The sequence below is a fragment of the Botryllus schlosseri genome, chromosome 2, assembly GCF_051294905.1.
Source record: "Botryllus schlosseri isolate E-star chromosome 2, Bs_hap1, whole genome shotgun sequence".
NCBI lineage: Eukaryota > Metazoa > Chordata > Ascidiacea > Stolidobranchia > Styelidae > Botryllus > Botryllus schlosseri.
This window is the reverse complement of record NC_137237.1, coordinates 30,022,963-30,278,902: the sequence shown is the minus strand read 5'-3', so window position 1 is coordinate 30,278,902 and position 255,940 is coordinate 30,022,963. Positions and strand designations below refer to the sequence as shown.

Below are 255,940 nucleotides of genomic sequence, written 5' to 3'. Positions count from 1 at the left end.
AGGTGTTATTTTATCAATGACGTGACCCAACGAATATCTATTGCGATGTAATGAAAACGAATGAAGTTATAACCTACAAGTCAGGAATATTTAAGGGGTACTCGCGCCTATCCCTTCTTGCTACATCACTGCATATAGATATAAGCAATTTAGCCAAGAAATGTCGGTAGTATACTACCACACCATAAAACGTAATTAGGCCAAGGTTTTTGTTTGAGGCATTTGGAACATATAAATACATTCGCAGTTTTATGTCGCCCTACTAAGATATGGTCGGCCATCCCAAATGCGTATTACATGGTACTATAAAGATAAGGAATAATGGTACGATATTTTGTAATAAAAACATTCCTGGTAGTAATTACAGTTAATAATGTACAGCACTGAGGGATATCTAGATATAGGTCCACCAAACAATATTCAATATCCGTAACCGTCGTATCGTCGCTGCATCGAAGTAGTCGTGCATTTGTTACCACCCCTCTCTAACTAAGCAGAACATTATTCGAGGCTATATTAATACAAACGATATGTAAGTAGAAGCCTACCAGTCGCCACTGAATATTACGAACTCCAAGCGTACCAAGCCTCGAACAAGCGACAGGTCTGTATGATTGAGGGAATGCTCAATAAATTGCTCATTTATCACACACAACGTTATTATTTGGCTACGGGTCCATACGCTGTTTGCTCAAATGCAACAATTGCTGTATCTTTGCGCGGGCTAGTAATCTATACTAATATATCGTAGCGACGTATTTGTTGTAGTCCAAACACACATTTGTGTAGGATTTACTTGGAAACGAAGAATGCACTGGTAATACAAGAAGATCAGCGATCAAATGACATCATGACTTGGCAGAGATTTTTGTCACCTTTGGCCTACTTAGGACATGCCACAGCAAGTCCACAACCGCAACATGTAATCACATGTGAGATTCAGGGTGGGTTTCAAAAAGTTGTCTTAATTTAGACCTGGCTTAAGGCCAGTGATTGACTTGCTCAAGACGCCAGACGTCGGCGGTCTTAATTCGGTTTCAAATGTCAATTTGGCGCCGCGCTCGGCCAAGGCCGTTAGTTGCGAGTAATTACTGTCTACTTCGTCGCTGTAGCGAGTTCAACACGAAACCGAGGCCAGTTGTTATTGTTTTGAGTTGCTTGCTGATGTCGTATAGTATGGTAGCGATGCAGTGAAGGAATACGGAATTGCTTGAGTTGTTGAAATTTACGGACGGATGATCAGAACGGAACCCCGAGGAAGTATCTGGCAAATGATCAGCACGTTATCGCAAAGTATTCGAAGAAATAGTGCGGCTGTGATACCGATTTTTGAAGACACAACTGCCCAGCATTTTGGCATATTAATTGATGAAGATTATGCTCTTGGAGATGCTGAATATCCACTGAGGACTTATTACTCACGCCACTATTATGCCCAAGAACTTTGACCGAAAAAATTCACTATTGTTTTCATGCATATCGTTACCCTCTGGCAGAGCGCAGTGCTTTGTGTTGAAGAAAATATCTCGCGCATTGGCTATATTCAAGGAAGAACCTCAGAATATCGATATGACAATAGCCTGCTTCTGCCTTTACAATCATAGCAATGCTGACAAGGCAGATGGAGCTGAATTTGATGACATACTGCAACTGGAAGCGTTGACCGCACTCCCACAGAGAAATCTGCACGACAACGCATGATCTAGAGATTTTTGCAATACATTTGATTACATTCCAAAACATACTCGTGCTTTATTTCTTGTGACACGTTAAAATGAGGTAAAATGTGCATTATGGCTTTAAGTAAGTTCAAGTTTATAAATTTGGACACAAGATAGCGAAGTTATTGCAAGGGGCTTGGAAAACTGGAGCAGGCGAACATGAACGGCTGAACAAAATTGAATCAAATGTACAAAAGACATGTTTTGACTCTAGATTCGGCTAGCGTCAAATTAATGTTGTTCAGCATCTTCTATAATTATTAACGTTGAGACCATGCTCAACTTGTTTCATTCTCTTCTGCTTTATCACTGATTTTCAAATCTTCGCTGCTTCATAGTTGACTTCGGGCCTGGACTTCGGTGAGCTGTTGGTAGAGATATAACTAATAAATTTCGAACGAATTTTTTCAATTTTTTTCTGTTGCTATCCATACAAAACTCAATAGTCTATTGTAATACATAGCATCAGCAAACTATACGAATGTTAATAGCAATAATAATGAGATAATAATTAATAGCAATAATAATGAGATAATAATTAATAGCAATAATAATGAGATAATAATTAATAGCAATAATAATGAGATAATAATTAATAGCAATAATAATGAGATAACAAACAGACAATTGATGGCCTAGTAATTAATGCAAACTTACCTTGATCTGGTTGGAAATGTTGCCCAAACAACTAGCAGATGCAGCTCCCAACTGCTACTCCATAAGTTGGCACATCAGATGGGTCAGCATCTATCACAAAACAACTTATCAAGCATGGTATAAATATGAATGGAAATGACATACTTACAGCCCAGTGTTGGTATCATGGTGCGAGGAACTGGATGAAGCTCGAGCAAAGTGCTTTCAGAAAAACCTTAATATAAAAGGAACTGGATATTGGTATGCGCATTCACACTCACATATACGGATAGATAGATAAATACCTATTTGATGGCTTGGCACATCACTGCTCGTTTGATTTTCTCTGTGTTCCAAAAGAATGGTGCTATCATTTGTTTCACAGCCTGCAGCTCACTCTGGTGGCACATTATACAGCTATATAATAATTTTTACATGGACTGATCATGCTGCTATGTCGATACTATGACTGGGTAGCAAATCTGTGAAAATCAATGTTGAATTGACATATATCTCAAAACATTTGGATTACTGAAGCGTTAGCATGTACTGTACTTTGAATATTATTGGCATATATCACTTCACATCAATGGCCCCTTTAAGCTGCATACATGCGCAAATGCGCAGTGCTGACACGGTTTATGCACACAGAAAATCTGAAGTCATGACCCTTTTTTAGTCGTTACGCACTGTTTTCCGAGGGTCTTCGTAGTGAGTTCTTGAGTGTACGCACAGACTCGTCAAAAATTAGAGGGAACATTGCTTCACATCTATAGCAATTCACTAACAACTTCATGCAAAGTCATGTCATTTTTCTTTCCGAAACTTCTGGATCTTTATCCAGTATGCTGAAATTCGGTGCGCGTGCAGTGAACGGAATATCAATACAATGCTGGTTGAATAGACACATATTGATCAAAGTTCCATGTAGTCGGCACTATTCTAGAAAGTAGCAGTTAAACATATTTATGACAATGCTCATAGGGGTAGAGCGAAAATGAATATTGAGGGGAACCCTGCAATCAATCACAGTTGCGTGCAAGTGCAACATTGATTAGGCTCAACAAAATGAGCATGATACATATTTTCCATTTTCTGGTGATGCGTCATGTGTTCACTTTTTGGCTATAACCACAGCAAAGCCAAACTGTCAAAACGTCAACGTGCCTAAGTTAAAAGACGTAACCAGTCGAGAAAACGATAATGATGAGTTGACGTAGCATGTAGGCTATCAATAAAGGATCTGTTGATCTGCCGCAACCTAAAATCTCATCTTGGGGCTTCTTCGATACATGCACTATATTAACTGATGCTCCCCATGACCACTGATCAGCATCATTACCCGTAGCGGATTCTTATCGCTGACCTTTCTTTGCCAAAATGAGCGGGATTCGCAAGTCCAACGCTAGGCACCTTTACGCCTTACCCCAAATATCACTTCCCGTGTCTCGTAACCATAGTCATATCATATTCGTAACCGAATCGATTGGAGCCAGCGAACGCGGGTTATGGTGGTCATGGGGAACATTGCTTTATACTATATGGTGCGGTTATGGAAGAAGTGCTGATGTGTCCTGTGTGCCTCAGGGCTCTGGCTATCCATTTGAATTGAAATCCGTTCAGTATACGAAGACCCCTGCTGCATTCCACTGTAAATCCCACTATAACGGTATATGATACCAACTTGTCACGTTTGTGATATAAACATTGTTCCAAACTGCCTGACATCAATATAAAATGATCTAATCTGATTTGCCAAGCTATACATCAGAAGAACGGCCAGTATCCTTCAACAAACAGCACAACAGTTATCAGCACTGTTGACTTCAGCCTACCCCCTAGCTGGCTTGGATATCTGTCTTAACAAAGCGCACGCTGGAGGGGAAATCCCCTCAAGTCACAGTTTTGAAACCGACTTCAGCCTGAGGGGTGTAGCTTAAGCCCGACGACGGGCCTAAGTCGACTATTTGAAACCCACCCTCAGGCGTTATTATTCGGCTAAGTCTAAGACAAAACGTAGTTCACTTGTGACGTGACAACTAAGCATTGGCCAATAATGGTCATTACCATATTCGTCGGCATACAAACGTTTACATATACGCAAACTATATAACTCGCCGGCGTCATATATAGGTCTATATGCGATAGAAACTAAAATGTTGAGTAGCCTACAATTTGCTGGACAACGTCTCTATCTGTCTCGAGTGATAACCATTTGAAGTTTTGAAGGGTATTGACAAGGGCTGTTGTAGACGGCTCCAGTATGTAGAACAGGAAGACAAAATTCAAGCAGGATCTACTGAATCTATAGCACAAGGGTTCTCAACCCGCGGCCCGCAGACGCTTATTCTGCGGCCCGCGAGATCTTTCAATGTGATCGCAATTACTACCGGCACAGTATTGTTACATATTAATTTACTAAATTTAGCTACTTAAGCTTTCTTATCGCACCGTCTCTGTTTCGTTTGATTTGTTCTCATTCTTCAATGTGTTCTGGTTTCTTGATATATGGTCGAGTTCAGATTCTTATTGTTTTGAATAGGTCTTCGGACAGTTCCATCTGGAGTTATACATATCACTTGATCTTTGAAAAAATCGTTGCTAGAGGTCTCATGCCCATTGCCCTGCAATCCATATTTTGAGGCATTGTCGAGATTGCCGACGACGTTAAAGACGCATGGTTCAAAATTGCTTGGTATATAGTATAGTATATAGTATATAGTATAGTATATAGCTAAACCCATGAAATCTGCTAGAAAAGGTGTGTTTTCGACAAAACGTTACTATACTGTGCGAATCTCCGCTGTTTCCGGAATTTAGCAGCAAGGACAACTACACCTAACAAATTTCGAAGCTGCAGTTGTCTGATTCAACCGTGACAAGAAGAGTAACAGCAATGTTAGTTGATCTTTTGTCGCATGTTTTGAAACACGTTGCCGCCTAGACTACTTTAACCTAGCATTGGACAAAATCCACGGACATTGCAACGCTAGTTGTATTGGAGTATTCTATCGGAGTGGATATATTTGTAGACGTAATGCTGGCCGGGCAAACGTGAGGGGAGGGGACTAGCAAACAACATCAACTTGACAAAGCTGACTTCTGTAACTATTGGTGCAGGGCATCAGCCATGGAAGGAAAGGAGAAGGGTTGACTGGTTTGCTCAGAAATTACCCCGAACATGAGACTTCTTCTCATATCACTGAGAGCTCAAAGTGACAATGGCCTCTGTAACTAAAAAGTTACCGTAATTTTATACTTGCTCGCTCACACATTGAAACAGAGAGTTCAGTTCTCTGGTGCAAGGGTTTGAAGGTGCACACTGCACATACCGACATGGGAACGAATGCAATGCACGCTCCATGAAAGGATTTACTTGTTCCGTCGGAAGATGACATAATCTCACTAGAAACAGCAACTGAAAGCTTACGAACGCTGTCCATTAATGCTGTAGAATGCATACAAATGTACTAAATACCCATATACGACTGGTAAATAGGCCATATTAGCCTAAATATAAGAGTACTCCACAAATATACGGTAATAATGTTCTGCGGCCGGCAGCGGTTTTTGCTGTTAAGATGCGGCCCGTTATGCAAGGAATGTTGAGAACCCCTGCTATAGCAGGACTACCCGAGTGCGTATGACAGGGTTGAGCTCCATCAGCCTTTGATTGCGGCTCTTTAATCGTTGCACAATGCACATGCGTTTCGACATTTTGCTCGAGAGGTTCAACCTGATTAGAAATTGACGCATTTTATCGCGTATTCAAATATGCGTATTGTTTTCGTGTTGTTTCTTTCCTCATGGTTTACGCAAGACTTGTAAAATTTAGGGAATGATGACACTACAGGGTTAGAATTTGCAATTGAACTCCTGAGTCGAGTTCTCATAAACGTATCTATCACCCGCAACAATGGATGCCTGATCATGATCACCAATCAATGCTAAATCACTGCGTTCAACAATGAACTTGATAATTAATCACACCGGCGCAGGTCATAACCATTTCCGGGTTGACAATGGTGAATAAGGCTCTCCCATTTGTATTGTAAAGGCTGGCAATAACTGCAGACTGCAGAGTTTGGCCAGGAAAATGTCGTCGAGATTACCGAGCTGAAATCTTCCTTAAATTCTCATCGGTATACTTGAAGGAACTGCTCCGCACTGCTTAGACGTCATATCAGCCTCATTTTAAACACCTTACAGCCCAGCTGGAGATGATATCCCTTGGCAACACATGTTCTTGGAATGTATATCAAAATTATTTATGAATTACTTGACAACGAACACTGTGTTTTAAAGAATATTTAATCTTATTGGAGCAACTGCGAAGTCATTCCATTTGACCTCGGTATCTGGGGATTCGCGTCCGTTGTAGATTTGGTGTTAATCTCATTCTCGTACCAGCGGATGGTGCTACCCCATATCGTAAATTCTTCTGCAACCTTGTTGACGGCTTCGAAACAGACGAAAACCGGTTAGTCAGGATAGATTAATCTATCTATTAGGGATGGTGTGAACGTGAGGTTCACGTTCGCGTTCTGTGTGTGAACCTCGGAAATTTTGAGGTTCGCGTTCACAACAGAACCTTGGTAGGTTCTGCCCTGTGAACCTTTTTCATATATTAAAACCTTTACTTCATTCTAAAATCTTTGGTTCACATTTATTGCAATTCAACTGCGAACCACTCTATGCATGGCGCTGGCAGCATAAACAATCAACACTAAACGAGCATGCACCTTGACAATCTCAAAAATTTTACTTGCCTTGTTACAAAAGTTTGCTCGAAATATCAAGCTTTCCGTTTGTGAATACACTGCATGTAGTCAGCGAATGGTGCCCAGGCCGTGTTATTTTTGGCATTTCAGGAGCCAGATGCCAAAACTGCCAAAAATAAAAATTTGAAAATGCCAAAAATAAGCAATTTTTGGCATATGCCAAAAATAACACGGCCTGCCAAATAGTGCATTTCGTTCATGGTGTTGTGTTAACAGGACCGCGTTACAAGCGAGAAGAGCGTTTGTGAAAGGCAGGTTTCTTGATCTGGGTCCAGCCCACCCATTCGGGGTGAAAGCATGGTGTCCTAAATGGTGTGGGCACAGCGAGATTGAACGGCTGACAGCATTTGGTTTACGTAATACTTTCCATTTGTCCAAAGGCAATTTTGCGACCATTTTTGACCGGCTTGTCGAGCGCTAAATTTGATAAAACAGGTATCAATGAGAAGCTGCCGCAGTACTGATTATTAAATTATAAATTATATTCTGCTCATGGAACTGGAACCCCCCAAATCCACCACGATTTTTGCATTGTGATCGAGTTGAACATTGTGACGCAACAAACTGTCTGGCTATTTCTGAGCTGCATAGGCTCGTTTTGCCAGACAGTCTTGTTGCGTCAATGTTCTTACTTAAACAAGCTAACCTTCCCAGGACTTTTCCTTGCGAGTTGGTAATATTAAAGCCACCTGAAGTGACAGAAGTCCTCCGAAAATATATCGGTAGAGTGACGGAGAAATGATAGTCGGGCTATACTAAATAGAATGTGTTGAGAGACAGCACAGGAAACTCCTGGAAAAGGATCGGGAAGAAAATTCTTTCCGTGATGAGATCGATGGCACTGGCGAAGTGATCTCTTTTCATGATGCATGGAAGCCGGTTCGGCCCTCCAAAGATTTTGAAGCTCTGAAAACCTTTTGTTGATGACTGGCAACATTCTTTCCCTCAACGGCTACCGTTGAAGCCGACATTTCCCAGATTCGCTGGGCGAGAAATGAATTTAGGAGAACCTTAGCTGACTCACGTTTGGAAGCACTGTTACAGTGCGAACGATTGAAGTCTATTCAACAGCTGTAACAATGAGCTGTTGAGCGTGTTGTTAGGCTTTTCTTTCTTTTTTCTGCTTATTGGCACCGATTCCGACGGATACTGCACATTTTGTGGTTTCGTTTGATATTATTAACCTATGAAATCGTTAGGTTTTTTCTTCTTCTTATTGTTTATTGGCACTGATTATACGTGGATGCTGCACATTTTGTGGTGTCATTTGACAAACTAGCCCGAATAAAGCGGTTTTGTGACTAATTCGAAGCTGAAACTATCTATTTAGAGGACGATGCCAAAACTGCCAAAAATAAAAATCGAAAAATGCCAAAAATAAGTTATTTTTGGCTGTTTTGGCATATGCCAAAAATAACACGGCCTGATGATGCCTATTCAACCAATCAGTGAGAGTGATATCGTTTTCTGGTGTAGAAATCTAGCGGGCGTACGGGTCAATCATGACTTCATATGTTTACTGTATCACAATAAGCAAATCCGTGCAATTAGGGTGTTGGCTACTGCTGTATAACTTGTTAATGGGGTAATGTCGGTAGCAAGTATAGAAACCCGTTCAGCACTCTGCTCAATATCCACGTATAACAATACTCAGACGCCGAAGACATTGTCCGGTCTGGCCTAGACCGTTCAGGCGTAAGCTTATATTCGCTGGCAAGTCCGCATCGAAATTGTTGGCAAAGAGACGGAAGATATTGATTTTATGGGATTATTATATCATTTCATTGCCTCAGTTGATACATTTAGCGACGTTTAAAACGTCAATATGTAGGGCCTACTTCAGCATTTTGGCATTATGTGGCACGAGTCATCGCTAGGTATATCGCGTACATTAATATAGTCTATCACTTCATTGAAATATAGGGTTTAAATTAGCAATATGACGTCACATGACGTCACGAGGTTCACGTTCGCGTTCACACAGAACCTTTCAAAAAGGTTCGCGTTCACACGAACCTGAACCTTTCAGAGGTTCACACCATCCCTACTATTTATGATCCGTCCCACCTCATTTAATCAAGGTAAATATTCTCAATTATTATTTCATTTCAACCTATATTCGGATATTATGATATACTCGGACCGCGCGAAATTCCATGATAAAAATACCTGAAATCTCCGACGGGGCAAATTCTATGGAGATACATACAAGTTAGGAAGTTATATAAAGAATTGTGGTCCAGTGGTCTCCATCAGCCTTTCAAACTAAAGCATAGCCATATCTGCCTGAATTCTCGGTCGAAAATGTCAGTGAAATATGCATCACAGGTATGACTGGTTTTGTGATTATAATCATATCAATATATTGACAATTCTGAGGTAGAAAAGAGACTGACCTGAGTTTAATTTAATTGAGCAGATACTCTCTTTATCTGTCGCAAAACAGCTGGAAAGGACCAGTTTGGTAGCAACGTTCGAGTAAGCAAAGATGTGGAATGATTTTTTTGATATTTGCAACAATAATTCTACTTCTACGTGAAGTAGTTTTGAGCAGTTAATAAACATACTACTTTTACTCGTACTTGAGTAGAATTTCACGTCAATACTTCTACTTGAATAACTTCGCATACAAATTTGACCACCCCTGGCAATTATGTTCTTGTTCTTTCATCCCCTCCCTGTTTGCCGGGAAAATGTTAGCTAATTTATTTTCTGTCTGGTTGTTGTTTGTGATATTCATAATGTTTGTCGACTATAATGGTCATCTACAACACGCCGATCTACTTTACTTTTTATTCTGTAACTGCCGACTTATAGCACGGCCCACTTCTAGGAAGACACCGCTTGCGCGGACGAGATGGCGAGGAGGAGCCTATAGACAAACCTCCAACACTTTGGTAGGAAATCTGGAGTCGACCTCGATCGGACTCGAACCCACAATCCATTGGTGTTGTAGCTGTGGATTATTCCACTACGCCATCTCGCCACATCTTTGTCTTGTATCGTATCTAACATTTGCATGTATTAAACTTCTGCACATTATATTTATTGTTATTTACTGTCACTGCTCCTCTGTTCACCGTACTATAAGTCGGCAGATTATCGACCTGGTGTTGTAACGTGATCGCAGTTATCGAATCACCATGATTCGCCACGCCAACACACAACAATATAGCTATGTCAAGCGTGGCTTAGACAGAGAACAATGAGTCTTCGCTTTATATTACAGGTCTCTATAACAACACTACTGGTCAGCGTTTGTGTGGCTGCGGGAGCACACCAGTACCGTACTACTGGCATAGAGCATATCTATCGGTTCAAAACTAGTAGAATGAAGATATAACATAAGGCACGGGCTGATGTTATACTTGAGTTCAGCATACACAGTCTATTAACAGGTCAGAGTTAAGAATAAAAATTGGGGTGAAATGGGGGTAATGGATCTTAATTAAACTGGTAGCTTTTTGATGCATTTGATTGGTGTGCGATTCTTATTGGTGGGATGATAGAGGATATCGAGATTTGCGCTTATAGTAGACTACAGTGAAGTTGGCGAGCAAATATTTTCGAATGCTTTTATGAATATTACACGAAAAAATAACATCATATTGTTAATTCATTCACCAAAATCTTTTCGACTGACTCGCATCAGTAGCGAATGTCCGTATACCACAGTGTCCTACACTATAGTAATACTCTAAATCAAATGAGAGCCGTAGTTTGATCCGTCGAATTTAGTTTCAACAATATCAGATTTATATACCGATTGATGGTGTATCTATGGCAGGGGTGGGCAATTATTTTCCTCTGCGGGCCAATTGAGAAATACAAATCACGTTGGGGGGCCGAGTAAACAAATTTAGCTATATTTTACAGCGTGTTTAAATTTTATTTATAAATTTCATAGCTATTAATGCTGCTCAGTGAATGTGTTGATGTTACGTAATGAGAAAGTGGCGGTTAATTAATAAATTATCTATTTGTCGTCATGACTCGAAACAATGTTGAACATGATACATTTTGACTCCATTTAAACCCCTCTCCACGTTATTCTATTAAGACACTACAAAGTGGTTCTCAACCTTTGTTAGGCACGCTTCCCTTTTATGATAGTGAAAACCTTCGACCCCCTTATCAAGATATCACAAAATAATAAAACGAGCGACGAGAATGCTAGCAATTCCCACGGATGGTTTGATGGCATGTATGGTTATGGCTGATGATGAGAAAATTCTGAAACATCAAAGTGGGACAATATACACAGAGCCATAACTATAACACCATAATGCCGGATTAAATCGCGAGCGCGAAAAAATTTTTCTTTCAACCTCAGCTTCGCGCGCCTCTTCAGATGCGTTCACGCCCAGTTCGAGAACCACTGCACTAAAATGTATATGGCGTAGTACAATGTTTATTGTCTCGGTCGCTGCCTTCAGAGCAGTGTTCAGCTCTAATAGCTTTGATGTTGAGCGAAGTTTGTAGTTTTTCTGAAATACGCCCTCCCTTGACCGAGTGTTTCGTATTTAGTCATAATTAAAATCCTTAATCTTGGCGACATGCTCGGTAAAAACTCAAAGGCAGGTTAACCCCTAACTCCAGCATACAAATACTTAGTGCTCCAACCTTCTTCGAATTACAGCTTTCGGCTATCTTTCTTTCGACATGCAATTTTATTCTTTATGGGTGATATACATGATGAGAGATGAATTATATAGTACTCGCCATTCGCGAGCACTGATTGACTTGTTTTACGAATTAGGAATTTGGAAACGCCCACGTAACAATGCCGTATAATGCGCAATGCCACAATGACTACAAAGAAGGTTTGGCCTAATCTATATACAGAAAGAGTTATTTCTTGTGACTTTAATTGCTACTCATGCTTTGCTACATTGCCATTATTTTGAATCTGGATTATGCATGCGAGGTACGTAGGCAGTGTAATCGTGGTATATTAATGAACAGGCTTCAAAGTCGACGAATTTCCTGTTCAGTGGATGCATCCTACGATTTTAGTCCACGCGTCAACATTCAAAAAGAAGGTTTTATGTTACGAATTCCAAGCAACCTTTCGCGGGCCGCCCAGAATGGTTTCGCGGGCCGCACTTTGCCCAGGTCTGATCTATGGGGTCATAGTCGGGGCCGATTTTAGCTAATATATTGGTGGGGTTCTATATGAAGATAAGCTCTTTTCTTTTTGTGGTGAACCACCCTTATACCGTCGCTACGTCGATGACATAGTTGTGATTTTCTATTAGGAATCTGATTGCGACAGTTTCCTCAATAATTTGAACAACTTACATACAGCATTGCAATTCACGTCGGAGAAGGTAATAAACAACAGCCTGGCATTACTTGACGTTCTGGTTGAAAACGGAACGGTCGAATTTTGACCACTGTTTATAGAAAACATATGTTCACCGGTCATTATCTTTGATGGAATTCTTTGAATCCAAAAGGTCGCAAAATCAATTTGAACGCACCTTGGTGCACCGGGCGCTGAGGATTTTCTCTGGGGATAAATTGAATTCTAAACTTGACTAAACTTGTCATGTGTCATTGGTAGGAATGTATTGTATACATCATTGGTGAAAGTAGGAATGTATTGTATACATCCATCTACCTATTGGGTCGACCAGGTTTCTTATCGAATTAAGAAACAGCTGACTTCAGCTGCCTACCGTTGCTATCTAACGGTGCAAACCAATGTTGTTTTTTCCACGACACCAATGTTTCCTGCAACACGACAGGATGTATTTTGAAAATTTTTGGTAACCCTGGCTGACGGAATCCCCTGATGAGTGTCAGCTCGAAAAGCTTCGGGAATAAATATGGATATATTGTTCAAATGAATCAAATTCGAAATGCTGGAAGGCTGGAAACATTTTGTCTGTGTTACGTAATAGCCGCAAAAACAAATCACTAGTGGACGGTTGAGTTGAGATAGGGTAGATATCGGTAGAAGGTTGAGAAACCAGATAAACGGTTCTATGAATTGAATATGGTCAACTTTCGCAATGTCAGAATTGAAAGCAGTTTGTAGACTACCGTAGCTTACCGCAAGCAGTAGGCTTACCGCAATTGGTCGCAGTTATAGTCAACTATAGATATTGTGGTATTGCAGATTTAAGCATTATTCACATTCCCCGATTCCCAAAACATGGGTAGTGGAGCATCAAGTATACCGCGCTCAGAAAATGCAAGCATTGTTATCGTAGGTGCTGGTTACGGAGGAACGGCATTCGGCCGGAAGTTTCTTCGTTCTGGAAGCATGAAAATCATCAACCCCTACGACTTCATGTTTCATAACATGGGGGCTCTAAGAGGAACGGTGGAACCGGCATTCGTCCCGAGCCTCATGATCCCACTGAGGACTACATTCGGTGACAGTTTTGTCAAAGGCCGAGTGACGCAAATTAATATGAGTAGAAATTCAGTAACACTTGACAATGGCCAAGAAATAACTTATTCTCATTTGGTACTTGCCACTGGCTTCAGCAGTTCGTTTCCGGCTAAATTATCAATGGACTACCCACAAGCAACCGAAGAAGACACTAAAAAGTATTACACAGGCATTAACACTAGTATACAGGAATCAGGAACTATCGTTTGTGTCGGAGGCGGGCCGGTCGGCGTGGAGTTGGCTGGTGAGCTCAAGACTGACTACCCTGATAAGAAAATTATTCTAATACATCCGAATGAAACCTTGGCCTCTACCAGACTGAATAAGAAAGTGCAAAAGTCACTCAAAAAGACCGTGGTGAGCAAGGGCATAGAACTCATGCTTAACGAAAGAGTGTGTAACCTCCAAGACATTGAGTTGAATAAATGTGTCAATGACCAGGTTGTGAGAACAGACAGCGGAAAGGAGATCAGATGCGACATGGTGATACGCTGCACGGGCGGAACGCCAAACACGGAGTCGTTTAAGGGAGCTCTCGGAAGCGCTGTGAATGACAATGGCTTGATAAAAGTCGACAAGTTCTTACGCGTGGAAGGTACTGAAAACATCTTCGCACTCGGTGATATTGTGGACATAAACGAAGAAAAGACGGCGGTTGCGGCGTGGGCGCATGTGGATGTCGTCGCCAAGAACATCGCAGCGGCTATTAAAGGGAGTAAAATGCACGCCTACAAGCCCGCCAGCGGTACCATCATGCTTATTCCGGTTGGACGGAAAGGAGGGGTTGGGCAATTGCCCGGAATGAATATAGGGGGAGCATTAACAAGAAATATCAAATCGTCAAATCTATTCACGAAGAAAGCGTGGAGTGATATGGGCCAAAAGCCACCAAAATAGCCTAAAGCAGGAGTCGGGAACCTCTATGGCTCGCGAGCCATAAATGGCTCTTTTGACGATAAAATATGGCTCTCTGATAAATTTCTAAATTTGTACTTATTTCACATCTTAATTATCAATTGTGCTGCAACTTTGATTGAATTATTCCGGAGATAGTTATGGAAGTACAAGTACCTCCGGGGTGAAAATAGTCAGTGACGTGCGATGTGGTTCATGGCTGGTGAGGCACTGAGGTGTTTCCTGTGCTCTACGATTGTTGATATTCGGATTTTCGGAATCGGTGCGACAATAGCATTTGATTGATACCGGCCATTACGAATTCTGAGCTGTTTATCATGTACTGCATTGTCGCAGGTGAGGCGCACTATTCGCCCGTGCCTCATCTCTCCCGTTGCGCTGTATTTTTGAACAATAAATATGAAAATTACTGGTGTTGGATGAAGAAATGTGTAAATTTAGTTATTATTGAATATTGACGGTGAATATCTATTATAATTGAAGGTTTTCACAATTTTCCAGTGGCATATCAAGGGAGAATCGGAGGCTCGGAAATTTTTTGCCAAATAATTGCCCATTACTTGGGGCAGGGGCGGGCGACTTCTCCGGTCGGCGGGCTGGATATGTGGAAATGGAGTACATGGCCGGCCGGATTACAGAACCGATACATTAATCGCGTATTAATCCACCTATAAACTTTAAGTTTAAAGCAGTGGTTCTCAACCTTTTTTAGACACGCCCCCCTTTATGACAGTGAAGAATTTCGCGCCCCCCTTATCGTCATGTCACAAAATCCAACCGGCGCCACCCCAACAGATTGTTTAATGGCATGGAAGTATGACTGCTGATGAGAGAATTAAAAAATATGAAATTAGGTCTATATATAGAGAAACACGCGTGAATTGGAGGTAATTTTTTTTCAGTTGACCGCTTCATCGCGCCCCCCTTCAGATGCTTTCACGCCCCCCCAAAGAAATTATTAAGAATAGCTGTTAAAGTCAATCAGACATCTGTGGTCGACAAGTTGTAGCAAGTTCTTTGAACTCTGGCTGCATGTCGTATGTAGAAATCCTTACTAAAGACTGCACGCTAACATCAGTTATATTGAAACGCAGCCTTGTCTTGTTATTGTTCATGGTGGAAAATGTTTGCTCGCAAGTGCATGTAGACCCGAACGGAGCAGTCTCATGACCATCTTTCTCAGGTTGGCAAACTTGGATACATTCTATTGCGCATGAAATTTGTCAATACTTGTGTAGTATTATCACCGAGCTTCTAGCTGTAAGACTGACTACTTAGACAGACACCTTTACAAGCCGAACTCGAAGTGTATTCCCTCAGCAGACCACATGCATGCCTGTTATCAGAACAATACCGGAACCCATCGCTGGGCTCAATCAAGCATATCATAACGTCACAATTTGCAGATTAGAATTTCACTTTCAAGGTATAAACCAGTGGTTCCCAACGTGGGCGATATCGCCCCCCAGGGGGCGATTTGGCGGTCTAGGGGGGCGAAAATGACGAAGGGGGCGACAGGGGGGCGAAAATGGACAAAGGGGGCGATGGGGGGCGAAAATAGCGAAAGGGGCGTTAGGGGGCGATAACGCGCCAAATCGGCTGACTTTTTTTTTTTTTTTTTTTTTTTTAGTCAACCCACACTGAAATTTAAAATTTAGTTACAAAAGTGTGTAAAATTAGACATCGTGCCGAAAATTTGTCCTTTTTTTTTTTTTTAGTCAACCCGCCGGTGACTACAGTTAGTATGCCCAATTTTCGGTATACAAAATTTGGGGGGCGATGATCGCATCGCTGTTGACCTTGAAAAGGGGGCGATGGGGCAAAAAAGGTTGGGAACCACTGGTATAAACGCTGCGGTGCGGGCCGCTCAAAATCCCGTCGCGAGTCGGATCCGGATCGCGGGCCGTATGTTGCCAGTGTCTGACTTAGGGGTATACATCGGACAAATCTTAAACCGTCGAGTTCGATACGATGTTGGAGTAATTGCAAAAACAAAGTTGGCCTCGCGCATAGGGCTGGGCACAATGATTCGAGTACTCGAATCTGAATCGAGTATTAATTTTAATGATTCGAGTCGAGTAGCAAAAGTCGATATTTTCGAGTACTGAAATTATACGCTTATCGCCACTGAAAGTTAATTTATCATCTAGAATTGTAGTTTTGATACTATCATCCACTGTTGAAGCCTTGAAACCTTGATTGGCGGTATCGTAGCATACGAAACATGTCGTAAAAAGATACCAATGTTACTAGACGTAGCACATTTACGAAGTAATGATTATCCCACAACATTGTCACCAAGTGGAATGAAATCGGTATGGTCGAAAAATACCAAAGTATCATTTATGAGAAGGATAACAGGCATTATATTCTTTGTGGGGGCATAAACGGTACATATTTGAACTTTGACGTATTACATTCTGTTATGACGTCATAATGAGTGATACTCGATTACTCGACTCGACTCGAAGCATATTCCGTGATTCAGAATCGAATCACTCAGGTACTCGATTTTGCCCAGCCCTACTCGCGCACGCAAGTAATATCATAATATCGCACGACATGAAATCTCTCGTAGCACAATGCGTTTATTATTCAGACGAAAATTAGACAAGGCAGATTTCAAATTCATAATGTTTTCCAGATCACCGGCTCGAAATGGAATTTACAGCTAACCATATTCCCAATTATTAGGTAGCTTGTTCGCGCTACCGGTAAAATGTAGGCTTATAGCGAAAAGTTATGTTCAATAATAATCAATTCGAGAATTGAGTATCAAAGTTAACCAAATGATATCACGATATTGTCCGGCGCTACAGTTATTATCCCGTTGTCAAGGAACTGATTGAAGTTTGCGTGCCTACCAGAAGAACTATTTTTTAAGTATGGCGTCATATTTTGTGACACGATTGTTCAATGTTCATATACGATGTTCCTTTCCAATTCTCCACTAGTTGCTGACGATTACCCCTGGCGATAGTGTCAGCTGAAATATTCGGGTTCATTTAAATATGAATATACTATTCATTTGTATATTGAAGTTCCGTACCTCCAAGATGCTCTTCTAATAGTAATATTAATACTAATACTCCTACTTTTTGGAGCACACAAGTAAGTTATGTATGTTTGCGCTGCTTTACTCATGTCATGTTTTATGAATACTTCCACTGGTACTTCACATTGTAGTCCGCAAAACTACATACTTTTTACACTTTGGACTTCGTAAAGTAGCAAGTATGTTTCCATCACATTTATAGGTGAAATTGTCATTATAACAGAGCGGAACCGACCCTGTATCAAGGTAACGGCATATGTTTTCGGAAATGACTAGTTTAGTGTTCTAGAACGAGACCATTATTGGTTCTTAACCTTTAATCACCAGACGAACCCGTAAGCGAATCTACAGGCCTTCGACGAACCCGAGAATCTAGCACATGAATGATTGAGTGCGTTCAGATAAAGGATTGCTGCACACCGAAATGCGATGGATGTTTAAGGGAAAACGCCTTGCGCGATTTTACTCACTGTCTAAAGCTAAACAGTGGTTGTTAACCTATGATCCATGGAACACCTGGGATTCCGTCAGCCAGACTCAGGGGTTCCCTGGATATTTCAACTCATACAGATGATTTGTGATGATACGCGAGCCTTTGGCCATCGTTTGGTTACTGGTAATTATACTCAATCAGCAGTCGAATAGTGAATGTTTCGGTGGTATACGTCGTATGCAGTGGCTACGCATAGAGGCGGGGGCTCGAAATCGAAACGCCGTCCTTCTGAAATGCCAGTTCTATGTCCAATATATATAAGCTATGTTGTAATTAAGAAATTGGAACGCGAGTGTCGTCACGAATCATATGTATGTGTTGAGTGTATGTCTTGCCCTCCAGCGGAACCACTGAGACTGATGACTTATGAACCCCTGGAGTTTCATGCAACCCCGATTAAAAACCACTGGTTTAGTAACATGGATACATTGATGCTATTGCTAACTTGAATGAGAATATAGGCCTACAGTTCGACCAAGCATTCTTTTCTGTTCGGTATGTAATTGCTTATTCACAAGTATAGGGTTGCATTTAAAACAAAAATCAATTTAAAACAAACATGTTTAAAACAAGGCCCTTGTTCAAAACATGTTTTTTTTCCCAAAGCCATGACGTCACGAATATTCAATTGTGACGTCATAGTGGCTTGGCGTTGACAATTGCAAATACAGGGTAAACTCCTTTGACGATCTACTTACTATAGCCGTTGAACCGACTATTTTGAGAGTTCCAACCATCCCATATCGTATACGTCTATATCGAGTGGTAGGCCTAATTGTCCGTAGGCTCATACAACATGTTTTTTGCAAAGTATTTACACAATTACGGCATAATTCTGCAACTGGAAAAACACAGTTTTTTTTAAAAAGGCCCTTGTTTAAATGCAACCCTAATAAATGCGACTGCGCGATATAAACTGATGTGATGCATATCGACGGAGGGACAGATCCACTGAGTGGAACATCACCTGAGGACAAAACACGAATCATTTGAGAGAGATACATAGTTGTTTAAATTGTTCGTTTCGAGTTGTTGTGAAGTTTTATCTCGCCGTACTTACAAAACAACCCAGAGACAGGCCTGGTCGAAAACGAAATACAAGAAAGAGAATGAAAAGAGCGAGCAATAATGCGAAGAAAGATAGGCAACAAAACATGAAGATCACACTCTGTTTCGCGGACATTCGTTCGAAGTGGATTTTAAATCGACAGGCCGTGCTTGGTCGTTTTGACATCATCCGATCAGACCATTACATCGCATTGTGCGTCGTGTGTTTCGCGTAGTACTTTGGGTGTCTTGGGCGGATGAAAGTAACAGATCTGCTGATTACGGTTGTGATTCCAGAGAAATTATAGACTGGCATAGAGCGTAGGAAACGAGCTAGCACATGGCAAGCATCGGTTGGATGACTGGAATAGCAATATCCAACTTTTTATGAACGGGTTATCTCCAATGTTACCTCTAATTTTTGACGAGTCTGCGCACACTCACCAACTTACTGCGCGGACCCTTGGACAACAGTGCGTAACGACTAAAAAATAAATAAAAAAAGGTCAATACTTCGGATTTTATGTGCGCAACTTACATTTTCTGTGCGCAAAGACCGTGTCAGCACTGCGCATTTGCGCACGTGAGCAGCTTAGAGGAAACATTGCTTATCTCTCACAACTATGAATGGATCCTTTCGCCATAGAGCCATTTCCTCCTCAAGTCCCTCTAGTGCAGTGGTTCTCAATCTTAGGGGCGTGGAAGCATCTGAAGTCACTTCTCTGTCGATTAGGGTTCTGTTTATACTCTCCAACTCATTAGTCCAATGAAAGTTACAATACGGAATTCTTAGCTGGGGTGCTGCCTGCACGACTGCAAAAACAAAAACATCGGATTCTCCGTATCATTGCCAAGGCTGCAAGAGGGCCTGAATGTGCAGCTGATAAATCGTTACTCAAAAGATTTGGCGTTCTAAACATAGAAGATATGAGGAAGCTAGAAACTGCAAAGTATATGTATCAGTTCCATTGTGGTCACAGTCCCACAAATTTCAACGACTACTTCACCTCGGAATCCAAAGTACACAACTACAAAAAAAAAGCGCGTCCTCGGAGAACAACTACCACATGATCAGGACGGAATTCAAGAAAACGTAGGCCTATCTCTCAATCACGTATGCCGGACCTGTAAACAGCATCTCGCCCGCGATCCGACAGTCGTCGAGCATGTCTTGTCCACATTCAAATAGAAATACCAGCAATTTCTACTGAATCAACACTAGTCAGCCCTCAAGATTACCGAGCCACAATATGACATATCGACCTCGCCTACCGACGCCGAACGCGAATCTCACGTTCACCTGCACACCATGCCTAGGTACAACCCTGAAACGAGACAATTTTTGAGATTGAGCACCACTTGACTATAGATTACTAACCTTGGTAGCCTAGTAATTTAGTTCCACCATAGTCGTTTACAGTGCTCTAAACCAGAGATGAGCGGATTTGAAATTTCCATGTCCTAATCCTATCCAAATCCGAAGCTTCAAATTCTAATCCAGGAAATTTGTATATTTTAATCTACAATTGAATAGTATATTCATATTGAAATGAACCCGAATATTTTCGGCTGACACTCGTCAGGGGTAATCGTCAGCAACTAGTAGAGAATTGGAAAGAACATTGTATATCAACAATCGTATCACAAAATATGACGTCACCAGCATGAAATTTCGTGAATGAGAGAGTGTTCAATGTACTATTTTTAGGTGGTACACGAACTCCTTTTGTTGACAGAGTTTTGGTTGGTGTATTTTGATAAAAGTCGATAAAAGATAATCTGTTAGATAATCCGATTTGTGCGAATAATTATCGAGACGACCGATTTCGAATCGTTGGGCGAGGCCGTTCACAATTTCATTTGCGTGCCTTGGAGTCGACTTTTATCAATGTAGTAGAAGTTCTAAATATCCCTGATTAATGCTAGTCAGACTGCAGGATTACCGGACCACCACCTAACATCGATCTCGCCTTCCACCGATACCACCATTTGGTCGCTTGCCTTTTACATTCTCTGCTTACTTTTCATTCAGTTTGCAGAGAGAGAGATATGGTTTTCTTTTTCGCTCGCACCATCGAGATGCTTTGAGGACGGAGATGCGGCGGCCTTTACAGTAAGGTCATCTAATCTGCACCCCCGTTTTTTCTCCTCCATGTTATCCTTGATTGCTGAGCGTCTAGCAGGATAGCTGCGGATACCAGTTTTCGAGTCTTTGGTCCGACCCGGCCGGGGACCGAACCCACGACCCTACCGATCGAGAAGCCGGACGCATCACCATTACACTATCTCGCTCGGTCGGTCTCGCATTCCTCTTCTTCACTTCGCCTAGGCCAGTGGTTCCCAACCTTTTTCGACTCATCGCCCCCTTTTGAAGCTCCACACCGATCATCGCCCCCCAAATATTGAGAACCGAAAAATGGGTACACAAACTGGGATCACCGGCGAGTTGACTAATAAAAAAAGGTCAACTTATCGGCTCGACCTCGAAATTAAACTTTTACAGCTAAACTTTCGTGAGTTGACTAAAAAAAGTCATTTCTCCAACTTGACTCCAATCAGGAGCGTAACAGCACTTCGTCAGCCCCCCCCCCCAACGTTGGTCTTGGGCCCCAATAGGGTGATAAACCAAACCCCAGACCCCCTCAGCCAGTGAGCGGGCTGTTTGTCGCTACATATCAGCTATACCCTATTTCATGTATACTGTTTGGTGAGTCACCGTATTTCGCCTAATCGCGTGGAGCGCGACGAATTTATGTAATTCATGTTTGAATCGGTCAATGGTCAGGAATTGCATTGCTAGCAATGTTTTATCCTCTCTCTGCTCACGTAATCAGATTTACCGGTAGAGCTGAGTGTGGTGTGTTGGAAAAGGTAGGACCCCTAAATCAGGGGTCACCAACACGAGGCTTGATTTGAGATTTCGGAAGAAATCTAAGAAAACCATTTGAAAATACTGAAATTGACTACAGTTTTAACATATTGTTGCTGTTGTTTCAAAATAATAAGCTATTCTCCTGTCCCCAACATCACTATTTGTCACTAGCTAAAACGGCTTTGGCGATGGCAACAGCATTCCATCGAGGGAGCATAATCAGCTGATATGAATGGGCTGGGCATATTGCCTTGACGTGCAATGGCCCAAACACTGCCAAGACCGATACGCTTAGAAGCAGTGGTTCTCAAACTGGGGGTCGTGTCCCTTTTGTGGGGGCGTGAAAGCACCTAAAAAGGGGGCGCGGAGCTGCGGTCAACTGATTTTTTTCCCGCTTCGCGCGATTTACATCAGATTCAGGTTTTGTGTAGAGTCTGGGATTCATATTATAGAATTCTCTCATCAAAAGTCATAACCTTCCATGCCATACTAACTAAACATTTTTTTACAGCCAGATTGTTCTGAGTCAAGTGTACCTGTTTGATGCTGGTGTGATCAGACTAGATGACCTTCACGGTCTTATCGATCATTCCTATCTAATACCGAATACTGTGCACGCATATTTTCTGTACCACCATCACTGCCGTTTGTTATGTATTTTGGTTCGATGAAAATAAAGACTCTTTCTCTCTCTCCCATACTATCCGTTAGGATTGCCGGCATTCTGGTTGCATTTTGTTATATGACGAGCGAAATTTTGTCAGTATCATAATGGGGTGGGGGGGAACCGTGTCTAAAAAAAATTCAGAACCACTGCCAACCCTTTTGAAATCTGCAACTTTCCCCTGAATTTGAGTCGGTTCACTATAATTGAGATATAGTCGCCTCTGCGTGTTCAATCGTGGCGTCTTTGGTATCATGGAAACAAGGAGGTCGCCCTCTAGAGTATTACGCCATCAAAGCAGCTATCCGCAAGATGTATCGTAGGGCTAGGGGCTGTTGAAGGCGAAAATATTCAGTTTTCCTCAGTAATTCTGTTGTTATAACTGCGGATGAACCCTGATAAACTGTTCTGCGGCATCAAACATGTTGCTACTTGAAAAGATAATGATCTTCTCTTCTCAACAAAGCATCAATGATCTCTTTACCGTTATTCGCCTCATAATAGTGTGTGAAATTATGACCTCAGTTTCCAGAATTTCGGTAGGCCTGATATCGCGATGCGATGCCGAGTAATCACGGCTGAGTGAACACGGCTTGTAATAGTATAGAAATTAAACATGGAACGGCAACGACCGATTTTGCAGCTTCGTTCCGCTTCGCAGGGGCTGGAGTGGAGAATTGTTTTGCATAAGCGACTGTAGGATTTCTGGCGATCCAAAAGCTAGCTTCCCGAGCGCAGAAATTATTGAATCTGGTCTTGATCGAAAGCTACTGTTGCACTGATTCCGAAAATATAAATTTAAATAATGATCAGGCACTGATCCACCTAGGATCTGTCCTCCAAGTCTGAAATATTGGCATTGTTCAGAACAATCGGGTGACCGCAACACAATGACCATAACAATGACCCGTTGCGACTCTCCGATTGTTCGAACAATGCCGATATTTCGACTTGGAGGACGGATTCTAGGTGGATCAGTGCCTGATCATTATTTTACTTTATATTTTCGGAATAGATGCAGCAGTGGCTTTCGATCAAGACCATATTCAATAATTTCTGTGCTCGGGAAGATAGCTTTTGGATTGCCAGAAATCCTACAGTCGCTTACGCAAAACCACTCTCCACTCCAGCCTCGGCGAAGCGGAACGAAGCTGCAAAATCGGTCGTTGCCGTTCCATGTTTAATTTCTATAGTAATAGTGATTACGCGATGCCTACGCAATGCCGACTGCTAGCTTTCCTGCAGCAACATAGTCATTGGGAACAAATCATAAAACAGATATGAACAAAATTTGAATGTATTGCCAAAAAACTATGTACATACATGATGCTCACAAAATGAAATGTTCATAACATAACAGGATTCGTGTTCAAGTCAAGAATCAAATTAGACTTTTTGGTGATAGAACAGAAAGCATTGACGGAGTGTTGAATCGTAGAGACAAAACAACATCCACTCTAATGACACTCCTATCCAAGGTACTTGCGCCATTGTTATACTGAAAACAACATAAATTGGCCGGCCTTTACAAATTGCTTCCTTGATCGCCTGTCGTAAAATCTGTAGTATTCGTGAAGTCCATGGCGTGTACATATGATTTTGGTTTCAAATAAATCAGGGGATCCCAATCTTTTCATATAATCCCATGGGACATGTGTTACACCTACACAAACTAAGATATAGCGAGATCAGTCGGCATATCTATCCAGACAATCTGCCGAAATATACTAATGCGATACTCATGAACGATTACCGCACTTATAAATATCATATGATCGACCGAAAAGATCATCGCTCCATCAAATATGCCGGACCTGATGTGTGGAACAGTATCCCGCCGGCCATCCGACAGTCGACGAGCATGTCCACATTCAAGTCGAAATACAAGCAATTACTACTAAATAAATACAGTCCATCCTCAAGATTACCGGACCACGACTGACCTATCGATCTCGCTTCCCATGACATGCCGCCCTATTTCTTGTCGCATTCTTTTTTCTATACTATCTTCTTTACTTTCATTCAGTGTGCATGCCTCCTCTTTACATCGCCTAGGCCAAGGTGGGTGTCAGATTCCATAGACTACTCCTTGTCGCTTCGACATCTTCCTGTCTTTTCATTGTATCGCATTTTTGTGGTGTATTGAACTGATAAAATTGCTAATAAAACCAATGATGATGATGATGATAAATGTTTGTGAACAGAAGTTATCTGACTAATACCTACAAATATTATGATAAATAGATTAGAAGACTGCTGACTTTCAATAAAAACTAACCCTGGCCAACTAGCACGTATAGGGGAGATGTGGTACCGATGGATCACTGGGACCGAAAATACTCTGAAAATTCTCTATGATAATTCCATGGTCACACTCCGTGAACTTGTCTACAATTGCATGCTGGCAAAATCTTTCCTTACATACAAAAAAATTCGACGTGCGCGAGCTATGGGGTCTCTCACAGATGTTTTTTGTTTTGGGGGGTGTAAAGTACATTTAGATCGACATATGCATTTTTCTTTGTAACCTTTAACACGAACAAACCAGCAATCATTTTTATTGTGAAGTGTAGGGCTTGTATCAGGCTATTTAATGACACCTACTATTTTTTTCAGTACTTTCCTTGAGTGGAATTTTTTGCGATTCATGTATAAATTTCGTAGGGTGGGGGCCGATGATACAATAGCCAAATCAAGCAAAATAATCAAGCATACTAATCATGAAACAAATGAAACTTGCCTACGTACAGAAAATCTTTATGTAATAATTGCATATGATGTTTTATCGCTATAACGAGGTATTTGGAAGTCACACTGTCGATTTTCGGGCAATATGTATGTACCCTCAAATTTATAAGTCCGAGCCTAAATCGAAACGTGATTTTATGACAACATTTGAGTTAATATTTATTCCATTTTTCGACGGTTGCGATCAAACATTCTTCTTTGGCTTGCTGTAGCTTAGATTATAATACTGAGCCAGAAAACTAGTCACATCTGAGTTTTTTTGGGCATATGTGTCATAGGTCCCCGGGTCGTGTGCCATTGGACCCACCGGGTGGGGACCAATGACACGTTCGAGCAACAAATTTTGAACGTCCATAAATATTTTTTGAAAAGGTGGATTTTCATGCGCGATAGTTAGAGCTTGTATCAAAGTGCTGAGCCAGCAAAAGATCTGCTGTTTTCGGCTGAACATTTTGGGGTCAGCGATCATTTTCCAATTTTTGATCCATCGGTACCACATCTCCCCTACATACGGAAAACTTACAGATAAAAGTCTACCGACGCTTGGGCTTGAGCTCCAGGTCTACATATAGACACAGACTTCAAAAGGGTTAAGGCTTCCCCACAAGATCAAGCTTTACGAGGAGATGGTCTCCCAGCTAGTATAACGTATCTCGCTAGCCACGATATCGATTCCTTAGTCGCTGAAAAGCGTTTCGACGTATCGTGCACAGCGTAGAGTTTAAAATATAATGAAATTGATGATAGTGATTTTTTGTTGTATTTGTATTTCTTTCATAAAATGTTACTTATTTTGTGGTCACTATGCCATTGCCTATGCTAGGTAGCACGGCGTTGTACTGCGTACAGTTTAAAAACGTGGTTGCCTAGTTTATACCGGTATCGAATTCATGCGGCCCGCGGCCGCCACGAAGTTTGAAAAGTGGCCCGCGACCCATTTTGAGTTGGCGACCCCTGCCCTAAATAATAATTGAACATCTTCGGGCGGACCCGTTGTTATATTGCCTTCGTTGCATGGTGATTTTTCGTGATCTCCTATATCTGCTATGCCAAAATATATGGAAATCGCTAAAACATACCAAACTAAAAGACGGACATGATTTCAAATTGGTATTTCTTAACTGCAAATAATTTTTCTCTGCGGGATGGCATGTGTCCTGTAGGGTTCGGATCGCCAGGACAGGAACATTCGACGCCAGCCATTGAGGCGCCTATAAACAATTAAACATAATGTATATATATCGAAGTTTTCGGTCAGCACAGGGGCATTCCTTTTCGGCGAAGGTCTTCTCGCTGCTGATCGTTCTGGCATGCTTCTCGGAGTCGTATGTTACATAGCCTATAACTTCATATGTCGTGGCGCAGTAATCGCCGACGCCGAAGTCTCCATTTCCATAAATCATTCGTATTTTTGTTTGGGGAAGGGTACCCCTAAGCAAGATATATGACAATATTGAATCGCGCGCAGTGCGAAAATTTTTTGAAAAAGTTGCATGAATTTCTGAAAAATTACTCTATAATTTACGTTAATTCACGAAATAATTTTGGGCCCCTTCGAGTTCGCTCCACCCCCAATTGGGGGGTTTGAGGTGCGGCAGTTACGGTCCTGACTCCATATATAGCCGTTTTAACGCGCCATCGCCCCCCCCGTTGTTTTCGCCCCCTATCGCCCCCTTCGTCTGTTTTCGCCCCCTTATCGCCCCCTTCGTTATTTTCGCCCCCCTAGAGGGCCAAATCGCACCCTGGGGAACGATATCGCCCACGTTGGGAACCACTGGCCTATTGGGCCCTAGGCCAAGGTGTGTGTCCGATCCGAAGGACTACTCCAAGTCGTTTCGACACCTTCCTATCTTTTCATTGTATCGCAGTTTGTGGTGTTTTGAAATGATAAAAAATTAAAACAGATTGATTGAATCATTAAATCTAATCCTAATCCTAATCTATTGAAGAAAAAAAATCTCAAATCTCAAATCCTAATCCAATCCAAATCCGTCAAAATTTCACAAATCCGGTTTTCCGAAATCCTAATCCTAATCCTAATCCTAATCCATCAATAATCGTTGGGTTATAATTTTTTATCTGAACAAGTTACACTCACTGTACAATGCGATAAGAAACAATGCGATGTAATGAACAGATAGGAGGATATCGAACGACACGCAGTTGCGATCCTTTTTAGACTGACATCCCACACTCGGCCTAGAGCAGGGTTGTAACCAAGTCACAAGGCTCCGAGTCGCAAGTCAATCTCACTTTTATAGTTTTGACTCGAGTCAAGTCGAGTCATTTCAATTCACCACCAAGTCAAGTCCGAGTCCAAGTCAGCGAGCAGAGGGTCGAGTCCGAGTCATGGAATTATGACTCGAGTCCGAGTCCATATAGACTGGTCACTGTATAGACTGCGCAGTTTCCAGTTAAAGTATTGGTAAACTCACTTTTTACAACTCTGTTTGGTGATATCGGATGTTTCGCATTTATAATATACCAATTTTCCTCACTTTTAGCAGTTTCTGCTTGCATATTCAAGTACCAGTACCAACAGACGAAATCCTAATAGTGTGTTGGCTTCGGAATTACACTGAAATGTCGGATTTGGCCGTCTGAGTCTCGAGTCTGACTTGGTTCGAGTCATGCGCAATGACTCGAGTCCAAGTCGAGTCAATACACAGATTGACTCGAGTCGAGTCGAGTCATTTCCGTATTTTGAAAAAATGACTCGAGTCAAGTCGAGTCATTAAAAAATCGAAACTCGAGTCGGACTCGAGTCAAGTCATGACTCGCGTCATGACAACCCTGGCCTAGAGTGCCCGATGTAACAGTTCTTTTCGATGTTGATCTTTTAAAGCCGCGGCCCTTTCTAGGTCTTTCCATTCCTTGTGAGTGCTTTCTTTCGTCGGGTCTTTTTCTGGGCTTTTTTAATCGCCGTAAGAACGGCGACGGCGGGGGAAGAGGAGGCCAGATGAACCTTAGACCGGCTCATCTCTGCTGTAAACAACTATGGTACCTCTGCCGTCATCAGGGGTAAAGTAGTATTTCCGTTTATAATATATAACTTAGGTCAAAATTTGGAATTTGCTTTTGAGTAGAATAAAGTTCGGAATGTTTGATCTCTACGTCAGTTAGTTTGTGGCTCGCGTCTCACAGCGATCTTGATGTAATAAGTTCTTTCTAGAACTAATACGATAGGACTGATTTGTTAAAGGTATTAAGGGGACAAAAATATATTTCCATCGGTATCGTTGCTGGTACCCGACCCGGTATCTCCCCTAGGGCCGAGCTCATCATGGGCTTCCTTTTGACGAAGCTTATGAGATTGTTCAGCAACGAGGGTAAGTTTTCTGATATTATAACGCATTTGCGATTTACAATATCTCTCTGGCTCCGTTGACTCGCGTATCTCGTTTTGATAATGATTTTGCATGGTAATGTTGCTCATTGTCATTATTATTTTTAGAGCATAAAGTCATCATTGTTGGATTGGATAATGCTGGAAAAACTACCATTTTGTACCAGTAGTAAGTTGAGCTTTTATGTTTTACTCTATTGACTATGGAAGTTTATTTACTGATGCTTTGCTTTACGCTGTCAGTGATTAGATTTCATTTGCCAACCGAGTATAGCCTACTCTCATCTCTGCCCTGGTGTTCTGCCAGTTTTTTTTTACTGTAGGCCTAGATGCCGTCATTGTTAGCTCAAAAATGGGCTTACACAAACTGCTTAGTATTAATATCTAATTGATTGTTTATGGTGACAAAAAAAAATCAAAAAAGGCTACATAATTTTAGATTTTTAGGGTGATCAATGGAAATGGAAACAATATTTTTCTGCAATATCTCAAAGTCAGCTATTTGTCTCAGTTTGTAGCAAACTGTGTAATTGAAAAAAATATAAAAAATCTATGATTTGGATTACAATTCGGTATGATTTTTGTGATGGATATGAAGTAAACGTTCACATTCTTTTGGATCTTTCACATTTTGATCGGACGACAAAAAATGATGATAAATATACTATGCTCCTCACTAAATCTCTGTTTGTTTTTCTCAATTCATACAATAATAAACAAGTCTGTTTGTTTGGTCCAGTTTTCTTGAATGATAATCCTGACAAGATCTGTAAAATTACTCAAGTCTGCTAATATTGTCACTAGCCTTCGGTTAATATTGTTTTGTAGTCATGATGCAACTGTGAATGTAGACTCATTTGAAAGCCGTGAACAGAACAGCGATAAATTGTCAGTGTATGTCATTGAATTGCCTCATATTTAGATATTAAACTGTTATGACTGGCAGCTCGCATTGTATGCATTTAAAATCATCAGTGTGTTAATACGTGTTATGTAACAAGGCTTTAAAAGTAGACTATTTTTGTTTATAGAGATTGCACATATTTCGTTTTCAAGCTTGTCTCAATTAGTTGCTTGTTCAAATTTCTTTCTAAATACTTGCTTGTTGTTTTGTCGATTACCAGTGAACCCGTCCCTCGGTGAACCCGTCCCGTGAACCCGTCCCTCGGTGAACCCGTCCCTCGGTGAACCCGTCCCTCGGTGAACCCGGCCCTCGATGAACTCGGCACCTCCGGCAACCCTAATATCCCCCTCCCCCAACCCTAATATCCCACCCCCGGCAACCCTAATATCCCACCTCCCCCAACCCTAATATCCCACCTCCACCAACCCTAATATCCCCCCTCCCCAACCCTAATATCCCACCTCCGGCAACCCTAATATCCCCCCTCCGGCAACCCTAATATCCTAACCCTAATATCCCACCTCCGGCAACCCTAATATCCTAACCCTAACCCTAATATCCCACCTCCGGCAACCCTAATATCCTAACCCTAACCCTAATATCCCACCTCCACCAACCCTAATATCCCCCTCCCCTAACCCTAATATCCTACCCGAACCCAATGTCCCACTCCCCGAACCCTAATGTCCCCCCCCCCTACCCTACCCAACCCTAACACCCCACCTCAACCTACAGTTGCAATAACGAGCAGACCACGCGTGGTTGATATGTGAGCAATAACAATCGTTGGGATATATTTTTCATCTGAACAAGTCACACACAATATGCAATGCGATAAGACCCAATGCGATGTCATGAAAAGATACGAGGATGTCGAACGTCGCACGTTCGCCCCTCGCCAAGTCAATTCAACAATGAGCCGACCACGCAATCGTGATCACGTGATCTGATCACTCCGTGACTGCGTGATCTACGCATGCCCTGACCTCCTTACAAGATCGACAAATCAGTTGATAATAACATTATTAGTTTAATATTTCATATAATACTTGTTAATACACTTAATTTCAAAATTTCCTGAGGGCGGAATTCACCGACGGCCGAGTTCATCGAGGGCCGGGTTCACCGAGGGACGGGTTCACCGAGGGACGGGTTCACGGGACGGGTTCACCGAGGGACGGGTTCACTGGCAACCGTTTTGTCACCCTGTTATTATTAATGACTAGTGATTAGGTCAGGCAAAATCGAGTCTGAGTCGAGTATTCGAGTATCACTCATGACATATTAACAGTCTATAAGACGTCAAAGTTCGCGTATGTACTTTTTATGCTTTCATGTAGAATATAATGCCTGTTCTCCATCACAATAAAGACACTTTGGTAATTTTTCGACCGTACCGATTTCATTGCACTTTGTGACAATGCCGTGGATTGAAATATGTTATTTTCAGTAGCTTTGTACTGCATGTTTCGTATGCTGCGATACGGCCAATCGGGGTTTCTAGTCTTCCACAGTGAAAAATTGCATCAAAACTACAATTCTCGTTGATGAATTAATTTTGAGTGACAAGGAGCGTATAATTTCAGTACTCGAAAAATCGTCTTGTACTATACTCGAATCACTAGAATCAATGCTCAAAATTCCATCGCTACTTGAGACCACTCCGCTATAAATATATACATCGATCGGGTTGTTGTTTTCAGCTTAATGAGCGAGGTCGTCCACACTTCGCCTACGATCGGTAGCAATGTGGAAGAAATCGTAGTAGACAAAACCAAATTTGTCATGTGGGATATCGGCGGACAAGAATCCCTCCGGTCATCGTGGAGTACGTACTACACGAATTCCGATGTAAGAAGGATTTCCTGGGATAATCAATATGCAATCGTTTGAGACTTTTTGCTTTTCAGTTTGTGATATTAGTCATCGATAGTACAGACCGGGAAAGATTGCATATTTCGAAGAAGGAATTGCACGAAATGCTTCAGAATGATGTGAGTCAGCTCATTGGATATTGCCTTGTGAATTTAGGCCAGCGGTTGAAGAGTTTATGAAATTAGACCTTTCATGTTTGTCACGGGGGGTTCAGTCATTTGAAGCCGTATTTGTATGCTAAATGCTAGATGGCTCAAGTTGTAATGCGCGCAGTAACATACCACTCGCTGCGATGAGCGAATTCGAAATTTTTTAAATCCATCTACTGTTCTGGATTTGCAATTCAAACCCAATTCCATATCTGGTAGTGTCTGTAATGGCAGTAATTTTATTCATACTGCGTAAGAATTGTGCCTTATTAATATTTCACGACCAAATTCATCTTTACAAGATCTTGGCAATCCAAATGTGATCAAAATCCTAGTGAAATTTCACACTCATTTCCAGGCGAGCAAGAGGAGCAATAAATAATATTATTGTAAACTGCTGTAGGAAATTTGCTCCTTGGCTGCACCACATACACCAGTATTGGAATGTAATCATAATTATGCGTGCAAACACGGGTTTCGGTAGAAAGAAATAAGTGCATGAAAGTATTGTCCTAGTTTAGCGAGATCATAGAGATGTTATTACTTGCGAGGAAGCAAATAAGATCAAAAGCACTTGTCAGCAAGAACAAAGTGCCATGATTAAGCCAGACTTGGAATACGGTACTCTACAAATTTTAGATCGTGCATGATGCATAGACTTATCATGGCATTTCCAGATGCTGCTTTATTTATTATTTGCCATTACCAAATTGAGAAAATATTCCTTCAACACTACATTTTATGATGTTTATCTATCTTGGTCGTAATTGGGTGTTAGTATTGGAGAGAGCGTTTCTCCCAGTGAAATCTTCAAAAACGCAATGTAATATAAAAATCATTACGTCATTTGCCAAGTGTTTTTGCCTACATTTAGGCTACATCTCTGTGATATCACATGAATCATATAATTTGCCTTATGCCATCTGATATTTGTCATGCTTAGTAATAAAACTCCGCATATTCAATACTGTGGTATCGAAAGTATTGTTTCTGTAGTGAATAGTGATTCATTTGTCACAAGCCTTTAATCAAAATTATTAAGCTGTGCAGGAGTGCAGCACATCATAATATGGTATCATTATGACAATTTTCAACTTTTCATGCTACTATATATGCACATGTAGCCTACATATTGCACCGCTATTATCTGCGCTATTTTTTTGTTGTTTTAGGATTTACGCAAAGCCAGACTTTTAGTCTATGCCAATAAACAAGACGTAAAAGGCTGTATGAGCGCTGCGGAAATATCACAGCAACTCAATCTAACTTCGGTGAAAGATCATGCGTGGCACATACAGACTTGTTGCGCGTTAACAGGAAACGGGTGAGTCGACCTGAATGGGGGCTTCTTTTGTGGTATGTGTTGTTCCCTGGAGGGAGGTCATTGGGGATAATGTTGATGACTTGTGTGCTCAAATCGTGTCAAAGTAGTCGGATATTTATCGTGTATGTTGAGTGTTACACTGGACGGTACACACCACACAATGAACAACAGGCATGAAGACCGAACGAAACACGAATGCGCTGTTTGGTGGCATCTGGGGCGTGAAACGATTACATTTGAACAATAAAGGCTTTTTATTCTGCCCATGTAGTTTTCTCTGTGTGAGCTCCCTGAAGTTATAAGATTATCCCTGTAATTGCAATTTTGAAAATGTCAAGTACCCAAATAGGAGTGGTACATGTGATGGCCAATTGACCTCTGCGTCTGAATAGAACCATGGGCTTAGAGATTAGTGAACTGGTGCAGTGTAGATTGACATCTGCATTGTAAAAATTATATTCTAGCATTAATGATAATAAACAAATTAATCAGTTGTTCTATTCTTTCCAGCCACTAAAGACACACAACATACAATGCGATGTTATGAACAGATAGGGTGATCTCCAAACAACCATTGTGCAATGTGCAGTCTATCAGAGCTGTGCAGAACAAAAATCTTGTTTGAACTCCGTCTAATTGCTTGCGAAGTTCACTATCGCAGATCGTTAGCACCATTTTAACATTATATCTGAAAGGCTTGTTTTTTTGGGAAAAGGATCCATGCGTGAAAAAAATAGGCTGTTGAGATATTGATAGCGGGTGCTTGCCTTAATTCACCCCGCCCACGATATCGTCTGCACTCTTTCACACTTTTTGCTGTCATGGTTAGATTTAGATGGAGGAATCCTACTCCTTGAAAATACCCCATTTCCCAGTGTCATGTATTCACGCTTTTTTGTTGTCAATTCCCAGGTTGTCAGCCGGTGTGGAATGGATGATAGAGTCTACAAAAAGATGATACCGCCATGAACTTTCTCCCAAGAAACGGGAATAGGTAGCTGCACATCGGTCCGCGTGTCGGCTTACTGTCAGCGTAGATGCAAAGGATTGGTGGTGGAAATAAGACTATTAGTGTTTATTGTTCGATGATGATGCTTTTTGTTTCCTTTATTACGGTGTAATGGCGCGACATGCCTGTCACAACATTCTACGACCTGATGAGGTCAACCATTTATTTTGCAATAGTGCTTCGGACAGTGCTAAATGACGGTTTTACGTCACAGTCCGGCATTTGCTTGAAAGCCCACCCCCCAAACTCGGTTTATTACCTCAATTGTGTGCCTTTCACTAATAGTGCCGGTAGTACAAAGTTGTGTATCCTGAATTGGTTTAATCACAAGCTGATACTGGTCAAAGTTGTAATGGTAACTTATTCGAAATTGCTACAGAATTCATTTGTGCCCCGTAATGTTCCGATGGCACGGAAAAATCAAATTTACAACTATAAGGAGGTTTGGAGCACTAGTTGAGTGTGCCTGAGAGGACCTGGCATAGGAATGTGGCATGGTATTTTGAGCACTCCCGATTTGCAGTTGTATGCTCATTGCTCATATTGAGTTGAACTGGTCCAACTGCCCTCTACTCCACCATAATTCTTGTGAATCGAATGCATGGGTATACAAGCACAGCACTAAAAATATACAAGGGATTCTGTTGGATGGCGTCAGTTCTAGAGCAACATACAGAGGATGCCTTGATATTATTTAGGTCCCTGCTTGTGATTTAAAAGCTTCTCAAACAAAACGATTAGTGTGAAGCGAGTCATCTCGAAATCTATTAAAGGTTCTCAACTCTGTTGTGCAACCCATGTCATGAAGTAGACAAGGACTATCACTTCCGATAAATCAACATACGGTTCCGAATAAAAAAATATTCTTGATTTTATAATAGTCCAGCATTTGTTCCCACTTGACGCTTATTGTACTCTTCAAAATCGCATTGGGGCCAAGTCGTGGTCTTCGGATCACGATTTATTGCTTGACCGAGGAGTCTAGCAGCTTCGCTGGAAAGTGAGGGAAGATTTTAGGAGTTTGATTTAAAGTAATTTTGGTCTACCACCCTGAGATCTGTCCTATCAATAACGCTATCCTATGGATACAGTAGCGAACAATATAGATAACGACGTGACCACGTCTACATGCAATGGCCTCGACGTCTTGAGCTACCTTAGCCGGTCTAATGTCAAATGTTTTATTACCTAATATTAAGAAAAAAAATTGTATATCCGTCTTGATCTTAATTGTACGTTATCGCTGGTAGGCTGGAGATTGTCGGCGACTGTTAGTTTTGTCAGTGGCCCGTGAGTTTGCATTCTTCAACAATGTATTTGACCGGGTAATCTGTTTTTGTTGATATGCGGCAACAATCCATATTGGTAGGCCTACCGTAAAAACTCTTCCTTTTCGGGTGTTTGCGTCGTTGTAGTACAGACGCTAACCTTTATTTGTCAAATTGCAATCGAAAAATCATATCCATTTCAAATGTTCTCTCTTAGATGAAATGATGGAGTTGAAGTCCGCAGTTGTGTGACTAGGTTAAGATAAAATCTTAGGTGCTTGAATCTACCTTAGGCCATAAATGTTTGCCAATTGATTCGGTTACAAATCGTTATTTAGTATCCAATGTTCACCATCTGGAATAATCCCCCCGAATTCTTCCCTATAGTTATCTTTGTGCAGCGGTTTACTGTGCGTGCCAACTAATTATGCGTAGACCAAGGTGAATATTAGCTATGTCATTTGTCGAAGCATCGCAGTGTGTGGATTCGAAATCTTTGATCCAGTGGGGTTTGTCTGTTCGTCGTCCCTTGCAACACCATTTACTTATTTACGTATCTATAACCAATTGCAATAATGACGAAGACATCCCTCGTCACAGATGCTTGAAATTACGGGAATGAATTTCTCAAGCCCTGTGTCGACCATAGACATATATTGTGATTACTTCCTTGTGGCTTGGATCAAAAGATATGTTTATTTGTCCAGGATTTGTGGCCGCAGAATCAAGGAAGGCGCTTTTGTGATGGTAACATTTGGCTTTTCATATTGTGATGTCATATGGTAGCTTGCTACTACGCCACGTTATTAAGAATTTATTCCGCAGCAAATTGGTATTCTGGCTATGCCAGGAATGCGAACCGAACATTCTGACCTTGTACAGTGTACGTACAGTCGTACACGAGTTGTTCTGTGCATGGTTCCATGATCGATCCTCGTCGATTCTTTCTTGCTGCGAATGGTTTTTCTGTTTCAGTGTCGGATGTCAAGTGCACCGTTGTGAGTGAGTGAGCGAGTGTTTGTCAGTATTACGTTGCACCATTCAAAAATATATATTGCAATGAAGACTTGTGGGACGTGTTGTGTACGACGTACGTGTATGATTCTATGTAGATGATGAAATAAGCGGGTTCAAGATGTGTTCCAATCACCCATCGATCATCCACCACAAGACTGCGATAGAATGAGAAGAAGGCGTCGAAACGATTTGAAGTAGTGTTCGAAATCAGACACCAACATGGTCGGGAACCTTTTTCGTCCGAAGAGCCATATTGACCCTATATTCTCCATTTGAACTCAAAGAGCCAGACAAATCAGTTATCTATTACGTCACAATTGAAAAATCGGGACGTGGTAGCGCACTCGTACTAACCATGCTGGACCGGGTTGCCATACGTCCGGACATGTCCGGAATTTCACCGTAAAACTGCGTCCGGGAGGAAATTCTAAAATATGCCTAAATGTCCGGAATTTTGAAGGTTTGATGTAGGCTCAAATTTTTTTCGTAAATCAGCATGAATAATATTATTTTCAAGCAGATTTATGCCAACGCAATGCGCGCGATTTAATACAACGTACATTATTAATATTTATTAATATGGTCACCACGCACAGCCCTCGCAAACATGCAATCGAAAATAAATATAAAATAACCATCATTTACTGAAATAAGTGTAATTGTATTAGCAATTATAAGATAACGGTAGGTTCCTGGAGTTGGTCAAGGACGTTTGGGGCTTTAGTCAAAGACACTTATTCTAAACCTGGGGGTCGTTTCCTTTTATTCTGGGGATAGAAGATGTTGGACGTCATCCGCTTCCTAAATAGGCCTTGAATAAGTCTGGGCCAGCTGACTTATTTTATTTATCAGCCTATAATTTCTTGAACTGAACATCGGAACATTTTTAAATTGGAAATGAGTTCGCGGCCATAAAAGGTTGGAAATCACCGGATGTCAAATCTACTGTTGTATTTTATCGTAATATATGGAAGAACCAATATCATTAACAGAATTCGTTCACAAATTTTAACAAGCAGATGCACATAGTAAAGCCCGCAAGAAGTTGCGTCGATTACCCTATGTTGCTGGGCCCAAGATTTGTGCGGAAGGGGACTGAAAAAATGTTGTTTCGGACCATGGTTACAACACACAGCCAGATAACTGCATCGACCAAACAGTATACAGTGATGATGTCAAGCACACAACCGGCGGACTGGATAAGGTCCACAGACGATTTCATCTAGCCCGTGAATTTATTGCAGACCAAAGCAATCACCAGAGCTCATATTAGAGATGGCCCAATTCAAAACCTATGTTCTTCTCAACTCCTGTATACATTCGATAGGCGAAGCTTTTCTAGTGTGACGCCATAATAACTGACAATGCATTTACGCCTCACTGTACTCTCTGCTAGTGGGCGCTGAAGAGTGTCCGGAATTTGCTTCATCAAAATATGGTAACTCTATGCTGGATGCATTTATTTGAGTATGTTTGTTTGTGGTAATCATGGTGTTTGTCGACTACTATAGTCATTGGTCATTTACACCAGGCCGATATTCTTCATTATTTTCCGTAACTGCTGACTTATAGCACGGCCCACCTCAAGGCTTTTGTAAGACACCGACGAGGTGGCGAGGAGCAGCCTAGGTAAACCCCCAACACTTCGGTATCGGAATTCCGAAGTCGACTTCGGTTGCACTCGAACCCGCACCTATTGGTGTTGCACCCACTGCGCTATCTCGCCACACCTTTATTTGAGTAATGAGTATGCAAACTTGAGTTACATAGATCTTTTGCAAGTCATATATTTTTAATTTTATTGCAGTGAGAGGCATATGATATTTATCGAAGTTTAAGACAATTACGATTTAAATTCCAACAGACAGTAAAAGTATGAAACTACTTTTTGCACGGTTTTATAGTTAATGCGTCTTTTGGTGTTGCATGGAATTCCTGATGACTTTGGAGTCTGGTTGATAATAATTATTGAGGTTAAGCTTCATACGAAATTTCAGACTTTCTTCAGTCATACTAGTAGATCGTAAGTTCGTCTTGATGATGCTAATCTTCAATGCTAGCAGTGTTGGGATCAAGTCACTACCTTCGAGTCACGAGTCATTTCGAGTCATTGCACATTTTGACTCGAGTCAAGTCAAGTCAATCGATTTTCGAAGGTGACTCGAGTCAAGTCAAGTCAGTCGATTTTTGGAGGTGACTCGAGTCAAGTCAAATCACGAGTCAAGTCAAAATTCAAGTCAAGTTGCCTTTTATAAGTATGAAGCATGATTACGTCATTGCATTTCGCTAGGTCCCTGAATAACAGATTGATTGGTCATTGATTCTGAACCGATGAACGAATATAGAGTTTAATATACATGCAATAAGCGGGGCTGTATCGCTCACATAAACGTAGAACTGTTGAACTACGTAAGTAATTGCACAGCCTCAGTTTAGTTACCAGCCAAGATAGAGAATCGAGAAACGAATTGAGAAGATGCAATACATTACCCATTTATACATATTGATATGATACAATTCGAGTCTGCGCCAATGGTTAAGGAATATATAAACTATATTCGATTACAATTTTAATAAAACAAGAGGTTCGGTTAAGGTAAGAACAGAGAACACAAATATATATTTGGCTATATAATTACTTTACTACTATAGTTTACGAAAACGTAAGCTGTAGCTTCGATCACTTCGTTTGTGGTCAATATCTTTGTGAGAGAATATTGGGGGCTCGTTAAAACGCACGATCATTTAATGATCGGTCGCTCTCATGGGTTACACAAAAGTTTGGCGAAAAATCCGAACATGATGCAAGATAAGGTGATTTTTACTTGATGACTTGAAATTGACTCGTGAATTTTGATCCGAGTCACGAGTCAATCCACATTTCTGATACGCCGAGTCAAGTCAAGTCAAGTCATTTTAGCAAAGTGACTCGAGTCAAGTCAAGTCATACGAAAAAGGTGACTCGAGTCAAGTCATGACTCGAGTCATCCCAACACTGAATGCTAGGACCCAGGAAAACACTATGCAGAAGTGTGCATGCCTCCTCTTTACATCGCCTAGGCCAGTGGTTCCCAACGTGGGCGATTTGGCGGTATAGGGGGGCGAAAACGGACGAGGGGGCGAAAACGGACGAGGGGGCGGTGGTGGCGCGTTAAAATAGCTCTATTGGAGTCGGGACCTTAACTGTCGCACCCCAAACCTCCCAATTGGGGGTGGGGGGCCCGAACTCGAGGGCCCAAAATTATTTTGTGAATTTACATAAATTATGGTGTAATTTTTTGGAAATTCATGCAAGTTTTCAAAAATTTTTCGCGCTGGCCGCGATTTAACAGTTTCATACGTATATCTTGATTTTGGGGTACCCGTCACCCAACAAAAATACGAATGATTTATAGAAATGGGAGACTTTGGCGTCGGCCATTACTGGGCCAGGACACACCAAGACATATGAAGTTAGAGGCCGTGTAACTTGCGACTCCGAGAAGTGTGCCAGAAATACCAATTTGAAATCATGTGCATCTTTTAGTTTGGTACGTTTTGACGATTTCCATATCTTCTGACATAGCAGATATAGGAGGTCACGAAAGAGCTTCATGTAACGAAGTCAATATAGCAACGATTTCGCCGCTGTGATGTTTAATTATCATTTAGGGGTCCTACCTTTTCCAACACACAGCACACTCAGCTCTACCGGAAAATCTGATTATGTGAGCAGTAAGAGGATATAAAATTGATAGCAATATATATGCAATTCCTGATCATATTGACCGATTCAAACATGAATTATATAAATTTGTTGCGCTTCACGCGTTTAGGCGAAATACGGTAATTACCACCAAACAGTGCATGACGTAGGGTATAGCCGATATGTAGCCACAAAAAGCCCACCGGCTTTATCACCCTGCGGGGCCAAAGACCAACGTTTTGGGGGGCTGACGAAGTCCTGTTTTTAGGTTCCCAATATTTGGGGGGTGATGATCGGTGTGGACCTTCAAAAGGGGGCGATGAGGTGAAAAAGGTTGGGAACCACTGGCCTAGGCCAAGGTGGGTGTCTGATTCCATAGACTACTCCAAGTCGCTTCGACATCTTCCTGTCTTTTCATTGTATCGCATTTTTGTGGTGTATTGAACTTGTAAAAATTGCTAATAAACCAATGATGATGACATACCCACTGTAGGGGAAATTAGGGTTATGGGAGGGGGGATACTAGGGTTGGGGGAAAGGGGGATATCATTTGCTAATTTATCAGTTTAATATTGCAATTTTTACACAGCCTGGATAAAATCCAGTCCAAAGGACGCTCATCACTGCCGATAACACATAAAACCAACCCAAAATACCAACGAGCCCCGTTGGCCAAGGCTTTTCGTCATATTTTATTGTATAATATCAATGCAGTAGCAGATCGGATGAACACCACACGAAACAAGGTTATATTATGAACGTCGAAGGACGTTGACAGTCCTATAAGAAGTGCAAAGAAAAAAAAAACACTTAAAGCTATTCTAGTACGGCGACTGGACAACAGACAACTTCCATCCGGTTACCAAAGCACGCCTATTCCTTCGACGAATCGGCGTCATGGATTACGATCAGGCATGAATAACGGAAGCTACTCGGTGATCACAACTGCTGTTACATTTATATAATCAATTCTCGATAGGTAACACGTTTGAATTACGGATACCGGGGTTGTGACTCCATCAACGCGAACGCATTGATAAAACAATTGCAAACTACCTAATTGCATTTGCATAACACGAACAATCGAACACGACATGAAGTTGCAATTGTCTTGAAAGTACACCATGCCACTATGTAACGTTGTTGACATATGATTTTCGCGAATACTAGTCATTTATTTGGCTCGCAAATTATTAAATAAGCTTCTCAAAAAGCAGGAACTAGCCAATAAATTTGAAATAAATGCGGTTATCTCCAAACGCGAGAACCACTCGACAAATCGGTGTTCGCATGTGACGCCGTATCGTTCGCCATGACCTACCGGCCTGCATGCAGCGGCGCGAAATGCAATTTATGGCACTTTATCATGATACAATATTAATGTACGGATGTCTGAAGAAAGTACTTGCGGAAAGAGTATCTAATCTTGGCTCAATGCCAGACTATTAATTATATCGCGTAAGCGACTAGTAATTTTACCCCGATGCAAATCAACATGCGAGTTGTCAGCAGCTTGTAAGGATGAGAAATTACACTGATAAACCAACTAAGTGCTTCTACTTGCACTGTAATAAAACACATCACATCAAATCCTCAAAATATTCTCGCGTATGCACGCATTTGCCAACTGCAGAATTAGATCAACAAATGAGCAAAAATCGGCCCCGGGAAGGCAAAGTCGCAAGGAATCGTACATGTGTAACGTAATTATGGTCAGACAAGTGTTTTCGGCACTGTGTTTCACAATGCGAAATTTTACCAAGTCTCTTACGATCAAAATATTCACTTGCACAAAGGGCAAATTTTGACACAAGCGGCCCTAAGACAAGAGTTTGAGATCTAATTGCCGGCCGGATCAAATCATGTAGAAAGATGACAGGAAAAAGGTCACAAGAATCCTAGAGAAATACATTCAGAGAGCAATACGCCGTAAATTAACAAGATCCGGGAAGTAAGCACTTTACATCAGAAGACGGTGATCGAAGTATGTTTGCAAAACAGTAAAATGTTGGCGTAATATAATTCCGGCACGGCACAAGAACATTAATACGCTATGCAATTGCCTACGTCAAAGATTCTTCCAGATAGTTTACGCGTACCATTATCGTTACCAGACATATTCCAAAATGAAATGTCATCACTATATGAGAACCAAGAACACCTTCACGAGAAGGCAGGAATTTCCCATAATCAAACTGCGTGGCTCTAACTCGTAATGCAGCCAGCAAAATCTCTCAAGTACCTGTCGAATATTTAGAATCAAACGTCCAAAATCACTAATTCGCTCGCTTCGCGTAGTTACGATAGCAAAATCCAAAATTTGCGGGCAAAACTAGGCGGCATAAATTCAAAATTACCCATAGAAAGCGATTGTCACACGACGGCATGTTACGGTCGGCTCTGACAGTTGGAGATTGCAGACAAGTCTATGCAACGGAAAGAGTAACTTCGACTCCAAACAAAGAGCACCATCAATAGAGAAAGAAAAATTTGCCTTGTTCACTCGGCGGGAATTGCGAGCATATATCCCGAAAAGGCGTGTCGCAATCATTATTTTCTATTAGGTCTCGGAACGTAAGTAATGCAATCACGATGCTTCGGTCGATTTACTAGGAGAGCTTTTCGAATTCGCTTGGGGTCGCGCTTGATCGCCAGACCGTTCCGGCGTGCCTGTGAAATAAAATGGGATATAATTGGACGTGGATCAATTTGCTCCCGAAAGTTATACAGAAGGAATGAATAGCACAGATTAATCTGGTCGGATCAGTGTCAATCGTTTAACAGATTTCGCATGACAGTTCGTTTGAGAGAAAAATGGCAATGGTATTCATTTGAGTGAGAAACAGTTTCAGTTAAGTTAGATTAAATGTTATTTGAATGACATGCCCATGATGGTCATACGAGTGACGAATAATTCAGGTTCAGGCAGTGTTGGGTACAACTGTACAAGCCACAACCTTTGAGTCACAAGTCATCTTGAGCCTTTGCAAATTTCGACTCGAGTCAAGTCAAGTCAAAATTCGAGTCAAGTTGCCTTGTTCGAAGTCCGAGCCATGATTAACAGTCACCGCATTTAGCTATCTGATTGAGACACAGATTGAGTAGCCATTTATTTTCGTAAATATACATGCAAAAAAGCGCTGTATCTCTCAAGCATACATAGAACTTGCTACGTCTGTAGAACTATGCTACGTCTGTAAGTGTATAATCATCAGCTAAAATAGAGAATAGGACAAGAAACATCAGAAAGTTGTAACGGATTGATATATGCAATACACTATACCCACCTACACATCCACAATATGCAATTTAACTATAAGTCAATTGTTGACGAGTAACGTAAACAATATTCGAATTCGATTTAAATCATACAAGAGGTTTGGTGTGCTAAAAAAAGACATAGATACTTTGCTATTAGCCTACTTTACGAGTGACAAATAATTCAAGTTAGGTTAGGGCCAGATTAGGTTAGGAGTTGAGGCTGGTCGTTAGATTAGGTTAGGGTTACTGTTTGTGGCTAGACTCTTTGATTCGAACACAAATTGCCAATGTGTCACTCAAAATGACTACATTTTTGTCACGCAATAAACATACGCTCAAACTCGACATACCTTTCTGCGGAGTCATCGAAGGCTTTTTATTAAGTAGAGAATTGAAAAAGTTGGCCAGCACCCTCTCGCTGGACTGGGCCGCCGGCTTCTCTGTCTTCATCTTGCCTGCGGGCGTTGTCGTCGCCAGCCCGCCGACCGTGGCCCGCCCTACCGGGGTGCCCTTACCCCTTCCCATGTCCAGTGCAGGCCTGTTGGGCACCGACATTCTCGGAGAGCTCGAGGCTACCGGCATGTTGCCCATAGACGACTGGGAGAGAGAGAGAGAAGAAATTGGAGAGTGCGACAACGTAAAACTGTAACTCGACATAACTCACCAGAGCTCTCGCCAGGAACGCTTGTTCGTCTTCCGCAGCTATTTCTTTCTCTTGTAACGTCTAGAACGAAAAAATTCGGAGGTTGTCAAAGGTCAAAGTAAACGCAGCCGCCATCAACTTCAAGTAAAAGTACAAACGAAAACCGAGAAGTACTTGAGAGGGTAGTTTGGAGAAGCAGATTGGGACAATGCACGGCAGGATTTTTTTCGAAAAATCGCAAACGATAGGCAGGCCTGGGCAAATTTGAGTACACGAGTGATTCGATTATGAACTGAGTATCGTGCTTCGATATCATTCACTATACAGTAGGGCTGTTCAAAAATAACTTTTTTTCCCGGATTCCAGCCATTCACCGATTAAATTGTCGGGTTACCCTAAAAAACGCTGCCCACCAAATTTGGTTCAATTCTAACAAGTATAGGACTCCGCAGATCTAATTAAAATTTTTAATTTATCAGGAAAAATTTAAAAAAAGATTAAAATTTTTCTGTCAACCCTATGAGATTGTTGAGCTGTCTTCGAATTCCAACCAGTAGAAGCGGAGTTATTGAGTTTTTCGTTGATAATTCCCGGATTATCCACCAATCATGGATATATATTCCGAGAATTATCAACGAAAAACTCAAATAACTCCACTTCTACGGGTTAGAATTCAGTCAAATGCATCACTATCTGAGCACATAGACATTAAAAATAAATTCTGAGTAGCCTACTCCGAAACTGCAAGTACTTGTTGCGGTTTCACTTACTTTTCTAGAAGGTGGTCGAACGATAACACTGTCGTAGGCTTGCGCGGCCGATAACTTCACAAAATTGTCGCTTATGATGCCTATCTTCTTTTCAGAGTCCCAACCGCTTGGCCTGCGAATGCATATTCAAGAGGTTCAAGAGGCGTTAGTTATCAATAGGCCGTCGCTAGAGCATGCAAATCTAAATTGCGTGATCCGCTGGAAAAATTCAATAATATTGTGACTACCTCATTCAAATCCAAATATAATTTTTCAGCAATAAAATTACAAACACATAGAGCAGTGGCTATCAATCTATCATCGCTATTTTAAAATTCAAATCCTGCCACGCATTGGGGCTTGAAATCCGAGGCCATATCCAGCTAGGTGACAGCTACAGATTGGATCCGTTGTCCAAATTCCACATTACTTATATCCCATGCTCAGTCAATTAAAATAAGGCCAAATCTTCAAATCCGTATTGGCCAGTCCAATTCCGTATGTCTGATACATAATGCTAGGCAAAGCCAAGTAGGCTACCATAGTGATTAGATTAGACATTGTGTTGGGCTGTAGACTATTTGTTTCCAGGGCAATTTTTTTTTGACATGTCAGAATAAATCAAAATTTTGTCAAAATTGTAGTGTTTGGTCAAAAATTGTCAAAATTGTTTACCAAGTCAAAATTTTTTTGACCTTTTGCTTATCGTTGATTTTGCACTGTCGGTGAACTTATCATTTGATATTTTACAGCTTGTAGCCTACTTTATAGGCCTAACGTTGTAGACGGCCCATGGTCTGCTCATTGTGAATCATAAACGATTAAATGAAACAAATAGGTTGACATGGTGTTATGGTCGACGCACCGCAATATCCTAACTGAAGCAAGACTGCTTGGGCTTTGCATGGTTCTTATATCAGGAAGCGCATGGCGAAAAATTGTGATGTAGACCAGTGGTTCTCAACCGCCGGTCCGCGACGACTTTCCAACCAGTCCGCCAGGTATATCACAATTTTATACCTTAGTTATATTGTATTACTAAAATTATTGAAATATCAAATTTTAAACTGATTAAGAACTTCTTCGTTAAATAAATTAGGTATGGAAACATATTTGATTTGAATTGAAGTTCAAGCAGTGTCATTTGACGACATGCGAGCGACAAGTACATGCTGACTCGCTAAACTGTGCAATTTGCGCGATCCGCGCACTCCCACTCCACCAATTGGAGCGGGCCGAGTTCGAAGGGTACCCAAAATTATTTCATGAATGAACAGGGCTGTTCAAAAAATACTTTTTTTCCTGAATCTTGCTGGCTACGTGGTTAAATCGTTAGGTTGCCTGAAAAAACGACGTACATAAAATTTGAATTCATTCCAACCAATTATCGCGGATTTCGTACAGTTTGAAAATTTTTAATTTACCCAAAAATGCAAAAAAAATTTTCAAATTTTTCTGCCAATTCTATGAAATTGTTGGTCTGTCTTCAAAAACGATGCAAAACAAATTTGACTCAATTCCAACTCGTAGAAGCGGAGGTATTTGAGTTTTTCTTTGATAATTCTGAGATTATCCTCGATCGGTGATAAATTATAGAATATTTTTTGAAACCTCATCCAACTTTTCTCAATTTCTTTTCGAGCTTTGCGCGATTTAGTGTCACTAAATGTCCCAATTATTGGGTGGTCTTCCCGCAAGAAATTCTCATGATTTATAGAAGTAGGCAATTCAGCGTCAGCCATTTCCGTGCCACGACGCGCTAACACATAATGAAGTCAGGCTAACATGGGACTCCGAAAAGTGTGCCAAAAATTCGCCAGCGAGAAAACCTTGGCCGAAAGTGACCGACCTAAATTGACCGAAAACTTCGATATATTCATGTCTAATTGACCATAGGCTCTAAAATGGCTGGCGCCTAATCTCGCTGTCCTGGCAATCGGCACCCGACAGAACAAATACCACACCATAGAGAAAAATTATTTGCCTATGAAGAGATACCAATTTGGAATCGTGTGCGTCCTTTAGTTTAGTACGCTTGGGTGATTTTATTATGTACTCACTACATAACAGACAGTTGGTCACGAAATAATGACTTGCAATGAAATAATCATTCCAACAGGCCCACCCGAATATGTTCAATTATTATTAATTACGTGCCCTAAATTTTCCAAGATGACATCTCACTCAACTCTACCGAATAATCTGATAATTCTGAGAGTATAAAAATGTATAGCAATATATATGCAATTACCAATATTATTGGTCGATTCAGTCATGAATTATAGAAAATTTCCGCGCTTCGCTCAATTAGGTGACATAGTCACTCTGCCTACATACGCTACGTAGAATAAATGTGCTCACAAATACTGGTGAAAACATCCAGGTGGTGATTGGGGGCCAAGCCCCCAAAATTTGGTTTATCAACCTATGGGGGTCAATTACCAACGCTTTTAGATGAATGAGCTGACGATCGGCCCTGATTTTGTGGCTGGCCAATGGCCAGGTATAGCTGTTGTCAGGTATCTTCGTGCACCTTATAGTATTCGTAGTATCCAGAGCAGCCTACGTCTGGTGATAGTGGGCAATGAGCAAGGCAGCACAACACGGTGCTTGGTTCTAATCCGAATCGCTATAAACGACTCTTGGCGCTAGCATGTTTTTCTGGGCAAGACAATTTTACCTCGACTCAGCACACTCACTACCGTAAAATCGCATGGATGCCTTCATGAACATAATTAATTATGATCAAAAGCCTCAAAATATCGCTCTTTAGCACCATATACTTGCAAAAATGGTTGCATGCTTTACGTTTTGGGTTGATTTCAATTTTTCAAAGTCCACCGGTCCGTCAAGTATTTTTTGAAATTTTACCGGTTCGCGAGGGGAAAAAGGTTGAGAACCACTGATGTAGACAACATTGTCATAATGAAGCAACACGGTTTGTCACCGCCAACAACTGCTGCTGTTGAACGTTCTTTCTCCATTCTTGGCAAGGTACTTAGTAAGGACAGACCCGAGAATGTAGGAAAGTATTTTTCGTTGTACTACAACGAATTGTAATTATTTTTAACATAATACGTGATGTTACTACTGAAATTCTTCATAGAGCCAGATTTTGTTAAAATTTTGTTAAAATAAAATTTGTCTGTTTTCAAGTCAAAAACGTTTTTTCAGGCCAAACTACTCCGTAATGACAGACAGTTTCAGCCAGAAATGAAGATTAAGTAGTACAATTTTAACATTATCTGCGAAAACACCCAATTCGCATACGCGAGGTCAAAACGAAGTTTTTTTAGGTAAAAAAATAACAGAATTTTGATTTTTAGGTCAAAATCTTACATGTGAGGACGTTGCAAATAGGAAATATCAGACAGAAATATAAGCCTATTCTATTCGAAATTGGATGAATATGCTACTAGAACCAATTAAAATATCAACTTCCCTCCTGGATGGTAATAAATTTCAACGTAAATTGCGGTCAAATTGTTAAAAGCACAGTACCGTACTGATATCTCCAATGTAAATCACCAAATATTTGAAACTGCCAAAAAGAACTTGCCAACCCCTAATTCACGTCTAAGCTAACACATGAAAATTGGGAAATGTACATACACAAACACCGTGTCCTTATCCACGACGGATGCCGGCGTGGTAAAAGGGAATCCGTATAACTTGTGCAGCAGGTAGCTATGTAAAATTTCCGTGTTCTTATTGTCCTTGATTGAAGTATAAATAAGGGCGGCACCGTCTGTAACAGTAAACGGCAGTTTTACGACATAAATTCAGGAAATTGTAATTAGCCAGATAGGTCGACGACGGCGTAGGGCAAGCGATCAAAACTAGAGTAAGCCCACCCAATATCAGAATTTTGAGCCGATACATAATACAAATTTTTGTCCATGATATGAAGCTGACATTTTATGCCTATATCAAATGTGACTTGTTTCAACTGGACCACTGGTAATAAGACAATAAGTCCCATATAGACTTCATTATTTAGAATAAAACTACAGCAGCTGAGTAAGAAACTAGTGCTTCAAGCTAAAAAAGACATGTCATTTGTAGCTCAGGAAACACAACTTTTCAGCATTTTCACCACAAACGGAACTCCTAAGGCCGTCATAAATAAAACCTACAGTAGGCTACTGAAGAACCTCTTGTTTGAAACAATAGCTGGAGTGATGAAGTCATAGGATAGGTCGGTGATCATCGATCACAGGTTGCCGATACCGATATTTCTACGGAGGCAGATATACGAGTCCGGTATGTGAGATTTTACGCTTCTTAAAACACAATGATTCCCGACCTGGAATTCATGGACCCCAAAGGCAGGGTTGCTGTGGGTGCACAGAAACTAATAGACACAAAGATAAATCTGTTTCACTGTTTGGCTATGATAAGAGGTTTTTGTATCTTTTTTCGTTGGCATCGGCCTATTCAATTTCTATTGCTACAACTCACACCTATGAGGGTTTATTTCAGGATGTCAGAGTACTGTTATCAGACTATGAAAAACTAAAATGTTTCCATGTTCAACACAATATGATTGATGATAGCTTTATCAGAAATTCGATTCGAAAACAGTACGGTACTGTCACTGCGTACTGGGTGAAAAAGAGATCATAACAGCCACAGGCATCCAATTTCATGTACCGGTATTTGAAGTTGGCTTCAATATGTTGAATTATTAAATGGAAGTTTTCATTTTGATACTTCTTGACTGTAATAATACCGTAATCATTATATTGGCATATTTTCGGTATAATTCGACTCCGATATTGCTTTTAAATTTCTAGTGCTATAAATGTAAGGTAGGTTTTAGATACTGTTGCTGCGTTGTATACATGCAGGACTCGATGAAAGCTTGCTAAATTTTTCCAAATAAAAGATGCCGCCCATTGAAGAGTGATGTTAACATCAGATAAAGTGCATCTTACGCCCAATAATGGATGATATGTAGGGAAATTGTAACTTACATTTCAAACACGTTGTCCTTAGTTTATGTTGAATAAAGTCAAAATGTTCGTCGCTATAGTCGTGGTCGGTCTCCAGTTTCTCTGCGAGATCGCACTGAAATTTGAGGTATTGAGTGGATTAAATCATCCGGTGCCCACAAATCCACCACATAAACAAAAAAAGTGTTAAGGTTAACTAAAGATTAGGTTTAGTAAGTGGAGCATAGACCAAATATAAGAATATCCTTGCAAGTTGAACTAATTCAATTGAAAAATAAAAAAGGAAGAATGAATTGTTGGGGATCTTGAAAATCGCACTACAGGAAAAGGGTGATCGTGTGTCTGGGACATTAGACGTTGCACACATATATACAGGGTTGTAACCAAGTCATAACGCTCCATGTCACAAGCCAATCTCACTCATTAGTTTTGGCTCTAGTCAAGTCGAGTCATTTTCAATTTACCACCGACTCAAGTCAGCGAGCAGAGGGTCGAGTCCGAGTCATTGTGTTGACTGCCCAGTTTCCAGTTAAAGTCTTGTTAAACCCACGTTTGGTGATATCGAATGGTTCGCATTAATAAGATACTAATTTTCCTCACTTTTATCAGTTTCTGGTCGCATTTTTACGTACCAGTACCAATAGACCAAATCCCAATAGTTGGGTTACTTTACTATTCTACGAAATTACGATGAAATGTCGGTCTTGGACATCTGAGTCTCGAGTAATATGACTTGGTTCGAGTCATGCGCAATGACTCGAGTCCAAGTCGAGTCAATACACAGATACATCACAAAATCGTGACTCGAGACATAACAGCCCTGCATCTTTGATCTATGGTTGAGAAAGGTTAGGATTGAGGTTAAGTTGGATCAAGGGTTGGCTTGCGTTCGATTAGTGTGGTGAGGTCCGGTTCGTATGGGTTGGGGTAAGGATTAAAGTCAAGTCAGGCAAAAAAAATCACCGAAACACCCACCTTAGTACACACGACGACAACATTCATTCCGATATTGCAAGTGAGCGTGTCCTCTCCGAGAGGGACAGCGATATCGTCTGCGTTTTCCGAAGTTGACAAACGTAACGCCGAGCTCACGATGCTTGAACTTTCGTCGGCAATTTCAGATGGGTCGACGTACTTTTTGAAGTCATCGACAACTTTATAGAAGAGAAATCGGGTGAAAGCGCGACTAATAACAGACCAGGCCAGGCCACCGGACAAGGAATGATTTTGATGATTCTCGCCGAGCTAGATTAGGGTGCGAGTGAATTTTTCATTTACAGTATCGAGGCTGATTCTGAATGGATTTCAGCCATTTCAAGATTTGGACATGGACGGGGATGTCGCCAAGTCACCAAGTTCCGAGTCAAGTTCGAGTAAAAACTAGGGAGCAAAGGGTCGAGTCATAGTGTTCACTGATCAATATCGAGCTCAAGTCAGGTTCACTCGCTTTCATAAAACTGTTATGTGACAGCGAAGACCTCACACATTCATAATAATTTTACTCTTTTTTTTCTCGCTTTCAACTTATTTATTCAATTCCGGGTCTGTCTTTCAAATATGTGTTCTGACACACGAGACTTGAATAAATTCATAAAATAGACTTGGTCGAGTCACGCTCAATGACTCGAGTACAAGTCGAGTCACGCGTCGATTCGAGTCATGACTCGAGTCATTACAACCCTGTTAAACTATGAAACAGGACACAGACTTGACAGGATTGAGTCTATGTCAAGTCGATCCTCTGTCGTTGATTAAATTTGCAGAATATAAGAGCATGAATTTGTATGTCCAAAAAAAAAAGCATCCAGAATGGGATTTGGATTCAAAACCTCATCTCTGTCATGCAGTGTGGTTGTGGTCCCCACGATCGCTTGAATTTCTACGTTTTCACTAAGTGTAAACGACCGCATCCCTTACTTTTGTTTTCGTATTCGCGCATCTCTTGCGGCGAGATCTTGAGCTGATCAAGGTGTTCCCGGATGATGGTCGTCCATTTCTCGATAGAATCTAGGATGTTCCACGGCTTTGACATATCGACGGTGATGATCAAAACAGTGTCTTGTATTCCTTTCTTCGGCAGTGCGGATTTTAGCAGACTCCTGTACGCACGGTCGCCTTCCAATATCCATATTCCACAATCCGCTTTCTCTGTATCGAATACAAAACATTTTGAGGCCGGCTTCAAAATTGCGCTAGTATAGTATTGCTATGCGGAACACATCAACACTGTCAGCTTGGAAATGCAGAAATGGGTGGGTAACGCAAGACAACTGAGCTCTAGAACCGTACCTAGCATTACTAATTCATCATCTCGCGTTCGTAACAGAAACAATCGGTAATTTTTGATCTTACGACAGGCTTTGAAGCATTATGGATCAATTTTACCAAGCTACTTGAACCTCGAAGCAGTGTTCTCATCCATTCATCCAATTTGTAACGTAGTAAATGATATTATTGAATTAATTTTACTCAGAACGTAACCTATTTGTTGTTTGGAAAATATTTACATTTGTACTTGATGGGAGTATTGATGGTATCCACTTGGAATTCATCAGGAAGAGTGATTTATAGCAGACAAGATGGTTATGAATATGAGATTCCAGCCAAGAATGATGGGAAAATAGAGATTGCTCCGGTCATTATTGTAACTTCAACTTTTCAATACGGCACATTCTTAAAATAACTTGAGTGAAGAAGTTTTATTGTCTGAGAACACTAATGGACAAATAGTTGTAAAACTTTTGGTGCAGTTTCTGAGATACAGGCAGAACCATGGGCGGCTACTGAGTGGCCTGCGAGTTGAGATGCTACCGAGTTTCACAAATATCTGCGGAGCAACATATTTAAATCTCATAATTTCAATTCCACCTCATAATTTTCATGGATGCAAAATTAACTGGTGACAGTTTCAGACACCAGATCCGTACATAGCTTGGGTCTTTCTGACATAGCAGAGTTGGTAAAAGTAGTTAGTGTTGCAACTCAAGATCAAGATCAAATTTCTACCTGGACTTAGCAGTTTCCAAGACATGTCAAAATTAATTCAAGCGGAAGTGGTAAATGCAAGGTTTGAAAAGTACCAGTATCAAGTTTTTACGTACTGTCAAAAAGCAGACTGAGTCGAGTGGTCGGCCACTTTTTACAGTTAATTGGCGGCAGCTACTTTCATATCAAGATGCATCTTAACGAATAGTGCAAATAACTTATAAAATTACCAGTAGGACCAATCCTCAGAAATATATTCAGTTACCGTGCTTAATACAGTGGCTAATTCACGTGGTTCTTATGAAAATTAAGGTGATGCAAACTCCTCACAAAAATACTCTCATACTTTTAAAAACCTGCAGTAAAAAAAGAAGTAGCCTCACATAAAAACTGTTCTAGTAGAAGTTGAAGTAGTCCAAACCAACTCGAGTATCTACAAAAGTGAAAGTAGCTACTTCTTCACTTACACTTCCTCGATCGAAGTACATATAATGCTTATTCCAATCAATTACACTGGTCTACAAATTTTGAAAAAATATCTGCGCCAAAAATTTTAATGATTGATGTAGGCTAATTCAAGGTTGCTGAATCCGATTCTGTGCTCAGAACTTCTCTATAACGTCAGATTTTTTCTGCATTAATTTCTCCCCTTTTCATAAATTAATCAAATTTCGGCTTTTGTTAGTGACATCACAGTTAGCATACAACAGCAACAGATCAAATATTGTTATTGAAATCATCTGTCATGAAGCCTGGGTTGTTGTAGAACAGAATAACTGAGTTTTCGGTGAACTTGAATTCAGTGGTTCTCTATCATATTTCGATCAGGAACTCATTTCGACCCATAAATTTATACGCGGATGTAACTATTTTTAGTCCGTAGCAGTTATCATCTTTATATGCCACTGTTCGTTTAAAGATTGTGATTAGTAGCTCCGTACCTAATTTAGTTCGGTACGTTATCTATCTTTATACATCTGTCCTACAGAATCGATTAGATGTGGGAAGTAGTCGAATACGATTACTTCGGCTTTTTTTCGAATGTAATCGATTGCAATTACTTCAAAATACTGTAAACGTCGTAATTGATTACGATTACTAATCACGATTACCCTATGTCTGGTGGTCGCATGCATTCAACAGTTAGTCGGAAGCGGCTACATACGAAATCGCAAGATGTATCGTCGCAGCTAACGCAAAATGACTATAATGACACCACCCATGGGCAGAATCTTCGAAAAATATAGGCCTATTCAGTTACCGTGATTCAGAGGCTATTTCACGCGTTTCTTATGACAATTTAACTCATGATAGTGTGCAATATTATCCCTGAACCACTTTCTACTTTACAAAAATCAAAATTGCAAATGCAATTAGTTCATCCAGAATACTGTTCAGGTAGATGTTGAATTAGTTATAAAACGTTACCACTTCAGTAAGTACTACAAGTAGCCCAAATCTACTTGAGTACGTATAAAAAGTAGAAATATTCAACATATACATACAATATCTCAAAAACGTGATGTGATCGAGCAAAAAGAACGTCAGATTCGTATTCAGCGCCCTCAAATTAGGTATAATTGACCCAAAGATATCCTGGCGCAAAAATCGTGTAGACCAGTGTTATTTTTGTCACCAATTCAATCATGAACATCGTGGAAATATATTTACAAACCACATTCTACATTAAAATAGACGACTACCAAAGCTTAATGCTTACAAGAAGAAGCCAATCGGTCACTAAAACCAGTTCCGGCCCAAGCCAGGGGTGCAGGCGGTAGGGTTGCGGCAGGAATTCCATGAGCACTGATCTGCTGTGGCAACCCCACTATCGCAAGAAGTTGAAAGACACTTTCCCAATATACGTTCAACTGGCCTTGCATATTCCAGCAGTATAAGTACTCAACAAAAAGACTACCGTAATTTTCCAAGTATAGTACGCCCCCATGTATAATACGCACCCTTAAAATGGCATGCAAATTCTGGGAAAAAGCCTGTACCCATGTATAGTACGCACCCTGCATTCACAATACATGAATAGTTGTGTTTTAGTACGCGATGTTGTTCTGTTTTGCGATGTCACTGTCGAACAATCATGACATAACCATCGCTAATCATTATGCAATTAACGACATTGTCTCTAAACGATAGTACAGAGCAGCCAAAGCCTGCGAGGCTGGCGACGCGATAGTTCGGGCCAGCGACACGACGTCTTGCGCACGAGGCCTATTACAGATGTGATTGCTAATCATTATACAAGTAACGGTATTGTCTCTATACGATAGTAGATAGCAGCCAAAGCCTGCGACGCGACATCTTGCGCACGAGGTCAGATGCGATTGCTCAGGCCAACGGTTATGTCGTGCACACCACGCCTGTTGGAGGTGCGACTGATTACGCAAACAATTATATTTTGTGCATAATAATGGCCTGTCGATGAATTAGCGAGGATTGCAGCGCGCGCGTTCAGCAATCACCGAATGACCTAATTTCGCTCGCGTGCAGATGGCAAACCAACTCAACAGGAGATTGCATGCTGTGCAGACGACTCTCGTTAATTGGCAACACGCTTTTTGCTAATTGGTAGAGTGTTACACTGATATTACGAATTACTGGGCACGATGGCTTAAAGTGAGGCGCCATTGGAAACAAACATGAAGAAATGTGTGATTTCAAGTTTTTTATCGAGGGAGATTTTTTTCAAGCGGGTTGTTCCCATGTATAATACGCACCCCCCGATTTTAGGGCAAAAAATCGTGAAAATTTTGCGGATTATACATGGAAAATTACGGTAATTAAATATGTATGGGCAGTTGAAGAAATACTTTAATTACAGAGATTAAAACTGGTTTTGAATAGTAATTTAACTCGTAACAAAACAATCTGAAAACTCACAAATTGAGGTTGGAACACACAAATGCGATGTGCGTTTGTCATACCAGACTTGGACAGCCAGAAAAATTTCACTTTTTTAAAATTACATTAGAATTATAGCTACACAGGGTTTCAAAATTAGACTAGAATAAGCATGACGGAATTTGCAAAAACTTGGAAATTGAATCGAGTTCAATTCATATCAAATCATTGATATAAATCATAAGCATGAGAACGGCAAATGCCTGTACAACAAGCTTGGGTTGAGTCACGCTATATACAGTTCTGCTGTAGCAATTTCAGGAAACCATAAATTAGATTAGAATTATTATCTGAGCATAGATACATTTCACAAATTGGATTAGAATTAGAGCAATGAAACATTTAACAATTACATTGGAATTGGATTACTGTCATTTCACTCTTAATTAGTATAATCAGACGATTAGAATTATTTAGCTGTCATAGTCTGGCCACAACAGCAGATATGGCAGCAAAGTCACCACTCAGCTACTGTATCATGCTCTAATCAACAAACCATCATTATCCTCATCTTCAACTTCCATGAACTGATATTCCAGCCCTGATACACGGGGAGGGTCTTCGTGCCCCCTCAATTTAGCTGCCAATGTTGTTTTACCGGAAAAATCGTCGCCTGCGAAAAATTCAAATCAGAAAATAGTTCATAACATAACAACGGACGACACCACTTACCGACAATAACAATATTTTTTTCTGATCCGGAAAGTTTTGACGTACGCGACCGGCTCGATACTTCACTCAGTAGAGATGACCTAAAACAGAAATAATTCCATCATTTTACATACGCATGAGCGTTGTAATCTGTAGATGACAGCATTACAAATTATTCCAGATCCAGACAAGAACTGAAAGGTGATGTATGATCAAGTTATTCTTTGCACCAATGTCATTGTAATGCTATCCTCCATGGCCCATCAACGCCATTCCTAATATAAATTTCACCAATTCAAAATGCCACAGGAATTGCAGTAAAGAACGAAAGAAGTTAGATGGACCATACTCAGATATTCTCACTAGTCACTACTTGGCCTAGAAATATAGTAGCATTAAACATTTTACTTGTGTTATACAAGGTCAAGTCAAATTATGCAAGTAAATGTACATAGGCCTAATAGCCTATCCAGATCAAAACACAAAATATGATGCTAGAAAGAAGTTATAGGCTACATAAAGAGTTTCAACTATCAAGTAAAGTAAGCGTGTAAGTATAGTATCAAACATAATAAGCAAAGCCCCATTGCATGGTCGTAATTTAGGAGTAAGAAGTTACGTTATGTGTCTGAGGCGACTCTGTCTATACTCTATATGCTGAGATGACTGAAATGTGGGTGACCAACTGAGTACTGACCAAGTTAGAAGTTAGTATTCTTATCCCCATGCGTTAACTGCAAATTGCCGCGAAGTAATTAAGTCATGAAATAAATATAGCTTTTAAATGCCCGAAACACATAAGTAATTAAGCGTGGATTGTTAACAGTAATAAGATTAAAAAACATGAACTTACCATATGCTTTTACCGAGATCAGAACTCATTTTAATTAGCCTACAACTGATTCAGAAAAGAAATGTATGATTCAAGTTCGGGTGAGTTACTGCACCAGAGAAAATAGCAATATAGTCTTGATTTCATTAAACAGGACATTAGACACGCATTGCCCTGGCATCATTACTGTTTTACAATAAACGATACTTATTATTTTCGCCAACCGGCAAACGCAATCACAAATCCGCCCTGACTAAGCAACTGTATATCGACGCCAGAGGGCAATGTTGAGCGATACCTTCCACGCTTGACCAACTTACAAAATGCTGTGAAGTGTGAAGGAAGGAATCTGATTCAAGAACTGGCTGAATTCATAATCGATCACATTGAACGCATGAGAGTACTGGTCCAGCCGTTCTTTACTGCTACAAACATAAGGTACAGCGCCGTAGGGCATGGTACGGTATGGAATGGGAAACCCGTCCCAAACTCCCAATCGTTTCATAACATAATTACAATTTTCCATACTATAGCAACATTCTCCCATAACGTATTTGATACTTTTCCCATACTTTAGCAGTTGCATGCCCAACCTCTCTAATAATACTCTATTTTTGATGTGTTGTAATTATCTGGCGTTTACATTCTGATTATTTTGGTTGAAATTGGATAAAGTTAAACAACCCTGATGCACTAATGACATCCCCAATTTCTTTCTGTCATATGTCGTCAGCGATGTAGGTTGCCTAACAGAGATGAGCATGGATTAGGATTAGGTTTTGAAAAAACAGGATTTGTTAAATTTTGTCGGATTTGGATTGGATTTGGATTAGACATTTTTTTCAGAACGGATTAGGATTTGGATTGGATTGAACGATTTTCTGGGAGATTGAAATGTCGTGTGGCGAATGGCGACAAACTTTATTCAGATCAGTTATTAATGTACTTATGGTTACTAAGTTATCTTGAATCAAGTGAATCGTTGGTTGTGAAATAAAATTTTCGAATCCCTCCATTGCATAAATTATTTTTTTTTCTGAATTTCCAGTTGGAATCGGATTAGGATTGGACATGGACTTGAATATGAAAAAGTTATGGATTAGGATTTGGATTTGGATTTGAAGGTTCGGATTTGGATTGGATTAGGACATAGAAATTTCAAATCCGCTCATCTCTGTTGCCTAACCATCGAATACGAAACGTAAAATATATACTGCAGTTGCTCGGCAACCTAAGGTATTAAGTTAACACAACAGCCAACCAATATTTAGCATGGAGTTTAACATAAATACATCCCGTACTACACAATATACATGCGCACAAGTAGCCTACAACACACGCGCGTCCACGTCGTCCAAATATTATATGATCGACCGAAAAGATCATCGCTCCATCAAATATGCCGGACCTGATGTGTGGAATAGTATCCCGCCGGCCATCCGGCAGTCGACGAGCATGTCCACATTCAAGTCGAAATACAAGCAGTTACTACTAAATAAATACAGTCCATCCTCAAGATTACCGGACCACGACTGACCTATCGATCTCGCTTCCCATGACATGCCGCCCTATTTCTTGTCGCTTCCTTTTTCTATCATTTCTTCTTTACTTTCATTCAGTGTGCATGCCTCCTCTTTACATCGCCTAGGCCAAGGTGGGTGTCCGATTCCATAGACAACTCCTAGTCGCTTCGACATCTTCCTTTATTTTCATTGTATCGCATTTTTTGTGGTGTATTGAACTGATAAAATTGCTAATAAACCAATGATGATGATGATGGTGCGATATTAAATAGGCCTACTAATTATACGCAATATTGCACGAAGCCACTCTCTCGTTCGAGAGACTGCAAAACTATCGAGCCTGTCTCGTATAGAACCAGATTACCTGACTCATTTTACGCTACCTACTGAAAACAACAACGAATAAAATATGTAATGAGAAATCTCTTGGTTCAAGGACTTACAAGAAGAGTTGACGTTCAAGTTATGTATAGCGCAGCAATTACCTACAATCAACCAGGTTACGCTACTTTGCTACTTCAGAACTCAATCAACTGCAATACACAACACGGGATTATTCCGGAACCACAACAGAAGCTCATGACGTAGACCTATAGCCTATCTTTGTCGCTTTCTTTTTCTATACTGTATTCTTTACTTTCATTCAGTGTGCATGCCTCCTCTTTACTACGCCTAGGCCAAGGTGGGTGTCCGATTCCATTGACAAATCCAAGTCGCTTCGACATCTTCCTGTCTATTCATTGTATCGCATTTTTTGTGGTGTATTGAACTGATAAAATTGCTAATAAACCAATGATGATGATCTAGAGCGGTAACGCACAGCTATAGCAGTAACATCATCTACAAAATTACATAAAACAAAGGTACTGTATTTGTCTATTTGAATATATCTTAGAATCAGTATCCTTGTAGCGTACCGCTCATTGATTACTCTTATTGCCTCGATTGATTACTGTTACCATCGCTGATTCGCAGGATCGGCCACCTCTTGTTGTGTCGCACTCTGTTGTGTCAGTCGCCTTCCGAGGAGCAGTCGTATTTTAGTCTCCGTCGGACGAACATCGTCTTGTTTTAAGTTGTTTTAATAAAAGACTTACGCTAACGTGTCAACGTTATCTACACCGAGCCGCGGACCAGGAAGAACTTGCGCCCACGACAGAGCACGCTATATCAGTATCAGTATAATAATGTTTTTATCACTTCAAAACACCACAAAACTGCGATACATAATGAAAAGATAGGAAGGTGTCGAAACGACTTCGAGTGGTCTTTGAAATCAGACACCCACCTTGGCCAAGAGGCGGGGTTCTCATCCTTCCTTTGCCTGTGGCCCATTTTCCGGTTTGAAAATGTTCTGTGACCCACCTCTTATTTTGGAGTCATAGTCCTGTTCAATGCGTGGTATTCAACGGCCCCAATATGCCAATTTCTCTCAAATATGCGCATATATTTCTAACTGATAATAATTAGATGTAGAACTCTCGGGACATGAAATCGCGCCAAGCGCGACGAAAATTTCCAAATTAAATAAATATCCTCCAAAAAACGACCAACGAAATAATTTTGGGCCGCTAGGAGCTCCCCCATTTGGGGGTTCGGGTGTGGCAGTTACGGCCCTGTCGGCAGGATAAAACTGTTGTCATTACGATCGTCCGCTTCCCCACTCGCGTCGCGAAACACAATGATCTAATCCACGGCGCATCCACTGTGTGATTCATGTTTTAGTTCCACTATTGTGGGGAATAATATGATATAATAATACTGGGCCAGCTTCAAACAATTCTTTGGTGAATGGGGCAGGGTTGTAACCAAGTCACAAGGTTCCGAGTCACAAGTCAATCCCACTTTCATCGTTTTGACTCGAGTCATGTCGAGTAATTTTCAATTCACCACCGAGTCAATTGCGAGTCCAAGTCAGCTAGTAGAGGGTCGAGTCCGAGTCATAGTGTTTTGACTCGAGTCCGAGTCCAAGTCATTAAGTTCACTATTCAATTTTCAATTCAATCCGGTTCAAGCCACTTTTATAACTCTGTGCGAGTGATATAGAATGGCTCGAATTCCGAATATCGTATTCCTCAGCTTCAACAGTTTATGGTCATATTTCCAAGTATGAGAACTGATATAGGCCTGCGAAGTACCAAGCATGTGGTAACTTTACTAGGCCTACTCTTTAAAGTTACAATGATATGTCTGTCTTGGCCGTCGTAGTCTCGAGTTATGCACTAGCCTATGACCCGAGCACAAGTCGGGTCAATAAAAAAACTGACTCGAGTCGAGTCATTTTATGCATTTCAAAAATGACTCGAGTCAAGTCGAGTCACCAGTTCTAATTGCACATTTAAAAAATATTAGTTGCTGAACAAGTAGAAAGAACGTGTCGTCATTTTGCACAAGACGAATCTATAGATACCGGTGTTCTGTTGAATTGATGTTTGTGCAGCCATTGCTAGCTCAGAGTCATCACTGCTAATAGTGGCGTGGGTGGCCAGCGGGTGAGTTTTTTGGGGCCTTAATCCCTCTCATTTCAAACTCGAAATCCTATGTTCTTTTGAAATGTCGATGCTATGTTTGATATTTCCGATAAAATAAAAATTAATGTGTTGCCCACAAGAATGAAATCCTGTTCAGTACGGTTCTCAACATTTATTTTCTCAGCAATTATTTTTCTGAAAATAAGAAGCAGGAAATAAATTGGCGAGCTAAGTCAAAAGTCACTTTGTTAACACAAGCAACTGAGTGGATGTATTACTATTTGGCAATTAGGAAGTTAGAGTTAACGCACAAAAATAATAGTTATCCCACGCAATTACCGGTATTCAAAACAACGGTTTAAACAAGAATACTTGATAACTCTTTTTAATCACACCAACCCGCAGACACGTCCTCTATTACGACACCAAAATGTATGGGATATTACAGCTTGGTCACTACATGTCGAGCGCTGTGTGGCTTGGTGAAAAATATTTGTTGTTTTGGTAGTTTCGCTGGCAGGTTTTTCGAAATTCGCCTCCTCGCAGCCTCAGCCGCGTAACTGCTTGTTTATATCATAATCTCGACTTAAATTAACCCATGTCATATCGACTTCATTTTGAATTTTGATTACCCATGTCGCATACAATGAACGTGGGCTACGTAATCACGGTGCATGAATAAACACAAAACAAAACACTAAACAGCCTTCAAAGAAAACGCATTTCCGGTTCAATTTAAATGGCTCCCAGTTTTAAATAGTAGCCTACACATGCAATTGTATAATTCAAAATTTCAAGCAACTTTTCGCCGTCCGAGTTGAGCCCGCTGGCCGTAAAATGCCCAGGTATGCCCTACACCAGGGGTGTCAAACGGGCCGGATTCAAGCCTTCAAATCGCTCGCGGGCCGGACCAGTCAACTGATTCTAAAATGTTACCTCGTGCTCTTGCACTTTTACCCTTCTTGAAATTAGATGTCAATTTCACCGACTTGATGTTACTAGTGGTGACTGGTGACTAGAGTGAAACCACAGCGTCGTAGTAGGGTGGTTATAATGGGGCCTATTAACATGGAAGTATATCCTGCAAAAAATATCAACATTTGTTACAAATGTGCTGGAAAATAGAAAAATGTTTCAATCTACTCAGAATTGCTTCGCGGGCCGGATGAAATCGTCTGGCGGGCCGGATGCGACGCGCGGGCTGTGTGTTTGCCACCTCTGCCCGACGCTAATCTGCGAGCCTTCAGGGAAAACTCAAAAACAAAAATCTACCACATTACACATCTTACTAGGAACTACGCAATTATTTCATTACCGGTACTTAGCCTGGTCCGTGGACAAATGTGAATGCGACACAAAATCAAACGACACTTGAGCAATGAGCATGCGACACTTACGAATGGCGTAGGGTCACATATCATAGGGTTACCATATTTTAGAATCGAATCATAAAAGTTAGTTTAACAAAATTGAAAACAGCTGATTTTCAAATATTTACTGGAAACCTTGTGTTAAGTTAAAAAAAAGACGATTTTTCACATTTGACTCCAGCGCAACCCGTCGTCTATCTTTTAGGCCAAAATTTAACGTCTTTTGTGGTCTTTTTGGGCATTTTAGACTAAAAAGGAGGAAAAGAGGACATTTCTTCAAAAAATAAGAAATACTGGTCTGGTGTAAATGACCACAGTAGTCAACAAACACCTTAATTACCACAAACAACAACAACTATGTTGAATTGACGAGTGCGGAATTGTGCGGTCAATACCATAGGTTCTCTGCACACACAGTGTCCGGAACGGATGATGATATACCTATGCGTGCCACTGTCGTTGTCGTAAAACGGCTTTAGGGGTGTGATTGGCCAGATTCGAGCGACATACAAATGCCCGGAAACCGGACCGGATTGCAATCTCCATTTGACCTAGAAATTCCATAAACTTCTTTGGCGCTATTGCATTAGCGTCGGATTTCGACGCGATTACCAGTCAACACTTTATTTTGAGTGACGCTGAGCAAATATAATGGGAAATTTATTATGCTTATGAAAATAGCAACACGCGCCAAAGCAGCTGTTTGTTGAAACAGAGAAAGTATAATTATAATTGTGGGGTGACATTGTGTAGATTCACATAAGCTCGGTCAGGGACATGAGCCAAATGGTGCCACGAAAACGCTGTGCAAAAGTGAAGTCAACACGGACTTGTGCGCTACGTGACGATCTGGAATCGATAGCTGCTTCCTATATTATACGTACGTCACCTGAACTAAAACATATACAATACACAGAAGGTATTCAATATTTGTCTTTGGTGTTGCTGCAGAGTGAAGATCCTTGTGCAACGAAACTGCTGATGTCGAATAGAAATTTGTACATCTACGCAGTCGCTACTGCCATGGTCATCGGACCGAAACTTTGCTTGTTTACTCTGAAAAGTACCGTGCAGGTGAAAGGGGGCGTCGGGCCAATCTCCATGGTTCTGTACCATGTGGGTGCTGTCTTCAGCGGACTCGCATACCCTTTTGTTGTACGAGCAATCGGGACAAGGCGTTTTCTGCTCATGGGGGATTTTGTATGCATCGTCTTCATCGTCGGTAGTTTGTACAGCGGATGGCAAAGTGTTATTCCGACCAGTATATTGTTCGGATTAGTCGATTCGTCGTTTTGGGTCGGTGCGTTTTCAGTAGCCGCTTCCTTTCCAACAGGCAGCGAAAGCACGTCGACGAAAGACGGGGAGAAAAAAGTTAGCCGGTTTCTCACAATTATAACACTAGGACAGGGTTTGGCGAATCTCATACCAGAAGCTGTCCTTCGAAATCTTAACTATGGTTTGAATGCATTGAACGAAACGGACATTACGCAATGCGCGGCTCGTGATTGTTCGATACAGTACGAGTATGAAAGCAATGGGCCAATATTCGGAAGATTGACTCCTACGTGGCTAAGCTACAGCGTTCTCATTTGCATATTGGCTGTGCTGGCTGCATGTGGGATGTTTATGCATTATTTCATATTGCCAAGAGACCAAAGTACCGCACGCGGAGAAAATCAATACTTAATAGATGACAATGCAGATGAGCGAAGTCGCGGAATACATCAGCAGAGTCGAAAATTTCGTGACCTATTCAAAAATTCATCTACTGCTTTGCGCGATGTATTCGCGAATTCGATGAATTTCTTTATGTTGCCGAGTGGTCTGTGGTTTGGAATGTTTTTGGGATTTGTTCGGTCCAGTTTTTCTCGATCGTATGTGGCATGCACTTTGGGAGTTCGAAATGTGAGTTCTATGATAGCTATCGTTGATGTCATGTCGTGCTTAACTTGTTTCATAATTACTTGGCGTCACGAATATATATCGCTTTGGCACCTTTCAATTATCGGGTCACTGCTTGATTGCATTGGTCTTGTGTTAGCTCTGACATGGATGCCTACTTTCGCAACGTTGTACATGCCGTACGTGATTGCGCTGCTGTTGGGCGCTTCTCATGCTGTTGGCCGAACCATTCTTTTCACCGTTCCCGTGGTATATTACTCTGATAACGATTCCGCTTATGCCATGTTTACGTTGTCTCATCACTCCGGCAGCATGATTGCTCAACTAATGTCCATACTAGCGTGTACGTTTTGGAGCATATATTCCTTGATTGTGTTTTCGGTATTGTGCACAGTCCTTCTTCTTATTGGACATTTCAAAATGCACAAATCGCATTAATCTTGGTTCTCGTGAATTTGATGACATATCTAGGGCGATTTATTTTTGACATGTCAAAAAAGTAAAATTAGGTCAAAATTGTAGCGTTAGGTGAAAAATTGTTAAAATTGTTTACAAAGTCAACATTTTCTTGCAACCTGCATTTCGTTTGTATCGTAGATTTTGCACTAACTGTCGGTGAGCTTATCGTTTGACATTTTAGAGCTTGTAGCCTACTTTAGGCCTACCGTTGTAGACGGCCCAGCATTGTCTGCTCATTGTGAATCATAAACATTCAAATGAAACAAATAGGTTGACATGGTCTTATGCTCAACGTACCGCAACCGCAATATCCTAACTGAAGCAAGAGTGCGTGGGCATTGCATGGTTTTTATATCAAGAAGCGCATTACGAAAAATCGTGATATGGACACCATTATCAAAATGAAGCAACACGGCGTGTCACCAGCAGTGTGCTCCAGAGTAGGATCAATTACATTAATTCAGTTCAATTACAATTACAATTACAATTACTTCCTTGCATGTTTCAATTACATTACAATTACAATTACTCAATGCTAAAAATATCAAATTACAATTACAATTACAATTACTGTTAAACATGTAATTGGGTCGGTAGAGAGGTGCCCTTTCCCAGTCAACAAAAGTGTGTATGTTCAATGCCGAACCAGGCGAAGACAGTGCAGGAGAGAAGTGAATATACCCGCTTTGACACTACAGTGAAGCGGCACCGCTGATGTACAAAAACTGATCGCTCTCGAATTAAGAAGATCGATTGTTCTCCTTTCATCGGTCGGCCAGAGAGATTGGTGTCAGCATCCAATCTAATTGCGCTTGAATGTCACGCGGCTTCACCGTGACGTTTCTTCTACCTAGCATTGCCAGGTTCGTCAGCACTTGAGCTTGGAGTGATTGTGGTGTCATAAGTCATCGTATGTTGTTTACCGCTGCACACTTGAAGTGTGAATTATATTCCTTCCATACCGGCCAATGATATATATACAATGATTGGAAACTGCCACGCCCCCTAACGCTGTAAGGTTTACTCCCGCCGAAATCAGCGTGTGCGCGGATAAGGTTGACTGCATACACTTCATTGAGTAATGTTGACCGTGGTGGAGTACTGCTATCACCTTTGCTGGCAGTTACTCCACTGTTTTTTCGTTTGTTGGTTGATTGTTAACAGGTTTTGCGAGCATAGTGAGACAGTACTGCATACTAAGGTCTAATCAAACTTCCGCCAATGCGCAATATTCAGGTACTGACTAGCTGCTTAGGTTTTTGCACCTGTGGATGAGCGTAAAAAAGCTTGGAAAATTAGGACAGATTGAGATTCGAACATTTGTAAGCATCAATTACGCCATCTGATATCTTGAAAGCGAAACTGATTAAGATGCTTTTGTGAGTAATCTTATTGCTGGTGGGTGCCCAACCTGAAAATTCGATGAGACCCATTTAACAGAAAGCAATTTTATGGAAGGCTACTATAATATTTATAACTCTTATATTTTTTCTCACTAATAGTTGATTGATGAATAGTTGGTTGCGTCAGATGTGAGATAGTGTTGCATACCAGGGTGTGCTAAAACCTCTGCCAATGCGCATTTGTTTAACGTTCCAGCAAAACGTTTTTGCACTGGCGCCAAATATGAATCGGCGGAAAACCTTGAGAAATTTATAAGGAGCATGCGTCAAGATCGTGGCTGGATCAATTGTACAAAAAAAGACGATTTAAAGATTTGCGAACTTCATTCGCGTCATCTGATTTGTTGAACGGTGAGGAAATGATTCTATACTGTAGCCTACTCTTCATCATTGCATAAGCACTACAGAGTGGTGGGCTACCTTGACTATATATTTTGATTCCCATGGTAGTTGACTGGTAAGCTGATGAAACGAGTTTCGTTTTAATGTCTAATGCATTTGCTCTTGCGTATAGGACACAAATCGATCAATTTGCAAATTGGAGCAATTCCAACCTTAAATTTGCCTGTAAATTGGCTAGATTGTGTTCTCATGACTTTATAGCTGTGTCGAAAACTTCATCGCGAATATTTCAGCAATGCTGTTCACGGTGATGTTTCATGTGTCTAACTACTTCTGATTTTTTGCATTTTCAGTGAAAGAGAATATTGTATTCAGTACAACGAAAGACGGAATGGTAGGATTCGTTGATCTTGGGGAGTTGAGACCTGTAGAATGTAGATGATGATGAACCAGCTACACACGCTCTTCAAGTTTATGCCAGTGGCCTGGTAACGTCTGTTTCCAAACCCTTGGCATACTGCGCAACAAAGTCGGTGGCTTCATTTCGACTTTCGAGCAGGCCTATATTCTGGAAATGTGTCGGCATCTTGGTGGATTGTGGATTTCGGGGAGCTGCGTTTGTTGCTGATGGACTCAGTGCAAATCCCAAGATGTTCCAAGAGCGTACGCAACAACCTCTACGCCAGCCGCACTGGTGGTACGAAACTTCTCAACAAGGATGGTAAATTTATTCGATGGCAGCATTTTACGGCTGTTTGAACTGACGGAATTGAGATGCGTCAAATTGACGGATGCACATTTTCGTATGCAAAGCTTGGCAAAGATGCAGGAGATTTTTGCAGCTCAGCTTCTGTCTGATAGTGTTGCGCGTATTATGCGAGCAGGAGAGGTGACGGTAAAGAAGCTTCTGCATGGTTTGCAGGTATTTACAAGTGGTTCGACATTATGAATACATCTACCAAGTTCAGCTACAACGCCGAATTGAAGCCATATTGCAGTCCAGACGATTCACGCTTGGACTGACTGGAAAATGATTTCTTGCCTAAAATGCGAAAATGGATAGATTCTTGTGCTGAAGGAACAGCAACTTAGAAAACCAAAAAATTCTTGAGTCTCGATAACCATGTATGCATTTAATAACCATGGACAGGTACGGTCAAATAGCCGAATCCTTATTCTGCACTACAGATATTAATGAATTTGGTGACACCTTGATATCATATAAAATTACGGAAAAAGAATGTTCCCCATCCTACCAATGATTCGGGCAAGAGCAAGCAAAGATGGACAAACAGCTAAACAAGGCAGATTTCATCAAGAGTAGATACGGCATCGTTCGGGTCGTATTTGGCCATTCTTTAGCCAACGAAAGCGAGTGTACTGCTGCATTATTAAGGACATCATCCAAATACTTTTCCCAAGTTGAAGATGACAAAATTTGATATCTAGCACTGTTATTGCTTAACAAATCACGCATAAACTGTTTTTGTTGTCCACCTGGTTATTTTTGCATTGGTCTAGTTCTGTACAGTTGCATATTAATGTTACTTTTTTCAAATGCCTCCATCATTATTTCGGTTATATAGGCTACACATGAATTAGGGATTTGAGGATTAAATTATGTATTCGTAAATGTTCTATCTGTGAAGTGTATGTATCTTCCTCATTTCTTTACATAACATGATGGAATCCTGAAAATTCAATTCTGTATTGTAAGGCATCGAGATTTTGTGGAATGATCATGAGGCCTGGTTACATGTTCGACTCGACTTGGCGTTCAAGTCGTCTCCGAGCTGACTCGTAAAAGGGCCCTGTTTACATGATCCTTCACAAAGCTGTATCGTGGATGACCGGGTTTCGCTTTGCCCCTTACAAATATGTATTCGTAGTAAGTCTGGCGGGCTACGGTACAACGACAAATGTGTGTTTGGACGTACTCTGAAACGTTTCTTATCGACAAAATTAACGAGGATGATGACATACTAATAATATCGATATTTGTAGAGGAAAAGAATCTTGTTCATATCATGATTGTAGAGGAAAACAACAAGTATAAGTTATCAGCTAGCTTTTTCGGCGTCGTGGAGTGGCCGGGAGTATGACGACTGTTTTGATATTTTGGGCATCACTTGTCGATGCGATTAAAATAAGGTCATTGACACTCAAGAGATCCACTTGCAAACCGCATGTGACCTCTAGTTGGTTGGCCGCTCCTCTGTAACAGACTTCCTCATGTATAGTATACTCAATATGCACCGACTACTGTAGACACTTTATTGAAGCAATATAGAGCACTACTACTAAATTGCTACCCACCAATTAAACTTTGAGATAAGTGATAATTTCAGCACCCTCACAACAAACACATAGGCTACCATGAATATACAATCTCAAAACCAACAATATCGAAACGGCAAGCTGAAAATCGTGAACACCCGCACGACCACATCATATCAGCAGAACACTAACCCAACAGAACTAGAAACAAAGCAATAATCCCTAACACCGCTGCCCTGCATCATCACCAGGAGAGTGACAAATCTCCACATCATCCTCCCGGGAGAAACACCAGCTCCATCCCATCATACGCGCACTCGCATCAATTCAGCCAGTGAAACAGTATGTACGAAATGCAGGCATCGTTTATGTCTTCCCGCATCGATGTACTGTACAATGTACATTGCACAATGCACTTGCACACTGCACAGGCGCTTCTTCAATCGGTTCACTATACACGTCGTAGTCGAATTGTAAGACCGGTACAATCCACATATCTTCTGAACTGTAGTCTGAGAAGTAGAAATACAGATATAACGTTTTTTACCTTGTTCGCTATTTTATGTAGCTGATGAAAGCAACTAGGATACTACAGATCGAAGCGTTGCAGCCAAATATCAAAGAACACATAGGGAATCGCTAGTAAAACTGTCATAAAATAGCACGGTTGCTACACCGGTACTGGTGTATTACATATATACCATCGTAAACATGCGAGCACTTACAAAGTAAACCCACTTTTTCTTGCCATGTTTGCCCAATTTCTCAACAACAGATGAAAAACATGTATTACGATGCCAAGAGCCCGCGCGGCAAAACACAGAGCCGACGAACGAAAATCGCCCAATGCTCAAGCCGATCGTAAACCACCTTACACGACAGCTTGAGGCTCGAGTCGACTTGAAGCAGTTTGCCTTTTTCTTTTCATCGAATACGAGAGAGTCGGATCGACGAGTCAGCTTCGAAGCTGACTTAAACCGCCATGTAAATGGGCCTATGGACAGGTGACTTTTTTCAGAGGTGGGTGATGTATGCAGCGTTGCTACTGAAGTAGTTGAAGTATTGCTACAATGATTTACTCAGGTTCAAATAGAAGTAGCGAAAATATAAATGTGTATAGTACTTTTAAAAAGTTCTAAAAGTAGATTTGGTTGTTCGCTCGGAGTCAGTTGGAAATAGTCACTTTTGAAATTGCAGGGTTAAGCTTAGTGACTGCCGCAAAATGGCCATTGAATATGTGCGTGTTATTTTCAAAAACCTTCAAAACTCAGGAGATCTAGATATCCCCGGAAAAAAAACAAGTTGTGATGTTTTTGTTTGGTGAGTAGTATGAAAACACAATCACCCGCGGAAGTAGGCAAACCTACTCGAGTACTCAAAATAACTAGAATTACTCCTTTAAAAACTACGTCTGCTTGATATTTAATTATATATGATGTTATTGATGTAGGAATATGATGGAAAAGCGACACCTCAAGTTGGAATGAAGGTTGTGTCACTTGCAACAAAGGTTGAACGTCCGCGACTGTGTGAACATAAGCCTCGTTGGTCGTCACAAGGCTACATCACGGGGATTGCGTATAATTGCGAGTCGTCAATGTGTGAATTGGATTTACGATACGCGCATGACGCGCGAAATTTATCTTGTGAACTAGGTGTACGACTGTACGAAGTACGTGTACGTGAATCAACGTTTATATGGCAGCGGTCCGCTAGCATAATCAGAAGAAAAATGCCAGACGCGAGAAAGAAATGCGCTTTTAAAGCTATTCAACACGTCAACGCTAATTGCCACTGATAAATATACCCAACAAATTATATATCATCGCTAGTTCCTCAAAGAAGTATTGCTGAGGAAGCCTTTGTTTACAGCACAACTGTGTACGCGATGAAGCGTGACCAGGAACACGCTGAAACGCAGAGCTCACGGTAGTTTCCAATCATTGTATATATATCATTGATACCGGCGAATTGTATTTCCGAGATTATAGCGTTGGTAGGGAATATGAATGAAGTTCTGCGTTGAGATAAGTTGAGCAAGAGATATTTCGGGCTATCATTGTCATTTCAACTGTACAGCCAAGAATCTTGTAATAATTTCTGATTAAAATTTGTGATACTCATTTCAGTTATTCTACGAGTTATTTTGTTGTTATATTTAGCCTTTATTTTGCGATGGAGACTGAAGCCATGAAGTGATTGCGATATGCCCAAATATCCGTATAAGTCTAACGGTGAATTGAAAAGAATGCAGCGTTGGCGAAGGCAGCAGTTGATAAAGTATCGTCCTCTAAGCATTGGTTCAACCTGCAGCGGCAATGGCCATGAACAGCCGATTATCACTGCTGAAGATATCTGGCTGACAGTACATTGCCCGAATATGAGACCAGTGGAATTACCCAGATATCAGAGACTACGCCAAGCCTAAACTTGGGAGACATCATTCACAATTGGGCTCTGAATGAAGTTAGCGTGCCACACAGCGAGTAGGCTGCTGATGGTAGCTCCTCGTTGCTTGATCATATTCTTCCCGCCAAGGCACAGACTTGTTTGATAAACCAGATTTTGTCTGTATTTCAATTCAAGAGCATGAATAGTTGTATAAAACTTGTACCGGAAAGAAGATCTCTCTGTATCTCGGCTGAAATCAATATGTTGTTTTATGCATTTTATATGGCTGTCTGTCTGTATTTGACCGGTATTTTGTATGTATGCTCGTGATGGATTTTATTATAACTAAAACTATAATGAAAACATATTGTCAAATATTGATGTCTTACAACAGAAGGGTCAGTATGTTTGCCAGAAAGCAACAGTGATTCAGGTAGCGATAGGGCTGATAGCGGTTGTAAGCTGCAGTAGCGAGAGGGTTAATGGACGGCAACGACGGGTTAATAAGTCTGCGGCAGAAGTGCGAAAATTGTTTCTTTTGAAGCATCATTTTGACATCAAATGCGCATTATACGCCAGGAGATCACTTCCCGTTTTGTTGACTGGGTTGGCAACCGTAGCGACATAATTAGCAACAATCTCAAGCTATTCATGTTTCATTCATGATACGTAGAATACCCTTTAATAAAAAATAAAAAACTCGAACGTATTCGAACTATTCCTAATCACGAGTAGGGGAGAGTAAGTAGGTATGGGCCACCAAATCTTGTTAAGCTGTAACTTGGTCCAATATTCTAATATTTCGGGACAGACAATCAATAGTTATATGGCTAACTATTACTGATAGAATTCAGCTAAAATACGAATTTATTTGGAGGTGACATCGAATTTTGTGATAATGCATCATTTTCGTCAATATAAAATAGGGTATGAGGTATGGGCCAGGGGGTGGTGACTGGTGAGGTATGGGCCGTTGTCTGTCTTGAATCAATAAATGCTATTCATTATCCCATAAACCCTAACTTTGTCACAGTTACCAACCATTTCGATATACTGGTATAAAGCTGTTCTGGAAGTAGACAATTCATTCATTTCAATTCCTGAATTGATCATAACGCATAACGAAGCCAGAAAACTGAAAATATATAACATGGAATCAGTATCAATTTATGCTTCTTTCGCCTCGACTATCCCATAAAATAAAATTCAGATGTCACAGCTCTATCTCTTGTTAAAGTGGGAGTGACAAACCATAAAACATCTTGGGTCATTTGACGATGTACTGCGCTAACAAACTTTCCTCTTCATTAAAGACAGTATGGGCAATCAATTTTGAAATTTTTTTCGTATGAGATTAATCCCCTGCTTTTTCCAGATACCTGTTTAATGTAGCTCAACCAATTTTGTGCTGACGGCCTGCTTTTCTTTTTGATACCTCACATGCTCACAGGTTTCAGAAGAGTTTATTTGCTGTTTATCCGTTTTTGAAATATTGAGATTTAGTTTAGCCCATTTCTTCTCAAACTTTTTTAGACACGCCGCCCTTCATAACAGTGAAATATTTCGTGCCTCCCTTATCGTCATATCATACATTGAAACCAGAATGTTGGCAATCCTTACATATAGTTTGATGGTATGGAAGGTTATGACTAGGGCAAGTTTTTGTTGCAGTTAAATTCGTGGAAAGTTGCATTAACTTTTTCACAAAAGTTGCACTAAAAGACCACATTTTGCTCGGTTGACTAAAAAAAAGAGGAAAAAAGGGTCAACTTTCCGGCTCAGCTCCCGAAATACCCGTAAGGGCGTTCATTCAATGCTGATTTACGGTATTGCATTCGAATTTGGCAGTGTAATTCACCAAAATCGAAAATACTTTCATGAAAAATCGAAAAAGTTGCAAAATGTTGCGAAAAGTTGCATGAAAAAAAAATGGACAAAAGTTGCAAAAAGTTGTGCAATAAGATTCCTTCAAACAGCTTAAAACAGCATTCTACATATCTTCCGAGTATTTAGGAAGCTGCCGGAAGCTGTAAAAAAAGTTGCAAAAGTTGCAAAAACTTGCCCTGGTTATGACTGTTGATGAGAGAATTCTCCAATATGAAATTGGGACTATACACAGAGCAATAACTATGAAATGTAGATAAATCGCGCCAAGCGCGATAAGTATTTTTAATTTTCAGATGCTTTCACGCCTAACAAGAGGGCACGCCACCCAGTTTGAGAACCACTGGTTTAGCCTACATTGTAATTCGCTACGTTGTCTGTTGCTACTGAGGTATGGGAAACAGTTTAGCATGGCTGAATGATCTAGTTAACGAGGCACGCACAGAACACGGCAGGGTTGTAACCAAGTCACATGGTTCCGAGTCACGAGTCAATCTTACTTTTGTGGTTTTGACTCGAGTCAAGTCGAGTCATTTTCAGTTCATCACCGAGTCGAGTCCGAGTCCAAGTCACCGTTTAAAGGGTCAAGTCCGAGTCATAGTGTTATGACTCGAGTCGAGTCCAAGTCACAGTATTGAAGTCATGTTCAACTCATGTTTTCAATCCTGCTTGGGTGATATCGAATTCCGATGCTACAGATAGACAAGACAGGCCGCCAAAATGATAAGTCTACTAATCTCAGAACTTAAAATCAAATATCTGTCTTGTCAGTCCGATATACATCACAAATACAAGCATTCAGTTTTTATTTCGAGCACATCGACGACAGCTCACAAATAGCTGATAGAGAACCAACGAATTCACGTCTACATGCTATCTGATAAAGAACCAACGAATTCGCGGCAGAGCTAATAGAGAATCAACAAATACATGTATGCATAGAGAGGTATTTTCACCAGGCCAGCATGCTGTAAAAGCGTGCATGCATAGCTACGTGCACTGTGCAGTGACAAAAGAACAGATACCTTTTGATATTACTAAAGGTTTTCCCAATTGCATTACAGATTACATCGCATTTACAGCATTGGAGAAATTATTGTACAACGGGGCTGTTTAAAACCATTTTTTCAAAATTTCCGAATACTTCTTTAAATTGTACAGAGTAATAGTACATTGTGGAGTCATGCTCATGTCACATCGATAGGATTATTTATCAGCCCAATGCCTGTGCGCAATGCATCACTGATCTATATAAACACCGCACACCTGCTGGTTTCCAACCGTTTATGGTCGCGACTCCATTTCCAATATGACAATGTTCCGTGGCCCAGCTCAAAATTTGATAGGCTGATTATACTAATTAAAGGTCGACACATTTGCCCAGACTTATCCACGGCATATTTGGAAACTGATTCAACATCTTCACGAACCCCATAATAAAGGCAAACTACCCCAAGGTTTAGAACATCCATCTCTGAATAAAGCACCGAAACGGCGTAAACCGACTCTACGAATATACCGTTATCTTGTAATTGTAATTGCGATTACAATTAGACTTATTTCTGCAAATGAATGTTTTTTTATTTATCTCTGATCGCAGTATATGCGAGGGTGGTAGTCCCCATATTAAAGCCGTCATATGAGATACTAAATCGCACGTAGCGCGAACAAAAATTTCACGTAGCATAAATCTACCCAAATATAATATTGTTTATGTTGATTTAGGAAAAATATGAGCTTGCTTCAAAATTCCAGACATTTCGGCATATTTTCGAAATTCATCCGGGACGCAGTTTTAACAGTGACATATTCCGGACATGTCCGGGAAATTCATGACGTCTGGCAACCCTACCTTAAAATAAACCCGCCACCTCTACTGAATACACGTTCCACTGGTGCACCAGATGCAGGAATCGACAAGCATTTTTGACCCACACTGAAGAGCATTGGATACTCATTCTTTCTAGTCGCCGAAAAATGCAAAGAATCATGGCCTTCAAATCTGTTTTTACCTCTAATTCACGTGTGTTTCTTTGTATATAGACCGAATTTCATATTTTTTAATTCTCTCACCAACAGTCATATAACCTTCCATGACATCAAACAATGTGTCAAGGTTACTAGCATAGTAGCATCCCGGTTGGATTTTGTGATATGACGATGAGGAGGCGCGAAATTTTTCACTATCATAAAGGGGGGCAAATAAAGGTTGAGAACCGCTGAGCTCTTCCAAGGACTTGACCGTCTGAGTCGTTGCATTGGCTCTAATTGAACTTTGCTTCGATTGTTTGCTTGTATAGTTGAAAAGTCTTGTAAAATTGAAAAGTCTTGGGTACTTTGATTGCGGAGGATCTATTACACTTTCATTACTGGATCATTTTGAGCAATGCATTACTAATATGTAGGCTACCATTTTCTGTTGTTTTTACGGCGGCATATCTGATATCAGACGAGTGCATCGGAAGCAGTGGTGACAAATAACGATGGCGGCAGAATTCGTCAGATGCGTTGATCTAGCCATTACGATTTGCAAAATTCTACATCTTCAAGTCATATAAAATAAGCCGAGTCAATGACTTGGGTCGAGTCATGCGTAATGACTCGAGTACAAGTCGAGTCAATCCAAATATTGACTCCAGTCGAGTCGAGTCATTTTCCCATTTAGAGAAAATGACTCGAGTCAAGTCGAGTCACAAAAAAAAATCGTGACTCGAGTCTGACTCGAGTCGAGTCATGACTCGAGTCATTACAACCCTGGAACACGGATGTAAATTTGGTAATTATTTTATGTTGTGATTGTCAGGTTTCAATAACAATGTAATTTAAATTGTAATTATCAAAATTTCCATCAAATTACAGTTACAATTAAATTACAAATACACAAAATAGAAATGATTCAATTACAATTACAATTACATGAAAAAATGTAATTAATTACATTCAGCTCAATTACAAATCACAATTGATCCAACTCTGGTGTACTCACGCACAACTTCAGGGTTGTCAGCCAACAACTGCCACTGTTGAACGTTCTTTCTCCATTCTTGGCAACCTACTTAGTAGGGACAGACACTTTGGTTTCTACCCGAGAATGTAGGAAAGTATCTTTCGTTGTACTACACCAAATTGTAATTTTTTCTACCATAATACGTGATGTAGCCTAACTATACTGGAATTCTTCATAGTGCCAGATTTCGTTAAAATAAAGCTGTTTCATGTAAAATTGGTCAGTTTTGAGTCAAAAAAGTTTTTTCAGGCCAAACTGCTTCGCATGGACATGCGGTTCGAACCAGAAATTAAGATAAGTAGTACAATTCTAACAATATGTCGGAAAACGCATAACTTGCATACGTTAGGTAAAAATTAAGTTTTTTAAGGTTAAAAAAATGTCAAAATTTTGATTTTGTAGGTCAAAATATTCCATTTTTAGGTATCAAAAAATCGCGCTAGTCATATCATATTAATTTTATAACTTCGACATACGTCGATTTTATTATTCGCACTATCATATCGGTTATTTCGTATCAATATTTTCATCCCGTAGATTGGACTTCCGTATACTCGAACCAAGTGCATCATAGTATTCATGACTGTGTAGGTATTCGCATCTTAAATCCGGAACAGTATCTGGATTTGAATATATTAAATCCGATCATCACAGCGACGTCTATCTGTACTATTTACAAATAACTCTCGACAACCATATCCAAAAGCGTAAGAATACTCAGCACTGCGCCATTGCCACAACTGTCTAAAATGCCTTGTAGAGAGAATAAAATCTTCCGATACGCCTGTATTCATTACGGAAATGCAGTATAGGCCGCCAGATACAAGCGAGTTCCTGTCGAAGCACTTGCCGTGAACGAATTCAAACCGCATAGACATGTGATTGTGCCACGACAGGGGATAAATTCGAATGTATCGGCAGGAAAGTACCGTCGGAAAGCGATTGTAGGCTTTCGTCTCCATGTCTGTGTTTCCTGTGTAGATCTGCGAATGAAGTCGAGCGTGTCAAATTCATTGCAGTTATACACACATGCAGGCAGGGTTTACTGAAAGCATGTGGGCATATCCTACATGTATTTGAACTGTACATAAACCATACTTGATGCCTACACTATATGTATTTGTAGTATACGTAAACCAGCATGATTGATGCTGTGGGACATTAATCTCTTGTATCTATGTGAGCAATTCGGAAATATCTCTCGAGATACCTTTGCGGATATAGCATCTTGATGATTGAACTAAGAAAGGTTCCCAAATTTGCAACGACTGCGGCACATGTGTTTCCGTCGACATCGGCTAATGTTAGATCCGAATTCTATGAAGTCACCCCTTGCAGTATAGACTACAGACGAAGGGACGCAATTGGTGCTGACGGTGCTGTGTATGTTTGGCTGTGCTGTTCAAAATGATTTTTTTTTCTCGAAATGGAATGAGCCAGAAGGGGCCGCGGCTTCCAAAAGTTCAACATCGAAAAAAACTGTGACATCGGGTACTCTATAGGCCAGTGAATGTCAGTCTAAAAGACCGCAACTGCTCGTCGTTAGGCATCGTCCTATGTTTTTATTACATCGCATTGTACATTGTGTGCGTCTTGTTCAGATGAAAATACAACTCTACGATTATTAATAATGGTGTTTCGACTTGAATTCTCATTTACAACTGGTCGACATTCTTTATTATGATGATGAGAATATGACATACCTTAGCGGAGCCTCCAACTCGGATGATTGAAATATCGTCTTTTACGACACCACACGCCACTATATGTATTGGCGCACCCACTGATTGTGAATGTGTGGACGTCTTTCACCATCCCAAAGTCAACTTCTATTCACTGGCCGACTTTGTCTGTTTGATAGAGAGATGTACATTGGTTAGGAATCTTAACTAATCGTTCTTGATTTTCTCTAGTCTAGAAATTAGCAATGATGGAATTTAGAGTTGGACATGGAATGTCTGATATTTTTCTATATTCACGCGGCTTTATTAGTGAATTGCAGTCACTACTGAAATAGGACATGGATGTTAAAGTAATTGTGAGCGTGGATACTGGATATGCATTTCAAAGTATTATATCCGCTAATCTATTTTATACACTTGCGGTGGTGGTCCGATAATTTTTTGACATAGCCTACTCTTCAATCCCATTGGGAAATCGTGATTTTTATCATTTCTATCGCAGCGCAATGTAAAACAAACCATGCATTTCGGAACTTTTTGCTCTATCTCAATCGTCATATTAGAGGCGCACAGGATCATCAACTGTTCTCAAACCAGGACGGTATCCGACAAGCTTTATTGGGGCCCGAATTGGAGCCCGCCACACCGTTATGTTTAATAGTCTGCTCGGAACAAAATTCTTAAATTTGATTCATTATTCCGAATTACCTGACAGTCGTTTTGTAACGTGTCGCAACTGTGGGACATATCACTCGTATTTTTGTAAGCCATTCGGAAATATCCCCCGAGATACCTTGCTGCGGGTATGGCAGCTTGATGATTGAACTTAAAAAGCTTCTGGTAATTCAGAACGAGCCAGAATAGAAAACGGCGAACGCAAAACCCATGTGTGTTTTTTGGGATACTTCGCACCAAAATCGCGAGCATTATTGCTATTAAAAATCAGAATGCGTTTTTGTGAAGGTAATGATAGAATTTTGTCGATATTATCACCGCTTGCATGTTTTACTATTGATATTTGATCCTCTCTCAGTAGCAGATTTATCGTTAGAGAAGACGGAGGCGGGGATGTGGGAAATATAGGGCACGTAGTCTCAGTTAATTTAACCGTTTTACGAGATTTTCGCGGATTAGCTTGAGGCGGGACTGTTGTCATACATTATTTTCCTGAGGAAAATTGTAAGTTCGTGACCACAGGTAAACATTATCGCTACTCAAAACATAGTAGAATCCCTCACGCGTAGCCTACTAGACAAAACTAAAATAAAAAGTTATTTTCTGAACAGCAAACGATTCCGAATTGAATACGGCGATCACGGTTCTGCTATTAGCAGATTGAAGTTCACATTGTGAATAGATCGTGTCGATTCGTATGCTCTATGTTCTACACACTATTATTGCAGTACAATATAAGAACCAGTAGAATTTACTTACTAAGCTTTGAAGACCATGCACCCTTGCTGGCTTCGGAAATTTTATTGTCCAAACGAGCTCGGTAAGGTTCGTGGTCAACATCCCAATATGTCGAAGATGTTTCCGCGTTGTCAGGAATTATTCCCGACCTCATACCCATGTAGCACACTACAATAATGATCATTTAATTTGCTGGGCCAAATATTGCAAACTCTAGTTACTCACGTTCAAAGGTCCCGATCACACTTTGTAAAGCTGTAAATAGCGATTTGAATAAATAAATGGTGTGTGCAGCGCTGGGCACTGATGCTCATGCCTTATCAGTAGCATACGGCATTCGCTACAAACTAACTGATGGCACTAACGGATGATTTGGCTCCCCGAATCGCCCAGGCGCTGCCTTTGACGAGCTGTGAGAGCACTAAGATTGCCCGGGCGATCGATTTTCGTTGATGGACATGGCAGGACAATACTGTGAACCTAATTAACAAAACAGGTTGAAGTTCTTGGGTACTGTTTAGGAATCTTTCGCTATCTGCGCACAGCGGCATATAGTCATGAGCAAAATCAATAGTTTCCAGTAATTAACAAAGTCATTTCGATCAAGAGCCTTGCCTCACAAGGGGCATTGATAGATCGCAGAGACGAAGGAGATGGAGCAACGTTACATCGTATGACCTTGCAGTAATCGCAACCTTGAAAATCTCAGTGGTGCCGCTTGCTCTAAAGATATGAGTGTCAAGTGTCAACAGGTCCATTGATTGATACATGATAAGTACAGTGTTACTCGTCGTTTTCGATGCTCTTGCTCATTCAAAACATCATTCATGAGAGTATAGATTCTGAACATAGATTAGGCGAGATAATATAACGCCAAATTTATTCGATTTTTGCTCAGCAATAAAATTTCATGGACAAAAACAACTTGCTTACATTGACCTACCATATCATAAACGTATGCCTATCGTATAAATGTATTTGATCGTTGCCGAATAAACACGAATTGCAATCGGACATGCGCCTTCTCAGTTAATTGAAAAACTTTTTGATGGACTATAAATGGTCAAAATATTTAGACATCCGCAAATCGTTGGGTGTTAATTAGACTTTGCATCAGCTACATTCAGAATGACTCGCGACGTTTAGACCGGGTTAATATTCAGGTACGCAAAGTACGAATATAGAGCTGAACTAGAAAGAAGTCCAGTCCTGATGCTGAAGAACCCGCTCATCTCGGCTACAGCAACTGATACATACAAACGTTTCCAACCCAAGAAGTGTATAATGAGTAGCCCTACATACTTTGGTAGATCATCATTTGGTACTATGCCCCGATCGCATCATGTACTGGGCACGAATTGGCTCTTGCACATGCACAAGTCACGATAACGACAATGAACACTTTCAGATTCATCTTTTTTCAGCTTCACAAGTGAAACGAGGTAAAATATACTTTGGGATCAACCATTTTGTTTCCTCATATACCGTTTCACGATGTGAATCATTTAAAAACAAATCGCGTGGTTTCATGTCGTGGTACTTGCCCCACGAGAAGGAATTTCCTAATCGGTTGCAAAAGCGCAAAACCAGCGCATTTACGTTTTTAGGAAGATATAGGCCTAACTGAAAATTGACAAGCTGGTGATTAGATATTCCGTAACACCGACCTACTGATATATTCCATCACACCGATGAATTAGAAGATATTGAATTTATTAAACTCGCCGTGACCGATGCAGATAGCTGGTGTTACATGACGTAAATTCCGTCAATATGTCAGTAGTCGGGAAATTTTTGCTCCTGATTATGACGTTAATATTCCAGCGGACTTACGCATGAATCTTTATTCATATGTTCGTAACAACTAACTAAATATCAAGTAAAGTAAAAGGTACCCGAAAAGATGACTAATGTTACATGACGTCATTTCTGTCGATATGCCAGGGATCTGGAAATTTTCGCTATTGATAATAATGTGGAAATCTTAGCGACTAGGCTTTGTTATTTTCATAACACTCAACGGACGTTTTCGAAGTATGTTAAGACTATAATTAACCATCATTAAGGATCGAAATGTCGAAGTCATAGTGATAAAAGCGAGACGTATAACACGTGACAAATTCCAATGTACTTTTATGCCATAAATGCTTTATTTCAGTCGTTCTCGACCTTTCGACCCCGCGGAACCTGATCAATGGGAAAATGGTTTGCCGGACCCTATAGCAATGTTGGGATAACTCGAGTCAACATTTTCTTTGTGACTTGATTCGGGTCACGTAGCAAAAATGACTTGACTTGACTCGGCGTTTCAGAAATGTCGATTGAGTCGTGACTCGGAGCAGAATTTCCTAATCAATTTTAAGTCATCAAGTATAATCGGCTTGTGTAAGTTCGGATTGTTCCCGATACTGTCCATATTTACGTCACAAATAAAATGACCGGAAATGATCATAGCTTACAGCTTATGTTGTCGTACTATAGTACTACTATACTACTAAGTGGGATATTGATCTTATATCAATGTATCTCTGTTACTTAGACTGATCAGTGCTGACATTGCGCAGGGCTCAGCTTTGACAATCATCCTTTGATTTCAATCGAGCGAGTCGTAGTTTATGCCTTCATATTAGTTAGCAACAGGATCATGCTTAAACTGTATCTCACGGAGTTGTAGGTGGGTAGTGTATTCAGTGTTGCATCATCAATTTGTTCAAGTAGCTAGCAAAATGTATGACTTTTAATCACCCCTCATGCTTCAAAAATTCAATTTGACTTGAATGATGAGTTGACTTGACTCGAGTCACTTCGAAAAATCGACTTGTGACTTGGAGGTAGTGACTTGTTCCCAATACTGCCCTATAGCCCTTCGAGTTCCCTGAGTGGCGAGTAGCGTTGGTACGTTGTACCCAAACGCTATATATGCTATATGTGGGCAGGTTAGCGTTCCACCACCATTGACGGTGGAGGCCCCGGTTGTTTATTCTTGGTAGTAGCAAGTTGCGTCGGGGGTTTATCTGAAGTTCTCTTCCCTACGTTGCTGTGCTCATAGCGTCCGTACAAAAGCGGTAAAAGAGTAAAGACCCGATTGAGGACTATTCAAAGAAAGAGAATGAAAAGAGCGAGGAAGCCTAAAACAAGAAAGATAGAGATCAAACACATGGCATTAGAGTGAGGAGGATTCAAAATTGAGAGACGTACTTTGTCGTTTCGACATTCTCCCATCGGTTAATGGTATCGCATTACACATAATTCTTGTTATACGTCAACCTTGTTTACCACATTTTGTCGCGGCACCCCTGAGCAGTCCAATCCGCACGCTAGTGTACCGTGGCATACCGGTTGTAAAGCACTGCATATTTCACACTCAGGTCAGTAGTCACAAGTGGTGGAGGACAATACACTTGGTGCTTTGGGGTGCATCAAGGACTAACATATATAGAAAGGCATACACAAATATAGTGTCATATGTTCAATTTTTGGAGCATTAGTGGTCAGCTGATCAAGGCAAATTCTGCATTTGCTTGGATATCAATAATTCTATCTGTGCGCAATTAGATTTACGCTACATCCCATGCTCACCTTTCCACATGAATGGATTCTTGTTCACAATAAACTTTACAATAAAAGATAATTATTTTAATTCAAAGCGAATAGAAAACGATTCTAGGGAGTGAATAGGACGCGTTCGCGTGATATCGAATGCGATGACCAAATCAATCAAATCAAACAAACATATTATGTATATGCAACGGTTTTCCACAGTAAAATCATCATATACATTTGTAGACATATGACTGTAAATTCTATAATGAAGTATCAGTAATTGACGACGTTGATGAATTTCTTGCAATTCGACTTCCTTATGGGTAGTATGATCTTAATTTAGCTGTAAGTCAATTACCAGAAATTCATCGCAAAATGATGAACAGCAATTGCATATTAGGCTACTGCTGTTTACCAGGCTACTAGAAAAGTGGAGTAATTTTCGCATTCAATGTGTGTAACTAATGTACCTAACTAACGATCCATCACATCATCAAGATGATTATTCAACCTCGCTTGCCATATAGCGGTGTTACGCGGAACCGTTTAAAACATGTATACCAATTTAAAGTGACTAAGTAAATTTATGGCGATTGTATATCTGTGTCATAGTGAGATTCATTGTCACTGTTGATGTTTGTGAATAACAGTTGAAGATTTATGAAAATGTAAAGACAATCCAACGAACAATGGTATCCGCAGTCAGATAAGTTTGATGTGCTGCAACGATACGTAACTGCATATGATCAGTCTAATCTATAGTCTGATAATCCGAGAGTTTCCTTTTAAAAGAGTCGCCCCGGGGCAGGTTGTAAAGTTTGTATCGTAGCAATTCGTTGATGCGAGACCAGCATTTTTGTAGGGTTTTATGTAAAAAAAATGCAGTGCGAGCTATTTGAATTGAAATTACAATCGGTAACTAAGATTTCTGCTTCATCATTATCACTATCTATGATTCACACTGTATTATTTCACAGCGATCCTCATAGTAACTTGTGATAACTATAGGATCGGAGTTTTGTGTTTTTTATCTTCCACATCGGGGTTTTTCCGAAATATGCAGGTGGGATTCCTCTCTCAGATACTTAATCGTGTTGCAACAACACGTAACTGCATATGACAAGACCAATATAATATATTGTTACATCAAGAAATTTCCTTCAGAGACAGTTTCCTTCAGAGACAGTTTCGGCACCCAAATAAGTTGGTCATCAAAGTGGTTATCCTCACCTTACACAATACCCCGAGTTCTTGATCTGTCCGTTGACCTTTGGAATATACATGCATGTCACATTATCCCGGATGTCGTTTGTCCTGGACTTGCATCACCGGAATCGTCAATTTTATCGCCAGTCCTATAATCGAAAGTCGAACTGTAATCCGGACCATCCCCGGAAAGCACCATCAAAGTTGGAAATCTGCATTGTTGCGATGTATTGCTGCGCGATACAAATGTACTATTGACTTGGTAAATGAACGCCAACTGATATGTTTGAATGTGTTTTGTCAGTTGTTTAGTGTTTACATGATTGTATAAATCAGTGGTTCTTACCACTAGGGGTTGACACACACACACACACACACACACACACACACGCACACACACACACATACACACACACACGCACATACACACACTAACGAACACATACACACACACTCAACTCATACATATTATTTGTGAATATATACACCCGTCTTGGGCCATCGTTGTTTGCAGGCAATGAGGAGGTCCGATCAGTAGTTGAATTAAGACTGCTGAGGTGGTACGTATTGTGCAATGATGTACACAGGGTATGTTGGGATTCAAAATTGAAGCCAAGTCATACTCAAATGCCAATTTTATCTCCAATATTTACATCCTCACTTGCAATCAAGCAATTGTTATCACTAGGGCAAGTCTTTGTTGCAGTTAATTCCGTGGAAAGCTGCATTTATTTTTGACAAAAGTTGTAGTAAAAAGTTGCATTTATTTTTTCGCAGAAGTTGCACTAAAAGACCATATTTTGCTAGGTTGACTAAAAAAAAGAAGGTCAACTTCCCAGTTCCACTCCCAAAATACAGTTTTCCATCCGCATCCTCTATTGATTGACTAAAAAAAGGTCAACTTTCCTTCTCAGCTCCCGAAATACCCGTAATACTGCCAAATATTTCCAGTAAAAAGTTGGTTGCATGAAAAATCGAAAAAACTCTCAAGAAAGATCGAAAAAGTTGCAAAATGTTGCAAAGAGTTGCATGAAAAAAATGGACAAAAGTTGCAAAAAGTTGCACTATAAGATTCCTTCAAACAACTCATAACAGCATTCTACATATCTTCCGAGTATATAGGAAGCTCCCGGAAGCTGTAAGAAAAAGTTACAAAAGTTGCAAAAACTTGCCCAAGTTATCACGTTTGCGTTTCGACCGAACAATATAATGACTTCTTCCAAGGTGAAGCCTCCCATTTTTGAACTGGTATCTGTGAGATAACATGAGACTCGCAATGACTATTTCATTCTTTTCGTTTTGTGTGGAAATTATAATTTTTTGGCTTTGTTCTTTAGATATTATGTCGGCACACAGCTCATTTTATGCACCAACAAACTATAACAATGTATTAGATCTGTAGTTCGATGTGCATTGTGATATATATTTGTTTTTATGACTTAGCGAAGATTTGGGGTTCGCGAAAGCTTGTAGATTAGCGTAAGTGTTCCACGGGAGTTGGTAAAGGTTAAATCGGCTGATATAAATACGTTAGAAAAACATGTATTTTGAATCTTCGGACGACTTGCACTAGAACATGGGTTTTCAACCGTTTTTTTAATGGTGGCCCATTTCCCCGTTTAAAAATATTCTGAGGCTCACATCTCAGACTAAAGGGCATTGGCCCTGCTTCAAGTGGGAGTTCTGAATTATTTTGTTATGTAATAGTCGCAAAATATCACGCATCCGAAAATTACCAGTAAACCTGGACGAGGATGCATTGGAACTAGCGCCTTTTATGTCGACGTGACTATACGGTTGTTGTAAAACACCACCAACATTTAGGCGGAAATTCTGGAGTGGACGTCGGTTACCTGGTTATCTGGGTTTGTTATAGTAATAAACAAGGTAATTGTGACATGTGGATAGTTTGATTCGATTGATTTATCAGTAAACCAGAATTTTGGAACCGACTCTTTGTTCTATTGCATGACGGACGAATGGAAGTGTCCAGTGTCCATGCACGAATTCTTAGACTTTGACGCCTGTTCCTTAGTTCGTATCACTCGCATAAACCGTTCTCGTAGCGTGCGTGTCTCCAATCTGCATGCATGACTTCTAAGATATCCGAGAATTTCAGCCCGATCCCGGTCCCGGAATTAATCCTATTAAAATACATGTTTATTGTTGAAAAATATAGAGCGAAAGAAAAGGTAAGACACAAGCGGGCCAAGCCTCGTCTGTGATAGCTAGGGTTGCATTTAAAACAAAAATCAATTTAAAAGAAACATGTTTAAAACATAGCCCTTGTGTTTAAAACACTTTTTTTTTAGCCATGACATCACGAGTGCGCAAATGTGACGTCACTGCGGATTGACATTGACAACGGAAAATATAGAGTAAATATGACTCCTTAGACGAGAAAGGCTTCTAACCACGGTCATAAACATACTAAAAATATCTTTAACCGGGATTACATCAATATGCAGCGTTTTTACGCTCGGTGGTAATCATCCTTAGAAGATCGATTCCGTACCAATGGTCAATAACTACATGCTATAAATGTTGAACCGAATACGATTTCGAGGGTTCCAGTCACTCTACATCGTATGCGTCGACTATACCAGGTGCAAATCTTCCGCAGAATCATGCTACGTGTTTTTTCGATAATATTTACACAATTATGGCATAATTGTACAACGTTTGACAAACAACACTATCTTGTTTATAGGAATATGTTAAAACACTGTTTAAGACATAAACACCATTTGTTTAAAATGCTACGCTACTGACAGCGCTATTCATTACTAGCAGCTCAGAACTTTTAACGACTGGTATTAATCTCATGCTATTGTTGCACGAATACCGAAAGTCTACATCAGGGTTGTAATGACCCGAGTCACGATTTGTTGGTTACTCGAATTGACTCGAGTCAATTTGTCAATTGACTCGACTTGTATTCAAGTCATTGTGCATGACTCAAACCAAGTCATATGACACGAGACTAGGACGGCCAATATAGCCATTTCATTGTAACTTCGGCGAATAGCAAAGTCACCACATTATTGGGATTTCGTCAATCAGTCTTGGTACTTGGAAATAGAGCCATACTGTTAGGGCTGAGGAACATTACGATATTATGAATGTGAGCCATTCTATATCACTCGATCAAACTTGTACTCGAACTCGACCCGAACTCTACTAGGTGGTGACTTGGAAATTACTCGAATTTACTCGAGTCAAAACTATAAAAGTGAAGCTGACTTGTGACTCGGAACCCTGTGACTTGGTCACAACCCTGGTCTACATATTAACAAGTAACTTTTTTGATGCATTTTCATATTTGAAGAGCTGGCATTCAGTCATATTCTGCGCTGTTCGGCTGAAAGTTCTTGACTTTTATTTATTTCAAGTAGGCCACCTTCCCTATGATTTTCATCACTCGTCTAGTATAAATAAAAAAGTTATACACAGAACTAGGCTACCTAGAACTACCGAGTGGCTTTTTTGACGCATTACAGTTTTCTACCGCAAGGCAACGCAGTTTCATATTCTTGACACTTGTTATGTATCTGTCAAACGCAGAAAAGTCGTTTGTAACAACAGAACTATGTTAATATCGACTTGGTCTAACTGTGTTATCAACAACATCCCTTGTAATAGAAGGCAGTGTATCTTCCTCTGTCCGAGTCATCAAGTCTCTGTAATATTATATTTCTGAAGTTCAGCGCGTTACAGGACATGACAATTGAAATGTACCAGTAGACAAAGCCGACATCTGTATTGGTCATACTAATATACTAGGGTTGTACAAGGGCGAAGGGCCTTTGCTCTAGTCCAGTGCTCTTCAACCGGGGTTGTCGTACACCCTAGGGTGTACCAGAATTTGCAAAGGGTGTACCAATAGGATGGGGTGTACAGGGGTGTACCAGATCCGAATTACAATGAGCCGATGGCAAGCTATCACAAAGGCAGGTTTATGGGTCAGTACAGGTTGACGCACAGGTTAATGAGCAATATAGTACGATGTTATCTCACGTGTAATACTGTACACCGCTTGATTACGATGTCATAAGCAAATATTTCTCATATTCATTTAGCGGTCGGCAATAGACCAATGGTTCCGTTTGGTGTTGGAAAGTATATGCAGCAAATATGTGTTCAGCTAGTCATTTGTCTTTAAGTGATTTTTGAGGAAACCGCCGTGATAGCTCAGACTTCTTGAATTGGTACTTCCTACCCGATAATAATACCGCAATGCACATAAATGAAGTGAAGTAGCCAGCCACGGTCGAAACAGCTTCCATGTTGAAATCAAATCCTTTTGTTTAAAAATGCCTATTTTATGTCCAATCTTTCGCCATACATTTGTAATTCAGGATTTTGTTATTAGTGATGCAAAATTAGCGACTATAGACTGTGCATAGCGGCATACGATCTGAGGTTACTGACATCTCTTGCAGCCCATGTTTGTTGTTTGTTGTTTGTTTTGGGGTATTCATGGTGATTGTCGACTAACCTACTATGGTCATTTACACCAGGCCGATATTCTTCTTATTTTCCGTAACTGCCGACTTATAGCACGGCCCACCTCCAGGCTTTTGTAAGACACAGCGGACGCGGATGAAGTAGGTAAACCTCCAACACTTAATAGGTATCGGAATTCGGAAGTCGAACTTGGTCGGACTCGGACCCGCACCCATCGGTGTTGCAGCCGCGGGTTATACCACTGCGCTATCTCGCCACCTTGCAGCCCACGTGCTACTATCGACTGTGTGTGGTATGGGGCAGGCCTGATACGCAGTAGGCTGGTGCGCCTGCTATCATCGCTGATCTGAATTACCGCTTCTGCACAAGTAGCTTTACCTACTCTCTCCCCAATACTGTTACATTTAGGATAATTATCGTTCGTAATGTCATGCTGTTTTTGGGCTGACACGAAATAAATTCCAATTTGCGTGGCGGGCGGCCTGACTGGCTGCGAAGAGACTCTGTGACCAAATACTATTTTATTCAAATCCAAATTTTTTGACGGCAATAACTCCGTTCTACTGGTTGGAATTGAACCAAATTTGAAGAACATCGTTTTTATGGACAACCTAATACTTTCATGGGGTGAACAGCAAAATTTCAAATTTTTCGTTATTTATTTTTATGTAATAAATAGAAACTTTCTTCTCCCGTAGCAATGCGGTTACTGGTTGGAATTGAACCAAATTTGGTGTGTAGGCTTAAGTTAGGTAACCTAACAATTTTATCAAGTAGCCAGTACGATTTGAGAAAAAAAGTCATTTTTGAAGACCCCTAATGAACAGGGGTGTACGAGTTTTGAGCAAATGTTAAAAGGGTGTACCACGTCGAAAAAGGTTGAAGAGCACTGCTCTAGTCTATGAGATGGATCTTCGGGGGAAGAGGGGCTCAAGGAATGTGGCCAAGGAATGTGAAATTCGGCTTTGTTAGCTCCAATGAGAACACAAATGATCAACATTAGGCAAAGGCAAAGGAGAATATGCTTCGCTGGTTGTTGATTAATAATTCGACAATCGTAACGCAGTGATACAATGCGACTTCGCAAAACGACAGTGTACCATGTAGGGTTGCATTTAAAACAAAAATCAAATGAAAACAAACATTTATAAAACAAAGCCCTTGTTGAAAACATGTTTTTTATTGTTTTGATTTTTAAGCCATGACGTCACGAATATTCAATTGTGACGTCATAGTGGATTGACCGTCACAATAGAAAATATAGGGTAATCATAGCTCATTTGACGAAATATCTACGTACTATAGCTGTTGAACCGACTATTTTGAGGTTTTCAACTATCACATATCGCACACGTCGGCTATATAGGTGATAGTCGTCCGTAGGTTCATACAACATGTTTTTTACAAAGTATTTCCACAATTTGGGCATAATTATACAACTTTGCTTTAAATGCAACCCTAGTGCCATGAGTCGTTTAGCTGTGACTGCCAACACGTAACGCAGAGCAAGTACATTCCGTTCAGTTTTGAATGCAAATCAGGATTAGTCCGTGGTTGTAAACTCATGTACACTACGTCATACACTAATCATAAGATTGTTTCACGTTTAAGTGTCTGGCTACTCTACTGCCAAGCCAAGCCTTAACACGTAAATCGAGTTTATTTTCCAGTGCACGAATTGGAAATCCACTATCCAGTCCTTAAAAAGTGGTTCGATGTAGCAACAGGCGCTGAATTTCTCTTCACCCGAATCCTATCAAAACTGGCACTGTTGTGGATAGATGGTAAGTCTTGGTATAATTCGGGGTTACCAACGCATGTCTTTATCTCACGGCTTAAATAACCAAGAAACGCCAGATAATCACATCGCATACGAAGGTGTCCTTGCACCGCGAATAGCGTAATCGACAAGATCACGCACACCATCGGTCACGTGTTGTCTCTGACGCTTACTTCGACGCCGAAGGTATGGTCACAGGAAAGCTGCAATGCAATCCGATGATATTTACACGGAACGTAATAAGGATGGAATGTTGCAAATATCAAGAAAGAAGTGGATATAATAAAACGTCCTGTTTTATGCTCGCCATTCACTGCGCTTTTTGCATCAAATTTATCATTTCAGGAATTAATTTCTCGCTACTTAGCTGATGTTTACTTCTGTTTGATTCCGTGATTTTCGTTATTAACATCGGCATCGCAAATTCTGAAAATAAACAGTGTGAGCGTGAGATGAGATATTATGAACCTAGGCCCTATATACATTTACTGAATATACGGACCGAATTCCAAGGTCTGACTTGACGTACGCTTGTAAGTGAATTTTGTGAATCATATGGTAGGAGCCGTGATTCGCGGAGACAGATTTTCGAGTCATTTCTATTTCAGTTTATGGTTATTAATATTCATCCTTTCAAAACACCACAAGATTGCGATACAATGAACTGATATGGAGGTGTTTCGAGTAGACCCGCGGTTCTCAACCTTTTTCTCCCACCCCCCTCGGAAATTTTCATGATTTGGTGCCCCTCATATTTCAAGAACTGTACTAAATACGACGGGGTACAGATTAAAGACCGATCGAATTTTCGGGTTTGGACTTGACTATTATTCGAAATATTTCGCGCTTGTATCGCCCCCGATGACTACTCCATTTTCGGGATAAAATCATGGTTCTTATAACAACTGTTGGGTATACGGGCTCATACCTATTGGGTTTGAGCCCAATGTACACACCCCGATTCGGTTACGTTGTATTTAGCTAATCATTCTGGTCAGAAAGCTTTAAAGCATGTGTGATGTACAACACTCTCACAAGTGGTACAGAACCACGCTTCCAGATTTCGAAACGCAGTGTTCTGCAATATATCATAACCATTGTTCCCTCTAAGTTGCGCACGTGCGCAAATACGCAGTGCTGACACGATCTCTGCGCACAGAAAATCCAAGTTGCGCACAAAATTATCCGAAGTGATGACCTTTTTTTAGTCGTTACGCACTGTTTTCCAGGGTATGTGCAGTAAGTTGGTTAGTGTGCGCAGACTTGTTAAAAATTTGAGGGAACATTGATCATAACTATTTCAAAACATTTTGTCGGGACAATCCCTATCAGTGACGTGCGGTCCAATGAGGCAGGTGAGGCAGTGCCTCACCTGTAGCCTGGATGAGTAGCCTAAGTGAAAATTGTGAAACCTCTCCATGAGTCGATGATTATATTGATGTTACACACGTAAATAACTAAATTGAAACATTTTTTTCACCCAACATCATCAATTTGCATCATTATTATTCAAAAATACAGCGCGAAATGAGAGGTGAGGCACAGGTGAGGCACGACCCGCCCGCAACAATCCAATTCATCATAAATAGCTCGGAATTCTTAATAACTGGAGTCAATGAAATGCTATAGTCACACTGATTCCGAAAATCTAACTATTAACAGTGTCAGAGCACCAGAACCCCCAAAAATAGCCAAGGAAGGTGACCTTCGCCTTTATTACAGACAATGCCATCGTAGAGAAACAATGGCGAGGTGAGGCACAAACGAATCTGCTTCATGCATTATTCGCTAACAATTGGACAATCGAAACCGAGTGAAACGCGCTACCGATTTCGGAATCCAACAGTCTTGTAGGAATTATATAAGATTGAAGAGACGGCCAATGCGTAATGCGAAGCCAATACATTCCCATACTTATTATGTAGCTGTTATGTATTTTGCACCCATAGCTACGTTAAATTGTGGTATGTGATAGCTATTTGCATAGGCTGCATTGTCGTTGTTTGTGTCCTTTATGCTGTGTTCGACTGTAATCCCTTTAACCGTTCATTGCGGTATGTGATTGTGATAGCCATACTTACAAAGCCTCCGTTGTTGTTTGTGGCAGTGGTGCCACTCCTAAACACTAGATCTAGTGTATTTCGACTTGACCTAGTGCATTTTCTTTCGAAATTCAGCAAATCTAGTGTTTTTTTACTGAATAAAATTTGTAACTGAGGATGCTTTTTTCATGTTCTTCGAATAATTTATACCGGAAGGCCTACTTTAAAAGATAGTAATTATTATTTGTCTAAACATGCCCATTGGGCACAATAGCGACCAGTCCTACATGTATTATACAATGTGAAATTGCAACGGCTACCAGTGTGCAAAGAAAATGCTCTCTATACCCGCTGCTTTTGTTATTCACATTTCAAGTCTCTTTACGTGCGTGTTGTTCTTTTGCATGTGTGGGGGGGGGGGCGTGCCTCACCAGCCGTGAACCTCACCGCACGTCACTGACCCCTATGTATAGTGTGATCGAACTGTGTTAAGGGATATTTTGATATCTAAAAGTACGCGCGTGAAGCGTAAAACATATTCTAGATGAAATATAGAAACCACTGAATTCATGGAAACACTAAATAATTTGTCAGTATATTTCGCGGACGGCGCAACGAAGACTTTTGATAATTGATGAATTCTGTTTGAAATTAATGAACGAAAAATATGAAAACCCATGTTTAGGTGCAAGACGTCCGAAAATTCGTATTATATGGCTTTCGAAAGCATTTAGAAAATCATGACAAAATTTTACAATTTAAAAAACATATTTGTTTTCGTAACAATGTAGATTTCGAACTCTGACGGAGCTTTTCGAGGGTTTCCTGTGCAGTGTCCATTACACCGTAACTTTCGATTACAGGAATGATTCCGGTGATGCAAATCCGAGACAAACGACTTCTGGGATAATGTGCGACATTCACGTTTACTCTGACGGTCCACGGACTGATCACGAATTTAGAGTGTAATCGAACTTAGGGATAACCACTGTGATTACCAACTTGGCTGTGGACCCAAACTGTCTCCGGGGGTCTCTGTTGGAAGCAAATTCTTGATATAACAATATATTACGTAAGTCTGCTCATATACGCAGATATATAGGCCTATTGTTGCAACATGGCAAAATATCTGAGATAGAAATCCCACCTATAGATATTTGAAGAGCTTCTTGGAGGTACAGAACTTCAATATACAATTAAATAGTATATTCATATTGAAATGAACCCGAATATTTTCGGCTGACACTCGTCAGGGGTAATCGTCAGCAACTAGTAGAGAATTGGAAAGAACATTGTATATCAACAATCGTATCACAAAATATGACGTCACCAGCATGAAATTTCGAATGAGAGAGCGTTCAATGTACTATTTTTAGGTGATACACGAACTCCTTTTGTTGACAGAGTTTTGGTTGGTGTATTTTGATAAAAGTTGATTCCAAGGCACACAAATGGAATTGTGAACGGCCTCGACCAGGTGCCACTGTGATTGTGGCTACGTGGGAAGAACGTCAAGACGTCTGCAGGACCGCATAAACCAACATGTCCCCAGATTTATCAGAACACGTGCGTCACGCGATGTGAAAAGCTCACCCTTAACTCATCCCCTTAAGATTGATGCTGATCGATCAAAGGCCATTAATTCTGCCATCGGCAAACATCTGTTGGATAATCCGATTTGTGCGAATAATTATCGAGACGACCGATTTCGAATCGTAGGTCGAGGCCGTTCACAATTCCATTTGTGTGCCTTGGAATCAACTTTTATCAAAATACACCAACCAAAACTCTGTCAACAAAAGGAGTTCGTGTATCACCTAAAAATAGTACATTGAACGCTCTCTCATTCGAAATTTCATGCTGGTGACGTCATATTTTGTGATACGATTGTTGATATACAATGTTCTTTCCAATTCTCTACTAGTTGCTGACGATTACCCCTGACGAGTGTCAGCCGAAAATATTCGGGTTCATTTCAATATGAATATACTATTTAATTCTATAGATATTTCGGAAAAATCCAGATGTGCAAGAGAAAAAATGCATAACTCCGATCCTATAGTTAATACAAATTACCATGAGGATAGCCGTGAGATATTAAAATGTGAGCCATCAAATACATAGTAAAAATGATGAAGCTGAAATATTTATTCCTTGTAATTTAAATTCAAATAGCGTATAGGCTACTACATTTATGTACAAAAATGCTGGTATCGGCTAAACGAATTCCTACGATGCAAACGGTAAAACCTGCCCCAGAGCAACTCTTTTTAAAAGGAAAGTCCCGGCTTGAAGGACTATAGTTTACACTGATCATATGCAGTTTAGTGTTGTTGCAACGCAACAAAATTATCTGATTGATGCCAGTGTTCACTGTTAAATTTTATTAATCTTGAACTATTTTTTCACGAACATTAACAGTCAAAATGAATCCCACTACCACATAATATGTCTGTTCGATATCGTAATTTCGTCATCATATTCGATTACACGCGAGCTCGCCATAATCACTTACTAAAAAAGTTTTCTTTTCGCATTGAATTAAAATGAATATCGTTTTATCATTTGGTAGACGAAAAAGTCATGGGGAAGCGTGAGTATGGGATGATGGGTTAACGCAATTGTGAACATACACAATTGTCGTTACCCAAGCAAATGCTGAATATTCCTTGATCAGCTAGCCAATGATGCTTCAAAAATGAATCTACCACACTATATATGTGTATACTGTATACCTATATGTTAGTCCATGTGGCATGATAAAATCCTGCTGTACCCCAAAGCACTAAGTGTATTGGCCCCAACTATATACTTGTGACTCACCGGGGTATGAATTAATACATCTATCTATTCATGGATTAAAAGTAGTCCTTCATTGGAATTTGTTACGTGTTGTACGGCGCTTTTATTACTATGCCTGTGGCGTTTCGATTACGATAGTTAATTATGGTCTTCACATACTTCAAAACGTCCGTTAGTTTTCCTGAAAATAACGAAGATGCATCCGAGCTTCCGATGTACGCCTAGTTGCAAAGATATCGCGATCACGGGCGGAAATTTCCTGATCGCCGGCATAATGACAGAAATGACCTCACGTCATCATTTTGGGTACCCTTTACTTCACTAGTTACGAAAATATGAATAAAGATTCATCCGCGAGTCCGCTAAAATATCCACGTCATAATCACAAGCAATAATTTCCCGACTACTGACATAATGACGGATTTTACGTCATGTAACACCAGTGATCATAACCGGTGACGACAAGTTTCACAAATAAAATATCATCTAATTATCGATGCGCTGGAATATCTGTTGATCGGCATTATGGAATATCTAATCACCAGCTGGTTAGATTTCACTTATATCTTCCTAAAAACGTAAATGCACTGGTTTTGCGCATTCGGTGATTGTTTTTACTATGGTCGTACAAAGTCAATTTGATTCAGCCAACCGATTTGGAAATTCCTTCTCACGGGGCAAGTACCGACCGCGATACGAAACCACGCGATTTGTTTTTGCGATTTTGTTTTTGATTGGTAAATACTAGATAATTTCACCCATCCGACTGGGAAATTCTTTCTCGTGGGGCAAGTACCAAGACATGAAACTGCGCGACTTGTTTGTGAATGATTCACTGCGTGAAACGGTATATAAAGAGTCAACGGGTGATCCCAAAGTATATTTTACCTCGTTTTACTTGTGAACCTGGGAAAAGATGAATATGAAAGTGTTACTTGTCGTGATTGTGACTTGTGCATGTGCAAGAGCCAGCTCGTGCCCTGTGGATGATGCGATCGGGGCAAAGTGCCAAATGATGGTCGACCAAAGTATGTACTAAATAAACGTTTATCGGTGCTTCGGAACAATTAACCCGACCTCAAAGTCTTGCGTAGCCCTGCATTGACGCTGTAAAGTTGTGTTTGAATCCACTCGTGAAAGCAATGAGAAAATTTATGAAAGGAAGATAAGTGCGACCTCGTATTTCCGGCTTTAATCGCTTTCAGTTTCAATTCAGCAATGTTCAAACACAGATACCACCAGTATGGTTTGATTGTGTGACAATGTTAGGATGACTCGAGTCACCTTTTTTGTGTGACTTGACATGACTCGGCGTTTCGGTAATGCGACTTGACTCGTGACTAGGAGCAAAAGTTACGAGCTAATTTCAAGTCATCAATTAATCGATGTCGATGTTTTACAGGTGTACAAAGTTTGATCGGGACGTTCGAACGTAAGTTACGACAGTTTGCGTTTTTTGTCGTATTAAATTAGACGAATACCATTGCAGTGTGTTACATTGGGATGAAATCGGGACTGATTCCAAACTCTGCAGTCACCACTTCAAGCTTTTGGGGTCCTCTCCACGAGCATTACCAAGCACGCCTGGATAATCAAATTTCGGAGCACAGCACCGGTTCATGGTCGTCCAAGCACAGTAGGTTAACTTTACCGTTTCTAATTCGGTAGTCGCTTGCCAAATATAGCATAAGCCGCATGATAATCCACAACGCATAATCTTAAATTTAATAGGCCGTTATCGAATGATCACGCAGGTGATAGCTACCATAGCAATATTGGAAACTGTTCACCGAACGTAGTAGTGGACACCGTATGTTCGGTATTTTTGTAGGATAAAACAGTAAGTCGTCGAAAAATGAGATCTAGATAACAAAATAATATGAGTTCAGAGCGTATGATAGTGATCATGAGGTGACCTTGCATAGGGTTACCATATATTGGAAATCTGAAAAGCACACTTTTTCAAAATTTTTAGACTTACAATATTGTAGCAAAATCCGAAAGAGAGTCATGTTTCCGACTCGGCTCCTGAAATTCACACTTTTATTCAATTCTCCGTAGGTTGACTGAAAAAAAGGTCAACTTTCCGGCTCGGCTCCCGAAATAGCCGCCGGGGCGATACTTCACTGCTGATTTACTGTATCTCAGTCGAATTTCACCCTATATTTAACCAAAATTCTCATAAAAGACGACACAATCTTGAAAAAGAGGACATTTGGGCGTCCACCGAGGACACTTTCCAAAAAGTCAAAAAAGAGGGAAAATCCTCTTAAAAGGGGACTTATGGTAACCCTAAATTGTAACAGTTAGCCACATCTTGAAACCAGGCTTATTGCCTACCCTAGATAAAACATACTTTCGTTACCCCTACATGTCAACAGCCGTTGCTGAGCTTCTAACACGTTGCTAAATGCTCATGTATACCTGCCGTTTCACTTGAATGACAACAGCGCACAAGGCATTAGGCACCATTTCTCAAGTTCATTCTGTCATTTATGTGCCTTGCTGCAAACTTTCATGAAAATGTGACAATCTAGTCTGTGACAACATAAGGTGATCGCTTCTAAGCTTAAGCCAGGGGTTCTCAGCCCGTTCTAGGCCGTGGCCCATTCTCATGTTTGAAAATGTGCTGTGGCCCACCACTAATCTTGGACTCATAATCCTGTTCAATGCGTGATAATAGACCGCTCCGATAGGCCTATTTATCTAAAATACGCACATTTTTCTCTTAATTGACTGTTGATATTTGGACCTTTCGGCCAATGAAATCGCGCAAAGCGCGACAAAAATTTTCATGTATTATAAATATCCTCCAACAAACAACCAACGAAATAATCTTGGGCCCCTTCGAGCTCCCGCAATTGGGGTTTGGGTGCAGCAGTTCCGGCCCTGGTAGATCATAGGCTAAAACTCTGTGTATAATATCATCGCCCGCTGCTCCATTCGCGTCGCGAAACACAATGATTAAATCCACGCATCCGCTGTGTGATTTGGATTTTAGTTCCACTATTGTGGGTAATAGTATAATCATTTTGGGTCAGCCTCAAAAGATTCATTGGTCAATCAGGTACTACAGAGAAGTGTAGAAAGATTTATTTAATATGCATGCTGTACAATGCTAATTGTATGTCTTGCACCAAACCAACGGAAGTTGCGATGTCAGAATATTCAATCCAATGATACAATCAATTCATGTGACTCTTACGTTAAGTACGATGATTTCCGGGGCGGACATTTTAAACCGACTCCAGAGATTAATGCACTCCGCTAGATCCTCAGTCCATTACGATTCGTTGCGGTGGTGCAGATACCTCCATCAGAAGTTGCTAATAATTTGTAATAATGGCTATTTTTATCTTACAATAATAAGACTTGCTTAAGTACAGTATATAGCTATAGCCTACCTCAATTACAATTCATTCCGAGTTTATTGAACACCCCTTTCAACGGCATACGGCCTATGACCCTGCCGGAATACTCTGTTACTTCAGCATTTACAGTTATTATATACTCGAAATTATTTTAGTGGCTGTTAACCGTAGGTTGTCATAGCCAGTGGAAAAAGCTGCCGTTTCTCCCTACCGTTTTCAACTTGTACATGCTGACTCCATACGTGCCACTACGCCTCATCAGAGTCGGATGAACAGCTTTACGTACCCTACGTATAATTAGATAATATGAATATATTTTTAGAGATTAATATAACAGATATAACTAAACTAAACCTAAATTAATTCTTAAATTTTCCAAATAGCTCTGTGGCCCACCTCAAATGCTCCTGTGGCCCACCAGTGGGCCATGGCCCACCCTTTGAGAACCCCGGGCTTAAGCCATCTGTTCACCTCGATTATTATATTTTTTTTTGCTAGTGGCGTCTTCGATGATACGATTTTAGATATACAAAACTCCATTGGTCGCTGGTTATCAGGTCTACCCCTGTCAAGTATTATCCGAAAATATATTCGGGTTTGGTTATATTGTTATATTGAAGTTCGCTACCTCCGGGAATATTTTCAAATAATACAGCGATAACACATCTTCGGGATTCTATGCAAACTCGGTAGCATATAAGTCACTGGCTCCCAACCTTTTTCTACTCCTCGCCCCCTTATCAAGCTCGCTCCAAACTTTATTCCCTATTCCCATATTTACGGATCCGAAAAAAGACATATAGACAATAAATCTATGTCTAACTCTGATCGATTGTGAATTGACTAAGAAATGGTCATTTTTTCGAGTAGATGCTTGGAAAACCAGATTCCGCGTCTATACTTTTAGTCGAGTTGGCATTATTTTGCGTCGTATGTGAATAAGCCGTCTTCGCGTGCATTTCAATTGTCGTGTTAATTAAATATATCGCACTGAACGATCTAAGATGTTCGGTATTTCCACCCCCTTGTTTCTCGAAATCGCCCACTGGGGACGATATCGCCCATGTTAGGAACCACTGATCTACATTATTTGATCGGTATCCAAAAAGACCTGAATAGTAATTGCTAAGATATGAGGTATTGAAAGTTCATGCCGCATTGCAATTAAACTGCAATAAAGATATACCAAGCAAGTAATCGAAATTCATAATCTTGTTCGCAATAAATGCGAAACCGGATTCGAACAACAACAAAAAATGGCGTATTCCGTTCCTGTTGCAATCCAAAAGTCCTGATCCTGCGCATCTATAATCGGCCTGAAATATCGGTAAAAGTGCTATTACGAAAGCATTTTTTTTCAAATAAGATCGAAGAGTCCGTCAGGAAATGGCAATGATTGATTAGGTAACCACAGCAGATAGGCCTACATAATTTCTTTAAAAATTCAGATATAAATAAACAATCCAGTATCGGTGTCAGCCCAGTAATATTTTCATAATTTCAAAACATCACAAGACTGAGATACAGTGAAAAATAGGATGTTGTCGAAACGACTTGGCTAAGTCGTTAAATCAAACACCCTACTGGTCCTAGGCGATGTATATAAGAGTCATTATACTGGATGGAAAGAGATCAGGGATAACATGAAACGATAAGTGATGAAAATGAATCACACATGTGCGGATGGGCGAGGTTGATATGTGAGTTCGAGGTCCTGTAATCAGGAGGACTAACTAGTTTCCTTCAGCAGACGTTGCCTGTATTTTGACTTGAAGTGGACATGCTTCGCGACTGTCATATAGCCGAGGAGCTGCTGTTCCACCTGCTTCGCGACTGTCAGATAGCCGAGGAGCTGCTGTTCCGGCGTACTTGAGAGAGCGATTCGTTTTCTTGTATTCCATCGTGATCACGTGGTAGCTGTTTGTTGAGGACGCGCGCGTGATGTACTTGTGAGCATTTGATTCTGAGAGAAAGTAGTCGTTGAAATTGGTTGGATAGTGACCACAATGGATCTGATACATAAATGTGACGATATCTCGCTTCCTCATCTCTTCTATGTCTAGAACTCCAAATCGTTTCTGCAGAGTAGCCATTTGAAAGTTTCATATCCAGGCCTCCTTGGGGCCTTGGCAATGATACGGAGAGTCTGATGTTGAATTTTTGGAGTAGCTCGATTTTATTCTTGCTGGCAGAACCCCAGAAAAGAATACCGCATTGTGATATATTTGATTCATCAGAATCATGGCCAAATCCAAGTCCGAATCCACTAATGACTGGAAATACTCAGAAGTCGCGTGGAAATTGATACTTATTTTAAATTTAATGTCTGATTCCTAATGAAAAAATGATTTCGGGGTTGGTGAGTCAAGTGCATCTTTTCTATTAAACAGACAGAGTCGGCGAATGGATACAAGTTGACTTCGGAACGGTGAAAAAGGTGGCAGGAGTGATCACGCAAGGGCGTCCAACGTCTACCGATCAGTGGGTGCGCCAATACAAAGTGGCGTATGGTATGACAGAAAACAGTCTGGCAATGATTCAAGTCGGCGGCTCCGATAAGGTATATATCAGTCGATGGAATGGGGATCTGACATAATGAGCTCGATTTTTCTCTAACTAACATCAGAGATCATGTCCAGTATCATAAAAAGTCAATAGTCATCAAATCCGAGAACCCTTGCTCACACTCCCATGCGGAGGCGAGATTCACAAGACGGTATCTAACACCCCGATCGAAGGGATTTGGTTTTTATGATACAATAACTTTGTCAATTCAAGATGGATCCCGAATGATCGACTTTTTTAGACTTGGATGCATTCTTTATAACAATGTCGTTGATGTAATAGGTTGGTTGACTAAGCAAAATTCGCCGAATTCCTATACATGTAGTGTGTTTCAGTCTTGCTGTGTTGTGATGGCTGGTAAAGCTCCTATACCTGAGAGTATCAAAAGATTCACAAACGTAAAGCTGATATTCCGAGCGAACTCTCGAGCAAATAATTTTGCAAATTGGTAAGGTGCATGCTCATGTAATGCTGAATTTCATTTCATGCTGCCAGCGCCAAGAAGAGACTTGTCGGACGTAGACACGCAAAGAAGTTATAATGGCGTGAAAATTTAAAATACTTAAAAAAGTTCAGATCTGAACCTAACAAGGCTCGTTTATGAACACGAACCATTAAACTTCGTAGTTTCACACACAACACGCGAACGTGAACCTCAAGTTCACACAATCCCTGGAAATAACTGCATTGACATAAAATAAAAGATTCAATCAATAGAATGAAAAAATCGTCGGAAATCTTCGTGTACCAATTACGAAGCGCCCCTGTGACATGAGTGAAATGGCCCCAAGCTTTTCATGGTTGCGACCCAAATTAGGATTTAAAAATGTCTAGTGAGCCACCTCTAAATTTGGCATGCTGATTACTAAAAATGGTCAGCACCGTGACGTAAACCTACTATCGGTCGCCTACATGTGGGAGTCTGGCCGTGATAGCATTTAGGCAATGATGAGCTCCTAAACCCCTATCTATCAAGACTACAGGAACGTGCTATAGGTCTTTCGAAACGATTTATATCTCTATCCAATCGAAGTAGCGAAATTATGCTACCTGAAATTAGATAGTACCTATCCATGAGTTATTCAGCCGTGCCGCGCGTGGATGTATATGTACACTGGTAACAAATAGGCAGGAATATTTGTTATTGACATTTCGGGAACCAGATACCAAAATTGCGAAAAATAAAACTTTGAATTTGCTAGTTGTCACGGTGGATATTATTTTCTTTATGGCTCACTCGACACTTGTACTGCTTTGGAGCGCAAGTGTGTTCATTTCCGTAAGCGACGTGGTAAGAGTAGCCAGCTTTGTTTTGTTGCTTGCCACTAACCATCAATGAGACATGTCTACCCCTAACTCCAGTAAACAAATATTTATTGGTCCAAACCTTTTTTGAAATTCAGCTTTCGGCTTTTTTGACATGCCGTTCATCCTTTATGCGTGATGCTGACTCATAGTAATCACAGACACTGATTGACTTGTTTTACGACTTAGTGATTCGGAAACGTATCACGTAACAATTTGAAGCACAGACCGTGTAATGCGTGATGTGACAATGGCTCATTCAAAATCGAATATTGATTGAAGATATTCATGCACCCTTATAATAGGGATTTGCAAAACAAAGTTGCAAGATTGCTTTGTACAAATACCTGAGGAAATCCATCAATCCGATTCGCAGCACATTATAGATGTAACATTGTCTCTGTAGGCTATAGGCCGAAATACGAATAGTTTCAATGACTATGTGCAAGTACTCGAATGTGCCTATTTTTAGGTAAAAACTGAAGGATCCACTATCCTAGCAAAGTTTGACAAGTACTAATCTAGACAATGAATGTTATTGCTAATTTTATTTTCAATTTTCAGATCTACACAGGGAATTCTGACATGGAGACGAAAGTCTACAATCGCTTTCCGACGGTACTTTCCACTCGATACATTCGAATTTATCCTCAATCGTGGCACCATCACATGTCCATGAGGCTTGAATTCGTGCATGGTCACTGCTTCGACAGGAACCCGTGGTAATCTGCAAACCGATAGTGCCTTTCAGTAATAAAGAGAAGCGCCCCGATATAGTTAATTCTCTTATGGAACTGGAGGGCCTGTAGGAGGTGGTTAGGGAGATTAGTACAGTGTTAAGTGTAGCGTTTCGAGGCATTTTGAGACGATCCGTGAGAGTTGATACTATGATTAACAATAAATATGTTAATAGTAGGACGTTTTTGACCTGAAAACGGAACATTTGACTTAAAAATCAACATTTTGACAGTTTTTACCTTAAAAAACTTAATTTTGACCTCATCTATGTAAATTAGGTGTTTTCCCACATAACGTTAGAATTACATTACTTTTCTTTATTTCTAGTTAAAAATGTCTGTTCTTACGAATCAGTTGGACTGAAAAAGAACTTTTTTGATTTAAAAGCTGACAAGTTTTACGTGAAAGAAATATATGTTTACGAAACCTGGACCTATGAAGGATTCCAGTAGCTACATCACGCATTATGGTAGAAATTTGTTATAGTCCTACGAAAGATAGCTTCCTACCTTCTCGGGAAGAAATTGCATGTCCTTACTAAGCAGCTTACCAAGAATGGAGTAAGAACGTTCAACAGCAGCAGTTGTCGGCTGGCAGCACTGAAGTTGTGTGTACACTGCTGGTGACACACCGTGTTGCTTCATTGTGACAATGTTGTCTTCATTACAATTTTTCATCATGCGCTTCTTGATAAAAGAATCAATGCCCACGCAGTCCATGTTCAGTTAGGATATTCCGGGAGGTTGAGCATAACACCATGTTTTATTTGACCGTTTATAATTCACAATAGGCAGACAATGGGCCGTCTACAATGGTAGTGCTATAAAGTAGACTACAAGCTGTAAAATGTCAAATGATAAGCTCGTCCATAGCCTTTGCATAGGCTATGGTTCATCGACAGTGCATGCATCTGCGATACAAACAAAATGCAGGTTGCAAAGTAATTTTGAGTTTGTAAACAATTTTGACAATTTTTTGACCTAACACAAGGATTTTGACGAAATGTTGACTCATTTTGATATGTCAAAATAATCGCCGTAATCATTATAGATGAAAAAAGAAGTGGTGATTATCATCGCACACGGTTTGGTGCGCGACGAGTAAATAGTGTTGCATTCTAAACGAAAATCAATTTAAAACAAACATGTGTAAAACAAGGCCCTAATTTAAAACATTTTTTTATTGTTTGTTATGTTTTTAAAGCCATTGAAAAATTGAAAACATAGGGAAAAAATAGCTCATTTGACGAAATATATGTACTATTGCTGTTGAACCGACTATTTTGCGTGTTCCAACAATCCCATATCGATACACGTCGGCTACACAGGATGGTAATTGTTCGTAGCCTTATACAACATGTTTTTTGTAAAGTATTTACAAAATTATGGCATAATTTCACATCTTAAAAAAACACAATTTTGTTTTTAAAAAGGCATTTTTTAAAACACTGGTTACAACATATTTTAAACAAAGTGTTTTAAAACCCCGTTTGTTTTAAATGCAACCCTACGTGTAAGGTTAGTAGTGAGTAACTGATACATTTAAAATAGCAACCGGGATTAATACATAAGTTAATATTAAATAATTGGGAGCAATAAATGACAAGTTTCCACAAATTCTGTGACCACCGTAAGAAGTTAATAATTGTGGACATATAGACCATACATAGATAAGCTGATTAAATGGTTAAAAATTCAAATCCTGCTGCAGATATGATATTAAAATATAATCCAGAATTTCCATCGTATCTTGTTCACTACTAATATCCAACTCCAAACACGGTAGTGTCTGGCGTCTATAGCAGGGTTTTAACCAAGTCACTAGGCTCCGAGTCACAAGTCAATCTCACTTTTATAGTTTTGACTCGAGTCAAGTCGACTCATTTTCAATTCACCACCGAGTCAAGTCCTAGTCCAAGTCAGCGAGTTGCGGGTCGTGTTCGAGTCATGGTATTATGACTCGAGTCTGAGTCCAAGTCATTGTGTTGACCGTGGTCGCATTTTCAAGTACCACTACCAATAGACGAAATCCCAATAGTGTCGTTACTTTACTATTATTCGAAATTACAATGAAATGTCGGTCTTGGCCGACCCATTTCCTCGTGCGGAGTGGAGAGATAGCGTAGTGGTAAAATCTCCAGCTGCAACACCAATGGATTGTGGGTTTGAGTCCGACCGAGGTCGACTCCAGAATTCCTATACCTAAGTGGTGGATGTTCATTTAGGCTCCTCCTCGCCATCTCATTCGTGTAAGCGGTCTCTTATAAAAGCCTAGAAGTGGGCCGTGCTATAAATCGGCAGCTACGGATTAAAAATAAAGAATATCGGCCTGGTGTAAATGACCATAGTAGTCGACAAAACACTATGAATACAACAAAGACATTATTAGGAAGATTTTCTATATGATCACAGTCATTTTCCAAGATTTGCTTTTTTAATAAAATGGTAATATCTGAAAAGGATTACCTCAATAAGGATACAGCAACCGAGCTTCTCAAAATCGGCATCATACCTACTAGCGGTGATGCGAACATGAGTTCACACGAATACTCTGTATGGAGGCCTTGATAATTAAGAGGTTTAACTTTTTATCACTCGCTGCATTATCGTGGCAGTGCGAAATGAAAAAATAACACAAAACCTAGACGAAACTCGTATATAGTTTCGAATTAAACAGATTCCTTAGGATTTTGCGTGACTTATTACGTTATTCCGATGGTGAATAATAATCAATAAAATGACTTGGTTCAGCCACTTTACGTGCTTGGTCTAGTTTTCCATGTAGTGACAGATTTATGTCAGTCTGATGGTGATGCGAGGCATCTATATTCTTGGCGTAAAATTATCCCGTAGAATCAATCCACATTTCTGAAACGCCCAGTCAATTCAAATCAAGTCGCGTGAAAAAAGTCGTGAGAAAACTCGAGTCTGGCTTGAGTTACGTCATTACACGAGTCCTTCCAATCCCGGTTTACGGTGTTGGGAACATGTCACTATTTTTCGAGGGGTAAATCATATCCAGTCTTTGCACATTTTACTCGGGTCAAGTCAAGTCACACGATTTTTCAGGGTGACCGAAGTTAAGTCAAGTCGGATTTCTGACGTAGGAGGCACAACCAGAATAATAAAATCACCAATTATACCGATAACTTACCGATTTTTCAAATTTTACATGGTGCGCAATGAAAGTTTTAAGTTTCATGAAAATGCTGCATCATAAACTTGGCCTAATTTCATCCCGTAAAAGCGATATGATTGAAATAGCGTATAGATTTTTTGAAATTTCACTGGGTACCCCATGAAATTGTTATTTTTCCTCAACAAATGATGCAGAATAAATTTGGCTCAATTCAAACCCGTGGAAGCGAAGTTCTTGAAGTAGAAAATTTTGCATCTTGATCTTTACGGGAAACTCTAATGCGGACAATCGCTTTCCACGACAGGAGGGACTTGTCGACAGATTCGACTTTATCTGCATGAGTGGAGCAATCACATTTCCGTGAGTAAGGTTACATTGCAAATAAATCACGTTTTACAACACACCATCTTCAAACATGCTTGATTAATGATTTAAAGAAAAAACAATCAGTGTTTTTACAGAGCCTCGCAATTCTTCCATTTGGGCTTAATCATTTGAAACATGATCGATACCCCCACTTGCACTAGAATAGCGGCAGTACGTCAGCAGCTCCATCACGTAGTTTAATCAGTATACCCAGAAGCACTGGGTAAAATTTTTGCTGATGATAACATTACTTCATTGATTGTTTTTCATGCAGAGTGATCACGTAGCTATTACGCGTAAACTATTGCTGGTCGAGCTCATTTTGTTTTCGTTTTTGTTTTTAAAGGTATGGTTAGGGTAAACTTATGGGTGACGTATCACATTTTCCATGTTTAATTACTATATAAAGAAATGGAACTGAAACGGAGGGTGTGTCGACAAAGTGCAACAGTGAAGAATGATGCCGTGCCATAAATTTCGCAAATAAGTAATAAGCTATAGCGAGTGACCTCGACGCTATAGAGATGTAGGCCTATAGCTGCAGCTAAATGCGATACCATCCACTCATTTATAATGCACCAGCGATATCAGATAAATTATCACATTGACATATTTCAAATATACATTATTCCTAATTTAACAAATCCGGTCCTGGCGCAAGATCACCTGTATATAGAATGGACGAAAGTGAAACAGTTCTTGCTTAATGTAATTCAGTTGACCATGCGTGGACGACGGCTGCCTCTTAGTCATTTTACCACATGAAAATATTTCTTAAATACAAGTGTTGCCTAAGTTCCGAGTTTTGTATATCGTGCACAAATCCGCTAATGCACAGCAATGAAACAAATGAATTTATTTTAGATGGTATTTTACGTATATAAGTGGCCATTGCTTCATCATAATAAATATACATTTCAGACAAGGTCGCTATCTTTTATATCTATAAATGTGTTTAATGCATCTTCGTAATTGATGTGTCTCGTGGTACAACATCACATAATGCAGAAACAAACAAATATTAAATCATTTACGAACTATAGAAAGGTCTCAATGCAATCAATATAAGCCTGACAAATTACTACACCACACACATCGTGTTAAAAACATGATGCCGAAGGAAATAAACATCACATTATTGAGCGCATAAAATCACTTGAGGATGACAACCTTCGTTACGTTTGAACGTGGCTGACAGAATTTTGCAATTTTGCAACGATATCTCAGAATAGCATATGTAGCATATGTAGAACTATAAAACATTGAATCCCTGTAACAACTACTACGCCACCTGTACTGCTACACCATTTTTCTTCGGCGCCCCCGTAACCCTGCAGCGCCCCATATTGTCCTGAATGTTTTCGTCCCCTTTAAAATCCAGATCATTCCCAGGGTGGCGCTGGTGACATGGTTAAAAACCACTGCTCCGGTCTAAGAGGTGGCCCACAGAATATTTTCAAACGGAAAATTAACCACGACCAAAAAAGATTGAAATCCCTTGTTCTGGTGTAAATCGTCTGAAGATTCGTATTATATATAATATATGGTTTCGAACGCATTTAGAAAATCATGACAATATTTTAAAATCTTAAACTTAAAATCATATTTGTCTGGCATTTGTTTAAAACAGGGCTTTGGAGCAGTCGTAAATTTTAAACTGCTCCAGCTCCAGCCCTGGAGCTCTCATCTATCATAAATTAGCCCCGGCTCCACATCCAAAGCTCATTGATACTACTGCTCTGGCTCCAGCTCCGGTCCCGAAAACTATTGAATAGAGCCAGTGAGTAGTAGTCGGTATAACAACGGTTGCAGCAGTCGCACAGAGCCGTAATTTTGTGTGTGTATGCGAAGTCTCGGGACGTGATAATTAATCCGTGTCGTCTGTCAATGACGTCAAGAGAACGCATTTCACTCCATGCTATTGCTGCATACAGCATTAAAACATTGATATGACATTTTAATAGCGGCACTGCACTCGTTAATATCAAGTCATACTGTCGAATTTAATGAGGTGCGATTATTCAAGAGTAACTGCAGCAAGAGCAATACGAGTGCTGGAGCGCATGTTGTGACCTTTTAATTAGAAATTCGCTTTCTACCACATAACCAACCGTTTGAAATTCGATATTGGTGATCTCGTTGCCAGTCCACGCGGTGTCGATCAAGACTAGAACAGAGAAGGTTTCCCTTCAAGCGAATCGAATGAACACAGAATTTGTGTCACTGAGAATCAGGTGTTACATAAGTATTTGAAAACTTAATTCAACGCCGCGCACTGTACAAGCGCACAATACACTGTGTCAGTAACAAATCGAGCGACTTGCTCAGAAGTGATATTGCGCAATAATTCAATATTACCAGTGTCTCATGCAGACAAGAATGAATATAAAAAACTAACGGATGATTACTAACTGGAAAGCGCGCATTCAATCTCCTATTGTAATTCTTATATCCACCACGAGGGGTCCGAACAACGCATTGAGTAGCTCGCGTCACGGCAATGGTATACGGACTATGGTGGCATCATGGCCTGCTTTTATATATCTCCCTTTTTACGTTCACAAGTCATTACTGAAGTAAACGATCATGGTCTGGACTAAATTTCAATTCGTTGGCTTGCAAAATAACACAATGTTCAATTTCGCGCTACGATTAAAAAAACTGTCACTGAAGATCGTTCATTTGCTCGTCTAATTCAAAGAGGAGACGGTGTCCCGCGGCGTGTGCTCCTCCAAATCAATGCGGAGCATGGACCGGAGCCGGATTGGATATCAGTCCGAACTTTTTCTTTTTTGGCCGGAGCCATATCGGAGCTGGATCAGTACTTTTCCTGATACGGCCGCAGCCGGGTCGGAGCCGGACCAGAGAATTGAAAAACAGGATCGGAGTCGGACCAGAGAATTTGTCGATCCGCTCGGCACATCTCCAAATCGACATGTTCAGCAAGGTCACGTTTTATCCTCTGGAGTCTCCTATATATTCGTTTGATCACTAAATAGTTAAATTGATCAGCTTACATACGCATCAGTCCCGTTGTGTGAAATGTATAGTGATCATTCTTTTTCGAATCGCACAATTGGCCATCGGTGTTGCGCTGAAGACGAAATAGCGGGTATGACGAATAGGCTACCTGCAATATTTTTACTACGTAGTAAGCCGCGACAAATCTAGCCTACCCAGGTTTGGCGCTCATTGAATTGTAGTGTTTGAAGATGATGCGATCGTGAAGTGTGAGGAGTAGTTCCAGGTTTATGAAGCGATTTTCTAGTGAATTTTATGTTTTCAAATGATATTAAAAAGACAGGTATCACTGTAATATTGTCCAATACTTGAAAATCTAAAGTTTTAACGCGGGCCACAGAAATACCCGCAGGCCGAGTGTTTGAGACCTCTGGTTTAGCTATTAGCTAAATTCGCCATCTGTACTGTAACGCCATTTTTCTTCGGCGAGTCGTCCGACGATTCGTATTATATGGTTTTCTAAAGCATTTAGAAAATAATGACGAAATTTTACAACCTAAAAAACACGTCAATAGTACATTGTAACTCGCAGCTATTTTTCGAAACAATGCAGATGTCGAACTTTTCGGATGCTTGTCGAGGTGCTATGCAGTGTTCGCATTACACCGTAACTCTAGATTATATAATCGAATACATAGTTATGAGACCGAATAAAAAAATGCCGATTCCGATGATGTAAATCCAGCAAAAACGACATCTAGGATAATGTGACAATGTCACATTGTGACATGCATGTTTATTCTGAAGGTCCATGGACTGATCATGATTTAGAGTTTAATCGAACGTGGGGACTACTGTGGTTATCAATTTGACTGTGGGCACAAACTGTCTCTGAGGGCCTCTGTTGGAACTTGGAAGCAAATTCTTGATATAACAATGTATTACATAAGCCTGCTCATACTCATATATATTATGTCGCAACATGGAAATATATCTGAGCTAGGAATCCCACCTAGAAATTTCCGAAAAATACAGATGTGCAAGAGAAAAAATGCAAAACTCCGATTCTATAGTTATCATAAATCATTGTGAGGATATCCGTGAGACATTAAACTGTGAGTTATCAAACACATAGTAATAATGATGAAGCAGAAAATCTTTATCCCCTGTAATTGAAATGCAAATAGCGCAGGCTACTACATTTTTGTACAGTAAACCCTATACAGAAATGTCGGTTTCGTCAAAATGAATCCCTACGATGCGAACGGTAAAACCTGCCTCCCGGCAACTCTTTTAAAAGGAAACTCCCGGATTAACAGACCATAGATTACACTGATCATATGCAGTTATATATTGTTGCAACACAACAAAATTATCTGACTGATACTAGTGTTCACTGGATTGCCTTTACATATTTATAAATCTTCAACTATTTTTCACGAGCGTCAACAGTCACAATGAATCCCACTACCATTGACACTGGTGACGTCATATTTTTGGATGCGATTGTTGATATACAATGTTCTTTCCAATTCTCTACTTTGCTGACGATTACCCCTGACGAGTGTCAGCCGAAAATATTCGGGTTTATTTCAATATGAATATTCTATTCAATTATATGTTGGAGTTATGTACCTCCAAGAAGCTCTTCAGATATACAAATGTCATAACTTTACTTTGCCACGCTATATTGGTACTAGTTTTAACCGATTCTGCGTAAGCTATATGCTATATACTCCTACATCGCGAGCGAGATTGTATAATCACCCTGATGATACGTGATGGATTGTTAATTGCATTCAGTTGTACGCATACATTGGATGCGATAAATTATAAATCACTCCACGTCATCATAGCAGTCTGCTAAACTGCTGTAATGAGCAATCGTTCACCATTTTTGGATGAATTTCTGATAATTGACTTAGAGCTAAATTCAGAAAATACTACACACTGGGAAGTTAAATTTGAAGAAACCATCAAACGTCAATTAATGATACTTTATCGCAAAATTTACAGGCATATACGTCTACAAACCTATGATGATTTTACAGTGGACACCCTTGCATAGGCTACATAATGTCTGTTCGATATCATAATTTTGTCATGGTAGTCGATAACAAGCGAGCTCGTCATAATCACCCACTAGAATAATTTTCTCTATAATATCATTTTGTCATGTAGTGGACGAAAAAAAATCATGAGTAAGGGTGAGTTTGGGATGATGGGTTAATGCAATTGTGCACATAGTCAATTATCGGTACCCAGGCAAATGTTGAATTTGCCCAGATCCCCGATTTGCCCAGATATGTTAGTCTTTGTGTATGACCAAATCCTGTTGTATACCCCAAAGCACTGAGTGTATTTACCCTAACTATACTCCTGAATACCCGGGGTATGAATTATTACACCTATGTATTCATGGATTCAAAGTACAATTGAATTTTTCACGTGTTGTACGGCCCTTTTAATACTATGATAGCGGCGTTTCGATTATGATAGGTAATAATAGTCTTAACATACTTCGAAAACGTCCGTTAGTTTTCTAAAAATAACAATGATTCATCCGAGCTTCCGATGTAAGCCCAGTCGCAAAGATAGCACGATCCGGGGTGAAAATTTCCCGATCGCTAGCATAATGACAGAAATGAACTCACGTCATCATGTTGGGTACCCTTTACTTTACTGGAAATTTCGTTAGCTACGAAAATATGAATAGAGATTCATCCGCGAGTCCGCATAAATATCCACGTCATAATCACGAGCAATAATTTCCCGACTACTGACATAATGACGGATTTTACGTCATGTAACACCAGTGATCATCGCCGATGACGACGAGTTTCCCAAATTCAATACCAACTAATTATCAGTTGATCGGTATTATGGAATATCTAATCACCAGCTTGTCAGCTTTCAGTTATATCTTTCTAAAAATGTAAATGCACTGGTTTTGCGCGTGCGAAAAATGTTTTTACTTTGGTTGTACAATGTCAATTTGATTCAGCCAGCCGATTTGGAAATTCCTTCTCGTAGGGCAAGTACCGCAATATGAAACCACGCGATTTGTTTTTGCGATTTTGCTTTTGATTGGTAAACACTATTTCATTTCACCCTTCCGATTGGAAAGTCCTTTCTCGTGGGGACATGAAACTGCGCGACTTCTTCCTTGAATGATTCGCGGCGTGAAACGGTATATAAGTAGTCAATGGGTGATCCCAAAGTATACTTTACCTCGTTTTACTTGTAAACCTGGGAAAAGATGAATCTGAAAGTGTTGCTTGTCGTCATTGTGACTTGTGCATGTGCAAGAGCCAGCACGTGCCCAGTGGATGATGCGATCGGGGCAAAGTGCCAAATGATGATCGACCAGAGTATGTACTGAATAAACGTTTATCGGTGTTCCGGAACAATTAACCTGACGTGCGTAGCTCTGCATTGATGCTGTAAAGTGAATTTCGTGAAATCAATCAGAAAATTTATGAAAGGAAGATAAGTGCGACTTCGTATTTCCGGCTTTAATCGCTTTCAGCTTCAATTCAGCAACGTTCTAACACAGATACCACCAGCATGGTTCGATTGTGTGGCAATGTTTGGATGATTCGAGTCACCTTTTTTGTATGACTTAACATGACTCATGTCACTTCACAAAATTGGCTTGACTTGACTAGACTCGGCGTTTCGGAAATGCGAATTAACTCGTGACTCGGAGCAAAAATTACGAGCCAATTTCATGTCATCAATTAATCGATGTCGATAAATATCGCTCTATACTTTGCAAATGCTCCTATTGTTCTCGATACGCTGGCGTGACTTGTGAGAGAGACAAATCTCATTCATTCAATGATTTTGTGTTTTACTGAAACGTCATTGTTCTATCACAAATGCATCGACCGCTTACAGCCGACGTTGTCGCAGTAGTAAAGTAACTTGTAGTTCAGGGGTTCTCAACCCGCGGCCCGCAGACGATTCTTTTGCGGCCCGCGACATCTTTCAATATGAACGCAGTTACTACTGGTACAGTATCGTTATGGAAGACCGATGTGACACATTTGTCGAAGAACAGTTGTTGTAACGAGCCTAGAAGCTTCAAATGATAGCACGATAGTTTCATCTGGAGTTATACATATCGCGTGATTTTAGAGAAAACGTTGCCAGCAATCCATATTTCGAGGCATTTTTAAAATTGCCGACGACGTGACGGACGCATTGTTCAAAATTGCTTGGAATATCGATAAACCGAAGAGTCTGCTAGAGAATGTGTGACTTCAATAAAAATTTAACGTACTGTGCGAATATTCGCTGTTTCCGGAACTAAGCAGCAATTTCAACATCACCTGACAAATTTCGAGGCTACAGTTGTCTGATTCAACACTCAACAGTCACCAGAAGAGTAACAGCTATCTCAGTCGATCTTTTATCGCATGTTTTGAAACACGTTGCCACGCATAGACTACTTTAGCCTAGCATTGGACGAATCCATCGACTGCACACAGTGCACACTGCACACACATTACATAGCTAATTATCCAGGTGCGTTTTATAAGAGTGGACATATTTCCAGAGGAAATACTGACGGCGCAAACGTGGGAAGGGGGCCAGTGAAAAACATCAATTTGACAAAGCTGACTTCAGTAACTATTGGTGTAAGGCCCCAGTCATGGAAGGAAAGGAGAAGAGTTGATTGGTTTGCTCAGAAATGTCCCCGAACGTCTGACTTCTTATAGCACTGAGAGCTCAAAGTGATAATGACCTCTGCAACGAAAATATCACCTAAATTTAATAGTGGTTCACAAATATATGGTGTTCAAGTTCTGCGGCCCGCGGCGTCTTTTAGTGTGAAAATGCGGCCCGTTATACAAGGGAAGTTGAGAACCCCTGTTGTATAGTTGGATAATGTCTCATGTCAATCCGTTTTCCCTATCAGAGGTTTCGTATTTTAGGCCTGTTCTCTATTTGGACGGATAATAATTGAAGACTGAGGGTATAGAACACGTAGCTTAGCAGTGCTACGCATTCGTGAGCTATATAGCGCCTTTTACATATATATTTAACTCTATATTCATCCCTCGATTTCAAATAAATGAATTTCTAATAGCTTGCAAAATGCATGCCTCGTACTTTGAAAGGACAAATGGACCTGAATTGTTACCTGACTGGTAACTTGACTTGACTCGAGTCAAAATGTGCAATGACTCAATATGACTTGTGACTCGGAGGCAGCGACTTGATCCCAACACTGCTGTGTGGTAGGGAAATATAAACAGGCTGTTTGCGCCCTGGGAATACTATTGTTGGGCAAAAATCACATCGTGTGACACATCAACGATGAATTTGGTAAGATGAAATATGAACCGAGACATCACCGTTGAAACGTTACCAGCTTCCTATGCCGGCGGTTGGGAACCACTGTTATAGACATATAATTCCGACTCTGTTTTACAGGTGTACAAAGTCTGATCGAGACGTTTGAACGTAAGTTACGACAGTTTGCATTTTTTTGTCATATTGAATTAGACGAATACCATTGCAGTGTGTTACATGGGGATGAAATCGGGACTTATTCCGAATTCTGCAGTAACCACTTCAAGCTTTTGAGGTCTTCTCCACGAGCATTACCAAGCACGTCTGGATAATCAAATTTCGGAGCACAGCACGGGTGCATGGTCGTCCAAGCGAAGTACGTTAACTTTGCCGTTTCTTATTCGGTAGTAGCTTGCCAAATATAGAATAAGGTGCATGATAATCCACAACGCATAATCCAACATTTATTAGTTCGTTATGGAATGATCACGCGGGTGATAGCTGCCATATAGGAATATTGGAAACTGTTAACCGAACGTTGTTGTGGACACCGTATGTTCGGTATTTTCGTAGGGAAAAACAGTAACTAGTCAAAAAAATGAGATCTAGATAACAAAATAATATGAGTTCAGAGCGTACATGATAGTGATCATAAGGTGACATTGTAACAGTTAGCCACTTCTTGAAATCATGCTTGTTGCTTGCCCTAGGCAACATACTTTCGTTACCGCAATTGTTGACAGCCGTTGCTGAGCTTGAAACATCGTTGCAGAATGTCCATCTACCTGCCGTTTCACTTGAATAACCCCAGCGCACAAGGCCATAGGCACCATTCCATAAGTTCATTCTGTCATTTATGTGCCTTTCTGCTAACTTTTATGAAAATGCGACAATCTAGTCTAGTTTGTGCCAACAGAAAGTGATCGTTTATAAGCTTAAGCCATCTGTTCACCTCGATTATTCGAGTTTTTTCGCCTGTGACGTCTTTGATGAAACGATTTTAGATATACAAAGCTCTATTGGTCGCTGACTATTAGGCCTACCTCTGACGAGTATTATCCGAAAATGTATTCGGGTTTGGTTATATTGTTGGTTCTGTACCTCCGGGAATCGTTTCAAATAATACAGTGATAACACATCTTCGGGATCCTGTGAAAACTCGGTTTCATATAAATCACTGGTTCCCAACCTTTTTCTACTCATCGCCCCCTTATCAAGCCCGACCCAAATTTTTCCCCTTTCCCCATATTTATGGATCCGAAAAAGAGAACATAGAAACAAGAAATTTATCTACCTATACCTCTGATCGATAGAGAATTGACTAAAAAAAAGGTGATTTTTCGGGTAGATCCTCGGAAAACCGGATTCCGCGTCCATACTTTCGGTCGAGCTGACAATTTTTGCGTCGTATGCTGAATAAGCCATCTTCACGTGCATTTTAATTCTCGTCTAAATTCAATATATAACACTGAACGATGTAAGATTTTCGCTATTTTCACACCCTTGTTACTCGAAATCGCCCACTGGGGGCGATATCGCCTACGCTGGGAACCACTCATCTTCACTATTTGTTCGGTTTCCAAAAAGACCAGTTTACCAATTGTTCAGATATGAGGTATTAAAATTTTGTGCCGCATTGCAATCAAACTGCAATCTAGATATACTAAGAAAGTGATCGAAATTCAGAATCTTGTTCCTGGAATCCCAAGTCCTGATCCTGCGCATCTCTAATCGGCCTGAAATATCGGAAAAGTGCTAATATGAAAGCATTTCCTTCATCTAAGATCGAAAAGGAAGTCCGGAAATGGAAATGATTGATTAGATAACCACAACAGATAGTCCGACATTGATTTTTTTAAATTCAGATATAAATAAACAATTCAGTATCGGTATCAGTCCATTATTATTTTCATAATTTCAAAACATCACAAGACTGAGATACAATGACGAAATACGATGGTGTCGAAACGGCTTGGATTTGTCTTCAAATCAGACACCCATCTGGTCCTAGGCGATGCAAAATAGAGGCATGTACACTGGATGGAAAGAGATGAGGGATAACATGAAACGATAAGTGATGAAAATGAATCACGCATGTGTCGATAGGCGAGTTTGATATGTCAGATCGAGGTCTGGTAATCTTGAGGACTAACTATAGTCTTCATTCAGCAGAAGTTGTTTGTATTTTGACTTGAAGTGGACATGCTTCGCGACTGTCAGTTAGCCGGTGAGCTGCTGATCCACACTTGAGATCCGGCATACTTGAGGGAGCGATGCGTTTTCTTGTATTCCATCGTGATCACGTGGTAGCTGCTCGTCGAGGACGCGCGCGTGATGTACTTGTGAGCAATGTTCCCTCTAAGCTGCGCACGTGCGCAAATGCGCAGTGCTGACACGGTCTCTGCGCACAGAAATCGAAGTTGCGCACAGAAAATCCAAAGTGATGACCTTATTTAGATCGTTAAGCACTGTCGTCCAAGGATCTGCGCAGTGAGTTGGTGAGTGTGCGCAGACACGTCAAAGATTAGAGGGAACATTGCTTGTGAGCATTTGATTATGAGACGAAGTAGTCATTAAAATTTGTGAGACACTGACCGCAATGGATCTGATACATAAACGTGGCGATTTCTCGCTTTCTCATCTCTTCTATGTCTAGAACACCGAGTCGTTTGAGTAGCGATTTATGAGTTTCACACCCAGGCCTCATTGGGGCCTTGGCAATGATACAGAGAGAGTTCGATGTTGAATGTTTTGGAGTGGGTCAATTTTTCTCTTGCAGGCAGCACTCCAGCAAAGAATACCGTTGTAACATAGTTGATTCTTCAGAATCATGGATAAATCCAAGTCCGAATCCGCTAACAACTGGAATTACTCAGAAGTCTTGTGGAAATTGAAACTAATTTTGAATTCTGTGTCTGATTCCAAATGAAAAAATGATTTCGGGACTGGTAAGTAAATTGCATCTCTTCTGTTAAACAGACAGAGTCGGCGAATGGATACAAGTTGACTTCGGAACGGTGAAAGAGGTTGCAGGAGTGATCACACAAGGGCGCCCAACGTCTACCGATCAGTGGGTGCGCCAATACAAAGTGGCGTATGGTACGACAGAAGACAGTCTGGCAATGATTCAAGTCGGCGGCTCCGATAAGGTATATTTCAGTTGATGCAATGGTGACTTGACATAATTAGCTCAATGGTTCTCTAACTAACATCGGAGATCATGTCCAGTATCATAAGAAGACAATAGCCATCATAGCCGAGAACCCTTGCTCGCACTCCCATGCGGAGGCGAGATTCACAAGACCTTTGCTATTTCCCCAATCGGATGGATTTGGTTTTTATGATACAATAAGCTTGTGAATTCAAGATAGATCCCGAATGATGGATTTTTTACATTATATAGACATAGATGCATTCTTGATAACAATTTCGTTGATGTAATTGATTGGTTGACTAACTAAGCAAAATTCGCGGACTTGCTACATGTAGTGTGTTTCTGTCTTGCTATTTTGTGATGGCGGGTATAGCTCCTAAGTGAGAGTCACAAAAGATTCACAAACGTAAAGCTGAATATTCCGAGCGAACTCTGGAGCAAATATTTTCGGAAATTGGCAAGGTGCGTGCTCATTTAGTGCTGAATTTCATTTCATGCTGCCAGCGCCATGCAGAGACTGGGCCGAAGTAGGCACGCAAAGAAGATGTTATAATGACGTGAAAATTTGTAATACATAAAAAAGTTCAGTTTAGAACCTAACAAGGTTCGTTTGCGAACGCGAACCTTTAAACTTCAGAGGTTCACTCACAGAACGCGAACGTGTACTTCGAGTTCACACAATCCCTGCAAAATTCGTCGTAGATCCGTCGAACTCTTCACGTACCAATTACAAAGCGCTCCTGTGACGAGAGTGCAGGGGCTCCCAAGCTTTTCATGGTTGCGACCCCAAATTAAGACTTAAAAATGTCTCGTGAGCCACCTCTATATTTGGCATGCTGATTACTAAAAATGGTCAGTACCGTAACCTAAACCTACTGACGTTACATGTGAGAGTCTCGCAGCAATAGCATTTAGGCAATGATGAGCTCGTCAACCTCTATCTATCAAGACTATACAGGAACGTGTATAGGTGTTTCGGAACGATTTATATCTCTATCTAATCGAAGTGGCGAAGTTACCTGAAATTAGATAAGTAACTATATATAAGTTATTCGGCCGTGACGCGCGCGGATGTATGCATACTGGTAACAAATAGGCGGGAATATTTGTTTTTGGCATTTCGGGAACCATATATACCAAAATTGCCAAAAATACAATTAGGCTTTCGAAAATATAGATTTTCAAGAAAATTTTGATAACAATGTCAACAATAATTGAAAGGAGTATGGAGCGACAAAACAAGTGTATAAAACAAAATTCTTCAATTGTGGTCCGTGAAGCATTCGAGGGTCCACGGGATTCGGGGGTGCATGAGACGCGAAATAAATTATATTCCCCAAACACATCGGCCTGCTCGCCACTAACCACTAAAAAGACGTGTCTACCCCTAACTCCAGTAAACAAATATTTAGTGCCCCAAACCTTTTTTTAACTTCAGCTTTCGGCTTTCTTTTTTAACATGCCGTCTATCCTTTATGGGTGATGATGACTCATAGTAATTACGGACTCTGATTGACTTGTTTTACGGATTAGGGATTCGGAAACGTATCACGTAACAATTTGAAGCACAGACCGTGAAATGCGTGATGTGACAATGGCACATTCGAAATCGAATATTAATTGGAGATATTCATACACCCTTATAATAGGGATTTGCAAAACAAAGTTGCAAAGATGCTTTGTAAAATTATCTGAGGAAATCCATCAACCCGATTCGCATCACATTATTGATGTAGCCTGTAAGCTATAGGCCGAAATACAGTTATTTTCAATGACTATGTTCATGTTCAAGTACTCGAATGTGCCTATTTTTCGGTAAATAATGACGGATCCACTATTCTAATAAAGTTTGTCAAGTACTTGTCTAGCTAGACCATAAATGTTATTGCTAATTTTATTTTTTATTTTCAGATCTACACAGGGAATTCTGACATGGAGACGAAAGTCTACAATCGCTTTCCGACGGTACTTTCCTGTCGATACATTCCAATTTATCCTCAATCGTGGCATCATCACATGTCTATGAGGCTTGAATTCGTGCTCGGTCACTGCTTTGACAAGAACCCACTATGATCTGCCCGCTAATAATGTCTTTCCATTATAAAGACCAGCGCATTGGAATATTCGATTCTCTTATGACAGGGCCTTTTAGTCAGTTGGGGCAATGACGCAGTGTTGAGTGCTGTATTCCAAAGCCGTTGGATATGGTTATGGAGAATTCTTTGTAAATAGTGGGGCAAATATTTCCAGAGGTGGTCCAAGTAGTTAAGAAAGCAACTCAAGTAGAAGTAGAAGTAGCGACGAAAAAAAGCTACTCAAAAGTACTTCTTCCATAAGCAACCTAAATCTACTTGAAGTAGAAGTAGAATTGACTGACTTTAGATCTACTCAAGTAAGTAAGTAGTTGTGAAAACGATCGTAATTCGTTCGCATTATAATTATCATTATAGGTAAAAACATTGGCATGAGTGGCGCTTATCACAACTAAAGGCTTTATGCGCCACGGACAGAAACAAGTTGAACGCTACAGAATGTTCATAATATATAACGGAGATATAGGTACACATTGCACATAAAAAGGTTGTACAATATTCCTCGCGTCGATCTAACATATTCAACAACATATCGCAGTACTTGTGGATCAGTCAGTAGGGTCCGCATGTCGAAATTTACATTCTTCGACTCTGCATGGTGTCGTAAGCATTCTCTTTGATAGCGATATTTTCTACAATTCATGAGATAATGCTCTACGGTTTCAGCAATACCACATGCTTCGCACAGTTGCGAGTCGACGCATCCGATCTTGTTGAGATGGTGCTTTAGTCTGCAATGCGTCGTTCTTAACCGCAGCATAATCGAGTTTGCGAATCTTGTGTCCACTTCAGATAGTCTGCCATGTACCGAGGGTCGCAGATCTTTGTAAGCTCTCCCAGTATCTGTGGATTGATAGATGCGGTCCCACTCATCTTTGCAGCTCTTTAGCAAGTACGACCGTACGTCGGCGAGTGGGATGGCATGATTCCAGCGTATGTGTGTATTAGCGGCTCCCGCCCTTGCTAATTGATCTGCAGATTCATTACCGCGTATTCCGGAGTGTCCAGGCACCCATACAAACGATATGGTCATTTCTGCTGTCCGTAACTGATGATTCAGCTCAATAATTTCACTCACCAGAATGTTTGATCGCGTCCAATGCACTCAAGGAATCGCTGAATGTTGCAATTTTCGTAACTTGACTTTGCCGTACCCATAGTAGGGCATGTTTGATTGCAATGAGTTCCACTGAGAAGATCGAGAGAATTCTTGGAAGCGAGCACGCAATACTTATATTTTGTGCAGGAACGTGCACCGAATATCCGTATCCCGTTTCTGTGTTGGACCCGTCTGTATAGATCTCTGTGCGTTCTTCATAGTTGGCAGATATGTGATCCTTGAAGAGTACTGTGACAGTTTCTGGAGATGTTTGTTTACGAATTGAGAGTGATAGTGAGGAATCTACATCGGGAATTGATGTTGCCCACGGTGGTATCGATAGTATCACGTTTCCTGCAATATTCTCACAAGACAATGCATTAACATGAGTAAAGGTACGAAAGTTGAGAATCGCTCATTCATAAGAGCGTACATATCCTCCCACGACTCTTGCAATACCGAATAAGTAGGATTGTCCTGCTGGGTGGTCAATTGATATCGATATTTCGAACATGCATACCAGTGCCTTATGTGAAGAGTAATTTCATTGCTTTCAACTTCAAGTACACAGACCGGCGTACTACACATGGCACCACTGCATATTCTCAGGGCTTGGTTCCTAATCACTTCAATTTTCTTAAGGTGTGTTTTAGGAGCAAAAAAGTAGGCCTCCATTCCATAATCGATCACCGAGCGAATCAATGATTTATATAACATCAACAACATATCTTTAGACCCGCCCCAGGTGGTACCCGAAAGCATCCTTAGCGAGTTTATGCGTGTGGCACACTTCCTTATAACGTAATCAATATGAATTTTGTGGTTCAACCTCTTATCAAAGTATACTCCAAGATATTTAAAATTGTCTACATATGTTAGATCATCTTCACCCAACCGAAGTCTTGGTGCATCCAAATTGCGCTTTCTTGTGATTAACATAGCAACACTCTTTTCTCTCGAAACCACAAATCCCCATTTCGAACATCATCGGACGAATGTATCCAAGCTAGACTAAATATCAGCAGCGAGTTCATTAATATCTAAACCAGATTCCCAAATTTCACAATCGTCAGCATAAAGACCCACTTTTTATCCTATGTTTGATGGAAGGTCATTGATCATGATCAGGTTCGTAACTGCCGCACCCCAAACCCCCCAATTGGGGGGGCTGAGCTCGAAGGGGGCCCAAAATTATTTCGTGAATTAGCATAAATTAGAAAGTATTTTTTGAAAATTTATGCAGTTTTTTCAAAAATTTGTAGCGCTCCGCGCGATATCAGCTTGTCAAATATCTTGATTATTGGGTACTCTTCACCCAAGAAAAAATACGCAAGATTTCTAGAAATGGGCATATCGGCGTTGGCCATTACCGCGCCACGACGCACCAAGATATAACGTTTTGGGCCATGTAACATGCGACTCAAAGAAATGTGCCAGAATGATCGGCAGCGAGAAAATCTTGGCCGAAAAGAACTGCGCTTATGCTGATACGCATAGGTTTAATTGTCCATAGCGGGGATATCTAGAACTAGAGGTAGTTCTAGATATCCCTGGTCCATAGGCGCCTAAATGACTGACGCCGAATGTTCCTGTCTTAGCAATCTGAACCTCACAAGACAAATACCATCCAGCAGGGAAACATTATATACCAGTGAAGAAATACCAATTTGAAATCCTGTGCGTCTTTTAGTTTAGTACATTGATGCGATCACATATTTTTGGATATAGCGGAGGTCACGAAATAACATCATGTAACAAGTCATACCAACGGGTCCGTCCGCCTGAAGATGTTTAATTAGCCTATTATTTACGGGCCCTACAGTTTCCAAGACACCTAACTCAGCTCTACCGGTAAATCTGATAACGCGAGCAGAGAGGACAAGAAATTGATAGCAATATATATGAAATTTCCGATCTTATTGACCGATTATATTACGAATTATTGAAAATTTTCGCGCTTGGCGCGTGCTCACTAAATAGTACAACTAATTTCGTGGTAAAAGCGAAGAACGTGATGGGGGGAGGGTCGGGTTATCACCCTATGGGAGCACAAGACCCTAGTTTTTTGCAGGGCCTGACGAAGTGCTGTTTCGTTCCTGCCAACAGGTATACGCCCGAAGATATTTAATTATTATTGAGTGGTCCTCACTTTTCAAACACACCTCACTCCACTCTACCGGCAAATCTGATTACGTGAGCAGAGAAAGGATAAAAATTCATAGCAATATATGTGCAATTTCTCGATCATATTGACCGATTCAATCATAAATCATAAAAAAATATTCGTGCCTCGCGCGGCTAGTCGAGAAAAGATTCCACATTAAACGGACAGCCAATATATATGATAAGTAGGGGTAAACAACGTATAAGCTGAGGGGGATTTGGGGGGCGAAGCCCCCCAGAAGTCCGGTTTATCACCCTATGGGGGGCCCATGACCAACGTTTTGGGGGGGGCTGACGAAGTGCTGTTACGGCCCTGATCATGATTGTCAACAGTATAGGTGATAATACGCTCGCATTCCATAATGCGGACGAATGCTTATGCTGTCGAAAATTGAATACCTCTTGGTACGCATCAATATTAATCAAGCTCGGCACCTTTCGCATAGCTCAATTTGCACCTTTTGACAATCCATGCGAACGAATTACGATCGTTTTCACAACTACTTACTTACTTGAGTAGATTTGAAGTCAGTAAATTCTACTTCCACTTCAAGTAGTTTTAGGTTGCTTATGGAAGAAGTACTTCTACTCGTACTTGAGTAGATTTTTTCGTCGCTACTTCTACTTGTGCTTGAGTAGCTTTCTTGACTACTTTGACCACCTCTGGTTAAATATACACGCTAAACTACCTAAGTAATTGCATAGCCTCAGTTTATAGTTACCAGCCAAAATAGAGAATAGAGAAACGAATTGATAAGATGCGATAGATTGCCCATTTACAAATTTATATGGTACAATTCGAGCCTGCGCCAATGTTTGAAAACTATATGAACTATATTCCAATTTAATTTTAATAAAACAAGAGGTTTGGTTAAGGTAAGAGCAGAGAACAGAAATAGATTATTTGCTATTAAATTACTTTACTATACTAGTTTACGACAACGAAATCTGCAGCTTCGATGACTTGGTTTGCGGTCAATTTATTTGTGAGAGTACAATGGAGGTCCAGTAAAACGCACGATCATTGAATGATTGGTCGCTCTCACGGGCTACAACAGCGTTTCGCGAACATTCCGGAAGATATGCAAGATACGGTGATTTTTATCGACACCGATTACTTGATGACTTGAAATTGACTTTTGCTCCGAGTCACGAGTCAATCCACATTTCTGATACGCCGAGTCAAGTCAAGTCGAGTCATTTTAGCAAAGTGACTCGAGTCAAGTCAAGTCATACGAAAAAGATGACTCGAGTCTGACTCGAGTCAAGTAATGACTCGAGTCATCCCTGTGGTATACGTAGTCCAAATAATTGGTGTCTTGTGTTCTCGTTCGTATTTAAGTTCGCGTCATCCGAGTAATAGAGGACTTTCGCTCACAATCACTTGTCTGCATGTTAGGGTTTTGGCTGAAGACAGATATATTACTTGGCGCTGCGAGCAGGATTTGAACCTGCGCGGGAACACACTCTGGAAACACCCTAAATATACCCAGACATGATGCCCGAGTGGCATTGCAGTTGGAACACATTCCAGACATTATGCCTACGTGACAACGCAGTCTGAACTCTGAACACACTCCAGGCATACCACGTACATTATGTCCCAGTGACGACGCAGTCTGGACGTACTACAGACACAACCCGGTCACGGACATACCCCAAACAGTATGTCCGAGTTGCAACTCGTTCTGAAGATAACCCCGACACACGAGAGACATGCCCCAGGGCCCTGACATGATGTCAGAGTGGCAACACAATATGAACACATTTCATTGATGACCTAGATATATTGTCCGAGATCATTATCATTTCATTATGAATTTATATTATTATCCTTGGTACAAAATAAAGATTACACCTGAATGAGAGCAGAAGATGATTTTTCATTTCGTCAGTGTTAGTCGCTCGGTTTATGCTGCTAGCAACGGAAAATATGGCGATACTGTTGTCTCACATTGAGAGTAGGGCTGGGCAAAATCGAGTACCTGAGTGATTCGATTCTGAATCACGTATTATGCTTCGAGTCGGGTCGAGTATTCGAGTATCACTCATCATGACGTCATAACATAATGTACTATGTAAAATTTCAAATATGTAGCCTATACCTTTTATGCCACCACAAAGAACAAAACGCCTGTTATCCATCACATTAAAGATACTTTGGTATTTTTTCGACCCTACCGATTTCACTATACACTTTGTGACAATGTTGTGGGAGGATAATAACTTCGGAAATGTGTTATTTCCAGTAACATTAGTTAGTAGCTTTGTACTATCTGTTTCATATGCTGGGATACGGCCAATCAAGGTTTCAAGGCTTCCACAGTGGAAAATAGTATCGAAACCATAATTCTCGCTGATAAAATAACTTTCGGTGGCTGGTAGCGTATAATTTCAGTACTCGAAAAAATCGTCTTTTACTACTCGACTCGAATCATTAAAATAATTACTCGATTCAGATTCAAGTACTCGAATCATTGTGCCCAGCCCTAATTAAGAGTGTAGGAGGCTTGAACTCGTGTACGGCCACTGCTATGACTGAAACCATTGGTGATCTGCAGCCGATATGGCCTTTCCGTAATATTAGGCTTACCATATTTTGGAAATCTAATAAGAGGACACTTTTTCATAAATTTCCAACTTTCAAAACCGGAGTAGAATTCTAAAAAACCGGTTAATTTTTCCCACTTTGTGACTGGTTAACTAAAAAAAAAAAAAAAAAAAAAAGGTCATCTCCTCCGCTCAGAACTCAAAATACCGTTTTACTCCCCACATTGCTAGGTGGATGACTGAAAAAAAAAAAAAAAATACCGTTTTTCTCCCCACATTGCTAGGGGGATGACTAAAAAATAAAAAATAAAAAAAGGTCATCTTTTCGCTCAGAGCTAAATTCACCGTTTTTCACCCGTCGGAGCTTCACGTCTGTGCTAATATATGGCATATCACTCGCAATTTGCTCTAAATCTGCTCTAAATCCTAAAAAAGAGGACAAAATCTCAAAAAAGAGGACAAAAGGGCGTCCTCCGAGGACACTTTCAAAAAAGTCAAAAAAGAGGACAAATCCTCTTAAAAGAGGACGTATGGTAAGCCTACGTAATATGGACAAACGCATTGGAATATTGGATTTCATTTACGACAGTGCCTTATACATAATTGGGCAATGGCGCGGAGAGTATAAGAATTTTTCATGATAGTACAAGGTCGGAAGCGTTTGTTCATGTGCTGCGAAAATGGATCCTTAGCTTGTCGGTTTCAGACCAGAGCTGGATGGCGACGCCAAAGAAAGCTAGTCTACAAGGGCTGTGAAGTCAACGTGTCATGCTGTCAATGTCCATCGACTCCCATATCGCTTCTCTCATTTTGATTGCCGCGTTTTGTACAGGGATATATAGAGTTCTATATAGAATTCTATATATCCCTGGTTTTGTAAATATTATTGTATAATTCACTCGCAGTGAGACTAGTAAATACATATCCTATCCGGGGAGCAAAAAGCCCCCTAGGTAAAATGTAGAGATTGAAGTAAATTTTTAAAATTTTCGTGAAAAAAGCCTAATTTTTATTCCTCTGCAATAAATGAAGACGAGATTAGATTACAGAAATACGGTTGATGAAGAATAGGCTCGTGCTCCAGCGGTAGAGATGTTTGAACTTGAAGAATACAAAATAACGCTATAAATTAGCGCAATGGTGCATTCAAGGTCTTACGAAGAATAGGCACAGTTCCCAATAAAGTAATCTTTTGGCTCATGTTGACTGTAACAATCTGTGTGTTAGGGATGGTGCGAACGTGAGGTTCACGTTCGTGTTCTGTGTGTGAACCTCGAAAATTTGGAGATTCGCGTTCGTAAACGAACCTTGGTGGTAGGTTCTTCTCTGCAAACCTTTTCATATATTATTCTTTGAAGAGCTTATTGGAGATCCAGAACTTCAATATGCAATTGAATAGTATATTCATTTTGCAACGAACCCGACTATTTCGGTTGACCCTCGTCAAGGGTAATCGTCAGCAGCTAGTTGAGAATTTAAAAGAAAATGGTATATCAACTATTGTATCACAAAATGCAACGTCACCAGCATGAAATTTCGAATACGAGAGCGTTCAATGTACTATTTTCAGATGGTACACGAACTCATTTTGTTGACAATATTCTTTCCATTTCAACTTCGGGCCACTTTCTGCATGACTCTAGCTGAGTCTAGCAGCATGAAAAGAAATTCGTCAGCACTAAACGAGCGTGCATCCTGCCAATTTCAAAAAATATATTTGCTTTTTTAGAAAGTTTTCTCGAAATATTCAACTTTTCATTTGTGATTACGTAGTGACTCTCTGGTGTGACCCACAATCAATAACTATTGACATCAACCAAATGGATATAAATGATGCATCGTTGTCAAAGCAGTGCTTCCCAACCTTTTTCGGCTCGCGACCCACTTTTAATGCAAGTTTATTTGTACCACCCACAACGAACGAACGAATGAGAAAGTAATTCAACGCGTCGTGTCGATGTGACTACAGACGCCGACAACGGCGACAAGTGACATTGCGCGACAATTCGAGAACACAAGTGCATCAAGCAGATAAGAGTCAATATAAGTAACGGATGATTGCAAACGAGAAAGCAGTAAGCACGCGTTCAATCAGTGATTTGTCTTCACGTCGAAAACAGTGATATTCTCAGTAACTCACATCGTGGCAACTTTTTGCTGATTCTGACGGCAACTCGGGCTGCATTGCTGGATTTTCCGATCAACTTTCGCAAAGCCCTTGAAGAAAAAAAATAGATTCCAATTCTCAGGCACACGCAATAGCACAGCACGGTCCAAATTCACGGTTCAATCAAAATGACTGTCACGAAAATCCGTCTCACGAATTATTATGAGTACGGGAACGTGGCTTGCGGCGCTTATTATGGACGCTGTAGGACAATACTAGAACGCTCGTCTGATCGTGAGAAAACAAGGAGTTTAACTTATTTCGCAAATTGAATAAAAAAATGAAACATTTACAAATTCTTCGCGACCCACCTAAATTAGCTTCGCGACTAGGGCTGGGCAAATTCGAGTACTTGAGTGATTCGATTCTGAATCACGTATTATGCTTCGAGTCGAATCGAGTATTCGAGTATCACTCATTATGATGTCATAACAGAATGTAATATGACAAAGTTCGAATATGTACCTTTTATGGCACCACAAATAATATAATGCTTGTTATCCATCACATTAAAGATACTTAGGTATTTTTCGACCATACCGATATCATTGCACTTTGTGACAATGTTGTGGGATGATCATGACTTCGGAAATGACTTATTTCTAGTAACGTTCTTAGCTTTTTACTTTGTTTTGCACGCTGCGATACGGCCAATCAATGTTTCAAGGCTACCGAAGTGGAAAATAGGATCGTAACTTTAATTCTGCTTGATAAATTAACTTTGAGTGACGAAGGCCGTATAATTTCAGTGCTCGAAAAAAACGTCTTCTACTACTCGACTCGAATCATTAGAATTGATACTCGATTCAGATTCGAGTACTCGAATCATTTTGCCCAGCCCTATTCGCGACCCACCGTTTGGGAAGCACTGGCCTAATGCTAAAATTTCAGCAGACGCATCTATATCTAGATTTGATGTTTAGTGTATCATAAAAACCAAATCCGCCCGATTGAAGTGTTGGCTACTGTATAATCTGTTTTTGAGTTATTATCTGTAGCAAGCGTAGAAACCGTTTTTTAAACCCCGGTCAATATCAATCTAGCTGATGCTATAAGAATACAATGTCCGGTTTAACCTAGACCGGGAGTACGACACTCAACTGACGTCGTGGTCCGGATCCAGACCTTCGGATCGCCCGCGGGCCGCACCAGTCAAAATGTTTCAAAAATGTTTCCTCAAAATCCTTGCCATTGTTTCATTGTTGAATACTCCATTACAAAAGTATTATCCTGTATTTCTGGTTGTGGAGGTGGGCCTACTCTTCTAGCAACGCTATGTTAGTCGCAAACCACGGAATTGGCAAAATATACAGGTCGGCTGGTTCAATACAATTAAAAACCGCTTAAACAGTTACTTTATCGGATGTGAGTTGACATAATTCTATGCTTCCTGCGTCGTAATCTGTCATTGGCCCTGCGTATGCGCTATGAGAAATACAAGGAATTCAACTGTAAACGCGGGCTTTGGAATTTGGTTCATTATCATTAACTTGCGATACGGGTTTCTCTGGAGTCATGGGATTTTTTGCGTCAGAAGTTATTATAGAGCACTGTGACCACGGGTATTTGAATTCTATTTTTTGTGTGACCATTATATTTTCCATGTAACCTGCATATAACGGTTTCGCACAGGCGTCTTCGCTTCAGGGAATAACTACTTGTTTGACTACTTTTCCATAAAACTCTGAATTCAGTGTGCAATTGTTATCTTCTCGGAATTGGGTGTCAATATCACCGACCTGCTCCTAGAGTGAAATTACAAAGTCACTATCGGATAATAATGATGATGTGATCTATTTACAATGAGCATGCTCGACATTTGGTGTCCTTAAATAAATTTTAAGTATTTCCTACTAAAAATATCAACATGGTATGCATATGCACAGGTCGTGTGTATGTATATCATGAGTCGGTGTATATGCCGCAAAAACATCAATGACAAAAATAAACTACGCCCTTTCCTCTCCTTTCACGTCTACTAGGAATGTGCTGGATGGCACAAGTATTTTATAATTTATTCAGAATTGCTTTGCGGCCGGATGCGGCCCGCGGGTCGTATGTTTGATGTCCTTGACCTATACCAGTGGGTCTCAAACTTTTTAGACACGCACCTTTTTATGATAGTAAATAATTTCGCGCCCTCCTTATCGCCATATCACAAAATGCAACCAGAATGCTAGCAATCCCTAAGGATTGTTTGATGGCACGGAAGGTTATGACTGTTGATGAGAGGATTCTCAAATATGAAATTCGGACTATACACAGAGCAACAACCATGAATCGGAGGTGAATCACGTTTTTCGATTGACAGCAGCTTCGCGCCCCCTTCCAATGCTTTCACGCCCTGCAAGGGGGCGCGCCCCCAGTTCGAGAACCACTAACCTAGACCGTTAAGGCGTAAGCTTATCTTCCCTTGCAAGTCCTCGTCAAAATTGTTGGCAAATCGACATAAGATAAAGATTTTATGGAATTATGATGACATTTGATTGTTCCTGTTGAGTTGTTTGGTGATACTGGAAAAGTCAGCATTCAGCCGTCAGCCATCAGGACTATGGCCTATTATGGCCTGAGTCGGCGCTATCGTAAACCATTGGTTCTCAACCTCTTTGTTATTGCGTACCATCTCGAAGTTGTATGATTTTGTTGTGTATCGACGAATTAACGCAAAACTCAACTTTTCTTCACATGTATAAAGGATTACTAACAATGGCGGATTATCTAAGGAGTCGACCCGGAAATTTTAAGACAAATGCGACATACAAGCTATAATGCGTCCCTGATTACACCCTGAAAAGGCAAAATTATTGGGATGGTGGCAAATTTGCCTTTTCCACAAGTTGATCTGGGAGTAGTGCAACTGAGTCGATTTACGCATAAAGTATTTGTCTATGAATGCGATGAAGACATTTCTTACATCAGAAAAAATTCGTTTACGATTTGTGAAAACTGTAATCTGACATAATAAGAACTGCATTTACTGCGTGTAACGTTAAATAACTTCGTATATATCAGTGGTTCTCAACCTTTTTGACCTCGCGGAACGGTAAAACTACAAAACAAATGTTGCGGACCGGCGAGCCTTCAAAATTCAAAATTAACCGTAAATTTAATTACGACATATGTATGCAACTCAAATATATATTGTGAACTTCGTATAAGCGCCACTGTGGTAGTATCTATCAATGATCAAGCTTCTGTTGAAGTTTAAGGAAGGCAAAACTTGCGATGTTATGTTAGAGACCACTACTTGATCATAAATTCAATAAATGCGGTCAATGAATTCGGCGAATGTAGGCTATAGTAAAGTATCTCATCTCAGCTTATTTAGTAGTATTCAATTTCACCAGAAGTAGTTAAAATAGTTGTTGATAACACTAGGGTAGAAGACAGAAGCAGTCCCGCGAATCTCTATACTTGTAAAGAAGTAGAGACTTTCACGACTTGTAGAAACTACTTAAAGTAGGAGTCGCGGTATCTTAAAAGTACTCAAATATGTAGTAGTAATAATAATAATAATAATAAGAAGTAGATTGGAGACGATGGGTTGCCGACGTTTGTCAGTCAGCTGCCTGTGATAGTAATCCAATTTCCACAACGCATCCGTGCGATGAACAGAGAATGGCTAATGGGAGCAATCTGGGAATTTATGTCATGTTACCGCGACAAAGAGGCTATGTCTCACCATAACTCCTGAACGAGATGAAGACTCATGCAAATACTTATTTCCACTTGGCAAACTATATTATAAACAGAACGCAGTTTGGCAGCTAAACTTTCGAAGTTGAAGTTGTGGGAAAATGTCACCGCTTGAGTACATAGCGCAAGTAGACAAACCTTACTGGATTACTTTTGAATGGGTAGAAGTAACTCATTGCTGATCAGACCAGTGAATAGGCCACATCTGCATTTCATGATGTCTGTGGCCGATATATCAGCGTCATGGAATCAAGCAGATATAAAAGACAGCGAAGTATAGGGACACTTCATTAGTAAAATGACAAATGTGTCGCAAAAAGTCGCGCGAAACGCTCGGACAGAAACAATGAGTTTTATAATAATTGCTCTATCTCGCTATTTGAACGATTACAATCTCATTACGTTTCGTGCTAATATTATCGGATTGCATTACAGTCTTCTGGGAGTGTTCTTCGCGGTACAAACCCGTACCTATAGAGGTTATATCTTGGAAAGTCGTGACAAATCTTGTGGGATGATGACAGGAGGTAGTATACTATAACGCCATATATTTCCACGTAAAACCAGCCTAGGTGAAGAGAAATTCATCCGTATGGATGCACGAATGCAACCGTTTCGGAGAAAGACTGAGGATTATCTATCCGTGCAAAAATTTTTAGTTTTATTATATAGTCCTGTTGCTCGGTCTTGATATTTGCAAGATTACAACCTCATTATGTTCCGTGCGAATGACATCGGATTGCATTGCAGTCTTCTGGTTCTGTTATTCACGGTAATAACCCGTACTTACTGCTTACAGGTTGAAACGTCGTGACAAATCGTTCCTGTGCGATGATGGCAGGAGGTGGTAACGCCGTATATTTACATGTAAAATCAGCCTAGGTGAAGAGAAATTCATCCGCATGGATACACGAATGCAACCGCTTTCGGAGAAAGACTGAGGATTATCTATCCGTGCCAAAAATTTTAGTTAGTCCTGTTGCTCGATCTTGATGTTTGCAAGATTACAATCTCATTATGTTCCGTGCGAATGACATCGTATTGCATTGCAGTCTTCTGGTTCTGTTATTCGCGGTAATAACCCGTACTTAGTGCTTACAGGTTGAAAAGTCGTGACAAGTCGTTCCTGTGCGATGATGGCAGGAGGTGGTAACGCCGTATATTCCCATGTAAAATCAGCCTAGGTGAAGAGAAATTCATCCGTATGGATACACGAATGCAACCGCTTTCGGAGAAAGACTGAGGAATATCTATCCGTGCAAAACTGTATACTTTCAGTTTTATGATATAGTCCTGTTGCTCGATTTTGATATTTGCAAGATTACAACCTCATTATGTTCCGTGCGAATGACATCGGATTGCATTGCAGTCATCTGGTTCTATTATTCTCGGTAATATAACCCGTACTTAGTGCTTACAGGTCGGAAAGTCGGAACAAATCGTTCTTGTGCGATGATGGCAGAAGGTGTTAACGCCGTATATTTACTTGTAAAATAGGCCTAGGTAAAGACTGTATGGATACATGAATACAACCGCTTTCGGAGAAAGACTGAGGATTATCTCTCCGTGCAATACTCTTTTATGCATTATACATTGCTTGATCAATATCATGGTTTTATATTCGTATGAGACTTCGCGGTATATGCATGGTCTGTTGGTCGCCTTGTATTAAAATGAATATCGATCAATCATGAAGCTAAACACAGATTGAAAAGCGGTGTGGGATGCGATGACCAGTAATCTGATAAAAACTTTTGGTGTTTTGATAGCTCTTTCAAAAACAAACACGCGATATGCTAGTTTTCTAAATATCCAGCTCTGAAATCGAAATATGAAATTTTATATGACTCATTTCCGTAGGGGCGTGGTAATTAGGTCAATACACATTCGAGCCCCTACTCCCACTTATACAGCTTGAAGTAACGCGGTTTGCTTTCTCTTGTCATGTATCGAGCCGTGTGCAAACTTACTAAGCCGGTTTTGGGTAATTTTCTGTGGTAAACTTGAACTAGTACTTCAAGTCAATGAAGCGTGACTGTCAACTCCATATCAACCCCCTTAACTCCCAAGATCCCGGTATGTAGTTCGCAACGCCGGAAAAGCACCCAGAGTGCTATACGACGCAATGCCAAGATGACGTGAGATGTTCTGGCAGAATTCTGGCATATTCCCGGCCTTTTTTTCGAACGGAATATTATAGTTGAAAACCATATTTTTCGAATTTTCGCAGCCACATTTTTTTTTCCGCGGACAATTATAAATAAGATGTCAAACGATAATATATGGTGAGCGCAGGTATTTCGTGAGTCAAATCGGAAAGATGACTTTTTTTATTCAAGACAACGAAATTATCACTACAAATATAAAAAATCGCGTCTGCTGTGGTAACTTTTCAGCCGGTGAAAAGTGTCCTCCTTCCCGGATCTCAAAATATGGTAACCCTAATTCAAAGCTAAATTTTTGACGAAATTCATGACGAATGTACCATCACCGTAATACAGTGGTTCCCAACCTTCTTCGTCTCGTGTCGCACTTGTCCGATATTTGAGCAAAAATTCCCGCCTATGAAAAAGTTGCCAGTGACTAAAAAAGGCGCTTTTTAGCGCACAGCCATTTGTTGACTGAGCAATGTATGGCCAAACATATTCAGATATGTCCGAACTGTGTCGAATGAAGATTGTACCACACTTTGGAAAAGTACAGCTAAATTTGACCTGTTTTTACCGGTCGGGTAGCCGCTGACGAAAAATAAATCAATAAGTCCGGCCTATGCTACGGCCTTGAGCTGAATCGATGAATATGGTATGCTTTTCACGTTAGATCATATGTTGGCTCAAATAGGTAAACATTTTCACCAGCGGCCTTGCGCTGAATTCGGCTCGACTTTTTCCTGCTTAGTAGCAGTGTTGGGATCAAGTCACTACTTTCGAGTCATGAGTCATCTCGAATCATTGCACATTTTGACTCGAGTCAAGTCAAGTCACTCGTTTTTGTAGGTGATTCGAGTCAAGTCAAGTCAAGTCAATTCACGAGTCAAGTCACAATTCAAGTCAAATTGATTTGTTGAAGTTTGAGTGATCATTCGAAATCATTACATTTTGCTAACTGTGTGAAAGACAGATTAATAGGCCATATATCTTGATTCAAATACCTAATATAAAGTTATAAATACACATGCCAAAACGCGTTGTATCGCTTATGAATACGTAGAACTGCTAATAAAACACGTGAGTGACTGTATAGCTACATGCTACAGTCTGTTATTATCAGCCAAAATAGAGGATGGAATGCGAAGCCTCAAGAAGTTGAAACAACTTGACATGTTACAATACACTCACCATCTACGCATCCATGAGAAAATAAACGCGTGAACTATATTTGTTTTATTAGAATCACACAATAGAGTTGGTAAGGGTGAGCACTGTGCAGTGTAAGCACAGAACCGTCAAATAAATAGAGATACGTTGCTATTAGATTAATCTACTACTCTTACGACAACGTAAGCTGTGATCATTTCATTCGAGGTCAATGTATTTGTAATGTAACAATGGCAGATCAGTGAAACATGCAATCAGTGAATGACGGTTTGCGATCACAAGTAATACTGGCGTATCGCGAACAATCCATATATATGCAAGATATGGTGATTTAATCGACACCGTTACTTATTATTGATTTGAAATTTACTCGTAAGTTTTTCTCCCAGTCACGAGTCAATCCACATTTCTGAAGCGCCGAGTCAAGTCAAGTCTAGAAATTTTTGCAAAGTGACTCGATTCGAGTCAAGTCACACGAAAACTTGACTCGACTCTGATTCGAGTCAAGTCATGACTCGAGTCACCCCAACACTGCTTAGTAGAAATTTGGTCGAGAGGCTGTCAAGGGCCCAACGAAATCGTCTCATGAGCCTCAGGTTATCAGGGGTTGTAATATCTATGGAAGGCATTTAAACATACACATACCTTAAAATCCGCCAAAGAAACGTACAGTTGTAAAGAACTAGTTTCATACTTAACTGCTCTACAATAAAAATCTAAAAACCTTGTGAACCGAGTGTATCTTCCGATACAACCCTAAAGCCAGATTCCCCCCGAAAAATTTCAAAATTTCCCCTAAGAGGGGACTTCCCCCTTGGTTGGGAACCACTGCCGTAATACAATTCGTCGTCCGAGTTTTCCGTCTGAATACAACCACGATCGATGATGGAACTTTGGCATAAAAAACAGGATATATACAATTATCCGGTATCGAAGCAGCTACAGAACTTGACTTGATCATCCTACCTCCACTGATGCTCGATAAAATGAATCTGTGACACTAGCTACGTGTGAGCCTATATATTAGTCCTTGAGGTAAGATAAAATCCTGTTGTATCCAAATCAACCTAAAAGCAACCCAAAACAACAAGTTTATTTGACCCAACATTATGTCTGTGCCACGGGATATGAATTAACGGGTGTGTGGATGAAAAGTACACTAAAATTTGTCGCATGTTGTGTGCCGCTTTTAATATGATGGTAGCTGTGTTTTCACTTACTTCAGGAATACAAGTTATTCTATGCAAAAATATCAATCCGATGTAGGCTTAGGCTATGTTTAGTCGTCGAAATAGTCACAGGAAAATTGCGAGTGACAATTTCCCGAACCCTCACATAATGACGGAATGAGGTCATGTAAGAGCACGAGAGCAGTCATCATTTTCGGAGGCGCCTGGTTTCACGAGCTCAATATCCGTCAATTATTCGGTATGATGGAATATCAGTAGGTCAGCGTTGTGAAATGTTGGCGCCGCATTGACGTTGGGAAGCAGCTAATCATTATCCTGTCAATCATCAGCTTGCTTCCTCAAAAAGCAAAGGAGTCTGCATTGCGCATTCACAAACATAGATTTAATTTAATCTTTCATTCCTCTGCAGAGAAAATTTACTTTGAACAATTGGCGAGGCAATACGTTCTGTCGGCGCAAATCGCACGACATGAAACCACACGATTTTTTTGTATGTTTCAGTGCGGGAAACGGTATATAAGGAGGCACCGGGAGATCCCAAATTATATCTTTACTTCGTTTGCTGGTGAACCGAATAAAGGATGCATCTGAAAGTGTTGCTGGTTGTGATCGTGACCTATGCGTGTGCAAGAGCAAGCGAGTGCCCAGTGGATGATGCAGTCGGGGCAAAGTGCCAAATGATGATCGATCAAAGTATGTACTTAATAAACGTTTCTCGGTGTTCCGGAACAATTAACCCGACGCTAAAGCCGTGAGTAACTCTGTATTGTTGCTGTAATGATGTATTGAAACCGACCCCAAAATAAATCAGAAAATTTATCAAAGAATAATAAGTGAGACCTCGTGTTTCCGGCTGTGATCGCTTTCAGTTTCAATTCTGCAACGTTCTGATACAGATACCACCAGCTTGGTTTGATAACGTAGTTGGACAATATAAACAAACTCTTTGTGACCAGGGAATACTATACCATATATACTCATAAAAGCACACTAACTTGGATGGAAAAGTTTTCATTCGAGTACAAGTAGAAGTGATGTTCCTGGGAGTAGAAAGAGCTAACCAAGGTATTAGGTTTAGCTGAATTGCTACGTAGCCTGGAATTTCTGACCTGTGCGTACGAGATCCTCTTGAATCCACCGATATTACGCAAGACATACTAAGTTTATTTCAGACGTTAATGCAAGTAGGTGTAGCAAATGAGTCTCACCGATTCTGTCGAATCGTGGCATTCTATACTTTTAGTAAATTACGACAGGATGTCAAATCAATTGGCAATACATGGCGCGGTAAGCGCACGAGATATAAATTACATGGCTCGACGATAAGGGATCGTTGCAGTAGGCTACCATAGCTATTTTCTAATTCAAGTAAAGGTAAAATGTTGCAGGTGGGAAAAATAGTCAAGTATGTAGTTTGAAGAAGTAGATTGGAACGTGGTGTGGAGAACTTCGCCGGTTTCTAAAAATATAGTATGCATCTTCCTGACTAACTGAAAATGACCAACGGCGATGTGAATACGAGGTCTGCATCGCTGAGTTGTCATGGCAATTTCACCCAACCACTTCCGAGACATTCACACATAAATCAAAATAGGGATGCACATACACGATTTATAAGAGATATGTAATTCCAACTCTGTTTTTGCAGGTTTACAAAGTCTGATCGGGACGTTTGAACGTGAGTTTTGTGAGATTTTGCATTGTTTGTCAGGGTGAATTAGACGAACACTATTTCAGTGTGTTACATGGGGATGAAGTCGGGACTGATTCCAAACTCTGCAATAACCTCTTCAAGCTTTTGGGGTATTGACCACGAGAATTACCGAGCACGCCTGGATAATCAAATTTCGGAGCAAAGCAGGGGTTCATGGTCTTCTAAGCAAAGTAGGTTAATTTTCCCATTTCTTATTCGGTAGTAGCTTGCTGAACAGGGCATACGGCGATGATTGATCCATAATGCACTATTTAACATTTAATCAGCCGTTATGAAATGCTCACACGGTTGACAGCTACCGTTCCTCGTAGGAATATTGGAAACTGTCCACCGAACGCTTACAAGTATACACCGTATTTTCTACGGTGGATGAAGAAGAAAACAGTAACCGGTCGTAAAATGAGATCTAGCTAACAGAGTCGTATGAGTTCATAGGATATGATAGTGATCATCAGGTTGCATTGTAACAGTTAGCCACTTCTTGAAATCATGCTTATTGCTTGCCCAAGGCAACATACCTTCGTTACCCCAATTGTCGACCGCCGTTGCTGAGTTCGTAACACGTTGTAAAATGCTCAACTACCATACCGTTTCGCTTGAATTACTACAGCCTACAAGGCCATACCTGGCCATAGGCATATTTCCAATAAGATAATTCTGTCATTTATGTGCCTTGCAATTAACTTTTATGAAAATGCGGCAATCTAGTCTAGTTTGTACCAACCCTAAGCCTTCTGCTCACCATTGTTAATATACAAAGCTCTTTGAGGAAATTCTCTACTAGTCGATGACTATTATGCCTACCCCTGACGAGTGTTAGCCGAATATAACAGGGTTTGGTTCTATTGTTATGTTGAAGATGTGTACCTCCAAGAATATTTTCAAATATTATAGTGATCACTTAATAATTATTTTAAATTCCATGTCTGATTCCAAATCCACTTCCAAAATGTTGAACATACTAATCTGATCCAAATACGGCCAAGATCTTACAATCCGGTTTCTTCCTATCAAAATTCATGCTCATTGCCGATCTCTGGCCCACAACGCTGGTTAATAATAAGACCAGTTCGTTACGATTTTGAGACTGGTAAGCAAAGTGCATCTCTTCTTAAACAGACAAAGTCGGCGAATGGATACAAGTTGACTTCGGAACGGTGAAAAAGGTGGCAGGAGTGATCACGCAAGGGCGTCCAACGTTGTACAATCAGTGGGTGCGCCAATACAAAGTGGCGTGTGGTATGAATGATGACAGTCTGACAACCATTCAAGTCGGCGGCTCCGATAAGGTATATCTCAGTTGGTGCAATGGTGACTTGACATAAGTATGGCTCAATGTTTTTCTAACTTTCTCCGATGGCGTACCAGTAATTTGTTATTTATTACACTCAGAGGTGGTCAAAGTAGTCGAAAAAGCTACTCAAATAGAAGTAGAAGTAGCGACGAAAAAATCTACTCAAGTACGAATAGAAGTACTTCTTCAATTGGCAACCTAAAACTACTTGAAGTAGAAGTAGAATTGATTGACTTTAAATCTACTCGAGTAAGTAAGCAGTTGAGAAAACTATCGTAATTCGTTCGCATGGACTGTCAAAAGCTGCAAATGGAGCTATACGGAGGGTGTAGTGAGCTTGATTCATATTGATGCATCCCAGGAGGCATCAATTTGTGACAGAATAAGCAGTCGTCCACATCATGGGATGTTAATGATAGCATTGATATGGAAATGCAATACTAATTCGTTGTTTACTCGAGCACCCGATTTTAGAGAATATCATGGCATGGCACACCGCCCCCATATTATAGTTCAGTCGAAGAGCAATACGGAGAAGTTGTGTCGGATACGGCTTTAACACTTTGCGCGATTAGTATACCTTAATTAAAAATATGGCAGATCATAAAAATGCCATATCGTGTATAGCTGCATTTTCGGAAAATAGAAGGCATTTACAATTGCTTTTATACTTCAATATGTATGTTTTCCAGACAATAGATCTGAAACCATAATTAGAACTCGACGTATAATACTCGCAATTGAAAGAAAAATACAAATAGGCCTGCTACTTCTAAAAAGCGGAAAATATATTTTATGTCTTTTGTCCAAACAGTTTCAATGGTGGTCTGCTAAAACAGGTCTAACGTCTAAAAAAAGTCGAAGTCCACTTATCCAGATTAGGACACGTCATGGGCTGCTAGGTATAATAGGTTATTACTAGATTGCGAAACGATGGTTTCAAACGTTCTGGGGGGGGGGGGGCATAGTTACTGTGATGAAATACTTAGTATTGGTGACAATGCGGTGTGAACGGAACCACACAACCCGGTATCTAAATTATACTCAGCGATACTTTCGTTAAGACATATTTGTCTCTCCATATCTACGGTGCGCGAAGCGCAACGAAAATTCTGGGTATTACATGACTTTTATGAAAATTAAATGTTGGTACTACGTGAAAACAGCCCCGAAATTCCTTAGGCTATCTTTCTTATCGGTGGACTAAACTACTTCTACTTGACAAAATGAAAATAGCGCTAAGTAAGTAAGTACCAGAAGTAAGTACTTACCAGAAGTAGAGGAAAACTACTTGGGTACTTCAAAAAAGTAAAAGTAGGCTACTTCGTTACTGACCACCTCTGATTACACTACGGACCACCCAGCTCCTGAATGACCTATTGTTATTCATATGTACTGGTAAATATTAGTTGTGTCGTTGTTAGAGCACCAGAATACGACTGCTTCTTCCGCTTATGCTTGTCTATCCGAGATAAAACATTACGCACAGCAACTCGGAGATCATGTCCAGGCTCATAACACGCCAATGGCCATCAACGCCTAGAACGCTTGCGCACACTCCCATGTGGAGGCGACAATCACAATTCGCCTGTTCTGGATGTTTCGAATCAATACGGTTTAACAAGATTTACTTTATGGCCGGCCTTTGACAGGGTTTTCAAATTTTCAAATAAATCAGAAGCTTTGCCTAAATTCTCCTCCGTATTCGATTGCGATTCAGGTATGGGGGATTATCCATTCATTTCGACAAGGTTAAGATTTATCCTGCCTTTTCTATATTGATGAAATAGTCTGTTAGACCTTATGTTAGTGGTCGGGAACCTATGGCTCCCGAGCCATATATGGCTCTTTTGGGCTTACGATATGGCTCATTGCCAAATTTCAATTTTTTTCTAAATCTATCAATATTGCAGCAACTTGTTAGTAAATTTTCATCACAGCCAAAATAATTATTCTCGTCGCAGTAGAAACATGCCTTTGAGAGGTCAAGACAGTGGCGTATATTCAGGGTTAGGTGTTCGGACCGCCTTGTCAAAATCCTCAAATTCAAGTTGATGTCGTGCCGGCGACCATTATCACTGCCAAATTCGATTTACCCGACTCGAAATCTTGGATTGCACGATATGATTATTGATCAAAGAGAATAGCGGACATGGCGACGCCTGTATGACAATGCAGTTTATAAATGCACATTGTCGTCCTGATGTACGGCGAGAAATGAACTGGCGTGGAAGTGTCGTTAATAATCACAAATTCAAATTACAAACAGCGCCATAGTTATCCACGTTCTTGATTGGTAAGTAGCTTTTTCGTACCACCGTTAAAATGTAGACGTGTAGTGCAACGTTATGTTGCCGCGAATACTTTGAGAATTGAGAAGTCGCTCAATATTTATATTTTTGGAATCAGTGCGACTATTACATTCGAGTGAAATCCCTTATTATAAATTCTAAGCGATGATAATTCTTACGATGAATTGCGCTATCACAAATGATACGCTATCACAGACGTGACGCGAACAATAAATTAGCAAATTGCGTGATTTTTGGAGCAAAAATTCTCTAATTGAAGTCATTCATCAACATCGATAAAATGTACCAATGATCATTGAAGGTTTCGCAACTTTCGTTCACTCATCCTGACGACTGGTGAGACACTATCTCCACGATCTCGTTTAACTGAGGCGATGTAATTAAAATGTGTGACTTGCAAAAGAAAAATGTCAATCAAGTTTCGCGTGCTCAAATAATGCAACCAGCATGATTGGTACCAGTTTTTACAGGGAAATATGGCGGACACGGCGAATCACATGTACCGAGTTCCTAATCCTAACCCTGCGAACATGACGTCCCGAATTTTCAATTGTGACGTAACAATTGATTGACATGTATAGCTCTTTGAGAGTTGAAATGGAACATACAGCGGCAATATGGCTTTTCGGACGAAAAAGGTCCCCGACCCCGGGTTATGTGTTGCTTGCTTTTTCTTTGTTGTGATCCATGTGACGCAATAATACCAAATTGGAACTGCTGCACAGCTGAAGTAATTCCTAGGTTTTGTATTTGTAATGGACAGCAGCACAGCAAATTGTAAATACGAAATAACTACATTGATATACGATAAAAATGCAATAAATCAATAAAAACCTGTCAAACTCTTCGCGCAACACTTACAAAACGCTCCCGTGTATCGAGTGCAGGGGTTTCCAAGCTCTTCATGGTCGCGAGTCGCGACCCCAAATTATTATTAGTATATTCAAACATAAGTTGAGTGACACATATCAAAACAATGTTTAGTTTTGCGTCACGACTATACATCAGATGTGCGGACGGAAATATAGGGATGATTATATATTTAAATAAATTAAATCAACATACTGTCTTTTTCCATTCGGTATGAATTCCCGCAATCTGTTGCGTGGCTAAAGAGAAGTGAGGTGGCGAATAGCGACCTTTGCCTACAAATATTTGACCTGGGCAGTGCATGGCCATCGTGATAATAATAGGTCATGTCATTGTTTAAAATATTTGCTCCAACCCTTTCAATTTACGTGTTGACTATCTTCGCGATATTTCCACTCCAACTTCCAATGTCCCAATGAATACTGTTTTATTGTCGTATATAGCTTACGTTAGCGATTTGGGTGGCCCATTCAATATTCATTTTGCATTTTACTAACGATTACGAACTTGTAGTACTGGCGACTTCTCAGCTCCGAACCATAGGAAATATAATACTTCGAAAACCCAATTACACATGCTAGAATTCCACGAAATCCACTAGCATAGAAATCTTGGAAATGTTGAATTTTCAAGAAACAAAAACGTTATTGAAAGTGATTGAGAAGTCACAGATCATTGGTCACCGACATGAAATAACCTGCTGACGTAATTTACATTCATGTCTATTCTCGGACGTCATTGATTCATAGTATGGCTGAAACTATATTTCGCTGGTGCGACACGAAAAAAGAAAAAGAAATATAATATACGAAGTCCTCAAATGGCGGTACTCACTAGTTCGTAGTTTGCAAGTTACTATATAAGCGAGTGGCGCAGTTGGTTAAACACTGTAGTCACGACATCGACGGTTGATGGTTCGAGTCTCGGCTCTGCCATATTTCTATGTGTCGGAGGTTTATCTGGGCTCCTCATCGCCGATCCCGCTGTAATACAGCGCATTGAAAAGCCCAGACGAAGAGAGAGCCGAACTCGTGAAAGGAGGCAGCAAATGAGCCGAAAAAAAGACTCAAGTTCATGAAGACATGCCATTATGCGATTATGAAATTTACTGTGTGGGCGCAAATAACCACGATGTTGCAAGCGCCAATTATAAGCGTTAATAAAACAACAAACAACTATATATATCTTTTGATACATCAATCTTCATAAATACAGCCAGTCCTCATTCAGTTATTAAAAATAGTTGTTTCGCCATCCGAACCTGGCTGTAAAATTGAAGAAAACTATTTTGGATCTCCAAATTGTAGTACGTAATTGCGATTTCAATCCTCGCTTTTATGTACCCAACATGTAGCCGATTGGATATACTTTTTCCAGCAAGGATTTTTCGCTCTTATGTTGAAACACATTCAAAATCGAATATTGATGGGAGATATTCATACACTATTATAATTGTGACGTGCGAAACAGCCCGATTCGCATTACATTATTGATGAAACTGTGTTTTTGTATAGGCCGAAATACACTTATTTACAATGGCAATGCGCAAGTAGGCCTACTCGAGTGTGCCTATTTTTCGATAAATACGGAATGGTTCCACTATTCTAACAAATTTGACAAACACTAGTCTAGAAATGAATGCTATTGGTAATTTTATTTTTTATTCTCAGATCTACACAGGGAATTCTGACAAGGAGACGAAAGTCTACAATCGCTTTCCAACGGTACTGTCATGTCGATACATTCGGATTTATCCTCTGTCGTGGAACAATCACATATCTATGAGGCTTGAATTCGTGCATGGGCACTGCTTTGACAGGAACCCGTGGTAATCTGCAAACCGATAGTGCATTTCGGTAATAAAGAAAAGTGCACCGATATAGTGTATTCTCTTATGGAACCGTAGGGCTTTTAGGTGGATAGCGACATGATTACAGTGTTAAGTGTTGTCTTTCAATGCACTTTGAGACAGTCCGTGAGAGTTGATAGTATTATTATATTATTAATAATAATTATAATATTATAAATAGATGAATAAAAAGAAGTGGTGAATATTACTGCCAACGGCCTGGTGCGCCACGTGTAAGGTATGTAGTGAGTAACTGAATCATTTCAAATATCAATCAGGATTATTATATAGGTCTACATAAATAATAAATTACTCGGAGCAATAAATGACAGCAATCCACGAATTCCATGACCCCCGTAAGAAGTTAAGAACTGTGCACATAGACCACACATAGATAAGCGGATTTATTATTTTAAAATCCAAATTCCATCCCAGATTTGACGTTAAAATATAATCCAAAATTTCCATCGCATCATGTTCACTGCCCACATCCAATTCCAAACATGGTAGTGTCTGGCGTCTATATACTGGTATTCGACCATCGAATAAAAATGGAAAATGATAAAATATTCCAGGCTCCAATCCAAACCAGATTTACAACGTGGTAAATCTCACTCCGACCAATCCGATCAAAGTCTTCAAATCTCCGTGTTATTCCAAATCAGGGATATCTAAATATCCCAGTTCCAAATTCATATCCATGTCCACATAGTTCACTTCAGATTTCCCGGAACAAATTAGCCTACTCTATAATAGATATCTCGTGATAGATATCTCGTGATTTGCTTTTTAATAAAAGGATAATATCTTGAAAGAATTACTGCAATAAGGATTCTGCAAGCGAGCGAGTGCGAACATTCGGTCTACATCGCACTCTGTATGCGTATGCGCTACTTGATAATTCGGAAGCTTACCTTTTTATCTCTCGCTGCATCATCGTGACAGTTGTAAAATAAATATAGCACAAAACCAAAATGAACTTCGTATGGTTTCGAATTATACTGATTTCTGAGGATTTTGCGTGGTTTATTACGTTATTCTGATGGTGAATAATAAAATGATTCAGTTCAGTTACTTATACAATCTACAATTCTACATGCTTGGTCTAGTTTTCCACGCTGTGGCAGATTCATGTCAGTTTTATGGTGATGAGTGGCATCTACATTCGTGGCGTAAATTTGTCGCGTCGAGGCACAAGTCAATCCACATTTCTGAAAGACCGGGTCAATATACAGGTCAAGTCATGTGAAAAAGTTGACTCGAGTCTGACTCGAGGTAAGTCATTACTCGATTCCTCCTAATACCGGGTTATGGTGTTTGGAACATGTCATTACATCTTTGAATCGCCAAGTCATATCGAGTGTTTGCACATTTTACTCGAGTCAAGTCGAGTCACATGATTTTTCAAGGTGGCGGGAGACAAGTCGAGTCTAATTTTCGACGTACGAGGCATGGCCAAAATAGTATGACCGCCGATTATACCGATAACTTACATATAAAAAATCGCCATTTTCATATTTTGCTGGGTGCGTAAAGATAGTTTCATGTCGCATATTAATGCTGCACATTAAATTTGGCTTAATTTCAATCCGTAAAAGACAAGTTATTGAAATAGAAAATCTTTTTTTTCGGATTTGACTGGGTACCCCATGAAATTGTTATGTTTCCTAAAAAACGGTGCATAAAAAAATGGGCTCGATTCAAACCCGTGGAAGCGAAGTTATTGGAGTAAAAAAATTTGCGTCTTGATCAATTCGGGAAACTCCGATATGAACAATGGTTTTCCACTACACGAGCGTCGATATATCCAACTGTATATCCACATGATTGGAACAATCACATTTCCGTGCTTAGGGTTGGGTGGGGTTGAAAATAAATCGCGTTTTAGAGCACACCAGCTTCAAACATGTTTGATTATAATTATTGATTCAAACAAAAACAATCAGTGTTGATTATAAAACCTCGCAATTTTGCCATTCTGGACTAATCATTTGAAGCATGATCGATACGCTCACTTGGACTATAGCAAGTAGAAATAGCGGGAGTATGCGATATGGATCCCCGACGCAGTCGCCACTTCAGCAGCTCCATTACGTAGGTTTTATCGGTTTATCCGGAACCACTGGGTAAAATTCTTGTTGATGATGACATGAATTCATTGATTGTTTTTGACGTACAGTAAGCATATAATGACAGATGAACTAACGCCGGCTGAGCTTGTTTCGTTTTCGTTTTTAGAGGTATGGTCAGGTTAAATCACATTTTCGACGTAATTACTACAACGAAATGGGACTGAAACGGAGGCGGCGTCGATTAAGTCCAACATGAAAAATTCTGTGCCATAAATTCCGCAAATAGTTTAGAAACCTAGAAGAGCGACGTCGATACCACAGATATGTGTATGTAGCTGTAGATGAAATACAACGTTACATTTTGTAAAATGCTTCACTCTGCAGTTCGCATACGGTGGCTTTCAAATAATGACAGAAATTTTTTCACGTTCTCATCATCAATTAAAGACCACGTGATATTTAAAGCGCAGTGCCCCTTTAATGTTACCGAATCTTTTCCATGACACACTGGGTCGGTCCGCAGAAAAGTTTTCCGGTAGTTTGGCTCTTGTTACTCAGACCAGGGAAACGCAGTGATTTGCGATCCAAGTGCAAGGAATTATCCTCAACGCATTTCTGATGCACCGGCGATCTCAGATCAATTAACATAATTATCATAATGACACATTTCAAATATACAACATTTTTAATTTTGAGAATCCGGTCATGACGCAAGATGACCTGTTTATAGATAGCATTAAAAGAATGAACGAAAGTCAGTTTTTGTTTATTGTGATTCCGTCCGCGTTGCGTTGATGGCGGACGCCTTTGAGTCATTTTACTAAGTTCAAATATTTCGTAAATACAAGTGTAGCATAAATTTCGACTATTCTATATCGTGCACGAAACTGCGCGTGCGCATGCACAGCAATAAAACAAATATAATAAATTCAGATGTACTTTTCGTATAAAAGTGGCCGTGGCTGAAAAATAAAAAAACTAAAGTTTAGACAAGGGCCCTGTTGTATTTGTGTGTGTGTGTGTTTGTTGGTTGTGATATTTATGGTGTTTGTCGACTACTATGGTCAATTGGTCATTTACACCAGGTCATTTTGTTTCATTTTTATTTCTTAGCTGCCGCCGGCACGGTCCACTTCTAGGCTCTTAAAAGACACCGCTTACACGGATGATATCGCGATGAGGAGCCGTGTGTGTGTGTGTGTGTGTGTGTGTGTGTGTGTGTGTGTGTTTTAATGCAATTTCATTTTAATCAAAATGTAATTGATGTGTCTCGAGCTCGCCTCGGCCACTACATTGGCATTAACCCTTTTTGATCCACCAACCACCAGCGAAGAATGAACACCACGAAAGAGAAAGCCAAGAAGTGTTAAAAAGAAAGAAGGCTGCAATCATTAAGGACAGCAATAATGCTGTTTTGTCGGGCGTTAATAGCCTACTGTATTACCTAGTTACCAGCAGGCCAAGGTAGATGTAAGATTCGTCTTCTATATCGCATTGCAGCCTACATTGCGCGTCTTTAGCGTTGATTACAATTATAAATATGATTACGATCAGACATGGGGTGATTACTTCGTGAATGTAATCGATTGCGATTACGATTACTTCTGAATGACGCGATTACGATTACGATTACGATTACAGCAAAATCAGGAAGTAGTCGATTACGATTACGATTACATTGGAAAAGTAATCACGATTACTCACGATTACATTTACTTTGCATTTTAGGAGTTGTATTGGAAGACAATATATGAATTGCACTGAAAATGCCAAATGAGAAAACAACTTTCTTTAAAAATGATGCGACATTTGCTTGTTACATCATAAAGTACCCGTGCCCATTTTATAGAGGACGATTTATCGCACCCAATGATTTGCATTCTCGCCAGGACCACATCTGCCGCACCCCAAATTTCCTAATAGGGTGGGGAGCGAGGTCGAAGGGGACTCAAAAGTATTTCGTAAACCAACACAAATTATAGACTATTTTCGAGAGATTTCATGAACTTGAAAATTGTCTACGAGCATCGCGATTTATATGTCTCTAGATAGCTTGATTTCGAAATACATGTCTCCTCCTCAAGAAAAAAAGCATGCATAATTTATGGTAACCGGCATTTAGGTGCCAGTCAATACCGCGCCACGAGACACCAAAAGCCATATGCAGTTTCGGCCAACATGCGAATCCACGAATAAGTGTGCTACTAATGAAAGACATTGGCCAAAACTTGGGGTATGTGTCCATTGTCAATAACCGCGCTGGGTTGGCGTGACTAATAGCCCGGTCCTTCCAATCTGAGCCCACAATGCAAATGCTACCCTGGCACCCACAGAGCATTAAGGACATGGCAATTTGTGTGTGCGTCTCACGCAAGTATTTTTTTTAGTCTGCTACGTTTAGGCCACAACAATATCTTTTCATAATATAACAGACCGGAGGTCACGAATTAACAACATACCCTAAAGTAATTATTACAAGATACCAGTTGTTATAATTATGAAATACGTGCCCCCAGCTCTTCAGGTAAATCTGACCATCGGGGGGCTGAGCGAGGATTAAAAATGAATAGTAATATAATGCAATTACCAATATTATTGACGAAATTAAATCTTCTACATGAAAATTTACTACCCTATGGGGGCCCAAAACAAACGTTTAGAGTGAGGGACGATTTTCTGTTTTTGTCATGATTCTAGCTACGAGCCACGCAAACATTGTGTATAAGCCGATGGCGGCAGGTTCAAATGTTGAGTAAAGAATTGTGAAATAACGATTGGCGCCCGTTTCAAGTAGAATCATATGAGAATAAGAGAAAGTGAACATAAAATTCTGCCTTCAACTTAATACAGATAATGTAATGCAAGCGGCCATTACGAGGAACGGCTCGGTTATGATATCTATCAGTAGCTGTTGATTTTTAATGTTTCGTCGTGGAAACCGTAATGTTTTATTTGACGAGTAGCCTACAAAATTTCAAACCTTTGTCCGGTGTACGTTCGTACTACATAGGCCTACTGCTCGCCAAGCAGCAACGGTCAAACTGCGTTTAACTAAGCATAACCAAACATCAATGCAAAAGTTACTATTTTAAACTAGGCAGAGTGGTGATTAATTATCCTGCTGCGAGGTAGTGGCGTCTGGAATATATTGATAACCTTGCACGGTGAGTGTTCTTACAATCACACTAATGTACATCGAATATCTATTCAATATATGTGGATAGCTGGATGCTTCTTACGCAATGACGAGCAAAGCTAGTAGGCCACTTCTGACGTAATAATGAGCAGCGGCATTTGAAAATCAGACGTTTGTGCTATCACTAACAGGTATAATACCTCTTCCTTGTTCACGAATGTTCAGTTTATGTTATAGTCCTGTACAATAAAAAGTAATCGTTCTTTCACAAAGAAATCGATTAAATATGGGAAGTAGTGGATTACGATTACGATTACTTCGGAGTTTTCTCGAATGTAATCGATTGCGATTACGATTACTTGAAAATGCTGTAATCGTCGTAATCGATTACGATTACTAATCGCGATTACCCCATGTCTGATTACGATATAATATTAATATAGTTTCAAACACCTGTACTGTACTGTACTGTACTCAGTGACGTTCTTGTGTGCAATCAGGCCTTAGGATATTGTTGACTGACGTAATTCCCAACTAACCAACCAGTGACTGGATGTGAATCTTTGACTTTTTAACAAGGTAACGCGTGCTGGTCAGGGATAGAATCTCCTAAATATCCTGGGAAGACATTCGTAACTGACCTATCACAAATGTGATGTTATTTCGGGTATATCGTAGAAGGTTAAGATACATGTGCGCGTGCAGATAACTTATACATTCACAATTTATCCTTTGTATATATAATGATATTAGCATATACACGTTTTTAGACTGATGTACATCTGAGTCATCCTTTCTTTTAGGAACTTCTTCCCGCGACGAGTTACCGCTGCAAAATCTATATAAGAAAGAGCGATAACATTTCAACTCGCATTGAATTGATGGCTCAGTGACAAGATGAATCTGAAAACCCTATTTTTCGTAACTGTGATGTGCGCATTTGCAAGAGCCAATGAGAGCGGAATTGAAGATGTGCTCGCGACATTGACGCAGGAGGTGATCAATAAAAGTGAGTGTTATGAAACTGATGCGCTTTAGTCAGATCTTCACATAAACTATGAAGTTTTTATCTCATATGTGGGGCTTCTGTTTTACCCATTTATTTAAATTACATCTGTTAACACTATTTGTGGTATGGTGACTGCTTTATTCAGGCGGTCACATAATTCACCAGTCCCAGATGTTAAACAGTAAAATTCCAACATTACTCAAATATTCGCATTGTTGGCTTGGATTACATAATTGAAAATGTCATCATATTGTCATTATACACATTGCGCGTGACATGTAAGACCGGATATGAGGTCATGGGAAAGTTAAAGGATTACCATCATCATCATCATATTCATTTTTTTTATTCATTTATTTGTGTTTGTACAATTATCGACTGATCCTCCACACATTTCTCTTTTTGCAAAGGTTTGCAAAGTCTCATCGCAAAGTTCGAACGTGAGTACTACCATTTCGCAATGCAAACTTCTGCGAATAAGCTGATCGTTTATTCCAGTGTGCTACATGGGGATGAAGTCGGGACTGATTCCCAATTCTGCCGTGACAGCGTCGACATTTTGGGGTAGCGCGCATGAGTCGTACAGAGCACGTCTGGACAATAAGATTTCCGAAGGAAGTAGGGGCCAATGGTCTTCAAAAAAAAGTAAATATATACCCACCTGTCATTTAGTGCATTTGGTATTTTATGTATTTGCATTTACCACACAGCCTTCCTTTATAAACCTAAGAAACGAGGAGAAGTAAGCTGAAATTGAAGTAGCTATCATATCGTTCGGTGACGAGTAGTCCATAATAACCCTACCAATATGTCTACACGAAGCATATAAACGGCACACTACTCAGTATTCCCATTTGTATAACACCAAAGAGTTAAGTCGCTAAGGAGCATGCCCCTGGTATGATACTCACGTAAGTGGAAATATAAGACCTACCGAATGTTTTCACCCGCGACGCCTATTAAATCGATCACGATCATCCACGTAAAATTACAAGTGATTCTAGATACCTCTGGTACTGTAGACTTATATCACATCTACTCTCAGATAATTTTCCCTAAGATATATTTGTGTAAACGTTGTTACCAAGAAGTTACTGAAAACCTACTCTTTCGCCCTTAACAGACGAAGTCGGCCAATGGATAGATGTTGACTTCGGGACCGTGAAAGACGTGGCCGGAGTGATCACGCAAGGACGTCCACAGCGTTACGGTCAGTGGGTCCGAAAATACAAGGTGTCGTGCGGTACCGACCGGAAAACGCTTCAGTTTGTGAAAGAAGGCGCTTCTGACAAGGTAAGTATTATCCATTTCAAATTTACATGAAAGGAATAAAGCTTATCTATGCGAAAAGCTTCTTAACCGTCTTCATTTAATTTGCTCGAGTATAGGCCTAATGATTCCTAATCAAATGCTACATTCAGAAAGCTGTAACAAATATAGCTGAAACATCCACGAATTTATTTACTTTGTGCTGCACAAATACATTTCACCAGAAGATTCGAAATATCTCCAGAGAAATAATCGATGTTCAGCATGCAATGTCGTCTGGGGCGTTGTATTGCTATATGGCAGGCGTTCTCGACCCGCGGCCCGCAGACGTTCATTTTGTGGCCCGCGTCATCTTTCATAACGAACGCAATTACTACTGGCACGGTATTGTTACACATTAATTTAGTTTCTCAGCTTTCTTATCGCACCGTCTTTGTTCCGTTACGATGACTCATTCTTTGATGCGTTCTGGTTTCTTGATATATGCTCGAGTTAGATTGTTATTGCTTTGAGTCGGTATTCGGCTGGACTCTGGAGAATCCCGCTTCGTAGTACACCCTTAAAGAGTGTTTCACTCACCGCGAATGGTTTGAACAGAAACAAGAAAAGGAACGGAGAATTACACGGCGAAAACTGGGTCTGCAACTCTGCGTGGAACAACTAATTTGCTTTCTCAGATACCAATGGCAAACCGATGTGTCATATTTGTCGAAGAAGAGTTGTCGTAACGAAGTGTAGAATATTATAATGATACCACGACAGTTTCTTCTGGAGTTATACATATCGCCCGATCTTAGAAAATGTTGCTAGCTAATAGCTAGATGTCAAGCCCGACAATCCATATTTCGAGGCATTGTTAAAATTGCCGACGACGTTACAGACGAATCGTTCAAAATTGCTAGGAATATCGTTAAACCCTAGAAATCTCCTAGAGAAGTTGTGATTTCAATAAAACTACAGCATCTACAAACCATCATTGCTTTAGAATGCATAAAAATGTACTAAATGCTCGTATACGACTGGTAAATAGGCTACAGTAGCCTAAATTTAATAGTAGCCCACAAATACATGGTAATAATGTTTTGCGGCCTGCAGAGTCTTTTGCTGTTAAAATGCGACCCGTTATACAAGGGAAGTTGAGATCCCCTGCTATATCGATAACGGTGTCAGTCATTCTAAATTCTAAAAAAGATTGCTATAACGTCGACGCATTTTTGCTGATGCGAAAGAGGTTTACAAATGTACTTGAATGAATATGCGGATATTCATGTATTTTCTTTACTAATCCGAGATTATGGATGGGATTTGTAAGGCTTATCTGCTCCCGAGCTAGCAAACACATACTAATGGCGTGTACGAGATTTTCGAGTTTACTCAAATGAATATGCAGATATATGTATGTGTTTTTCACCAAGGTTAGGTGAGTTTATCGAGGCTTGTCGAATGCAAAACATGCCAAGTCGATATAACTCGTGAGTCGTGATATGATATCACTATTAAAAACTACGTTTATGGAAAGTCCCAGGGCTATATTGAGACTTGATTTGATGACATATGTCATTGATATTATAATACGACAGCTAATTGCCAGAGCTCACACATTTTCGGACGAGATTCAATTATTCGATATTCCCTAGGAAGCAGGGCTTTGAAGCTGGCGTTAATTTTAATCTGCTTCAGCTCCAGAGGTCTCTTCTAACATGAATTAGCTCCGGCTCCAGCTCCGGAGCTAATTGACACCCCCGCTGCTCCGGCTTCAGCTCCGGCTCCGGCTCGGTAATTGATATCGAATGGTTCTATCAGTAATCAATAACGACCGTTGCAGCTATGAACACACAGGGACTGTATGGGTAATGGGTATGCAAAGTCCTGTCCATAGTCGCATCAGAACTCACATTCAGTGTTGCCACTCGACGTTCGTGGAAAACACTAGATTTGCCAATTGAATAACGCTATATCGACAAAAAATACACTGGTTTTGAAATTCAGGCCAAAACGATTGAGTAAATCATGAACAATACAGAAAATGAACTGATTAACAACAATAGCATAATGAGAATACTCAGCAAATACCAAAATCATCACGCTTTCTGCAATCTTCCGACATCTGACATTATTGCCAGGGATTTTAATTCCCCATTACAAATTTTGCTTCAGCTCAAAAGTAAAAAGGCGTGAGGGATATGAAAGTCGTTGGAACATCATACACTGTAATTTTTCGGGTTTGCCACGGTCAAAGTCTCAAAGTAAGCTATCTACATAGGAACCCTGTAATGAATTGAAACACAGTATAGCCTAATCACTGTAGGTAAGAATGCCCCTGCAAATTTAGACTTCGTCTTTATGACGCAACGTCATTTTTCAAATAATGTGGCCCCAAAATTTTACATTCTTGCAAAGCATTCGACCAAGGATATATAACTGAGTGTATATCGCCGGGCTATAGCTTACATAGGCTACACCAACTATTCAATTTTGGGTCCAGTCAATTGGGGCAAAGTAGCCTATCCTATTCGCTTCGACTGATTAATAGAGTTTCGACTTCTGGGACTTGGAACCAGGTCTCAGGCTAGGATAAAAACTGCGGCAAGCATGACGGCTGGCCGCGTCTATTTCAGTCTTTGTCATATAAACTTCATCCGTATTACGATCAGGTTTATACACTGCCAGTCCTGGATTATTCCGGATATTAAGCAGTCTGCTTGACTACTATACTGATAGAAATGAGCGAAAAGCAAGGCATTGTCCGTTTATCTTAGCGCTGGCGGCCACAAATCAAAATTCCATATAACCGGTATTATCCGAAAGCTATTGTTGTACTGATTACGAATATACAATTTGTATATGGTTCCGGGCTCTGGAAACCCTCTAAAAACGACCTCAAATATGAAAATTCCCTTTATTTTAGACGATTGCAAATCTCCTTAACAGTGCGCGATTGACTCCTCGAGCCAATTGTGTCGCCAGATAAATTGTATATTCGTAATCAGTATAACAATAGCTTTCGAGTAATACCGGTTATATTGAATTTTGAGATGTGGCCGCCAGCGCTAAGATTACCCATTGCCCTATTCACCTATTGGGTTGGTGCTCGTGCCAAATGAGCAAGTGCAAACGAATATTAATTGCTGTCTCTTCAAGTTTAAATTATATGAAGCAGATGAAAATAACATCCTCGTATAAAAATAATTTTTTGAGGCAAAAAACACTAGATTTGCCGGATTCCGAGAAAAAAATACACTAGGTCAAGTCAAATACACTAGATCTAGAGTAAAAACACTAGGAGTGGCACCACTGCTCACATTACTCTACGACAAGCGCAACTGCAGCAAGCGCAACTTGAGCGAATGTCGCGATCTCATCAGCAGAAATTGGCTTTCTACCAAATACCCAATGGGTTGAAATTAGATAATGATGCGCTAGTTACCAGTCCGCCCACTTTCGATCCAGTTTACTGGAATACTGAAGGATTTCCTTCAAAAGAACCGAATAAATTCAGAATTAGTGTCACTGATTAGTGCCACTCTCACCTACAATATGGAATCGTAGTATGCGGAAGTGCATGCACAACATTTTTGTGCAGAATTTGAACCCTGCAAAACCGTGCGATACGGCTGATCTGTACCTTTACGTACCAAACTATCGCCTTACTACCGTAAGCACCGAATTTTGCAAGTTGACAAACTATATCGCTTCGAAGTATCAAAAGTCATTCACAAATATTTTTCCAATAGTTTGCCTCCTGTGTTTGATGACTTTTTCATGCCTGCTAAAAATGTCCACTCCCACTACACGAGATCCTCGTCTAAAGGAAATATCTACTTACCCCCACCCAATAGCAACCTAACTAAGAGATCTATCGACTACTCGGGACCTATCATCTGGAATGCATTACTACCGCATATCCGTGAATTGCCTTATAATAGATTCAAAAAAGCCCTACTTGATCACCTCTTGTCGTTACACTAACGCTGTTGCCCTACCTCGCCCAGACATTGCTTCATTGATCATTTGCTACCATCGTTTCATTTTTCTTCTATTGTATTTTTTTAACTACTGTCATCTTTTTTACAGCCAGACTGTTTAAAGTCAAGTGTACCTGTTTGATGCTGGTGTGATCAGACTAGATGACCTTCACGGTCTTATCGATCATTCCTATCTAATACCGAATACTGTGCAAGCATATTTTCTGTACCACCATCACTGCCGTGTGTTATGTATTTTGGTTGAATGACTCTCTCTCTATATATATATATGGTGTTGCCTCAACATTTGACAGCTGACGCCGTGCTTTACACGATGCAGTAGCGAATTACTAACCGCTAACAAGTGACATTGCGTGACAATTCAGGAATACGACTGTTTCAAGCAGACACGGATAAATGCACAAAACAGATGATTACATACTGGAAAGCTCGCATCCAATCACTAATCCCATTCTCATATTCAACACAATGGGGTTCGGACGTCGAATTGACTAGCTCGCATCGCGAAAATTTTTCGCGGACCATAATGGCGCTCTGGGCTGCTTTCGTTCGTTTCTCTATTTACGTTCGCAAATCCTTACAGCATTACACGAGCATGCGCCCAGGCATACACAATAACAGACTTCATTAGAATTTTATTTTGAGCCCCGGATCCGTTGAAAATACACGGCTCCTTTGCTCCGGTTCCAGCTCCAAATCTCCGCTAGGAATTATCATCAGATAACGCACAAGCCTGACATTGGAAAACCTTCGAAATCCAGGTTGGTTAAAAAATCTGGGCGAAACTTGGGACACATATACATATTGCAAGAGCGAAGGTATAAGCGTTGGGGCAAAGTGAAAGACTGATAAATGAAAGTGGGCCGCGCTACGAGTCAACAACAACAACAACTGATATACAACATAACAAAGAGCTGGGCATAACGATTCGGGTAGTTGAATTCAAATCGATCATCAACCTTGGTGATTCAGTAAGAGCCAATGCTTTCGAGAACCAAATTATACGTACCTTGATATGTTATGTACGAAAATGATCGTTCCGATGCATCCTTACCACTGCTGGAACCTTAATAATATCCAATTATCATACAAAGACTTGGGGTGCTAACGTTGTGATTTCTCGGTTATTTACAAATCTCGACTTTATTCGCAGATTTACACGGGGAACTCAGACATGGACACTAAAGTCTACAACCGCTTTCCGAAAGTCCTTTCCTGTCGATTCATTCGGATTTATCCACAAGAATGGAACAGGCACATGTCAATGAGAATGGAATTTGTTCACGGCTTCTGCTTTGATATAAATCCTTGGTGATCTATACCTGCCATGATAAATACAAGCATACTTCAACCTTTGAGTTTCATATAGTTTCACGTAGTACAAGCCGGTATTGAGCATAGCAGAGATCAGACCGTTCAATATTTTCAGACCAAAATCCTATTACTTATTAAAACTTCAAAGTCAAGTCCAAACAAGTATTCATTTCGTATCACGCTCTATAGTTCAAATCCACCTTTAATGAAGTAATTTGAAGTTTCATGTCGACATCGAAATGTGGTTTGGTGAAAATTACAAATCAATTACAAATCCGACCGAAATCATTAGGTCTGGTACTTACTCAAGTAGATCTGATTTTTGCTACTTCTACTTCTACTTCATAATATTTTGTGATCTACTTACTTACTTTTCGCTATTTTCAGTTTGTCAAGTAGAAGTAGTTCAATCTTCCAATCAGGAAGATAGCCTGAGGAATTTCGGGGCTGTTTTTACGGAGTACCAACATTTAATTTCCATAAAAGTTGAGTACGCTTCGCGCGCAGTGGATACGGCGTTACCAGTATGAATTCACGAAAGTATCGATGAATATAATTTAGGTAGCGGGTTGGCGTGATTCCGTTCACACAGGGATATCTAGAACTAGATATCTAGATATCCCTGAGTTCACACCACATTGTCGCCCTTCGCCCATATGAAATAATTCATCGCAGTATATATGGCTCATCATAACGTTGGAAACTGATGTTTCGCAATCTAGCGAGATAGCGCAGTGGTATAATCCACGGCTGCAACACCAATGGGTGCGGTTCGAGTCCGACCGAGGTCGACTTCCGAATTCCGATACCTAAGTGTTGGAGGTTTACCTAGGCTCCTCCTCGTCGCGTCATCCGCATCAGCGGTGTCTTACAAAAGCCTAAAGGTGGGCCGTGCTATGAGCCGGCAGTTACGGAAAATAAGAAGAATATCGGCCTGGTGTAAATGATCATAGTAGTCGACAAACACCATGAATACCCCAAAAACAAACAATCTTGTCATATCGTAATCTAGAATGTCCATGGCGCTTCCTAACTTCAAAAAGTGGACTCTGACATTTTATGTTAGTTTTAGAGCTGTTTCAGCATACCACCGATGAAACTTTCTGGACTAAAGGCATGAAAAACGTTTTCCACTTTTAGAACTAGTATTTATGTTTCATTTTCAATTCCTAGTATCATATACTTTGAGTTATAATTAATATCAGTTCTTTTGTCTGGATAACATGCATGTTGAAGTATAAAAGCAAATGTAGTAATGCCTTTAATTTCAGGAAATAAAGCTACACAATATGGCATTTTTACGGTCCACCATATTTTTTATTAACGTTTGCTAATCGCGCCAAGTGTTTACACCGTATATCCTATACAACTTCTCCGTATTGCTCTTCGACTAAACTACGTACCTTATAATATGGGGGATGGCGCTATACCATGCTATTTTCTAAAACATGCTGTTCGAGAAAACAGAATAAGTATCGCATTTCCATATCAATCCTATAATTTTCATCCCACGATGTGGACGAATGCTTATGCTATCGAAAATTGGATACCTGCTGGTATGCATCAATGTGAATCAAGCTCGTCACCTTTCGCATAGCTCAATTTGTACCTGTATACAATACATGTGAACAAATTAGGATCGTTTTCACAACTACTTACTTACTTGAGTACTTTTAAAGTCAGTCAATTCTACTTCTACTTCAAGTAGTGTTAGGTTGCTTATGGAAGAAGTACTTCTACTCGTACTTGAGTAGATTTTTTCGTCGCTACTTCTACTTCTACTTGAGTAGCGTTCTTGACTACTTTGACCACCTCTGTACTCGACCCATCTACACATGCGTGAGAAAATTAACGCATAAACTATATTACCTCGATTTAAATCATACCAGAGGGTTGGTAAAGGTGATCACTGCGCAATGTAAGCACTGTGCCGTCTAAGAAACAGAGATATACGTTGCTATGACACTAATCTACTACTACTACGACAACGTGATGCTGTGATGTGATCATTTCGTTTGTGGTAAATTTATTTGTGATGTAACAATAGAGGATCAGTGAAACGTACAATCAGTGAATGACTGGTTACTTTCATAAGTGACATAGACTTATCGCGAACAATACGAACATAATAAAAAATACTGTGATTTAATCCAGTGGTTCTCAACAGCCGTTCCGCCTGGTATTTTTAAATTTTATCAATAATTTCAAGATGCAAAATGTTGAAAGCTTGTCAATTGCTGAGATAAATAAAACATCGACATCAATATATTCAGACCTTCATTAGGCCCGGAAACATGTTCGAATTGACTTGAAGTTCAAGTCTCCTTTGACGACATGCGAGCGACAAGTACGAGCCGACTCACTTAACCGCGCAGTTTGCACGATCATTCGTTTTCTATTCATTAATTTTGCGGATAAACCCATATCGCTGTTGCCAGGTGTTTTCGTGCGACGTTTTGAATTCATAGTACGTGTGGTGGTAGTAAGTACTAAGCATGGTAGAGCGACAAGGCGCTTGGTCCTGTGTTGGGATCAACCTGCGTGTCACAAGTCAATACGAGTCATTGAACATTCTGACTCGAGTCAAGTCAAGTCAAGTCACCCGATTTTTGGAGGTGACTCGAGTCAAGTCACAAAGTCACATCGGATTTTCGAAGTCCGAGGCACGATTCAAGCAACTGCATTTTCCAAGATGTTTGAAGTACAGACTAATTTATTATGAATTATGTGAATCCAGTAACGAATATAGAGGGAATGTTCATACATTCTACATAGTTGACATAGCTGTCGAACCAGGACTGTAACTGCCACACCAAAATCCCCAACGGGGGTGGGGGGAGGCGAGCTCAAAGGGGGCCCGAAATTATTTCGTCATTTAACATAAATTATAGAGTATTTTTTTAGAAAATTTATGAAACTTTTTCAAAAAATTGTCACGCCATGCGCGATTTAATGCTGCCAAATTCATCATTGGGTACTAGGGTTGTCAAAAATTTGAAAAATTTCGAAAATGCTGCGTTGTAATGTCTTATTCTATAGATTATTGATTAAAAACATCAACAAGCCTGAAAGAAGCTCTCAGGAACGTCGTTAAGATTTCTTACAAAGCGTTTGAAAGTAGCCGTCTGCATGTGGGCGGGGAATCGATGAAGTGGGCGGGCAATCACGAACCTAGAATTTTGATTGGTTGGAACCTGTAATAATAAGCTACTGATTGGCTGAAATACTGATTTTGTGATCATTGCTGGTCACGATTTCGTTCTACTCTGTTGTGTTGGTTTGCAGCCATTTCTGTTCGTGGCATTGGCGATATGGTAAATTGACGTTGTTAATGCTGCCATCGACAACAGCATAACGATCCAGTAATATATTTTCTACCTGAGCACTGTGTATAACAGTTTTGTTACTTCTTGCACAGGAGCTTGGCCAATTAAGATAAGAATGAACTAGATGCATGCATCGTGCTACCTTCGAGCCTTCTAAAACATACCAGTTGACAACGACTGTAACTCATAAATTGCAAACCAGTAGTCAATTTCTCCTTATGGCTTGTTACGGTAAGTCGACGTCTCTCTCTAAAACGAACGCATATTACACTTTTTATTCAAGATTTAACAAAGGCAAAAATGCTATTTACAAAAGGCATCATTAAAAAGTATATCGCAGGGTCAGTGTTGCAGATCACTGGCCTTTGATAAGAGTAGACTTCCTGCTGTCTCCAAAAATCTTCCTATGCTGTTCCACAGCTTGAAGCAAACTGTCTCTTTGCTGTTCATTGTCAGTCAAGATTGCAGCATAGTCTGTGCTTAGCTTGACACCTCTTTCTGCGGCATCATTAACGACTTTGACAGAACTAACGTAGCAATTCATTTTATTGAATGAATCTGAAAAGTGCCAATCATCAACCGGTTGACGCAGCCAATCCCCAGAGCATTCAAAAACTTCAAATATGTACCACGACTGGGGCCCAATAAGGTCAGACAACGTACTGTCCTTGTTGATCTGTATAGTTGCATTCAATGAGGGTGGGCCCCTTCTGAAACTGGAAGTTCGCTCTACTTGCAGGAGCGCCTTTGCCATATTTTCCCGGGTTTCCTTGCTTTCCGTCGGTGAAAACAAGGCGTATACAGCGGTTTCCTCAACAATATACCAGTCGTGCTTCAAAAGCTTTCGTGAAGCAGCTGTGGAAACTTGCTCATCATATTCCTTATAACTCAACATGTGCTGAACGAATCTCAAGTCATTACCAGCTGCATCACGACCAATGCTTGAATCCACCCACGCAGGGATATAAAAGAGAACCAAAAATAAATTGAAGCGGCGCAGCAGTTCAACTTCTTCAGATTTGTAATCTAATTGGTCGGCCCACATGAACATCTTTTGAGCATACAGAATTGTACCCATCCATCTCGCATGGTGTGCTGCACCAGGTTTGTGATGACGTATATCTTCATCTGCACCGAGAAGAGCAAGAGCATTAGTCACACATTGCTTGTAGTCATCCCGTGTGAAAAAATCCTTTCTGTTCAACAGTAGCTTGAACTTATCAACTATCATTGCAGCTCGTTCAGCAAAACATAGAGGAATAGTCAGAGTCTTGAATTGCTGTTCCCTGTCAAGACTGCTCCAGTTCCTTTTAAGGTGGGCAAACCATGCATTCTCTGGTCCAGTTGTGGCCTTTCCAAATAAAGATTTCCAAACGTCTTTCACTACCAGCTCATACACATGGTGCCGACATGCATGGTAGAACACCTTCCTTCCTAGAAGGTCTTCAAGAATCTTTGCCGCACCCTTCTTCCAGCCGCTGTTGCTTGCTGTAGTGTCAAAAACCAAAGCTGTTACAGCATCTTTTATATTCCAACTTTCAATTATGTTGAAAGTGGTTTCTGCTTGCGTCTGACCTGCAGCATTTTGCATCTTTTGAATGCCAAGTAGTTTTCCTTCTGAGTATTGAGGATGACAAGATAGGACAATTGACAGAGCCTCATACCGATTTCCTAATCTATCCTCTGTGAGCTTTCCATCCCAATGAATAGCAACATGTTGAGGTTTATTTTCTGCAAATTTTTCTGAAATATCCTTGGAAATTTCAAGACGATTTGTTTCCCTGGCTCTCTTTGTCGAAGATCTTGACAGAGAGAACATTGCTATGTCACCGCCACAAGCCGTAATAAATGCTCCGATCAGCATTGTTGCCTTGTTGTCTGTTATTTGCAATCGATCCAGAGCTTGGGACACATGGGTATTATTCATAATATTTTTAGGTGCCATCAGCTTAATGGCTGTCGAGGTGCCAAGACCAACATCAGCATCATAATCAGAACTTGAACTCAAACTATCACCCTCTTTTGAAGATGAAGAAGATGCTAAAACAAAATAGTCATCACTTGAGTCATGTTGAATGTTTTTAACAGTTCTATCCGCCACGGTTGCTGTTTTCTTTTCGATGTCTTAAGCGAGAATCTTGTCTCTTCCCAACATTATGCATTTGCGAGATTGCTGTTGATCTTCATAGAATGCAATGTCTTCGAGCTTTCTATCATGTGATAGATAAATGTCATTTTGTATTATTGCTATCGCATCTGTACTTCCAATAGGCCTATCCCACAACTTGTCCAAATCTTCCGTGAATTTTTTCCTCTTACCCTTGGGATCACTTTCCCGTTTCATGGTCGCCTTCAGAAAAATATATTTTTTGTTCAGTTTTTCAAGTAATTTCACCGCATTTCCTTTAAGTATTGTGGCAATTCTCGCCATTTGCCACACTGTCATGACATCATGAACCACCACATTACATAGCTCACGAGTAGGGGTTGACTGAGGGCAATGGTCTTTCAGATGCAGAAAGTAACTCATTACTTCTCGCAAGGTTGGTAATCTCGAGCCACAGATGTAATCGCAAGCATATCCGACCAAGTAATGCTCAGATCGAGATCTTGTTCTTCTCTGTGGCAAGTGCACAGTCTTCCGCCGTTTTGCCTCTGCCATGACAGTAATATTTTTGCCTTCTATCATAAATTACAGCTACGCCTAAAACATTTAAGTAACAAGTGTTACATTACGACTATTAACTCACCAACCCACAATGCCCTTGTACATAACCACAACCACTACTAACAAAATCGACCTCATCAGAACAGAAAATGCTGCTGCAACTAAAACATTGAGCAAGGAACAAGTGTTACATTACTACTATTGACTCATCAAACCACAACACGCTTTTACAGTATTACAGCCGTCACCAACAGACTCAGCAGCAGCAAAACCTACTCCTTCTGTCAAACACGGTGAAGCACCCAAATCAGAGCTGACAGCCGCCGTCATCATTGAAGCATAACCGATTACCCAATCAAGAATCGTGGTTTCGTCATTGCCCGCCTAGTTGCAATTTCGCCGTCGGTGGCCCGCCCACTCTTTGGCAGCTACTTTCAAACGCTTTGTAAGAAATCTTAACGACGTTCCTGAGAGCTTCTTTCAGGCTTGTTGATGTTTTTAATCAATAATCTATAGAATAAGACATTACAACGCAGCATTTTCGAAATTTTTCAAATTTTGGACAACCCTATTGGGTACTCTTCCCCAAGAGAAAAGTCGCATGGTTTATGGTAATCGGCATTTCGGCGTCGGCCATTGCGGAACCACAACGAACCAAGACATACTAAAGTTTTAGGCCATGTAACATGCGACTCCAAGAAGTGTGTCAGAACGATCGGCAGCGAGAAATCTTTGGCCGAAAAGGACTGCCCTTATGCTGACCGAAAACTTCGATATATAATATATGTTTAGTTGCCCATACGCGCCAAAAAGGCTAGCGTCTAATGTTTTTGTCCTGACAATCTTAACCCCACAAGTCAAATCCCATCCCGCCGGGAAAAAGTTATTTGTCAGAGAAGAAATACCAATTTGAAATCGTGTGCGTCTTTTAGTTTAGTACATTAGGGCGATTTCATTATCTTTTGACATCACGTAACTAAACCATTGTACCGGCTGGTCAGTCCATCCGATGATGTTTAATTATTATTTATGGAGGCTACAGTTTCCAAGACACCTACCGGTAAATCTGATTACGTGAGCACAGAGGATAAAATATTGATGGCAATATATATGTTATTCCCGATAATATTGACCTATTCAATCATGGATTAATATTGAAGATTTTCGCGCGTTTTGGTGAAACAAGCTGTCTCCCTGATTAGCACAGCAAATCTCGCTGATAAGTCGCGGCAAAAACAAACAACGTGATGGGGGGTCTGGGTATCACCCTATGGTGGGGGGGGGGCTAAACCAACGTTTTGTAGGGGGGCTGACGAAGCGCTGTTTCGGTCCTGTGTATGACTACCAGGCCACGTCGGTTACTGTCATCCAAATAGATAACAGAATACTCACTAATATGTCAGTCCGATTTAAATTATGCAAGAGGTTCGTTAAAATTAGTAGTGATCAGAAAGACACTGCTACAGATTGAATACTGCTAGTCCACGACAACGTAAATTCTAAACACTACGTTTGCGGTCGATTTATTTGTGACTTGCCCATGGAGGCTGAATAAAACCAGGTTGAGCAATGGTTGAAAGACTGGCTGCTCAATGCTCAAATATCATATCAGCGTGTCGAGAGCATGCAGCCTACGCACATACAGGTACACTGCGAGTAAGTTGACACCGATAATTTGATGACTTGGAATTAACTCGAAAAAGTTTGTTTCGAGTCACGAGTAATACATAATTATGATTAGTGCCGTTATTGAAACTTAGAGGTCTCAGCACACATTAAACTCATTCCATGCAAGTTTATAAAACATTTATCTCAGGCGTCTTCGCGCCCTCGTCAGACGCTTTCTAGCCCGATGTCATTTTAGGTAGGGATGGTGTGAACCTCTGGTAGGTTCGGGTTCGTGTGAACGCGAACCTTTATGAAAGGTTCTGGGTGAACGCGAACGTGAACCTCATGACGTCACGTGACGTCATATTACTGATTCCAACCCTACATTTCAGTGCAATGATAGCCTATATGTACACGACACCCAGCGACGACTCGGCCACATAATGCCACAATGCTGAAGTACATATTGACGTTTTAAACGTCGTCAAATGTATCAACTGGGGCAATCAAATGATATAATAATCCCATGAAACCAATATCTTTCGTCGCGTTGCCAACAATTTCGACGAGGATTTGCAAGAGAATATAAGCTTACGCCTTAACGGTCAGTAGACCATACCGGACAATGTGGCCTACTCGGCGTCTGAGTATTGCTACGTTGATATTGAGCAGAGTGTAAAACGGATTTCTATATTTGCTACCGATATTACCCCATTAACAAGGTATACAGCAGTAGCCAACACCTTAATCGCACGTATTTGGTTGTTATGATACAAGATACAGGTTTCAGGTTTCTTACATCAGACAACGATATCACTTTCATTGATTGGATTAATAAGCATTATTCGCTGACTACCTACATGATAGTGTATTTCTCTCCTGATGTAGTGTGATTGCGGGTGAAGCTCACAGTAGAGAGTCACTAAATATTCACAAACATAAAGCTGGATATTTCGAGCAAGATTTTGTAAGGAAGCAAGTAACATTTTTGAGATTGTCAAGGTGCATGCTCGTTTAGTGTTGATTTTTGATGCTGCCAGCGCCATGCATAGAGTGGCCCGCAGTTCAAATGCAATAAACTTCAACCAAAGATGTTATAATGAAGTGAAAATTGTAATGTATGAAAAAGGTTCACAGTGCAGAACCTACCAATGTTCGTTTGTGAACGTGAACCTCTAAATTTCAGAGGTTCACAGACAGAACGCGAACGTGAACCTCACGTTCACACCATCCCTAATTTTTGGTGCTGTTCCGCAGAGCAAAAAAGGTTGTCGACCCCTTCCCTATAGTTAATATTTATCGCTTTCCTGGCGATGATACTTTCGTATGGCTGGCTATAAGATATTTGTGGCCGGCCTCAGACAAATCTGCGCAAGTGAGTGACCACCGCAAGCTGCGACTACTACTGAGAAGTCCATGTACGTTGTAAGCAATTCCACGAAAAGAACAGTTTATATGGCCGCCAGAAAGTGTCCAGGAATAATGTGTTTGAAACGGTTCAGGGCTGCAGAAAAATACAGTATACATCAGGAGAGTGTCGTTTTAAGAATGTATTTGTTCAGTAATTTGTCAGAATTTAAAACAGCTCGTCAGCAAGAAAGTCTCGAAATAATTAGGCCTGATTAAAGCAGGGATTGGGAGTCAGAGCCCCAGAGCCAGACATTTTCAGTGGAGCAAGAGCTGGAGCCGGAGATCTATGTAAAATTCAAGCGGAGCTGGAGCTGGATCCGGTTATTTGAAACGTAGCTTCAGCTCCGATGTTTTTATAAGATACTATGTTACTAATATTGGCTGCATTCACGTAATTTTAAGGTAATCGTCATCAAAATTAAGAATTGTTGCCTAGTTGATACAACCTTTTCTAAATAATTTTGTCCAATATTGTTCATACATATAGCAGTCAAACCTGACTATTAGGCTATATATGCATACAATTGTCGTGCAGCGAGCTTGTCAATGCGATGTTCGAATCCTATTCTGCGCGATGTTCGAATCCGATTCCGCCCGGTGTTGCATAAAGAGGGCAATTAGCGATTGGATGCGCACATTGCGCACTTTCCAGTTAGTAATCATCAGTTTTGTGTGATCGTTATTGTCTGCTTGATACACGAGCATTCTTGTATTGTCGAGCAATGTCACTTGTAAGTACGCAGTTTAATTTGGTACTGACACGCCACGCAGCATTGTGCACTTGCACAGTATCACTTGTACAGTCCACTGCGTTGAATCAAGTTGTCAAATATTGATGCAACACCATATTTTCAGAGGCACTAATTCTCAGTTTGTTCGGTTCGTTTGAAGCGAGCCTTCTATATTCCAGTAAACTTGCACGACACCGGACGGACTGGTAACGAGCGCACCAATATCAAATTTCCAACCGTTGGCTGTTCGGCCGAAAGCGGATTTCTAATGATAATGTTGCGACATGCGCTGCGACATGCTCTTGCTGCAGTTATACTATAGAATAATCGCACCATCTCAAGATTATATTCGACTGTATGGCTTGACATTAAAACATCATACCAATTTTTTAATACTCTACACAGCAATAGCGTAAAGTAAAGTGTGTTCTCTTGAAATCATCGGCATACGCCACGGAGTAATTATCCCGTGACAGGGCTTCGCATACCCAGACCCACACATAATGACGGTCCGTGCGACGGTTTAACCGTTGTTACAGACCAGGCCGACTGACTGCACCATTTAACAGTTTTCGGAACCGGATCCGGAGCTGGAGCCGGAGCAGTGGTATGAATAAGCCCCGGAGCTGGAACCGGAGCTAATTTATGATAGGACAGAGCTCCGGAGCTGGAGCTGGAGAAGTTTAACATTTATAACTGCTCCTAATTCCTGTATTGAAGCACATCTCGCAGAGACGGACAATTTCGACTATACGTCGACCGATAATGATTTTTGCAGTCCGTTACCGATACCGATTATCGACACAATCACAAGGACGATAATAATCGATATCATAGGCCGATATTAATATAGAAGAAGCAAAGAACCATTTCGCCAATAATAAAATATAAAGAAAAAATGGCACTTGTACTTGTGCACTTGTACAAAGCTGAACAACAAACGAGAAAACTGAAATTAAAAAGAATTATTGCTTATTTGTGCACATTCATTGAAATTTGTGATAACCTAAAAAGCAAAACGTGATACAGAATTGCAGATCAGTCCAGTAGAGGTAGATTGTAGTGCAGCAAGCATAGTTTCTCTGCATGCTCATTGCCAACTCAGTTAAATTCACCCTGCAAGGGATATCACGTATATCGCCCTTTGCGTCGTCGATTTCTAGACAGTGAGAACACGGAGCGTCCGCGATATCGGCCTCAATAGGCCGATATCGATAATCAGGAAAGTTCCAACTGTGGGCCTAGATAATCGGCCAGGTCGATAACACTGGTATACACGATTTTGGAGTCAGGACTTCTTTGGGTCACTTATACCTAATTTGGGGGCGCCGAATACGAATCTATGATCTATTCTATCACATAGAGTCACCCCACTAACTCATACATCGACCCACAAACACGAGAGGGGCATGGTTGAAAACGATAATTTGGTGTAATCCAGGTTCGGGGTGACTCGAGTCAACTTTTCACATGGCTTGACTCGAGTCACTTTGGAAAAATGACTTGACTTAACTTGACTCGGTATTTCTGAAATGAGGATTGACTTGCGACTCGAAGTAAAATTTTCGAGTCAATTTCAAGTCATCGGGTAACCAGTGTCGGCTAAATCGCTCTACCTGTGCAATGTACATTGTACATGTCTGCGATGCGCTTGTATGACCTGCGAGAGCAACCGGTCATTCAATGACTTAGCGAATGTGCTCGTAGCCAGATTTACTGTATCTTCATTGTTATTGAATTGACCGCAAACGAAGTGATCAGAATTTACGTTGTCATAAACTAGTACTAATCTATCCAGTTATTTCTGTGCCATACACTTCTCACATTCTCCAGTGCTTAGTTCAGCGAACTTCATGCGTGATTTGAAACGATCGAATATAGTTCATACGTTTATATTACTATTGTCAACAAAATTAGCTCAGGCTTAAAGTGTATGTTATGGATGTGTAGGTGCACAGTGTATACCATATACGGCATCATACCAATTTTTTGAAACATTGTATTTGTAATTTATTTTTTATTCCATCCTACGTTTTGACCGGTAGACTGAGATTATGTATTGTAGACTTTCCTACGGCGTTTAGCATTTCCATGTATAAGTAATGCATACTATACGCTCTTTTTTGTGTATAATTTATTCTATATTCATTACTCGATTCAGAACTCAATCAATAGTTCATACATCTAGACAACTGCAATGACTTCGAATAATACCTCGTACTTCGTAGGCTCGAATTGACTTGACTTGACTCGAGTCACCTTGAAAAATAAAGTTACACTTGACTCGAGTTGAAATGTAGAAGACTCGAAATGACTTGTGACTCGAATATAGTGACTTGATTCCAATACTGATCCAATCACATAATCTACTTGCCTCCATCGTTATATTCATATTGTTCCAGTCGATTTCTAGTGAGGATCTAAGAAACGAGAACATGAATATCCAAAGTTTCAGCAACATAGTATACGCCTCCCTTCTCCTTTGTTCCTAACCGTAGTTCGTTCAACTCTATTGATTTGATTCATAATCGCTAGATCGCAAAAACCTAAATTCTATCATGGAAGTTGACGACTTGCCGTTGAAAGGAATATCCTTCCCCCTTTTCGGATAATTGCTGTACGTACAGTGTGTAATTGTACAATGTACTAGGGCTGTTCAAAAATAACTTATTGTTCTGGATTCCAGCCATTCAGTCATTAAATTGTCAGGTTACCCTTAAAAACGCTGCACACCAAATTTGGTTCAATTCTAACAAGTATATTGCTCCGCAGATCCAATTAATTTTTTTTATTTAAATGGGAGAATTAAAAAAAAAGTTTTCAAATTTTCTGTCAACCCCATGAAATTGTTGAGCTGTATTCAGAGACGATGCAAGACGAATTTGACTCAATTCTAACTAGTAGAAGCGGAGTTATTGGAGTTTTGCGTTGATAATCCTCGGGTTATCCACCAATCAAAGATAATCCGAGAAATATCAACGAAAAACTCCAATAACTCCGCTTCTACTAGTTGGAATTGAGTAAAATTTGTTTTGCATCGTCTCTGAAGACAGCTCAACAATTTCAAGGGGTTGACAGAAAAATTTGAAAAATTTCATTTTTAATTTTTCCGTTTAAATTTAAAAAAATAATTGGATCTGCGGAGCTTATACTTGTTAAAATTGAACCAAATTTGGTGTGCAGCGTTTTTTAGGGTAACCTGACAATTTGATAACTGAACGACTGGAATCCAGAAAAATAAGTTATTTTTGAACAGCCCTAATGTACATACATCACCCGTGAACTGAAGGTAGGCTTACCATTAGGGATGGTGTGAACCTCTGAAAAGTAAAGTTCGTGTGAACGCGAACCTTTTAGAAAGGTTCTGTGTGAACGCGAACATGACCCTCATGACATCCGGTGACGTCATATTGCCAATTCTAACCCTGTATTTCAGTGAAGTGATAGCGTATATCAGGGGTTCTCAACCCGCGGGCCGCGGCCCGCGACGTTTTTCATTATGAACGCCATTGCTCTTGGTACAGTATTGTTACATATTAATTTTGCTACATAGCTCTCTTATCGCACCGTCACTGCTTCGTTTGATTACTCATTCTTTGATGTGTTCTGGTTTCTATGCTCGAGTTTAGATTGTTATTGTTTTGAATCTGCATTCGGCTGGACTCCGGTTCAAGAGAACCACGCTGCGTAGTACACTTTTAAAGACTGTTTCACTTACCGGGAATGGTTTGAACGGAAACAAGAGCGAGGATCGTGACATTAAACGGCAAAAATTGCATTTGTAACTCTGCGTGGAACAAGGAATTTGCTTTCTCAGATATAAATGGACAATCAATGTGTCATATTTGTCGAAGAACAGATGTCGTAACGAAACATAGAAGCTTAAAATGATACCACGACCACGTCACGATATTATGGAGTTATACATATCGTCTGGTCTTGGAAATAAACGTTGCTACTTAGGTGTCAAGCCCAGCAATCCATAACTCGAGGTATTGTTAAAATTAACGACGACGTTATACAGACGCATCGTTCAAAATTGCTTAGAATAACGCTAAACCCAAGAAATCTGCTAGAGAACGAATAGAACTTTAAGATACTGTGTGCGAATATTTGCGGTTTCCGGAATTTATCTGCAAGGACAACATCACATGGCAAACTTCGAAGCTACAGTTGTCTGATTCGAACATGACCAGAAGAGTAACAGCAATGTCAGTCCATCTTTTATCGCATGTTCTAAAACACGTTGTCGCGTGACTATACTTTAGCCTAGCATTGGACGAAACTACCCACTCCACAGCAGTGATGAGCGGATAGTGCTTTTCGAGACTCCGAGTCCCTCCGGAAACTTTAGTGTCTGAGGAAAACTCCCTCCGACTCCGAAGAGCTCAATCCCAGACTCCGAGATACTCCGATGAATCTCGTCAAGTATCCGAAACAGTGGCAAGCATGGTACATGGTACACATGGTACATGTGATAATATGGTTGGCCTCATAGTATTGTTTACTCTCCAGTCCCCAATTGCTGTGCAGATGGCTGATTTTTATGCACTTGGCAATCATTTTGGCATGTTACCCGTCATATTACAACTTTACAAGGTGTCAACTGTCTGTGTTTTGGTTTGTAATCATAATCAATAGTATATTCTGCTCAGAGCTATCAAAAGATGTCGGAGACAAAAGTTACAATACTCCTAAATTCTCCGAAAAATTATCTGTAGTAAACTCCGGCTCCGCTCCGACTGTCACAAAATCGGCAAAACTCCGCTCCGAATCCACTCCGACTCCGCTCCGATGCTCATCACTGCTCCACAGACATTGCATAGCTAATTATCTGGGTTCACTTTTTCAGAGTGGACATTTTTGGAGAGGAAATGCTGACAGGACAAACGTGGGCAGGGGACCAGCGAAAAACATCAACTTGACAAAGCTGACTTCTGTAACTATTGGTGCATGGCTCCAGCAGCCATGAAAGGAAAAGAGAAGGGTTGATTGGTTTGCTCAGAAATGACCCCGAACGCCAGACTTCTTCTCATATCACTGAATGTTCAAAGTGATAATGACCTCTATAACGAAAAAGTTACCGTAATTTTATACTTGCTCGCTCACGCATTGAAACAGAGAGTTGGGTTCTCTGGTGGAAGGGTTTGAAGGTGCATATACCGACTTGGCAACGAATGCAATGTATGCTCTATGAAGGGATTTACTTGCGCCGATGGAATATGCAATATATTCTCACAAAAAACAGAAACTGCAAACTTACAAACGCTGTCCATCAATGCTTTAGAATGCATTAAAATGACCTAAATGCCCGTAAATGACTGGTAGATAGGCTACAGCAGCCCAAATGTACTAGCAGCCCACAAATACATGGTAATAATGTTCTGCGGCCCGCAGAGTCATATGCTGTTAAAATGCGGCCCGTTAAACAAGGGAAGTTGAGAACCCCTGGCGTATATTATTGTACACGATACCTAGCGACGAATTGGGCCACAAAATGCCACAATGTTGAAGTACATATTGACGTTTTAAACGTCGTCAAATGTATAAACTGGGGCAATCAACTGATAAAATAATCCGATAAGCTCAATATCTTCCGTCGCTTTGCCAACAATTTCGACGAGGACTTGCAAGGAAATATATAAGCTTACGCTTTAACGGTCTAGGCTAGACCGGACAATGTATTCGGCGTCTGAGTATTGCTACGTTGATATTGAGGAGGGTGTAAAACGGGTTTTTATACTTGCTACCGATATTAGCCCATTAACAAGTATGGCAGCAGTGGCCAACACACCGCTATCGCACGGATTTCGTTTTCATGATACAGTAAAAATATGAAGTCTAGATTGACCCCGTACGCCTGCTAGATTTTTTACATCAGACAACGATATCAATGTCATTGATTGGTGGAATAAGCAGCCTTCGCTGACTACGTGTAGTGTATTTCGCTCTTGATGTTGTGCGATTGCGGGTCAGCGGAGAGTCATTACATATTCACGAACGGAAAGCTGGATATTTCGAACAAACTTTTGTAACGAAGCAAATAAAATTTTTGAGATTGTCAAGGTGCATGCTCGATTGGTCCTTTAATGTTGATTTTTTATGCTGCCAGCGCCATGCATAGAGTGACCCGCAGTTGAAATGATATAAATTTCAATCTAAGATATTATAATGAAGTGAAAGCTGTAATATATGAAAAAGGTTCACAGTGCAGAACCTACCAAGGTTCGTTTGTGAACGTGAACTTCTGAATTTCTGAGGTTCACATACAGAACGCAAACGTGAACCTCACGTTCACAGCATTCCTATTTACCATATTTCCTGATAACAAAGTAGGACCAACTGCGTCAGGACATGGTGAGATTGCAACCTTACTACGCTCCGTTCAGATATAATCGGATTGCATTGCAGATTTCAGACTGTGTTATTTACAGTGAACGTACAAGCCCGTATGCGATCCTAACTGGCTCTTTCCGATTACCGGCCGGAAAGTAATCACAAATCCTTGTTGTGGGAATTTAAGCCTCGAGATAATGATGCTGGTAACGCCGTTTATTTCCAAGTAAATTCTACTATCAACAACACCGTCAGTTTTACCACGACTCAGATTTGATACATCAACACATTTTCGAAGAAAGGCTAATTTGCCGATTAGCTATCCGTAGAAATCTTTTCTTAACATTATGCAACGTTTTTGATTCCATAATTTTGTAGTCGTATTTAACACTACATGAACACGAAATGGAAATATCGTAATGACTCACCATCAAAGTTTGTTTTGCCTTGAATTAAACTGATTCTCGATCTGTCATGAAGTGTTATGTTGATAAAGCATTTATATGAAGAGCAATAAAATATGTTCGGAATCGGATAAGATGAGCAGCTATCCAAAGAATAATCTTTCGAGTTCAACAAAGGTTGCAAAATCTACCACGCGATAGGCTAATCGAATCGAATGTAATGTTGTTCTTCTTCTTTGCAAGTTAAGACGAAATTGTCCAACGAGTAGGGCAAAATCGAAAAGTTTGAAGTATGAGTGATATTGACAAATGATCTTGTTATAAAACAGGGGTGGGCAACATACGGCCCACGGGCCAGAGCCGGCTCGTGACGTGATTTTGAGAGCCCGCAGAGAGTTTCCGGCCGTACATGGTGATGTGGCCTGCGGCCTTACGTCAAATGATAGGCACTGTACCCTTATTCTTTAGCGTGTGTAATGTGTATGTGTGATTGAAGTGCGCGACTGGAGCTTACGCGTAAGCTCGTCAACACGAAAGAGATTTCATTACCGGCATATACGCATGTGCTCAATACTTAACCGTACTGAATTGATAAGTTGGTAAATTTTGAAAAATCTCAAGCGCTCGTTCGTATATACATTATACCAGGGGCGCGCAACATACGGCCCGCGGTCACAGTCTGTCGCAATTCTCCACTACTTGCTCAATACGTCAAATTATATTGACTGTATGTCATTGATTCTTTTTCTCGGACGAATACAATAGTGATTTTTAGTTGGTTTTTAGTTCTTTGTTTTCGTTGTGTGCGACATGCAACCAGAGTGCAAAGAACCTGCTAACAACTTTGATCGACCACGTATGTCTCATTGATTTCAACGGCTATAGAAATACATATACGTCAATATATTCATTAAATACTGTTTTGGTTTCTCATCTTCAAACTTCAAATTAACATTAAATATGATTAATCTTTGTATATGTGGATAAATACGCGTTTGATGTATCGATTCAGGAATCCGGCCTGCCAAGTAGGTCCACTTCACTTCCACATATCTGGCCCGTCGACTAGAGAAGTTGCTTACCCCTGTTATAAAGGGTAAATGCGATGCGTATTCAAAGACAAATATTTAGTAATGAGAAATTAATGATGGACATGCTACTGACACTTCGTCACAAGACCGGGTAGTGGTGTAAGGGTGACATCATTTAGTTCAAAATTGCGTACTTTGACATAACAATGTGACTTCATGGAGGTCACACGAGTCCTCCGGGTTGTTCTTTAGCACGTGTTCCGCGGCTCACGATTGAGAGGTACATTAAAGGTACACTCATAGTGTATAGATCCTCGCGCAACATGTTAGCCAACGAAGCCGTGTAATCGATGAAATCCAAAAATACTACCTGTTGCCTGGATTCTAAACCAAGATTTCGAGCAGTCCTTGGGGTTATAAAGCATCAAATCAGGGGGTACGTTATGCATTGTAGAATTAGGCCTATACGCTATCTAGGGCCCAAAATTATTTTGCAAAGCAGCAAACGGTGAAATATTTTCTGGGCAGATTTATTCAATTCGGATTCATTAATAATGGTCTATTTGACTTGATTCGACAGGGGGTGCGAGGAATTTTATTGAAAGCTGAAATATTGAGCGCTATAAGGTAAAGAAACAATTCCCTATTGAAAGGTGCATAAGACCTTTGGCTCAATCCCGACCCCTAGAAGCGAAATCATCTCACTTTACATATTATTTTTTCAAATCCCAAATTTCCTGCTCCGATCACTTCACTTCTATATGGGTTAAAATTGAACCAACTGTGTTATGGGCTGATTTTTAATGCAGTGGTAGCCAGCAATATTTGAAAGAAACGGTAGGTCAAAGAGGAAATTACTACTAGGCAGGGTTGTAACCAAGTCACAAGGTTCCGAGTCACAAGTCAATCTCACTTTTATAGTTTAGACTCGAGTCAAGTTGAGTCATTTTCAATTCACCACTGTTTCAAGTCCGAGTCCAAGTCACGGAGTAGAGTGTCGAGTCCAAGTCAGAGTGTTTCAACTCGGGTCCGAGTTCAAGTCATTGTATTGACCAGTGATTCCCAACTGCGGCCCACACAAAATATTGGGAAATTGAGTATTGACAAAAAATAAATTTTATATTTATAAAATGCACGTACATGGCTTGGAGTCTGGAGTTTCTAATTAGGATTGCAGGAAAGTCGTGAGTAGACTGCTAACGTTTCGTCGCTGCTGTTGCAATGCAATGTGCCCTAACTTTCCATTTGAACGAGGAGTAGGTATAGATATAGGTATAGACAGGACCATAACTGCGGCACGCCACACCCGCCAATTGGTGGGGGGGGGGGCGAGCTCGAAGGGGGCTCTAAATTATTTCGTGAATAAGCATACATTATAGAGTATTTTTTGGAAATTTGTGCATCTTTTTAGTCTAGGCGTGATTTCATGCTGCCAAATATCTTGACTTATACGTTCTCATCCCCCCCCAAAAAAATATATTCATTGAAATGGGCATATCGGCGTTTGCCATTACCGCGCCACGACGCACCAAGACATATTAAGTTTAACGCCGTGTAACATGCGACTCCAAGAAGTGTGTCAGAACGATTGGCAGCGAGAAAACCTTGGCCGAAAAGGTCTGCTCTTAAGCTGAACGAAGCTTCGTTATATAGACAAAATACTCTCTTGGCAATCTGAACCTCACAAGACACATATCATCCCGCAGGGACAAATTATATTCCAGAGAAGAAATACCAATTCAAAATAGTGAGCGTCTCTTACTTTAGTAGCCTACGTTTGGGCTATTCTATATTTTTTGATATAGCAGACAGGAGGTCACGAAATAACATTATGTTACGGGGTCATACCAACGAGTTCTACAGTGTCCAAGACACCTCGCTTAACTCTACCGGTAAATATGATTACGTGAGCAGCGAGCACAAGAAATTGATAGCAATATATATTCAATTCCCATTAATATTGACCGATTTTATCATAAATTATCGAAAATTTTGCGCTTTGCGCTGGCTCACTTAACGGTACAGCTAATTTCGTAGAAAAAGCGAACAAGAGGTTTTTCACCCTATGTAAGCCCAAGACCAAAGTTTTTTTGGAGGAGGGGGGCTCACAAAGTGCTCTTTCGTTCCTGCCAACGGATATACGCCCGGAGATGTTTAATTATTATTGAGGGGTCCTACCTTTTCAAACACACCTCCCTCGGCTCTCCCTGTAAAACTGATTACGTGAGCAGAGAGAGAATAAAAATTGATAGCAATATATATGCGATTCCCGATCATATTGACCGATTCAATTATGAATTACAGAAAATTTTCGCGCTTCGCGCGTTTAGGCAATAACATCTAACTCACTAAACGGCCCCGAAAGCAGCATAATTGGTGTTCCTGCAGCTCACGACCCAAGGGTACGAATAATTTGAAAGCTACTGTCGTACTGATTCCAAAAATACCAATTGAAATCTCGCCAGGGAAATAAAACTGTTCAGAAATAGCTACCAAAGGTCGATTGTTCTGAACAATGGGAGCGCAGCAACACAACGACCATAACAATGGCCAATGGCTTCGAGCGATTGCTCGGAACAATGCCAATTTTCATATTTTGATGACTATTTTAGGTCGTTTCATTGCCCTGGTATTCGTGCGGCCCCGACCGTACTCTGAAATTCTAAATTTGGCTCCGACACCGAAAAAGGTTGGGAACCATTGGTATTGACTGTTCGATTCTAAGCTAATGTCATGTGACACCCGATTTTTACAACTTTGCTCGATGATATCGAATGTCTCGCATTTATAATCTACTGATTTCCTTCAATTTTAACAGTTTCTGGTAGGATTTTCGAGTACCAGTACTGATATACGAAGCAATAATAGCGTGAAAACTTTACTATTATTCGAAATTACAATGAAATGCCTGTCTTAGTAGATTCAGTCCCGATTCATATGACTTGTTGTGAGTCATGCGCAAGGACTCGAGTACGAGTCGAGTCAATACACAAATTGACTCGACTCGAGTTGAGTAATTTTTCATTTTTATGAAAATGACTCGAGTCAAGTCGAGTCACCAAAAAATCGCGTCATTACAACCCTGCTACTAGGAGTATGATTTATATTATCTTACTTTGATGATTACTAAAGGTAACGAGATTTCAAAACAATGAATTTTTATTGGAGCAATCACATTAAAAATCGACCAACACTCTACAGTAGACGTTTTTAGATTGGAGTGCAACCGCCCACAAAACTTGAACGGTTCCGCGATCAAAAAAGTTTAGGAAGCGACATCTCGATCTGCAGTTTATTTTCTCAAAAAGTAAAGGCTCGGGCTTCGATCTTGTTTTCATTTAATCCTACACTATTTTCCAGAAATAAGCTATTGCAGAAATACGTTATATAAAACAACTGATGAGTCAATTCGTTCTTTCGTCGCGAGTAGCACGTCACGAAAGCGCGCGATTTTTTTTGCATGCTTCACGGTGCCAAACTGCATAAAAACCGACACCAAAAGATAACAAAGTATATTTACGCTTCACTCTGCTTGTGAACCGAGAAGAAGATGCATCTGGAATTTCTTATTCTAGTCATCGTGACTTGTGCATGCACACGAGCTGAGGAGTGCGCTGTGGATGATGCGGTCGGGAGAAAGTGCCAAATCATGAACGACCAGAGTATGTTGTGAATAGACTTTTCTTGGTTTCCTTGGGTTCTATAGTTTCATGACAGGAATTATTCATGTTTCGGCTCTATAATAATTACAAACCGTAGTCGTGACATATTCGGCATAGCATTAGTAGTTACGTCATGTTCAAATCCAGCTATCTGGGTGTCTAAAATTCTTAGAATGTACAAATAAATATAACTGAGAAGAATCGATGAAGCGAGTGTAGTGTAGGCCAATCGATATTCAGACGTCCGTGCTCGCAAATGAGCTGGCCAAGACTACTCCTATGGAGGAGCCAAAAACTACTTTTAGTAGAAGTAGAATTTGTTGACTACTCAAGTAAATAGTTTTCAAGAGCGGCCGCACATGCACTCTCACGAACAGTCAAATATTGGAAACTGACATATCCGGATGGTGCAGATAGCTGGGTTCGTGTTGATACATCTCATGCTCATGATATATGCATTGTCAACAGGTTATGGATTCGATCGCATCATGAAATACAAATCATACCTTTGCGATAGATCAGTGATTCTTGACGTTTTCGTCGGTAGTGTTCCTATTCAGAAAATCTAACGGTATGGCGCCTTCACATGCGTAATATCAATGCTGACAGAGTTATTAATACGATGGAAGATATGTCTAAGCTGTAGCGGGTAAATGGTACATAATCTGTGTATACTATATTAACGCTGTGCGCGATTGGGACGGTAACTGAAAATATACTACAACGTATAATTCCAACGGATTTCTGAGCCCTATATATTGTGATGAGAATATCATATGGGTTACTCTGCTGCCTAAAATTGTCCACTAGAACCACGTAACCTCTACAATCTACAGAATACATACATTGACCGATGCTTTTCTAAAAAAAAAGTGCTCACTTCATATATGTTCCGAGAGGAGCAAGACAAATATTCTTGACTTTCTGTGAAACCAGCCCCTGAATTTCTCCGTCATGGTCTCTCTCTCTCTCTCTCTCTCTCGCATGATACTTCTATACACTTGACAAACTGTGAATACCGTAAAGTAAGTATATAAGTCACAAAATATGACGGAGTAGAAGTAGCGAAAAATTAGATTTACTTGAGTATGTACTACAAGTAGAGCAAAACTACTTGAGTACTTCGAAAATGTAGAAGTAGTTCGTTAGTAACCGCTACTGTGCGTAACTACTACTACACTGGTGGGAAACGATAAATTCGGTTCAGAAACTGTTGAAGAGGAAGTATATAGGCTTAAATGGAACGATCTGACTAAGTAGCGAAGGTACAGTAGATAAACCGACTTGACTACTTCGGAGAAGTAGAAGTAATTACTTACCATGAACGCATTTATAAACACACTCATAAGCAAACAAATAAGCTCAGACGTGCACACACACACACACGCACGCGTATAAATAATTTATACGACAGAAATAAAATTCGCACCCTACCAACACACTTACACATACACAAACACAGCTTTTTCTCGATTCGTGGTGTTTCCATTGAAAAGCAGGCAGATATTTTTGCAATATGTCAAGCGACAGAACTCTTTCGCTCGGGGCATTTTTGTAAAATAGAGTCTATGTGGATCGGGTAACTTATATATGGGTGCACTGTAGCCTACATATGCAATTTATGTTAGATAAATCAGTCATAATCTGTTTTACAGGTTCACAAAGTCTGATCGAGACGTTCGAACGTGAGCTACGAGAGTTTTCGTTTTTGTCACAGTGAATGATATTGGATCATATTGCAGTGTGTTTCATGGGGATGAAATCGGGACTGATTCCAGACTCCGCAGTGACTGGTTCGACATTTTGGGGTCCTCACCACGAGACTTACCGAGCACGCCTTGACAATAGAATTTCGGAAGCCAGCACGGGTTCTTGGTCTGCCAAGAATAGTAAGTTAGTTTTACTGGCTCTAGTTGGGCATTAGCTTGACGAAAAGAGCATGCAACGTATCATGCATAATCCAAACGTTAATTCGACGTTATGGAATGTTCCAACAGCTGATAACGGCAGTCCCCCAGTGCGTGCGACAGGCGTGCGACTGACCTATCAATCAAATTGAAATCCCTCCCTGCCACTGAAATCCTGATTATATTTGTGATCACGCCCTTGATGCAATAGACAAAATTGGTGATGACTGATGAGCATCACTATATCCAAGCATTATTAATATAAATCTATCAAATTATTTTCATCGGATTACTCGCGCGAATTACAAAATTAAAACATTTAAGGTAATGAATTAATTTCATCAATGATATTTGTACTTGTGTATATAGGCCTATTCCATGCCCCGCAGAGAATAAAGCATCATAACATAACCGTCTCCACTCTCCAGTGATATTAGGAATATACCGTGCTCCCATAATTGCGTATATATTTAGATAATGCGTATACTTCTGTAAATTATACGTTTTCATTATTATTATTTGTTTTGTTTTGAAGGGGTACCCGTATTACCCGTATAAAAATGAATAAGGCTAGTGAAACTAAATCGCGCAAAGCGTTAGAAAGTTTGAAGTCGTAAACACATCCTCAAAAATATTCGAATCTATGTTACTTTACGAAATTAATCTGGGCCTCATTCGAGCTTGCCACCCCCGAGTCGGGATTAGGTGCGGTTGCCAAGTCGGCACCAGCTTCTCTACGACGTAAATAGAAGAAAAGCGGTACCTGTAGCGAAATGAAAACCACCTTACCTGGATTCATATATACGATCACGATCACGTAGTTTCGGGTTCCGGTAAAAGCCCATGAATCTGGAATTCGGTTTTTATCCGGTCTCAGCTATTTCATCTCTAATTATTGATCAGTATCCAGGAAAAGTATGTGCGCAGTATCTCAGGAAAAATCTTAATTACTCACATACCAGATATTGAAAATATACGAAGCTGTGACACATTGCAAAGTGACGAAGTGGATATTTGAAGCAAGAAAAAAATGACATCTTCACCTTGGTAATAAAAGCTAGCACGGATCGGATCCCGATTAGAGAAAAGCTTGTCGAGCTCCGTCCCGGATAGAATATAAAATAACGATCCTGAGCATCTCTGTAGGCAAGCGCACAAAACATGTTTTATTTCACATCAATGGGATGAGGGTGCTCCAAAATCACGATTTCCAAATGGGAACGAAGAATAAGCTTGAAAACGGCAATTATCTAACGAAAGTGAAAATTTGTGGCCTATACAAGCCATAAAGCGGTTTCGATATTTTATAATCTAGAATTTAGATCAAAATCAATAATTTGTTCTATAATCATGTCCAAATCCCAATCAAAATCTAGTAGGGACTGAGATTTACTCAAACGCAACATGAAAATTGTAAATGATTAGAAATTCCCTATCCAACTCCAAATCCAAATCCAGGTTAAAAATATCTAGAATTTTAATCTTTGAATCCTGTTTCTTTGAATCCAAATCCACGGTCTTTGCTACGACGTAGCAAATTTAGAACAGTTCGTTGCGATTGCGAGGTTGGTAAGGTAAGTATACCGCTTCTATCAAACAGACAAAGTCGGTGAGTGGATACAAGTTGACTTCGGAACGGTGAGAGACGTGGCCGGAGTGATCACGCAGGGGCGTCCGCAGGGTTACAGTCAGTGGGTGCGACAATACAAAGTGGCGTGCGGTATATACAAAAACAGTCTTCAGACCATTCAAGTTGGCGGCTCCGATAAGGTACATCTTATTCGGCGGAATGGTGACAAAACACCAATTCGCTGAATGTGCGGTATGTGCGGCTGGATCTGTTTCGTTTGACGGTAATTTCAAAGTCAGTAGCGTATAGCTGAGGGAGGAGCTGGTGAAATGCGACCCTTTTCACTTTAGTTGTGTCTTACGCTTTGATACGCCATAGGTAAACTACGTCATAATGAAACCGTAATGTAACAATATTTATGGACTAATTTACCCCCCTTCAATTCTCGGACTGCTTACTTCTATACGTTCACAATATTCCCTCTCTACATCATCGCAACGATTAGAGTTTAATTCCATTCTCGCAATGACGCCACAATGGGTTAATCTGTCCTGAAAACATGACTTCATGTTGTTGACACATGTCCTTTAGCTATAGAGCAGTGGTTCCCAACCTTTTTCCGCCCACGTACCATTTTGAAGTTTTATGCAGTGCTCGTGTACCACCTACATCCACCATTTATGATGTCATAATCAGGTATTTGACATGAGCTAGGTGTGTTAACAAGTTCTATTAAACTAGGCATCACCAGTCAGGGTTGATGCCTTGATGGGATGCATGGAATTGTTTTTTCACCGCCAGTCACAAGAAGAACAACATATTGAAATAACAACAAACAACAAAAGTATATTTATTAAATGCTATGGCTGTATTGCTTATTTTGCACTAGCCGGTCGATGCGTGGCATCATAGCGTCCTATACGGTGTGGATATGGACAGTGGACACGAGCAAATGTCACCGCTCAGTGAAATTGATCTACGTCACACTTTCCATTTGGTCAAAGGCAATTTTAAGGCCATTTTTGACCGGCTTGCCGAGCGCTAAATGCGGAAAAATGGTATCAATGGAAAGCTGCTGCTGTACTGACTACAAAAATATAAATTTTATTCTGCTCATGGTCCTAGAACCCCCCTAAACCAGCCTCGAATTTTGCATTGTGATAGAGTTTTGAATTGTGACACAACAACTCTGTTTGCTACACTCTCGGTTTGCCAGACAGAATTGTTGCGTCACAATTTTAAAACTCGATCACAATGCAAAATTCGAATCAGATTTTGGGAGGTCCCAGGACCATGAACAAAATAAAATTTAGAATTTCGGAATCAGTACAGTAGCAGCTTTCCATTGATACCCGTTTTATCGAATTTAGCGCTCGGCAAGCCGGTGTAAAATGGCCGTAAAGTTGCCTTTGACTAAGTGGAAAGTGTGACGTAGACCAATTATACTGAGCCGTGAGATTTGCTTGTGTCCACACCATATAGGACACTCTGGTGGCATACGTTTGCTCACACCGCATCGAAAGTCATGCATGGGCGCAACAAGTCGGTTTCGTTTCTTCGACGTAGGCTTCCTTACCACGGACGCACCTTACCAGGACGACGACGGCTTCAAAAAAACTCAAAATCAACCTCACGTGAACTGATAACTCCCTTCGGTCGAAAAAAATACGGAATCTACTCGCGTACCACCTGAAGGACCTTCGCGTACCACTAGTGGTACGCGTACCACAGGTTGGGAATCACTGCTATAGAGCAATGCTCTTCAACCTGTTTTGTAGTGTTGCAGCAATTAAAATGTGGCTCTGACTCGTGCACGCTTTACAGTGTTAGTCTTATACTAGACAGAAGCAGAGGAGATGATGAAAAATCGTATTCACTTCGATCCGACAGTCAAATTGCCAGATGTTAGTCATCGTCTGTCGACTAAAAAATCATGAAGTGGTGTAAAATGACCGCAGTAGTAAAAGCTGCATTGATTACAATATCGACAACAACAAAATCGAAAACAACAACAACAGCTAGAAGAATAACTTGAAGATTTGAGATAGTGTGTGTATAGCATGGTCGGATGCATGAGGTTGACAGATGCGAAGCATTTCCAGGGGGTCCGCGAAACCTCTAAATTTGTAAAATGATTGATAAACTAATTTTTATTTTTTAATTAGGAAAAGCATGAGACATTTTCGCTTCATAATTGCTAAAACTTTAGGAGTCACATCATTAAAATGGTTGTCTGAGATGAAATATGCGACAGTGTTAACTAATTTTATTTGTCAAATTGCCAATAGCCTGTCGATGCGAACATATTGCTGTTTAAAGATGTTTTGTTGGGGTTTGTGGTAAAATGATATGTTGGAGATAGCAAGGTCAAATGGGGTGACTTCGAAATCTTTGCAAAACATCTTGGATTGGAGTTGGCAGTCTCAGCAAATTAGTAAACGGTCGTTTGAAATAGGAATTCCTGTATTTTCCCAATCTGCCCCAATAAAGGAATCGTAACCTCGCCACGAAATCCATTTTCTCCTGTGATACAACCACTAAATTACTCCAAGATGAGATGGTACATAGAAATGACTAGGCTGCACGTGATATGTTCATTAAAAACTTACACCAAAAGCTGTCCTCGGAAACATTATGAATTAATATTACATTTTCCATCATAATATCCTTGTGGAAACGGATTTTCGATCGGCGCACGTTCATATCAACTCAAAGACGTGGATTTTCAAGACAATACATACAGCTGCAAAATTTGCTTAGAAATACCCAATTTCTATACATATCGTGTGATGTTATTTTCAAGAAATGTCATTTAGTGGCTGTTTATTTCTAGCCTCCAATTAATATTTGCACCAAACAGATGGCGGTTGTATGATAATTGAGCTAATTTTGAACGAAAACTTTCGGGGGTTCGCGGGGGTCCGTTACGGTTCAAAAGCGGTCCGCGAAGACAAAAAGGTTGAGAACCACTGGTCTACAGTGAGCATTGAATGAATGTACCAATTCAACAAACTTAGATAAAGACAGGACTAAATAATCTATGCCAGTACTTTTCAACCTTTTTGAGCTCCATTCGCACTTCTTTTGTAAAATAAATTTCATTCGTAATAACCGAAAATTGTTATACAAAAAGAAGATGAAGATATTTAACAACGTTTTGTTCAGATGTGCAACAAATTGGCTACTATGTAGCTTAAGCTATGAAGTATCTCATTAAATAGGCAACTTTTTTAGCTCGTTTTGATTTCAACTACTTCAGTAAAACCCAACAAGTTGTCGGGTTTTGTGTCACAAGAACGTCTACTAGCGCTTGGATGGCCAGGTCTTGAAATCTTTTCTGCACTCCTATCCAAAATACAGCGTATTTTACGGGAGTGAAAAATGCTTGCCGGCAGAAATCGTTTTTGAGAGCTGACACAAAGGTTCCGGAGGCTCCCGTTTTTCGAAAGGGTGAAATATTCGCATGTGTGTGTTGAGGCTTTTGCTTGATGTCGCGGAAAATAAGGTCCAAAACGATCAAGGAGAGTAGGCACATTAGAGCTCGCTACCTTATGATACGTTGCTCCAACTTTTTTTCGATTACCCATTTTCCGTCTCGCGAGTATATAAGAGCAGATAAACTCACGATACTGTGTGTTCAGCTCTTTAGCTCATTCTAACTTGAGAATTCATAACAGTTTAATAACCTTTAAGCAGCTTTTTAGACTACCACCAACATCTGAGTTTTTGTGGCATCTCGTGACCCGAGCCTCACCCATGAAAAGGAATTCATTTTTAATAATACAGTAGTATGCTACGATTTTTCGGACATGTAATGTAATACATAAGAATGCGCACACCACAATTCTACCCAACACAGCCCTCAAAACAAGTCTGACGCACGCGATTTCAAACTAGGGTGAATAAATTCCTTTGCGTGTCGCATTAGTACTACTGCCTGCTCAGATTGCAAGAACGGGATTATTCCGTGCCGACAACGGAGCATATCCATATCGAAAGGTTTGGCCATCCAGCATCGGTCATTTCTGGTCAAGGTTTTGTCGCCGCTTATGTTTTTGGCACTGTATTTTATCAGCGGTATGATGACCAAAACTTTACGTCTTCATGTGACCCGACGCAGAATGGGTTAGCCTTGCATTGAATGAGTCTCATATGCCTGAACTCGCTCGTTGGTTGCACACCCCTAAACTAGTACAATTCTGTCTGTCAAAACGAGAGTAAAGCTGAGAAGAAAGAGCCAGACAGTCATGTTGCGTCACAATGACAAAACTCGATGACAATGCAAATTTCTAGGTTGGTTTCGGGGGGTTCTGGGACCATGAACAGAATAAAATTTATATTTTCGTAATCAGTATAGCAACAGGTTTCCCTCGATATCCGTTTTACTGAATTTAGCGCTTGGCAAGCCGGTCAAAAAGGGCCGTAAAGCTGGCTTCGGTCAAATGGAAAGTATGCCGTAACCCAAATGCAGTGAACCGTTCAGTCTCGCTGTGTCCACACCATATAGGACACTATGGTTACACTGCCCTTGAACTTCGTATTAGGTTTATTTGAATTATTCCACGTCAGAAAATGAACAATTATTCTTCACGATTTTCATTCGCACACATCCGGATTTTTTATTCGCACCATTCGCACCACCTTCGTCATTCGCACTGCAACTTTTTTCATTCGCACAATTGCGAACCGTCACACAGGTTGGAAAGCACCATTCTGTGCGATTGTTAATGTAAATTATATTCTCAGATCTACACAGGAAACTCTGACACGGATACCAAAGTCTACAATCGCTTTTCGTCGGTACTTTCATGTCGATACATTCGAATTTATCCTCAGTCGTGGAACAATCACATGTCTATGAGGCTTGAATTCGTTCGCGGCAACTGCTTTGACAAACACCCGTTGTGATCTGCTTGCCTATTGTGTCTTTCCGTAATAAAGAAAAGCGCTTGGAATATTCAATTCTCGCATGACAAGGCCCTTTCGGCGGTTGCGCGGCGAAATGGCGCAGCGCGCAGTGTTGATTGTTGTATTGCAGTACAATTGTAGATTGGTGTCGACAGATTTATGCGAGTGGATGAGCGGAGGAGCGGATTTATTATTTTCAGCTCCAAAAGTTGTTCAAGATGTAAGATGAATATCTGAATTTCTGATCGGATTTGAGAATCAAGCCGAAATTCATACTTACTAAATTCCTGGCACCAGAATTTAGTTGAATAATGTCTGAAACAAATAAGTGAAGGGTTGTGCCGGTCACGCAGGGACCAAGATCCAAGTATAGTCGCTATTTGATCGGATATCATAATTCATCTGGGTGAATTAGTCACTCCAGTTAACTACTGTACTTCAGGTTCTGCAGTATTTGTTGCATCCCAAAATAAGGCTGCCCCAAGACGACCAAAACCAAGACGCATGCCAGACTATTTTACTACAATATTTTACCACAGTCTGTAATAAAGTAGCTAAGTTGGCGTGACTATAATACACCCAGAATAATATCTAGTGTTTTTTAACATCAGGGGTCGGCAACCTTTCGTGTGCAGCGTGCTAAAATATGTGAATATCGAAATATTACCAACTGGTGAGCAAAACATTTTTAGTTGTGTCACAATTATCGCCTCAAGCAATGAATCCCAGTAAGCACTTATCTGAAGCTGGAAACGGCATTCGTAGCCCCAGTGGTTATTTAAGTATGCGGAGCGAAAGGTATAAATTTGGGTCGCTACCGAACCAGAGCTATCGTTTAAAGCACGTAATATTTGCTTAATTTCTTGCAACAAACTATCGGTTCCTAATTCCCACAGGTTGCAAACCGCTAGACTAAAGCATCCCAACGGCCTCATGCGATATTAGGATGCTCTTCTCTAAACTAAATTACGACAGGCGCGAAGAAAAATTTCAATATAAATAAATCGGTCACAAAAGACTAGATTTTATGCTGTCTTTTATAATATAATTTTGGGTCACCTTCGATCTTGTCACACCCCCACCACCCACGATTGAGGAATTCGGGTGTGTCATTTACGGTCCTGCGATGAATATTAGTATAAGGGCGCACATTGACTTTCAGTGCTTTCTCTTCTGAAATCAACCGCCAATTTCAATGATCCGGGGCTCAGTCAGCTTCAAAGTTTTTGCGGAGGAGCTCCTGTTGTATATGGAAAGGTTTGGAACTATCGATGTAGCGATGTTGACAAGCAATATAAATGCATAAACTAATATAAAATGATGCAGGAGTTTTGTTAAGATTAGCACACAGCAGAAAGACACTGCTATATATAGATTACTACTAGTCTACAACAACGGAAGCTCTAGTCCAGAAATGGCCAATAGGGATGGTGTGAACCTCTGAAAGGTTCAGGTTCGCGTGAACGCGAACCTTTTTGCAAGGTTCTGTGTGAACACGAACGTGAACTTCATGACGTCACATGACGTCATGCTGCTAATTCCAACCCTACATTTCAGTGATGACGGCCTATATTAATGTACACGATTCCTAGCGACGATTCGGGCCACATAATGACGCAATGCAGGGGCACTGACGTTTTAAACGTCGTCAAATGGGGCCATCAAATGATATAATAATCCCATAAAATCAATATCTTCCGTCGCTTTGCCAACAAATTTGCCGAGGACTTGCAATGGAATATAAAGCTTACGGTCTATCCCAGAATGGACAATGCATTCGGCGTCTGAGGATTGCTACGTTGATATTGAGCAGAGTGCAAAACGGGTTTCTGTGCATACTACCGATATTACCCCCTAAACAAGTTATTCAGCAGTGACAAACACCCCAATCGCACGGATTTTGTTTTTATGATACAATAAACATATGAAATCAAAATTGACCCCGTATGCTTGATAGATTTTTTACATCAGAAAACGCTATCAATTTCATTGATTGGTTCAAGCATCATTCGCTGACTACATACATGCAGTGTATTTCGCTCTTGATGTTGCGTGATTGCGGGTCAAGCTCACAGCAAGAGTCACTAAATATTCACAAACGGAAAGTTGGATATTTCGAGTGAACTTTAGTTACAAACAAGTACAATTTTTGAAATTGTCAAAGTGCATGCTCGTTTAGTGTTGATTCTCGTTATGCTGCCAGCGCCGTGCATAGAGTGGCCCGTAGTTGAAATGCAATACATTTCAACCAAAGATGTTATAACGAGGCGAAAATTGTAATACATGCAAAAGGTTCACAGTCCAGAACCTACCAAGGTTCGTTTGTGAACGTGAACCTCTAAATTTCCGAGGTTCACACACAGAACGCGAACGTGAACCTCACGTTCACACCATCCTTAGTGGCCAACCTGCGGCCATACGGCCAGATGCGGCGGTAGATGGAAATTTGTGCGGCTTTGGACACGTACTTCAATTAGTATGTGTGTGCGGCCGGCCGTCGACAGGAAAATTGAATTTATCAATTGGCTCCCGAATTTTTTAGAGATTTCAAGTAATCTTGACATTTTCTTCGCGCTAGGGGCGATTCAGTGCCACTCCTTTTTTCGATTTTAATATAGTAGCGCCCTTTCCAATCGATGCGAACAGCAGAGGAAAATGATGAACCCCAAACAGAAATATCAACTTGGGGTCGTGCGCTCCTCTTGGCAATTTGTTTCCGGTACGTTTGGGCGATTCCAATATATTTCCATTATACCGACAATGCTGATGAGAGGTCAAGAAATAACAGCATGTAACAAAGTGACTAATAAAAATTGGCCCACCCGAAGATACATCATCATGTATACCTTGCCCCAAATTTTCGAAAACACTCCCTCCATCAATTCTACCGGTGAATCTGATCACATAGGCTGAGAAAGAATAAATATTTGATAGTAACATGTGAGACTACTAATATTAATGACGAAATTCTTTCTTGAATTTGAAAAAATTTCGCGCTGCGCGCCGCCATATTCGGTTCCTCTGTATGTTCATAACATGAACAAGCGATTGCGGTGCGTATAGTAACCCGGTATGAAGAAGTCGATTAGTCCGAAGTTCGCTGGAAATGGACATGTACAGTGGAACATGAGTATATGGCGTCCAGTTAGTTCAGAGGTCTCAAACACGCGGCCCGCAAGTTAATTTTGTGCGGCCCGCGTCGACATTTTGGATCTTGAAGTATTCGACATTATTTAACCGCCACATATCTTTTTTTTTCGATTTGAGAACTTCAAATTCGCTCTAAAACCACTCCAAGAACCGGAATATACTTGTTGTTAAACGTCACTATCACATCACTTTTAAAAGCTAGCCTGCAGTGGAAGATCAGCTATTACGTCACATTACCTGTTTATGGTGGCAAAACTTGGCCTGCTGATGATTAGGGACTGAAAATTGTGATTTGGACTTGGGCATGACCTTTTGTAGAATTAGCCTATTCGAACTCGGACTTAATAAGTGATAAAATGAACATGACTCGAGTAGAGTCGGATCGAACGTTACAATCAAATAAGGACTTGTGACTCGGAACGCCGTGACTTTGTATACAACCACGGACGCAACAAATCATCAGACTGTAATGGAGAATAGAAATATATCAAATGATCGTAGCTTGCGTTACGTAGCGTATTTAGCTAGCTAAACAGGCCGGTATGGCAACCATTAGCATTCCGCTGCCCCTGCTGCACAGTTAGTTACATCCTGCGTCATCTTGGGTCTCTTCATCCATGTTATTATCGCCAATCAAAGGTGGCGAGTAAGGTAGTGGTACGCTCCGCAGCTCTAACACCAATGGATTCTTCGGCGATTGGACATTTTTATTACTATGTCCTGTTCCAATTTTCGAAGGTAAATCTAACGCTGATTTAATTTCACTTTATTGGTAATGAGATGATCAACAGCCAGGTAATCGGGAGTATTCCGGAAGTCCGGATTCAGCTGTGCTGCTTCTATGCTCTGATATCAGATCAATCTTTGCTCAAATCTAAAATATTCTACCGAAGCCTACAATTCTACCTAATATAGTGGCACGTCAAATGTCCGCTAGCTGCAAAATTATAACGCGACAGCTTTTACGATGTCGTGGTGCATTTATACGATCACACGGTGTCTATAACTAATTATTTTGACACACTGTGCCAAGTACAACAACAATTTCATTCAAATGTTCAAAAATTTAATTTTTTCGTGCTATAGGCGTGAATTCACAATATTAAATCACATTTCCACGATGTGTGTGAAATGCCAGTCTGCAAGGTCCCGCTAAATAGCGCCTAATCGCAAATATATTGAATAGCGCTATTATTGGTGCTTCGGCCCGCGGCGCCATCAAAATCCAGGAAAATTGCCCGCGAGCACATTTTAGTTTGAGACCTCTGAGTTATGTCATTACGGCTATGGCCTGGAATGCGGCCTTGGGTTACATAAGTAGTGGAAATGCGGCCATGAATAACAAAAAGGTTGGCCACCCCTGCTCTAGTCTAATCGCTACGTTCACGGTCAATTTATTTGCGACTTAGCGACGGGGGCTGAGTAAAACCAAGCTGCGCAATCGTTTTATCACTGGGGCGATTTCTTTTTTAGTGAAAAATACGGAAGATTTTGACCTAAAAAACGAAAATGCTGACAGTTTCTTACGTTAAAAATTTTAATTTTGACCAAATTTGACCTAACGTTAAGCAAAATAGGTGTTTTCCAACATAATGTTAGAATTGTACTGCTTATCTTCATTTCTGGTTGGAACTGTCTGTCCTTACGAAGTAGTTTGGCATGAAAAAACTTGTTCGCCTCCAAAACTGACATCTTTTACATGAAAATACGTTATTTTAACGAAATCTGACCCTATGAAGAAGTCCAGTAATTACATTTTGAGCATTATGGTGAAAATATTTGAAAATTTTTGTAGTACAACGAAAGATACGTTCCTACATTATCGGGAAGAAAGTGTCTGTACTTACTAAGTAGCTTGCCAAGAATGGAGAAAGAACGTTCAACAGCAGCAGTTGTTGGCTGAGAACGCCAGATTTGTGCGTACACTGCTGGTGACAAACCATGTTGGCAATGGTGTCTACATCACAATTTTTCATCATGCGCTTCTTGATATAAGAACCATGCAATTCCCACGCAGTCTTGCTTCAGTTAGGATATTGCGGTACGTTGAGCATAACACTATGTCAACCTATTTGTTTGATTTGGCCGTTTATGATTCACTATGAGCAGGCTATAGTAGGCTATGAGCTGTAGAATGTCAAATGTTAAGTTCACCGACAGTGCAAAATATACGATACAAACGAAATGCAGGTTTCAAAAACGTTTGAACTTTGTAAACAATTTTGACATTTTTTGACCTAACGCTACAATTTTGACCTAATTTTGACCTTTTATTTACATTTCAAAAACAAATCGCCCTATTTATGACTCTTTTCTCACACAGATCGTATCAGGGGGGTCGATAACATGATGCAGGACTTTGCTGACACCGATTACCTGATGACCTGAAATCGACTCGAAAATTTTGATTCGAGTAACGAGTCTATCCACATTTTTGCAAAGTCGAGTCAAGTCAAGTCAAGACATTTTTTGCAAAGAGAGTCGAGTCTAGTCAAGTCATCAGAGAAAAAGTGGACTCCTGTTGTCCCAACACTGCCGTCTACGTATAACATAGTCGACAAATATGTTGCATACAAAATTTGCGTTGAAATAATTCATCAACGACAATCCCACGACCAGCTTTACGACGAAAACAATCATGCTCGTGAAGACCTCCTTCTGATAAACTAATGCGAGAGGATGACGCATGGTCTCTTTGATCACCTCCCCCTTCACGTTCTTGTGAGGAGAAGCTTTCTGTGGGAATGGGACCTCCAAAAAGTGGCACAGAGGTCGCCAACCTTCTCTGCAGTTGAACACGAGCAGTTTGTCATCGGGCGCTTTCTGGAGATAGCAACGGATTGCTTCAACAGCATTTGAAGTACTTGCACTTTTTGAGAGCACTCCAATGGATTTGTCCTGTCTCTTACACTACTATTTATGTTACGTTTTAGAGTACTTCTAATCCAATTTTTTCCCGCCCAAAACTGTGCATTTTTAGTAGAGTATTCAAGTCGATTTTACTGCTTGTAATAGTTGCTCATATGGTTATGTTTCAGACCAGTGGTTCTCACGCTTTTTTCGACACACTCCTTGATGATAGCGAAAAATTTTGGGCCCCCTTATCATGTCAAAAAATATTTAATGGAGCAACCAGAATGTTTGCAATCTCAATGCATTGTTTGCTGGCATGGAGGGTGTTATGGCTATTGACACACTTCTCAAATATGGAATTCGGACTATACACAAAGCAATCAATACGAGCTGGGAGTAAATCGCGAGTAGATTTCCAGTTTAACATTTTGTTAAAGATAAATCATGCACAATGGTTGCACGTCGCTCATTTATCTTAGCTATTTTAGTGCCTAACCCTTCCATTACCCTACTTGAGCGTAGCTCAAACGTACCTGATCATAAACTAAATCAGGGGTTCTCAACCTTTTTTAGCCTTGGCCTATTTTTCGATTGGAAAATGTCCTGTGGCTCACCTCTTTGCCTAGAGTCGGACCAGTTAAATGCGTGGTATTCGTTGGCGCCAATATTCCTTATTTGTCTAAAATATGCGCATTGTTCTTGTTATTCATATTAAAATCGATACCCCCAGCGACACGAAATCACGTGAAGCGGCAATAAATTTTTCAATGGCATAAATCTCCTCTATAAAAAACGACTAACGTAGTAATTTTGGGGTTGTTCGATCTCCCACGAATTAGAGGATTTTAGGATGCGACAAGTACGGCAGTGGTAGCCCATATAGCTCTTGTATACATTATGGGCACCCACTGTTCCACGCACGTAACGAAACACAATGATCCAATCCCCGCATCCACGAAGTTCCACTATGGTGAGGAATAAATATAACTGTGGTAGCGAAACGATTTTCGGCCGGCTTCAAACAATTCTCAACGTGATTTCTGTTAATGGGATACTACAGCGAAGTAATAACGAATTTCTATGATGCAAGCTGTGCGTATGTCTTGTACCTACTGAAGTTTCAATGTCAAAACATTCAATCCAATGACACAAAAAATTCATGCGATTCTTACATTATGTACAATGATTTCAAGGCCGGACATTTTAGATCGACTCCAAAGATTTATGCACCGCTCTAAATACTCAATCCATTACGATTCGTTGTCCTAGTGCCGTACACTTCAAGTTGATAATTGATAATAAATTGCAATTAAGACTATTTTGATGTTACAATATTATACGATCTGCGGAAGATACCATATATCTGCAACAAGTACACTCCGAGTTTAAGACACACCCTTTTGAACGGCATACGATATTTGACCCTGCAGGAATACTTGATTACTTCAGAAGTAAGGTCCATTTATTATATAATCGAACTTATTTTAGTTGCTATTAGCTTTTGATCATAGGCGTAGCCGGGGTTCAAAATACGCCGTGTCGCCCTCCCCTTTTCGACATGTACATGTAGCCTACCTCCATACGTGTCATTACATCTGCTCAGAGTCGGCTTAAAAATTCGATAATATGAATATATGTTTTGAGTTTATGGAACAACAAATATTCCTAATCTTTGACTAAATACACAATTATACAAATAGCTCTGTGGCCTACCTCAACATACCCCTATGGCTCATATCAAAATGCCCATATGGCCCACCTCGAAATTCCCATGTGGCCCACTGAGCTACATCAAGAAACATCATTTCTGTCTGGCGGCTACGCGCCTCTCCTCAGATGCTTTCACGTCCTTCAAGAGTCGCGAATCCCCTCTCCAGTTTGAGAACCTCTGTTTTAGACTATCTTTCTCTTCAATTTTAACAGTTTTTTGGCGAAACCATACTTACTAAAGTAAGTAGCGGTTTAAGTTTTTCGGTTTTTATCGAAAACTAGGCCTAAAAAACTCGACTGCTAGACAGGGACTATTGATATCTTTCTTTTATATTACAGGCTTCTATAGGTGCAACGTTTCCGTGGTTAATTTCATGTCCAAGCATAGCAATGGCTGTAACGCCGTCGAGATAAATTGCTGCCGTGACCGCAATGGGGTCGTTTGCTTATTCTCTGGGGTCGTAGAGACGGAAATAAAATACCAATGACTATCAAAGGAAGGCCAACTAAGCGCATACTATTCCCGGGTCATTTCTGAATAATTTAATTCATTTTCAAAATAGATGAAAACACTACATCTGAGGAATGCTAACCTGGTAAGCAGGTTATCAGATCGGGTATCAGATAGGAAGCATTATTTTAAAGCACCAACTACTCTAACTAAAAGTTAGTGTCAGGTCATGACTATGAAGATTAAATGCGATAGATTTTTTTTTCAGGAAAACTGCAAGTGACCGGTATTGCCATGTGTTAACAGTATAGTACACAGGACCGTAACTGCCGCACCCCAAACCCCCCTCAATTGATTTATATATATACATATGGGCAATTCGACGTCGGCCATTACCGCACCAAGACATATGAAGGTTCAGGCCTTGAAACATGCGACTCTGAGAGGTGTGCCAGAACGATCGGTAGCTGGAATACCTTGGCCGTAAAGGACGGCACTTATGCTGACCGAAAACTTCGTTATGGGCCTAAATGGCTAGCGCCGAATGTTCCTGTCCTGGCAATCTGAACCCCACAAATGCTATTCCACAGAGAAAAATTATTAGCCAGTGAAGAAATACCGATTTGAAATCGTGTGCGTCTGTTAGTTTAGTACGTTTGGACGATTTCAATATCTTTTGACATAGCTGACAAGAGTTTGTTTGTTCGCGGTATTCATGGTGTTTGTCGACTACTATGATCATTCACACAAGGCCAATTTTCTTTAATCTTATTCCGTAGCTGCCGACTTGTAGCACGGCCCACTTCTAGGCTTTCTATAAGACACCGCTTAGACGAATGATATGGCGAGGAGGAGCTCAGATAAACCTCCAACACTTAATTAGGTAGGAATTCTGGAGTTGACCTCGGTCGAACTTCAACCCACAACCCGTTGGTGTTGTAGCTGTGTATTATACAACTACGCTAACTTGCCACACCTAACAGGAGTTTACGATATAACATCATGCAACGAAGTCATTATACCAACGGGCCCGCCCGAATAGTTATTAATAACGGGCCTACATTTTCCAAGACAACACCTCACTTAGCTCTACCGGTAAATCTGAATACGAGGGCAGAGAGAGGATAAAATATTATAGCAATATATATGCAATTCCCGATATTATTGACCGATTCAATCATAAATTATGTAAAATTTTCGCATATCCTGGTGGGTGGGTCTGGAGGTCGAAGTTTGGTTTATCACTAGGGCAAGTTTTTGCGACTTTTGCAACTTTTTTTACAGCTTCCGGCAGCTTTCTAAATACTCAGAAGTTATGTAGTATGGTGTTTCAGGCTGTTGAGAGGAATACTATAGTGCATCTTTTTGCTACTTTTGTCCAATTTTTAAGATAATTTTTTTCAACTTTATCGATATTTCATCTACTTTTTTCGATTTTTCATGTAAATTTTTGCAAGATCTTTTTTCCATTTTTTATGCATCAAACTTTTGGACCACATATACTATACACCTGATTTCCCGGAACATGTGCAACACGTCCCATTTCATGTTTCCCCATGAAAAAATCGATTTCTTTCATGTGAAACACTCCAACATGAATCCCCTTTTTTACTATCAATTATTCTCTCGTATTAAGTGCACTCCTGCTGATTCAGCATATTTCTAGTTACGCGTTTTAGGTTTTGTCCGTTTGAATTCATTGTGCAGCCAAATTCCTGAAAGTTCAACACAATCATTTTGTGAACACATGACGGACCCCCTGCAGTATTTTCAATTTCCCAATTGCACTCATTTCACCGGTATTGGCCCTGTACACAGCACAACATCGGGATTTGGAGATTGTAGCAATTTCACCCCTTCAGTCTTCAGGTCCGCCGCATTCATGCTGATAACAATCTTCCGGCCAAGCATCTTTGTCGTCTTTGACTTGCTAGGATGAACAAACTTTCTGTTCATCCTTTTGATCCCCTCATTCATTAGAACTTTTGCGTTCAATTCAGTCGCCATGTGACATAGCATACCGTCACCTCCGTGCTCCTTGTAGGGGGGAGTCGACCCTTTCGTATGTCGGTGTGCCGCGGCCAAACCGTAGGTCGTGACTACAGCCCTATCGCAACTTATCAAGGTGTCTTTTATTTCGGTCATTTCAAAATTTAATTTCAGTTTGCCTTGTACAATCGCATGGATGTTTTCCCATGGGCGGTATCCATTTGTCGAGTCTTAGCACTCTGCATGCCGGTAATGGTACATCAATATTCGTTGTACTCTTACTTGTTGAGATTCACTCAAAATATGGGTTACTTCTTCCCTTTTCGGATTAGCAGCACGGGGATCGTCATCTTCTGCCGCCATTTCTATCCAATAGGATCGGTACAATCCATCTGACGTGAATGCTTGCATCGTGCTGAGATAAATCACTTCCTTTATTTTAAACCCAACTCGTAAGAGGAGTAAGTTATCTTCGGCCGTCTTTGCGCTGAGAGAAATGTTGGCATCCATAGGTATTGTATTTTTCCCATCAGCCTGGCCATGTTCTTTTATGTGCTGCTGGTACTTCTCCGTTATTGGCTTCGTCACGCATGACTCCATATTTGCTGACCACAAGGGTATAGCTGCTTGTAAACCTTTGGTCTGGCTTTCCCCTTTCATATTATAGCGACCAGAGACAAATGGCTTAGTTGACGGGTCTTTTAGTTCGATGTCGCACTTGTACTTCATAGATTGGGGCGTGCTAAGATGGCATCGCAGATCTTCCAGCTCAATCGCAAAAGGTTTATAGACCTCCGACCATACGTTGTCGGCGATAATGGTATTTTCTGGCGTAGTCAAATCAAGGGGCTTATATGGTAATTTCGCTAGCTCAATTGATTGTGGGCGCAGGACCTCAAGGTCAGTATTTACCTCAGAACTGGTTCCCTCTTGTAGAACGTACGTGGTTACCAGACCGTTCATCCTTCTGTTTAGCTTATGCGATAATCGGGGTTTTGCAGTTGGTGGGGAGAGGGCGAGGTTTTTTTTCGTCAGCGGTACTTCCCTACCTATTCGTGTTAACCTCTGATCTCGGCGCGTGCCCACGCCTAACGTCACGCCGCCGGAACTTTGATCCGACGGGGGCCCTTGTTCTGGAGAGACTTGCATACTAAAATCTCCAGACTCCTCTTTAGTCTCCTCCGGACTCATATCCGGAAAATGAGTAGTAGCTGCGTTGGAACTATTGTCGAGTGAAGTAGGCATGACGGCGGCTGTCGTGGGATCATTCCGCACTGATGCATTACCGTCATCTGGACAAACAGCTTTGCCTACATCCTCGGGGTCTGCTTGATTAGTTTGACCCCCATTCGCGTCAGCGGGACTTCCTCGCTCGGCACGAATTAGACTGGTGTCAGCAGGACTTCCTTGCTCGGCACCTAAAGAGTCTATTTGATTTCTTGTAACGCCAGCGGTGTTAACCGACCCAACGTTTGCGTCAGCGGCCCTTGCCAACTCGACGCTGATATTGCCTACATCATTGGAGCCTCCTTGATTAGTGTGAACTCTATTTGCGTCAGCGGGACTTCCTCGCTCGGCGCGATTTTGGCAGGTGTCAGCAGGCCTTCCTTGCTCGGCACCCAAAGAGTCTCTCTTTTCTATCGTAACGTCAGCGGTGTTTACCGACCCAACGTTTGCGTCAGCAGCCCTTGCCACTTCGACGCCAGCGCCAGCGGCCGTTGCCGTCTCGACGCTCTGCTGTTCTGCAGCTTTCACCAACCCATTCTTGGTCACAGTTTTGCAAGGACTGTTTCCAATTCTGGTTCCGTCCTTTTTATCGCGTAAAGTCATACTATGTAGTGTTGCCAATGATAATTCTTCATTATCAGTAGACGGAGTTTTAAATTCAGTATCTATACTCGGTAATTGTTGTACTTTATCAATCCATTTTAGCCCCACAATATTAAGAGGAACTCTCTTGCCAGTTGCAAATGGAACTTGCAGTCCGTCAAGAGGTACTATCACTAAGGAGTCGACTCGGGACGAGCCTCCTATTCCGCGCAATTTCATATCAAGTGGCTGTCGTTCAGCCCAGCATTTCGGATATTTATTTTTTACTACGCTTTTCATAATCAAATTGGGGATACTGCCCGTATCGGCTAGGAATTTGGTGCCTGTTTTGGTATCCACTAAGTATAAAAGTTGTCCACCGAATAATTCCGTGAAATTCGGTTGTAGGGGGTTTTCCAGTGCATCAAGGAATGTAAACAAAGGTAACGAGGCATTATGTACAATTTTAACATGTTGGGGTAATATTGTCTCTGGGAGCTGATTTACCGGATCAATCAGCGCCCCCAACCGTTTTTTGACACGCGTAAGCCTTGTTCTAATTCCTCATCTGTCCAGTAAGAGGCGGCGTATTGACGCGGCTCTTGTCTATATGAAGGCGCAACCCAGTCTACCTGGCCGTTATTAGGAATTGGATTCGCGGGTGGTCCCCTGGGGCCCCATTGGTCCCTGTCTTGCCAGTGGTTTTATCTCGGGTTCTAGTTCTACTATTATAATAGGCCTCGCATAGATTTGTTCTTTCTGCTAACGAGGGAGAACCATGTGATATGAGATACCGGTCAAGATCTGGGGTAGTCGATAATCCATGGGTAGTAGGGAACGGACGCCAGTTGCGTTCAGCAGATTCCTTAACACGCTGCGGCACCGGTCGTACACGTTTACGGATTATCCATCCCAATTCGCTATCTCTAGTGAGTACCTCATTGTTTAGCCAAAGGATAAACTTGGCAACGCAATTCCGGGATTGATGCCCGGGGGCCTTACAGTAATAACATACCGAAAGGGCCTGGCCCTGGGAAGGATTCAAATACAAGCCTAATGAGGCAAAGATATTAGCATTTCCAAGGAAATTGTACCTCTCACCTTGGCTTTCCGCGATGTGGCGAGCCTCCTGACTGTTTGACGGAGTGATTTGCGTATTATCTGGTCCCACTCCAGAATCCTGTGTTCCTTCCGTTCGTGGGCTTCTTTGGCTTGAAGTTCCTGGTTGTTGACCGGATTGTGCTGACCCTGAAATATGTAGAGGCTGGGTATCGGGTCCAGCAGAGGCGCTTTGTCTCCTAGAAGTTTGCGCTCGTCTGCCTGGCCCGATACCTATCGATACGTTAGTAGGGGACCGGTTTAATCTTGCGTTGCGAACAGGATTTCGGCGTAGTTGTGAAACCTGTCCTGTAATCACAAGAGGCCGTAAAGGGACCACTCTGGGAGGTCGAGGTGGCGTTGCCTCGAATTCGGGCGGAGGATGTGAAGAAGATAAGGTAGGCTCCGGAGGTACTCCCAGTTGTCCATCTCCGTTAGGGTGAGTGGGATAGCTATGTATCACAGGCCCAGCGGGCTGTACATTATAGATATGTACAGGCGGCAAGGGTGACTCGCGTTCTTCTGCGTTCTTCGGGTTCTCTGAATCGTCGGACTCGATTCCTGTTCATCTTGGAATTCCGAGTTCCAGAACAGTTGGAGTTCTTCTGCGACTTTCCGCCAGCTGTTTTCTTCCCATCCCCTTATTAACAACCTGAGGGCTTCCGGCAGCTGCTGTCTCAAATTGCGGAAAAGTCGCAGTCCGTCCGGATTGCCAAACACTAGGTCGTCCATATCTATCTCCAGTTGTTTCAGGGCGCTGTTAAGTAGGGGTAGGGGTTCATCTTCCCAATGATACGTTCTTCGGAAATCGTTGATAATTTTTTCATTGTTCACAATTCCTTGCGGGTTGGAAAGTGATAGTGACCTCATAACGGATTCCCAACTGGCGTTTCCCGAGTTTGTGTTGAAGAAGTTTCCAAGTTGATCAGCTTGTTTGTAACGCCCAGCATTCTTCAATTTCTTCTGCATTGCATTCATCAATATTATATCAGCATCAGTATTACCTTCACCGTCTCATTGTGTTCTCCATCCATTTGAGAAGAGGCATGTCCCCCGGATCCATTATCAACTGTATCATTTCCTTTTCGGACTGAAATCTAGCAGGTGTAGTTAGCGTTGGGTTTACTATTACCTCCATTTGTCGCGAGCGCGGCTGAATTGGGCGGCCATCATCACTGGCATCTGGAGTAGATGCAAAACGCGGCATTCCAGGATTTCCCCGGCCATTTGGAAGATAGCCCGCATCGTAATACTCAGGACCACGGAGAATTTCTCGGGAAGCGCCACTATCTCTAAGGAAAGCATTTCGAGTAGCTTCCTGGAGGGTGTCCTGTGCGGATTCCATTTGTTGTACAAGCCTCTGCAGTCCGGATGTCGTCGCCCTTTCAGAATCAGAATCTTCTGATTGAGCCTCCGAGTCTCCTTCATCATACTCCTCCCTTTCTCCATGAAAAGTGACGTGTTTAGCGTCGTTCGGTGAGTTTCCTGCCCGACTACTTCGTGTCCCAACATCACCCAACTTGTCACTGTCCCGTTGCTGACTCTTTGCATCTCGAGGTCTCGACACCAGTTTCCGGAATGTGGGGAGATGTTCACTGTCCAATTCGGAGTCCGTGCCGCTGTCCATTCTCATTGGTTCGCCTGCCGCCATTCCCTTAGGTGTCCAATATGCCATGGGCGTGTTCGCAGCACCTTTGGTCTTCATCGCGGGATGCATATTCCCTTTTGTTCTAAAGGTTGGAGCCATCAGTGAATGGGCAACCGGTGTCGGTCGAGATGGGGCATCAGTCTTCACGTCTGGGTGCGTAGGGTAGACCGCCGTTACTGTATGATAATCAAACCCCTTTTTCACGGTGAAGGTGGGCATAGGCTGAGTCTCCCTGACCATCCGGATAGCTGGTGGATCATAGGCCGGAGTAGGTGCTGTGGGCATGACAGTCAGGGCGTGAGGAGGATGCTGTTTGTCTACTACCGCTTGCGCATGGGCGTTACCCAACTTGAATTCTGTCTGCAAGATTTCGTTTAATACGTCTGTGGAAACTTTTCCAGTAATTTTTGAAGTGGCGTCACAAACGGCCTTCAGGTCAGCTTGAGCCCGCCGGACGTCTTTTCTTGCTTTTTCCAGCACCTTCACTGCCTCGGGCAGGGTCGTTTTGAACTCCTTTAGGACTCTTGTCTGGTCGGCCACATCTTTAGCAAGTTGCCTCTCTTGGTCTCGCACATCTTCGTGACGCTTTTGGGTATATTTAAGCAGTCGGATTCCCTGCTTTAGCTCCGCCGATGCCGCCGTTGATTTCTTCTTTTTAAATAGTTTCAATATTCTTCGCATGGCAATAACAATAGATTCGATTTATAGACCCGTAGTAGAGTTTTCGAGGGCCCGCTTTACGCTGGAGATGGTCGGGTCGTCCAAGGTAGGCCACGATGTTGTTCCGAGTGATGAGTTGTGGTCGTTAGTCTCCAACTCCAGAAGTTTAGATAGCGAGTCTTTAGTAATGATAAATTGGCTTCCTGTAGATATGTTTTGCGAGCCAATAAGAGTTGGGGACGGTGTTGTAACTCCGTTGTTAGGTCTTCCGTTTCCAATCGGAACTGTAGTTGAAGAAAACCCCGGTACCAAATGTAGATATACTGGTGACAACGTAACTAACAATGAAATTACAGACGCAATCAGGGCCACAATGCAGTTTTAACGATGGTCGTCTTTGAACACATTTATAGGTCAACGTGCTACACCAGAAGTAATAATCCCAGCTTGGTGCCTCCAATACGTTTATAGTGTAGGGTTACCATATTTTTGTGAAGCAAATTCCGGACACTCTTTAGCGCCCACTAGCAGATTTAAAATGGGGTATAACACATTGTCTGCCAATATGACGTCACACTAGCAACGCATTGTTCATCGACTGTATAAAGGGATGGAGGGAACATGGGTCATGAATAGGGCCATCTGTAATGTGAGCTCGGTGATTGCTACTTGCTTGGGTCCGCAATAAATTTCTTCACGGGCCAGATGAAATCGTCACCCGGGCCGTGTCTGGCGTGTCGGGATTGTGTTTGACAGCCCTGCTATACTGTTAGGTCGGTGCGGCTATCTAGTTGTGTGTTTTAACTAGGTCCGAAAAAACATTTTTTCTGCCCCCTTCCGCCCACAAAAGCACTGATCTTGGGCCCACCATATGGTAATCGATGTAACTGCTTGGGCACTTACTATATGCATCTGGTTGTTACATTTTATGAATGAATTCTGTCAATGATATTGATTCTTCCATGTATTAGGCTCCTATAAAAAGCACCAGCAGGTTGCACATCTGGTGAACTACAACATTTTGGCCCAGCTCAAAACTTGATAAACTGATTACAAAAAAATTTCAACTTTTCCAAACCTACTCACGGCGTATTCTTGAAGCTGATTACATCCAACATCTTCGCGATCCCCAGATAAAAGCAAAGGACCCCAAGATTTGGAACCAATGTCTGTGACTGAAGCATCCAATCGGCCTTAACCAACTCCAGGAATATACCGTTAGCTTACAATTACGATTACAATGAGACTTATTTCAGTATCTGGTGGTTATTTATTTATTTTTGATTTCATTTTTTGCGAGGACGGAGCCTGGTGCCCATACTAACATCAACGTAAGTGGCATCAACTCGCGCGCAGCGTGAAAAAAAAATTCGAATAGCATAAATCTGATTGAGAATAATATTGTTCATATTGATTTACGAAAAACTTTTGAGCCTACTTCAAGCCTCCAAAATTCCGGACATTTTGGCATATTTTAGAATTTCCTCCCGGACGCATTTTTTTCAGCGAAATTCCGGACATGTCCGGGAAATTCCGGACGTATGGCAACCCTATTATAGTGCAGCTCCAGCAACGCTTGTTACTGCGAGAGTCCACACTTGGTTCGATTTTACTTCACAGTGTTGGTTTTCCTTATCTGTGTTGATGTTGTGACCTTGTAGCATCCACAAATGGTGATCGAAGCAGTGATAAGGGTAGCAGCAGCTGGATCCAATCAGACAATGACCTCCAGGTCCAGAACTTTAAACCAATCTGGTACAACTAGTAAACTAGACCTTAATACAACCAAATACTCCAATCATAACCATGCAAAGTGGAATGAGGTTTCTATGAGTAAAACCTGATAAAATTGGTAAACATGCTTCAATTATATTACAAGTTTTATCTAAACCTATTCATCAACATGCACGAATATTAAACGTTTTCAATACTCCAAGGTTTGTTTACGCATATAATTCATGCGACGGCCTGTCCTGCCGAAAAGCAGCTCCAAGGTTGGTTTGCACATATAATTCATGTGACGGCCTATCCTGCCGAAAAATTCATTCATGAAATATTGTGTCATTACACAACACTCAATTACAATAGTATTTTGATCACAATCTACTATATCTCTGGGTTCGATGGTACTGGTGTTTCAAGCTTTTTATTCATTCGTATGTACCGTGTCTCACAGACCATAGATCTGATTTACCACGAATCCTAAACTTCTATCCCGTTAGGGTGGAGGGTCCCGACACTAACATAAGGCGTGGTCGGTTATAACGCCTCACTGTACGAGACGGTACAACAGAGATTATTATAAACACTCATTGTAACAGGTTTGACTTTGTAAAGAATCTGTGACGTTATTATAGGGAGGGGTATTTATTTTAGTTACTTATGACATTGAACAACATGTCAAGGACAAGTACTGGTGTTTACGTAAATACCCTAGTTATCCCTACAGGGCCCAGCTATTTACATTTATAGCAGTTAGTCACAAGTCTCGCTTTGTCAAACCCCGTTATCGTCATGCACTATTAATAATAGTTTAACATCAATACGGTTAACACAAAACAAGCAAATATATCTTAATCATATGGTACTTGATTAAACGGCGAACCAAATATACGTGTCAACAACAATACACATACTAGTCTTATCCTTCAGATATCAAGTACGTCACGCAATGATTTTATACGTAATAATATGACCTCATCCTCAATCAACCACAAATGCAATTACGCAGCGACAACTGACTATCCACATAATAAACGTTCATTAACTCTCAACTATGTTCAGGGCATGAAAATGTTAGCGCCATTTAAAGCTTCCTGATAGTAATAATCAAGAACATAGCGATTACAGTATTTGAACATATTAAAGCGAACTAAAGCGTCATTACACAGTACTACCTTGTTACCAGTCCAATAGACAGAAACACGTTTGTCTTGCCTGCACCGTCAAGCTCCATACACTTTGATCTTTTGCGATATTTCCCATAGCAGAATATGCAGCGCTCAGCATCGGACGAACATTCTTGACACAGACCCAGATGTCCACGGGGGATCAGGGTAATTTCGCTCCTATTATTCTCGCATTGTTTGCAAAGTATGGTTTCTTGTATGACCATCAGATTCTCAGCAATTTCTTCAACATATGCTATTTCTAATATTGATCAGTGGCGGCTCGTCCTATAGGGCAACTGGGGCATTGCCCCACCTAAAATTCTGTTTAATAACAATTCTTTACCATTTATAGACGCACAGCAATCTATATATACCGAAATCAGAGCGTGTTATCGCTTTGCGAATGCCTAGCCGGGGCATGCCCCGGTAGCGCTCATAACAAGCTTTCACTGTCTATTCTCTCAACGTCGCGCACAATAAAGAAACGGTGATTTACTCTCTCCTATTCATAAAATTACCGAGCAGCCGGGGCAACATAGCCTAGTTGCCCTTAAGGTGTGATGTAACAATCGTATCTATATCTGAACTCGGTTACCGTCATATGCGTTGAGTCGATCTTTGCTGGTATAGTTTGATTTTGATGGTGTTTCACTCCATGATAATTTTTGAAACTTGGTATGTCATGTCGTGATGGTGGTATTTAACACTGTCCTAAGTTTTAGGGTTTCTACTCAAAGTTTAGGGTAGTAAATCCGATTCCGAAGTTGAGTGTGTGCTGATCCGTCATGTATCGCAAACAGATTTTACGCAAAAGCCGGTATTGGTCTCCATTGATTTTAACGATGCTCCTTAGCTAGATCCGTCATGAGCTTTTGCATGGTATCTTTATTTTAGTATCGAACGCTGTGCCAAGTCTCAAGGTTGGTACTCAATGATTCGGGCAGCAATTTCGTTATCAAGGTCGAGTATTGGGCTCGAAAGTCACGTGACTTTTCAGCATAGCAACCACCGTCTGGGGCCAAGCGCGTTTCTGGTATCATCTTCTCTGCGACAGTAATGCATTTGTGTGTCGCAATTTCTGCTACTGCGCTGGTCTTTGCTGTCACATTATGTGTTTGTGTTACAGGATTGATTTTTTTTCGTGCAGATAGATGACAATGTATAGTATTCAATTAACATGATGGAGTATAGAGCAGTTTAAGATAGCCTATTTCAAACAAGTAATTCCAAGGTTTAGTACTTTCATCTGGACCTACTAACTATTCATCGTATGGCTGCAGCATTATTATGCATCAAGTATATACTTATCGACACGGAGACAGTGATCAGTCAACATCGGAGATTATTAATATTGTAACATTACCGTACCGTGTTAAATTTGATTTCAGATGGATTGGGTTAGGCTACTTTTACGATTTGCGAGTTCTTCAAAAATAATCCGAATCTGGTCAAAAGAAGTCAAAATGATTTAGACAACGACCATCCAATATCAGCAATGTATGGTGGTGATGGCAAAGAATTGGGAAATATTCAGTTCAGCCATGAGTATAATGAAAGTTTATGACGTAGAGGTGGGTAACTGCAAAATTACCTGAAAGATTGGGGAAGCGTTGGAATTGAGTTCGAATCCCACTTGACGCAAGTGGGTTGGAGGCTTATCTGGACTCCCCACTGCTTACCTAACTACATGAGCAGCGTCATGTAATCAAGCCCAGATGGCTAAGTAAAGCCGATGAGGCTCGAAAATCGGCACCACTGACGAGGACGTATGGAAGCAAGCAAGAGATGAAAGAAAGAAAAAGCTTATCAAAAAGCAAAGAGACCCTTGAACTTTAAAGCATTTATGTCGTGGTGCAAACAGACGATCATCATCATCATCATTGGTTTATTAGAAATTTTATCAGTTCAATACACCACAAAATGCGATACAATGAAAAGACAGGAAGATGTCGAAGCGACTTGGACTAGTCTATGGAATCAGACACCCATCTTGACCTAGGCGATGTAAAGAGGAGGCATGCACACTGAATGAAAGTAAAGAAGATAGTATTTCCACCTTTTCAGAGTACTATGTAATATTGCATACTTGCCGGAGTGTTATATTTTTTAAAGTAGTTTTAGGACATGTTTGCGGCACTTTTGTAATGTGTGTATTGACAGATATCAAGTGTCCCTATTCTACCAAATCAAGATCATTAATAGACTTGAGCGTTTAGAAGAAAGTCTTCATTTTGAAATGAGTCGGTGATACTATAGTACTTGCCAGCATCACAAGTACTTTGACAAGTGCAGGGCAGCTTGTGCATTGCATACTCAAAACTTATGCCATTTCTTCGTTTTGGACCCGTCAATTCCCTCGAGATTCTGAATAGAAGAACTACCTAATTCTGATATAATAATATTTCCACAACAATACTTTCTTAATCTTGCATAGTTGCATACTCTCGCTTGATTTTACAAAATTCTAAGAGTGCTGACGAAATCAATAACTGGCCAATAAATTCGACAAATTCACAACTTGAGAATGTATTTCCTTTGCACCGAGAATGAAACAAATAGAATGTAGGTATTGGTCACAGATTAGGTATTCCTGATTAATGTTGCCAACTTGCCATAAACGGATGCAGTTTTGACTTAAGCTATACACTGCTACTGTGGAGGTAGTCTTAAACTGACGACTCACTTAAACACACAGAGTTGGCTTGAAAATGGGCAGTCATAAGCAATACAATTGATAGGACAGTGTTGGTATATCGAAATTGACGAGAATAACAGCAAGCAGTGTAACTGTGAGTACTCCATGGCAATCTGTAGTTATTGCGTTTCTGCATCGCGACGACGTAAGTATCTTCCATTGACAAGCCAAGATCCTGAACGGCGTTTGTGTAAATTCACGGTGCTCTGACCCTGAGAACGACGGTAAGGGATACCAGTGTTGTTGGGTCCGTATGGTTACGAGGCTGGTCTCACAAATGACCTACTGGTGGCATTGATGTACCATATGTCGACAACAATGTCAGTTCCTTCCCAGCGTTTTGGGTGGATTTCTACAAGTTCAGGAAGTATATGTGGTCCCGACTTTTAAGGCCGGTAGCGTCTTGAAGTGTGTCGCTCCACCTCCCTACGGTGACGTCATTCCATAGACAGTTGAGCTGCATTTTCTCACAGTTCAAGGGGTAAATAGCGTGCGTGTGCTTCTCGTTCTTGCGATGAAGGAGATGGTGTCTTCTGGAGAGCAGTTTTTGGCAGAGATACCAATTGCATCATACAAGATGCCGGGATCAGAGATGCCCCGGATATGGTTTACATATAGCGCACAGTGCAACTTCACTAGCACAGCAATCAGGTACAGATTAGTGAGGCTAGCATCAATGTTTGCATTGATTTGTTAAACATCTAAAAGTATCTATAAAGAGAATAAAATAGTTATGAATTACCCTCTGATTTTTGTTCAAGAAATTTGTGTAAATTTTGTATAGAGCAATGCAAAAGCTACTGAAAGTAGAAAATTTTTAATTTGGCTCAACTAGCCAAATTTGCTAAACATTTTTTGAAACTCAACAATTTCATGGCATAGCCAGTAAAATTTAATAAAACTATTTTATTTTTTCAATAAATTCAATTTTTTTTTAAATCTGATAGCTTCACTTCTGCATGTTGGAATTGAGCCAAATCTAGTGTGCAACCTTTTATCAAGCCACCTAACAATTTTGTTCATGAGCCAGTGAAATTCGGAAAAAAAGTTATTTTTGAACAACACTGATGTATAGAAACTTGACCAAAATTTAGAAAAACATTGGCAACAGTGCCAGTACTAAATTATAGGAAGTAGTGTCATGAGTAACAGCAAGACCTGGTCTCCCATTAAAAGAATATTTACATTCCAGTTAGAATGATACCAAATTGTAAATCGCTGCATCATCAAAAAAACCAAGTCGAAAGTACGGTACTCTTGTCCTTGTCCGGCAATAGCAGTCTTCTCAGCACTATCCTTGAAACAATCAATAACTTCCTTCTGATTGGCATGGTTGAATATAAATTTGGCTGACCGAAATTCTTGATTATCTTTTTCGATAAATGGCACAGATATCTTAAAAGCTAACCGATGCCTGCAGTTGATGCATCTATTCTTAGGCCACTTTCACTCCATAAACACTTTTAAAAAATCTAATAATTGTGGCTTATCTTAAATCATTTGCTATTGAAGCTGACTCGATTACGCTGTCTTGGGGCACACGAGATACCGGTATGACATTTGATACCACCAAACAAACAAGTCAACATAGTTCAAATGTTAATTATATTTATCATTCTCACTAGCTTTATTAATTTCGGTCACTTTCCTGTCGTTTTCTGGCAATTCAGAAGTCGATGGAACGACTACTCTGAATTGTTTTCTCATCCATTATAACAAATTGGCACGTTATGCCTTGGCATTTTGCGCAGCTGCAAAACAACATAATCCTACCTAGTTAGTATCTAAAAGTCCTGAAACTAGCTAATAAGTCATAGAAGATGACATAAAACCCAGAACTGTACTTCAAACAAACTCACTGAGACAGAAAATACGATTTAAAAACAGACCAATATCGCAAATCAGGGCTGGCCAACCTTTTCAGCCAACGGGCCACATTCGATTGACGAATTATTGCGCGGGCCACTAGCCACGCGAAGCGCGAAAATTTTGTGAAGTTCATAGGTCAATAATATTGTCACTTAACTATATTGCTGGCCTGTTGTATATCGCTGGGCTAAGTTTGCGAGGACTGGGCTATTCGGCGCATGGACATATCGATATCGAAAGATGCGACCAACATGCGTCAATCATTTCGTGCCAAGGTTTCATAGTCGACGGTCTTACTGCGCGCGATGACGCATATGTTGAACGACACTTTGTCTCGTAATCGCGAATATAGTTAGACTCAATCTGATACATTAGGTGTTCTTCCATTTTCACAAAAGGGCAACAATATTAAAAACAAGAAATCGAGTGACAACATGTTGCGCCAAGCTTTTAGAAAATTTTTACCTTTCATAAATCTATCGCAAATTATTCTGCTTTATTGTAGTGTACGATGATATACCAATATGTGAATGGCTGATTGATCTGTCAATGCGTCGGAACTGATATTTTAGTCATCACATCTCAAGTGTTGCGGCCAGACTAATCAAATTTTTGGTTGGCCTTTCAAGTTCACAATCTGTGCCATCCATTTTGATGATATTAGAATTTTCGGAAATTACCTCGTGGGCCACTCAAAACCTTCTCGCGGGCCACATGTGGCCCGCGGGCCACGGGTTGGCCGGCCCTGTCGCAAATTAACACAGGCAGCGGCTATCTAAGATAGTTGTTTGGCCCCAGCGAACCAGAAGTCACGTGACTTTCGAGCCCAATGGTAGAGATGTGCGCTGATCTGACACTTAGCCTACCTAACGCATTGCGGATTTCATGCAAAAGCCGGTGTATCTGTGTTAAGGCTAACTGTGTTCCATACTGAGATAGTTGATGAGATGATGATATCATGAAGCAGTTTACTAACATCCTCGGTTTGCATTCAACTATTTAGTTATATTTTATATTCTTCAATGTCAATTTCACCGTGAAATTGTGGCCTTCAGGCCATTTTTTACAATTATAACCCCTGTCAAGCTCGATAGCTGTTTCGTTTTCGATGGCGGCTAACAGCTGCTCGCTTGATCAGCCTATTCCTCAGTAAATTTCACGCAAAATTCGGTGTTGGTGTGTTCGTATTAATTTTGACAGTGTACCATATCGAAAACGGTCATGAGGTTACTTCGCGATGATTTCATCTAACGGTGTACCAAGTTTTCGGCTTTCAATCACGTATTTATTTGGTAATATATTTTCCAAAGGCGATTTTGCAGCAGACATATAGACAGTTAGACACTAGACCGTATGCCGTATGTGCCGTGTGACCGTCTCCGGCCTCAAGGCCAAAATATCCTATGCTGCACCGGCACCGAATTCCGAGGCTGCTATCCGTAGTTCTTCCGAATGATGTTTTGTATTCAATATGACATGTCCAATCTATGAGATAACAATTGCGTATGTGTCCGAACTCGTTGACCTTTCCAGTTAGGCTTACGCAATCTCTCGAGTTATAGCCATTTCCATTCCTGCAGATAATTAGTCAGGTTTAGCGCGAACATGAATCGTGTCGAATCTTTGTTCCGCACGCCGTTAACGCAGTTACCACACTTTAAGTCACAGCTCACCAGCAGACCTCTCGCGGCACATACGTTAAAATCACTGTTGTCGTTCGAGTTACCGTACCACCAAGTTACTTGTTTACGTTGAAAAACGCCACTGTGACGTCATCTTGATAAAAAGTCGCTTGCAGCCCTTGCCCCACCACCCGATATTGTCACGAGCCGCCACTGATATTGATGGCGTCCCCATTCTGTTTCTTGCATAAACAGAGTTGCCCAGCGTGCTCTTTGACTGTTGTGCAGTTTGTGTATTTGAATCGACTGGCACTATATCGAGTAGTATCAAAGGGTCTTGTACGACATCGTTCACAGTGAAATGAATATTTCATCGTCTGCTGGTGGCTCTTTTCTGTGTGACTTCTGCTAAATCTTATGTTGTCCAACTGCATCCTCTTAGCATCTTCCTCTGACAATCTGGTTCGAGAGACGCGTATTTGCGTTTCTATTTCGGCGGCCGGTGAAGGTTTTTGTGCTCGCTTTTCAGGCGTAGTCCATGTTTACACCGCAGCTGAAACACTTCACTCTATCTTTGTATCCAGACCAATAAAATCTCGTGGCCGCCACATCAGTTGGCAAAACTGAAGCTTCTTTCGATATGGACGAAATGTCACCAATCTATAAAATCAGCTCGGCGATTGCAAGGTGGAATATAGGTGCCGTTTTGTCCGGGAGAATCGCGATATCGTGGAGTGGTGATTCCATCTTCTTGTATAACTCGTTGTCCTCTCGGTACATTAGTGCTTGACAGAGCAGGCTTTCGACAAACTCGTGCGGAATGAATTAATATGTCCCGTCATCGTTTCATACAATAGCTTAACTACACGGGTGTGTAGAATATCTTGATATCGTATTTGATCTGTCTTATAATTTCGAAAATGAGAATGACACTTGTACTTCATGACGCAATTTATGCCTACGTCTATAGCACAAAAATTAACTCGTTAAAATAAAATTGTCCCAAATCTTGTACAGATATCGATATAACAAACAGTTGACACACCCGCTTCGTAAAACGCATGTGTCGACAGGGTGGACCTATATGACCAGCGTGGTTCTTGATCATCGACACATCTGTTTCGGAAAAGAAATGTGTGGATGGGGCCAATTTATTTGCCATTTTCAAGTTCGTATTATTTGTAGTACACTTTCCTATGTGTTCTAGGGTATTTTCTAACCTAATTACCATACTATTTTATTCCGATTATATATAGCCTAAATCACTATTACTACACATATAGGCTATCATAGATATTTATTTATTCAGGTTATATATTATTTCTTCATTAAACATAGTTTAATTAAACCAGATAGGGATGCCAAATCATTGAGTGTATCCTAAGACTTTCAACCAGCCTTATCAATTTAGTTTTCGAAGCTTCTCTGAAAAATCTAGCTTTTTCAGTCTTGTGCCTATTAATTTAGTCTTCCAGGCTTCTCTGGATAATCTATCATTTCCAGTCCTGTGCCTATTAATTTAGTCTTCCAGGCTTCTCTGGATAATCTAGCATTTCCAGTCCTGTGCTGTCACCCGTGGCAAAGTCATACCATTGTTTCCAATGGCGGAGCCCTAAATTAGACGGGTGCCTCTATTTTGCACATGGCAAATTTTCTTATTGTATGTTTTATCCGCCACAAGTTTTTATTTGATTTATAAATTCTTTTATCAATTTTTTTCGTGGGTGCTTATATATATACTGTAACACTTATACTTTATATACATTGTTTTGCGACAATATATTTGTCCCTCCTTCCTCCCTGCTGTGGTTCGAATGTAGTTCCCCCTTGCGTAACTACGGGGTGTCAAAAAGCGTGACTTTCCCACAAACTACTATATATATGTATATCATTTTGGGAGAAGTAACGGTATCCAATCCCTTTATGATTTTATGTTTAATATCATACAATGGACTGAAATTCTTCTACCAAGATCGCTTGCCAGGATTTTTCCTAAATCGACTCTCCTTACCACTGGTAGGGGTCAATGGAATTTGCTTCTACTTCTAGAGCGTAGAGAGGAGCGTAGGATTTGCACAATCATTTACCTATATATACATAATTACAATTACACATTACTTTGAGGTTGGATGCTGTCCAACTAGATAAGAATTCATTTTGAGGGTGATTCTCAAGGTATTCTACGGTTTTATTCAAAAGGGCTACTTATATCATTATTGTGAGTTATTGGGTCGCACCTGAGTCGGTTCCGATAGCCGACACCAGGCACTACCCCCAAGCAGCGAACACCGTAATATCGGCTCCATGCCCAAGCTCAAGAAATTTATCTATACAATAAAAAGAAATGCTTTAACACAACTTCATCATATCGAACAAGATTCTATAGAATAAATAAATAAATGGCGTATTTTTTTTATTAAGATGATTACCATACCTTTTCATAATAAACACACGATGGTTCTCTTACAACATAGGTGGTCGTTGTTTGAAGTTAGTCTTCACATCCGTTTACTGCTACTGGTGATTATTCATAGTGGGTCCAGAAAATAGTTTATAAATGCCACCATTTCAGTTCTTCTCTCTCTCTCACACACACACTTATTATCTTGATGAAAGGTTTTCAACCAAAACGGTCACTATCTATTAGGGATGGTGTGAACCTCTGAAAGGCTCAGGTTCGTGTGAACGCGAACCTTTTTGAAGGGTTCTGTGTGAACACGAACGTGAAACTCGTGACGTCACGTGACGTCATATTGCTAATTCCAACCCTTTCTTTCAATGAAGTGATAGTCTATGCCCTATATTAATGTACACGATACCTATAGCGAAGATTCGGCCCACAAAATGCCACAATGCTGAAGTACATATCGGCATTTTAAACGTCGCTAAATGTATCAACCGCGGTAATCGAAGGATATAATAATTGCATAAAATCAGTACATTCCGTCTCTTAGCCAACAATATCGACGAGGACTTACCAAGGAATATAAGCTTACGCCTTAACGGTCTTAGCCAGACCGGACAATGTGTTCGGAGTCTGAGTACATTGATATTGAGCAGAGTTTACAACGGGTCTCTGTACTCGCTACCGATACCACAAACAACAAGTTATGCAGCAGTAGCAAGCACCTTAATCGTACGGATTTGGTTTTAATGATACAGTAAAGATATGAAGTCAAGATTGACCCAGTACGACCGTTCGATTTTTAACATCAGAAACCGATATCAATGTCATTGATTGGTTGAATAAGCATCATTCGCTGGCTACGTATATCGATTGCTGGTCAAGCTCACAGCAGAGAGTCACTAAATATATTTACAAACGGAAAGCTGGATATTCCGAGAAAATTTTTGCAACAAAGCAAGTAAAACTTTTAAGGTTGTCGAGGTGCATGCTCGTTTAGTATTGATTTTTTATGCTGCCAGCACCCTGCGTGGAGTGGCCAGCAGTTGGAATGCAATAAATTTGAGCCAAAGATCTTATAATGGAGTGAAACTTACAATTTACCAAAAGGTTCACAGTGCAGAACCTACCAGGGTTCTGTTGTGAACGCGAACCTCTAAATTTCCGAGGTTCACACACAGAACGCGAACGTGAACCTCAAGTTCACACCATCCCTACTATCTATTATTTGTGTATATCATGTCTTCAAAATTGGCCTTACACTATTGAACTAAACTCAGTTAGATTTGGCCTTAATGCCTAGAACTCAGAAGGTCACTAGGGTTCAACAAAGTACTTTGCTAATATCAAAACTCGTATTACTTGAAGATTCAGATCTTATTGCTCTAGTTTTGGAGTTTGGACCCATACTATTGAGTAATTCATGATCTACAATTGAAATGAACTGACTATCAACCATAACGTAACTAGAATACTCAGCAATTAACAAAATTATCAAGTTATCTGCAATCTTTCGTCAGTTCTGAATATTTGTTAGGCATTTTTTAGCCTAAAGGCAAAGACGCGTGATTTATGACAATCAGTGGAACATCATATGCTCAAAATATTAGGTTTTCCACTGTCAAAAGGCTAAGTAATCTGCATAAGATTATTGTGAGATCGCATCTTATCATGCCAAATATCATGCAGTGTAGGCCTACTCCGTATCGCGATTATTGCTGTCTTGTCTGCTGTGCAGTACAGATTGAGTTAAAAAATAAATACTCTCCCCCTTTCTCAAAAACACAGAGCCTGAACAAACGTAGGCAAAATGCCCTCTGCAAATAGGTCACTTCACCAGTAACACTGAATTTACTAAAAATGAGATGTGGCTACCGTATTGTCTAGAAGACCTAATCTGCAAATTACTCTTATAATAGTGCAGAAAACTGACAAGGAAGTTGTCAACAGGCTGCAGCATGCTGTTCAGAAGGGTTATAAACTGTTGATGAGTGGGAGTTCACCAATACATTTTCTTTTTTAAGCCTATAAAGGTATTGTTACGGTTTAATCCTGATAGATACCACAGTATGGACGTCTATTCAGCTTGAGCTTGCATCTACTGGCATTCAGGCAAAGAAAATGGCTATATATTTACCAATTAGGAGTGAGTTTCAACGCAGCTGAAAAAAAGTGGCCGGACTCGATTTTCGAAACCTCACGTCGGGTAAGTCATGGTTGGTGATACCATTGATAATATATAAACCCCGGTATTGGTATGAAGCAATCAATAACCGTGACTCAGTTTCAGCGTAAATTTAACCTTCTCCAGTAATTAATCAATGCTTAATGGTATATAACTTCGTGACATTGCAGATTTTCAAAGAGCCGGGATTGCCAAGTGGTTATTTTGGTGGTCAAAGTTCACCGAGTGTGTGATACCAGCATAGATCACTGTTGCTGAGACGTTGCTTGGATTGGGCTGAATCCTTAAGACGGTCTACTTAATTGACAAAAAAGAACTCAGGTAAATTTCAGCCACACAAGTGGCTTAACTATTTGGCATCGTTCTGTGGTAGATGCCTCAAAACTTATAAATCTGTCTTGTATACTGGCCTGGACAATTCCAATTGATGTACCAATGATGTGGATGCGTTAATACCACAAGGTCAGATAAAGATACATACTTTATCAAGATTTTACATGACTTAACAGGCAATTACTTAGTAGTGGCCACTCTTGAAACTGCAAGATGCATCATTAGACTAATGCAAAAATGACAGATAACGTTACACAGTTTCAATCGACGAAAATTTATTCAAGAAATTACTGATGACTATTTTATGCAATACTTGTGCAATGTTTACTAAAATGGCGTAGTGCTATACCTAATCTTATGCCAACACTATACCAAACTATCCGAAAAGACTAGAAATTGTTCAGCTACGGAACTCCCCTGGGTGTTACTTCCCACATCAGATCTAGCATCTAAGTCATTGTATATTTGGACAACCACAATCTTCTATGCTCTGTGCCACCTGTAAACCAATCGGTGTCTGTTTACCTTTAATTAGTTACCAAAAATAAGGCATGGAAATTTATCATTCAGGCGTTGGCAAGACCGCGGTGCAGAACCACCCGTTTTGAAACTTGCCTTGACGGGAAGAAGTACCGATGTATTAAATCTATTCAAACTTTGTACAACTTATACCAGCACCCGAAGCGAAGTTAGAAATAGCTATTCTTATTGCGATACAAAATACTGTTTATCATTCTTGAGAAATAGCTAGATTTGCTAACCCCGTTACGGTGTTAATACTGGCTCACTAATCATATACACTTATCACATCCCCAACAAAAATAGTCGTTATCGATCGTGATTATTGTATTCTTGCAGAGATAGATCAAACTGGCTGACTACGATTATGACTGTAATGAAAGGTTAAACTTGCTTATTAATAAGATAAGGTTTGGTGCCTTGGAATAGAGCCACACCGGTAACAAAAGATTATTTAGTTAACCTGTAATTCTGCCATAACTAATAGTGTCGTTAATTGAACAGTAAGCACATTTAGTATTGTCTATGATTCAGCATTCATAGGTATAGCGACCCGCTGGACCCGTGTGAATTTTTCAAAATGCATTACTAGAACAAGAATTAAAATCAAATATCAATCAATATTAAAATTAAAATAAAGAGTAAATTCAATCAATTATAGTTTCACCAGCGCGATGATTAATACACCTACAATATGGTGCTTTTTCTTGAGACAGGTCAGTTCCCTAAATGTCACACGGATACTCTAAATCTGGATCTGGAGCATGACTCGCGGTGGACATCTCTAGCCATCTCGATGTAAACATAACTCAGAACAGAGCAGCCGCCAGCAGTGTGCATGAAGCAACTTGTGCTCCATCCGTACCCCGCACTACACACCGACTTCAATGCTGCCAGTCAAATCACTATTTCTGCTAAAGGTTTGTTTTATCCTTCCCAGGCCACGTATAGCCAGTTTCAGACACAATATATAGTGCCCAATGGTCATCCTGCCACCGTGGCGTAGTCGAAATCAGGATTGTATTACTTCTATACTGCATGGCTACATGCTGTATATGATAATGAGTTAGTGTTTGCCTATATGGAGTCAGTTATAAAATTCTTGTCTTGGTAATAATGCGATTACTATTAAGGATATGATAACAGTAAAATTTCGAAGCAGTAAACTTATGGTTTGGATAACAATGTAGAAGTAATTGTGAACGTGGGGTTCACGTTCGCGTTCTGTGTGTGAACCTCGGAAATTTTGAGGTTCGCGTTCACAACAGAACCTTGGTAGGTTCTGCACTGTGAACCGTTTTCATATATTTGCAATTTTCACCTCATTATAACATCCTTGATTCAAATTTAATGCATTTCAACTGCGGGCCACTTTGTGCATGGCGCTGGCAGCATAAACAATCAACACTAAATCGGCATGCACCTTGACAATCTCAAAAATTTTTGCTCGAATTTTTGCTAAAGTTTGCTCCAAATATCCAGTTTTCCGTTTGTGAATATTTAGTGACTCTTTACTGTGAGATTGACCCCCAATCACATAACATCAAGAGCGAATTACACTGCATGTAATCAGCGAATGATGCTTATTCAACCAATCAATGAGATTGATATCGTTTTCTCATGAAAAAATCTATCAGGCGCACGGGGCCAATCTTGACTTCTTATGTATACTGTATCATAAAAATAATCTGTACGAATAGGTTGTTGGCTACTGTTGTATAATTTGTTATTGAGGCAATATTGTTAGCAAGTATAGAAACCGTACTGCACTCTGCTCAATATCCATGTAGCAATACTCAGACGCCGAATACATTGTCCGGCCAGGCCTAGACCGTTAAGGCGTAAGCTTATAAGAAAACATATAGGCTATTATCTGGCAAGTCCTCGTCGAAATTGTCGGCAAAGCGACGAAAGATATTGATTTTATGAGATTATTATATCATTTGATTGCCTCAGTCGATACATTTATTGGCGACGTTTAATATACGTCAATATGTACTTCAACACTCTGCCATTATGTGGCCCGAGTCGTCGCTAGGTATCGTGTACTGTACTGTACAGTAGGGCTCTTCAAAAATGACTTTTTTTCTCAAATCGTACTGGCTACTTGATAAATTTGTTAGGTTACCTATTTTAAGCCTACACACAAAATTTGGTACAACTTCAGCCAGTAACCGCTTTGCTACAGGATAAGAAATACAAGAAATTATACAAGAAATTTCTTGTATAAAAATTAATAATAAAAAATTTGAAAATTTTCTGTTCACCCCATGAAAGTGTTAGGCTGTCTATAGAAACTATCCTCACCAAATTTGGTTCAATTCCAACCAGTGGAAGCGGAGTTATTGCCGTCGAAAAATTTGGATTTGAATAAAATAGTATTTACGGTGACCGATTCTTTGTTTATTTATTATAGTTATGCTCACCGTAAATACTATTTTATTCAAATCCAAATTTTTCGACGGCAATAACCCCGCTTCCACTGGTTGGAATTGAACCAAATTTGGTGAGGATCGTTTCTATAGACAGCCTAACACTTTCATGGGGTGAACAGAAAATTTTCAAATTTTTTATTATTTATTTTTATATAAGAAATATTAACTTTCTTCTCCTGTAGCAAAGCGGTTACTGGCTGGAATTGAACCAAATTTTGTGTGTAGGCTTAAATTAGGTAACGTAACAATTTTATTAAGTAGCCAGTACGATTTGAGAAAAAAAGTCATTTTTGAAGAGCCCTACTGTACAGTACATGCACAGCACATTAATTGAGTTGAAATAAAAGGTTGAAATTGGCAATATGACGTCACGTGACGTCATGAGGTTCACGTTCGCGTTCACATAGAACCTTTCAAAAAGGTTCGCGTTCACACGAACCTGAACCTTTCAGAGGTTCACACCATCCCTAACAAATACATTTATTTTGCAACTTACAACGCGAGCCATATACATACATTGATTAGCCTACAATATAGCCTCAGAAGAAAGTAATAAGCTAGTTTGCCAAGTTCACAATGGTTTTTTCACCACAGAGGACTATGGCCATAGATTCCAATGTTGAGTAGGACCATGCGTGAACGATGAACATGCATTTGCTTTATGCCCACAATCTACTTGGTACAGATATCGCAAGCTGCCTTTTCAGCGATGGCAAATAAAATTTCAATTAGTCTCTATCCTTACCAATATAGGCATTTTCTAATGACTGAGATTAAGTAATCACTATCTTAGCTCTGTTCCAAATACTAATTATGCCAATCTATCAGAAACCCACTAAAATTGTCAAGCAGTGTGAAATTCGACTTCGTTACGTACAATGACAGCTTAAAGAAACAATACCAGGTATCATATATGTACTAATCTGCTTGTTCAATTATTTGCTGACAATTGACACTATTTCTTACCTTCACTGATGTAAGCATTGTGTATGCTCAATCCAACCCCTCTAACAGAGCCCGCCGCTGAACAGTGTTAAATAAAAAGAAAACACAAACCAAATCAGTCCACACTATGCTTCGACACTCTCATAAATCTAATCCACAAGGGGTCAGTATTCATTCGCATCTGTCGCATCAATACAGATCCCCAGTGTAACAGCAAAAATTGTAACGAGAATATGATCTGGCACAAAAAAGGCCAATATTATAATCGATTATCATTGCAATTATGTTTGACTTATACCGCTTTCTTCAGGTAACAGTCCAGAAATGCAATGCCACTTCAATAACAGCAGGAAAGGAATTTCCGGGTAAGTATATGATAGGCTTACCATACGTCCTCTTTTAAGAGGATTTGTCCTCTTTTTTGACTTTTTTGAAAGTGTCCTCGGAGGACGCCCTTTTGTCCTCTTTTTTGAGATTTTGTCCTCTTTTTTGAAAATTTAGGTCAGATTTAGAGGAAATTGCGAGTGATATGCCGCAAATTAGCGCAGAAGTGAAGCTCCGGCGGGTATTTCGGAGGGAAAAGTGGTGATTTCAGCTCTGAGCGAAAAGAAGACCTTTTTTTTTTTTTTTTTTTTTTTTTTTTTTTAGTCATCCACCTGGTAATGTGGAGTGAAAAACGTGTTTTTGAGCTGTTAGTGGAAGTGATGACCTTTTTTTTTTTTTTTTTTTTTTTTTTTTTTTAGTCATCCACCTGGTAATGTGGAGTGAAAAACGTGTTTTTGAGCTGTTAGTGGAAGTGATGACCTTTTTTTTTTTTTTTTTTTTTTTTTTTTTTAGTCATCCACCTGGTAATGTGGAGTGAAAAACGTGTTTTTGAGCTCTGAGTGGAAGTGATGACCTTTTTTTTTTTTTTTTTTTTTTTTTTTTTAGTCAACCGATCATGAAGCGGGTGAAATTTACCTGTTTTTGAGAATTCTTCTCCAGTTATGCTTGACTGAAATTTCTGAAAAAGTGTCCTCTTTTTTCATTTCCGAAATATGGTAAGCCTAGTATATGAAAATTGCGCTCTCAAAGCAAATTAACCTGCTATCATGAAATAGTTTAAATACTATTAATACGGTGTCCGAACGCAGAACACTGATAACCTTGCTACTATATATGCTTGGCTTAAAAAATTCTATGCATTCAGCGCTACCTGCAACCGTAGTTACTGGATAACACTTACAACTCTCAGACCTCCCGTAAAACACTACCTGTCCAACGCACAGACATTATCAAAGGCTACTGGAAAACTTGCTGGATAAAGAAACTCCATTGAACCTACGATTTCACCCTAGACTACGCCTTATGAGCTGATTACTCCGGAATTTACCCTAGGTCACCTCTAATCAGATATTGATTTCTATGTGCTACTATTGACATGTGGGTTACACAAAAAATATATTCTGGACTTTGCCAGCCAATAAGCACATGTAAGGCAATTCGCCATGCGCACATAAAAAATTAATCGAACACTCAGTGGCGAAAAGCGTGTAATTTTAATACTCGGCCCAAATTACCAAAATTAATGCTCAATTCAGATTGAGTACTGGAATCGCTGTACCCAGCCCCAATGATCAATCCCCATATGATTTGGCCAGCATTTTAGTTGCCTAATAATTATTTGCCATATCCAAAAATTCCTTATATCATCTATGGGTGTGTAAATTGGCAATCTCTCTTCTATAATATGTTCGGTAAAAGTATTAATTTTCCACAAGCCGAAGGGTTTGGGACCACTGGTGTTCGTGTGAACTGATGCCTTCATAATCCGTCTGTAATAGAGTAGACAGATCGCGAAAAACGTTGCGAGGTCATCAAGGGCTTAAATCGTCGAAGTTCGTCACACATAGGTCGTCATATAGAATAGGGGAGGTCAACTCCTCCAGTAGGCGGGATGCCAAAATCGGTGCCTTGATCGTTTACTGATCCGCACATACAAGAAATAAATGTATTTGATACAAATTTTAGGTTTATGGCCTAGTAGCCGCAATCCCACTCACTACAGTTAGCCTACTTCGATAGTTGTTGCCAGCTTGCATTGATTCAGTGATACACAAAACGCACCTTACAATCACTGCAACGGCCCGATCCACAGCGAACAATACGACGTAGCTTTTCTTACTCTGGTTGTCCTGCTGACATATCGGTTCGTGCGAGGACAATGGAAAACAGAAGGCATTTGGTGATGTTGCTGTATAGTTGGCTCTTGGGATAGCAAAAATACACCAGCCGTTCAAACTACCCATTTAGTTCTGGTCTGGGATTTCTGAAAATTTAACAATTCTAGTTGTGCTCCCTGCAAATTCAGTAGCTTGTACAAGTCTGTGTGACGTAGATAAAGTTAGACTGTGGCCGTGGGCCACACTATATCATGCAAGGCCGGAATCTGCTTAAGGGGCGTTCAGAATTCAATCGTGGACCGTATGTTGCCCGTCCATGATATATACTAAATGATCGCCCATTTTACTGATGAAACGAGTTAGCTTTTGGCGCCAGATCATAAACGTTGCTTTGTCCGTGTAAGTGATGTCCTGAGAAGAAGTCGGTCGCAATATAAATTGGTATAATATACGCGGGTATGTTGTCGGGCCTTTATCATAGACATTCGTGGACCCTAGACAGTGACAAGTTCCGTAGAGGAGGGGGATTATTAGAGATATCCTTTCGGTGTTATCGTCTGTGGCGGAAAAGCCCTGGCCTACTTGAGAAATATTTTGTCAAGTGCTAAAGCCTGTGTACTCCAATAATCATCATGTAAGTGGTGTAACAATAAAACCCAATTGGTCATAAACGCCTTCACTAAGAGGGAGTGACGTTTATTCCAAACCACACACAAGGTAGGTACAGTTCCCACCGTGCAGGGCCCCTCTTTCTATTTCTTAGCTAGACTATTCCCAATGTAAGATTTAGTTGGCAGCTTTACCCCATTTCCGTATTCGCAATATCCACTAATGATATACTTTATGCATCAAAGACCCCCCTTCAACACGTCAGTATGCATAAGTACCCTCTACCTATACATTTTAGTTTTCTGACTCCGATTCTAATGTCGGGCATAATCTCCCCCTAACATCTTATTAGCCTTGTATTGCTATCTCGACTTCCCTCCTTCTTCCGTAGATACCCAAGTGTTGTGATTTTGACAGTGCCAATGTCGGGTTTTATATGGAGTTTTTCAAATCAGATATCAAATCAATTATTCCTTTTATTTGTGTAAGGGCAAGGCTTCCTTGTTTTATTTTTGGATTTTCTATGAATAATTAATCGGTAATGGATGTCCGACAAATTGCCATTAATGGAAATCTGTCATAAATTTTGGTCTGCTTCTGGATTATTGATCATACTTGTCATTTGGCAAAAAGCCTCAACAGATTTCCGACATAAGTCTTAGGGCGCATCTGAATTATTAATCACTCCCTGGCATCTGGAAGCTCCTCTGAAAGGCTTTTAGTGGTGTTAATGTAATTGTAACACTGAGATCGAGCTATCTAATGAGTTTTGTTTTTGTTTTTTTTTACATCAAGTAACAATAATTCCGCTCCTAAGAATTCCTTTTAACGTAGTTTTCACTATTTGAGTCGCAAAGTATTTTGCACATTAAGCCCCATTGCACCCGCTATTTATTATATTCCCGAGATCCTCCATTTGCATGCAGCAACAGATCACTCGAAAGTAGAACCAACACATCTGTCAATATAGTTTGCCCCCCACCCCACAGCTTTCAACTACCGTCGAGTTAATGAATTGGTTATCATATTAGACGTGTAATTCCCGTCGTTGTAACAGATACATCGCCAGAATTTTAACGCATGGTTCACGGGGAGCAGCATTTAGAATGTGATGTCACCAAAGGTGTTTCTTTAATAATGCTTGCTGAATTCCTTATAATGATGATTTTTGTCGGCATTGTGTGATTTTTTGAGGTCAGTTTACACATCTCCGAGGTCTTTCGTGGTACCACGACCAACGAGTGAGATGCAGAGATGGTCAAGGTAGTCACAGTCGCTACTCAAGTAGAAGTGAAGCCGGAATTTCTACTCAAGTAGAAATAGGAGTGGTGACCAAAGAAAGTAGTTATTGTACGCTTACTCTTGCCTATAAAACCGACTGTCAAGCAGTAGAAGTATTCCCAAATCATACTTACTTGAAAGGCAGTATAAACAGGCAAAATCCTCTTCAAATTTTTCCATAAGTGGAGACAATTCGTTACTGACCACTTCTGGTCATCATTGGCTTACAAGCAACTCGGCCTAGGCGATGTAGAGAGGACGCATGCACAGTGTACACTGAATATAACTAATAGTTCGGCGTGTCATGGGAAACGAGATCGATTCGATAGGTCAGTCGTAGTCCGGTAGTCTTGAAGATGGACTGTATTTATCCAGTAGTAACCGCTCGTATCTCGACCTGAATGCGGACTCGCCCGTCGGATGGCAAGTAAGAAGTGGACGAGAAACCCTTTAGTGACCTGAGTACTAGACAGACAGACCGCTGTCCGAAAAGTTTCCTAATTGGGCTACCATTACCCTATATGCCATGGGGGATCAATTGTATTAGCGCGGGCACCCAACCGGATGTCCCGTATACCATAGTGTGTACGAAGACTTTTAGAGGGTGTGCCATGCTCGCATTATACAATGGACTGATGACTAAGCGAGTTTACGCTCCGGAAAAAACCTACCGGATTCACCGTGTTATAAAATGTTACATTTCAACTGTACCCGGTTTTTAATGCACATCCCCCATTCTTGATGCTGCAAGTAATTACCTCACCTAACAGATGGCAATGATTCTGGTCCCTTAGGAGTAGAGTATGGGAAAATCAACATCTGTTCGGACCACGACATCTGTCCACCAATACCCTTGCGGAAACCGCAGGGATGGCTCAGACATGGCTGAATTTTTATACGACTAAATCAAAGACTATTACTTAAACATGAAACTAGTTCACCTTGGAGCATGTTCATTAATATGCCAAGATTATGCTGTCCACGTACTTGGCACGCGCAATTAAGACTCAAAATAAAGTCAATGTATTTGGCGAAGTTTGAGCAGCCTTGGAGTCACAAGAATTCACTCTTTCCATATAGTTCAGTTTAAACCTTCTGGTTGTCATTGTAACATTACGCATTGTAAGAATGGTTTTTAATTTGAGAAGGGATATGTTTCCAAATCGGTAATCAAGTGGATCAGTCCTCGTTCACAAACCATGTTATGATAAGCAATGAAAGCTGCGGTGGTTTGTAGTGGGCATGGAGCAGGTCTCAGAGCTCAACGAATATAATTTGAGTCGGCATTATGATAACAAATCATGCAGTGAATACATACCAGCGGCTGATGCGCACCTGCTACCGAAGCTTAGCAAAAGAGCAAGGCTACTTTACCAAGCCACACAGAGCTCTGGGGACGCAGCCCAATATTTAAGTATCCACTTCGCGACATGTGTTAACAATATAATTCTGTTTTCAATTTAGAGATGAAACTGCACGCCGCGGACCATAGTCTGGACTTTTGTTGCGGCCCACCAACGTTTTTGCCGCTTCAGATTTGGCCCGCGATGGAAAATAATTGCCCACACCCGGTCTAGCGTAAGGTTCTGGCTACTTTCTCGAGCCCCATTATATATTATAAGTTTATGCGCAAACAATAGAACCTGCACACAATACGACGATTTGCCAGGGAAATATAGTTATTGCTTCCGCTAAAACAACGGTCCTGACAAAAGATACAAGGCAGTGATTTTTTCCTAGATCGTAATATAGTTTCAGCCAATCGTAACATGCTCTGTGAGGAACACTGAAGGTTCAAATGCATGCGAGCCAGGAGTATTACAGAAGCATGACCACATAAATAACGCTGTATACTATATTATGAAATCCATGTCGTTCGCCGCCGCTCTTTGTTACTGATTTATCTCTTATACTAGAGAGAAACCGTTTATCGCTGTTGGATGGGTATTAGCCACGAATATGCTCAACATATTGCTGTCTTTTAGGGGTATTTTGGATTCAAGATATCAGTATTTGTAAAAAACTACGTCGAATTGTGTAAACATTTTATAATACTCAAACCTGATTCACGCATTGGATTAAATCATTCTGCGGATCGCATATCTGACGCTGCTATGACCCGTTTTTCAAGCGTTTGGATCACTGAAATTCAAGCCTCATTCCATTGATGGAATAATCTCGCCCTCGTAGAAACCTATTTTGGGCATTATTGACTTGTGTTATTGGGCACAGGTGAGTAGTTTGCATTTATACAAACTTACACATCAGATCCTAGGCCCCATGTGGTTTTAGTGCGCATGATACCATGGTATGGTGCAACATGAGTCGTATTTGGCGTAAAGACGCCATAATAATTCCCCTGTTTGTGGAGATGCACTGTATCTAGTTATTAACCGAACTTGATTCTTCTCTTGTTGTACTATCATATGGGCCGGTAATAATCGTAGAATTAATATCCTCCAGCAATTTGGGAATTATATAATTCGTACTCCGTGTAAAGGCCTCAAATACAACGAAAATCACGATCATCACTGTGAGCAGTATATTCATTAATTATTTATAGCGATCCGACAGTAGCAAGCGAAAAATAACAGCCCATCCTGCAGCGCATATTGGGGAATTCGGATATTACAGTTTTGCAGCACGACGAAGCTTACGATCGTCACCGCGAACGGAATATTCATCAATTATTTATAACGATCGCCAGTAGCGAGCAAACTAGAAAACAAAAGATTATCGACACGCGATTATTGCTTGCGTGATTTCTGTGCTAAATTACCCCAATATTTTCAAGTCTAGCCGTTATTCTAGAATTTGCACAAGTTGGTGAACAATATTCGTATTGGCCGATAAATTCCATCGGCTCATATTGTTCACACTCATAATTGTTCTTCCACTGCGGTCACTGCCACGAACACTTCAATGACCCCTTCCACCTCGGAATCAAAAGCGCACAAGCACAACACACGCGCGTCCACGCCGCCCAAACATCACATGATCGACCGAAAAGATCATCGCTCCATCAAACATGCCGGACCTGACGTGCGGAATAGCATCCCGCAGGCCATCCGACAGCCGACGAGCATGCCCCCGCCCAAGTCGAAACACAAGCAATCACCACTAAATAATCACCAGTCCAGGTGCCGGCAACCTTTCGTATGCAGCATGCCAAAATATCAAACAATGTAAAATATTACCAACTTGCGTGCCAACCATTTTATTTTGTGATATTCAATGTTTCAAGTAAGGAATCACACGGACCACCTATCTGCAGCTGGTAACGGCATTGGTTACGTCAGTGATTCTTACAGTATTGGCCGTGAAAGGTATAAATTTTGGTCCTTACCGCACTAGACCTACCGTCTAATGTACGTAATATGTGCATTGTGCAATTGTGCATCCTTTAAATTTAGTCGCGTAATGGTCGATCTTCAGTGGTTACCTTGATCGTTTCCAAGGCTACTGTGTTCGGTACCATAGCCAATAAGCGACAGGCCGATCAAAGATGTTATGAAGAGATGGCCTGATGATAAAAAATGTCTCAACCCCTATACCATGCAAGTTGGTTTGATGTTACTATTGGTCTGACGCTAGATTTGTCTGCAAAGCTCCAAAGATCGCGGTATAGCGGTAAAGGTTGTCTTTGCTCCAGACATATCGGAATTGCTTGCACGTATCAGGCGAAACTAAAATAATATATCCTTTTTGTGAGACGAACCCAATTTCAAATTCGCATTTCGACACGGGACTCATTATTTGTGTGGATCTCATTCGAGACGTGCGGCTGAAGCTGCGGGCACTAGACTATTCGCGTCGGTCATTTCGGCCAGGGAATTATAGAACTCTATATACCCCTGATTTCGGCGCCTGGACATATCAATGTCGAACGTTTAGTTTAGGCCAAGATGCGGTGGTTATTATATTTCGATGCTCTATCGCCGCCAATCATTCGGCAACGCATACAGCACACGCAGCTGTCGCACTTTGCCCGAAACGTGCGTATCTTAACGTGAAATTGCCAAGCACAAAGATGCTGGTCCATATAAAATATTCGCGGTCCCACAGGCTGCACAGTGCACCCTCCTAGACTAAAGTATCAAAACAGTTTCATACGATATTAGGTTGCCGTATATATTTTCGTGGGTTTCGCAAAATCGAGTAACTATACGTCATGGTAAATCGCGAGAAGCGCAAAAAATGTTATCTTTTCATTGTATCACATTTCCGCGGTGCATTGAACCGATAAAAATTGCTAATAAATCAATGATGATGATGATTATATTCACCGCTGACCTCCTGCGAAATGAAATTATTGTGCCCCACATTCTCGCATAATTACGCACTAATATCACTCGCAAATATCTTGCGGAGAAGGCGGACTTATGCTTGCGATAACAATGCACGCACACAAATATTATTATTATTGAAATCCCACTTAGTATGACGGTTATAAATTTGTTCGCCTTACGTTATATGATCTCTCCATTATCATATGTGCGCGCAAACGATCGGTATAATTAATTTCATCGTTGTCTTCCATAATATGAGGCAGTTCAGTGTAATGTGAAGCCGCTGGAATTGTCCGGGTTTTTATCCCCACAATCATTAGCTCGCCAGAAGTGTCTCCCGCTGAAATCCCTGCACTCAAGTCGGCACTTACCTGAGATAGATAGCCTGTGATCTTTTACATTGTCCCGGGTGCTTTGTAGTTACTTGACCTAGTTCTTGTGATGTAATAGCTCGTTTCAGTTTTGGCTGATTGACGCCCCTTATGAGGAGAGGTATGTGATTATCTCCTTCGTGATTGGTCAAAACTCAAAGCCGCCCCATATAAACTTCTTTTGACAGCTTATTACCAATGCACCTTCTCTCCTATCTCGGGTCTTAAATTTATCTGTTCCGTATATAGTACATATTTTTGTTTGTAATATTTTATTTCTGCAAATTTCCACAAAATGAAAATGCAATACGAAATAAATATATTCGCGACTTCGGTCACCTTGCGAAAATGGATAAACATAAACGCAGAACAATACCCGCCATTTACGGTGGCGGGGAAAAAGATTTTATTTTACGAAAAATAAATAGCGAAAAATCACAAAATGGAAATGCGATATTAATTAACATGGGCCAGAGAAGACATGGCCAGTTCGCCCGGGGACGGGGGGCACCAACAAACAAAGGCCTCCACCAAAAACACACAATATATGTGGTGGAGGCCGACAAACAACATAAAAAATAAAGGGGCGAACTGGCGAGGTCCGACTGCAGGCATTATCATAGTAATTGTGGTGGTGAAAAATCAAATCAAACTTTTTGTCGAGAGGTGGGGGAACTCCTCCCCTTAGCATTTAGAACCGCTCGGAAAAACAACTTCAAAAAACTAAAACTAGCAGGGGTCCATTTATGTTAATTTGGGGAGGAGTTCCGTGAATCAATCCAGTGTCCAGTTGCCTGCAGTCGAACCCCGTGATGGCTAGCGGACTAAGCTAATAACCAATAACACAAAACACATAACAAATAAAAAGCACGTGAAGGGGGGGATCAAGTCCTCTCGTGGTCCCGCACACTACACCAAGCCTTCCAGACACGATGAGAGCTGCGCTGAGAAGCGACCACGGCTCGCTCGGAGACCAGTCTGGACTCGAAGACCGAAACACCCATCGCACGTAAGGTGGTCAGGTTCCCAGGGTGGTAACTCCCCAGGGACCCGACCGCGAACGTGTGCATCTCCACCACCTTGGCCGTGGCAACGCGGAGAGACTCACAGAGGTCCTTGTACTTTGCGTGTTTCAGTGCAACGGCAGCGTCCATACTGGCTACCCCATTCTCGAAGGGGCACACCACATCGATGACTAAGACCCGGCGACGATCCGCTAGGATGAGGTCGGGCCTCAGCCGCCTGTTGGCCAATGTGGCGTGCTCCTCGCAAACGCGGTCCACATCGCATCTGAAAAAAGAAGAAGAGCTTGGAATACAGTCCAGGAGCACCCCAAGTACCGAATTGTGCCTGTTCGTGATGCTATCCATCACTGGCAGGCAGTGGTTCAGTACGTGGGGCAGGGTCTCGGTATGCTGTCCGCACTTGCAGCAGACCACACTTGGCTCCACACGATTTCTAAACCGACCCCGGATCGACCGGAGCGGCAGAAGATTCAGTCGAGCCTTAAGCATCCAGCTACGCTCGACTGCCGTCAGGACGTTGGAAGACCGGAGGAAGCGATTGGAGCTCCCGTACCGGCTGTGGCACTCCACAGTTTTGCCCTGGTCGGGAAGCTCCATCCACCGTGTCTTCCAACGTTGGTTCACCTTCAGGTGAAGAAATTTGGTAAGACGACCCAAATCCTGACAACAGTCGGCGCCTAGAGCCAACTGATAGAGCCCGTCTTCGGTCACGAACCAGCGAGCACCGAGACGCCTAGCGACGGGTTGGACCTCGGTCCAAAGCCCGTAGGCGTCTCCGTACGCCCTGGAATCGTGCCCTGTTAGACTCACGCAGTTTAAAAACTCGACTGTCAGGGTCTCCGACGCCTCTGGGACTCGGCAAGCCCTCCGGACGACCAGCGCCAACCTTCCACGCGCAACCGCCCGCACAGAGGGGTTAGTGGAATTGACCATTTTGGCGGCCTGGGAAAGCCTCAACACATCTGCTTCGCAGCAGAGGTTGGGAATCCCCAGACCGCCAGTCGTCAGCCCAGCATGGAAAAAGGGCTGACACGCTCTGTTAGGGAGGCGGAATTCCGCCTTCACCAACGTGCGGATACGCGCATCCAGGCGACGCAGATCGCTTCGGTAGAACTTGCGGATTCTCAACTGAAAAAGGATTCTTGGAATAACGAACCTCTTCAGTGCGAGCAGCTTCTGAAATGAGGTGAGATGTGACAGAAAAAGTCTATCACAATAGGCCTCGAAAGTTTTAAGGGCCTTCCCACCTTTCTCGGTTGCCTGGTAACCCATGTTCTTGCCCAGGTATCGCCAGAAAGAGTCACGATCGAGGACCCGGACCTCGCCACCATCAAGGCAGAACGGGGCCGAGTCCACGATCGATCGGCTTCCCTTGAATCCCAAGGCAAGAACACGACACTTGGCGGGCTTGAACTTCATACCAGACCACCGAGAAAATTCATCGCACATATCTAATTGTGCTTGAAGCTGGACGCGAGACGAAGCACACAGACAGGTGTCATCTGCGTAACCCTGAACTCTGACAGTGACGCCATCCGCCGCAGAAAACCGATAACCGCTGCTTTGAAGCCCAGCAACGCCACGCAGGAGAACCTCCATGACCAGGTTGAAGGTGATGGCCGATAAAGGGCATCCTTGACGGACACCCTTCCCCGCTGGAATGGGGTCTGTCGGACCAGAGCTGGTCGCGACTGCAAACACGTTAGACGCGTAGATATCGGTCATCACCTCCACCAGATACTCCGGGGCGTTAAAGTGCTTCAGGACCTCGATCACGGATCCATGCCGAACGGTACCGAATGCATTGCGGATGTCAAGCCAGGCAAGATAAATATCCTGCCTTGACGACTTGGCATCCGCAAGCAAGGACTCAAGCATGAACACGTGCTCGAAGACCCCCTCTCGCGGAACAAACCCCTTTTGTTCCATGGAGACAACATCTCCATCGGATGCCCAGCTCTGAAGACGGCGAGCGATTACGGACGCGTAGATCTTATACAGCGTCCTGGATAGCGCGATGGGTCTCCAGTTGCCGACGTCTTGCATGTCGCCGTCGCGGTCCTTTGGAATCAGGATTACCCGCGACGAGCGCCACACAAGTGGAATACGTCGGCAACGCCTACAGACTTCGAAAAGCTCAGAGAGGATTTCTCCCTTGGGGTCTAAGCGTTTCCAAAATCCATAGGTGAGACCATCGGAGCCTGGCGAACTACTGGTGTTTAGGGTCGCCAGCACTCCTGCTACCTCTGATGGAGTAATCGACTCGTCGTCAACAGCAGAAGCCAGGTTGCCCTGGTAACTGTGCTGAGACATCCAGCGAGGAAAAGCAGCAATATTATCAGTGACGTCAGCGGCGGCGTCAGCACGAAATTTCCGCTCGATTATGTCGGCAGGAATTTCGCACCGTTTACCGCCAGAATCATCCTCGATGATCTGTCTGACCGTTTCCTTCTGATTGCGCCAGAAAGCGGACCGAAGATGTTGGGCTGCCCCAGGTCGACACTCGCGCTGGCCATTCAATTGATTGACCTTAGCACGGCGTTGTGCTTCGCGCGAGTATCGGTTCCTAGGGCGTTTACGGCCGGGAGGGCGGCTGCAATCAGAGGCACGGTCAGTCCAGAGCTCCAGCTCACGTTCAAGGTGCCCGAAAGCCTCGATGTTGTGAGGACATTCTGACACCAAGTCTGCAAGCTCCGAGCGCAACTCGCGCAGATCGACTTGTGCACGAGGTGCGCTCGGTTCGGGAGAAGGCACGTCGACATCTATTTCGTCACGTGCACTTACCGAAGGAGGCAATCTCGTCGGGCTTTCACAGCCGTCGACAGCTCCGGTAACTTCGGAGCGTTCGACCGCTGATCCAGCCGTCACAGCACATGTCTCGTCCGCAAGTGGGCGCGAGGGAGACATGCCCTGACCGACGGGAGGCGAGTCTACGGTGTTCGGACTCGATCCCGCCGACGATATCTGTTTCAGGTCATCGCGTGTGGTGGGGAAGGGACTTCCCCGGTCCAACTTGGCAAGGAGCTCTTGAGTAGAGCTCGGGCTGCCAGGCAAAGGTGCTTTAAACAATTCCGAAAGCGATGGAATGGGGCTTGGTGAAGAGACAGGGGTCAAACGTCTCTTCACTAACGTTTGGGGTGGGGAGGGAGTAAAGTCCCTTGGGGGGGAAACCACAATTTTTGGGGGTGTGGTACGTCGGCCTAGGGACTGTCTGCTATCCCCGGCAGTCCGAAGCCAGGCACGGGCGGCAGGTAAGGCCCCAGTGACTGGCCTACGGACCGGGAATCGGCTGATAAGGATAGGGGAGGGGGTTCGGGGCGCAGAGGAATTTGGTGACGTCACTTGAGCCCCGGCCAAATCGCATCCCACGTGAAACACAAATCAACACATAATGCAACACCAGACAACTTAAATCCCGTGCTCCCCACTGATACCGGATTCTTTGCAGGTGCTTACTATATACTAGACCCAAACTTTTTACTGGAAATATTTCGCACTATATGTAAATAGATCGCTTGATTATTTCACTGTCGTTTAAATTTGAAGTCCTTTCTAATTTGACCGTATATTCAGGCTCGACCGCCGAAAATTATATTTTCACTGGGTCAATTTTTTCAGGCTATTGATTTTGTTGAAGTCGCCAACACTGAGTTTTACTACAAAGCCTTGGATAAGATCTGTTTTCATCATCCGGGTTTCATATCAAGTTTCTATAAATCACAACTTGCGCAAAATCGTACTGTACAAGTATTGAAAAGCCCAACGGAGAGAGAGCAGAGTGCTTTAATTCGGCAGCAGAGAAGTGAGCATGGACCGGTGAAGGAGAAAAAGAAAAAGAATGGCAATGCGTGGGAACGAGAAGTCTTTCATGAAGTCGCACCAACGCAAATACGCTGGACATCATCAAATGTAGTGATAGTCTAAGATAGGCGATACCGATCACTGTCATTGACGTGAATTATTATTCACAATAATACTTTTTGTTTAATAAACAACAGCAACAAGAACAATAATAATACTAGTACCCTACGCTTTGACGTTTCTTAGAATCATAATAATTCATGAGTCACCCCAACTATCCCAACCAGGCGATTGGAGACGAGCATGAATTTGGATTTGCAAACTCTGGAAGTAGGGATTTTAGCAGAATTATAATTGAAGAATTTTATTTAATTCGGTTCGCATTTTTATTTGAATGGACGGAGATAGCGTGGCGGTGAGCGCCGGCGCCATCTACACAGGCGGCCCGGGTTCAAGTCCCGCCGTTGGAGGTGGTTATGGGCCCCTCGACCCCAGTGTCCAAAGTGCACTCTAAGCTGCGCACGTGCGCAATTGCGTGCTGCTAATACGGTCTCTGCGCACAGAAAATCTAAGCTGCGCACAAAAAATACGAAGTGATGACCTTTTTTTAGTCTTTACGCACTGTTGTCTAATTGACAGTGCAGTGCATTAGTGAGTGCGCGTAGACTCAGCAAAAATTAGAAGGAACATAGCCCGTGTCGCTGTTCTTACGGCGACAAAAAAAGCCCAGAAAAAAAGAGAACCGATAAAGAAAGGAAAGAGCAAGAAATATCTTCTAAAAAGGGACCGACGAGGTGGATGCCAGTTTAACACACCCCAACTAGTGGACTGTTCGGCATCTCCCTATCTGCTCATTATATCGCATTGTGCGTGTTGTATATCCCATTGTACACTGCGTGTGTGTCTTGGGCAGATGATAATACTATCTGACGATTATTATATTGATTGATTGATCGATCGAACGGATTTTCATGATTATTTATGTAATGAGCTTGAACATCGTCATGCTTTTTCTGATACTGTATTGAGAGGTTATCAGTGTACTATATAGTCTTTTAATGAGCAGAGTGGCTCAATGTAAAAAGTATTGGTGATGTAATGTAAGTCATGCACAACTGGATATCAACCAATGTGTAGCTCTACTAGCGCGGCGCTTTCACTGGAGTCTAGGTCTGAATCAGTGCAATTAAAAGCCGGCTGCTTCATTCTCGCAGTGATCGCTGAAGGCCTCCCTCAAAGGTGGCAGTAATGAGCATATTGAGGGGGGAATGGGGCTTAGGGTAGTGTAGAGAATGACCATGTCAAAATACCATGAACACTAAACATAACCAGCATCACAAGTGCACGATTGGGCAGGAAGACGACTAAAACGTAATAGAATAAAGGTCCTCAAACAACGTCAGGTCACTGTTCGGCCCTTAAAAGAAGGTCAAAACCGCAACATCACGGTAGGAATGCTTGAGTGATGACCTTAGGTTTAGGAATCACCTCCCCAAATGCTATTATACGTGTCCGAATTGTCCCTGCGCCGTCATTGACAGTGGAACCCCCCTCCTCTACGTCGCTGTGCTCACAGTGTCCTTACAAAAAGAAAACAGAATAAGATCGGGTCGTGGACGAATTCAAGGATGAAAGATAAAGATCGAACACTGTTACATCGGGCATTATCGGCTGAGGGGAAGCTAGATTGAGAGACCGTACTTGGTCGTTTCGACGTTCTCCTATATGTTCATTACATCGCATTGTACATTATTCGTTATACCTTTAAATAATAGAACCACCGACAATGCCACAGTCATGATCTGGAATCCGTCATTTTTGTTTTACGTCGACATCATGCACCACAATTTCAAGTGGCATCCCTGAGCAGTCCAATTAGCACGCTGGTGTGCCGCGGCAGAACAGTTGAGAACCACTGGTGTATGGGTTGCCACAGCAGACCAGTAATCCGCAATATATAGTTCGACTGTCCGTCCTGCTGGCGCACTGGCAATTTTATATGGCTTGAGGCCGATACTGGAATTGATCGTGCTTTCACGTGACTCGCCAGTGAACAATATTTGATTCGTTTTGAGCCAGTACGATTCGAAAAGGTTGAGATTAAAATGTTTTTATATTCCACCATAAGATGAACGCAGGGTGTTCGGTGTATTTGAGATTTAACATATTCATATCCTTTTAAATATGAATGCTAATCGCATTCTATTCATGGAGCGAATGATTCGTCTTTCGAAATCAATATAGAATGATGTATAAGAATTCAAAATTTTTGTCACTCCGCAAGTAATGCAGTGCATTTGTGACAGGGTGTATGGTGCGCCTTGCGATAAACAGATTGCTGATGTTAATTAGTTGAGACTGTGAGAATATACGTTTCCGTAGCCAGGGGAGACAAAAAGGGCTAAACACCATCCTGAATTTGTCTTTTAATTGTAAATTTTCATAAATTATAATGAAATGGGTACTCTTTCGCAGATTTAATCGACATTGTAGTTAATTGCGCCCTGAGAGCTGATTATTGTCACTGTATTTCTTTCTTTTGATATGGGTAGCCTACACCTCTCCAGAAATATATAAATGAAACAAAATAACGGAAAATACGTATAATATATAATATACGGTCAAATGGGGTCAATTATGAAAGCGCAGTATATTCCTAGCATCGCTTGAAACCGTTTGTTGCATCAGTCGAAAGGTGGTCAACACGCAGGTTGGAGGACGTTTTGGCAAACCAGCGTCTCATTTACTTAACTGTGCTCCTATAAATATCGCCAGCTATAAAACTTCGACCCCACAATAGCCGACGCATTTCGGCCAAAACTGTCGATATTGATATATCCAGGCGACTCCCAATGCCCTTGAAATCTGAGTCCCCTGTAGAATTGCGCCGCGTCGAGAAAACTATTCCACCAAGAAAAAATGTGATTTTGGGATAGGATACGTCTTCCGAGAGGGAGCTTTTTTCGTTTGATCCGGTAATTGCGAGCGATTTCAATATTGATTGAGTAGCGACAATCTTTACTGGAGGTCACGAAATAACAACAAGCTTTAACGAAGCAATAAATAACATTGGCCCTATCTAGCACGCGGGAACTTCATGAATATTCTCAACCGTGTGGAATCGGTGCCCTACATTTCGAAGACACCGTTTCCAACAGTTCTACCAGTAAATCCGATCATGTCTGAGCAATATATGTAGGTATGAATATTAGTGACCATGTTCGTTCATTATCTTTGAAAACATTTCCTGCTTCGCGCAACTAGTTTTTTATTTCATTTTCATTACAAGCTTAGCGTTCACCGTTATTTAATCCGGTTACGCTCACGAATTGCACACTTGTCTCGCTACCTAAATGGTGTGTGTGCGTGTCGGTGAATTGTAGATATCAACGGTACTGGTGAAATTCATCTATGACACCAATGTGTGTCAAGGACCTATGTTTACGGGCGGGCTGGCAAAGTGTTGGTATGGCCCTGCTTGAAACACAAACTATGTGTAGTACCCCTGAACAAAATATAACATTAGCCACATACCTCCCCGATTATCCTTGAACAGCAGTAAACACCTAGTCTTAACTAATTGATGCTAAAGTGACAACTGACCAGCGCTACCTATCCAAAGTAATGCGGTCCACATTCAGAATAGTACTGGCATCTTAGCCCCAGAGCTTAAAGCCGCGGTACCCGTCTTACTTTTTATTGACAAGGTGCTTGTGGGGGAAAATAACTTTATTTAGTAAACGGACTGCTTTCTGCCAGGGGTAATTTTGACTCAAATATAGGCTTAAGTGGTCCACGAACCACTGTTTTATTGATTCGGTGTGAATGCCTCCTAATAACATGTTTATGCTATGAGTCAGAATCTTTCAGAATACAAATTGCCATTTAATTTTTCCCAAATGGAACCAATATCGAGAGCCGCACACTCTGTTCGATGACTTAAGTTACAATGATACTACTTGTATATTTTCCTTAAACTTATTGTGTTGCTAGATCAGGAGATCATTTTGTGCAGCTCGCTTGAACATTCTTGATTTTGAAGTATTCGACAATATTTTACTACCACATATCTTTTTTAGGATTTGGGAACTTAAAATTCGCTTTAAAACTACTTCAGAAAACTGAAACTACTAATCAAACTTCGCCACATCACTTTCAAAAGTTACTATGCGGTGGAAGATCAGCTATTACGTGACATTACCTGTTTATGACGGTAAAACATGATCCGTTTATGATTCGTTACTGAAAATTGTGATTTAGACATGGATCCTTTTGTAGAATTACTCAAACTCAGACTGAATGAGTGACAAAATAAAAATAACTAGAGTTGAGTCGGGTCAACGTGTTACAATCAGAGCAGGACTGGGAACGCCGTGACTTGTACAACCGCGGCGACGCAACAAACTGTCAAACTGTTATGGGGAATAGTAATACATCAAAGGGTCGTGGCTTGCGTTGCGTATCGTATTTAGCTATTTCAACAGGTCTGTATGGCAACCATTGGCATTCTGTTGTCCCCTTGATGTATAGTAAGTTACAGTCTGCATCATCCTGGATAACTTTATCCATATGTTATTATCGCCAGTTAGAGGTAGCGAGTAGAATAGTGGTTCGCTCCGCAGCTGAAACACCAATGGATTCTTCGGTGATTCGACATTTCTATTACTATGACACATTATTCACTATATTCAAGTTATTATAATTGATCTGCTCCGAAATTCGAAGGCAAGTTCAACTCTGATCTAATTTGACTTTGGTAATCACATGATCAATAACCTAGTCATCGGAGTATGCCCGAAGCCCGGATTAGGCTGTACTGCTAAAATGCTCCATCAATATTTTATAAATTCTAAAATATTCTACCTATAATTGTCGATCGTCACATGTCCGCTAGCTGCAAAATTATAATGCGACAGCTTTTACGACGTCATGATGCATTTGTACACGCGCATGGTGTCTATAACTAATTATTTTGACAAACTATACCAAGTACAACAACAATTTTATACAAATATTGAAAAATGTGATTTCTTTCGAGCCAGGCGTGAATTCACAGTAGTAAATCACATTTTCACGGTGTGTGTGCAATGGATGCGAGTCTACAAGGTCTCGTCAAATAAGGCATACTTGGAAATACATTGAATACCCCTATTGATGACGCTGCGGCCCGCGGCATCATCAAAAACTACGAAATTGGCCCGTGACCGCATTTAAGTTTGAGACCGCTGGTTTAGATGAAATCAGAGTATATAAAGCAATGTTTTCTTTTTATTTGATGCAACAGTGTTCTATATTGCAACAAATGTGTAATAGCAGATTACACTGCGCAACAATTTTCAACGAAAAATTTGTTGACATTGAATTTGAACTTGATTTAGGCTAATTTTGGTATGTTGATTCCAAAATTCCGCTGGTTTTCTTCCATGACGTCAAGTTTTTGCTTGATTATATTCTTCAAATTTTGTAAACCTGCCATAGTAGACCAAGACCTGGCATTTTGTTGCCATTTCATAAGTCTATGCAGAAAGCTGAGGCAGATGCTCTTCCACAGCCGTCGGTTGCCGGCCCCTGATCTAGGCCAAATGCGTTCTCTGCTTAAAAACCATCACAGGGCGACTTCCTATCTTTTCATTTTATCGCAATCTAATATTTTGAACTGATAGAAATACATTAAAATAAGCAATGAATAAATGAGGGAATGAATTAAAGTAAAATTGAAGCTCGCCTCTAATATGGGTATGATTGCTTATAATTCAGTAGAATGCTCAAAATCATCGGATGCAATAAATACTTTCGGAGTTTTTGTTCGTTATTCGTTACTTTCGGTAGAATAAATCATAACTTGAGAAATGTCTGCACAGGTCATTGATCGCAAATTTAGAAAACTTCATAGTCTGTAATTGTTGGAACAACTGCATACGAGATATAAATATTATACATAAGGCCGTGACATTCTTTCTTTATTTTTATTAGGAAACATCATTATTTGAGAAATGTCTGGAGAATATAACCTAGAATCCACCCCCGTCACCTCTTCAAATACATCTGCAAAAATAGAAGTTGTGAAGTCGTGGAAATTCTGGATATTTTTTGCGTCAACAACTGCATTGTTCCTAATCCAGTCAAGTTGGATAACCGTGGCATTGCTGAAGGATTATATTTGTCCGATTGCAGTGAGAAAGGCGACTTCGATTCAAATTCGCATCAAAATATTGTCCGTACTTTGTGCAGCAAGCACAACCCTGTTCTTCGTGGCGACCGTCCTGGAGGATATTGCTGTGGATATGTTTGCTCATGAATGGTGCGCCCCGGTCAAGTACTTGAAAATCGTGTCAATCAATGCAGCAGCTTCGTTCATTTACGTGGTGCTGTGGATGAGGCAAAGATCGCTTTACCTGAAACCATCAATGAGTCATTTGACGACTCCTACTTTACGCCTTTTGAGTTGGATCTCCGGAATTCTGCCGGTGATTTCACCATTCGCTTCCTTCGCTCTTTTCATAGCAGCTTACGAGATGGAAGTTCTGGAATCGGGATGCGCCATCACCGCAGCAAGGTTCAATCCGATGATCGCTTATTTTCCAAGAATCATAATGGCCACCGTCACACAGTTCTCACTTCTTGGATTATTCGCATATCCCCTGATTAAACACAATTCACAAAACCAAAGTGGCGGAGAAAGCTTGAAGCCTCTGGTCGTTAGATCGTTAGTATGTGCGTCTGTCTGCGTTGGCACGGATGTCATCATCTCTCTCATTGTTATGACAAAAATTGTCAAAGATGGTTTTTTCCCTGCTGCTTTGAGTCAATTCAACCCAATGGTTAATTTGTGCATGGTTGTTGCTGCATTTCCGAAATGGAGAAAAACAATGTTTCCATTTATCGTGAAAGACCAACCAGCGGTGACAAGAGTCAACAAGACATCTTCCGTACCATTGCAAGTTGTGAGTTAGAGAAACTGGATATGGAATCCAGACAACAAATCCGGGTTGTCCACAAAAATGTATATTCGATATGTATTTCGATTTATGATCATAATATTGCTTATGTCAGTGTAGATACTCGTAATGGTGACCATTTGTAACCAGTTTTATACTTTTGATTGTGAATTTTAAAATGTATAGAGTGTTACGATCATTAATATTTCTTATCGTTCAACACACGTAGTTGTTATAGGTTGTAGGTTGTATTTCAATACTTGGTGATGTAATCGCATATTTTTGTTATGAATATTGTAAAGGGTTAATGTTACTATTTTCAGTGCGTAGGCTATTAGTTGTGATCATTGCAAACTTCTGAGAGAGTATTTCGGATTTGGATTATGTAGGCCTACTCGTGCTAACCGCCAACCCCAGTATAATCGCTAATATTTACCATAGTTCGAAACGTGAAGATTTTCATTTATTTTGGTAACTTCCGAGTGATACGAGTAAAATACGGTAAATTTTTTCTTCGGCTTAATATTTGTTTTGTTTTCGGCTAATTTTATGGCGCTGATTACAAAAATGTCGTTATATTTTCAATATAATCGATCATTAACCCTCTGTATAGCAGATTTGCAACCAAGTCACAAGGATCAAGTCATAGTCAGGGTGCAAAAGGTCGACTCCGAGTCATGGTCTTGAGACTCAAGTTCGATACCAAGACATATTATTTATTATTCAATCGAGTGATCAAGTCATGTTCAACTCACGTTTTTACAACCCTGCTTGGGTGAAATCGAATGCCTCGCATTCATGTTATACCAGTTTCTCTCACTCTTAACATGTTTATTCATACAGATAAAAGACGGCAAGGATATGCATTATGCACTGATAGACAACACACCAAAAATTTGACATGGTTGTAATGACTCGAGTCCGACTCGAGTCACGATTTTCTGATGACTCGACTTGACTCGAGTCATTTTCTCGAAATACAGAAATGACTGGACTCGACTCGAGTCAATCTGTGTATTGAATCGACTTGGACTCAAGTCATTGCGCATGACTCAAACCAAGTCACTACTCGAGACTCAGACGGCCAAGACCGACATTTCATTGTAATTTCAAAGAATAGTAAAGTATCTACACTGTTGGAATTTTGTCTATTGGTACTGGTACTTGAAAATACCACCAGAAACTGCTAAAAGTGAGGAAAATGAGTATAGTATAGGCCTAATTGTGAACCATTCGATATCACCAAACAGAGTAATGAGACGTCGGTTTAGCAAGACTTTAACTGGAAACTGAGCAGTCAACACAATGACTTGGACTCGGACTCGAGTCTCGGACTCGAACTCGACCATCTGCTCGCTGACTTGGACTCGGACTGGACTCGGTGGTGAATTGAAGAGTCAAAAATATACCAGTGAGATTGACTTGTGACTCGGAGCCTTGTGACTTGGTTGCAACCCTGCAATATGTAACTTTACAATTCTTTGGGGTTACGATGATATATGCGTGTCTTGCACGTCCGATACATTACCAATATAAAGATACATTAGTCCAGGGGTCACTATAGTGGAATATATCGATACACAATTTTGTCATGTGGATAAAATCATTGCAAACACACCGTTATGCACATTCCCTATGAATTCTGCCATTGGCATGCATTTAGCTGACCATGCTACTTGAGCCAAAAACTATAGTGACGAGAGATTCTCACTTATTCAAAGTCCGCAGACTTTACCATTTGTCCGCACTTGAATCGACGTTTATTAAGATCCATCAACCGCACTTATGCGAGTAAAAGGAGCGTTCGCTTAAGCTAAAAATTGGCCGCTAGCTGCGCTCGCGTTTTGCCTGTATTAAATGTTGTTTTCAATTTTATGACGTCACGATTGGATGTATGCAATGTAGTTAAATGCAAGTTATTGAAATTATCTATTTGCTGACGATTGCCTGTGAAGAGTGTCAGCTCGAAAAAGCTTCTGGTTTCAATATAATTATGAAATGAATTTATTACTTAAATCTATACTAAAGTTCTGTACCCCAAAGAGTCTTTTGAAATTATAATTAAATTCGAATTACATCTGTGGGGTTATAAAGACAGCTAGACCAGGGTCTTCCAACGTGGGTGATATCATATGAAACAAGCGGACGAAAACACCAAAGGGGGCGATTGATAGGCGAAAATGTTAGAACGTCCTGTGAGATATAGGGGATGATGTGGTACCGATGGATCAAGAATTGCAATATGATCTCTGGCCCTCAAATCTTCAGCAGATAAAAGCAGATCTTTTGCTGGCTCAACACTTTGATACAAACTCTACCTATCGGATATATATACATGAATATCCACCAATTGAAAAAAATATTTATGAACGTAAAAAAGTTGTTGCTCGAACGTATCATCGGTCCTCACCCGTTGGTTCGGAAGGAACACGACCTGAGAACCTATGAGACATAAAAAACACTTAAATGTTCCAAGTTTTCCTGCGGTGTAAAATAATCTAAGCTGCAGCAAGCCAAAAGGGATGTTTGACCGTAACCGTCGAGAAAATAGAATAAATAATACCTCAAATGTTGCCATTGCCACGTTTCGATTTAAGCACAAAACTTACAAATTTGAGGGTACATACTCATTGCCCGTGGGCCTATATCGAGATTTTGACTTCCAAATAGCTCATTATAGCGATAAAACATCACAGGTAATTATTAAATACAGCGTTTATGTGTGTAGGCGTGTTTCTGTTTTTGCATGACTAGTTATAGTCCAACTATGTTGCTTGATTTGGCTGTGGTACCATTGGCCTCAACTGTATAAATTACGTATTCGATTGAATTGAAAAAAAAATCACTCAAGGAGGGTATTGAATAAAAAATATATGCCGTTATATAGCCTGGTACAAACCTACACTTCACATTAAAAATTATTGCAGGTTCGTTTGTGTTGAATGTTACGAAGAAAAATGACTGCGTCGATCGAAGTTTATTTTACACCCAAAAAAACAGAAAACATCTGTCAGAGACCCCAACTCCTGCAGGTTGAAGTTTTTTGCATGTGAGGAAAGATTCTGACAGCATGCAATTGTAGACAAATTCACGGAGAGTAATCATGGGGTTATCATAGAGAATTTTTAAGTATTTTCGGTCCCAGTGTCTCATCGGCACCACATGTCCCTCTATTTAATTACCACGCCCAAAAATTACACGTCAAGACTGCTTATCCTGCATACGACGCGAAAGTTCACTAAAAGAAAGTCAACTCAACGGAAAGTAGATGCGGCCACAGATTTTCCGATCACCTACACGGATAAATGACCTTTTTCTAGTCAATTCATCAGCGATCAGAGTTAATTGAATAAATTTCCCGTATATATATGTCCTCTTATTCGAATCCGTAAATATTGGGGGGCGAAAATTTGTGACGATCTTGATACGGGGGTGATGAGTCGAAAAAGGCTGGGAACCACTGAGCTAGACTGTCGGAGCGCGTTTCGTCGCGGCGTCCTTGTGTCGCACTGCGCTAACGACTTTCCTACTTTGAATTACGACCGGTCGACCAGCTGACGACGACCACACAGAGGAACAGCAATACAAAAAGACGCCAAGACATGCGACTAGAAAGAATAGCCAGAATACCCCGAATCATTGACGCGAGATTATACTTTCGACGATCAATACGACAAAACGACGTCAATGCACAATGAAGACAGCAACGCGCGTGTAACAAGACGACAGCATCACAACAGTATGAGTGGAGATGTTCAGCTACTGCCTCGTGACAATAACACGATCAGCACATGCTCAGAACCAGTGTTAGGAACAAGTCACTACCTTCGAGTCACGAGTCATCTCGAGTCATTGCACAATTTGACTCGAGTCAAGTCGAGTCAAGTCACGAGTCAAGTCACAACTCAAGTCAAATTGAATTTTCGAAGTATGAGTGATGATTCAAAGTCATTAAATTTTGTTAGTGGTATGAAAAACAGATTAATTGGCTATTTATCTGGAATCAGATAACGAAAATAAAGTTAAATATACATGCAAAATGGTGTCGTATCGCTCACGTACACCTACAACTGCTAATAAAAAAGCTGAGTAACTGTATAGCTGCAAGCTACAGCCCGTTATTAGCAGCCAAACTAGAGGACCGAATACGAGGCCTCGAGAAGTTGATAGAAATTGATATGGTACAATACACTACCCATCAACACATCCCAGGGTTGTAACCAAGTCACATGGTTCCGAGTCACGAGTCAATCATACTTTTGTGGTTTTGACTCGAGTCGAGTCGAGTCATTTTCAATTCATCACAGACTCGAGTCCGAGTCCAAGTCACCGTTTAAAGGGTCAAGTCCGAGTCATGGTGTTATGACTCGAGTCGAGTCCAAGTCACAGTATTGAAGTCATGTTCAACTCATGTTTTCAATCCTGCTTGGGTGATATCGAATTCCCTGTTTGCGAAACATGCTCATTTTGTCCCTATCAGAGTCTTGGCACGTGTTTATTTAGGCAGATAACGGACAGGTCCTGGCCTCATTTACCGATGCTAAAGATAACTTTACTAATCTTAGAACTTAAAATCAAATATCTCTCTTGTCAGTCTGATACATCACCAATACAAGCATTCAGTTTTTATTATGAACACATCGACGATAGCTCACGAATAGCTGATAGAGAACCAACGAATTCACGTCTACATACTATCTGATAGAGAACCAACAAATTCACGTCAAGATACTAGTTGATAGAGAATCAATAGATGCATGTTTATGTAGAGGTATTTACAACAGGCCAGCATGCTGTAAAAGCGTGCATGCAACTATGTGCATTGTGCAGTGACAACAGAACAGATACCTTTTGATTATACTAAAGGTTTTCCCAATTGCATTACCGACTACATCGCAGTTACAGCATTGGAGAAATAATTGTACAATGGGGCTGTTCAAAAACATTTTTTCAAATTTTCCGGCTACTTCTTAAAATTGCTAGATTGCCTAAAAATCAAATTTGGATCAATTCCAGCCAGTAAAAAGCAATGCTATGAAAGAAAATTTTAGACTAATTACAAATAGAGATTTTCGAATTTTACCGGCTATCTCGTGATATTGTTACATTGTGTCAAAATATGATTCATAGCAAATTTGACTCAATTCCAACTAGAAAAAGTGAAGTTATTAGAGAAGAATGTTTTGGATATGAAAAAATAGTCGGCTTATTACTATGTAATTATATTATATGAAAGAATTTCTCACTAAAATACTCCATTTATTTTCAAATCCAAAATATTCTCCTCTCACATCATTGATTCCACTTTTTTCAAATTAAGCCATATTCAGTGTTCCTTTTATGCAACATAACAATTTTATCATGTAACCACCCAGTAAAATAAAAAAGAAGTTATTTTAGAACAGCCATATTGTACAAACATCACACAACATTAGCCATTCATTATTACTCACGTGCACAGTGCACATACCTAACAAAACGTCAAATGGACGAGGGGCATTGTGTGTTTTCACAGACAGCAGATCAAATCAATGAGTTACACCTCAAAAATACTAATGTGGAAAGGAGATCCTCAAATATGTTAAAGCGGCATGGCCGTAGAATGAATCCACATCTACTGAATACACGTTCCACTAGTGCACTAGATGCAGGAATTGACAAGCATTTTTGAACCACACTGAAGAGCATTGAATACTCATTCCTTCTAGTCGCCCAAAAATGCAAAGAATCATCGCCTTCAAATCTACACATGAGCTTATCAGTCTCTTCACCATCTGAGTCATTTCATTGGCTCTAATCGAACTTTGATTCAATTGTTTGCTTGTATAATTGAAAAGTCTTGAGTACTTTAATTGCGGAGGATCTATTACCTCTTCATCACTGGACGATTTTGTACAATGCATTGCTACTATGTATCATTTTCTGTTGTTTTTACGGCGGCATATCTGATATCAGACAAGTGCAACGAAAGCAGTGGTGACAAATAGCGATGTCGGAAGAATTCGTCGGATGCGTTGATCTAGCCGTTATGATTCGCAAATTTCTTCATCTTCAAGTCATAAAAAATAAGCCGAGTCAATGACTTGGGTCGAGTCATGCGTAATGACTCGAGTACAAGTCGAGTCAATCCAAATATTGACTCGAGTCGAGTCGAATCATTTTCCCATTTCAAGAAAATGACTCGAGTCAAGTCGAGTCATAAAAAAATCGTGACTCGAGTCTGACTCGAGTCGAGTCATGACTCGAGTCATTACAACCCTGACACATCCACGAGAATATAAACGCATAAACTATATTCGTTCGATTAAAATTATACAAGAGGGTTGGTAAAGGGGAGCACTGCGCAATGTAAGCACTGAGCCATCTAAGAAACATAGATACGTTGCTATTAGATGAATCTATACTAGGCCTACTACTACTACTACTGCTACAACGTAAGCTGTGATCTTTTCGTTTGCGGTAGATTTACTTGTGATGTAACAATTGACGACCAGTGAAACGTACAATCAGTGAGTGGCAGGTTGTTCTCACTATTGACACTAGCGCAGGGGTTCTCAAAGGGTGGGCCACAGAGCATTTTGAAGTGGGCCACAGAGCTATTTAGAAAATTTTAAAATTAATGGAAGTTTGGTTATACCGTATTTCTTATGTTATTCGCTAAAAATATATTCGTATTCTCTAATTATACGCAGGCTACATAAAGTTTTTCATCCGACTCTGATTAGATGTAGTGGCATGTATGAAGTCAGCATGTATAAATCGAAAACGTTAGGGAGAAACGGTGGCTTTTTCTACTGGCCATGACAACCTACAGCTGACAGCAACTAAAATAATTTCAAGCGTATATAATAACTGGAAGATAATGCTGAAGTGACCAAGTATCCCAGCATGGTCATATGTCGCATGCCGTTGAAAGGGGTATGCAATGAACTCGCAATGAAGTGCAACTGATGTACAGATTTACTGTACTTCGGCAGGCGGTATTATTGTAAGCTAAAATAGACATAATAGCAAATTATTAGTAACTTCTGGCGGAGGTATACTGCACCACCGCATCAAATATTAATGGATTGAGGATTTATCGGAGCGCATTAATCTTTGAAGTCGGTTTAAAATGTCTGACCTGGAAATCATTGTACATAATGAAGGAGTCACAGGAATTGATTGTATCATTGGATTGAATATTCTGCTGACATCGCAACTTCAGCTGTTTTGGTACAAGACATACAAAGTACGTCATGCATATTGAAAAATCTTTCTTCACTTTTCTGTAGTACCCCATTCACCAATGAATTGTTTGATGCTGGCCCAGAATGATTATAATATTCCCCACAATAGTATCACTAAAGTCCCAATCGCACAGTGCGGGTTTCTGATCATTGTGTTTCGCGACGCGAATGGAGCAGCGGAAGAAAATAATCCACTTATGAGTTTCAGCTTATGATCGGATGGGGCTCGAAGGGGCCAAGATTATTTCGTTGGTGGTTTGTTGGAGGATATTTATTCAACTTGCGGGAGATCGAGATTTGAATGTCATCAGTTAGAGAAAAATGCCAATATTTTAGATAAATAGGCATATCGGCGCTGTATATGACCACGCATTAAACAGGATTATGACTCTAAGAGTCTAACACTCTAAGATATCAGGTGGGCCACAGCACATTTTTAAACCGGAAAATGGGCCACGGCCAAAAAAAGTGCTGAGAACCCCTGCACTAGCGTATCGCGAACAATCCGAACATACATAAGATACGGTGATTTATTCGTCACTGTTTACTTGATGACTTGAGATTGACTCATAAATCATAGATAAACTCCGAGTCACGAGTCAATCCACATTTTGGAAGCGCCGAGTCGAGCCAAGTCAGTTTTGCAAAGTGACTCGAGTCAATTCAAGTCATACCTAAGACTCGAGTCAAGTCATGACTCGACACATCCCATCACTGCTCAGAACTCACATAATGTACGGCATAAGAGTAGGTTATGATTCGTTTTTGTGCCCCGCCAATCCCCGCCCCTGAGGCTATTTACGTTCATCGTGCCCGCTAAGTTATTGTCATGATAACCAAAAACTATGTTGTCTATGCTAGGCTATATTCGCCAGATATTATTATGTGTATTTAGGACTTTGTATTTTCACGGATAATATGAGCAACACTGAACTGGGTGTGGTTTTATGATGATATATCAAAATTCTACACATCATCACTAATTAATTAATATAAAATGCGATTTTGAGCGCTGCGACTTGATAATATTAATCCCTACGCTTCTGATGCATGATTTGTTTGTGATAAGGACCTTGGTAACATTCAGAGTCTGCAACGATTGTTTGGATATACATTATAGCAATACCCCACTAAACTATAGGCGGTTATATTACTCTATTGGTCAGAGATAACTCATCCGTCCATATTTTTAAACTTGATTTTATGTATACAAGTTACGGTCTCTGCAGGCTCCACATTTTACGACTTATTTTCATTAGACGCAGGCAAGCGATTCTCAAGTTCGGAGCTGCGAAAACAAATCACTCGCATGTGCGCGATCCGAAATCGTAACAGCTGAGTAGCATATACGCGAATCCCAAGGCGAAAATAATCGAACGAACTATAGCCGCAGGCGTGCGATTCACAGGGCTTTGATTATACAAACACTTTCGATGCCTGTACGCGAACCCCAGCGCCATAGCGATAAGGTCTAATTAGCGCGTTCTGAAGCCGTAAATTTAGTCAACATCATTGAGATAGCCCTGATTTAAAGATGATGATCGAGTGTGACAATAGCACTCGTCAAGGTTATACTAACATAACCTTAAACTACTCTCTACTTCACAAAATATAAAGTTATAAAAGTAAGCAGATTTGTATGAAAACCCGTTAATTAGAAGTAAAAGTAGCCTAGAAACATAAGCACGTACGTGCTTTGAAATCTCTACTTGTACTTGTATTCCAGCGGAATTGCGACCGATGCATTAATGACTTTAATACTCTGTATTTTAAATTATCATCGCAAAGTGCACGAATTTCCATGTTGATCAAATACCACAAACTTTGCTTGCTTTCAGAGTCAGTAACTAAGCGCATAACAGAATTTACCCAAAAAATCGGTATTCCGAAAATTTTGTAAAGTAGAGCTTTTTGGTGTTGGACTCAAGTTCCAATGAACAAGTGTTCACGTAGTTTCGAGGTGTGAATGAGTCTTTTAAAGTAGATAGAAACGAAAAAACTAACCGAAAAAATTTACGAAGTTGGATGCGCCATATTTAGGTTTTTTAAAAAATTATTCCTACCCACGATTCGAAATATTGTTTACTTGGTACATAGTTGCAGGACATTGTGATTATGCAGCATACCAAATTTCCTCACACATTTCATGATGGAACAACTTGAAAACTAACGCGGCTCTACATCGACTTTTTGCGTACATCTGTTTTGCGGGAGCGTATAGCACGTACCTATACATAGTCAACTTTAATAACGGAATTACCATGCTGAACATTGAATCCCAACTCGAAACTTGATACGTATTTGTAGGACATTATGGCAATGCACCATGCTAAATTTCATCACACGTCTAATGATGGAACAACTTTAAAACTAACGCAGTCAAATACCGACTTTTACGCACATCTGTTTTGCATGAATATATAGCATATACCTATACATAGTCAATTTTAATAACAGAATTAGCATGCTAACATTAAATTCTCACCTTGAATGTTGGTACGCAGTTGTAGGACATAATAACAATACACCATACCAAATTTGATCACACATTTCATGAGGTAACACCTTTAAAACTAACGCAGTTCTCTACAGACTTTTGCGTAAATCTGTTTTTCGTTAAAGGTATAGTTTGGCAGATAATTGAAAATAATAAATAAAATTAAAAAATTAAAATGCGCGAAATATTATATTTTATCCCGGAACGCAACAAGAAAAATAGTATGAGTTTTGTAAAGTAGATAGAGAACTATGCCTGATAACTGAAAATAATAAAAAATAAAATTAAAAACTTAAAAAGCGCGAAAAATTACATTTTATCCCGGAACGCAACACGAAAAATCGTATGACTTTTGTAAAGTAGAAAGAAAACTACACTATTCCGATGCCCTAAAGACTTTTACACTCCGGATTTTGTATAGTATATAATAATTTTACATTGCGGGGTATTCAGTAAACTTTAATCCAGTGATCCTCCGTCTATTTTCAATCACGCTCCTCTTATTAGTCCAGGCTTCGAACCCCACATCCAGTACGTTTTATGGGGATTAATATTTTTAGATTCAAATACTTTTCCAATATACTAAAGTCTTACAGTACGGATTTTGTAGAGTAGTTAGAAAACTACCTTTTGAGTCGATAGCGAAGTACTTGTTCATTTTGGAGTACTCAAGTATTGGTTTTGCCTTGGTAGCAATATACTCAATCAAGTGATTATCTATTTACAGCGCATCTACTTCTATTTCAGAGTTTTCGGTTTTCAGACAAACTATACCTTCAATACTTACTGATTTACTCGTTCGGAAACCATCACTTCTTGCACTTTACTAAATATTTACTGATACTAAAATGTTAAAATGTACTTTTTTCAATGCCCTCGATGAGCAGCGCCAGTTTCAACTATATCCTATCATGCATTTTCGCACTGCAGAATGACTAATCGCAACGAAAAATAGCAAAAATACATCGAGAATCTGCAAACTCTCACTGCGAAATATTTGAGTTGTACGAATTATCCTTCAAAGTGAGCTTACATATTGGATATTATCAAAACCCTCTCCATATCGAAATAATTGTACATTTGGAGTACTCAAGTATAGGTTTCGCCTGCTTGCGCTATACTTAATCAAGTGATTATCTATTTAGACTTCATCTACTTCTATTTCTATTTCAGAGTTTTCAGTTATCAGACAAATAATACCTTCAATACTTACTTTTTTAGTCGCTCGGAAATCAGCACTTCATGTACTTCAGAAGAAATTTACTGGTAATAGAATGTTGAAATGTACTTTTCCATTGGCCTTGATGAGCGGGCCCAGTTTCATCTATATTCTACAATGCATTTTCACACTTCAGAATGACTTATCGCAATGAAAAATAGCACAAATACATCGACAATTTGCGAACTCTCACTATACGATAATTGAGTTTTACAAATTACCCTTCAAAGTGAGCCTACATGTTGATCATTATCCAAAACCTCGTAGAATTTTGCTCCGAGCGACAAATCCTTTGAATTATGGTGGAAGTACCTATTTCCGACTAAGTAAAACGTCAGTATTCTTGGTCTATTTCTGCTTAATTCTGAAACTATAACGGATTTGAACCAGTACAATATCATAAACACTTGAGAGTATTAGGTGCATGTAGGCAAAAAACGTACTTAAGTACTCGGAAGAAGTCAATACTTACTTGTTTAGCCGCTCGGACATCGTCACTTCTTGTACTTTAATAGAAATTTACTGCTGATAAATGAGTAATCGACTTTACCCGATATTCGCTTACTATGAAACTGAAGAATGAATATACGCGTTTTCAAACTATAGAATGATATAGTCTCTACAAAAGGTTTTTGATATCAAGATAACTTTTTTACATGAATGGTCACGTATCCTAATATTCAAATAACCCAACACAGAGCTAGTACTTACATGAATATCGTAGTTCTTGTAACAAAGTTGTGTGTGCACGATATATGTTTAAGGTAAGTCCTACATATTCATGATTTCGTCCGAGTTTGTATTTTAGGAAATATTATACAACAATTTACTCTACTAACGAGAAGCGTCGAGTTATCGAATGATTTTCCATTCCGTCAAAACAAATGGAATGTGGAACTATATTTCTAACGTTCCTAACCCTTTGCACACCAGTGGTAAATCACACAAGCAACAAGTTTCGAGAATCGAGTTATTGAATAACGTGAACGCGTTTTTCCAGTGTCAAGTCGTTATGTTGATTAAAGCGTATATTTTAATACCCCCGAAGTGAGACTTCGAAACTATCGTCAGTTCTCCAAGAGCAAATATCGTGTTCTACAAGTGTTAAGTTGTTGTATTATGTAGCTGGTAATTGGTGCACGTAAGCCAAGGATCGAAGCAACTTGTGTTAACTTGCGTTATTATGTACCTAGTAATTGGTGCGATTAATCCCGCAACTGATGCTGTTCAATGGCTTTACCGCGTTCTTACCAAGCACCTTAATAAGGATAGACAGCCCCAAGCAGATATTGTAAGTATGTATGTATGAATGATGGGTCTTATGGTGTTTGATGATAGAAGCTGGTCTTCTATTCTATATTCCGAAATAATCAAGTTGGTGGTTTTACCAGCACCGCGCCACATAGAAACTTTAGTAGAATCACTTATTATAACTCCTCACGTCCACTCAAGTAAATCTAATTTGATACTCGAGTACTGAACCTTAATTTTCCAGCAGTGTGATAAACGCCGTCAGATGGTACTCAACATCGCGTAATTCCGCTCGAATACAAGTAAAAGTACAGATTTCAAAGTAAGTAAGTAAGTGAGTAACCGGTTATGTTTGTAGACTATATCTCCACTTCTATCGTTCAGAGATGTTGAGCAGAGAAGTACATGTATTTCTTCAAAGTACTCAAGTAGTTTTTTTGCCTACATGCACCAACTACTCAAGTGTTTATGATATAGGCCTGTTTCAAATTCAAGACAGTTTCAGTATTAAACAAAAATGGACCTTGACTACTAACTTTTACAATGTGAAATTTTATATGCATAAACTAAGAAACGTCACTTTTACAATGGTTCGGTATGATTTCTATATTATTCCACTCTCGTTATTGGACCGCGGGTGTGACGCCGAGCTATATCGCGATGCCTAGGCTTCCGCATTTTTTTTTTCGATTTATTCTGACCTATGTAGATTTAACATAAGGAAGGTTATTTCACTCATAAAATTCGGAATACGTATTTGCTCGAGTTAAAGCCATAACGCTTGGAGTGAAATTTTACGTGGTTTCCGTTGATATCCAACTGGGCTAATTTCGAAATGTAAATTGAAACTCAAATATCGCATAGAAGGACTTCCCAAATTTTCGGTATATTTTTGCTATTTTTTCACGGTAATGATAAGTCATTCAGGACAGCGAAATGCATTGTAGGAAATAGATGAAACTGGTATAATTCATCAAGAACCCTGAAAAAAAGTACATTACATTTCAACATTTTATTAGCAGGTAATCGAAATACCACAAACTGTGCTAACCTTTGGAGTTGTTAAGTAAAGAAGTACTCATACTTTTTCAGAGTATGCCAAGTAGGTTTTTTGCATACATGCACCAAATACTCTCAACTCCTTATGATATCGGAGTGCTTCAACTTCATGATAGTTATAGTATTAAGCAGAAATATATCTGGAGTACTAACGTTTTACTTACTCGGAAATGACTACTTCTATCTTATTTTAAAGGATTCCTCGCTCGACGCGTAATTTTATGAGGTTTTGAATAATATCCAACATATAGGCTCACTTTGAAGGGTACTTCGTAAAACTCAAATATTGCACACTGAGAGTTCGCAAATTCTCGATGTATTTTTGGTATTTTTATCGCGGTAAGTCATTCTGCGGTGCGAAAATGCATCGTAGGATATAGATGACACTGACACCGCTCACCAAGGCCACTGAAAAGAAGTACTTTTCAACATTTTAGTAGCAGTAAATTCCTAGTAAAGGACAAGAAGTGATGATTTCCGAGTGAGTTAAAAAGTAAGTATTGAAGGTAGAGTTTGCTCGAAAAACCGACAACTCTGAAATAGAAGTAGATGCAGTGTAAATAGTTAATCACTTGATTAAGTATAGCGCAAGCAGGCCAAACCTATACTTGAGTACTCCAAAATGTGCAAGTACTTCACCATCGACTCACTCCACGTAAACAGTGACTAGGTTTTAGAGTACTTTATCAGTTCTTGACAGTTTCAGTTTTAGACAAAATTTGGAATAAAAAACTAGCTCATTCACCCATTCGGAAATCTCTTCTTTAACCTGTACTTGGGTGTAGCAAGTAAATCTCATTTATTATTAATTCTACATGTACTTGTACACTTGACCATGTGTTATGACTTACATAATTACTTTTCGCTATGTTTGAAGTCTGTCAAATAGCAGTATATGTTACGGTGAGCTTCTATTCGTTCTGTTAGATCATCTTGACTAACGATATTCATTCGACGACCTCTTCAGTGATAGTCCTGGGACTCGGAACAGTGTTATACGACATCATAGCGATACGAAGTTCCAACAGTTTAAAATTATCTACCTTACGACACCAAATTTCGTTAGTTCATCTCCACCTTCAAATATCGTGTTATGCAAATATTGTGTATACGGGATAAATACATATATGGCTATGTTGTTGCAATCTTCAAAAAAGTACCTCCCTCAGTAAGCAATTTCTCGTAGGCTATGCATACAAATGAGGACAGTTACATCACGAGCGGTAACTTGTTGTATTATGTAGCTAGTAATTAGTGCAAGTAAGTCCGCAACTACTGTTCAAGGACCTTTCCTCGTTTTTACCAAGCATCCTCGTAAGGATAGACAGCCCCAATCAGCTAATGTAAGTGTGTACTGTGTATGTATGTATGAGGGGTCTTATGCCGCTTGACGAATGAAGTTGATCGTCTATTCTATTCCGAAATAATCAAGTTAGTGGTTTTTAACAGGACCTCACCTCGTAGAAACTTATAACTTCTCACGTTTACTCAAGTAAATCTAATTTGATAATCAAGTAGGCCTACTGAATCTTATTTTTCCAACGAGTTCAAATTTAGTTCTAACTTATGAGATCAAATATAATAACTTTTCATGTTGCAGTGTAATTTACAGCATGAGCCAAGTGATTTCATAATTAACACAAGCTAAATAAATGAATTACTAGAGTATTATAAGATATTCGTGTCATCCTCCTTCGTATATCATAAAAGAATACCTACTGCAGGTGATTTGTAATTATTTGCGCTGTGTTTGATTAACTCAATCATGTTGCAGTGTTTTTTAATAGCGAAACTCAGCATAATCCAAGTAATTTCATGATAAACACAAGCTAATTGAATGAATTAACATTAAAGTAGCTTGAGCTTACGTTTGTATCACCTTGACAAGTGGCATTATCAGACATGAAAATGGTATTATCACCTAATACCAGAAGTTAACACACGTCAATGTGGTTCGGAATTCACGAGAAATTGGTTACTAAGAGAAGTATATATTCTTGTATACACAATAGCGGAAAGAATCTTCAAAATGTAGTAAGCAGGCCGATGGGTATTCGTTGAGCTGTACAAGCATAAAAAACATGTGGAGTCCACGGGGGTCGGTGAAGGTCCAAAAGGGGTCCGCGAAGATTAAAAAAATGTTGACAACCACTGATGTAGCCTATAGTATTTTGTTATAGGGTAGAGTTTCTTTCTTTTTAGGCTAAAGTCTCACTATAAAAACGTGAACATAAAATTAGTTGCCGTCTCCAAACCCCGATATGAGTTGGTAAGTTGGTAAATTCAGTGTAACGCCCCGTTGTTGGTATGTAGTAGGTTCATGTGGGTGCCCATATTCTAATATATTCCGTTCTTATTTTATTGAAGTTTGTTTTTGGCATTAGGGTGGAATTTAAAACAGAATATATTGATACCCTATATTGATACATAAGAATTCGTGCTCCACACGAAAACTTGATAAGAAATCCCACGCTGTAATATAGTCTCGAATTGATATGAATATATTTGTGCACTG

The 255,940-nt window shown here is 40.6% G+C and overlaps 7 protein-coding genes and 4 long non-coding RNA genes across 13 annotated transcripts in view; 7 read left to right on the top strand and 4 right to left on the bottom strand.

Annotated features, from left to right (window-relative positions):
- Positions 1-1,732: 1,732 nt before the first annotated feature.
- Positions 1,733-3,056, bottom strand: LOC145434405 (uncharacterized). Of its 2 annotated transcripts, XR_013913379.1 has the most exons (4): positions 2,663-3,056; positions 2,527-2,592; positions 2,379-2,468; positions 1,733-2,086 (listed from the first exon to the last, which is right to left on the bottom strand). It is a non-coding gene; the product is annotated as an uncharacterized LOC145434405 (long non-coding RNA). The 2 variants fall into 2 exon arrangements; XR_013913378.1 differs by having other exon boundaries at positions 2,527-2,788.
- Positions 3,057-28,424: 25,368 nt separating this feature from the next.
- On the top strand, positions 28,425-34,145 carry LOC145434404 (ADP-ribosylation factor-like protein 5A). The gene is made up of 6 exons (XM_080311755.1): positions 28,425-28,664; positions 28,790-28,850; positions 31,289-31,436; positions 31,496-31,579; positions 32,782-32,933; positions 33,846-34,145. The coding sequence occupies exons 1-6, from the start codon at positions 28,619-28,621 to the stop codon at positions 33,889-33,891; spliced, it is 537 nt and encodes a 178-aa protein (XP_080167881.1). The 5' UTR covers positions 28,425-28,618; the 3' UTR covers positions 33,892-34,145.
- A 6,446-nt stretch (positions 34,146-40,591) lies between these two features.
- LOC145457641 (cytoplasmic dynein 1 light intermediate chain 2-like) lies at positions 40,592-203,595 on the bottom strand. Its single transcript, XM_080335869.1, has 12 exons — positions 203,572-203,595; positions 56,926-56,970; positions 56,094-56,173; positions 55,918-56,034; positions 51,438-51,668; positions 50,496-50,674; positions 49,542-49,635; positions 48,178-48,313; positions 44,587-44,698; positions 43,838-43,897; positions 43,524-43,770; positions 40,592-42,582 (listed from the first exon to the last, which is right to left on the bottom strand). Exons 2-12 carry the CDS (start codon positions 56,952-56,954, stop codon positions 42,500-42,502), a joined length of 1,368 nt encoding a protein of 455 aa, XP_080191995.1. The 5' UTR covers positions 56,955-56,970; positions 203,572-203,595; the 3' UTR covers positions 40,592-42,499.
- LOC145434403 (protein unc-93 homolog A-like) lies at positions 63,115-65,215 on the top strand. The gene has a single exon (XM_080311754.1). The coding sequence runs from the start codon at positions 63,250-63,252 to the stop codon at positions 64,606-64,608; it is 1,359 nt and encodes a 452-aa protein (XP_080167880.1). The 5' UTR covers positions 63,115-63,249; the 3' UTR covers positions 64,609-65,215.
- Positions 68,628-69,646, bottom strand: LOC145434402 (uncharacterized). Its single transcript, XR_013913377.1, has 2 exons — positions 69,377-69,646; positions 68,628-69,163 (listed from the first exon to the last, which is right to left on the bottom strand). It is a non-coding gene; the product is annotated as an uncharacterized LOC145434402 (long non-coding RNA).
- LOC145459502 (uncharacterized) lies at positions 76,362-80,507 on the bottom strand. The gene is made up of 5 exons (XR_013921436.1): positions 80,331-80,507; positions 79,254-79,283; positions 79,050-79,196; positions 77,637-77,783; positions 76,362-76,916 (listed from the first exon to the last, which is right to left on the bottom strand). It is a non-coding gene; the product is annotated as an uncharacterized LOC145459502 (long non-coding RNA).
- On the top strand, positions 95,738-102,881 carry LOC145457713 (lactadherin-like). Its single transcript, XM_080335990.1, has 5 exons — positions 95,738-95,896; positions 96,271-96,300; positions 96,358-96,504; positions 100,630-100,799; positions 102,674-102,881. The coding sequence occupies exons 1-5, from the start codon at positions 95,785-95,787 to the stop codon at positions 102,833-102,835; spliced, it is 621 nt and encodes a 206-aa protein (XP_080192116.1). The 5' UTR covers positions 95,738-95,784; the 3' UTR covers positions 102,836-102,881.
- LOC145457832 (uncharacterized) lies at positions 112,533-117,739 on the top strand. The gene is made up of 4 exons (XM_080336134.1): positions 112,533-112,683; positions 114,755-114,784; positions 114,843-114,989; positions 117,593-117,739. Exons 1-3 carry the CDS (start codon positions 112,572-112,574, stop codon positions 114,905-114,907), a joined length of 207 nt encoding a protein of 68 aa, XP_080192260.1. The 5' UTR covers positions 112,533-112,571; the 3' UTR covers positions 114,908-114,989; positions 117,593-117,739.
- On the top strand, positions 116,816-119,888 carry LOC145459844 (lactadherin-like). The gene is made up of 3 exons (XM_080338368.1): positions 116,816-116,840; positions 117,593-117,762; positions 119,679-119,888. The coding sequence occupies exons 1-3, from the start codon at positions 116,816-116,818 to the stop codon at positions 119,838-119,840; spliced, it is 357 nt and encodes a 118-aa protein (XP_080194494.1). The 3' UTR covers positions 119,841-119,888.
- LOC145457654 (lactadherin-like) lies at positions 136,548-186,482 on the top strand. Of its 2 annotated transcripts, none has more exons than XM_080335877.1 (9): positions 136,548-136,735; positions 137,691-137,720; positions 150,797-150,943; positions 151,422-151,591; positions 177,929-178,043; positions 179,699-179,728; positions 179,786-179,932; positions 181,551-181,720; positions 186,267-186,482. In XM_080335877.1, the coding sequence occupies exons 1-9, from the start codon at positions 136,624-136,626 to the stop codon at positions 186,426-186,428; spliced, it is 1,083 nt and encodes a 360-aa protein (XP_080192003.1). In that variant the 5' UTR covers positions 136,548-136,623; the 3' UTR covers positions 186,429-186,482. The 2 variants fall into 2 exon arrangements, with proteins under 2 accessions (XP_080192003.1, XP_080192012.1); XM_080335886.1 differs by lacking the exons at positions 136,548-136,735; positions 137,691-137,720 and adding exons at positions 149,959-150,298; positions 150,709-150,738.
- Positions 203,596-255,932: 52,337 nt separating the features above from the next.
- LOC145457869 (uncharacterized) overlaps positions 255,933-255,940 on the top strand; it is a 1,726-nt gene continuing 1,718 nt past the window's right edge. The window contains exon 1 of the long non-coding RNA XR_013920993.1: positions 255,933-255,940. This exon is cut by the window's right edge and continues 1,001 nt beyond it. This is a non-coding gene — a long non-coding RNA (uncharacterized LOC145457869).

Excerpts from the sequence above, each read along its gene's own strand:
- LOC145434404 (XM_080311755.1), top strand. The coding sequence starts at position 28,619 with ATGGGCTTCCTTTTGACGAAGCTTATGAGATTGTTCAGCAACGAGG. Across the intron at positions 28,665-28,789 it reads GAGATTGTTCAGCAACGAGG|AGCATAAAGTCATCATTGTT; the intron begins GTAAGTTTTCTG and ends TATTATTTTTAG. Across the intron at positions 32,934-33,845 it reads TGCGCGTTAACAGGAAACGG|GTTGTCAGCCGGTGTGGAAT; the intron begins GTGAGTCGACCT and ends GTCAATTCCCAG.
- LOC145457641 (XM_080335869.1), bottom strand. The coding sequence starts at position 56,954 with ATGAGTTCTGATCTCGGTAAAAGCATATG. Across the intron at positions 48,314-49,541 it reads AAGGACAACGTGTTTGAAAT|ACGGTGCCGCCCTTATTTAT; the intron begins GTAAGTTACAAT and ends TTACTGTTACAG. Across the intron at positions 43,771-43,837 it reads CGTTCCTGGCGAGAGCTCTG|TCGTCTATGGGCAACATGCC; the intron begins GTGAGTTATGTC and ends TCTCTCTCCCAG.
- LOC145434403 (XM_080311754.1), top strand. The coding sequence starts at position 63,250 with ATGTCGAATAGAAATTTGTACATCTACGCAGTCGCTACTGCCATGGTC.
- LOC145457713 (XM_080335990.1), top strand. The coding sequence starts at position 95,785 with ATGAATATGAAAGTGTTACTTGTCGTGATTGTGACTTGTGCATGTGCA. Across the intron at positions 95,897-96,270 it reads CCAAATGATGGTCGACCAAA|GTGTACAAAGTTTGATCGGG; the intron begins GTATGTACTAAA and ends GATGTTTTACAG. Across the intron at positions 100,800-102,673 it reads AAGTCGGCGGCTCCGATAAG|ATCTACACAGGGAATTCTGA; the intron begins GTATATATCAGT and ends TTCAATTTTCAG.
- LOC145457832 (XM_080336134.1), top strand. The coding sequence starts at position 112,572 with ATGAATCTGAAAGTGTTGCTTGTCGTCATTGTGACTTGTGCATGTGCA. Across the intron at positions 112,684-114,754 it reads CCAAATGATGATCGACCAGA|GTGTACAAAGTCTGATCGAG; the intron begins GTATGTACTGAA and ends TCTGTTTTACAG. Across the intron at positions 114,785-114,842 it reads TCTGATCGAGACGTTTGAAC|TGTGTTACATGGGGATGAAA; the intron begins GTAAGTTACGAC and ends ATACCATTGCAG.
- LOC145459844 (XM_080338368.1), top strand. The coding sequence starts at position 116,816 with ATGCTTCGCGACTGTCAGTTAGCCG. Across the intron at positions 116,841-117,592 it reads TCGCGACTGTCAGTTAGCCG|ACAGAGTCGGCGAATGGATA; the intron begins GTGAGCTGCTGA and ends TCTGTTAAACAG. Across the intron at positions 117,763-119,678 it reads AAGTCGGCGGCTCCGATAAG|ATCTACACAGGGAATTCTGA; the intron begins GTATATTTCAGT and ends TTTTATTTTCAG.
- LOC145457654 (XM_080335877.1), top strand. The coding sequence starts at position 136,624 with ATGCATCTGAAAGTGTTGCTGGTTGTGATCGTGACCTATGCGTGTGCA. Across the intron at positions 150,944-151,421 it reads CCAATGGTCTTCAAAAAAAA|ACGAAGTCGGCCAATGGATA; the intron begins GTAAATATATAC and ends CGCCCTTAACAG. Across the intron at positions 179,729-179,785 it reads TCTGATCGAGACGTTCGAAC|TGTGTTTCATGGGGATGAAA; the intron begins GTGAGCTACGAG and ends ATCATATTGCAG.